Here is a 265425-nt window from a genome sequence, read left to right on the forward strand (position 1 = left end):
GTGATGGGGGCGCTAGCAGCTGCCGTGAGCTCATCTCAGGCGTCTTGTGCACGCGGTCTTTTCGATACGGAAGTGAAAGGACCGGAAGCGGAATACATTCCATACACTGGCGTCGTGACATTCACATCGGTCGGCCCGTTGTGCCTGAATTCGCTTTGAAATGTGGCAACTTCATCGAATGATCTTCGTGGGGGCGTATGCCTTCCTTTAATCTTCGGGGGTTAATGCGGCTCTTTAGGGAGTTTTCCGTCACCGGGCAAAGGACCACAGATGAATTGGGCGCCGCAGTAGGCCCGTATCTGTGGGCGATTTTCTGTTTTAGTATCTTTTTTCGAGGGCTGACTCTCCACAAGAATGAACTTGATCGACAGAAGTTTACAAAAATGTGCCATCTGAGCATATTCTTTCTCGTACAATCGAATTCTTCCGCCAGTGGTATCCTAGTTATGATCTTCAGGCAGTCATGGCAGTCACAAACTTCGCTTTATTGTGCATGGTTAGCTCCGGAAGAAAGCACAGTGATACCGTTTCGAACTGCCTTGTGCAATGAAACTACGCTTCCTGGCATGCGGTGCTAAGCTTTAACGGAGGTACAGGCTACGTACGTTCTGTATCTGTGCTGTAAGCTGTGAATTCATTTCAATCGGCCCAGTTCTTCACTATTTCGCCGAACAGTACAGCCTTTCTAACCTAACAGCTACCTTGCATTGCAGTAGCTTGATTATTACCTGTGAGCGGGTCTTAAGTTAAAGGGGGACGCGGAGATCGGAGGTGAATTTTATTAAATTTTATTAAAAAGTAGTTAGTAGTAGTAGTAGTAGTAGTTAGTGGTAGTTAGTAGTTAGTGGTAGTTAGTAGTAGTAGTAGTAGTAGTTAGTAGTAGTGGTAGTAGTAAAAGCATCTATTTCAGAAGAGGAGAGTTTTGGCGTAGGGGGTCGGGGAGAAGTAATGGTTGGAGCTTCAGTGGTCGGTCTTCCCTATTCAGAGATCCAGTTGGCCTCCGCCGCCACCTTGGCCCTCGTCGGCAGCATAAGCTGTGTGCTCGGGTCGGAGTCAGTCAGGAGGGCCTCCCACTGCTCTAGACTAGGGCTAGTTATCTTGGGTATTAAAGGGCTTTTGTCACAGCCCCAGGTCACCTGATATGTCATGGCGCAGCCCCCCCACCACACGCACTCTTCCACCAATCTATTCGGCCACATTTTAAGATATATGGCTCTGCTTGGGTAGGTGTCTGTCTGAGCGCGGTGGCTTGCTCTCTGTTGAGGTTGTCCACCGGAGCCGAGTACTTCTTGCGCGCTCCCAACAGCGCCTTAATTGCCTCCACGTAAGAGTCTGGTGTGCTGGAGGGCTGAGCAGTGAAACTGACACCCTTGTTGGAAGTCCACTGAATGGTTAAATAAAAAATTTCACTGAAATACTTTGAATAGTTTTGGCATTCTAAATTTATATATGCTTCATTGCTTATAAAACTTGCAAAAAGCCAGGCGTGACAACAAAACGTAATGGGAAACTGCAGTCACCCTTAAGTTTTACCCAAAGGAACGGTTGATGCATTAACATTCGACAATTATTTTTAGCAGCCTTAGTTCTTTTGTACACAGAATGTTATATTCACGCTTGCATAATGCACTCATTATGGTCATGCAAATTAGTGACAGAGTGAAAAAAGCTAGGAAGTAATTCTGAAGTTTAGAATATCACTATATTGTTACGCGGCGGCCAGCCGAAGAATGAGACGTGGTGAACCATGGCTATGAGATGATTTAATGGCCGCTGGCCTAGCGCGGGAGCTCCGTCCCGCGCCACTGCCAGCTTCGTCTTCGTCACACTACCCGGGGCCTCCGAGCGATCGTCCCGATCGGTGACGAACAGACGGCGAAGTGGCGATGGTCTTGAGTGAAGGATCGAACAGTATGTAGAAGATGGTGCAGTGCTGGCCGCCACGATGAGAAAGATGAGAGAATGAGTCCTGGTCCACGAAGCATCCGGGCCGTAGGGTGCCAGGAGCTGACGGCCGAGGTCTCTGGACGCACCGAACGGCGGAGGCAGGGGGACGGTGTCTTCACGTTTGGGTCAGTGGGGTCTTGGGTGGGTGGGGTCCCCGCACCTCCACCAAATGTTACGCGGCGGCCAGCCGAAGAATGAGACGTGCTGAACCATGGCTATGAGATGATTTAATGGCCGCTGGCCTAGCGCGGGCGCTCCGTCCCGCGCCACTGCCAGCTTCGTCTTCGTCACAATATAAGGAATTTATTAAGGAACACAATGCAGCAAACCGCATGCTAGGCTTTTTGCAAGCTGGGCAGTCAGGACGAAAACATTTGAGAAAACCTGCATTTTCACGGAGATTTCAGCCATTTTTTTGCTGCCTGTGTTCCCAAAACATGTTTAAAGTCAATTCCGGAACATTTTCGGGGAACACGTCTCGGAACATAACTAAAGAGACCACATAAATACCAAATTCGATGTTTTCAAAAATTCGATTTTCTTTGAGATTTTCGCGATTTGATCCCAGCGCTCCTCTTAAGAAGTCTCTTTACTCGAGCCATTCAAATATTTATTCAAACGTTAATATTCTCACTGCCTCAACTTGAGAGGAAAACAGGCGTACAACGTTTGGAGGAACGTGGTTGATGTCATTCTACAATCAAGTTTAGATCAAGTTCGTACACAATGAGAACGAGAGAATATGTGAGAATAGTAGTATCTATTAACAGCAGTAAACAGCATTTCTTGCTAGGAGAAAATGCCAGCATTTTTCGTCTCCCTCTGGTGCGGTGAGGGGAGCAGCATAGGTGGTTGTCCCCTTTCATATTCCACATATAGCCCTGCTTGGTGAAATCATACTACATATAGACTGCGCCCCACGGACACATGGAGCTCATTCGTGGAGGCCCCCTTTGAACGACATTCTCAGTGGGAGGTGGTGAACCTGGGAGATTTCTGCTGTTACTAGGGCCCGGTAATCCAGGCACCAAAGACCCCAACACACTGCCCTCTATTACTAGCACAACAACAACCCATCTCCCAAGCACGAATAGCCTCCTCGCTGCTCAAGAAAAATGGCAGATATCGGGACCCTCACCAACGCTCCAAATGTCATTCGCTATTAGCCGCAGCGGCATACACCTTCTTTCACAGCAACGCCGCGCAGCAGTTCCCACCACACCTGGAGTGACGGGCTCTTTCCATGAGCACAGCGGGCCAGGTACCCTAGCCAAGGCTAATCGTCAGCATCTTGCGCAGAACCAGAAAAAAGGCAGGTTATAGAATGGATATAATGGGAGCCAACAGTGAATGAAACCAAGCAAACGAGCATTAGGCAAGAATGCGGGATTTATTCTTTTATACACGTGTTCAGGAAAGCGTCTAAATTTATTCTGAGACCTTGAATGGCACACTGCTAAGCGGACTCCGTTTGCTCGAAGAAAGACCTTCGCACAGTTGTTGCAAAAGTTCTTAGCACAGTTTTTACCAACAACCCGACCGGCAGTTTGCTGTTACATCAGTCAATACGAAAAGGCTGGCCGCGCTTTTGATGTTCCATACCTATTCATGTTTTCATGATGACTTTTGGTCTGCTCACTCAGAAAACGAATAGTTGAATGAAATCGAGAAGTGAAGGAACATGAAATTGTTTACATTCCTCTGTTTGCCCCCCCCCCCCCCCCCCCCCCCCCCCCAACATCTCGTATTATATCGAACTGCATCTTTATTATTGGTTTCTCTTGCTTCTCGTAAGTGGCGGCTTTGTGTTCGTTCAAACGCGTATTTCTTCTGCCTATCTGCCCACAAATTAGAGCGCTAGTTTTCCCCGTTTCAGTGCAAAAGCAGTATTTACCGCGGTGCCAACTAAGAGACTTGTGGGAAGCCTCGGAGTAACTCGGGTAAGCTCGGGTTAGTTCGGAGGAGTGTCGCGCAAGCTGCAGCCAATGGGAGGCTGACCTTGGGAAAACCTAGCTTAGCAACAGTCCATGCAGAAATAGAATAGATATTGCCGCGACTGGGTTTCGAACCCGGGGCGGCTCGAACAGAACAGCTTCGCTGGCCACTGCTCAAGGGCAGTATGCTATCGTCGCATCCGGTCACGCCTTGTGTCAAACTGTAACACACACTGGCGCTGTGCATTGCACAACGTCGTCGTCATCAACTTCCATATGCGGCGTGAGCAGATCAGAGCAGCTTTTAAGCTCGATCAGAGCTTAACCTGAGTCGAATATCGTCGCCAGACGGGCCGACGACCCATCAAAGAAAAACCATGATCCAACCAAGCTAAACACACGCATTCGTACGTCTACTTGGTTTAACTACGTTAAAACCCTACCACTTTTTTTTTTTCGTCACTATTGCGAAAATGTCATGCCGTCACTTTCCTCCCACAACTTGACACTCCCATCGGCTTAAGGGCACATCGTGATGTACTAATTGACGCGCATGGAGACCATGTACGCATTGCGGTTGAGAAGATGCAAGTATGTATACCATAACCGCTTTGCCTAGCTGACACTGCTTTACCACGCGGCGCAAGTCACCATTGACTTAGATGGGGCCGTCCTATTGGATCTCTTTCTTGGGTGCTCAATAACACCGTCATCATCATCACCGTCATCTCGGGCAAGGCACGTAACGAGAAAGCAAGATAACCGCTAGTCCTTGAGGGTAACGGAGTGGATTCCAAGAGAAGACAAGCATAGCTGGGGGCGGCAGAAAAAGTTAGCTGGGCGGATGAGATTAAGAAGTTTGCGGTGATACGGTGGCCGCAGCTGGCAAAGGACAAGATTAATTGGAGAGACAGGTGAGAAGAGTGTGTAGTCAGATTAATGATGATTATTATCATCATCGTCGGGACCTCGTCAAGCTGTTCGAGCTTTTAGTCCCGTACTCCTCCTTTTTTAAGGAAATAAAATGAATGATTGATTGATTGATCGTCATCATCATGATGATTATCATCATTATCATAGTTACATCATTATTTTATAAAAATGGATTGAATAATTGTTCGGTGAAAAAAATAACAAGCGGATTGATTGATTGATTGATTGATTGATTGATTGATTGATTGATTGATTGATTGATTGATTGATTGATTGATTGATTGATTGATTGATTGATTGATTGATTGATTGATTGATTGATTGATTGATTGATTGATTGATTGATTGATTGTGGTGGTGGTGGTGGTGGTGGTGTTTGTTATTTTTAAAATACGCACAGTGGAGACGCAAGAGGCGGCCGATTTATTTCAGCATCTTTTCCAGGCCTAGCCTCTCAGAACGACAGACGGGCGAGGCGGACGCCAAATGTTAGACGCACTGAGAACAACAGGCCTCCTGCCCACGCGAGCAGTCTTTTCGCGGCTGACGCCCTCAGCAGCCGCCTGCCCTAGCAATACACCAATGTGGGCACGGTGATGGTACCAAGCGGTAACCGTAGGGCATGTCGCATTACGTTCGAAGTGGCATTCGGTGATTGCATTTAGACTTGGGGGCGCGCGTCATTAGTGCGTCCACAAAAAGGCAGACGCGCTGAGAAGCCTTCCAATATACCTTACGGCACAGCAATTCGGGATGTATGAATCACAGAACTCCACGCCTGCGATTAGATTGTCATTTCTTCCTGTCCTATCGTAATTACTAATGCAAATAACGTTTATTTTTCTTCGCGAGTCGGCGTCTCCTCGACGATTCCACGACAGCTTGTTCGGGGAAACCCTCAGGGACGTGTGCCGCCTTCTAAACGATCTCAACAAGCCATCGGGCAGCAGCAGCAGCAGCAGCCAAGCACTGCCCTCGGGGCGTCGTCGTTGGCATGTGCACTGCGGTCACTCACTCGCGCCCGAATTTCCCGCGAAGTGGAGCGTTCCAGTTTGGTATGCGCGGCGTGAGTTCTGCCTGCGCGCTTGGTGTCCGCATGTCAATGCGGGCGTTGTCGTCGCACCGCGGAGGCGGCGTCCGCTTCAGCCCACGAGAGGCGCCCGCGAATGGTGCGGACACGTATAGGGGTACATCACCTGTTGTGCCTCGTGCTCTCCATAGAGCCCATCTTGGCACTGCCCGAGCTTCCTCCAGCACTCCCCTTCTCCAGGAATTTCTGCCTTCAGGCACCCGGCATATTCAATGTGGATACGCTGCATGTGCGACGTCTGCGGATGCATACGTGTGCCATGCATCACAGCCATGCGACCTGACTGGATGCTTGAGATTCCTTGCATTTGTTACTAAGCAATAGAACACGTAGTCGTGCTTATTACTGAGGTAAATTAAAATGTAAATGATGTAAATGTAAATTAAAAAATGCAGCTTTGCACAGATTATAAAACGCACATCAGTAAACTATGAGGCACGTGAAAAAATATAGTGCGATGATCTTTTTTTTTTAACGCCTCAGCTTTCCTTAGATATATGAATCAGTTGTTGTATTGTTTTAATTGCTAGCGAACATGCGGCTGGTTGTTATTAGTTAGTTTTAGCTGGCGGGCTAGTTTTATTAAACAGGGCCACTAAGTCCGCTTACCCACCGCTCACCTTTCGAGCGATATGGAGCGTGTCAATGTGAGAAGCCGATGCACTCGAAATGGCAGTACTCTTGGCAGCCACTTTTCGCTGTATTTATTTTACGCTGTCCAGAAGGGCTTAAGTCACACGTGTTATCGTGAGCGACGCGTATCACAGTTGTAGGATCCTGCGCGGTACTCGCATCACACCTGAATGAGCCCCATGTCTCCTACAGCGCAACAGGACGACACTCGGAGACAAGACATGTGACAATTCTGCAATAGATCCTGCAAAACACTATGAACCAACAAGTCCAGCTTGAAATTCTGTTACGAGCCTTATCCCCCTCCCTCGACAAGTTTGGTCGAAGCAAGGAACAACTGTGCAAAAATGATGAGGACGACAGGCAACGGAACGAAACAACACCATTGGCGCAGTCTGCCATGCATGGAAGCGGAAGCATAGGATGTAAAAAGAAGGAACACAGGCACGTGACCACCTTTGTGAATTGTTAAGGTAAAGATAAACAGAGGTTGAAAAACCAAGAAAACCGCATCAAATGTCAGTACTCGAGGCCAGGTGAGTAATGGTAAGAAAAAGTGACAGCATCACGGCTTCATCTCGAGTCCCTGGTGATACAGACGACGGCTCACACGCTTAATCGTAACGGGGGCAATCTTAACCCGATTTACGCGCGATCCTTACGGCGATTACTATAGCTTTTAAAGACGAACCCTCTTGGTGTGATTCCATTGTGTGGCCCCCGTTCTGGGCGTCGAAACGTCAAATACAATTTTTCATTTTACTGGTCGGCGTCTCTGTGTTTTGAAATGGTAACCTCATCACGCACCACCATGCGCAACATGTTAAAAACATGCAAGGGACACAAAGTAAGCAAGTAAAGAGGACAAGATGCCTCGTAACAAAAAAGAGGAGTAAAGGCGAAGGGTGAGGCAAAGACCGTCATGGAAACCTAGACATTGAATAGGTTGGGGCAACCGAAAAGGAAATAAAAATAATAGGCCCCTGCCTGCACCGTTTACACACAACAGGCTTAACCCAATTGGAAAATAAAAGAGGATGCCCGTAGGCAAGTTGTAATTTGACCACCCGTTGGTGGAAAAATAAAATATTAGGGATAATGCTACATTAGCGACCCACAGCCGAGAGAGCGGGCCCGGGGAGGCTCCCCTGACCTCCCCTGGGAAGTAGCGGAAAGGGAAATGGGACGTGGGAAGGGAATGGGGACAGCGAGATTTTTCTCTGATCCTTCAATTATCTCGACTCCATTACTGGCCCGCCTGGCCAGGGCAGGGAGAGCATCGAGATTGCCCAATGGTGCGGCCCCACTCACGGGATGCCCGACCACCCACCATACGCAACGGGCTCCGACCGTCGGAGACAGGAAAACCTAACACGGGGTCAGTAGCTACCTGGGGCTCCTCATCGCTCACTAGAAGGCTTTTCCCACCTGCCGGCTACTAGCCGTTGAAGGTTTTTCGCGGTTTTTCGGACACCGGAAGTATGTGTGATTGTCCACTCCATTGGACGTCCAGTTCGTCAACGGCCTCGCGGCCTCAGAACCGGTCAGACTCCGGGGGGCCCATCTGTGCTTCCTCCAACCATCCATGCACTTATTTCCTCTCCTAGCTTACTCTTCTCCTACTGAGGAGAGAGTGTTCAAGGCTGGGCGACCGGGCCACTAACCAAGAACGTGGCTTAGGATGAGATGACCCGGGCCTACTCCACCGGTACTCCACACATCTTCGGTTTTCGCCAGACTCTTACGAGGCAGTACTAAGCCCTCATCCCCCGGCATCCCGCAGGCGGTTAAGCCTGCGGCCGGCCGTAAGGCCGCTTCCCCGGGGCGGCGGTCCTCAGAGCCTGGCCACTATGAACCCCCGCGCGGACCTGGTTTCTCCGTAACCAGAAACCGACGCGTCGGTAGCCAGACTTGCACGCCCCCGCGCGCAGAGGAAGGAAGGTAGCATGTATTCGAAAACCTTTTGGCGTTTTGACATGCCTTCCGGGCCGGATCTCGTGGGTCCAACCTGAGTATAAACCCAGGCCTGCCTCCGCTCAGGCATCGGACCTCACGTGCACGACTGGCCCTCACAGTCGTCTGGGAGTCGCTGCCACTCCCATTGGGGGTTTGCATCCCCAGAGGATGGGTCCCGGCCATCCCATCCCCACTGCTGGCATTGCACCGAAACAAAGCCTAGTAGCCGAAACTACACCGGCCCGTATTCGGTGGCGGGGGGGGCCACGAGCAGGCTGCACAGTCAGATTTCCCCCCCGGAAACCTAGACAGTCAGAATACAAAACAACACTCAACAGAAGTAAAAGCGAAGATGGTGGTATAGAAACCAACAATCAACCGGAGTAGAGGCGAAGGCGAAGACAATAAACTCAAAGGTCATAACAATCATAACAATGGATAACAACAACGGTGAGGTAAACAACAGCGAGGGCATAACGACGAATTCTGAAACCAGGAAATGATTGAAACTACGGCCTGACAAAAACGACAGCAAAGGTTAGAAAACAGCAGGTGTAAAGGTTGCTAAGAAACCTTGAAGGTGGCCTTCCAGAAAAGCGATTTCGTTCGGTAAAAGTGAAATCGACGGCGTGCTGACTCAGTTGCCTTTAGTGTTACGAATGTAAAAAACTTCCACGATCTCCCTTTCGGTCTTGTCACTTGATCTCCACAAAAAGGTCGTTTCTTCCAGGATCGGTCGGGAAGGAATCTGTTATTTGCCCTCATCCTTGCTTTCGCATCCATTGCAGTGTTGGACTACGTGGCCTCCCGAGTTGTTCTTCACTGCCAAGTTGCGCTCGCGTGCCCTTTCATGGAAAGCTTAAGTGCAGACGGGTGAACTTTCCCGCGCCTCGTACGGAGGTGCGCCGCAAGGGGCATGAAATGCGTTCTGTTGCCTGCCTCTGGCATGTCGTTAATGAGGTGCCGTGTAAGTGCGGGGCTTATATGGTTTTTCTGACGGGGCGATGCATTAATGATTGCCGCTGAGGGCGTTGCTTCATCTCTGAATGCAGCTAGCCCCAACAGCAACTCGACTGTAAAACCTGTGAGTGTTCTCCAGTTTTCGAAAGTGCGTCATCCTCAAGCGCTGCCCTGGTTCGCAGACGAGGGCAATCCTTGAAGCCTATATTACCGTGACCTAAGGGGCACCGTGCGTCAGCCAACCTTGTGCTTCCTTGTCGCTCCACCTATACGGCTTATCTTAATGAGACAATAGGGACAAATATGCGTCAGCCTGCCCCGACAGAGCGCCGCATTCTAATAACAAAGAGACCACTCTAACCGAAAACAAAACTTTGATTAATTAGAAAGAAAAAAAGAAAAACGAAATACCTGTCTTGCCCTCACCGACCGATTTCGCAAGTGCAATGCGTGCGTCGGCAGCGATTTCTTGCATGGATCCCGGAGTTAAATCTACACTGCTATTCACTTCAGAAAGGTGGTGACCCGTGCTTTTCCCGCAAGAACGTCACGAGTTGCAACGACTGGCATTTCGTTGCCAGTCGTTGGAAAGAGTTATTGACGGCGGAACGGGGACGGCGACACGAAGAGGCCGTTTCCTGGGGCAACAGCTTCGCGCAGACCGAGAGCGGGAACATGCGGGAAGAGGCAGCTCTGTCGCCGGTCTACGCTCGCAGTTCCTCGCGTTGGCGGAGCAACTTCTCTACCCGGCCCGACACCAGGCGGCGGCCCTCCAGCACCGTCTGGAGTTCCTGCGGTCAACGGGCCTGGAATCCAGGCTGTGAGCCGCTGCCCGACCATGGCCTCGAGGACGGATCCCCCGCACCCAGCCCTCCTGACTCCCATTCCCCGCGTAGCGCGCTTGGTGCCCGCCATCCACCACCGACTCTACTGCTTTCCCCCCGGACCTTCCCCTTCCCCAACAGTTCCAAGCAGTGCACCCTAAAGAGGCAGACAACGAGCCACTTGCCCTATTAAATCACAGTCATCAATTCCCGCCGCTGGCGCTCCGTGAAAGGTTGAGGCTTCCCACATACCTCAGGTTTTCCAGCTTTGCTAGTGAATTAGCGCTTTCGCACTAAAAGTCGCCGTTGGGTACGGCGTGTTCTCATATTTACTGTAGCAATACTGAATATAAAGTTTGTCGGATACAGTGGTTTATTAATTGGGGATAATCGAGGCAAAAAGTACCACTAAAATGAAATAGGAAACAGGAAACAGGAAACAGAATTCCGGTCAAAGCAAAAACTTCTCGCGAGTGTGATTGAGAAAGTGAAAAAACGTGTAATGCATAGAGGAAGTCGCAGTTGGTTAAGCGGGCCCTCATTCCAGGAGCCCATCGGCTTTTGCCGTTGCTCTTGCCTGCTTCACCAGCAGAAGGTGGTCTACCGAATGTGAACTGACAGCACCGACTCCCCAGTCCTCATTTATTGGGTTACTTATTCTTGGAATGCTTGGATTTTTCTGGAATAGCCATACCATGTGGCATAAGTTACCCACTTCACCGCAGAAGGCGTAGTGCTTATCTTACGAATTCAAAACATATAGCTGGACAGCGCCAAAATCTTCTTCTGCCTATGCCATCGTCATCGTCCATTCGAGCTGTTCGCTAAATAAGTATCAGGACATTCACAGGAACTGGACATAGTGCGGTTCGAGTTTACTGCTCGAGTGACTCGCTCTATACTCTCTTCCTCAGAAGACAACTTGGCTCGAGTTCTATTGAGTGCAAGCTATCTCCCAGTATACGTATGTTGTAACACATGGCCCCGCAAATAATGCTTTCTGTGCAATAATTGGTCCCACATATGATTCGGGATTCACTGAAACAGCATCGGTAGCAGAAACTCCTTGCGACCCTCTCTGAGGTTGCACACAAGACTGCCATGCTCTCGTTGGGCTACAAAGAGCGAATCCCAACTTCGCGGCCCTGACACAGCGAGTACGTCTCGTTACGCACGATTGCTGAAAGGATTGCAAGCGCATCATCTACGTTGGCTGAAAAGATATGAGCCGAGTGCGAAGGCACGAACCCGGCAGATTTTATTGTGCGATCGTTTTTTAACAGTGAATCGGAGCGACGCCCCTTTCATTTATCGTGCTTATCACACGCGATATACGATATAGCAAGAGTTGACACAGGAAGCTGAGAAGTGAGCTAGCCGCGCGGCGCTATAGCAGCATGACCCTCACAACTTCCATAGACGACGCTTAGAATGTCCCAGACCATTGAGCTACCAGGATGAGCACCATAGCCACGCGCCGAAAGGAACGTTCCGTTGTAACTTGAATGCAGCTCAGAAATTCTGGTCTAATTTGTAGCCGAAATTAAGTCTGAAGCATGGATTCTTCTCTTGTATTACTGATACGCTATGTGAGCTGAACTGTGAGCTACAAGTCGCTGACGGTTTTCGAACCTCTCGTGACTTCCACTAAAGCTGCAGCGATCAGTTGCACCAAAGTACGGGCATCGAAGAGAGCGCAAAATATTAATCAAGTGTTAGTTGGACTCGGAGCTATGGACCCTTGCACCTGATAGATGATCACCCTACGTTATCTGTCAATTTCTGCGGAAGCACCACGCTGCAACATTATCTTCGTTTCAGTAAACATTAAGGGTCTCTACTCCTGCACTTTCGCACTGTAGGCTTGCCCTGATTTGCATAGCACTATACAAGTGTGCTAGCCTCACCACGCAATGAACTTTGTAGAAGTTACTCATGTTGCTATTTAGTCTACGCCTGCGAAGGAGAAAGGGGGTACAGTAATTGTCGGGGAAGCTGCTGGCACGTACTATCGGCGACAAAAGTGGTATACTCCAGGCGGCGGGAGCCGGAGCAACGGAAAACTGCGGCATTTTGGCGAGCTAAAGCACGAAACATTGAAACGAGCCAAGCGACATGCCTGCTGATAATAAAGGTCCAGCATTGGCTGTCTCGATCCCAGATGCCGCCTGTAAATGGCGTTGCAATGCAGTTTTCCGTTGCTCTGGCTCGATAGTACGTTAAAACGCCGCCCTTTGCAAATGATCTGCGCACACAAAAATCAGACGCCTAACAAGCCGCACCAAACCGAATTTACACTTTGCCTGTAGAGCCTTTAGCGAAGCAAACAATTCGAAATAGCACAAGTAAAACTTGCAGGGGAACGCTTCCTTTCGTGCATTTTCCATTCTTGGGCGTCCGTTTCGTACGTAAAAGAACACGCATAGTTCTGGACACGGTGTCACACTGCATAGGCTAGAGAATCTCTCGAGAGGCGAAAGCAAAAGGGCTTTCGGGCGTCGCCGCAGCATACACCGAGTGTCATCCTAAATACAAGCAAGCCGCAGCTGCTCTATACGCCGGTGTTCGCATATCTAAAAGACCTCCCGCTGACCATTTAGGTAATAAAGGGCGCCCTTCCCTCTTCTATCGATTTAATGGCATATTCTAGACGTCCTCACCACCCATCCACTTCTCGTTGAAACCGGGACGCGCCTGCGGAAAGTACGACAGGAGCCGCGTTCTGTTTTCTCTGTCGATTGTCGAAGACGAAGGGAGCTCAACGGGAAGGAGTAGCGGTCGTTCAGACCTGCGGTAACTGCGCGAGGAGATGTGAGTGCAGTGCCAAATAAAGGATGAGGGAAAGAGATGGGGAAAAAAGCGAAGAGGTGGCAAATACTTTATGTATCTGCTCTCTTCGTTAACCTGTGCTTCTCAGAGTTCTTTCTGATAAACACACTCGCAGGTCGATTGTCCAGAGAGATCATGGAACCGCTCAGCATCGTGTAGCTGACATGAAAGCATTCTAGACAAAGAATAAGATCAGGCAACCAGCAGCAAGTAGAAAGTTCTCTTTCGTCCGCCGCCAACGCGCGGAGATTCGGGTATATCTCTTGCTGCAGTCAACATGAGGATCCATAGCGCACAAAATTGAAGGGACACAACACAACTGCTAAACTTCCACTGCTCGGCAGTGGAAGTTTAGCGCTTGTTTTGTGTCCCTTCAATTTTGTGCGCTATGGATCCTCATGTTGACTACCCACTAGCCCGAACCCTGACCCGTCTATGCTGCAGTCAATTGCTTGGGGGAACGCGGTTGCTACTACTCGCCTATTTTTTGAATTCGACTCTGCGATGAACTGCGCAGTAACGGTGGTGTAGCCCATTCTAGAGACGGTGTTGTTGATGCTTGCGCTGCTCGAACGGCAGCGTAGCACGTAGGAACTAGGCCAAAGTTTAGGTTCGCCTCCGTGTTCTCCCTCCGTTGTGGCGTCAAGGTCACCCTTTTCTATGTGACGTCAGCCCTTTTGTAAGAGACGCGTGGCTTTTATCTCAGACGAAAATAAGTCTGCTGGTCAAAACGTTGGCTAGTGTGTAGTCTGAAGCTCCCTCACTTTTTTCAATTTTTGTTTAATTTTTTTCGGGTTGTCAAGGATCCCATCTGTTTGACTCCTCTGCTCTGGATTTTAGCCCATTGGTGTGACAGGTGCGGTCACCGATGCAAGGGCCCGGTTAGGCCTACGTGAGTCTGCGCTACCAAATACTCGTGAAATCTTCAACAAATCCCAGCCGCTGTGTTTCTCAGTCTCCGCTAACCAGCGCGGCTATCTTTTAGATGGCACTTCTCTACAAAACACTCAACAGTATTTCTCGGTTCTTGAGTGTGGCCTGGAGCCCCAAATGTCGCCCAGGTGAGGAAGCAGTCAGAATTTTATCAGCTGTGGCTCTATCTTAGTAGATAAAACCTTGTAGCCGTCGTAGCCTCCGTTATTCAGCAAATCTGCGGATCTGATGTGTACGTCCTCGTACGTCTCCGAAAGGTTGGCAGTGATTTTGAAACCATGCATTGAAGGGACACTAAAAGGAAAATGATCGGAAGCGAGAATTTGCCTTTCGGAAACACTACCAACTTTTTGTCAATGCGAAGAGGAGGCAGCATTTCTGAGAAAATCTCAAATGAATTACCCAAGCTCTTCTTCCCCCATTTACACCACAGTCCCTCACCACCCCCCGGCCGAAGCACTGGCTGTGGGACGTCGTTTCTTTGACGTCATCTTTCTTACGAATCCGACAAAAAGGGGTAATTTCTGCACCTATAGCAGAAAAGGACTGAATGCAAAAACGCTTTGCTAGCCAATCACACAGGCCTTCGTTACTGTTTTTATTGTACCGTTTGCCATCATCATCAAAAATATTAGTCAACAGCCTTTCATGCTAAGGTCGACATTAGCATGAAGGGTGCGAAGGAATGTCAGAGCTTGTGCCTGTCTTGCGCTTTTGAAGTTACTACGCACAACGGCTTCGCCATAGGCTTCGCGCTGGCCGTCTATGTGTCACGTGTAGCGAGAGAGGGGGAGACAGCATTTTATTTGGCAACTGCATTTTAGTCGCCGAGGATGGAACGAGCTTGTTCCACCGCGGCCAGTTTATGCTGAAACTGTTCCGGGGCCAACCAAGCGCTCCAGAAGCGAGAAATGCTTCGAATCGTTGTATCGCAACAACATTCATCGCACCGCTTTCCTATCCCGACGGTGCTCATCGCGACCGCCGATTTAGCTTTGCGCGTGAAAGCGATGAACCAATCGGGGCCGGAGAAGAATTCACATGGCCAGACGCGGTTAGCCAAATTCTCAAAGGGACTCATTGCAGTCTTTTTTTTTTCTGCAATTTTCTAGCTTACCGAAGTTTTGTTGTCGGTAAACATCATAGTTTGAAAGAGTTGGATGCTAATTTTGAACTTTAGCTAGACGATACATTCCCCTTTAGTGCCTTTTTAGAGATATTAGGCTCGTGACAGAAGAACTGGGCCGCACAGTTCGCACATATTATAATTCGAAAACTTCTAGAAAATGAAGCCCGAATTCAGCTTCGACAGTTTTTTGGTTTCTCCTTCGAAAGCAAAAGGAATGGAAGAGCCTGAAAGCTTTTCTTCCCCGCTATTCTCATGGAAAGTGCTGGAAAGACAGCAGATGCGTTGCTAATTGACTGGTAGAAGCTATTTAGAACTGTGTCCTAAGAGATGGAGCCTTTCAGTTCGCAATGCCGCCTCGCACTTAACTCTCAGATATGCCAATCAACCCGTTTATATCCATCGTTGCGAAATCACTGCGAACACTTTCTTCCAGCTCGCATACCTGTCCCGCAGTTGAATTTTCACCATCCTCTTACAGATCAACACATCTCGATCGTGGTCGAAGACAGGCGCCGGTCAGGGGACGACGACACCGCCACCATTTGTTCCGCCAGATTTAAACGAGTCGAGATCAGTATCAGCGCAAGTTCATACTCGCGCTTTTTACCGCTCGTCGTGTCTCGACTGCCACCCACGTACTGTACATCGGTTTACGAATGCAGAACTACCGCGCTTTTACTCAGACGCGCCCGTAGCGGGCTAGTGAAAGTTCAAATACTAGTAAAAGCATTCGTTGGACACGTTAACACCACGAGGTTATGACGAAGCAGAAAGCGCGGTAAACAAACTTGTATGTATGTAAGTAGTTGTGCGTAGCGGCACTTTCTTTCTAAACAGTGAAAGGGCGTTGACCTGCCGACCACGCGTCTCTCAATATGTTCCGATGTTTAGCCTCCCACTTTGGTGTAGTTGGGTAAACACCTTTGTGACCCTGCGCTAGTCCTTCGTATTAACCTTGAAGTTTGGACAAGATGATTGGTTTATTAAGGTGTAACGTCCCAAAGCGACTCAGGCTATGAGGGGCGCCGTATCGAAGGGCTCCAGAAATTTCGACCACCTGGGGTTCTTTTGACGTGCACTGACATCGCACAGTACACGGGCCTCTAGAATTTCGCCTCCATCGAAATTCGGCCGCCGCGGCCGGGATGGAACCCGCGTCTTTCGGGTGAGCAGCCGAGCGCCGTAACCACTGAGCCACCGCGGCAGGTGGACAAGATGATATGCGTTCGTTGTCTCAGAAACTAATCAAGAGGGAACAGGACGGGAACAAAGAAGACAGGACAGGGGCTGACTCGCAGCTGAAGGTTTCCTGGAAGGAAGGAAAATTCGAAGTTTGAAGTTTATTTCTATTTCTAAAAGAAATGAGCGACACGAGACAAAAAAGTGTATGACGGCGTTCGGGCCCCATTACAAGGCAAGGCAGCGAGTTTCTAATAACAAAATTTGTTATATCTTCGACAGCGACAGTGGTGAACACAGAGTACACTTACTAACATTTTCTTTTTAATGTATATTGTTTTGCCGCGTGAAAACTTTCAGATTACAACAGAACACGTAGGTGGAAAAATAATGAGCACCCGTTAACGTCAAACGAACATTGCATGATCAAATTCACGAAGTACTTTAGAAACATGGTAGAACCAAAAATATAAAACAGCATTTGCAGTGTGAATGTGTTGTTCTCTATCCATATATTCTACATCTATTTTGCTGCAGCGTAAATAGTTCAAAAGAGTGGGCAGAGCACGTGGGCGCATTTGTTGGCCGAATGTCGTCCCTCAGAAAGGTTACATTAATTATATGTTGATCGTAAAGCATAAGTTTGTGTAATTTTTGTCAAATTTTCAAGTGAGGGTATTACGCTGTCAGAGGCAGTTATTTGCTACTTGTATCGAACTGCTGAGTCATACGAGTAGAAAAAATGCATTGGAATTATGTTATAATTCTTAAAAAGCTATAGACTATGAGCGTGGTAGTCTTCCCCTGCTACAAGGCGAGTGCATATAACCGATTCAAATCTGTTTGTGTAGTCCTACCCCACACAAGGAAAAAGTAGTTTAGTTGAGACAGGAACAACAAGTTGTAGATGTGGAGCTTAATTTTGAGCGGCAGAAAGAAATGTCGTTTAGCCGATATGCCTGCAGTTTTCGGTAAACGTGAAATTATTTCCATTTATGTGTGTATCACACGACATAATTTTGTGGGAATCGACGCCGAGCGTTTTTACCGTATTCACGATTTAAGTTTGTGTGTGGCTAAAAGTTACATTGCTGTGTGGCAGCACTGCAGTGAGTGCCTGCCTTACGTTTGTTTCGAATGAATTAAGTTTGCTCCATGTGTTGAAGTTTTCCAGTGACTTCTGATTTATGTCATTTACGAGCTTGCTGTTACTGCTTCGAAATAAAAGCGTTGTATTACCAGCGCACATTATATATTCTGGTTTTGCACTAATATTTAAAATGTCATAGAAATTAAATAATAAGGGCCCCAAAATGCTTCTTTGAGGCATACCCATAGTAGCGCGTTTTGAGGAAGACAGGCTTTCGCCTATTTCAACTCTCTAGGTCCGATGTTGCAGGTAGGGCGCCATTAAGGCTAGGGGTATTGCTCGGATTCCATATATTTCTGATTTATTTAGCAAAGCTGAGTGATCATTTGGATGGATGCGGAAGAAAAGCGATAGAATTCTTCTTTCACTCGCCAATCAGTTCCAGTTCTGGTTCTGTCCCCATTCTGGTTCGATTCCAATTCTGAGTCCATTGTCTTTCACTGCCCAATCTATTCCAATTCCGACAACGCAGCTACGAAAATCGTGTCACGTATGATCGATCGCGGCGAGTCCCCATACCGCCACCGGCGCACTGACGGAGAGATAAAGCGATGCGCCACGGCACTGGCAGGTGGCTGATCGGGACCTTGTGACAGCAATGCGTCAGTGAGACACAGCTTGCTCTTCCCGAGGAATGTGAGAGGGAATAGCTTTCACAAGTCTCGTTTTTGCGCAGATAGTTCTTGGGGAGGCTGCATATTTTGCACGTAGACCTGCTGTTGTCCGAGTCATCTTCTTATTCATTCTTCGTCCGGCGTCTCCCTCGTCTCTCCCACAGGCGGAGAGCGATTAAGGGGACGGTTGGCAGTTGGGGCATGCCACTGTCGCCGCGGACAGTTTCTGACTTCATGATACTCCTAATCCTATCCTAATCCTAATCCTTGAGAAGGTCGTCAGTGTAATGGCGAAATGATTGTACATTTCGCCATTACATTGATGACCTTCTCATTCTGTCTTCGCCGCAGGTGCTGGAGGCTATCTCACTGACGATGGCGGAGGCTCATAGTACAAGTCACATTATTACCGGTGGCCGCCGAATGCGTACCCAGTGGAGGGTGCTCCCGGACAGTTGAGGTGGGTGGGTGATGGGTGCAGGCTCGTAATGATACTCCTAATCCTATCCTAATCCTAATCCTTGAGAAGGTCGTCAGTGTAATGGCGAAATGATTGTACATTTCGCCATTACATTGATGACCTTCTCATTCTGTCTTCGCCGCAGGTGCTGGAGGCTATCTCACTGACGATGGCGGAGGCTCATAGTACAAGTCACATTATTACCGGTGGCCGCCGAATGCGTACCCAGTGGAGGGTGCTCCCGGACAGTTGAGGTGGGTGGGTGATGGGTGCAGGCTCGTAATGATACTCCTAATCCTATCCTAATCCTAATCCTTGAGAAGGTCGTCAGTGTAATGGCGAAATGATTGTACATTTCGCCATTACATTGATGACCTTCTCATTCTGTCTTCGCCGCAGGTGCTGGAGGCTATCTCACTGACGATGGCGGAGGCTCATAGTACAAGTCACATTATTACCGGCGGCCGCCGAATGCGTACCCAGTGGAGGGTGCTCCCGGACAGTTGAGGTGGGTGGGTGATGGGTGCAGGCTCGTAAGTAGGAGGTGCATTTTTACCGCTGAGTGCCCGGATGAGCACCCATTAGTATGGGCATCCTCGTGCTCCCGGTGAGGGGAGGCTTCACGCACACGCACATTTTTTTAGTGCACAAATATGCCGAAAAAAAAGTCACGCACATAGCCCACGAATTTTTAACGCGACAGAGTTAATTAAAGGTCCCTTTCACCAGAAAATCCGGCGTCGACGTCGTCGGCGTTGTGAGCGAAAAATCTCGAGCATGGATCTGGCAGGTGGTCCCCAATGAGCAGCCTAGGAGGCAGGCGGCTGATCTAGGTCACGTGACCTTGCGGCGTTATCACAACCTGCCCACCGGACAGTAAGCAAACTGCCCACCGTGTCACGTGGCAGTTCAATTAATGATTGGTCGCTCGGGAATTGTCGCTGGGAGTCTCTGAGACGAACAGACCAGTATGTGCCGATGATCCTGCCTCCGTGGTGAGCGTGAACGAACTCGACGACGACGAGTCTTCACCTTTGCGCAGTCTTCGTTTGGCCGTCTTGCTCAGGACTCAGGTGAAGCCGTCGTTATCAGAAGAGCCATCACTGTAGTGGCCGAGTACACCACGGTGGCCTGCCTGCTTGCGTCATTCTAGAGGCCGATACGTTTCCTCAGGGCGGCAGTGGCTGACCCACCGGGCTGTGGTCCAACAGCGTCCGCTTCCATCACCGTCGCTTTGATTTTGTTTGTTCTGGGGGTGTGCCGATTTTTGAACCCGTCGCGGCTCTTGCATTCGAAACGATCACAACAGCACGACAGAAATGCACAAACTCTGAGAAGCGCAATAAACGCACAAATACGTGGATAGTTCGGAAAAGACATTTAAAATTCGATAACATGCACACTGTTGAGCGGTATGCGTCACATAGCGATTAGTTTTGCATGCTCTATGAGAGCACGCTTCCGCAGCGGAAAGGAAGACGAAAATGCCTTAGAACAAGTGGTGGCATGCACTAGTTCGTGCGCACGCGAAGAAGCAGCTGATCAAGGGCCACAGCCGCCATTTTGTGCACTGGAACGAAAGCAGCGAAGAAATGGCGAAGTCGGCTGCAGTCACCCCCTTTCCGGCAGCGGCGGCCACCTGGGTGTACCAGGCCAGCATGAGGCTCCATCGCAGTTGCCGTCCAGAGTACAAGAGGCCGACGCACACGGCGTGCAAGCCTCCGAGCTTCTGGTGCCAGGTGTTCACGGCGGGCATCCCTCAAGCCGACAAGGACGAAATCCTGAAGCTCCACAACGACTACCGTAGCCAGGTGGTGCAGGGTCGGCTGGAGGGCTACTCCGCGGCAACCGACATGCTGGAACTGCTCTGGGACGACGAATGGTCGAGGTGGCGCAGGTACTACGTGCGCCTCCATTGTGGTGCCACTCACTTTTCTGCCCAGGGCCCGAAATGCACTGATACCGCCGTGCACCTGCCGTAGTGCGTAATTTCATCGTACCTTCAGTATAGGCGTCCCCAACTTAGGTCAGCAGTGAAATGCGTCGCCAGTTATGTTCCATGCCGTAACCTAAGATTCCCGTTATCTGCACTTAAAAGATCTCCATTCTGGGCACTATTTTCCCTGCAACAGTTTTGGAAGTCTCTACATTTTTCCCTGCGTTATTTTACAGTATTTGTCTCATTAATCCTTACAAGTCATCGCTATTAATAAAGGCCTAAGCACGGCAATTTTCGAAGTGCGACTCAGTGCTCGTGTTAATACTTTTATTAACGCTTCGGGACGTATTTCAAGCAGGAGCTGCCCATGCGAAAAGTTCGCTGCTACTGCCACATAAAGCTGAGTGCTCAAAGAAAAAGATGTTAGCAGTCACGTTTACCACCTTACTACTTCATAATGAACTTCTTAGTGCACACAAAGATAACAAACACGGAGGGAGCCTCCCCCTTCAGGGTGATTAGCGAGCCAGGTGATTGCCCGACGAGGAACACATCACAAGCAGCAGACAACACCGTTTATAAAGTGCATACAAAAGAGCGCTAAAATTGCAAGAAATCCAGGTCACTCGCACAGCGTTTCAAAGTACCGTGCAGCATCACGATGGCGTCAGAGCTTCTCAATACTTCAACGGAGGGGAAATCCCGGCGGCTCCAGCAACGCCTTGTTGCAGTACAAGAAACACTTCTAACGACGCAGCTGCAATCAAACACGTGCGCTGCAGTGATAAAAAAAAACAAAACACGTGGCTGCTCTGCCAATGCTACGATACTGCGATGAAACACAGGTACGTGCTCCGCTCTAACAAACTACGTGAAGATACTAGGGCCTCAACGCTACACAGATGACGGGCTGGCAGGTCGCAGCCACTCACACCGGGTGACTTCAGACCGCCGTGCCGGATCCGGGAAGGAGGCCTTTCCCGCAAAGCACGATCCATGAACGTCACGCCGGCGGCCGGTCCGCGCCGCCGGACCACGAAGTGCACGGGCAGAGCTTCCGAACTGCTCACTCGCTCGGCCTTTATCTAGCCGCCGGCAGAATCGCACTCATGCTCACCGCGCTGCCTACGAACTTACTGGACATGGGCGGTGGTGTTGTGCCGGTTTTTATTTATTTATTTACATTTCTGCAGCGCCATGAAGGCATAATTGCAGGGGGGAATACATACATAAACAATCAGTCGTACAGCATCTGCCAACTTTTTGTACAGGATAGGAAAGAATAGATGGCAGATGATGAAAAAAGAGCGTCAACAGAGCATTCACATCAGTCAATTGGTCGGGAAAGGACAAGAGAAGGAAAAACAGGAAAACAGCAGGTGAACATGCCTGTGCATCACAGTTCCGACAACAGTGCTCGGATCTTTGCTTCGGACTGGCATTCAACAATGAGGCAGCTTATTCCATTCATTGATGGCGTGCGGAAAGAAAGAGTGTTTGAACACGTTAGTACGGCATTTTATTTCACGTATTTTCCAGTCGTGGTCGCGCCTTCTGGGTGCAAAATGAAGGGGCAGCAGATAAGTTTCGGGGTTAATAGCAGTTTTTTTTTTTAATAAATGCGGTAAAGGAATCCTAATTTTATTCGTAAACGGCGCCCCTCCAGAGAGTCCCAGTTCAGCTCCTGCTTAATACTGTTGCTTCGATAACTAAAACAATATTTATTGGTATGGCAGAAGCCAACAGCCACAGAAACCAAGGGGCACAGGGGATTTTTTTTTAATTCTTTATTTATTTTGTGCTTAGAATATTACTGAATATATTATCGTTTAAAGCTAACTGATTAGAAAAGCAGAAGAAAAAACAACCACATGCCGCCGGTGGGATCCGAACCCACGACCTCCGAATTACGCTTCCGGTGCTCAGCTACGGCGACGGCTGTCAAACCTTATGCTTTCGGGGGTATTTATGTTTACAAGTAACCTAACCTTGAGAGTGTTCCTCAGCGCCACCCACGTTCATAAGCGGCGGACGTAGAACGTCCTGAGTTACCGCAGGTGTGACGTAGAACGTCATCGAACGGAGAGGGTGGAAGCTGCTTGAGAACCCTCTTATGCTTCCTATGGCGTCAAGGCTGCCAGAACCGAGGCCCTCGCTATGCAATTAAGCAAACAAGGGAAGGGGAATGAGGGGCTCGTTATAAATATGACAGAAGCCAACAGCCACAGAAACCAAGGGGCACAGGGGATTTTTTTTTAATTCTTTATTTATTTTGTGGTGTTGATCAATTTAGAATATTACTGAATATGTTATCGCTTAAAGCTAATTGATTAGAAAAGCAGAAGAAAAAAACAACCACATGCCGCCGGTGGGATCCGAACCCACGACCTCCGAATTACGCGTTACCAATATTTATTGGTAACGCGCACGAAAGACGCCGGACGACGTGTGCTCGGCCCGTGCAGTCTGTTGAGCTGAGGCGCAGGGGCCCCGTGGGTCCCACACACGTATGCGACTATAGCATGAATCGGTTTCTCGTACATGACTTTTACTACTCGGGCAGCCAGGCTAACTCAGCTCAGCACGACTACCGTATTTATCCTTAAATTCGTATATCCATCGTATAAGTGGATGCCTATAGCTTTGGGAACTGGAAGAAATAATGTTGAGGGTAGCAGGTTGCCAAAACAAAGCTGTGAACCGCGAATAGCGATTAAAGGGACCGGCAGAGGCTCTCGTATATCTCTTATGCACCGGCGCCGTGAGAAATTAGTGAGCGGAGACTGCGCTGTACCGTTCCAAGAAATTCTTTAAGCAGTTCATACTCTGTTCATAGACTTTTGTCTATAAAGTCTATAGACTTTCTATAGAGAAATTCTGTAGACTAGTTTACAGGTAATGCGAATCCTATAGGCACTCTACAGACAACATATTGATTTATCGCCATGCAATTTTAGCACGCTTTTTTCTATAGACTATGAAGATACAGAAGGAAATTTCTATGGGAGGCAATAGAATCTACAAGAGAGAGAGAGAGAAGGGGACGGAAATGCAGGGAGATTAACCAGGCGATGCCCAGTAGGCTACCCTACACTTGGGGAGGGGAACGAAGGGGGGGAAAAATAGCGGCGAACATTCAGATGTTTAGGTTGTCCGCCGAACATTAACATTACGATAAGAAGGCTGTTCCATCTTGCGTCCTCTATGGCGTCCATCGACCACTATGTCAAGGGGACAGAGGGCGCGCACTAAGAACTTAGAGATTATAGACGGGAATACAACCCCGAGTCCTTTAAGAATGTTAGGAGTGCTTTCACCGCTTTCCTTTGTGAGGAAGGTTGTGTCCAAGGCCCCAGAACCTTGGACTCTGTTAGAGGACGCGAGTCCAAGCGGTAGAGAGTAGCAGTCAGGAAACCGCGCTCTCGTTCAAAACGAGGGCAGTCGCAGAGGAGGTGCCGATGGTTTCATAGCAACCGTACTGCTCACACGCTGGGGAGTCTGTCATTGCGATGAGATGGGAACAGGCGTTTGTGAACGCCACTCCCAGCCACAGGCGGCACAACAGCGTAGTATCACCGCTGGGGAGGCCGAATGGTATATGAAGTTGAAGCAATAGGTCGAAGTGGTGCGAGCGGAGTGTCCAACCTCCAGGGGTAGACCACGATTGTACAGTCGCGTTTCGGGCGAGCAGTTGAAGGTGCCTTGCTGCGTCAGCTCTTGTTAGTGGTATGCGGACAGTGTTGGTTGTATCGTTAGCCGATCGAGCAGCATCGTCATCTAAGGCGTTACGAACAATGCCGCAATGGCCTGGTACCCACTGGAAGATGATTATAGAATCTACAAGAAGCCTACAGAAAGTATATGGATCATTTTTACAAGGGTTTGCTTGCGCCCTGTGCAGTGAAGAGCGCAAACAATCGCCATAGAGGACGCAAGATGGAACAGCCTTCTTATCGTAATGTTAATGTTCGGCGGACAACCTAAACATCTGAATGTTTGGCTATGTTATCCACTGATACTGGCAGTACCTTATCGAGCCATTTTGTAGTGTCCTTACTGGAAGAAATTTTCTCTTCTTAAAATATTCTTAAAACTCGCGACTAATCTCCTTAAGGCATTTTTTTTATTTTACCGGAAATTCTTTGAAAATAGGAAAAATGTCACCATGGAACATCAGTGCGCAACATGACGCAGCATGACAAGTGTGTCGCACGCTTTCTCGAGTCTGTCTCAAATCCCGCACAACGTGCCTCCCTGAGCATTGTACCACTGTAGGTGCACCCGAAAACTAGTAACTTGCCCCCTGCTCACTCGGCTCTAAGTTCGCTGGGTCTTAACACACGTCTGAGTAATCTGCGTTGATCGAAATGTACTAGCGCCCGTCGCACTCGTCTACTGAAATACAAATGCATATATCCCATGAGGGAACCTAAAAACCGCCTGCTCTTCACCCCTTCTTTTACGCGTGCTGAGGAGCTCGACTGCACACAAGTTGAGAAGCAGTGGGACTTAGGCGCTTATTGTGAAGTACGCGGTGAGGCAGCCGAAACCGTACTTCCCTTCGTACAGTCGGGGACAGAAGTCTCTGGACCACGTATTCGTCAAACGAAGCCGATAGCTCTATTATTAGCAGGCGGCTGGAGACCACACTTGTGGAGGTGAAAGAACACAATTTTGACTTTCACCTCCACAAGCGTGGTCTTCAGTACTCGCCGGCTAATAGCAGAGCTATCGGCTTCGTTTGAGGAACACGTGGTCCAGAGATTTTTGTCCCCGACTGTACCTATTACCAATGGATGCGAGGTAGCCTACAACGCGAAAAAATGCCTAAACACGGCAGGAAACGGTACACACTACACATTCCCGAATGCATAAAATTTGGGCATATCTCGTGGAATCCAGCATTTCCTGAAATGTGCCTCCACCCCATACAGAGGCCCCAGGGGGCATTGCAGATCCGGCCCCATGATGCTGGAACCTTGCCAGCACATACTAGCAGTACTCTGAAAGCACGCCAAGGATGTGTCAAGGAACACGAATATATCAAACTCTAAGGGGATCATCGCGACATGTTTTTATATATCGATAATTCGATGCATAAAAAATGGCAGTAGACAAACTTCTGTGTAACCTAGGAAGCGAGAATACATTGCACCCACTTCTTGCAAAGACGTGCCTTCCGCCAGCGTGCCGTTCGCGGGGCCTAACCTCCTTCGCATCGAAGCTGCAGCGGACAGTATTTTGGAACTATCCTTATAATAAATCGTTTACGCCGGTTACCGGTGCACTATATACCAAATATTCGCTTATTAAAATCAAGGTGCTGTTGATTCCTGCGACCCCTTCGGCAGCGGAGCCCGCCAGGCGATGGCCGCAGCTAGGCTTTACAGGGATGTGCGAATGGCACTTTTTCCAAACCGAATCGAATCTGAATACTGCAGCTTCACTACAAGTAGTATAAATTATGGCGTTATGTAACACTAATCTCCACTAAGGGGTCACTGCTCTATGACCGTCAAGTTACACGCATAGTAAAATTACCCTTTGCTATTAATGACGAAAGAGAACAAACTAGAGCCGCACCTTAGACTACAGCTACATATGAACCATGGCCTCAGAGATCGGATATAAATGCAGGGTCTGCTGAACTTACGTGAGCCCTGACCCGTCGTCCAATATTAGAGACCATGTGTGAGCCTTCTGAACGCCCCCTCCCCCCTATGGGAATGGAATGGTTCGCTTCGCTGATACGACACGGTGATACGGCGTCAGTGTGAGCTTTGTTTCTCGGGCGGTCGTCGAAGAAAAATACGACCAGCCATTTTCTAACCTTGTGCCAATTATTACAAAAAGTATTCGAAAATATTAGGACATATCCGATTCCTTCCGCATACATTTGAGCACACACTGTTTGGTTCGTTTAATAATCGAAAAGAAGGAAATTCTATTCGCTATTAGAAATATTCGAATATTGGGACACCCCTAAGGCTTTTGGTTAGGTTGTCCTCGTCGCATGACAGCGATGTGGTTGAAAATTGAGTGCTAAAGGCCAAAGGCAACCCTCGAGAACAATGCACGTTCACCTTAATTAACGAGAGCCTAATGCCATAGAATTAATGTGGTAGTCAACTTAATGAGGTTTTATTTTATCAATAGCGTTTTCCATCGGAAACCAGGCTAAATATCTTAATTACTGAGGTTGTGCATAAACTACTTGCACCAAAAAATGAAATTTCTCAATAGAAATGGCCAGTGGCTACTAAAAGTGTTGCGTGGCAGAAATAACCTGCCCTGCATCGTCTTCCATTTTCCCAGGCCCACTGTAACCTCTGCAAACCAGAAAACGAATCCCTGGATTACGACGAAGCGGAGGACCGCTTCACGACGGGGTTTGAATATACAGGCCAAAACATGGCTTGGAGCGGCCACGGCGAGCCTCCAGTTGGACCTTTGCCGTCGGCGGGTGGTTCGTGGAGTACAAGGACTGCTCGCCCAAAGACGCCGCCAAGTTCGTGTACACCCCTCAAAAGCTCACTGGCCACTTCACGCCACTTCACTGGCCACTTCACTGGCCACTTCAGCACGCGCTACATCGGCGGCGGATACGCCTACTACACGCTCAGTGGGGCCTCCATTCCGCACCGTTGCAAGTACGTCTACCAGGAGGGCGCCACGTGCAGCGCTTGTCCGGGGGCCACCAAGTGCTTCGACAGCACGGGCTTGTGCGACTGCGAGCACTGCAGCGACAGGAGTACGGGTGCTCTCTTTCCGTACTTTTTTATTCTCGTCGTTGCTTTCGGGCTGATGGTGGCCGGCTGTGTATTCCGTCTACCGCCGAGTCGGTTCTCCCGGAAGCAGCGCAGATGCGCCGCCCGCAGAGCCGGCGGGCGCCGACACGGCGCTGCAATGACGGTTGGCGTTGTCTTTCGCCACTGTTCGCCAGACTCTGCTTCAATTTCAGACACATTTTTCGCCAAATTAAAATACTCGACAATAAAGCGGCGCGTTTGACGTATATTTAGTGCGATAGCATTAAAGGGACTATGCAACGAACAAAAAGTCGCTTGTAAATGTTTTCAATGCTTAGAAATGATGCTAAGAAGCATTCACACCAAGTATGAGTCTTGGGAACTGAGCCGGCAATTTACTATGAATTTTTAAAAGCCGTGGCTTTTGAAATTCACGGGCCGATTGGTGTCTATGTAGTGACCGTTTTTGAAAGTAAAATCGGGAAAGTGTACGTCACTAGTTCCGTGTCGTCGGCAGGCCCCCACACGCTGTCATTCGCTGGAGCCATGGCAGCCACAACGTCACGTGCACACTTCCGGTAGCCGTGAAAATCGTCTGCTCGTGCCGCTGCGCGACCCCCTCGGGCAAGCGGGAGCCAGGCCTCCGCGCATATGGTTTCGATTACCTCTGCCGCCTCTGTCGGGAGTTCGGGAGCCGCTCTCAGTGCCTTTGTCGCAGTGACAAGCAAAGAAAGAAAAGTTGTTCGTTCCTGTGTTCTGTGTTTGCTTTGTTCCCTCTTAACAAAGAAATCCGATGCGCGCCGCGAGGAAAGCGAAGAGACCATAGAAAGACTGCCGACGCTGCTGCTTGGGTGCTGGGTGCGACAACCGGAAGTCGCAAACCGAACGTCAGCGAATGACGTATTCATGGGCGGGGCCCAGTTCTAGAGCTGTTTTTTTTTTTCGTGTGTCCCGCGTGTACGAGTTGAGGGGGGAGAGGAGGAGCATAATATTTAATCGTCTACAACTTCGTTGTTATTGATGCTAGCTCAAAAATTCTTGCACTGGGGTGACGAGTGATGGAATGCCTATCTCTCGTCTGCTTTACGTAACCTCAATTAATCGCATAGTCCCTTTAAAGTAACACTGAGGACAATGCTATCAATTTTTGTTTGTTTAAAATTCGATAGTTCGACATTTTATGGCCTTGTTGCTGCCTTTCCGGTAGCGAAAAGTGCATTCATTGCAAAAAGATTTGGATTCGAAGTTTACTTTCCCGCCGCTACGATTCAAAATCGGGACAGTCTGAGGACGAAATAGGCGAGCAGTGGCGCTAAAGCGGCGGAAACGGAAACAAGGACTCCGTGATTGCTGGTTGCAAGCGCTGCGCTCTCGCCTATAGCAGCAGCCGAAATTAAAACTACTGGCCGCCGGACGTTGAAGGCTCGTCGCTTTGTTTACGTTTGCGCCAACGTTGAGATGGATCCCGATTCCGACAAAGAAGTTGTAAACAACTTCGGCCTGCATTCAGCGACCTCAACCCCACACCGCGTGCGATGCTTTTCAGGGCTGAGGCGGCGTGTCTGGCAAGAAAGTCCTAGCGCCGGGAAGTCTGCAGCGTTGCTGTCGCTGCCGAGCCACCGTCACTACTGGTGTGTAGCGACTGGTACGTGCAGGCATTTAAATTCTGCAATAATAGTCCTTGTAGGGCTGGTTATGCAGCCTAGCGTCTTCGAACGTTTACGAAGGGAATACGCCGAGCGGTGCGTTTGCTAACGTGGAGGCACGTTGAACATTGGCTATACACAGCTCTTTTTCCACTGCGTGAAACTTATAGACGCATTTGGAGGTCCCCTGTTTCTCCGCCCTTGTAAATCGAGGCGCATAACGGAACCACTTGGGCACGGAGAACGCAGAGCCGCGAATCACCCCAAAACATACCGAAACTCAGCCGCCAATAGCAGGTTTTTATTGACTTCCAACATTCAGGTTGTCTTTAAAAAAAATGTAAAAAAAATCAATATAAGGTTGCTGACGCAGCCCATAAGCATCTCATGCCACGCTAAAACGGGGCAAAAAAAAAGGGGGGGGGGGGGGGGGGATGGTCATTTCGCACCTTTTTTGGCCCTCCTTGGCTTAGCATAGTTACGGATTCATGCTGCTGAGTTCTTCCACCGGAATTGGTATGCACACCACCAAAACGAGAATGCGACAACGAACATAGTATAGAAAGGCACTGGTTGAACTATACCAACTATAGTTAAGCAGCACATCCGGCTGCGATTTCGTTTCTAGCGTGTTTGTGTGTTTCTTTCAAATGAGCGGTAAACGATCCGCACGTGTACTCGGCGAATGTTGAAAAGTCAGGGAAATGTAACTGCTTGGAAGTTAATAAACTTGATCTGAGGCGCAGGCAGTCTCGCTGGTTTTGCGCTGTGTCGCGGATCGAGAATGTCCCAACCATTGACTGTGCATCTGCATTAACCATACGTGGCACGTCGCTTATGCCAGGGAAATCCCCTCAGAAAGCGGCGCGGACGAAGCGAAGTATATATCCGATGTGGCAAAAGCTCGGGACATACTACGATTATAATGCCACACGTGCGCGCGCGCGCTTTCCCTTTCGCGACCGAGTCAAAGGCAGTACGCGGCTTCGTGTCACGTGCGGCCTTCTGCACGGGGGCAGAGAGCGAACCCATATAACGCAGCGATTCTCAGAAACGACGGCAAACAAGTGACGCGTCTACTCTTCGAGCACGCTGCACACGTGGAGAGGAATAAGTTTTGGGAGGTAACTTCGCACTGAGTGGAGCTTACTGCCCACTCACGTGAACCTGTGCCAGTGGGCGGACTACAGTGGAAGCGAATTTGAACGACCCCGTTTTTGTTTATTCGCAAGTAAAAAAAACACAAAACAGCGACTGACTCGCATTTCACTGGTTAATCGACTGATTGAATGCATCAGTTAATCATTCCTCTGTAGAGTGAGTGAGTTAAAGGAGGCGAAAGAACGTCGTAGCTGCGTTGCGTTGTCGCCACCTCCTTTCCGCTCTCGCCCTGTCTGACCACGGGTTTCTCCTAGCGCCCATCATTTCAAGGAATTTTCAAAAGAGGCCTTCCTCAGTCGTGTGATCATCCAGCCACGCGCGCCGCCTTAAGGGTAGTAGCAAAAGGCTGGTGCGACAAGGCGGTAGTGCGCCTGAACAGCAGATTGGGCTTGGTGGTTCTTCATCCTCAAGCAGCAGCGTGCTTACTATTCCGGGAAAACTGAAAGGCCTCTGCAGACGTGTCAACGCAGATGACTCGTTAAAAAAGCAAGGGTGAACTACAAACCGCTAGAGTCGCTTTGTGGAATGCGCAGAAGGCGTTGTGTATTCCAAACCACTGAAATGTGTGAAAGAGTATGTAGGACAAACAGGCAGATGCAGCAATGAAAGGTTGAGAGAACACAAAAGTTACGTCGGTCAAACATGCAGGCATTTAGGAATTCACGTCAGAGATTGCCCATCCAAAACTTGCGCCGCAGAATTCGAACGAAACGATGTCTGGTGCTGAAAAAACGCAGTGAACTGTTGGTTCGTGAGATTATTTTCTAGGCAGCTGAGATAGACTACGAGAACAATGCGTCAGTATACCGTCTGTACTGCTAACAGAAGAAAAAAAAAACGAGTTGTTAAACGTGCAGTGATTTTCATGAGTGTGCAAGTCACTTGTGTGTGGCACATGCGGTGGCTTTATGCAAGGGTACGTGAAGTTGTGTGTTTCTCAAAATCAATATTGTTGAAAGTCAGCGCTCGTTGTGTCGCCTCTCTCCTCGTGTTCCCGTCTACGTTCTGAGCTGCTGCCTGCGGCGGTAGAGCGGCTTGCTCCTGGAATAGAGAAAGAACAAGCACTGAACAAAAAGAGAGAATAGACTCCACGCATGTGAATTACATTTCGCGTCACGTAAGAAAAAAATCTCGTAGGCGATCCTTGGTGGTTCGTTCGAATGCATTAGCAACTCCTGTTGCTGCTGATTCTGTTGTAGCTCCGCCTCGAGGGTGTAATGGGCTGGCGTTAATGCAATAAAGCCCACATATGCGGAAATGGTCATTCAGTGCTTTGCATTCATAGATTGCTGGGAGTTCTCGTACCACTTCTGGCGCAGTACAGCGGTTACGCGATGCGCCACTGTCCTGGCAGGTGACTGTTAGAAACACGACCGCCGATGGGGTTTGTGAGACCATGTAGCTCTTCCTGAGCAACTTCGCGCGACCAGTGGTTAAATTAACTGCCGCCTGCCACGGTGTGCATGGTGCTCACAATCCGGTGAGCAAGCTGCCACCTACCACAGTGGGCAGGTGGTGATGACGTCACAAGGTTGGCACCGCGTCACGTGTCATGGCGGTTGCCATTTCCACTTGCGCAGACCGTTATAATGCGAACACATTAAAAGAACAAAGAAAAATTGGCCGGCGCTTTAGCATTGCTGAGCACGAAATATTGTGCGAACGCACAGTTTTTTGCAGATGGACACCGTCCCCACGTACAGCCGCGGCCAATTCTTTTAACAGTACCGCGCGAGCGTCGACCAACCTGCTTGCCAACGCCTTATCGCGGCGTGGAGCGGGGAAGCCAGCGAGAATAACCGCGTGCTCGCAAGTTTTCGTACATAGCGATTGTCGTCTTCTGGCTCATCCCACTATCGCTACACAACCCCGGCAGCGTTGTTCGCCTCACCCCTAGTTGGTGACAGCAGCCTCATGGGAAAGAAAGAGCAGCGAACGACAAGGTGGCCAGATCGTTTATAAATTTCGACAAAAGCATGTCGCTAGCTTTTATCTAGCCGCAAAATTCATTATGCTGGCACATTCGCTGACAGAGCAGCTAAGGTTGTGTATAAATTGCAGTCGCCCGGTCGAAATTGTCCAACTAGTTGTCTAGGAGCAAGCAGTATGCCCCCACACATCCCGGAAGAAACGCGGCTCCGTATTGAAGCACCGGCGACAGCGGAGAAATCTCAAAGGGAGATATACCTATAGGGAAGTTGGAGTGAGGAAGGCAACAATTAATAGGATTATTCAGGCCTTTCGTGATGAAGGTCGCATTGGGGACGCGGCCATGTGTTTAAAACGACGCAAGACAACCCCACAGCAAGGTATGGCCATCGTTGCTGTTGCTGCTGCCTGCGGATCCCTTCATGACTGCGGGACAGATAAAGGGCATTGTCGGCTTGGACACAAGTGACGAGCTTGTGCGAAAACGGCTTCGTGAAGCAGGCCTCACGAACAAGTGCGCGGCCCAAAAGACATTGCTTTCGGCCGCCAGCAAGGCAGAAAGACTGCGGTTTGCCCGCGAGCATCTCCAGTGGTCAGTGTACGACTGGGGTCAAGTCGCATTCGCCGACGAGTCGACATCCTGTACACAGTGGGACCAAAAGCAAAGAGTCTATTGTCCAGCTGGCGCAAGGTATGCAGTGCACGGTTTGTGTGGGATTGTAAAGAATGCCCGAGGTGGACTTTCCGCTCAGTTTCATGTTACTCATAAATTCGCAAAAACGCTTACTGTCTTCGCAAGAAATTACCTCAGCAGCTTTTTTTCTTCAGTGTAGCCTCTAAGTTTTGACTTGAAATTGCACCGAGAATGTGTTATTATTCCGATATTAACACCAGCTGTTTTTAATTTCGTATACGCATGACCCTTACTATACCCAGGCCGTGCAAGGCAGTGGCCGCACGAGTGTTAGTCTTAGTGCACTGCATGGGCTCAGGCCGGCCCGAAAGCCCGGGCCCGGCCCGCGGGCTGAAGCGCACACAAGCGTCATTGCATGTAAGGTGTAGAAAGTGCCTCAATAAACATTTCCTGACTGTGCATCAACATCCAACGAGGCGCCTTCTTTTTCGTTAAACGAAGAATTTGTCTTGTTTTGCTCGTTTTGTTAATCCGTTTCCAGCGTATGCACAATCATACAATAATGCTCGCCCAAAAAGGCAGTCTAGCCAGCAGACGACAATCGCTGTGTAGGAAAAACTTGCAGCACGCGGTTATTCTCGCTCGCTTCAACGCTCCGCGCCCCGATAAGGCGCTGGCAAGCAGTTCGGTCGAAGCTCGCGCGGTAGTGTCAAAGAATTGGCCGGATGTACCTTAAAGCGCGACTGAGCTGTCCTCTGATCCAGGGAGCCAGTTACGCGCGTCTTCAGCTTTTTAATCGTCAATGCCAATGTATCCTATCTGCGCCGGCGGCCTATGCTTTTTCTTTCTTATTACCGAGCTTCGGCATACCACATTTCCACAAAAACAACAAACAGTACAAAGCAGCAAGGAGAAAACCAAACGAGCACGCAGAACACAGTGTATACGGCCTATACTCCAGTGCCGCATTTCTGCAGCAGTGTTGTCAACGCGTATTGCTCTAGTGTCGTGTTTCTGCCGCAACTTTGTCTACACCAACGCATGCTGCGCACGTCTCTCTGTGGCTACCGCCACATAGCTCAAAGTACGAATATTAGTTTGTTAGTAGTATTATTAGATGAAAAAGACAGTGTGCAATGTACAGCGCGAGAGGCGCGATCGAAAAAAAAAATTGCGTCGATAGCATAGTGCCTTCGTGCAGTGGTCAGGATTGAGTGGGTGCTGGCCATGGAACATAGAACAGTATCGTGAAGCAAGGGATGAAGTAGGCAGTGAAAGAAATGAGGACGCTAGCTTTGGCACAAGCATAATAAAGACATTTAAAGGGGTGGAGACACCAAATTTTGAAGCTATAAAAAGCCTGCTATGGCATTCCTATGTATGCAAGGGCACTCACAGCCAGGTGTTGGACGCAACAAACGTTTCAAAAATATTTTAATTCGGTTCCAAAGATTACCTAAATGCTCACTCTCACGATCTAGACCCCATCGCTAGCGCCATCAACGCTGACGTCACAAGGGGGTAAACAAATTACAAGTTTTAGTGACGTCATACCAAAATACAGTGACGTATGATGAGCGGGACACAGCCGCGTGAGCGCAGTCGACGCACCAGCGAGCCGCATTTGCTGCTAACCGCCACTCGCTCGGTTTGCGGCGCGCCGTTGCGAACAGCGTCGCAGCGTCCGATTGCAGCTCGTCGCCTGCGTCCGGCCTGCTAGATGTCAACACAAGCGTTTGCGGGACGGCAGGCTGGAAACGCTGATTGGTCAAAAAAATATGACGTCATACGCGTGACGTCATAGGTCACGTGATATTTAATGACGTCATGTTCGGTTGGGGACAGGCATGTTTTCCCTAGATTTTCCCCCGCCACCGCTCGTCAGCGGACGGGGCTGCTCGCGAGGAGCCGAGAGGCGAGGAGGCAGCGTGCACTGCAGCGTTGCCTCCTCGGCGTGTCCCCGTCATGTCTTTCGACCCGCCGCGGTGGCTCAGTGGCTATGGCGCTCGGCCGCTGATCCGAAAGACGCGGGTTCGATCCCGGTCGGGGTGGTCGAATTTCGATGGAGGCTAAATTCTAGAGGCCCGTGTACTGTGCGATGTCAGTGCACGTTAAAGAACCCCAGGTGGTCGAAATTTCCGAACCCCTTTCACTACGGCGTCCCTCATAGCCTGACTCGTTTTGCGACGTTAAAACCCCAATAAACCATAAACCCATGTTCTTCAGTGCGCGCGCGAGATTAAAAAGCGCACCTGTCGCGCTGCGCTGTCACACTGCATGCCTGCTTCCGTGCATTTCTTGCGGACTCCTTTCAGTCATGCTTAGCTATACTTTGACCAAAAGGCTTCTTAAACAGTTATTTCAAGTTTTATTGCTATGTATAAAGAATATGTTTGTAGCAGGTGCGTGAGCCCGAACAAAAGAAAACTGTTTTTATTCCCCTTCAGTATTCCTGCTTATCGAGACTTGAGTATTTATATGTTGCAGTACATGTTTTTTCAGGCATCACAACTGATGTTTCGATGTGTTTGGTAATTGACTTCATTGTAGCTTCATACTTGCACCATTTAAACTCTGCACATAGCTCTTTTTTCACAAAAGGAAATGTGATTAGGTTTCTTAATAGAGCTGTGCACGGGCCGCAATTTCGAACCCGCGCCCGGCCCGGGACTTAACCTACCGACAGGAAGCCCGGCCCGACACTGAAGGACCCTGAGCACGCTCGTGCTCGGCCCGACCTGCAAAGCGGCGACGACACAAAAAGAGAATTTCAGGAAAATGAGTTTATTTCAATGACATTCAAATTTTGACCTCGCATTCCAGATCACAGTTTGGGATTATACACAAGACACAACGCATAAAGGTATAGATTTATCACTCTAAATATGCAAGTTGTTCATTGATGATGGCTTGATCGAAACAAGAGCGGCGCTCTTTCATTACGAATCCTGCGGCGCTGAAATTTTTCTCGCTGCTTGAATTGGTGGCCGCAACGGCTAATACTTCCATAGCAAGAGAAACGCTTGAAGTATGAAGGGGAATGACAGACGTGGTGTCGTAAGCCATGGATGGCGTGCCACAACAGGAAGACTTTTTGACTTGTTAGAGGATAAGCGAGCAAATAAGCGACAGGGCGGCGCTATACTGCGAATGCCGATGTGGCCGCGACGTCCCTGCTTGTACTATTCACGGGAAGGCACGGTGCTGTGTTCACTTTGCTGACAAGCGATTACGGCGAAACGCAGCACTGCGCCAGAATAGTACAAGCTGAGCCGTAGTGGAGGCGCCAGTGACATTCTTCTAATGCTTTTCATGTGGTGCCCCCCCCCCCCTCCCCCCCCTCCTTCGCTCTCGCCCGCGACTATTGTCCGTCTCCCCGGCCGGAACCTGCCGGGTAGGCGGACAAGAGAGAAGGCTGCCGGCTCTGCGGTGCGCTGCGAGTGGCGAGTGGAAGAATTTAACCTTTTCCCGATGTGCTGCTGCAGCGCTACTCCGTGACCCCGCGACCTCGCGTGCGCCGTACGCAGCCCTGCCTCCGCTTCCCAGAACCATCCTTTCTTCTTACAAGGCGCCCAAAACTGGTTGCTTTGCCCCAACGTTGGTACTTGCTAGAACGAAAAATGCGTTTCTAGCCCCAGCTAGCTTTTTTTTTTTCTTTAGCGTTTGTACTATCTTCCCGTCCTTGTACATGCCCTCCTGGATGGTCTAGACACAAATCACTTCCTGCTGTGCATGCAAGACGCCCAGCGCACCACAGCCCGCTTTGCCCAACTTAGAGCCTTGGGCGTTTGGTTGTGAGTAACACCGTATGGCGCGTAATGCATTCCCATCAGGCAGAATTAAAATATGAGAAAATTCATCTCAAGAGATATTTCCTTGTATTCTCCAAGTAAATTACTTCTATACTAACTCCTCCCTTCTGAAGTGACCAAAAGATAAAACAACTCAGCGTGTAAAAAAGGTGAATGCAAAAATACACTACTTTTGTGCAAAATTCACAGGAAGTGCACTTAAATTGCCACAAGTGCATGGCCAATTAAGGAAAAAAAAAACAAGGGCAAAGGACGGAGACGCACAACAGGAACACAGGACGGCGCTGTGTTCTGTGTTCCTGTATTCTGTGTTCCGAGTTCTGTGTCCCCGTCTTTTGCGCTGGTTTTCTTTCTACAATCGTGAACCAATTAACTCGCCCAGCTCTCCACTCTACTGGACCAATCAGGCATCAAGCTTCACAGTGCATTAGTGTTATATCTTACGCTACATATTTTCGAATTGTTTTTGCTCGGCATACACGTCTTTCATTTGCTTAGGAAGAAAGCAGCGCAGTCAAGAAAGTTACTCCCTCCTGCCAGCGAAAATTAAAAAAATGCGGTTTTTTCAGCGCCAGTATAAAATCTTTGCATGCTGACGGCATGTTGAAATTTTCGTTAATGCACCGTAATAATTATCTCATGAAGCCCCAGCTCTTGTGGCCCAGGACGAAGAGTACGATGATTTATGGCAATATTTGAGGTGCATTTATGAGCCAAGTTCTTAATGCTCTAACGTTCTCCTAAGCAAATAAAACTGAAAATTGTGATAATTTTGATAATGCTTTATGGAGCTAACACTACCAGGACGTGGTAAATAAACAAAAAATAAATTCTTTGATAAAGGCCTGTACGCTGCACTTGTGCTGCTCATTTATTTCATGCTGTCCATTTTCTCAGTGCAGTGTCTTCTTTGATATGCATATTTCTGGCTCATTACATACTTTGCTTCGGTTCACAATTCTTCTTTTAGCTATATTTCATCCACTTTCCTGCCATAATCTCTATTCAAACGTAATTTGTGTAATTTTGCTTTGTCCGGGCTCCTGCAATGTTCTTTTTATTTTTATTTTATTTAGAACATACTGCAGGCCTACAGTAGGCCCAAGCAGGAGGGGCGAATACATAATATATGCAAAAACGAACAGGTTTAGCAAAATTGAAAAATGTTAAATACAAGTTGTAACACAAAATACAGCAATAAATACAAGGCTCAGATGCAAAAGTATATATGAATGATGTGAAGACCTGTTTCAAGCTGTTGCACTATAATTCAGTCTAACCTCCTCGATCACGATCACCTAAGCCTTTCCTTATCTGTTGCCATACTTTTTTATGGAAACACTTAAAAACAAAGCACCATGATCTATTTCAGTATTGTTTTATTTGCCGATCTAATTTTTTCGAAGATAACATGGGATACCAACTCCCCTTTAATGTCCCCGTTCTCGTCTCGAAGTCGCGAATTTTTAGATGTGCGCTCAGTATTCTCGTTAGTGCATTTGTGCTCACAAGGGACTATAACAGCCAACGCGGCTAATACGCTAGATTTAATCCTGACAAATCGATCTGACATAGTCTCACCTATTACATACCTGCCAGGCATCAGCGACCACTTGCTAATGCACTATGACATTAATCTAGCCACTCCGAACACTAACAAAAAGAAAAAAAATAATAATACGAGACTACAATGGAGCAAATTTTCAGGCGATAAATAATGAACTATTTTTTTTTATCGATGCTTTCCCATAGCTTTGGTGTCCGCAGCATTCAAACCAACTGGAGCATGTTCACAGCTATAATCACCCAACTCACAGAACAATACACTCCTGAACGCACTGCTACCACCCACTCAATAGCTCCCTAGTGTAATAATCACATTAAACGTTTATCTAACAAAAAGAAAGCCTCTACCGCATCGCAAAGTTCTCGCCAACTAGTGAGCGATCGGACTTCGTATTCAGCGGCTTCCAACATGTATGTTCAGGCGCTCAAAAGCGCTAAAAGCACTTCCACTCACATGTAACCACCAATGTCAAAAATTCTGGCGGGTCATTAATCCTTCCACCGACGATAGTTTTGCGTTATCTGACCCGTTAGGCGACCTCATCCCTTCCGACGTTCGCGTCACGATTCTTAACCGCGTAATCACTGACAACTTTACACCCATATCTGATGTATACATATGCCTACAACTCACCACTTCAACTATGTTTTCATGCCACCTATAACTGTTGCTCCTACTGGTGTGAATAAGCTTATTGATGGACTCAGTGTTCATTCCGCTCCGGGTTATGACTGCGTTACTTAAAAAGCACTGCAGCTTATTCGCCCATTATACTAACCAAACTTTTCCAGCATTGACCAGTCAACGCTGCTACTGAGTGGAAGATCGGAAAGGTGGTTACAGTCTACAAATCCGGCAGCAAAGCATCCCCTATTAATTATCGTCCCATATCCCTTACCAATACTTGACCCAAAATGTTCAAACATATAATATTCACCAACCTTGTTAACTTCCTTTCATTGAACAACTTTTTATGTCAGCGCAACATTGTTTTCGAAAACTTTACTCTTGCGAAACACAGTTAATATAGTTTACACATGCATTGCACTGTATTCTAGACCTATCATCACTAACTGGCTGTATATTTCTGAATTTTTCAAAGGCTTTCGACGATGTATGTCACAACCTTTAGGCTCACAAACTAAAACATCTTAATATTGACTGTAACTTATTGAAATGGATTGAATGTCTACTTAATCGCTCACAATTAGTTATTGCTTACGGTTATAACACCTGTTTTACAGAGGTGTCTTCCGGAGTTCCACAAGGTTCAGTTCTTGGACCCTAGCTACTGTTCCTGATCTAACATTAATGATCCCCGCTCTCTTATGGATTCTCATATTCACCTATTCGCTGATGTTTGCGTCATTTTTAGAGAAATAACCAACACTAACAACCTTACATTACTTCAGTCAGTGGCGGTCACAGAGAGTGGTTTTAGGGGGAGCGGACAGACTGCTGTATATAAAAAAAGAAAAAATAGAAACAACGATTTTTCATTTTATTTGCACAAAAATTTTTTTGCGCTTTGTTATTGAAAAATAAATGGCGAAAGGTATAGACGTTATACCATTACTCAATCTTTGAATGTTAACGCTTACGCGAGCAATATTCATTTCGATACCAGGCGAAACGAGTCGACGTCTGAGATAATTGCCACGACATGTCCACTAAGGTCAAAGCACCTGCCCGGACATTTCACCAGTGGGGTTAGCGGCCTTCATTTATCAGTTCTGGGAAGTGGCTTAATTTGTTCTGCCCTCAGTCCCCAAGGCGGCTGGTCGGCGCTCCTTGTCAAGCCAGAAAGGGATGGTCCCCTCGCTTGCGTCGCTGTGTCCCTGGTGGGATAAAGACATGAATGGGTGGCTCCCCCCCCCCCTTCCCGCCGACGAGGTTGATGGCCACCGCAACCGCAGGTAAATGGCACCGCCGTCGCCGCCGCGCCGGCGGCATGGCAAGACAACGGTGGCGGGAACTTGATTACTTTTGTATTTTGTAAATAGTGTACAAAGCTCTCCCCTGTCCATTCTTGCTGTCGCTCCCCTCTATACTTCTCCTTACTATCCTCTCCCTTTCCCTGTCGTTTCCGCCGGCTGCAGCTCGGGTGCTTAAGATATTAGATAGCAATTGCCGCAGCCGGCAACACTCTTTTGCTTCCTTTTTTTTTTTTAAAAATAAACCACTACCACCAAGGCAGGAACACGATACCTATCAACGTGTAGAACGTGGAATTGTGTGAAATAAGACAGCCGCTAACAAGGTGAACGTACAAAGCAGGGGACTACTTGACGAGACCGCCACTGACTTCAGTGCGAAGAATGGTGAATGCAGCTATATATGAACAAATGCAAAGTCATGCGTGTATCTAGAAAAACTTCCGTCCCACCTCACTACTACATCGATAACATTTCGTTGGAATCAGCCTCATCATATAAGTGCATCGGCGTCCACATTACTTATTATCTTAACTGGTCTCTTCATACCGAGAACATAATTGAAAATGCTAATCGCATGCTTTGCTACTTACGTCGCAACTTCTTTAACGTTCCTTCCAATTTGAAACTACTGCTTTATCAAACACTAATACGATAAAAACTCGAGCATGCAACACGTGTATGGCACCCTGCTCATGACTTCATTAATGATCTTGAGCTGGTGCAAAATAACTCTGTGCGTTTAATCCTTGTTAACTACAACCGCACAGCTATGAAGTCTAATATCTGCCTCCCATAACTGACATCGCGTAGAAAAGTGTTTCGTATCACCCTGTTCCACAAGCTGTACCATCATCCCGCTCTTCGTGATCACCTCATCCCCCGTACAATTTCTGTATCCCGCCGCATTGATCATGATCACAAAGTTGGAAGTATGTCATGCAACAGAAAATGCTGCTCGCAGTCATTCCTGCCGCGAACCTCATGCGACTGGAACCACCTTACCGCAGAAGTTGCCGGCACTGAAAATTACGAGCAGTTCCGCGTAGCACTAGCTAACATTGTATATTCAGGCGCTGTTTAATGTTCATGTAATCAACTGTATTTTTCTCTCAGTTTTAGTATATTTACCATTCCCCCTGTGTAATGCCACTAGCCCGTTGTGCTCTAAGCGGTGCGGGCCGGGCTCTATTATTTTACTTTCCTTTTAGACAAGCCCACCCTAACATCTGTGTAATGCCACTGGCCTTGAGGGGTAAATAAATAAACAGAGTAATATGCAAGCCTCTCACACAACATTCACTAATATTTCTTTCTTTCTGTAATAACAATTTGTAGACAGCCTAAAGGCTCATATTTCACTGACGTGAAGGTTCATTTTTCAGTCACAGTTCCATACTGTAGAGCGCAGGATAGCGCTTGTGCTGCATAGTTATTCTTCTGTGTGTGTCATTGTAGGCGCTATTGTTTGTTTTCTCAAGTACTATGCACCGTGTATCCCAAACTGAAGTTCTTCTAAATCTTCTTTGATATTAGCAGTTGCAAATTCAAGCCTTCTGCAGGATTTGAAGGAGGCCCAAGGAGACGAGGACTAATTTTATGCATATGCAAATGTAAACAGCTAATCTATCTGTACTATTGTAACTTGCATTCTTTTTTGCTTTATGTGCTGTTCTTATATTTCGTGCCATAATGCTGAATGTCGTGATTTTTGTATGTATTATAGTGTAAATTGATACTGTATGTCTGCTGTCAAAGTGTTTTCTTTTTCTTTACTGTAATGCGCGATTGTAATGTTTATCTCTTATATTGTTTGGTGTACTTTCCATGTTCTTTTAAAGTACCAACTTGTTTTTCCTACGTTCAAAACTGTCATCTAATGGTCCCCTGGGCCTTGTCAAGCTGTGTGCACAGCTTTTAGCCCAGGGTGACCAGCGAGATTTTTCTGGTAAATAAAGTGCATTGACTGATTTATTAATTCATTGATATGCAACTTACAAATGATTGGAAATGAGGGGAACATGTGCACAGGGCGGAAAGCGCGTGGTCTGCCAGGAAACACTGAGGTGGCCCCGAGAAGGGCCTTTAGTAAGGACGACATCCGTTTTGTGCCTCTTCACTAAGCAGCGACGACACGGCGTGCGCAGTCCTCGTTTTGCACGAGCTGTCGAAGCAATCCTTGGTAAAAAAAAACACGAGGGAACAAAGTCGTGCTGTGTATGCAGATGCGATCGCCTCGTGGTTCCATTCACGGCGAACAACCATCCGGCAAGCCTGGCTCTTTCGACGGATTCAGGAAACGACTGAAAAGAACAAAAGTAAGGAGCGAAGAAAGGTGCACTGCTTACAGGTTAGAACACAAAAACAAAGCTAGGCGCTGCACTCGGTTAACCCATTCAACGAGGCGTGGCGTGAGCTTTAAATCCGATTTCGACAAGGCGTGAGAAGTCGCTAAAGAAGCAAAGGCACACTGCACTGAATGAATGATATAGATAGACTAAGCGCAAGTCATAACTTCTCTAAAGCCACACTGCACTCGTTTAACCCTGCAACGAGGCCTAGCGCGGGTTCTGATGTCTGGCGCCGATTTCGACAAAGAGAGGGAACACGGCCGCGAGATTGATGCCCGCAATCTTCCAGGAAGCAATGAAGCGGCCCTGAAAAGGGCCGTTTGGAGCAGCTCTTCAACGTCAACCTACAGCGGCGTGGCGGCGAGCAGTAGGCCCAGCGTCCGCGGCGAACAATGACATCGGCTTCCGAGAAGCATATCCAGGGAACGACGCTGCAAAAAAAAAAAAAAAAGTTTCGTTACAAGCACCGCAATTTGGTGAGTCCTCAATGCACGAGAAAACTTGCGACAATGTAGTTCAGTCCTTACCTCAGGGTTGAGAATGCGCACCCCCGACAAGCGCGTCAGCGTAGCTGTCAAACGGCGGTCCTCAAAGCGCGCCTGATGCGGATCCTTGTAGTGCCGCGGCAAAAACTTTAAATACGAGCACGACACTAGCCACGTGCTCCTGGGGAAACGGCGAAAGCCGCAAGCAAAAACTGCACAGAAATTTCAGCTGGCTGTCGCCGCCGAGCGCACCACGCACGAACGCCATAGCTGCACACGCCTCGAAACGAGCGCGCCGAGGATCACGAAACGAATGCGGCATGCCCGCTCACCACGCACGCGCGGCGCGGCGGGTGCACCTAGCGATTCCCCAGGCGCTCTAGGGAGAGGTCGAGAAAGGCGCGCTGACGCCACGTCCGGTTGAGAACGAGGGCGAAGTCAAAAAACGTCACGGAGAAGCGCATCCCATCGACCAATCAGCGTTTCCAGCCTGCCGTCCCGCAAACGCTTCTGATGTCAACGGCGAGCCGCTCGCGACAAACGCAACGACGGGAAGCGGCAACCAATGCGAGCCCGGAGAGCGGCAGCGTCATGATGAAATAGGGCGCACTCCTTGGAGCCGGGCGGCCTGCGCCAGTCTTCGTGCCGACCACCGGCATCCGAAGAACTCGACAGTATTGTTTGTTCACGTTCATAGCAAACCCTGGGATATATGAATATCAAAAATGCATCGTTTCTGACGATCGTTGGCAAATACCGAGTTCCTGATAGAAGTGATGACTGCGATGCAAGCAAATTTCATCCCATATCGGTTTTGTGCTGCTGCTACCTGGTGCGGTTCGCCTGCCGTCTGCTAGCTCTGTTGCTGAAGACGTCGTGGAAATCGAACATATCTTTTATTGTGGGGCGAGTTCACAGTAAAGGGGTGCCGAGCGGAGCACGTTTCTGAGCGCTGGCCAGTCCCGAAGCGCCCTCAGCTGCGGAGTCGGTCGTGAAACCAGCTCAGGCCTAGCGACGACTAGGGCAGTCTGGGACCAGCGCGCAGGTCGTCGCCCGGCGTTGCCGCAGGCAGTGTCGTTGCCGAAAGATCCACTTTCAGTACAGTCATGCTGTCGTATCTCGAATCTAGGAAGCATCCTTACTTGTAGCATGGCTGTTTTGTGCGGACGTGAAGTACGCCGTGCCTGCCAGTCGGTCGGCCAGCCTGGATACCGTCTGCCGACGTCATAAAAGCGAGCTAAGGAGTGTTCTTGACGTAAATAATAAACCATGGTACAAGAAATGTGAAAAAAGTGTCATTTTTGAGGATCGCTGACCAATACTGAGCTGCTGGTAGAGGTAACAACGGTGATATGAGCAATTTTCTTGCCAGAACCGCCTCGCAGCTGCCGCTGGCCCGACGTTGGGGTCCGGCTCGCCTGGCGCCCGCTAGCTCCGCTGCCGAAAGCGTCGAGGAGATTGACCATACTATTATTTTATTGTGAGATGATGCTGTTGACACTAAAGCTATTTGTGAAAAGTATTCCTTTTATTATAGCGCAGGCGACTACCGAAGCGCCGGCCGCTTGCGAAACAGGCTATAGGCCTAGCGACGACCACGGCAGCCAGCCAGGCAGCAGCAGAGCTCGTCGCCCGGAGCGCCCGCGAGCGGTGCCGTTGCCGAAAGCTCCCAACATAAGCAGGCATGCTTTGTCGCTGCTCGAGTATAGCTGGCAGTTCTGATAACAAGGCGATTTTGTCTTTTCTTGTGATATTTGTACACCAACCCAAGCAGCGCTCAGGTACTGCTGCACGGCGGCGAAGTGTGACACCGGTTGTGGGCGCAGCGCAGTGATGCTTACTGGCATTTTCCAAAGTGCTTCGCATCCTCACGCGAACCCGCGAAGGCGATATTAGCGTGCGATAAAAAAAAAGTTGATGTCCTCACTCATTGGATTCAGATCCGTCAGAATCCGAGCTGCTGGTACTAGACATGCTGTTGTTTTTTTTCATGCGCTGGTCAGCACGTGTGTGAGAAAGCAGACGATGCAGCAGTAGGTGCGTCACAACTTTTGTGGACCCACGTGACCAAGCGAAGTAGTTGATCTTCCCCCTCTGTGACGTCACTGTCCAACTCGGCGTTCCGAAACCGAAACCGAAAATCGTTCACCTAAAAATGCGATAATAAATTATTCACTGTGAATATATGAATCTCTGAGTGTGTATCATGCTTCCTGGAGCCATAAGAAACGTTTGAAACTAAGAACGCCCGAACCACAAATTTGGTGTCTCCACCCCTTTAACCTAGCAGCTACGGCTACCGCCACTGATCTCCACTAGGTGGCTGGATGCCGCATTCCCGCTTTCCGAGACGAACGCGAGTGAAGCCACCGGAAGTTGGACCGCTTGTCCCGGAAGTCGGGTGTCTGCTGTGTATTTCAATGCAAACAGTCGTGTCTTTCGCCCTTTCGTTCTCAGTTTTTTGCGTTGTTTTCGTGTGATGTCTGCTGTTATATGAAAGGAACAAGCAAGCTGAACGCGAGAAATGTGAGCATTGTGTGCAGAACCCTGTAATTTCTGCGAAAGCGAAGAAAACAGGCACGCAGGTCTCACCCTGCCTCGGCAAGGGGGTACGTGCATTAAACACTATGTTCTTGCCTGGTTCGTGTATTCCGAGCGTAAAGGAGAAGTAGTGGAATGACGATGAGGCTATGTCACCTTAAAACCGAATTTTCGTGCAGTAAAGAAAAGGCAAGCGCGAGAGGAACGACTGACAAGAAAGGCGAATGGTGCAGTGCGCGTGGGAAGCGCTGTTAGAAGTCAACCCTGGCGAAAATCTTTCCCAGCCCAAATGGTTTATGGAACAATTTCTAATTGGTTCCAGTTGGAACCAACTGGAACCAACTGGAAATTGTTCCATAAACCAGTTGAGCTGGGAAAGATTTTCACCTGGGAACTGCACCAAGCACCACGAATTAAAGACCATTCAGGCTTAACTTGCTACAACACGAAACAGTACATGACACGCTCCGTCGAAAAAGCAGTACCATACCTTTTGGAGGCGCTAATGTGAACCAACCGAACACCGTCGACACCTCACAAGATAGTAGCCTAGCCCTCGCTCCGGTTCGGTCTAAACTTAATTCGGTAAAATGGTCGCTGCAAAGTAAGCTGCCTGGTGAATGTTTCAACCTATTCTTTCTTATATTTATCCCCCATTGATAGCATAACTTGGGCTTGAGCGTGGGAACAAGCATCGCAGTAAAGAGCACAGTTGGCGAAGCTAGGCAAACGAGACGACACCGAGCCGAGTAGACGAGGCTCCATACTTGCTGTGCGTAGCGGCGTCCTGTCGTCTGCTAGTGTCGCCCCATTGAAATGCAATGGGCCCTTATTTTTGAAACGTCCTTCCCGAAGACTTCGCTGGTCTCCTCGCTCAGTTGGCGGCGCAAAAGGTAGGCATTGTCATGGAAAAAGACGAGAACGGCGAAAAGACGAAATGCTAAGTGGGAAAACAAAACTGGAACTGAAAAACCGTGCTGAGCTCCGATTTCATGCACTGCCAAAGGCTGACTTCCGGGACAAGGCCGCTTACTTCCGGTGGCTTCACTTTCCGGCGCCCGATGTAGGGTGCCTCGATGTGCGCACGCTCCGCTGAGGGTGAAGACAACTGCGTCGTCTGCTACGGCGGCCGCCATTGCCATGCCCACTTCAAAGGCGCGGGGCGTGCGCCAACATGCTTTGTGCACTGGCCGCTGCAAAAGCGCGCTTGTCTTCGCGACCAAAAGAAAACAAAATTGCGTTTCACGCCTTTTCTAATGAAGTGTAAGCAGAATAGGATTGTAAGGGGCAACTGTGCAAATATTTTAAGATTTGGACGGTCGTTTCTCCTAGCACACGGCGACTCGGGTGCTAGATTGGAAAGAGTTAATAGAGCGCACTAGGAACCTAACTGCAGGATTAAAATTAATTAATAATAACAGCAATATCATAAGCAGCTAGATTGCATTCAATCACTCAAATGTGTCACAAATTAAGAATGCTCCAATTGCCTTAATCACATTTATTGTCAACCTCAGTAATAGAATGACAATTTTTTGAACAAGAAAAAAGATTAATGTGCTTTACGTACCTTGTCCTAAGAAATAAAAGCCAGCGCATTGGCCACACGTACACGAACCAAATATCGCAGTACCTGGGCCGCGCATGCATGCATTGTACACTGAAAACTCCAAATATCTCCAGGTATTTTTATACGCATGCAGTCGGCCATTGGAACTTGGCGGGACCACTGTATATTGGTCAAATGATGAGGAAAGTTATTAGTCGCAGTGAGAATACATCCGTTTATACTCGAATGGAATCGAAATTGTGGTGTCATTGATAGGTCAAACTAATGAGTCGACTGCATTAGTATAATTCAACGTACACTGAAGACAGTGTTCTAAAGACAAAGTAATCTATTGCCGCGATCAGAGGTTAGTTGAAACCAAACAATCATTAATATTGTTTATAACCATGAAAGTTGTTTATTTGCCCTGAAAAAATATTTCAGGACACTTTGAAGGCATGTTTGCACAGATCATCCCTGTCTTCAAAACCTGGAGTCAATGCAAAACTAACAATGCAATTTAGGACACTTATCAGGTGTAAAAATAGGAACTCTGCTGGTGCTATAGCAGCATGGGTGTACTTCAGTGTGGATAGCAGCTTAGTTTAAATTAACTCCTGCATACGTCTTGGTCGCGTGACCGTTGAGACGAGCTTTTTGAAGGTGTCGGAGGAAGATGCGCAGTCTCAATCTTGCGTACCTGTCGGTCAGCGTTTTCCGGATTTCTTCATCATGGCTTGCGCAGAACTTCAAGCGCGGTCGGTATGCTTGCATGCAGCAGACCTTTCCTAGGTATGCTGTAAGTGAGCGGAGAGGTGACTTCATTGTCACTAGTTTGCCTGTGCGCCATGAGTTTATTCCAACAAAGTGCTTCTCGTAGATTTTGATTACTGGGATAAATTAGGTTGTCGCCTTCTGACACATATTCCTTCAGAGCAGTCAGAGAGGCATGTTCATCACTAGCGCATATCCTCGCATTGTTGGCAGCTGACAGACGGCAAGATTCATTTCAAAATGAAGCCTCCTATGTAGTGTAGAATGCTGCACTCTGTTGTGAACAGTTCTTCAATGAACAGAATTTCTGAGTCATTTATCTCATCAGCTTCCACTTCTGTCCTTTCTTTCTTTGCCTGGGAGAGAAGGTCTACCAGATATTCGCGGTCATCGAGATCGTAGCTCGTCGTCCGTGGGGTAAATAAAAACTGGCCCACGCTCACAAGCCTCAGAACGCATTTCATGTCATACGCACTGGGCACAGATTTTCTCAGTCGAACCACCGAAAAGAGGTTCTCGAGACAATACTGAGAGAGTCTGCTGGTAAGAAAAAAATCGTACTCCTCATTTTCCAGCAACACTTCTTGGAGGTGGTGGTGCACTGCGGCGCACAACAACCCGGCATCTTTCGATGTGCGCCCGGTCAGCACCAAGAGAAAAGGCGACAAAGCGAACGCACGTGTTACGGCCGCCGCGCCGCCGCGAGAAAGGGCATGAAGATGGCCGCCGATGGACTGTCACCATGGAGGGAAAAAAACTGAGGAGGGAGCGTCCGGCGACAACCTTGAAGCCGAGTCTTAACAAGTAAAGATAAAGTAAAAAAAAGAGAGTGTGTCCCCCCCGTGATCGCACCACGTGATAGCGTGCGGTAAAGTCTAGCCCCGTTGCGCGCGCGCATGCGCCGATTAGCGCGGCAGACTAACTGTAGATCAACTTCCTTGCTGTAGACGCCCGCGCCGCGGGTCGCACATACGTGCGCACTAAAACATACCGGAATCAAAACATAAAGGACCGGCTCGGAGAGCGAAAAACTGAGGGAGAAAACGACTTCAAAACACTCGGCTTGCGAACGCTGGCCGCGTGACGTCATGCTCCCTCCTTAGTTTTTTTTCCTCCATGACTGTCACGGCCGGCGAGGCGGCACTCGCCCTCCCAAAGGGGGACTTCACCCTAGAGAGGGCGCGCGCGCATGAGGCACCCTAGATGGGCACCGTAGATAACAGATGGGCAGCTAAGGTATTTAAATATTTATACAGAAAGAACGTTGACTCACAGTGGCGGAAAAGAACTAGAAAACTAACCAGTAAGTATGCTGGTCATGAGGACGGAGAAAGAAAGAGCATTAAACGACAGGTCAAAAAAGCGGAAGTTAAAAATTGGATGAATTCAATGGAAAAGAAACATAGTGTAGAACTATATCGATTCTGGAAAAGGCAGATCAGGAAAGAATTTTTCTATGATAACTCAAGAGGCAGTGCCCTACTTTTTGAAGCTAGATCAGGGTGTCTTAGAACGCGCAGCTACAAAAAGAAATTTAACGAAGAAGATGACACATGTGCAGTGTGTGGTAGATCTGTGGAAACAATTGAACACCTCATAATCAAATGTGATGGTATCCATCCGGATGTCGATGCAGGCACAGTCACTCTTTCTGAGGCCCTAGGGTTTAAAGATAACAATGGTCATGTAAATAAATCTGCAGTGGAAATCAGCAAAAAGCGATTGGAGGATTGGTGGCTGAAAAGCAGAGATGTGGAATAAGGTTAGAATAGTAGGAAACCGTAGGCAAAGTTGGTGGAAAATCTTAATGAGAATTGCCAACACAGTAAACAAAAAAAATAATAAATAAAGAAAAGCTGAGCATGGTGGCAATTGCCACCACCCCGTTTCAAAGGGGGCGCTCCTATCCATCCATCCATCCATCCATCCATCCCTAGCCCGATGCGGCATCCAGCTCCCCTAGTGGAGATCAGTGGCTACCGCAATCGTATCGCGCGCCGCCACAACTCGCGCGCTGATTGGTTAAGATGCGACAGACAAGCTGCATCCAGCTCGCCAGCTTGTTTCACCATCTGGCGCCCTCATTAAAAAAGTGTTAACTTCCCGATCCAATCTTCAGTGAAAATGCTGACAGATTAATGAATACTAGTAGGCAAGTATTAGGTTATAAATTGTAATAATAACGGTAAACGCTGCGGTACGCGCGTAATCAAGGCCACCACAATGCGTAAGTCTTTTGAGCTTTAAAAAAACGTTCTAAGATAGTTTCACTCAGTAATAAGTAAGAGCCAGCTGAGCAGTTAACGTTATTTGTGAACAAGCTCTGTCAGTGCACATGAAACTTACGTATTCATAATTTCGTCACCCGCGCAGAGCAAGACGAGAAGTGCTGTCCTGATTCTCCCCTATGCCGCCTACACCACACTGAACTTCTTTTCTTTTCTCTTTTTTCTCCCAATCAGTCACTTTTTTATTGCTTGTAATATTGTAATATTGTTCTATTTTCATTTCACATATCTCTAAGTTTCGCGTTATGATCATCATTCTGATAGTGGATTGCTTGCACGTGCGCGGTCGTATCCAAGTCAGATCCAAGTGGGGATTTAAACATGGCGGCTATGGCGTCGAAGTCGTGCTTTTTCGCCTCGCAGTGTCGGCGTTTGCTGCAGCAGCCTGCCACAAACGCAAAATATTGGGCACACCATGCAAGAAGAACTTGCGCGAACACAAGTTAGTACATCTAAAAACGCTTGGTTCTTTGTTCTTGCGCTGTAAGCACTTGGTTTTGTATTGTACTGTCGTAACCTGGACGCAGAAGACGTGCTTACGTTCATTTGGCTTTTATATCCCCCAGACATCGCTGAACCTTACAGGAGCGTCGAAAAAATTGACATCGAGGCCCTTTTTATCAGCCGAAAAGTGCAGAACTTGCTGCAAAGGCTAACGGGTTTCGATCTGGAAAAGGTATTCGCTCCGATTCCTGCTCCATTGAATACACCGCGCTACAAGTTTCTCACGGATGAGCAACTTGATGAGGTACGTGCATTCAAGTTAAACACGATTTAAACAAAAAATAAGAAAGAAAATAATTGCCAGGACGGAAAGCGTGCTGCCCCAAGTGTAGAGAGCGAGCTCTAGTGTCGTAGTACACTTGTAATGTTCACTTTTGGAAGGAGACAAGAGTGCAGTTTTGGGTTCCTGCTTTTAGTACGCTACAAATTTAACTTGTTTCTTGCTCCTGTTGGCCTCATTAAGGCTTTGCTGCTGACCTACCACTCGAACGCAGTTTCATTTGTCCGTGTAAATTAGGATTTAGTTTGCACGCCTACGTGCCATTTAACATGGTAATCTCAAAACAGTACTAAGATCGAGTGGCCGGCTGAATGTACAAGACCCCTCAGTTTCAGCCCAGAAAGCACATACACCTGAAAAGTTTGTGTGCCGATATTTAAATTATGTAATTAATGATACTCTGAATAAACCCTTCATTTCTACTTCTGTAATTGCCGAGTTCTCATCTCGCTTCACTGGGTTTTCACAGGAACTGCAAGCATCCCAACGGCGAGCCCGGCGAAAGCTGCAGATGCCGCCAGTGCTTCGAGAACGCAAGCCCTGTGAAAAAATGCTTGCCAAGGACCCGGAGATTCAAGGTTTCGGCAACAGCTCCCATGTTTTTACCGACATTTCCTATGGCTACAAGGATCGCGTGAGTCCTGCAAAGCAGCTACTAATAATGTACCACACTTAAAGTGAAAGAATGTAGCAAGCTATGCCCTTTGACAAAATTTTAAATCTGAGTACATTAATTAATGGTTCTTGTCTTGTTTAGAAGCCTGAGAAGACTCAGCATTGAATAGTACAGAGGGTGGGGGGAGAGGACAAGCCACACTGAGCCTTCACTTACCTAACAGCATGCTTCTGGCAGTACCTTTGTTTGAGCATTGCTTCTACAACGTGTTCCGCAATTAAACGAGCGCCGTAGTATGCACCTCACAGCTAAACCGGTGAATTGTTTGAGTTCAAATTTCACTCAGAAATCGCATTTGGCTGGCAGAATTGTTTTATACCACATTTGTTTGGTGTACTTGCCTGAATCGATAAGAAAAAGTTAGATATTCGCATTGTCTGCGGTGATGACGAAACAAATCAGGCCGCTTTCTTAGCGATTGCACCGGTGGCGCCATCTTGTTTGTCGTGGAAGAAAGTCTTCAAACTTGGTGCGGTTTTGGCCAAACTAAGCTTTTTGTGATCATTGATAAAGCATTTGTTGAAGAACCTTCGAACCTCCTGCATAAGAACCCGTCCTTCCCTTCTTAGACCTCTGCCTCGTGGGAACAATATGGCTTGAAAAGGGCATTGCTCGATGAGCGAAGCCTTCCACTTTAACTTCTGAACTGGCTAAGCTAGCTTGTGACCAGCGCTCCCCCTTCGACTTTATTCTCCCAATTAGAGACGTCTCGCAGCCTTTCTTCTCCCAGTTATAGATCCCTTGGTACATGGCATGCTTTGCCGATCGGGCCAGACATACGTACATGCGCTGATGATGCAGACCGGGAGAGGTCTATTGACAAAGCCCTGCCCACAAAAGACACAGGGAGAAGCGTCAGTCGCCCACCATTGTTATCTTCTTGTGAAAAAGAGAGGGGAATTCACATTAAATCCTGAACTCCAGACAGCTGACACCAGCTTTCGAGCTCAGGTCCAAAAGGGCAGTAACCGAAACGATATAATGGAGCTTTCCGCATTCCTTTACACAGTGATGCACTGCGTCGACATAATGCCTGCAGTTTTCTGGAGACCGTTGAGCTTCGTGGCGAAAGCAGCCAGAAATGCACCAGAGAAAAGGCTTGCAAGGGGCGCTTACTCACTTGAGAATGCCTGAAACTGGCGTCATTGAAACTGTACGTCATTTCCGGTCTGGAACGTTAGTTGTCCAACACACCGCTAGGGGACTGAGTCGTCAGCTACAGAGTTTTTTGAATGCTTCTAACTAAAATACTAGATGCTTCATAACCCTAATATTGAAAATAAGTATTGTTTGTAACATGCACACTATATCGAGCGCAAAAGTAGCCAAAGTAAACTTTTTCGGTCTAGTAGGCCTTTAAGGGAAAAGGTATGGCCTGGGGTGGTTTAAGTAATTCATTTCAGTCCTTTCTTTTTTTTTTTCCAAGAGAGTCTCTTTCGGTTTCCATCAGCTCTGACACCAGAAAAGAGCACGCAGAGCAGCGATTAAGTTGTGCGCTCACAGCACAGTGTTGCCTACACTGGTCTGATCTCTGTTATGAACGCACATGGTCAGGTCCATTGCATAGGCTGCAATTTTTGCCTCCCAACAGTACTGTCACTTTCACTGTGTGACTGGAGAGAGCGTTGGCTTATTTTCAGACAGCTTGCCATGGATTTCCATCCTATTGGAATTCAGTAGACATCTCGCCATGGATTTCCATCTGATTGGAATTCAATCGCAGCATCGCTGTGATTGCTGTGTGACTGCCACTGGGGACCTTTGTTATGTAATGTCTTGTGGGGTCATGTGGCAGCTCGCAAGCATGTGCAGTGTGCAGTAACCCTGCAATTGTGTCAAATTTTTTGCCCTAATCACAGCATGTGAAATAACTCTTATCGCAGTACTCTGATTCACAGTAGACGATAGGCAGGGAATAGGTTGCTGTGTTGTGAGGCCACAGATGCACTCCTTTGACTGCATGTCCTGTGGAGACCGAAGGTAAAAGCCTTGCTGTAAAACAGTGTTGTAATAATCTACTTAAACCAAGACAGGACATACCTTCTCCTGTTCTGGCGTTCCTAAAGCCCTGTACTCCACTGTCGGAAAGAAAAAATATGTAAAGTGGAAACCTGGTGCCCCTGCTCGTTTAATTAATGTTATGCTGTTTTGTCTTCCATTTTCTCCCTCGGTACATGAAGGCCTGCACTTTGAATCTGAGTCTGTAACTTTGAAAGAAAACAAAGAAGACTCAGCCATTGAATAAGTAAATCGTGGTAGCCTAATGCTGCCTTCAGCAGCATCCCTAAAATATCCGTGTTGCTTTGACATGTAAGTTTCGGATTTTTTTTGGGGTCTAGCTTCGCCAGGCCTTGCATGCCTCCTTTGTGCTTTGAAGTAGAGCAAGTGCTGCAGCATCTGTGGGCGCACACGCAGGAGCGCCTCATTGTTGTGCGAGAGCCCGAGGGGCTGTTGCGCACGGCCACCTGGGAGGAGCGGGAGCGCATGCTGCAGACGTATTTCACCAACAAGGAGAAGTCCTTCTACATGCCCAAGATGTTTGAGCCTCAACACTTGCAGGTGGCTACCAGTGTCACAAACAGTCTCATGGCTTATTCCTTACTGCAATCAGCACCGTACTAAAAAAAAATAATTGTTTTGTCTTATTACTCTCTTGGCTTTATTGACTGTTGGACTCTTTCATATCTATAAACAGGCAAAGTACGCCTGTTTGTGTTGGATAAATATATTTGTATAACGACCTAGTGGTTGTACGGGCCAATGCTGGATAGAAAACTGTATTGCAAGCTGTCATTTCTGTATCTCTCATAGACGGACGATTACGATTCCACTTTGAGACAAGAAACTCAAGTAACATAATTATGCCCACATTAAGATAGTTCGTAATGCAAAGCGCTGAATGCTTGCCCGTAGTACTGCGGTCGCCCCAAAAATGCTAGTGTAGTTTTTGTTGTTGTTGTTGACACTCAAACACAGCCCATGCACTTTGTCGTCATTTTGTAGAGAGGCCAAATTAACGGAACAGGCTGGATAACTAGTTAATGTTAGCTATCCTGCATTGTGAACATTGGAGATTCTTCTGTGTATGTTTGCACATTTTATATTTTTTTTACAGCACTGATTTTGCTGTTGCTTCATTGGCTTTTGTCAGCCTTCAATACCTCTGTACTGAGAAAGGAGCAGCTAAACCACACAAAACAAAGTTCTTGTATAAGCAGTGAGGCATTTTTTTCAAATTGATTTCTGGAAGCTGCTTAATTTGCCCAATTTTTGCAAATTGCTTGCGCTATGTGCAAAACTGATAGATGGCGGCAGTAGGCATTGTACGCACATGTACACTTCAAAGCTCACTGGAAAATGATCAGAAGTTCCATTTTTTTTTTTTTTCAGCTCTGTCATTTTGGCCTGGCTAGCAGCCATGAAAAATTACATTTTATGCAATGAAGTTTGACACATGTTTTGGAATATTTGTGCTGTTTGTGTATTCATCTATGAGCTGTGTATACTTGCACTAGTCACATATGGCTCGCAGAAATAAGACTGATTCATATATCTTGTTTTAGTGCAAGGCTTTTTCACCCTTACAGTCATTTGGCCCATTTACTTATCTCTGGCTCATGTATCTAAATTATGGACACAATACAAACATGTAATCAAAAGCAGCAATTTTTCTTGAAAGGTATTTCATGGGCCTTGGAAGAGCAGCAGTAGCAACGAAAGGAGATTCAAATCTTTGAAGTATTACCTTGTAGTGAGAGTGGGCACACAACCTGTTGTCATTCTGTACCACTAGCAGCATACAGGAACACAGCCCTTTGCCTTTCACATGACTTGGCACACAGAAATGGATGGAGGCAGTTTAACTGCCTAGATATTTTTGTCAGCATTCAACAGTTTACTTGCTCAAGGTAATAAACGTGAAACAACTGCCGCAGCGCCGTTTTCGTACGCCGCGTATCTTATCATAGTGATCTAAAACAAGAGGATCACTGCCTGTCAGGCCCACAGCCAGCTGTCAACTGCTTCATGGCCAGATGCAATGATGCGCAACGTGGTGCTTCATTTCATTTTCCGTCCTGCGGCCGCGAAGCTGCAGCTCTCCACATTTATTTTATGCTAGGCCTAGCATTACTGTGCGCGGGCATTTACCGCATGCTGGCATATGATTCGGTGTTAGTTGCGACATATGCAAGATACTGCCATTTGGAAATGTCGCGATATTACGCTGCAAGTGTTGATAAACAAGAAATTCATAATTTCTGAAAGTTTAGGAGGTGTGAATAGTGAAAGTGAAGCAAATACCATTCAAAATCTATCTAAAATAAAGTTTGAATATTCGCACACTGCTACTTTTCTTCCCTCCTCCTTTTTCAGTGCTCAGTTTCACTGACATCGTACTTCTGAACTGTTCATTTTGTTTGCAGGATGTCCTGGACAAGCAGTGGTACAGGTTTGTCCTAGACCGGGCATGCATTCAGTTTGAGCCAGACGATGCCAGTTACATCAGAGTGAGTCAGCACGTTTTTCTCTGCAGGAGTTCTTGCGGGCAAGCTGAAACCTGCGATTTTTGCGTTTAATTCTGGCACTAGCAGATAGAAAATGCAGCATCCTTCCCCATCAACGGCAGTGCCCCGAAGTCTTTCAGAGGCCTGGCACAGTAGCATTACTCATGGCTAGGTTGTTTTCACCGCATGACAGTGATGTGGTGTGAGAAGTGTGCAAGAGACGGAAGGGCACGCCCCTCGTTCACCTTGTCGAGTGGTTTCAAAGCACTATCGCTGCCAGCAGGTGCCCAAGGCCGTGAAGTCAACCTGTCTCCGTGCGCGAAAAGTGCTTGAAGAGCGCCATTAGGAGAACACCACTGGCAGTGGCACGGTGCGCCGTTCAATATGCTGAACATCCGGCGAAATGAGAGTTCGATATATTATGTGACATTTCTATATGTACAGAGAATTTTCAAGGGAACAATATGTGTTCAATGTAGCAATAATTCGGTATATTTGGGTTTGATATGTCCTGGCTCAACTGTATAGCTTTGTAAGTGTTGGTAATGGAGTAAAAATTTCTCTTGGTTTTGGCGGTTTGACCTGTGCCACTGCCTTTCTCCACCAGCCTGGCTAACCGGGTTGGCAGCAGGTTGGTAGAGTAAGGTCGAATCAGTCTTCTACTCTTCTCAGTGTCCGTGTGATTCAAGTCATACTGCTGCAAATGCCTGCAGATAGGTGGCTTTTAGTGACAGTCAATCCCTTCATTTACTTAATACAACTACAGTTTAGTATCTTCAGGTGAAGTTAAAAAAAAATTGAGAACAGTACTGTGTTCACTCGCCTTTTAGAAGGTCAGTGTCACCTACAAAAGGGAGTACATGCATGTGAGATAATAGCACCAGAGTCCTTCCATGCTTCCTGGTCACAAAAATTCTCCGTAACGCAATGGGAGAACTTTTGGTGCCACCATCTGCAGAAGTGCATCGTCCAAGGTGCTGAGCACTGTCACGACCCAGGAAAAAAAAAACCCTTCGCTGTTAATTTGACAGTGAAACATAATGAGTGCACTGCAAATACATATTGACATAAAAAATCAGCATGTTAAAAGTTTTAAAATTATGACGCGCAACAGCCTTGATGCCGAAAAAATATTTGCCAAAAGCTACTGCTGTCTTGTTTGTCCCTAAAAGCCGAAAAAAGTGCTCTGACCTGAGGTGTTTAACAATAGAAATTAAATTCAGCTCTTAGGGTAAGCAAGTTATACATTAGTTTTCCTTTTTTTTTAGAGCGCAGGCAGCTCTTAGGCGCCCCTTTCTGTCTGCCTGTTTCTGCATTTTGTGGTTGGTCCCTGTTGTCCATTGTAACCAGCAGTGGACACCCTTTAAGTTGTGAAAGCAATAGAGTGGGAGCTTGGAAAGGAGAAAGTAAAAGCACAACCTCCTCCCCTCCTTAGCAACGGGGGGGGGGGGGGGGGGAATAAAGCATTTGTGTTACGGCTGCTGTGCTCTGCGGTTGGCACTTGCTCGCTATCCATGCGAGACAGTCACTAGAAGTGACTCCGGCTGATTACTTACAACCAACGAGACCTCGAGCATTTTCATGTCCGCATGTCGAGCATGGAGTGTACCACAATTTTATCCTATGTGAGGCTGACATAATTGTGAACTTCTTGTAGTGAATGCTCTGCCATGCGCGCGAATCCTTGTAAACGATTGCATGCAAGCTTGTGAAGGCTGCTTGATGCATGGTACTGCTTACATGATTGGGTAACATTTGTTTGTTTATTTATTTTTGTTGCCTTCCTTTGTTCAGCAAACCAACAGAAAAAATTTAGGCTTCCTAAGCACCTTGAACAGGTTGTAAACAAATGAGTACGATATGCATGTGAGCGTTTTACAGCAGTCTGCATGCATGTACACAATACGACAACGACCTGCGCAGCCGCAGAGTCATTAAACCTTGCTGTTTTAGATAATAACAATAAAAAAATATTAAGCAAAGCCTTCAGCGGCATTCAGGAGATCCACCCGTTGCCTCGAATAGGCGGAGAGCTCAGCGGCTCTTCGCGACATGAAGCCCGATCACACTTTCACGCCTAAAGTGGTCAAATTGAGGTTTTCACATGTCGTTCGAAGCTTCGGACCAACCACAGTGTCGTCTTCCCACTCCTTTACAACCGTATCAGCCGAAACACTGCCTGTCGGAACCGAAACATCAGACGCAGCAGCCGTCGCGACGAGGCGAGCGCCGAGCGGTCAGGAGGCGAGTAATGGTGGCGTGATCACGTGATCAAATATGGCAGCCCCCATGATACGCCGCTGTAAAGCGTCTATTCCTCTGGCTCCTAACCGCTCCCACAGCTGTGACAACCTTGTGAAATACTTGTGCAGACCTCTTGTATGAGAACTAGGCATTGGTGCAGCAAGTCGAGCATATATCCATTTATTTCTCCGTCCACAAAGCTTCCTTCATGACAATCAAGAGCTGTTAGTGGAGTGTTTCTTGAAGAAGGAATATGTGTGAAAAATAACAAGTTGTCAGTAATTGTACATAGATGTCTTGCTCGAATTCTTTGCCTCAATCTATCGAAAAGCTGAAACAACTGATGAGCTGCGCTCAAATTTCGCATTAGAAGTAACGTAATCGTCGGCAATTTTTTTCTTCCACTCAGGTGACACATGCTACTTACGACCACATCGATGCCAACCGTGGCTTCCACGAGCTGCGATCCACACGGCATTTTGGTCCCATGGCTTTCTACCTGGCTGTCATGGGCAAGATAGACAATCTGCTCATCGACATGCTGCAGCGGGAAATGTGAGGCCCTGCTGCTTTCTGTATCAGTGTGTGCATATGAAAAATGTTTTCAATTATCAGTTCTGTTACCCCAGCAGACTCGTTGCTGAACTGGGAGAGCACTGAAATTGCAGCTGCTTTCGATTTTTAATGCTTGAGCACAGAATCAAGCTGCGTAGTCTGAATATTGCAGAAAATATCCAAGGCATTGATTTTAGCATTCTGCTGTTGCCTGTTCTCAAGCCTTTTTTCAGAGAGCCAACCACTTTTACTTTGCGACTTCAGCACAGCCTGTTTAATTTACATGCACATTTCTGTAGTACTAGGCAATAAACTAAAATTTTTTTGTGCACAGTGAATTCTATTTTTTTGGCCACATTATGTGTCTCAAATTTTTGGACTGATGTGGCCTGTCGGGGGGCATCTGTTCAGCACAGCTTTATGACCTTGACTCTTGTTGCAGTTGTAAAGCTGCAACTCTATTGATTTTAACTGTGTAAAGACCGATGATGAATATCAATGGAAATTGAAAATTTCTCCAAGCAGTAGCTTGAAAATTGGAGCAAATTGGGGATTTAATTCATGTATTTGTATTGCCAAGCGCCTTTTTGCTTCAGATCTCATTTTCCTTCTTTACATAATCGGTGTAGCATTATTTTGGTGCATGACATTCTGTGTCACCTTTTCAGAACAGCACTCTGAAAGCAAAACATACATCAATGTGCATTGGCATGACAGTGTTGCAGTGGTGGTCCCCTCAATTCCTTGTGCATGTAAACTTGGTGATGGGAACTGGAGAACTGGTTCCTACTAGCTTGATTATGACAAGAACACAGGTGCCTGGTACAATTGTCTGGTTCTGGAACACAACGAGATACCTGTGTAACTTCATTTATTTCCTTAACTCTTTCCCTACCGCGCCCATTGAGCATCGTTAGCCCGCTAGCGATCATTTCGTGCCCCGATTTCAGAACCTTCTGTGTTGCTAATGACCGAGCTGCAGATGTAGTTTGTAGGCCAGGAACCAAAGTTTTGTTTCCGATGTAGTTTTCTTTTGTCCCGCGAGGGGGCACTTTCTAACGCGCTGCGAAGAAATGAAGACGTGGACCTGCGCTCATTGCCCGCCATGTTGCCCACAGATGACGCCTTCGCCGCTCGACTTCGGAGCCTTCCGCGTTGCTTACAGGCATGATGCGCATCTGGCTTGTAGCCGGAGAACTGAAGTTTTGTTTGCGATATAGTTTTTTTTGCCCCTACAAAACGGCATTTTTTGAACGCACTCCGAAGATGCGGTACCATCAAAGCCGCTTGGCAGCCTCCGCATGCGTGGCACGCGCTCTAAGACATAGCAAATCTCAGGACTCCGTTTCATCTGCGAGTGATTTGATCGACGTCCTGTGCAACAATGAGCCTCAAAATGTTGCAAGGTGCTGAAGATGATTCAGTTTTCACATCAGTGATGATGGAAACCAGCCTGAAACACAGGCGGCCGCACTCCGATGCACAACTATAGGGTTTCCAGTTATTGTTTTGAGCAACAATACTATTCAAGATAGAAATGATTTTTTTTTGCAGAGAGTGGCCAATAGAGTAACAAACATTTTGCATATTTCAGAAAATTTTAAAGATTTCTTTCTTTTTAAATACAAGCGTGTTTTTGCAAGTTTTGTTGAATTTTTTTCTAAAATCTCGTTTTTAGTGAATAAATTTTTTTGTTGCAACATGGAATTTGTTGTTTAAACGTATATTAATAGGAAGCACCTTTATTCAGCTCTGTGTTTGGGTATTGCAATCAATATTGAGTGCAATAGTTCTTACAGAAAAAAAATGTACTGAAACCTTCAGAAAATGGTCATTTTCCCCATGGTAGGGAAAGAAGTAGGGATTGAAGTCAACAATGCAAGTTAATGTAATAACGTTTACAATTTCACGGAATGTGGTAATTTAATAACTTTCTCTGTGGTAACATGGGGTTGTAGTGTGTCGCTGCCAAAACCACCATGTGCATCTGCCCAGGTAGGCCCTAGACATAGGGAACGTGTGGGTGCTCGAGTGTACCACCTGTGGCGGTATGGTACAGCTTTAACTACCACTTCCTTGCCTCGAGCCGCCGCGGTGGCTCAGTGGTTATGGTGCTTGGCTGCTGACCCGAAAGACGCGGGTTCGATCCCGGCCGCGGCGGCAAGAATTTCTTTGGAGGAGAAATTCTTGAGGCCCGTGTACTGTGCGATGTCAGTGCACGTTAAAGAACCCCAGGTGGTCGAAATTTCCTGAGCCCTCCACTACGGCGTCTCTCATAGCCTTAGTCGCTTTGGGACGTTAAACCCCCAATAAACCAAACCAAACTTCCTTGCCTTGAGAGAGGGTATCTATAAGTTTCCTTTTGCTTATCTCTTGATTGAAAAGAACAATCTGCCTTTTTTTTTTTTAAATGCAGGATTGAAGACACCGGTCACTTGCTGAGGCTCTTCTACCATATACACCCTCCAAGTGACAGTGCACAAGTGGATGAGAATACAGACAACATTGAACTCGTCAGGGTACGAGAAACTATCACTGCATCTGTGTTGTTCTGCTTTCATGTTGTTTCGTACTGCTTGTGATTCTGCCAGGAACTACGACAGTGAAACACCACTTGAATGACTGCAGGGGCAGCCTTAATGAAATGCCTGCATAAATGAAAGATTGCTCATCTGAAATGGCTTTTTTGTTGAACCAAAGTAAATACGTATGACACATTCCTATGGTTCTTAAAGACATTTATTGCATTGACAGCTGTATTATGCCCTACACTTGTGGAGTTTTGCCTTGGGCATTTTGATGCAAAACTGCAGTGCTTCCTAGTGGTCGCATTGATAACTACTGAGTGAGGATGGACAACAGCCTTTTTGACTGGGCCCTATTGTTGCCACATGCAGATAGAAAGAACGAGAGCAGAAAGAGAGCACAAAGCAGAAAGATGTGCATCAGAGCCACTTATGTGCTTTCTGAAGTGATGGCGATGACTGCACGAAAGCCTTAACTTTTCACACCTGGTGCAGCAATCCTGTTCTTGTGTCCATCTGAGTATTAATGGAACTCAGCGAAATTTATGTTACCAGCTAGGCTAGTCTACAAGTTTACTACAGTAGAACCTCGCTGTTACGTTCCTTACTGCTGGGTTTCCCGACTGTTATGTTTTCTTCGGGTCCCGGCACAGCTTCCATAGAATCCAATGTATTGGGAACCCGCTGTTATGTTGCAACCGAGGAAACGTTCCTGCATGATGCGTCGCAACCAGGCACCCTGAACCCTGAGCGATGGTCCCGGGTTCGATCCCCGGACCAGGACGAATTTTTCTTTAGCTACAAAGTTTCTGAGAGAGCTGTGTAGCTTTCCTTTGCAGCTGTATGGCTGCACGTGGGTGGATGCCAATGAGTAACAAGTCCCTTATCATAAATTTACTCCACCCTGGGGGATTCCCCTAAACATATGACCAACACTGTTCCCACTTCGAGTTATTGATCAATTCGTTCTCGCCCTACCATCAGCTTGCCGTCCCAGTTAGCTCAGTTGGTAGAGCGACTGCTCCGGTGAAGCGGTTGTCCCGGGTTCGAACCTCGGACCAGGACGAATTTCCTTTAACTACAAAGTTTCTGAAAAAGCTGTATAGTTTTCCTTTGTAGCCGTATGGCTGCGCTTGGGTGGATGCCAATGAGCAATTACTCCTTATTAATTGATGCATAATTGCTCTCTGCCTGAAGCTTGTGAATGCAACCAAGGCAAGTAGCTAGCCAGTATGTATGGCTATTGTAGCCACACCAGATATGATACCCCCAAGTATCACAAATGAAGGTATGGTGCTGTGAAGGTTTGCAAACTGCACAGCTTCAAAATAGTAGTGGCCACACTTTTACACATGAAAATTGCTGTACATGTACTGAAATGACGCATTTTGATGCAGAAACAACGCTTTAGTGCTTTCCAGAACTTTCCCTGAACTGAAAGTTGCAATGTGCTGAAATCTGATCGGCTGAAACTTGTTTGCATTGGACACAGCAGCGTTTCGGCAGTTGATTGTAATCGCACAACAAAGACATCAAAATAAGAAGCGATGACATTCTCAGGTGCTCCTGCAGTGGAATCCTTTTGTGTTTTCGTGCTGTTCCTTTTGCACTCTTTTTCAAGTATGCAGTACCAGCTTGCCTGGCAACATGCTTTATTGATTTGGCAAAAGTTCCTTTACACGAAAAGTTTGCACAAGTGATGTTCATTCAAATGATACATGAGTACATAAGTTATATGGCAGATTATAAGACCTCTTTTGTACTTGACTTTCTTTTTTTTTTTATAATGGCTTGTTGAAGTGAAACATACGCTGTTCTCATGCAGTTCTACATGAAGAACGACTCGAAGAAGCGTAGCCACCTGGAGCTGGCCCTACAGACCTGCCTGGAGATTCGCAGCAGCCGAGAGGAAGTGGACAAAGACTTGGCATCTGCCAGAGGCCAATAGTGAGGCGCACTCCAAGGACAATAAACAGTAGTTGGCAAGTCAGGTCATAATACGAGAAACATTTTGGGGTCATACGCATCATGTTTTTTTTTAGTTTAAAAATTAAAGGTCACTGAAGCGTGTACAAAGTTGGTGGCGTCTGTGAAAAAATCATCATCCAATTCACTGTTGGTCTGAAAGTGTTTTGGCATAGTGTTTCATAAGCACTGTGATAGTTTGATAAAAATGCCTGGGTATGAAACCATAGAGATAAAGATGTTTGACCTGAGGCTGTACAGTAAGCTTGAACACAGTAGATTTTGATTTCCATGACACTTATTGAAAGAAGCCAACAGCCACAGAAACCAAGGGGCAAAGGGGATTTTTAATTTATTTACTTTGTGGTGTTGATCAATTTTAGAATATTACTGAATATGTTATCGCTTAAAGCTAATTGATTAGAAAAGCAGAAGAAAAAAACAACCACTGCCGCCGGTGGGATCCGAACCCACGACCTCCGAATTACGCGTCCGGTGCTCTACCTCTGAGCTACGGCGACGGCTGTCAAATCTTCTGCTTTCGGGGGTATTTATGTTTACAAGTAATCTAACCTTGAGAGTGTTCATCAGCGCCACCCACGTTCATAAGCGGCGGACGTAGAACGTCCTGTGTTACCGCAGGTGTGACGTAGAACGTCATCGAACGGAGAGGGTGGAAGCTGCGTGAGAACCCTCTTATGCTTCCCTATGGCGTCAAGGCTGCCAGAACCGAGGCCCTCGCTAAGCAATTAAGCAAACAAGCGAAGGGGATTGAGGGGCTCGTTATAAATATGAAAGAAGCCAACAGCCACAGAAACCAGAAAGACCAAATGCTGTCCTTTCGCGCTAATGCGAACAGTGGCTTCCGCTGCACGCAAAGGCACTGTAATGGCACTCCCAGTGATGTGCAAGAACTGATGTGCAAGCTTGTCCCCTTTATTTTTAGTGACACTCATTTTTTCCCATGAAACATAAGAAGTCAACAGAATGAGCCCAACACAATGCAAGGCATAAAATCTTTGTTGATTATTTACATCAGAAAATCGCCACAGTGAGGCAGCACGACTTAGAAGTTCAAGTCATCATCTGGATCGTCCTCTTCATCAAAGTCATCTTCTCTTTCCATGACATACGTGATCTCTCCTTTGCCTCTGCCAGCAGATGACCTTCTGGAAAATGTAGGAAACCATAGCTTGTTAAATTTCTGAGAAAACTGGAAAGAGCACAAATCAGCTAATGAAAGCAGAAATGCAATTGGCACATATGCTTTAACTTCGCACTGCAAACTATGTCACTAAAGTGAAAAGTTCTAGTTGTAACCTCATGTTTTTCTTTTCACATCAAATTAAATTGCTACACAGGGCATAACTTGCTGGGACAAAGAGAAAGATCCTTTTAAGTGTCCGTGGGCAGTATCCCATCAGCGTTGCAAGAACCAGATGAAGATACACTATAGATCAACTCCGGTTATAACGAACGGCATGATTCACCACAATTTGTTCGATATAGGAAGTAATTTGGTGTAAACAAGCCCACCTGTAACGAATTTGATTACCAACTTCGTTATACATAAGACTGAACAGCCGAGCGAAAACACCGGTTTGCGGACGCGACAGTCATCAGCGTTCGGTCATTCTCATGCATTATCTTTAATAACACTGTTCAGTTTGTCGGAAAGCGGGCTTGCTGCCACTTCATCATCTAGACAACATGACACATTTGTTGGGTGAGTGTGAAAAACTGCAGGTACAGAATCGGCAGCGACATGTAGATGGTCGGAATCGTGAGAGCCACAGTAAAGCTAGGGCACGTAACACGAAGAAAGCACAGGTAATAAAAACAAAGAAAAAGGGCAGAGGCACTGCTTACGTGTGAGAAGGCATAAGCCTGCCCATTCACTTCGTGAATGCAGTCGCCGCAGCCGCTGCCCTTGTTATCTGTGCGCTAACTTCGTGAAGGCAGTCGCCGCCCTACTGCGGCCCTCACCGCCTCCCCCACCAGCTGCCTTATCAGGTTGCATTCGGATGCGCCGACTGTCTGCATGAGGTCATTCTCAACTTTACATTCATAAATTCCAGGGCGTCCCCATACCACTCCTGGCGCAGTGATGCAGTGGTTAAGCTGTGCGCCACTGCCCTCCGATGGCAGGTACTCTACCGGTGGGGTTCATGCGATCCAGCTTGCTCTTCCCGAGCAACCTCGCGCCCAATCATTAATTTAACCGCCACCTGCCAGGTTGCATGAGGACGCCATCTTTAATCGGTACAGTCGAGTGTTAACACACAGAGACGGGTTTTTGCTAAATGTGGCAAGTAAGGCTTGAACCTTAGAAACAGTAATGCGAAAGCAAAGCATTTTTCGGTAACGCTCCGTCTTGCCGTGCTGCGAAGTTCGCCGAGCGAGCCGCAGCCAGTGACAGTGGGCTTGGCAGAACTGCCAAGGCAGCTATATTTGCCTTGCTGCCAAGATCGCCGGCGTCCTCCTAGCAGACTCGCACACTACAGTTTAGAAGAAAATTAGTTTTGCAGAAAGGAAAGGATGCAGCAGCTGCCTCATCACTGTGTCGCCCGTGAGGGAAGGGAGGAGGATGGGAGTAAAAGAATGAGGTGCGGTAGTGGACGGCCCTGGAACAATTTCGACCACCTGGGGATCTAACGTTCACTGACATTGCACAGCGCACGGGCACCTTTTGCATTTTGCCTGCACCTAAACGCGGCCGCCACGACAGGGTTCGCACCTGGGTGCACTGGCTAGGAATGGGCTGAGCAGCGCCTAAAAATTGGCTGAGGTTCATACCGGCTGAACCTAGTAGACAAGTGAAAGTAAAGCCGGCGGTATTTATAGCGAAGAATGGTGTGGCATCATAGCTACGTCATGCAATGACGTCACATCAGGCGATGCGAATCTCAGCTCTAAAGGTCAAAGATCAAGTGACCACTGGTCATCAGTCACGTGATTGCTGGTCATCCAGCTATGACCATATGGGCATATCATGGCTATGCGCAGCAAGACATAGTCATACATTGTTGTTAGCCTTGGGGGTGTGCGCTTGGTCTGACCTTGGTCGGGCTTCAAGTCAAATGCGCGGAACTGAGCTGTACCTCGAGTAAGTAAGGTTTTACCTCAAGTAAAACCTTACTTTGCCAGAACTAACCTATTCAAATTTTATTTTTTTCCCTGCACCATTACTGAGTGAAATCAGCTACTACCACTGTCAGTAGTTTACATTGATGCCTTAGAACAGGCCGTTCACTGAATTGTTTTTGTTGATGTCTTGCCTTGTACTCTTTGTTTTGTGCTTATTGTGCCCCTCCTGCCAGGGCCCTTCACTGGGCCTGCAGTATGCTCTCAATAAATAAATAGTAGAGCTTTCGTTCTAAAAAGCAGGAGCGCGTGGTCCTGGAAATGTCACATTGCTTCTGCAAGCGACTTTCCCCTGTCGCCCGATGCCACTTCTGCCCAGTTGCCTTTCCTAAAGCTGCTTGCACGCATTGGTCTCTTGGCGGTGCCTGTCGAATAGGAAGGCAGCAGTACAAGGCTGGACGAAGGCGCAGAGTGCAAACAGGGACCCCCTTTCCCTCAACCGGTCCTCCGCAGCGGTGTGACTGAGCACAGCTGCCAGGAGCACGCGCGGCCTGTGTGCCGATCGATTACGTACGCTCAAAGTTCGGTATATTCGATGTGCAATTTTTTCTAGAAAGTGTAATTCACATGAATAGCAATGAAACAGCTTTGGGTGTCTGATATAAACTATAATTTGTTGTACCCGGATTCGTTATTATTGGGTCTGACTGCAGTTAGTGAGTGTTTACAATAGTAGTAAAATATATCTTAAACCCTTAGCAGGTACAGCCTGAAGCAGCAAGATATCTTAATGGCCCAGGTAAATATCCACGAGATTCATTGTATCTGTTTGCTATAAGTTATGAAGTGCTCGTCAAGAGACTCCTACACAATGAACGACCATGAAGTGGCCACATGCTGTTTTCACCCATGGGCCTAATCATATAGTATAAAGGAAAAGTGTTTTAGTGCATTGCTCGCTCATATTAAAGGGCAACTGCAATGGTTTTTTTGAACATTTTCAGTTGATAATCACATTACATTCTTCACAGTCCCCTCTGTCCGGTACGAAAAACTGTTTTTCAAAATACCAACTAGAAGTATTCTAACACAGCAGGAAACAGACACCGAAATTGGGTTTCTGCCAAACCGACATAACGAATACTGTTCCAGAACTTATCGTGCGCACTTTGATTGTCTAAACTGGCGAGCATAAGTGACAGCTTGGGCCATTATTTGTTGGAGGTGACCGGAAACAAGCGTGAAATTTTGTCCTCCAGAAAATGCTGAGCAAATATCAACGAGCGTACCAAACTATGACATGACACACACAAGGCTGCCCGTAGACATTGCCCCGACTGAGGGCACAAAATGGGAAGTTTTAAAATTCAATCACGATGCATGACGACGTCACCTGGCTGCGAAATTTGACAAAAATGACCAGAAAACTGAAGAGAATTCACCTTGAAAGTTTTGAGTAAAATTTGTGGAAGTGCGAAAATGTCGGAGTGGCCCTTTAAGTTGCAACCATCATAATTTCAGGGGCAAGAAAAAGCTACAAGCCTGTTGTCAACACAAAATGCAGGCAAATTCAATGATGTCAAATACAGACCACATGAGCACATGCTGCAAAGCAAAGAAACCAAAATCTGGTGGCAGACTCAGTTTCAGCTATGGCCTTGCATTTGTGTATAGCCTGTACGAGGCTGCAGTCGAGCTCAAACGTTTCCTAGGAAATCCAGTGGCTGCAATAATCACATATTGCTTTTCTTGAGCCACAGTACATACTACACTATCCACACGTTTTGTGAAAACGGCATATCGGCATGTTTTTATATGCATAGTACTTCCACTTGTACTGCGTGCACCTCTGCAATAATAGCACGCTGTGAGGGTAAGTATCTAAATAATATCCACATTGTCTCTGACTGCAGCAGCAATGTAAAGCACTTGCCTACAATGAATACTATAACACCAACACCGAAACTCAGCCTTGCTCAAAGTGAGAGAAATGCTTGATAGAAATATTCTGAACACACAGCGTGCGGAATGCAAAGAAACGGCAGCACACTGACACCCAAGGAAAAAGTGAGTGCAGCCCTCACTTGATATATGGCAACACAAGGCTCTCCTTGGCAGCCTTCTCTTCGTCACTGAGCCGTAAGCTGAAAGTCAAGTTGGCAGCAGGGTCCACTTGCTGAGCCTGGAGAACAAGTGTAAAGAGTGTCGGCAGAATCACAAGGATGTCAGCACAATCTTCATGTTTAACACTACAAAGACAAAAGCGGTCCTGTGCATGCTCAGTGCTTTTCAGAATTATCCTGGCCATTTGACATTCAAATGGTGGCAGTACAGCTAATGGTTGCATCTCCTGATCTGCTCCTGGCACTGAAGAGGCAGTAGGAAAGTTATTCCCAGTGAGGAAAGTGACTAGTACAACACAAGCGCAAGAGATGCCAACCACACTATCTGGTAGATGTTCCCAGCTATGCAATAAGGGGCAACGGCTTTAGAAGGGCACTGTAATCATTGTGCCCTTTACTGCAACGTACAGTAAAAGGCACAGACAGCGAAGTCTGTTCACTGGCAAACCAGGAAAATAACTACATACTTGCAGCAAACACTGCAATAAGTACAGCAAATCAGCTTTGTTTAGACAAGTTTCTTTTTAATCTGGTGCACTTGCCCCAGCTCAACAAATGCTTAGGTACTGCAGCAAAGAAAACAAGATATGTAGCTGTTCACGCACCACCAGCTGACTGTTAAAGGGACACTGAGGAGAAATTGAAGTTGGCTTGTATCGACAGAATACCAGCTCCTGATTACAAAAACGCCACTCATACTGACAACAAAGCTCTTGTAACGTAGAAAAGAGCAAGAACCAAAATACAGGTATCGCCGCCACAGGCCAAACTCGCAAGTACAAGCGTGATGACGTCATAGGACAAAGCAGTGTTGCTAGAACCAATGGTTCTAGCAACTCTAGGACACGAGAAGCCACAAATGCCTGAGGCGCAGCCAATGCATGCGCAAATGTCCTTGACGTTGCCAGATGGCGCCACGTGCCTGGCAGCTACACGCGCTCCTAAAGCATCGGGACCAATCAGCGCCTGTTTTCCGGCGGTAGGCAGGCTCCCGGTATTCCGCTAGCGGTAACAAGGTACACGGTATGCTAAAGGTGTCTATTTGCGAGAACTTCGTTGACGTCTTCGAGAACGAGATCCATCGTAACGCTGGCAAAACGCCAGTGCAAACGTAATCGAAGCGACTATAGCGACGGCCGCAATAGCCGATAGATGCCTTCAACGTGCGGCCAGCGGTAGCTTTCTTTTCGGCTGCTGCTAGGCCGCACTGCTGGCCGCCAGAAATCACGGAGTCTGCGGTACGTCATGGGCACGTCATGTTTCACGTCACTTAGTCCTGTGTCGTCACAGGAGAATCCCAAGTTTGAATCAGAGCGGCGGGAAAAACTTTTTCAACTTCGAATCCAAATTTCTTAGAAATAAATGCATCTTTCGCTGCCGGCCAAGTGGCAACAAAGCCATGACATGCCGAACTATCGGATTTTACTATAAAAATAGTGCACTCCTCAGTGTCCCTTTAAGGTTTTCAGTCACCTGCACAGTTGCCTTTCATGCACTTTTCAGAACCTAAATAGCTAAGCAGTTGTGTGGCAGACTGATAAAGGACTGATAAGAAACTGTGATGCCACTTCTGGCAAAGAAGTTTTCCCTTATCGTGTCCTCGCAGTTCATGATGCAGTCTTCCACGGCTCCCACGAATATTTTGGATGGCCAGGTGCTTAGAAATATGGAATGAATTTAGATGACAGCTCAGGTAACACCCCACTACGGGTCTTTAAGGAAAATAAAGTGATGTGATGAAGCCACAGTAGTTAAGAGCTTCAGTCTGTTGTGCTTTACGTTCACTCCAGTAACCAGAGATGCACTGAATGAATGAGCTGCAAGTTTACCAGTGGCCAGATGCTAAAAGGATACAGCCTTCCCAAGGCCAAGAGACTGGAGCACATTAACCAAATTCAATGTGCGCCACTCAAAGCGGCCGCTTTGCCTCTTCTGTGAATCTCAACCAAACAGTAAATACTACGACCCTAAGGTCAATCAGTGAATTGTCTCACATTACAAGGATGACAGTGCACTGGCTAGTACCATGAACAAGACAGTTTCACATCGTAGTTTCTTCCTTTGTTTCAAGAGAGTGAAATTGCGTGGAGCTTCTTTAGTAGAAATAGCAGTTATAATGGGGTATGGTTGGTTGGTTGGTTGGTTTATCGGGTTTAACGTCCCAAAACGACTAAGGCTATGAGAGACGCCGTAGTGGAGGGCTCCGGAAATTTCGACCACCTGGGGTTCTTTAACGTGCACTGACATCGCACAGTACACGGGCCTCGAATTTCTCCTCCAAAGAAATTCAGCCGCCGCGGCCGGGATCGAACCCGCGTCTTTCGGGCCAGCAGCCGAGCACCATAGCCACTGAGCCACCGCGGCGGCTATAATGGGGTATGCTTTAATATATATGCTAGATAGTAGCATACAAAACAGAGCGGACAGACACTGATACAAATGTACACAGCTATGTCCGCAGATAGTACATCAAATTCCATTTAAGTGACAGCATTAAGATCAAATTAATAGCGTCATTTTCGCGTCATCTGTGTATTTATACCCAGTGTCAAAGAAATAAATCCTTCAGTTGATAGTTAGCACTGTGCTCATTCTCATTCTTCATCCTCTGTGTGTGTGTCTCAGATTGCGCTGTTAACTTCATGATGCTCCGTAACCAACTAGCCTACCAAAATGTCTTAACGAAATTCACAAGAAGAGTCATGACATAGTTTAAATGGCAGGTGGGAGACTTCTATGACCACAGAATGCAAAAGCTGATTCCTAAGCTAAACAATTGTTTAGATAATGGCGGCAAATATGTGGAAAAATGAAGAAATGCAGAATGATTACTTTGCAGTTCAATATTTGCGGAGTAAAATTTTTCTACAGCTGTGCTGGCCTTTGTATCTTTACATTCCGTACATACCTCATAGCTTTCATGACTGTGTTCTCTCACAAACATGCCTGCCATAATGAAGCATATAATGAAGCATAACGATGGTTCAGAATAAAGCAGTAAGTGCTTCTGTACTCACCACAGGCTTTTCTTCCTTCTTGTGGACTACCTTTTTAATGTCAGTAATCAACAGGTCCACTGTGAGAACAAACTCTTCGTCCTTTCATTAAAAAAAAAAAGAAAGAAGGAAATTAGACATGAATTTTGCCATGAGTATTACAACAACCTGCACACCGTACAACAATGTTTTCCTACTATATAATACACAACTTGCCCCACACTACATGGGGATCTGAACCAGAAGTGAACTATGTTCAACTCAGCATAAGGTCTATGATGCTCTGAACAACAAGCGAAATGTCTACCTTTCAGTTAATCGATGCCAGAGCAACACCATACTGGAGGGCTGCAGATTAGTTTAAAACCCCTGGGGGTCATTACGGGCAGCAAAATCTTTATATAGTATACATGGATGCCTTTTCATCTCACCTTCTTTGAAATAAGGCAATGCGGCCTAAATTAAAACAGAGTCCTGCTTAAAGGCCCAACACACCAGACACTAAGCCACTACACAGAAGCAACTGAGCAAGAGTATTTTGAAGGACAGCAGGACCAACAACAGTAGGCAGACAGTGTCATACAAAGAGATGCTTTTAAGAACTTGCACATGACGCTTTGTCCAAAGGTTGGTAAAAAGCTAGCTTCATCTCATGACCCTCAAGCCTAGTGGTGAAGGTCACTTTAGCTACCGTGAAAAGACTAAAAATAAAAAGAAAAGTCGACAGAGACACTTAAGACTGCTTGTAGTTCAGAATGGCGCAAAAGACACACACACAAAAAAAAAGGGGATGACACAAAGAGCGCCTACTACCAACTGAATTTATTTCAGAAACACCCTCTTTTATAAGGCAAGACATATCAACCACGAACCGGAAGCAGAAAAAACACATATTCATGGTTTGAATTCATATTTCGAAACACCATCGGCAGAAAAGAAAACCACAAGAACAAAAAACAGAAACTAGAACTACACGTGCCCGTCCAAGAAACCCAGCTCCTGGCGGCATAGTTTAATCGATGAAGTGCTAATGCACGTGGACCCAGCTTTCTGTATATGGTATGCTTCTATAATCTCTCTTTCAAATCGCTCCTTGCCTCTGCCGATAAACGTTGCCTGTTCCAGCATCGGTCCGCAATCTCTGCACTCCCTACAGTGATCCGGCAGGTTGCCCCTGTCATTGTTTTTAATTGTTCTTCTGTGCTCGCTAGCTCTCTCGTTGAAACACCGGCCAGTCTGGCCAATGTAGGCGGATCCACAGCTGAGCGGTATGCGATACACGACTTCGGACTTGCATTCGGTGAACCGTATCTGATGTTTGATAGCGCATCTTCGGGGTCGTCTGTTCATCATGGAGCAAACTTCATGGACCCCGAAGATCATGGACCCCGAAGATGCGCTATCAAACATCAGATACGGTTCACCGAATGCAAGTCCGAAGTCGTGTATCGCATACCGCTCAGCTGTGGATCCGCCTACATTGGCCAGACTGGCCAGTGTTTCAACGAGAGAGCTAGCGAGCACAGAAGAACAATTAAAAACAATGACAGGGGCAACCTGCCGGATCACTGTAGGGAGTGCAGAGATTGCAGACCGATGCTGGAACAGGCAACGTTTATCGGCAGAGGCAAGGAGCGATTTGAAAGAGAGATTATAGAAGCATACCATATACAGAAAGCTGGGTCCACGTGCATTAGCACTTCATCGATTAAACTATGCCGCCAGGAGCTGGGTTTCTTGGACGGGCACGTGTAGTTCTAGTTTCTGTTTTTTGTTCTTGTGGTTTTCTTTTCTGCCGATGGTGTTTCGAAATATGAATTCAAACCATGAATATGTGTTTTTTCTGCTTCCGGTTCGTGGTTGATATGTCTTGCCTTATAAAAGAGGGTGTTTCTGAAATAAATTCAGTTGGTAGTAGGCGCTCTTTGTGTCATCCCCTTTTTTCCTGTGTGTGTGTCTTTTGCGCCATTCTGAACTACAATCATGAACAAACTAGCCCCAAAGCAAGTTCTTCTGCAACGTAAGACTGCTTACGTGTGCGAAGGTGTAAGCCCGCACACTCACTTTGCGAACTTAGCCACCGCATGGTGCGGCATGATGTAATCCGATGCCATGCAGCTGGCAATTCTACCTCTACGTGGTTAGCCGCCGCCACGACACCACCGCATCCCTTCTGATCTGCGCGTTAACTTCGTGAAGGCAACCACCACCTTACCACAACCCACGCCTCCCTCTCCCACCAGCTGTCTCATCAGGTTGCGTTCAGATGTGACGACCGTCAGCATGAGGTCATTCTCACCTTGCCTTCATACCACTCCTGGTGCAGTGCTGCGCCAGTGCCCTGGAATGGCAAGTGCTGCCACCTGTGGGGTTTGTGCAACCCAGGTTGTTCTTCCCAAGCAACCTCGTGCGACCAATCACTAATTTAACCGCCATCTGCCAGGTTGCATGAGGACGCCATCTTTTATGGGTACTACGCAAGCCTTAAAAATTCACTCTGTATTCTATTATCTTCAGCATCATTTAATGTCTTCTGCAGAATAGCACATATTTTTTGTTTTCCATTTGGGGAATTTAAAATTTTCTGCCTCAGAAAGTTAGGGGTTTTAGTAATGATGAACACAGGGGTCACTTACCTCCCTGAGCACGCGTCCACTTGGCTTTCTGTGAACAATCTTGCAGCCAGCCATTTTTTCATTTTCATGCGCGTACACTGTCAGGGTAGTATTGGCCAGGTAGCGCAGTTTTGACACTTGGTGTTCCTCGTGTACATCAGTATGAAGCAGAGCCATGACCAGCTGCAGAGCTGATGAGAAAATCAATGCAATAACTTGCTTTCTACAAACATGCTTCCACTGCCACGCACAACTTCATCCCAAAGAAAGAATGGACCGTGGAAGGTATCTTCTACCATGGCTAAGGATGCACATGTAATGAATGGCCTTCTGACTGCATCCACATTTATAAATAACATTTGAAGGCACATGAGGCAACTAGTCTTTGTCTAGCATGACACAATAGCAATTCATTAAAACAGCACGTTGAATACTAGCTGTGGTGGACGTCACGGTCCGCCTGCTGCTGCGTGAGCATCTGGAGTGTGAGTGTGGCGTGAGTGTGGAGCCGAGAGGGACGCTACAAGAAACTAATATCTTTTGTGGAGAACGAATGAGCACTGCTGCGTGAGAGGCGTAGTAACACGTGATCTTGCGATGATAATGACGACGGAGACTTCTGGTGTCAAGGGCAATGAATAAGCTCCAATACTAGCAATGAGTGCAAATACAAGTCACTCTTTTAGATGCCATGACAGAGATGACAAAGCATATGCCAGACAAACTTTTTAGCACAATTCCAGCTATTTTGTTTATTTAATTTCTGGATCTGCAACATGACTATAAACACAAGCAACGTAATGTCATGGTCAGATTAAATACTGCTACATCAATACTATTAACAGGAATACAAAATTGAAAAAATTGTGGCAAAAGACACTGAGGTAATTATCCAGGCTGTAATTAAATACATAGAAGGCCCCCTGTTCTCGGGATTCTTTTTTCTGAAACTGGGGGTAAAAAAATCAGCCCACATTTTTTTAAACTCAATTTCGGGCACAAATCCGGTTACTGGCAAAAAGTTTGATAATGTTCCATAACTCAGGTTCTTTTGGGTAATTTTCTGCAGCAAAAGACAGTTTACTACAAGCACTCATGTTTGTGCGCGACAAGAAATGCCATATTTTTTTGTCGTTATTTTCATAAACAATACGGGATGAATGGTTGCACTAAATAACTTTACCAAACCAGATTTCTTTTTTTTTTTTGCCTGTTACAGTTATTTCACTGGGTGCGTTACCATCTCTCACACAGAATTTCGGCATCCATGCAAGACCTGCCCGCCTTTGTTCGCGCACCACAAAAACATTCAACATCATGACGACCATTTTAAGTATACCACAGCCTCACAGCAGGAAATATTTTGTATTTTTGGGTACAATAATGCCATACGTCTGGCCAACTCCCATATTTTAACCTCTCATTTCTAAAACATGATTTTGAGCTTATCCTCATATGAAGCCATGTCATGAAAGAAAGCAATAAAAGAGGTTTAAAATCATCAGTTAAGTGAAAATACCCCCCTGGAATACATACGAGATGTGTGCTAACTTTCCTACAAGGTCTCCAACTTTTTGTATTGGAAAACTATGTCCTTTAAAAGGCTCATCTTCAGGTAGAAATGAAATTTAACACAGTTTTTAAATAATCTATGCAGGGTGCAAGAATCGGGTTTAACAGGGTTCTGCCAAAAAATGAAGGCCCTAAATATATGCTACAATGCAGCTAAATCGCTATCAGTTGAAGTTCTGAAGGCTTGAACATGTTACTGAATTGAAATTCATTAAAGTGCATTAATGCGCGCTAAGTACAGCCCCATTAAAACAGAAGGTTCAATGCATTGCAGCATTGACTTGCTAGAGCTGAGCGAAAAGATAATGAGAACACATTAAAATTCTTCCACTCAAAAGTCCTGCTATCATGTTATTTAGGGTATCGTCTTTTTCCTGTTCATTTTTGCCTGAAAAGTCGCAATGTTTAAAAAGCACATTCAAATGACTAAAAGGTAATGGTCAAACTCACATTCAACTTTCCGCAAGAGACACAGGAGGCTCACGTAGACATCTTCAAACTGGTGATATATGAGGGCTGTTGAAAGTGAGTCGATGACTAATGCAAATGGCTCTTTCTGCTCGCTGAAGTGTTTCACCCATGTCGATGGTGCATATTTGTCTGGAGTGCCAAAGGCATCATGAATGATGATTCTGAAAATGTTTGTGAGTGCACGTTATTCCCACCATTTTCTCTGCATCACGTCCATGATGAATATGACTTGAAACACAATATATGGGCAGAGCATACTCCATAAAGTTGCTTGAGCCCAGGAATGCTAGAAAGTTAAACACTTACCAGCGAGTCGTTCGACTCGCTACTAAGTGTTAAACTTTTTAGCATTCCTGGGCTCAAGCAGAACGACTCTGCGTGCAAAGAACTTGGTCACTCGAAAAAGTAAGCTGGCAGCCGGAGTCATTATGAAATTGGTGGTACCAAATGAATTTAGCATTACCAACAGCATTTTCATTTGCTTTTCGGATGATGACTCATGCGCACTCCCACTGTACTGTACCTTAATTTTCTTCAGTCTAGTTTATACACCACACTACACCGAACATTGTGGTGTAGGGTGCATGAAACTGGTACATTATTACACTTATCTGTACCATGTATTCCAGCTGAAAGCTGCCCTGTGCAACTGTGGAAGCTGCAGACTTTTTGACAAGAAAGGTTCAAGAAGCATGACGCAACGTTTTCACTAGCACCTCACTGCCTGCTTGTTGTTTGCTTGCTTCGCAGACACATGCATCAATACAAGAAGCTAATCCCACCTGAAATAGGCAATTCAGGCAATAGGCAAATCAGTAAACAATACATTTTGCTGGTTAAGCAAAATGCACAAGTCAGTGCGCTGTAAACACAGCTTCAGCTCTAATTTATCCAGGAATTACGTACACGACTATGCACTCCCAATGTAGACCCAGTATGCGGAGTACATGCAGCAGTCCTGCGAGGAACTACCTACTCATGTAGGCTTTAACATGCTTCAGACACATATACAAAGCAATGAATGCTAAATGTGCAAAGAAGTGCATGAAAAAAAAAAATGAATTTACTAGCTACAGTACCATCATGAAAGGAATTCAACACAAATATGCCATAATACATAAAAATTAACATGAGGTACCGAAATCAGTTGTAGCAACAGTCTCCACAGAGAAAACGTTAGCACTTTAGCCTCTAAAAGCCGCTCTAATCAACTCAGACTGAAGGATAATTTTCGTTCTCCTCTGCCATATATTAAGCATCTGAAAATAAAATGTTATGAAGTATGTAACGCTAGTTAAAAGCCGAGTACAATGCAAAAATGGAAGCACGTTATATGAAAATGTTCAGGTAGTGCAAAAACACACACACACACATACCTGTCAACTGCGTTTGCTGGGAAGCACTTTTGGAAGGCGTCTTTTCCCCTGTCATAGCTTAAGATGTGCACGCTGCTCCCTCTGAAAGAGCAGCCGCAAAGGGTTCAGTGACGTCACACTCTGTTATGATTCGGGTAAAAATAAGTTTCGCTCTGCGTCTCCTTCCCTTTTATTGGTAATCGCTACGCACTGAAGGAATAAACAACCATTAACGAAGTTCTCAGAGATCAACTAGCCGACCGATGCACCACAAAGTCAAACAAACTCAGCACGAAAAAGCCGTGTCAGACACAGCTGTCGAAGATCATCTGCGTAGTGATACGCAGATAAAAGTGCGAGCCCACGCTCCATGCTTGCTAAAGCGGAAGTCGTGACTATCAGTAATTAGAAATATAAGAGAGCGCGAACTGCACGACAGTATACTCGGTAAGGGGATTGAAGCCCATATGAAAAACGAGCATTTTACAGTAAACACGTCTACAAGAGACCCGAAAGAATACCTCGAGCTGACCTGTTTGCCCAGGTGTTCGTAAAACAGTCCAGGATCAAACGAGCCCGCAGTTCCAATGTGTCTGTCGAGAAGCAAAGGACAAGGTACAGTTACTTTCAGTTATTTTTCTGGCATGAATCTTAGTGACAGCAAGTAGTGATTGTCCACTGGCACAATACCGTTCACTAGTACCAGCCCTGAGCTGTCTCGCAGGGAAAGCAGGTTTTGCAACATTATCAGCAGAGAAATATTTAAACTACGAAGCAGAAAACGACTTCAACAACAAATTTCCATGGAGAGCGCCATTTTGCTCAATGTAGGGAGCACTAAACCTAAAAGTCGCCGTACATAACCACGTAAAGAAACTTGCTGTGCCGTACGTAACAAAATACCGTCATTGTTTGCTAAAATGGTCGAAAAAACTTATGTATTCTCGTTTTATTGAGAATGGCCTTGTCAAAGTTTTTTTTTTTTTTGAGGCAGGGACGAAACTGAGGCGGGGACGAAAGGAAGAAACACGAACTCGAGCTGATTTTCAACTAAATTTTAATCGTCTGGACCGCGGAAATAGATAAATATATGGCTCCAAACAACAGCTAAACGTGCTGTTTATCTGAATGGCATACCAACCGCGTAAGCTTCTGTTCTAACTTAAGAGTCAGCACCCTGACGTGCTTTTAGACTGTTTTCGCTTAGCATAACTAGGGACCCTAGCTGCCCTAGCATAACCTGGCACGCCAATGAGTATGCGGAGATGACACCAATGAGCCAAGGTGCGCCCGCATCAATCTGTATGCGGTAGCGGAATGCTATGCAGCTCTTTTTTATTTGGTACGGAAGTGGACATAAACAGATATTGCAGTTAAAGGGGTGGAGACACCAAATTTGATGTTGACGCGTTATTTGTTTCAAACGTCTCTTATTGCTCTAGGAATAATGATACACACTCGAAGATTCATATATTCGCAGTGAATAATTTAATATCGCATTTTTAGGTGAACGATTTTCGGTCTAAGAACGACGAGCTGGACAGTGACGTCACTTTCTAGGAAGCTCAACTACTTTGCCTGGTCACGTGGGCCCACAATGATGTGGGCCTTGCGTGGGTTCGCGTGAGGATGCGAAGCACTTTGCAAAATTCCAGTAAGCATGGCTGGTTCGGCAATACGTTCACAAAAACTAACCGAGCGAGTGGCGGTTCGCAGCAAATGAAGTTGCGTGATGGTGCGTCAACTGCGCTCACGTGGCTCATCACTCGTGCCTCATGGCTGCGGCTGTGCCCCGCTCATCGCAACGTTAATGGAAAGTTTAGTTCCATGAACGTTGGCTCATCGTACGTCACTGTATTTTGGTATGGCGTCACTAAAACTTTGGTGAGCATTTAGGTAATCTTTGGAAGCAAGTTAAACGTTTGCTGTGTGCAACACCTGGCTTTGAGTGCCCTTGCGTACAGAGGAATCCCATAGCAGGCTTTTTATAGCCTCAAAATTTGGTGTCTCCACTCCTTTAAGGATGCGGAACGTGGAAAGGCGAAAGTTAGCCTGAGGCGTGTATGTACAGTTAGGCAGGCCGAGACCAATGCGAATGGTGTGGATGACGGCACCATTGCAGTTGGAGTAGGCTAATGAGTGACTAAGAAACAGCGGTGACGGAGCGGTATTGTGAGGATGTATTATACATACACAGCTAAATAGTGCGCTAGCAACGCTTAGTGCAGGGGCGAATTCAAAGGGCGGGCAGAAAGCGAACCCGCCCCCCCTCAAAGCAGAAACATTGCGTGGAAAAACCGAAGTAAAAAAATGCACGGTGCAAATAAGAGCACTTGCCCGCCCTGCCACCATAAACAACCCCTCCAACAGTGACCCATATATTCGCACTTGTAGCTGCATTACTAGTGTAACCTTTACCGACAGAACTGGAGGGAGAGTCTTTGAAACGACAGCATATCACGCTTCGTAAGCAACTGAAGCAATGTACTTAAAAATCGCCACTTTCTAGTACCGCAGCGTACCCCCTGTGAACATCCCGTGGACGTGCCATCTGGGATTTTCCGCATAGCAGGTCCACTCGATGTCTCCTGTGGCTATATTTCTGTACTCTGAGTGCAGCTGCATCCCATGAACGCCACGCTGGCAATGAGAGAACTTGCACTGGCTACCATTCTTCGAGAAAACTTAATAGCTATATGAGTGCAGGTACTACTTCCTGTCGGGCGTACAGCACGCACAGAGCCAGCCAGATTTAAGGGGGCGCCTCTCTCCCTCATAAAGAATCGTCTCAGCAAGAATCGTCTTCTATTGAATAACTTAATTACTGACGACTTCTTAACCGACCTTTTTCTCCAACCACTACCCCTCCAAGCGTTATCCATAAATCCGCCTCTGCGTGGATTGTCTGCTGTATAACCGCTGCATTGCCCGCTCAGATATAAATAGCATTCTGTGCATCATACTTACAACGCACTCCAGGAAGTCAACTCTCCGGTTCTGCAAAACAAGAGAAATAAAGGCGAAAAATAATACATATATCTAGGCCTTAAAGAAGCCAAACGCGCAAGAGGCCGTAAAAGGGCCCTCAGCCACTTTCAAGCATGGCGATTCAGCCCGTTTAGCGCCAAAGTATATCGCCACAACATTTGATCACGCAGCTAGGTCACGCAGTCTTACGCACGGGTCACAAAAGGAGCGGGTCACAAAAATCCCTACGTTGCTGCCGGCATGACGAGTCAATTGGATTTTCAGGGGAAAAAAAGCCGACGCAGCTGTCTCAGCTCTCGGTGGACACCTCAACCGCGCCGTAAAGGAGGAAGTGAAAGAAGGAAAGGAGAAAGATGTGTCGTAGTGGAGGGTAAAGAAAAAAAACTTCTTTCCGCCTTCAGGGCGAAGTTAAAGAGAGAAAGAGACGCCGTATACAGTCGAGTAGGCTAAACGCGTGTTTTGTCCCAAGCAACCACAGATATCTGTCGTACGTCCGAGCTAGATCCTAACGTCCTGAGCCGAGATCGGACGTCCTTCGGACATAGAAACGCAATTCTGCTTCGGATATCCTTTTCAGTGCGTCCGTCGAAGGTACGGACCGTGTCCACTTTTGTATATCCGCATGAGAGACAAGGTGTACGTTCGAAGAATGTAAGGCCGAGTATTTTCCAAGGCCATGAATATGGACGTTTTTTTCCACAGAAAATTAGCGCCTTTCATGTATGTATACTGTGTATACTATGCGGTTTGCTTTTGTAACCGCGAAAGACTTATTCCGCAAATCTTCTTTCAGGAAATTATTTGCATCAGTTGGAGGGTTTAACGCGAAGATGTTTGTAAATTGGTGCGATTCCACTCCTACCTGCAGTACAAGAGCCGCCAACGAGCTAAATTTATTTAAGGGGAGAAGCAGGTGTTGCAGAATTTTGCAGCAACTCAATGACTAGTTTTATATTTAGAAAACTTCTACAAATTAGTGGAGTTGTGCGACATGTCCACCGTTTTGTTAGCTAAACTTGTCATTTAAACCATTCGCAAATATCAAAACTCCCGCGCATTCTGCTATCATCATCATCATAAACGTCAGTTCGCGGCCAGTCCAATCCAATCCATTAGTACGGCTCCGCTATAGAACCTTCTAGCCTCTGTAGCTATAGTGCCTAGTATAATCTCCGCCAAGGCTGTGGTAGCTGTACGTACAGTGAACTCACTGTAGCTGTGGCATGTTGCAACTTGCAAGTCGCGCTTCCTCACCGAGGGTGCCGCCACGGTCGAAACGATTGCAGCGATCCTGGTATCGGCGGTAAACGCGGCTGCAGTTAAGGCAAGTTAACTCAACGGTAATGGTAGGTCCGCGACAGAGATATGATCGATTCGAAAAATTTTTCCGTTGGGCCTTCTTCGAGGATTTTTGAATTGAAATCGGGCCTCCAAAGAAAAAGAATCCTTATGAGTTTGAATTGAATTTTAACAATTGTCAGGGTTACTGGCGTGCCTGGCAAGGCGCAAGTCCGCCATTTGCACCTTGAGGACGACAACAGCAATCCAGGTTCAAACGCAGAGAAGACAATTCTTTACTAACACCTCGAGCCTTCTCAAAAAAGGCAGTTTCTTCTATGGCTACATCCTAAAGGTTTCATGGGCCCAAATTCCTTTTCAAGACAGCCGCCGCGGTGGCTCAGTATAGTTAAGGCGCTCGGCTGCTGACCCGAAAGAGGCGGTTTCGATCCCGACCGCGGCGGTCAGTTCCGATGAAGGCGAAATTCTAGAGGCCCATAGTACTGTGTGGTGTCAGTGCACGTTAAAGAACCCCCAGTGGTCGAAATTTTCGGAGCCCTTCACTACGGTGTCCACCATAGACTGAGGCGCTTTGGGACGTTAAACCCCCATTAACCCTCATAACCCTCTTTCTTTTATTACCCTTCTCCAGTGCAGGGTAGCATCACGCATTGATCCCCTGGACCGACCTCTGTCCCTTTCCCTCAAATAAACCTCTCTCTTTTCTCCGACAGCGCGTTCGTACTATCATTGCTTCGTTGCTCGATAAATGGCCGACGTCAAAGAAATGGAGACACCAAATTTTTCGGAGTGTGGTTTTGCTCTGGAATGATGCGTACGACATAAGTAAACTTGGACTATTACGTGCAAATCGGCAGCGCTCTATAAATAATATCTACAGAAATTTTTTTTCCTCATAGCGTCAGTTTCAGTTTCAGTTGCCGTCCGTACTTTAAGAGTTACGAGTATGAGATCACGTGAGGCACATGAGGACTACAAAATAACCGCTTCTCTATAATTTTAATTCATTCTATCTCTAACACTAAACTGGTACAGAAGCCGGCATATGGACGTAGTAATTAGTAATTGTCTCACCCCTTCGGTGGGCATCCGAATCGCGCCATAAAGGACGGAAGGAAGGTGGGAGTGAAAGAAGAAAGAGAGAAAGAGGTGCCGTAGGGGAGGGCTGCGGAATAATTTCCACCACCTGGGGATCCTTAATGTGCAATGACATCGCGCAGCACACGGGCGCCTTTGCGTTTCGCCTCCATCGAAACTCGGCCGCCACGACCGGATTCGAACCCCGCAACTCTGGCTCAGTAGCCGAGCGCGCTAACCATTTAGTTTTTGTGCGCCTCACGTGATCTGGTGTGCACTCGACTGCGCCATTACCAGTCTTTCGACTACTGAAACCGAAACCTTATGAAGGCATAAACTTAATTATAATTATATAGTTACTGCGTAGTCAAACTTAATGGTATGATGCATGTTTACTAATGGCTTACACATTATTCGGAAGCAAAAATACGCTACGATAATATTAGTGTCTCTAGCGATGACGTGGTGAACGATTATGGCGTCGGTCAAACAAGAATAGTGCGAAAAGGTCATCCATTTCGCGTATTTCATCGCATCCTCTACAGACATGCGTCAGGCCGTGACTTCACGTAGATGCGGCGGCGCTAGCATCAGCAGTGACTTTCATTGTGCAGGCAAAAAGCGGTACCGTCCGCATCAGATGTGCCAGACTTGCGTGTTTTAGAGCGAGAGCTCTCCTCCTCGAAAAACTCCCGATTTCGATGTGGATGAGACAATGACCTTCAATGCCTCACAAAGTCAAACCGAACTTAACTGCGTGGTGGTAAGGCCCAAGCTATGGTATTATGACCACGTGATCATATGGCCATTGGATACCTGACCTTGACCTTTGACCTTAACCTCGACATTTGATCTGAGACAGTGGAGACCATGCCTTAAGAGTTTTCGCTCGTAAAACTAGGTTCAAGCCACGTTGAACCCCAGCTATTTTTTAAACATAATTCGCGACATGCCAACAAATTGTCGTGCGGTTCGTTGAGCCTCAAGACAGAAGAAAGGAAGCGGCATAAGTTTCCACAAGCTTATTGCGGTCAGATAGGGGTAAAAGAGACGGGCAGCGGCCGAGGAGCGGATCGAGTTCGGCGACAAATCGGCTTCGCAGCTGCACTGCATTTCTGCATCAAAATCTGGACAGTTCGCGTTTTTTAATGGTTGGTCTTCGGTTGCGTGGCGAACAGTTCAAGACTCAATGCCTGCAATTCATCTACGTTCTCCCAGCGCGAGAAATTTAGACTAATAATTCAGCTGACGATTGTGAAGGAGAACTTGCCTCTCACGCCGCTGCTTCATCGATTACTTGTGCGAGTCTTCGTCGCCGGCGCTTCCCACGTACCCACCACCCTTCACTACTATCGAACTAATATTGTCGCCACACGTGCCGACGGCCCAGGAAAGCAAAACTATGAGCCAACCAGGCTAACATGTTTTCTCACGTCTTTTCGGTTTAACTACGTTAAAACCCCCATTTCTTTAGAGCGCAGCTCTTAAGCGCCCGTTCGTGGGTTGAGCCGCGTCGCCGTCGCCGCCGTCGGTGTAACCGAGCGAACAAGAGTACCGTCGCTAACTCATAGATGGCATGAGCGGAGGTAGGGTGTCTAGGGGATGGTTGGTTATATTAGCTCTATGAGGATGGGAGATTTGCATGGAGGAAAAAAAAAAACTGGAGGGAGCGTGACGTCACGCGGCCAGCGTTCGCAAGCCGAGTGTTTACGAAGCCGTTTTCTCCCTCAGTTTTTCGCTCTCCGAGTCTGTACTTTATGTTTTGATTCTGGTATGTTTTAGTGCGCGCATATGTGCGACCCGCGGCGCGGGCGTCTACAGCAAGGAGGTTGATCTACAGTCAGTCTGCCGCGCTAATCTGCGCATGCGCGTGCGCAGGGGGGCTAGATTTTACCGCACGCTATCACGTGGTGTGATCACGGGGGGGACACACTCTCTTTTTTTTTACTATATCTTTACTTGTTAAGACTAGGCTTCAAGGTTGTCGCTGGCCGCTCCTTCCTCAGTTTTTTTTCCTCCATGGAGATTTGTCTGCGGCGGCACGCGGCACCCACTCGCTGCCTCCTCGCTGGCGGGCCCTCCGCTCCGTTGGCGGGTGGTGTTGCGAAATGTGACGTTGAGGCTGTTGCAAGTTGCAAGCTACTGATGATGTTAGCCTTGCGGATTCTGCCGGCAATTGCTTCACTGTAGTGACACTTAAATGATTTTCACAAATGAGGCACGTACCTGAGTACTGACTGATCTATTGCTATGAATACAATCACCCATAGCACTCAAAAGTCAACGCCTGCTGTGACTATCTTGAGTCCAGATCCGTGACCTGCAGGAACCTTAGAACACGGTGTGCAGCCTCCTTTCTACATGACTGTTTTCCGCGCGCGTAGGCAATGTCCTGAAGGGAACTCTGAGGGGCTCCCGTCTTCTTGAAGGAAGCCAACAACACACACCTCTACGTGTTGTACATTGGGCAGCAGATAAGATAATGTTCCTTATGACCGCACTCACCACATATGGAACGCAGCGGAAACGATGCCAGACTCTTATACATCCATGCTGCAGGGTTACGAGCAGAGTCCGTGTGAATGCGATGTAGTAATGTGGCTTGGGATCTTTTTCGTTCCTTGGTCACACATTGCTCGTTGGGTGAACTCCATAGTGTACTGCAATGGCCGAGTACCCCTTCTCTGAAGACTCTCTTGGCATCTTGAGGGACCTTTCTGAATGGGTTACCTGACAGCGCTTTGTGGGCGAGACAGCCCACCACCTCGTTGCCTATGACAGCTATATGTGAGGGCCCCCATTAGAATCGTATGGAGAAGCCTCTGTTGTGCACATTGTGCGCCATGCATAGAGAACTAAGAGACAAGGCACCAGTAAGGAACCTGCGCTCTAAGCTTTGAAGGGCAGATTTTGTATCCGTCAGGATCACAGCACGTTGATCCGGATAAAACCCTAGCTTCTGTAAAGCCGCCTCAGTTGCAACGCTTTCGGCCATTGTGGAGGGCACATCTTCAGTAAAGCGTACAGCTCCATGCTGTATTCAAAGAAGGAATTCGAAAGCTGCTGCTCTAGGTACTCTGGCCTTATCCACAGAACCATCAGTGAACATTAGAAGATGGCGGACATGCTCTGTTTCTAAATGTTCGAGTACGATGCGAACTCGTTGCCGCCAAAGGAGAACTGCGCTTAGCGCGCTTGTTCGGAATACAGACCGTACAGTCGAGGCTCGCAAATGACCAGAGTGGTTTCAAACGCTTGCTTTGTCTTTGAACACCAAGGCTAGGGAACTAAGAGGATTGTGCCAAGTAGGCTCGGAACTCAAATCTCTTTTGGAGTCGCTGCAAAATGGCTCGCCCAGCTGCCGTCTTTCCGAGGCGGCCAAGTTGCATAAGTAATAACCTTTGTGGAGCGATAAGGCTAAGAGGTTTCGATAGCGACTCATGAAGAACTGCATTGTTCGCTGCCGCCTGCGGAGCTCCAATGGCTCTTCTTAGGCCCTTTCTATGCAAAATTTTGAGACCATCAAGCTTTGACACCGAGAAGGAAATTAAAGGCAGTTGGTACGTTATGAGACTAATCACCAGTGCTTTCGTGAAGTCTGACCATTGAGGAAGGGTGGTTTCCCCATTGCTCACTGACGATTCTACAAATCACATTCAGACGCGAAGACAGAGACAAAACAGTCGAATCCACAGCTTGTCGCCACTGTACACGGTAGTCAATAAAGACGCCCAAAAAGCACATGTGATTGTACTGACGAATGCAAGAGTGACCGCGCATAACGTCTTCTGATACCTGGAAAAAGGACGAAGCTGGATTTTTCCACTGAAAGAGGAAATCCCGCACCTTGAAGGTAATCTCGTACTGAAAGCAGGGCCTGTCGAGCTATCAAGACTAATCGCTTGTGTTGGTAGCCGGTAAACCAAAGGCAAATATCGTCTGCATGCACATATGCACATAAGCACATGCCTGATATTTTCCTGCACTGAATCGGGGAGACCAGCCATTACAACGCTGAAAAGCATGGGGGAAAGAACACTTCCCTGGGAACGCCTCGCGAGACAGCCCTTTCGGTGCTTATGGTACTCCCTAACCGCACTAGAATCGCGCGATCACTGCCAAAGGAGTGAATAAATCTTAGCAGACGGCCCTGTACACCTATGTCTTGCAAACTATTCAGTGGTGGGCTCTGAAGGATACTGTAATAAGCCTTTGCGACGTCAAGGAAAATGGCTAATGTGTAAAGGCCGAAAGCACTCTGGTGTTCAATATGGCTTACTTCTAGCTGTCGAGATCGACAAACTTTCCTGCTCTATGGGCTGACCTCCGTCCTGTGAAACCATGGCCGCCTCCTCCACGCTGGCCTCCTTCGGTTGGCACGGTCCCTTCAGAAATGCCGGCGCCAGAGCAGCCTCACCCTTCCCATAGGGACAGTACGGCTTTGCGGCCGTCTTCGAAGGAAATAAATAAAATTAGTTAAATTAGGTAAATTAGGAAATACAGCACAGCTGAGGCGACAACAGATCGAACAACGTCTTCTTCCTCTCTGTGAAATGTGCTGCACATTGTCAGCGTCGGCCACTCCACTCACAGCGTTGTCTTCTAGTACAGACCGCCTGCTTATATAATGCAATACAAAAAACAATCTGGGCCGGTTTTTTCTGAAGAATGAGCGACGCAACCTATGGAAATGCTTCGTCTCCGCAGCGCCGCCGAAGCAGCAGCTGAGCGTCGCCGCCGAGAGAGGACCCTGCTGTGCAGTTCGCGCTAAAGCCCATCAGTGGCTTTAGTTCGCGCCGCCGAAGTGCAAGTTCATTGCCGCCGCCGAAAAATCAAAAGCTCAGATATCGATTTCGGGAGTGTCGTAATCATTCCTAGAATTTTTGTAATTGTCTGGTGCATACGAAATTGATATGTTGAGGGGTAACTATATAAGGTCAAAATGTTTACATTCTAAAACCCTGTGCTATGATGCGCTAGTAATGAAGGGAATGCGCTAGTAATGAAAGAGATCAGCACAGTATTAATACAATAAATTTTCATTTGCCAGACATCGCGTATGTTTATGGGTTTATGGGGTTTAACGTCCCAAAGCGACTCAGGCTGGGAGCGACGCCGAATTAGGGGGCTATGGATAATTTCGTCCTCCTGTGGTTCTTTCGGGTAAGCAGCCGAGCGCCATAACCACTGAGCCACCGCTGTGGCTGTATCGCATATATGTAAAACCTACCACACGAGTGTAAAGTAAAAAAAAAAAGTCGTTAGTATAAATGCTGGTTTGAGAGAGGTAGTGCTGTGAGGTAAGTCATTCTTGAAACCGACCCTTGAGGAACGCCAGGTGACGCATCAACACGAAAGCAGTGCTATAACATAGGAACTATGAACGACGCACAGGAAAAGAAGGAATCCAATGAACCAAGCGAGTATTAATTATGGGAATTAATTTTCCCCGCATATGAGAATGTAGTGCTATGTTCAAAGCCTCACGAAAGTCAGTAAATAGGGCATCGACCTGGGCTCCAAAATCAAAGTTGCTGGGAACATCGTGGGATAATCCAATTAGTTGCCTTATGGCGCTGAAGCCCTGTCTAAAGCCATGCCGAAAATCAGAAAACAAGTTATTAGATTGTAAGCTTTATGTCTTATAATAAAATAATACTTAGTCGTATGCACCCCCCCAAGAGTAGTGTATATACGGCTACAACGCTAAGCTACACAGCTTTCGCAGTAACTTCGTAGTCGAAGCTTCCTTGCCCAAGGATCGAACCCAGTACCTTTTTTCCTTCGACTGCAAAGTTTCTGTGCAAGCTTTGCAGCTAATTATTATCTGTTGCCGGATGACTGCGCTTTGGTGAATGCTTATTAGTATATTGCTTTCTTATTAAAAATCTACTCAACAATGGATTCCCCTGCGCATTGGACAAATTCGGTGATATATTTGTAAATTACTTTCTCCAGCATTCTGCATGTACACGGTGGCGGTTAAGCAGGTCCTAAGTTAAATATTGTTATCACCATACTAGAAAAATGGGAGCACCTTTGCTAGCTTCAGTAACAGTGGTATTATACCACTGATCAGCGGCATGTTGATGAGTAATTCAATAAATTAACCGTATAATTGGGTCTAAACTAGCTTTGTTGGTGTAATAGGTATCCTCGCTGGGGCCTCATGATGGATCTGTGAAAAGTTTGAGAGGGATCCTAATTGGTTTACCATGTACTCTTCACGGGAACTGTCACCTAAGGTCAGAATTCAAGCTGCTAACTTAGTTCTCTGTGTGACGTGCGGTCATAGACGTCCGAGATGCCTTGAAATATTTGGTTTCTTTGTTTTTTTTTTATTACGCATGCTTAGCAATATATCATCTGTTAGTATTTATAGTCGAGGGCCTGTTGCGGAAGTTGTGCCGACAGGCAGTTATGATGCGTCCTCGTTCTAAATATGTTACGCCTAAGAGTTACGTGTTCACAAACGCAGCACGCAATACTGGTTAGATCAAAATGTTTAAATTTAAAAATTACCTTCTATACTTGTAATAGAAATTTTTTTGCAGTTTTCCACTCACCGAGAACGAAGTATATTTAAAAAAATGCTATTGTATGGCATGCGGAGTTAGATGTCCACAAGCTGCTCACTTGTTATTAGTGACAGCTCAGCGGTGGGATTCGGATTAAGCTCGACCAGCTGGAGTTCATTAACATGCACCGACATCGCACAGCGCACGGGTGTTTTTGCATTTTGTCTCCGTTAAAATGCGACCGCCGCGGCCGGTGTTCGGTTTCGTTTCTTTGGGCTCATCATCCGATCGCCATAGCCACTAAGCCACTGCCAGTTGCGGTAAACAGTGGCACCAGAATTTGTACGTGCATTGGATATGCGTCTTCAAGTGTGTTGCCTGGCCCAATTAACCTTGAAAGATGGCGCAGAGTGGAGACCAAACGAGAAAGGAAAGAGTAGCACATGCCTATTCGCGTGTGCGCACGGGAAGCAACGATGAAACGATGGTCCAACTTCGTCTGAGTGGAGGTTGCCAGCTGGCCTACTCTCCTCGTTGGCAAGGGGTCATTAGGGCGGAGCAAACAGAGGCTATTGCAAAGGGACGCCGTTTCTTCACTCCGCCCGCGCTCTTTGCAGTTCTTGTAGTGCGCGAATAAAATGATCATGGGGCCGAGAGGTCGCTCACCGCTCCGCTCACAGAGACTCACCACATGTCAATGCCGCGACGCGAAGCCCGCCATGCTGCCTGCGTGTGAGGCGCAGGTAAACCTCTTCAGGCTCTGACGTGGGCTGGCATAAAAGCATTTATATTAGCTAGCCTACATACTTCCTCCAAAGATACAAACGGTGAGCAAGCGAACAAAAGACAAAGGAACAAAAGGCAAATGCGCTGTTCGACTATGAAGTATTTGGTAGCGACGTGATGTCGGTGTCGCGCGCCGCATACCGTTTGTTTGCGCACCTGTCGAATTAGGCAGAGCTAAGTTCAGCAATGTTTGCTGTGTTAAAGGGCACCCAAACGCACACCAGCATACAGCTATAACTTCTTTCCGTTAATGATGTTGTCCATTCACCTGGAGATACTGGCACAAAAAGCCAGAAAAGAAGTGCGGATAAACAGAGTGTTAAAAATAACTGAATTGTAAGCCTGGTTTCTCGCGAGAGGTATATGTTTGCCAGATCACTACAGAACTCCTCACTGCAGAAAGGAGGGAGATGATGATGATAATGATGATGATGAATTTTTATGGCGCAAAGGCATCTGCGGCCAAAGAGCGTAATGGCGCAAGGTGTCCTTCGTCTTCTCAAGGTGGGTTCAGAGACCGATTTCCCAAGTATTTCTCTCAAAAGAAGCCGAGCACCAGACCAGGGGAAAGCTTGCACCCATTGGATCACAGATGGGGAACCAACGGCACTGAGGATCGAACCCGGCACTTTCCAAATGCGAGGCGGATGCTCAAACCATGGCCACAGCTGCTAGGTGGAAGTCAGAAAAGCCTCAGTATGAGAAACGGTGCAAAGGTAGGCCGAGGAACATGCCTGCTGCTCCACACTGTGTTGGAAAAAGGAGGAAAAGCAGAAATGTGAGAGCGTGAAGAGGATGATGTCGCGATACACGCGGCGTCGAAGGCGGAGTGTGCACACGCACTTATGAATGACGCATGCCGCCGCCCCCTGTGACGCAAAGACCGGAGTTTAGCCCTATTTGATTCGCTCAGAAACTTGAGAAGCGCCCTTTCTTTGTGCCGGGCCAGATCGATATCTGCCCAGGCGACCAAAATGGTTTCCTCAGAAATGAAGCGCATATCCAGGCGACCGACAGTGGCTTCAAGGGCTGCCTGCCGTCCGCATATCAAGGACACTCGCAACGAATATGGCTCCGGTGTAATTCAGAGAGGTTGGTTGAACAATCTTAGCCAACTGGTATTGTCTCCCAGGTGGTTGGAATCGCGATAGCTACGAAATAGACTTCATCGTCGTTGTACGGCCCTCTTCTTTATCCTGATCCACCTGAAAGATGGAAGTATCGGTCGTGAGATGATATTATTGTGAAGGATATAAACTAAGATGATAAATTGCATGGGAAGGAATAAGAAAGAAGTGAGACAACAACTGAGAAATACAAAGGACTAAACCAGGGTTGTCCGAGTTTAACGTATGCGGACAATATTGTACTATTAGCTGATAGCCAAGAAGATTTGGAGACTCTGGATAATACTTGTGCAGAATGAGACACTGTAAGCTTGATATTTAGCGCAATTAAGTAAGGTCTGATGATTTCCATTCATTATACTGACCAAGTGCTTACAATGCAGGGCGTTGAAATAATACGGCGAAGAGATGCAGCGAAAACCAAACATAGTACTTTAGGGGGTGCGACAAGTATGAAGCACTGAGAGGTGTTTGGAAAGGAATAATGGTGCCAGGGCTTACTTTGGGAATGCGGTTTTGTGCCTAAGGACAGAAGTTCACTCGGGACTAGAAATAGAGCTGTTGGCAGACAAGCCGTAGGTGACCACGACAAAAACAGCAAATCAGGCAGTATGGGGGACATTGACTAGAGGTCGCTCGAAGCACAGGGAGCTCTGAGTGAAATATCATATGAAGAACGCCTCAGGAAACTAACGATAACAGGGAGAGGATGCCTTAGAACGAGAAGGTACAAAAAGAATATGGAAGGTTGGGAAGGTCGTTCCTGTCTTCAAAAAAGGTAACCGATCATGGCCAAATATCTATCGTCCCATATCTATCCCAAGTGTTTGTTACAAAATAATGGAGTGAATCATGGAGACCTATCTCGGTGCAATCATATTGGCCAAATTGTTAACTCTGCTATTCGCACCCTTGACTATTTAGGCTGTAACCTTGCCTAAGCACTTCCTGCTGTCTAACTTATCGCGCATGTAAGACTAGTCAGCCCCAAAATAGAGCATGTACATTCTATATTTGATCCTCACCAAACTAACGAAATCGACTTGCCCGAATACATTCAGATTCCTACTTTCCAGTTACTTTTATCGCACTAGTGTAACTAAATTAAAATTACACCTTAATCTCCACGCTTAAGCTTCCCGCCGTGAAGTAGTACCTCTGTGCATGCCTCTTTCACAGGTATTTTCATACCTTGCCGTCGGGTAACATCTGCATCCGTGCAGCCCATCATTTGTCCCGCTACATCCATCCTTGTACAACAGCATTTAAGAAGTCTTTTTTACACACATTCCTGGAATGAAACGACCTTCCCGCCCACATCGACTGTTAGAAGATCGTCGTCAATTGAAGGCAGCCATCGAAAATCACCTCTAATCCTTACCGCCGTTTCTGACGCCCACTCCTCAAGTATTACCCCTTTAACGAGGCCTTTGACGAAAAAAGTAAAAAAGAAAGAACAAACTAAGAAGATGACACATGTACATGATGTAGTAAACCTGCAGAAACAATTGTATATATTTTTTTCAAAATGTGGCAGTATCCATCCAGATATCGATACACGCACAGTCGCTCTCCCTGAAGCCCTAGAGTTTTGAGATAACAAAGGTAATGTGAATGAATGTGTGGTAGACGTTAGCAAAAAGCGATTGGAAGATGGCTGGCTCAAAAGTAGTGCTTACCTAAGGATGCAAGTTGAGGATTAAAATTTGGTTAAACTTAAAAACTAATTGATTTTATATTTAAAGAAAAATGGAAAATTTGTACATGATATCGTCAGCTTTGACAGATTGTTTGGGGAGATACAAAGAAAAAAAGCGTCGAGCATGGTGGCGCATGCCACGCACAGCCCTGTTCTAAAAGGGAAGCTGTACCATCAAGGAGAGCTCGACACATACGCCATTCCCCTTGTATTGCGGGAGACATCATACTCTTATGCAAGCAAAAAGAACAGCTATTCCGGCGTGCCCAGAGAACTCGAAAGCCGGCCGACCTTCTTGCTGCCAAAAACTTCCAGCGAGCCCTGAATACACGAATATGGGAAGCTCATCGGGCGTTTGTGGAAGGCATTGCTTCTCGAGCAGCAAAGGAACCTAAGCTTTCCTGGGCGTGAGTCCACTCTCAACGGAAGCAATCGCAGTGCCCCTCCTCTCATATTGATGGTAAGACAGTAGGCCCTCCTGGTCGCACCTACGAAATATTCAACAGCCATTTTTCTTCAATTTCTACTCGAACCATCCCATGCCTGGCCTGGTCATTTAGCATGCAAGCAAACACTGTAGAGCATGAGCCGGGGGAGACAAGTTACAAGTATGCTTTCGCTGCTCAGCGCACGAGAAGGGAAGCGCGATGCTGGCCTTTTTTGAAGCGCGGCCATATAATGAACCGTCTGTTGCAAAAGTTTACAGTCCACCGTGCCATTGAAATCAACGGATGGGTTAAAAGAACGCCAATTTAGGCGAAATGGTGCATTATTTGAGACTAAAAAGGCAATAGCGCTACACAGGATCATTAATGCGCAAAAGCATACTGAAAAGCCTATATGGGCCAAACGGGGCGGTGCGTCAATGACCACGCTGCTGAGCATGCACGATCTCTAAAACAACTAGAAGGTCCACATCTTTCGCAGCACTGCGCTGAATGCTTCGTGTGTAACCGTGTGGCAGAACATGGGCCGAAGAGGGGGGGGGGGGGGGGGGGGGGGAAGCAAGCAATGTAAGAAGTGAGAACCACGACTTCAGGAGATAAAGATCCGGGGCAGGAGTGGAGATATGAAGGCGCGGGAGGTTTTTGAAGCGTTTCACATAAAAAAGAGGGGAATAGATTGTGTGAGCGATACTTAGGTTCGCCTTTTCAAGACCGAGATGTCTTGAACGGTTTTGTTGACGCCTTGTGTTCCTGTTTTTTGCGCACGCCTTAAATTTTCTATATATTTGCTGCTTTGGCAGTAAATAAACTCAGATTAAGTTAGAGCATGTCCTGCGTCAGTCTTTCATGTGTATGTCTCGCTTTAGCGCTATTGTGTTTTCAGTCTCGAACATTGAAATCAACGGCGCGGTGGATTGTAAACTTTTGCAACTGACGGTACGTATTCGGATAGCTCGCCGAATATCAGTCTTTCTGGTCTATTCTTTATAACGGTTTTCTTCGGCACCAAATTTAGGTATCTGGCAGTAATTTAGAGATTGCGGACGCTCTAAAAGAGCTGACGTCAGTAAATAGCCGAACTCAAAAACGTCTACTTATTATTATGTACGAGATTTTGAGCAAGCACTAACGCCGAAGGTGTCATGATTTTTCATAAGAGAAGACTATAGACGTGACAGTAGCTCGTTGTCTTCGTATACTTTAGTGCAGCCTTCGCCTGGACACCACCCGTAGCAGAAGACTTCGTCTTTATTTTGATTTAATAATAAATCTTTATACTAGGCCAAAGAATAGAGAAGGGACCATGCTCGACTAGATTGTGAACCAATTTGTGAACCAATAGAATCATTATTAGCTAAATGACTTTACCATGTTTATTATTTATCCAAAGTCGTAGGTCGTCGATAAACGTTCGTATAAAGCTTTGCATATAGGGTTTTTACGTAGGCAGCAGCCTTTCGCGCAAGCAAGAAGGAAGCACTCTCATTGTATAGATTGAAAAGACGATGTTACGAAAACCACCAGGGCAACAACAACAACAACAACAAAAACTCTCTGATTGCAATGTAGCTTTCTTCGCAAACAAAAGCCCACAGAAACCGTTTGTTTCCACTCCAATTAAAAGTATTGCTTTTTCTTCAAATAAAATCGCAGCATGCGCAGAAGCATATAGAATGCTGTAAAGAGAGCAAGAACAAATTTTTGCATTACTATTACATTATTATACTGTATTATTACATTATTAACTATTACATTAGCTTCACTTTGTCTAACCTGTCTCCACAAAGAAAGGATTTATTTCACTGATTAATGCAGGTAATTACAAAAAGGCCGTTGTCCCAAAATCTGTATGTAGAGCTCTATTTTTTCGGTTATCAACTGCACGATCACTCAAGTGACTGCAAGCTGGAAATTTAGTGCCAAAGTTGTTTGCATTGAAGACGCAGGAAAATACTGTTCAATATCCTTTAGTCACATTTGTTGCCACAAATTTTTAAAAAAGTGGCGTATAGACGGTCTACAGACTTATTACAGAGTATATTGCTTTCGTGTAGATATTTCTATATAGATATTTCCTTTTGTATCTTGCTAGTCTAGAGACTGTCGTAGAAAAAAGTTAACCAAACGTGTATGGCCATAAATCTGTGCCTATAGACTAGTCCATGGGATTTGTCTATAGATAGTTTATAAACTTTATTGATGAAAGTCTATGAACTTCTATAGACTGAAGAATATTTTGTAATGGCATATCCGTCTGTTCTTGTAGCACAGCGCTCTAAGATGCACCTGCTGCGTGTGCCGCACTAACGTCTTTGGAAGTGCTGCAATACTGCAGCTCCAAGTTTCCTCACTTGCGTCAGCTGCAGAAACAATTCCATCCTCAAAGGCTCGGCGCTCCAACATTTCATTTATTCGCTCGTCAGTCATCCGCAGACGCACGTCCACATAATTGTGCTCTGAAGCACTGAAATGAACTTTCGACACGATGAATACATTCTATGTCGAAATGCCCTCCAAATTTACAAGGTACCAACTTCCATGTTGTTAATACCATTATCGACTAAAAACTACGGCTTTTCCTCAACTTTGCAGCCAATAAAGGGAAGAAAAGTGTGATAATATACAGACAAAATCAAAACATCGCCCTTGGCTCGCAGGAAGAGGACGACCGCAACTCGGCTTCCATGCATTCGGCGCAGCAGTGAAAACCTGCGTAATTAGCTATGGATGCTATATTTTCTCGTGCTGTCGCCTGTATTATGCAGTATTTACGCTCCTAGATAAAGTGTAATCTAACTACAGTGATTAAGCTTGTCCATGCCTGCGTTGTGCGCACGAGTCAATTAGGCAGTGCCGCAATGCAGGAGGGCATATCTCGTGGATCCACTCCGGTCGTTAACAGTGCACGAGTGGTCTTGCCGAAAATATCGCGTGCTCTGGTTTGCTTAATTGTACGCAGAAAATAACAATGCCTTTGTTTGCAATCATGGCGACGAGGGAGGCTGGGAGAACAGCTGAAATATCAGTGTGACGAGCGTCTGCATCTCTGAAAGAAGTATACGAAAAAAAAACATTATTTGCTCGCAAGACTGTGCGATAAACAGCTTGCATATTGCTAAGGATACTCAACACACAATGGTGTCGTTGCTATAAGAGATGGCCAGCGGCTGTGTGGCATAGGAGTAATCGTAAGTAAATGTAAAGAGAGGACGAAAATGTCAACCCTTTCTTCGCCCCTCCCGCTCCATCTCTCGGCTTCCGCGTAACAGACGGGTTTCTTGCGGGATAGAATATATTATATATTCTAATAATGCCCTGTGCGGATGATACCGCAGGCCATCCTCTTTTCACCGAGAGTTGCCCACCGACCGGACACTGCAGGCAAGCTAGTCTGGGGAAAACCAGTAATGAAGCACTGTTTAGATCAGTTATTTTTAGTTCTATACACTAGAAAGACCCGATATACTTCGACGTAATTCAACTAATCCTTCCCGAACTTGCAGATACAACTTGAAGGAAAGTAAAAGTGCATATTAATTATTATTACTTTTTCTTTCAGATTACTGCTTGCAGCGATGTGTGAAAGTTGAGGCACGAGTCCACCACGTGTGGCGTACCCCCAGTGCAGCGGTCAGCGCCCACCGCCACTGCACTGACGACGCGGCCTCCGCCGCCGCCGATGGGAGCCACCGTGCGGGCGAGGGGGTCACTGGGGAGAGGGCCGCTTAAAAGGGGGCCGCGTGTCCCGGGACCGCTGCACACACACGGGCGCGCGCGCAACAACGCCGAGCGGGGGCTATCGGCGCCGCCGCGATGCCAGTCAGCGTGAGCCAGCTCACGCTCACCAGCGGCGACCTGGACAAGTTCCGGTGAGCACTCTCACCTTTTCCCTCTCTGCGCTGGTGACGTCACGCGACGCCGACTTTCTTCCTCCCCCGTCATTGTCTCGCGTGCTTGCACTGTGTGCAAAGCGGCAGCTGCAGCAGCCGCTCTCACGGAGAGAGCAGTAGCCGGAGGTCGGCGGAGAAGAAAGCGCCGTTGGGAAACGCGTGATTACGCGGGGAGCTGGCACGCACCGTCGGTTCCGTGACTCGGGGCAGGACCCGCAGAAGCAGTGCGCCTTGATGGCACGGTGCTGGGCACCCGCTTCATGTCTGTGCGCCCCAGAAAGCACACCCAACAATTCTGGGCAGAAGCATTTCTGAGCGGGAAACCGTTTATGAACGCAATTTTTTCATATCATGCAAGATTTCACTACAACAATCAGTGTATCCGCAGGTCACCCGACGGCAGCTGTACATTTTTTTTTCAATTTATGTTTTTGCTATCATGAAATGCGTTTCCCATGAGCTTTCTATGGCAATCTTAACTGTTCGATGCGATCGATGGAAACAGTTTAAAAGAAAGGTTTGCTGCATGTCAGAAGAATGGACCATTACTTTCATTACTTCCATAACAGTCTCTCACAATTTTCAAAATTCTTCTCCGAGAATGTTGGACTTGCACGCGGAGGACGCCGGTACACTGGTGATGTCTGTAAACATTGTTTATTCTTTTTTATTTTAACTTTGTAAAATATGCCTGCGACGATGCATAAAAGTGCTTGATGCATGTGATGGATACATGTGTTGTTTGTTAATCCAAGAGACGCGCTTTGTGCTGCTGACGAAACAGCGCAGGAACAGGTATGCACAGAGAACCACACAGGCGGTACAGTGAACTCACGACTGGCTTTGGTAAGGCGTTAATTACTGCAGTTTATACACTGTAGCCGACTATCTGAGAATGAAAACAACAGGGACGACAATGGATCATGCACATGTAGAAGGAATGAATGACGCATGACGGCCTTTTTTTTTTATCTAGTATTAAAACACCAGAATTCTTTTGTTGACGAGAGTAAAGACGCAGCTAGTTCTCACGCAGTCATCTTTGCGCTTCTAATTTGCGTATGCCAGGGCTTTGTCTGGCTTTGTTACCACTTTTCAAGAACTTAACACTGTCTGTACGCAAGAAAGCAACCGCAGTCTTTGCTCTGTATTCTAGTGCAAACAAGCATTATTACATCCCTCCAAGATGTTGCCTCTGTCAGCTAAACTCAGTACGCCGGCTTTCAGCCCGTGGGGTGCCCCGCGTCGTGCGTCGCTACTGAGGCTGGCTTCCTTTCATCAGGTTTCAACGCGTGCCTCCTTGCTCGCCCGTGGTCCTTTATAGACGATATGATGTGAGCCAAGCCAAAGTATAAGTCGCCTAGAGAACAAATAAAGTTGCTCCGGAGGTCCTTGCTCGATTGGCACGGTTGCCGTGAAAAAGCGCATCAATAAATTCAGTTCACTGCGGAGTTTGCCCAACGATCTGTGTTTACCTGCCTAGAGTTCTTATGCGATGCGGGTGTCCCACGTACCGAATCTGTAAGTGGGCTATGAGGTAGTGCGTGGCTGCGGATTAATTTCACCTACTTGGGATTCTTTAACGTGCACTGGCATCGCACAGCCGATTTTTAAAAATTGTTTCACTTAATCTCCGTCGAAATGCGGCCTCCTCGGCCAGGATTCACTCCAGTGACCTTTAGCTGGAACCCAAGCCTCCCCGGCGGGTGCACTGTACTGCGCGTGGCCTTGCATTCTCCGGAGAAAAGCTACGAGCGCGCATGGTGCTTTGCGGCGCAGCAGACTACAACGCTTCTTCCCGGGGAAAGTCCGCGTTCAGTGCAGACGCCCCGGCAGCCCCGGCAGGAAGCAGGTCGAGCGCCGAGGAAGAAAGCTTCTCCGTTTGACAGACACGTCTTCGCGCCGATGCTCCAGAGAAGCCGGGAAGCACCTGGCTCGGTCGTCGAGGGGCTGCCGAATAGAGGTCGCAGGCCCGCTGCACCCCGACGCAGCCACTTTTCGACAGAGGCAAAGTACAATAAGGGAAAGCCATCAGAAGCAATCGACGTTTTGACACGCGTTAAGGAAGACAAGGCGGTCGAAATACTGCCCTGAACCCTGCACAGCAGTTAAACCTTCCTCATAGCCCGAAGTGCAGGTTCATAACGTTCGAATGCATTCAGAAACACTGTGGCCTCGAATGCTCGTTGCCAAGTTACGAGACCGGCATGCTATCTAATAATGGGCTTCCTCGACCACGTGGACCTCCCGCACACGGATATTGTCTGATTTCGACGCTGTTTGTCGTCATCGAACAGGCAAAAACAGCATTTGCGAAACCGGGCCTTTCTCCGAGCGTTTCCTAATTGCACGCGCGTGCTTATTGTTGTTTTGGTGCCCATTGAAGGCGTCCTCACTCCCTCCCTGCAGAAGCCGCTCGTTGGTCCCCTCGGCTTTGGCACGCAGCCTATAGCGGGTGGCAATCCCCGGGCGCAGCGGTCGGGGCGTCCCTATAGAGAGCTCGTTGCGCGACCGGGACAAGTGACTCCAAGCGGGTCAGCGGCTGCGCCCGAGGGGCTCTTCTCCTCTCGGCCGCCACAATGGAGCCGGCCGACGAAGACGAGCTGCGGCGGTGGCGCGCCATGACGAAACAGTCCGACTAGGGCAGAACCTCTCCGTCGTAGAGCCAACGCCGGAATCGGGAGCCACGGTTCCTAGATCGCCTGCCCTGGCGTTGTGTTTTTGTTCTCTCCTCCACGTCATCTTGTACGCATGAAACACGACGATGAATCTCCGCCTTGACGCACTTTCCACTATTCCGAGCTCCATCCACTGAAATGAGATTACCGCTTTTATATTTTTTTTTTGCATCTGTTAACCTCGAGGATGAGAGAGAAGAGGTGCGGATCGCTCTATTCCAGCATAAATTAAATGCCTCCGATGAGTAAGTTGAGGGCAGAGAGTGGCCTTCCCTGCACTGCGACCCAAGCCCGGCGCTCCATGTGTGTAGTGGTGGGCGAGGCATGAAGGGAAATCGAAGAGGGGCACTGAAACTAACAATGCCCCAGGTTCGCATGCAGGGACGGCCAATTGGGCCAAGAGGTATCCGATACTCGTCTAGCGGGCGTTGTTTTCTACCCTACGTAAGAAGTGAACCTATACGCGGTAGTGAGGGCCGGGTGAGGAAGCGATAGTGTACAGAGGACTAAGGTATTGGTAGTAGGCCTAACATTTCAAACTAAGACGTCCCCCAAGCAAAAGGCGCATGGCCAGAGAAATGCCGGTGCCTTAGGAACATTAGGAAGTTCGCGGGCATAAGGTGGCCGCAGCTGGCGCAGGACAGGGTTATTTGGAAGGATGTGCATGAGAAGCCTTTGTTCTGCAGTGGAGGTAGTTATGGTTACTGATTCTACTGCTGATGGTGATGATGATGATGACGACAGAAAACATACCGCGAATGACCGGGTGTGCAAGGCATTTCAACGGGATCAGCAGCCCGCACCGCTGTAACAAAGAAGGGGCAAGGATGCCGAGTGCAAATGAAGGTTCTTTGTGAAGCTCGTCGGGGATATGTGACACTAGATCAGGTGGACGGTCTGCCTGGAGTACGAGTGCTGGAGTTGGGCGAATATCGAAATTTTCGAAGAGCAGAACGAATACTCTCCTATTCGATTCGCTTAACGAATCCAATAGTGTACGTTCAAATAACTCGAAACGAATCGAATTTTCTCTCAAATTCTCAAAGTTTTTGAATAACTGGGACATTGTTTTGCTTCACCAGTGTTTCTAAACGCGGGCCCACTCAGCGACGCCGCACAGCATGCTGCCGTGATCGTTCTGCCTGGCCCGTGGGGCTCAGACCCACGACGCGGTTCATCCGTGCTGAGGCGTCCGTGATGCTCATACATGACATCCAAAAGTGGGCGATGCGGCAGTGCGCAGGCAATTCGCACTCCAAGCCTAGATGCAGGATCTCGAAGGCTATCGCTCATAGCTGACGCCTCCCGAGATGGGGCGCTTGTTTATTTGCTGTCGTCACCACCAGTAAGCAGCAGTTTTCGAATGCTCCTGACATGACCATCACAGACTTTACTTGTATATAGTGATTTAATGTAGCGTGCTCCCTAGTAGAGATCAGTGTTGCCTCTTCTGACAACTATATATAGAGCTATAACATCACCACCACAGCGCTACGCTGTTTCGCTCGATTATTCATTCTGTGCGAATACCCGTCAAAATATTCGGTTCAGCTTTATCACTATTCGATTCGTATTCGATTCGGTTTGGAAAAACTATATTCACAAACCCCTACTATACATGCAACATCCGGGGGAAGTTGAAAAAACATCTTGGAGTCATACAAGATGGGAAAAACCTCGACGCTTGTTGCACAAGAGAGTAGGGCCAGTGCAGTGTAACATAGCCGAACGTATATAGTAGAGCAGACAACGAGAGACGTTACGTTAATCTTCATTTCCACGCTCGAAAGAGTTGGTGCAGTTGCTTCGTCGATTCTGCTCAGGTATACACCCTGGTCCGGCTCCAGTCGTTATCAATCAATCAATCAATCAATCAATCAATCAATCAATCAATCAATCAATCAATCAATCAATCAATCAATCAATCAATCAATCAATCAATCAATCAATCAATCAATCAATCAATCAATCAATCAATCAATCAATCAATCAATGATTTCTTTCCAGCGACGAGTTGAAGGTCATCAGGAAGAAAGCTGTCATTGACAGCTTGAGGGTGCCTGACGCCCTTACAAGGCAGCAGCACATAAGCACTGTGTAAAACATTGAACACATATGCAGAGATTTTCTTCCATGGCAATGTGTTTTCACCTATGAGCAGTTTAGTGCAATAGCATACCTTCTATTACATTGCTGTGGAATTTCATTAGGTTCATTATAGAACAACACTGCGAATACATTTTATCAAGGAAGCATACAGGACGGAAACAGTGAACAATTAAAATTCAATTAATAACATTAGTTAGACAAAAAATTGGCATCACTTGCAAAAATATTCGCGCATCTGTTTTGTGTTCAAAGTGCTTAATTCGAGATTTTCATGTCGGCATTTGTTCGGTAAAAATGGCAAGTTGTACGTGAGTGACTGTAACATGTAACTGGTACAGTTGTCGTGACTGCAACTGCACAGTGCCTGCAGAGTGACTGTGACAGTTATCAGAGAGCTTGGGGCAGTGAGAAACAATCTGCCGTACAGTCCTAGACAGTGGGCGCCAGTTGGAAGCTGCATTTGGGCGACCCTGAGCCAGCATTATCCCACGTCAGAACTTTGGGTTGCTGCTTCTTCGCAGCTAACTTGATTTTGTAGGAAGTAATTAAGCTAATGACACCGCAAGAGGCTAAGAAGTCTAAATGTGTGATAAGGTGTACAAAGAACTCTTACGTAACGTATGTTCATGTTGCAGTGAAGAAAAGTACTCTGAGAGGAAATCTATCTTTTCTTGCTCCTCTGTCGTCATCATCATGGTGGGCAGTTAGAGGCTATGAATTTTTTCATAAATGAAAAACAGACGTACCACAATGTTTCCAAATCGAGGCTTTTCTTTAAGCAATTAAATTTGTTATGCAGGGATAATTGTTAACAAAGGAATAGCATATGATTTAAATACCTTGTTTTGAGTTTTTCACCCTGTATAGGCTGTTTATCATGCAGAACTGAGCAGCACAACTTTTCTGACATCGTAGAATGGAAAGACACAGGCACAACACGAGAATACAGCGCTTTATGCCGCAGTCACTGAAGCCCCTTTAATGAACTGATAAGTAATCGTTATGTCATGGCTAAACTCCAAATAATTTTGCAACTTGATCGGAAACTCAATGAAGCGCACTTTCTCGCGTTCTTTATTTTTTTTTTGTTTACCCCACCGTCCATCGCACATTTAATGTCGAACGGAATAACTGCTGATTATGTTTGTTAAGAGCAACTATAGACCGCACCCGCTTTTTTTTATCAACCTTTCGTGCCTCCTAAAAGAAGGCAGAAGTAGTTTTTTTCCAAAGTTTTGTCTTTATCCGAGCCCTTCCATTACTACTGCTGAACCTGGCGACTTGGCTTTAGTCTCGGTCACGATGGCCGCCTTTCGATGGAGGTGAAACGCAAAATGCGCTCGTCTGCTGCGCGATGTCAGTGCACGCTAAAGAACCTGACACACTCTGAATTGATTTGGAGCCCGCGGCATACCTCGTTGTCCATGTATCGTTTTGGGACGTCAAACTTCAAATTCCATAGCATACCATTTCGTTCTGGCGGGTTTAGCTGCAAGATACGAGTTTTCTGTTTCGAACCTGGCCCTTGAATATGTCAATGATAAGTAGTACATGTGACAGACAACCGCACAAAAGCCAGTACATCGTGATGTATACCTGAATCGCTTCTAGTTAGTTAGTTAGTTTATGGGGTTTAACGTCCCAAAGCGACTAAGGCTATGAGAGACGCCGTAGTGGAAAGCTCCGGAAATTTCGACCACCTGGGGTTCTTTTACGTGCACTGACATCGCACAGTACACGGGCCTCTAGAATTTCTCCTCCAAAGAAATTCCAGCCGCCGCGGCCGGGATCGAACCCGCGTCTTTCGGGTCAGCAGCCGAGCACCATAACCACTGTGCCACCGCGGCGGCCCTGAATCGCTTCTGATTCCCATGTCTTGCAAACACTGGGCTCGAAGGGGCGCGGAGATTTTCACGTTGCTTTCAGAAGACTCTGACTTTGTATACTTCTTACTAATTTTTTTTATTCTTTTAAAACTCATAAAATGGCAGCGGTCCTGGAAGAGAAGGCAAAAAGCGACACAGGAAGCCAGCGGACCGAAACCTATAGGCACCACTCATACAGCAACAGGTCGGACGCTTTATTAAAGTGGCAACAGAGCATCTTGCGCTTTCAGAATACCGAAACAAGTATCACAACGTACTTTGTTAAAACGACGCGTTACCTTGCGCTGCGACAAATTCGATGCGCTCAAAGACAGCCGAACGCTTTCCCATCGTGCCACTGACAAAAATGGCGTTTATCTTCGCGCTCCAGGGACACCGCTATATGTGCACCTGCTCAGGTTGATGAGAACGTTATTCATACAGGAGTGGTCCGTCAGGTCGGAGAATCAAAGCTGACAGCCATTATCTGGTGAAAGTTGGGCGTAGGTTTCGAGGCGCACAGTGCACGCCGCACGGTTAAAAAGCAGCCGCCAGCGTTCGACATTCCGTAGGTAATGTCATCTACTCCGTATTGTTTTTGGTAGCGTTTACAGTGGTGATTTGAGCTCGAGAATTCCTCTTTCTGGTTACCTTCCCTCAGCCCCTGGCGGCCGATTGTTCGTCGTCTTTCAGAGACCTGAGCGTCATTGAATGTCGAGGATGCGATGGAAAGGCCGCGCGATTGGCGAGCGCGACAGCGGAGGCTGTCCACGAGATTTCTGCTCGTAGCCCGGCTAAGTTCGCCGCAAACACAAAAGGACACGCATGAAGAGGGGGACGCGAGGTCTATTTAGTAAGATTTATTTATAAAGAGAGCACATGCTTGTGTTATTCCTCCTCCAGTGTCTTTGGCAAATATGAAATATCCACATACCCACTTATAACCATTATGTGAAGGCGTACTGATACGTTGTGGCTTTATTGATTGATAAAATATGTTTCCACTAACTCACGCGACACAACATCACGGCTGCTGCCCACATCCTGACGCCTTCTAAGTGTGACTCGCAACCGCTCACGCAGCGTTGTGCCGGCAGGTGCGAATTCCCTTTGTTCTTTACGGGATGTCGCAAATACTCAAAGAAAGTCAGGAACAAGCACATTGAGCTGATTATTTTTTGTTGCGAAAGCAACACTGCGCGAGTCGCCGAGCCATTTCGCGGAGCTGAGGCAAGGCCATGCTGCGCATGCGCGAGGAGCAGTGACGTCACGCGGCGCACAGCTGGCGCGCCGCCGCCGTCGCAGCGCGGGTGACTCAGAGGTGCCGCCGCCGCGCTCGACAGTTGCGCATGCGCAGTAGCGGCGCATAGCTAGCGTGCCGGGGCCGCCGCCGCTGCCGCGCGCTCTCCATCGCCTCTCTCTCTGTCGTCGTTGCTTTCGAAATCCTCCAGGTTTGACCAGAGCTAAACCACTGCAAATTTTTTTCAGTACCTTTAACATTTTCGAAGCTGTGTCCCTGCATAAGTGAACCGGATAGAACAAGCATACGTACGATAAGCGGCCCGGCAGGCATATGCAACCTGTACTGATCGTATTGGTTATCGAAATCTCGTTCATTAGGGTGACGTTCGATTAACGCAGGTCACGTTATGGAACCGTTAGCTCTGGCCCTAAGGTGACTAATCCACCTATACGGCTGCCAGAGATTGCGCATTTTCCGACAATTTAGGGAGAAATAAGTTACAAGTCATGAAATTACCAATCACGTAACAAAATGGTACCTGATCTGCGCTCATCATTCACAGCCGAAAGTCAAACAAGGAGAGCACTTTTACTCCCGTTCCACCGCTTTAACAGTGTCTGGAGATCGTCCGCTGGAGGCGAAACGCTAAAGGCGCCCGTGTGCTGTGCGATATCAGTGCACCTTGAAGATCCCCAGGTGGTCGAAATTATTCCCCAGCCCTCCACTACGGCACCTCTTTCTCTCTTCTTCCGCTCACATTTTCCTCTCTTCCCTCACGGCACGGTTGAGGTGTCCACCGAGAAGTCAGACAGTTACCGCGCAATTTTCTTTTTCACAAAAGTCACTATTAATAATCGGCAGGGCGATTTTCAGCCGAAAATGAAATGAGCTTACCCCATCAAAATTTCTCAAATCGGTCACCCAGAATTGAGCCCAAGCTCCCCCTCTCTTCCGTTCTTCGATCAATCAGCGTCAGTGCGAGGGTAATTGCCCCAACGAGCAGTACCTCGGTGTCTCCTGTGACGCTGAAACAGCCGACCATGCGTGTCTGAGCGCTCAGGGAACGCGTGTCGTCTAAGGCTTCCTATTTCCAGCTGTTCTTACTCCTATAACTTGCTGCTGGATCTCATAGAAGCTTAATTATAGCATGTACTTCTCTGAACCGCTCAACTGCCACACATAGTCGTTGCTTTTTCACAGTCGTTAGCGATTTTTTTGCCGTGGTGGTGCATGTCTCGCTTACATCCTCCTCCCGATTCGCTGTCTCTGCATGTCGCCTCGCTCTCCGCACGCCGTCTAGCCCCACCTGCGAGCGAACAAATATTATTTTCCCTTTGCTCTCATCCTTCGAAACTTATTTGCCGTAGTCGATTTCCCTGGAAGTTCGTTCACTGAGCCCCATATCGGCGACAACGAACGCGAAAGCATTTTCCACAGCCTCTGAATCAAAGAAGCCGGAGCACTGCCGTTCGACGCACTCAGGCAAGCGCAGCAAGACGAAGAACGGGGGAAAAAGAAAGATGACAGGCGGCAAGTGGACGAGAACATGAAGGGTTTATTTGCGTAACGGCCCTCCCGAATGCCAGCGTAACTTTCCATCGCAGCAAGCCCGATCGTCGTCGTGCCGGGGGGCAAAGCGATGCGTTCGAGGAAGCCAGCGCGTCCTAGATCGTGATTTCCGTCGCCGACGCTCTACACGAACGTGGACGCGGTGATGGCGAGCCGCTTTCGGCGAGTTATCGATTTCCGCAGATAGGCGCTTCGACAGGGGCTATCCTCACGACCGTGAGTGTAAGGCCACCGAGAAAAAGAAAGGGTTCCTCCGTACTGCTGCCGCTCCCGGCTGCCGTGTGGCCTCCCCGGAAGTCGCTTTTGTCCCTCGTCCCCGCTGAAAGGATGTAGAAAAATAGCCGGCGCTTGTTGTGCGGTGAAGTGTCACGAGAGCTGACGGCGACTCTCGCTCGCATTCACTTTGTACCTAAAAAAAAAAAAAAAGTGGTTTTAAGGACAGAAAATGGCGCAGTAACTGCCTTACTTCACGGTGGACGCCTCAACGCCGCGTAGTGGAAGGGAAGAAGGAGCGATTGAAAGAAGATATTGGAGGACTCCGGAATAACTCCGGCCACCAGAGGATCTTTAACGCGCACTGACATCACACAGCACACAGCACCATTAACTATACACTGTGCCCACTGTGGTAACAGTGGAGGTGGAGTGGTGATCGGAAAAGACAGGCGCAGGAGCTGCCTCACTCGTGGTGTAAAACTGAACAGCGCCGTGAGTGATGGAATGAAGGAGGGGATAAAATAACAGTGATGGAGAAAAAGTGGTTATAATAGAAGGCTCCGGGGTTAATTTAGACACTGTGGAGTTTTTTTAACACGTTATGCCATCGTACAGCACTCTGGCATCTCGCATTTCGCCTAAATCGAAGTGCGGCCGCCCCGGCCGAGATTCCATACTGCGACACGTCGTGCTTACAGCCGAATGGCATGGCTGCCGCCGAGCCTCTACTGCGTATTTGCACAGGAAGCCGAACCACACCTCCCTGCAGGCGTTCGGCGACCTGCTTTTGGACGGCGCTCTGGTCAGACACTACACCAGAGTGACATTGATACTAACGTGGTTTGTCATTCATGCCACGCTTTATGGGCCCCGCTGAGAAGTGCCATCAGATTTTACAGCAACAGCTGTTAAGAGCACATTTCCGGGTTTCTGCCGCGTCTTCGGCGTAATAGAGCGCCACGGTGATTGGTCAGCATGCAGTGACGACACGCATGATGTCCCGGCAAACGTCATGGCTATGTGCTATACTGCGAGTTCCGAACACAGTGACATCGTGCGCGTTGAACAATAGTAAACAGTCACACTTCCCACCACAAAGAGCTGTCGCTGAACCACGCGCTAGGCAAAGGTGACCTCCACGTGGAATTTCTGTGTCCTGTACTGCAAAGAACAAGCTACTCTGCCCTGCCGGAGTCGCATAGCCTCGCGTTCGCCTACAGAAGAGAACCGACGGCTTGAGCTCGAGGATGCACTGGTCCGCCAGGCCCGTTCCTTCTTCAGGACAGGCCGAGCAGAGAGCGCATAACGGCGACAGCCTCTCTCTCCATGCATGCGGAGCGCCTTTACGATCAGCTGTGCGCTGCCTGCATGCTCAAAGACGTAGTGTTCCTTCTCGCATTGCCGTTTGACGCTTTTCCTCAGACCGTCATCCGTCGGGCACAGGAGTCCGTTCCGGCACCAGCGTTCCAACAGCGCACCCGTCGCCTCAGCGCGGATCGCTGTCTGCATTCGCCGAGATTAAACCTGATGTTCGCCAGCTGTTCCGGCGGACGTCTTCGCCCTCTCCTCAGTGCAGAGTTGCGTAACACAAATAGAAAGCGGCGCCTTGCCTCGGCGCCGAAGAGTCCCATACGATTGCTGATACACCAGCGGTGGCGATTAAGCGTGCTTCGATTACGCCTGCGGCTCATCGGTTCGTTTAGTAATGCTTGCCAGCAGATCTGTACGACTCCATTGCGATGCTGTCGTGACGTGTTCCCTTTACGCATTGAGCGAAGATTGCCTGGCAGCATTTTTGTGATTCTTGGTCTGGCGTTTTGAACAAGAATTGGCGTTTTAAACAAGAACAAGACACTCAAGTATGGCTTTGAAAGCTAAACGATTGGGATTGCTCCATGTCGCTCATGTATGCCAATTGACCCAAGTTAAATTGCAGGAGGCGTAGGCCAGCACTGGATTCCAGAGAAGCCAAGCGAAAACTGTACTGCACCGTAATAGGACTGCGAGGCCCACGGAGTTGGGGAATATTCTCATTTCTTTCTTTAAAAGTCTGTCATCTTTCTAAGTATACCAAATAGTTCTCAAATCATCGTGTTCCCTATTCTAAATATACCGATCCCGCTGTCCCCACGTGGCTATTGAAATTACCTTAACAGCGTGTTTGTTTGGTGTGATATCATGATGATCGTGAATCTTAATGGCGCGAGGAAAGCTTGGCGAAAGAGCGCCGTGGCGCAAGGTCTCTTAATTTACGCAAGATGGGGTCGACGACCTATTCGCCCCAGCGAAGCCGATCACCGGGCCATGATGCAGCTTGCACCCACTCCACCACCGGTGGGCGCCCGGCGGCACTTCGTATCGCTCCGCACATCTTCAGCGTCCGAGACGGATGCTCAAACCAATAGGCCACCCTCTGTTGTGATAAATGATTTCGAGAAATGCAAAACTATGTGAGTGCCTTCTGATGTAATTACTATTTTAACGACACCGCGCCGTAATGCAGCCGATGAAGTTACCGTCGTATTCATACCCTTAATAACTGTGCATGCTAATTACCTCACTAATGAAAGCAGTCACGTGCTCGTCTATATTTGCCGCAACTTGCAATCTTCAGTTATATCACTCAAACTAAACCTGTGTGAAAGTTAGGGTTGATCGAAACTCAGATAAGCTTGCGTAATTTTGAATTCCAGTCAAACCAAGTTCACTCTTCTCTTTGAAGTGCCGAACTGTTCGTGTCACACTGACACGTACAACGGAAACTCAGCATACGTAATTCTTACATCCCTGTAAAATCCTCTCGGCTTTGCCCTTTCCAGAAAACCTGTTCTTATCCTCTATCTTTAAAAGAACAACTTTTCGCTCGCTCATGCGCATCTCATCTCGCCTTAACCACAGGTTCAGTGTCCCATCTCGACAAATCATGTTACACGGAGACTCCTCCATGCAGAGAACAGCGATTGCAACCACCTTACTGCCGACACAGCAAACATCCTGCTCACGGCGGAGCTAAAATTTTCAGTGCTGCAAACCCACACTCTTACCTGCGGCATTTTGTCGCTGATTTTCCTGGAAGTGTGAAAATAGGTTAGTAAATAAATTAAAAATTGTAGGGGACACATAAGCTCTGCCTTAAGAGCATGACGCGATAGCTTTAGCTTGTTAACACTCCCGTATATGATGAATTGGTCATTCTCTGCTTAATATTCATAGGTCCCTGGGAGTCCTCATGCCACTCTTGGCGCTCCGGTGCAGCGGTCAAGCAGTGCGCCACAGCCCCGCGGCGGCAGGTGCTCCCAGCGGTGGGACTTGTGCGAGCCAGGTTGCTCGACCAGTCATTAATTTAACTGCCACCTGCTACTGTGCGCAGTTTGCTCGCAATCCGCTGGGCAGTTTGTGAGGACGCCACAAGGTTACGTGACATATGTGGCCCACCTGCATCCTATATTGCTTCTCTGAGGATTTTTTGCGGATTTATAGCTCACGGTTAACAATGCCGGCGACGCCGAATCTTCCGCGACACGAGCTCGTCAATGCTATAGTACTAATAACTGAATAAATGATTTTGCTGGACGCTGAAGAGTAAAGGCAAAGGGATCAACCCCGCCGGACTTGCGTTTACATGTCACAGTACGAAAACTGGGAGCCGCCAAGTGTTTTTGTCGGCATACGCCTGGAAGCGGCACAGTCGTACTCTGCTCGCTGGCGGCTCAAATTTGGTAATCCTCGCTCAAACGCGGCGTTCCCGACGCCTTTGTTTCTGACGGTTATGTCCCGCCATGTATGTAACAGAACCCGCCGGCGTTATATTGCCTTAGTTTTACAAGCTGACGCTGTTACGAGAAAATAAGCGGCACGTCCGATACGCGCAACCAGGGGGGAAAGATAGCGAAGCGTGCATCTAGCTTAACCGTCGAACGCTAGAATGCATAATTAATTCGGTTGTCCGGGCCAGCCAGAATTAAAAAGGCTTTGATAAGCATATGGAAACTGAAAAAAGAATGCCGAACGGGAGCAGCGGTGTAGCAATGGCAGAAAGCGATTCTTGTTTTCGTATTCTCAAGGATGAAAACAAAGGCACCCAGAGGATGCGGGCATCTATTGGAAAGGGCCCCCTTCCTCTCTGCACCCGTTGCCGACGAATCCCAATGCGCGCAGAGCGTGTCGCTGGAGCGCGGCGACGCCTCGTCGCCGCTGGAGCACGCGCCGAGCGGATTAGGCGCGGATTAAGAGGGTCCGCTCGGGGATTAATTAGCCCCCACCGCTGGCACGCCCCAGGCGGTGCTGCCCAGCGCTGGAGCCGCGCCCGGAGGCTGATGCCGCGCGCTCTGCAGGGACCCCCGGCTTAAGTTGGCCGGTGCCCGCTGGTACCGCGCGTTCGCGGGCAAGCGGGCGCGAAAGCTGTTAGAACGCGCTGTTGATATCTCCGGCGAGAGAGCGCGCGAGAACCGTTGGGAAAAGGAGATTGGTTTGGTTTATGGGGTTTAACGTCCCAAAGCGACTAAGGCTATGAGAGACGCCGTAGTGGAGGGCTCCGGAAATTTCGACCACCTGGGGTTCTTTAACGCGCACTGACATCGCACAGTACACGGGCCTCTAGAATTTCTCCTCCAAAGAAATTCTAGAGTTGCGTGCCTCCACTCAAAGAAAGAGAGAGAGCGCGGCTCTGCGGCGGTAAATGGAAAAGGGAGCAGCAAAAACGGCGCGGCTTGAGTGTCGCTTCGGCAGGCGAGGCATTGGATAGTTTGGAGATGAAGTGATATATAGCGCAGAGTGAACCTGGCTTCAGAGGAGCGCTATCTCGCAGGTTTTGGGGAGTCAGGCTTACCACCCATCGCCGCGTGACGAAGGAACTGCGCTGGTGCAGGGACGAGGATCCATTCCAATGTTCAGCCTTCGGCATGATCTTGACTCCAAGCTCTTCCAGCTCAGCCGCGAACTCTTAAGCACTAACATCTCAAAGAACAAAAGGAGTGTGTGAAGGGAAGGCGACAAAGATGAGGAATCACTCAATGAGGAAACATCCCCCACAGTGTGCCATCGCTTCAGAGGCAACAACAACCGTGGGTAGTATCCGGAGAAGCTGCCGTTCTATTCTTAACCACCGGCTGTGACGTTTTTATTCAAGCTGCACATGCCCTATCACAGGCTGAGAGATGGTTTGCATATTACGCTCACCAACACCGACAAAGAATTTCGTCATCGTGTGATCCTTTGGATCTTGTGTCGTTGATTAGAAACAGCGACGCCACGTTAGGAGGCTAAACAAGAAATCACGTCAGCATACGCGACTGGGCGTCGCACCCGCGGCGGTGCAACCAGATCAGCTTCAAAGGTAGCTTTTCGAAACACCAGGCTATCGCCGTTTTCTTTTTCTACATGGCATTTATTACAATGATGCGATTACACCTCGTGTTAAACTGCTGCACCATCTTGCGTTGTACACTGCACATCGCCGTATTCATCAGCTTCCACCTGCGGCCGCTGCAGGGGCTTGGTGGCTATGGTGCTCGGCCGCTGACCCGAAAGATGCGGGTTCGATTTCGATCCCGGGAGACGCAGGCACACCAGAGGACCTTTTCCTTGAACTTAAAGACAGGTATATTGGCAATGCTCCTATCCAAGCCTTTCCAGATTATGCTGGTCCGGAAAGCACGCAGCTCGACTCCCCCATTACTGTGGATGAGGTTAGGGCAGAGATTGCCAGGCTAAACTGTAAATCCGCCTCTGGCCCAGATGCAGTATCCAACAAGATCCTCCGCAACCTAGATGAACAGTCGCTACATTCACTGAGTATATCGCCTGACTGAGTGCGCTGGTTGATACGGGCGCAGATTACTCTATCCTTAGCGGACGGCTTGCGACGGCCCTGAAAAAAGTGACGACACCCTGGGACGGTCCCGACATACGCACGGCAGGCGGACATCTTGTCGCACCACTCGGCATGTCTGCGGCCCGGGTTACGGTTCGAGGCTGCACATTCGTTGCCACTTTTCTCGTTCTCCGCGAATGTTCTCGCGATGTCATCCTTGGCATCGACTTTCTTCGCGAGCACGGTGCGATCATAGACCTCCCGAACCGCTTGGTGACGTTTTCTACCGCAATGGCCACAGAAGAACCTGCGCACCAGGGTTCTCGGTCCGCCCTGCGAGTCGCCGACGATAACGTTACGGTGCCACCACGTTCCAGCATTCTCACGAGAGTTACCTGCGACGTGCCACATAGGGGACTCCGGGTTATCGAGCCTAATGTCTCCCTCGTACTCACTAAGGGGGTTGCGGTGGCACGGGGCCTTGGATCCTTTCATGACGGTTGTACAGAGGTCCTTGTCACCAACTTCTGCAATGAACATCGACATCTGTTCCGTGGCACAGCCATCGCTTACGTTGACCATGTTCAGGAAGTGGCCGAATGCTTTGCTTGTGCTGAGGACACACCTGGAGCTGACGCCGAAGCGGTCACCAGCGTAGACATAAATCCTGGCCTTCCACCCACTGAAAAGAGGCAACTCCAGGACCTCTTGCGGGAGTTTGGTGCGTGTTTCACGTCGTCGTCCAAAGTGCGCCAAACGTCGATAGTTAAACACCGCATTATCACGCATGAAGGAGCCCGACCCATCCATCAGCAGCCCTATCGTGTGTCCCCTCGTGAGCGAGATGCTATTCAAACACAGGTCGAAGAGATGCTCACAGACGGCGTCATCCAACCGTCAAGCAGTCCGTGGTCGTCTCCTGTCGTCCTCGTGAAAAAGAAAGACGGGACACTACGGTTCTGCGTCGACTACAGGAAGCTGAACAGTGTGACCAAGAAAGACGTGTACCCGCTCCCGCGTATCGACGACTCCCTCGACCGACTTCGTCAAGCCAAGTACTTCTCTTCGGTCGACCTCAGAAGTGGTTATTGGCAGATAGAAGTTGATGAGAGGGACCGTGAGAAAACCGCCTTCATTACACCGGACGGGCTGTACGAATTTCGCGTCCTCCCATTCGGGCTCTGCTGTGCTCCTGTCACGTTCCAAAGAATGATGGACACTGTTCTCACCGGTTTGAAGTGGCAGACCTGTCTTGTTTATCTTGACGATGTCATCATTTTTTCCGCAACGTTCACGGAACATCTGCACCGCCTCAGGACTGTCCTCAAAGCCGTTCGATCCGCCAACCTCTCCCTCAAACCAGAAAAATGCCACTTTGGGTTCACCGAATTGAAGTTCCTCGGGCATGTCATTAGTGCTGACGGAATCCGCGCTGACCCAGAGAAGCTTGCTGCCGTTGCTGCCTTTCCGGTCCCCTCCCACAAAAAAGCAGTCCGTCGTTTTCTAGGCCTGTGCTCCTATTATCGCCGCTTCATTAGAAACTTCGCCCAGCTCGCCAGCCCTCTGACGCTCCTAACCCGTGATGACACATCATTTTCCTGGGGTAACGAACAACAGACTGCCTTCGACGAGTTACGACGCCTACTCCAATCACCGCCCATCCTGGCACATTTCGACGAAGATGCCGATACGGAGGTGCACACGGATGCGAGCAACGTCGGTCTTGGCGCCGTTCTAGTTCAGCGGCAAAACGGTGTCGACAAAGTAATTGCCTACGCAAGCCGCGCACTGTCGCGTGCTGAGTTGAACTACTCTACCACGGAAAAAGAATGTTTAGCGGTAGTCTGGGCCGCCGCCAAGTTCCGCCCATACCTCTATGGCAGACCGTTTCGTATCGTCACCGACCACCACTCGCTGTGCTGGCTGAAAAATTTAAAGGACCCTTGCGGCCGCTTAGCACGTTGGGCATTACGCCTGCAGGAATTCGATTTCACCGTCACCTACAAGTCAGGCCGGAAACACACCGACGCTGATACCTTGTCACGCGCTCCCGTCGAACCTCCTCCGCAAGACACCACCGACGATGATAGCTTCCTTGGAGCGGTCAGCACATCTGAGCTCGTTTCCAGACAGCGTGCCGACGCCGAGCTCCGTCTGCTCATCGAACATCTCGAAGGTGGGTGCCCTGAAATACCACGACACCTAGCTCGTGGACTATCGTCGTTCTGCCTGCGGAGAGGGGTGCTTTATAAAAAGAACTCTACTTCAAGTCCGACAACTTACCTGCTCGTCATACCGTCTGATCTGCGGGATGAAGTCCTCCTTGCCTGCCATGATGAACCGACTTCCGGCCACCTTGGAGTTACCCGCACCTTATCCCGAATCCGGCAGAACTATTACTGGCCCAACCTAACTTCAAGTGTCATGCATTATGTCCGGACATGCCGGCAATGCCAGCGGCGAAAAAAACCCGCGCTCAAGCCTCCTGGACTGCTTCAGTGCATCGAGCCGCCACAAATACCATTCGACAAAGTCGGCATGGACCTCCTGGGGCCATTTCCTCTCTCGTCTTCCGGCCACAAGTGGATCGTAGTCGCCACAGACTACTTGACCCGCTACGCTGAAACGAAGGCCCTTGCGCGAGGTACTGCCGCCGAAGTTGCCCACTTCTTTATTCACGACATCGTGCTTAGACACGGCGCCCCATCGGCCATCATTACTGACCGCGGCAAGGCGTTTACAGCCCGACTCCTACGTGACATCTTAGCGCTTAGCCATACTGCTCATCGACCAACAACAGCGTATCATCCCCAAACCAATGGTCTAACGGAACGGCTCAACAAAACATTGGCGGACATGATCTCGATGTACGTCGACGTTGAACACAAAACCTGGGATGAGGTCTTGCCGTACGTCACCTTCGCATATAATACCGCGACGCAGGAAACCACCCAGTTCACCCCGTTCCGTCTCGTGTATGGCAGAGAGGTCCGCATGATGCTAGACGCCATGCTGCCGTACGGCGACGCAGAGCTTCCCCCTGAAGCTGGCCACTTCGTGGAGCAAGCAGAGCAGGCCCGTCAGCTGGCCCGCTTGCACATCAAGGACCAGCAATCCGCCGATGCCCGATACTATAACCTTCGGCACAGGGACGTGCACTACGAGCCGGGCGACCACGTGTGGGTGTGGACACCAGTGCGCCGCAAGGGATTGTGCGAAAAGCTTTTAAATAGGTATTTTGGCCCGTACAGAGTCCTGCGCCGCCTGAACAGCGTCAACTACGAAGTTGTCCCCCATGGAACTGTGGTCGCCGGCCCTCAGCGTCAACGGCCTGAAATCGTGCATGTAGTGCGCTTAAAGCCGTACTTTTCGCGTGACTGAGCGCTGTGTTCACGCTGTTTCGTACCTTTTCCCCTTACCCCACGTGTGTACTTGACTCTCCCTGCATGTCATCTAGCGCGCACTGTATAGTTCACCTCACCCCCAGTCTTTTCTTTGTTCCTCCTCCCCTCACTGTACATACCCCATTCCACATCGAGACGATGTTTGCTTTCGCGGGGGGGGAATAATGCCACGCGCCTAACGCGCCGCGCGGCCTCCGCGCTGAGTCGAAGACGACGACGAAGCGGCGGTGGGCTCTCGTGGCGCGCTGTTCTGTACTGTGTCGTGGAAGCTGGCTCGATAATTAAAAATAAGGCTCCCGGTCTTGGGTTCTTTCTGACGTCTACCTTCACGGCTCCTCTGGTCGTGACAATATGCAGAAATGCTGGTCGGAGGGCTCAATCCCACAAATATGGAAAACGGCAGAGATCATTCTAATTCCAAAACCTGGGAAGGCACTCAGCCTTGAGAACCTCAGGCCAATTTCGCTCACGTCTTGTGTAGTTGCAAGCTCATGGAGCACGTAGTTTATACCCGCCTCAACCGGTTTATGGAGGAGAACGAGCTGTACCCCCCAACCATGATTGGATTTCGACGAAAACTTTCTACGCAGGATGTAATGCTTCAGCTCAAACATCAGATTATTGAGGCAAAAACGCGGGACACCAGAATAATTCTTGGACTCGACCTGGAAAAGGCCTTTGACAATGTCAGACATGATGCGATCTTGGAGAACCTTCATGAACTCGGAGTGGGAGCCCGCACCTTCAACTATATCCGCGACTTTCTCTCAGGTAGAAAGGCGCATTTTCAAGTAGGAGGTCTCCACTCGCGTGACTTCCCCCTCGGCAACAAGGGCACCCCGCAGGGATCGGTCCTGTCACCCTTTCTCTTCAACGTTGCAATGTTGAAACTTCCACACCAATTAGCGCAGATCCCGCAACTCCACCACAGCCTCTATGCTGACGAGATCACCTTGTGGACCGCCGAGGGCAGTGATGCCGAAACCGACGAGAGACTCCAGCGTGCCATCGATATCGTGGGGAACTATGTAGACCCCAGGGGGCTGCGGTGCTCTCCAGCCAAATCTGAATTTCTCATATTGCGCAAAATCAGATCCCTTGCGCAACCCCCACCGGCCATCGAACTCAGTATTCGCGGAGTCTCCATTCCTCGAGTACCCAAAATTAAAATCTTGGGCCTTATTCTACAAGAACACGGCTTCAATGGTGACGTAATTCAGAAGCTTCAGGGAACCTCGCAGCAAATTATGCGACTCATTCGCCGCATTAGTAACCGCCACTCGGGCTTGAGGGAAAGCAATACTCTCCATTTAGTACAAGCCTTTGTGATCAGCCGCATCGCTTACGTATGCCCTTACCTACATCTCAAGTCAGCTGAAAAAGAGAAAGTGGAGGCCATAATCAGAAAATGCGTCAAACAGGCAGTTGGGCACCCATGCACACAGCGACTGAGAAAGTGTTAGGTCTCGGTCTTCATAACACCCTAAGTGAGATTATTGAGGCGGTAACCGTCTCGCAGTACGAACGACTAACGGCCACACCAACTGGCAGACACATTCTGTCCACACTAGGCATGACATACGAACGACAAGGCGGACCAACAACTTTCCTTCCCAAATATATACGCCAGCTTCTGGTCATTCCTCCACTACCTCGGAACATGCACCAAAATTTCCACGCTGAACGTCGTGCAGAGAGAGCCAAATCATTAGGCAAACGCTTCCATAATGATACCTGTGTTGTATATGTTGATGCAGCTGATTCTTCGGCTGACAAGATGGTAGCTGTGGTCACCACGGAATGTGGTACACTCATAACTGGGGGCACTATACGCACTAAGCACACACATGTTGGAGAAGAAACAGCCATTGCTCTAGCCATTGCGGGATCCTCGGCAGAAACCATTGTCAGCGACTCAAAATTGGCGATACGTAACTACACGTTTGGAAGAATCTCCCAAAAAGCAGCACGGATTCTGCTAAATTATCAGCCCACGCGGCGCATTCGCCTAATCTGGACTCCTGCTCATGCCTCCCTTGCTGGTAATGAGGCGGCTCATAACCTAGCTCGAGAACTGTCCCGCCGAGCTGGGTCGTGCAGTCCACCCGCCCTATACTCCGGCAAGGACAGGTTGTTTTCTTACAGAGAAATCCTGCAGCACTACAGGCTTGCAAGACTCAGATTCCCCCCAGCAGATAAAACGCTTTCCAAGCAACAGGCCAAAGCCTGAAGTAAACTTCAAACTAAAACCTATCCCAATCCCCAATTGTGTAGCTTCTATTCGGAAGGGCTCTACTCAGATAAATGCAAAAATTGTGATGCGAAAGCCGATCTAAATCATATGATCTGGAACTGCCCGCAGTCCCTACCCGCGAGTCGATTCATTACCGACTCTGATCATTGGGAGGCTCTATTGCTCAGCCCCGACCCGGGGACACAGATCAAGCTCCTCCAGCTGGCTGAAGACGCCGCCGCTGCCCAAGGGATAGCGGCCGCCGTTTAAGCGGGGGGCGACTTCGGGTCGCTCCTCTATATCCGCTGGTAATAAAGTTTCACCACCACCACCGGGAGCGGCGGTCGCATTTCGATGGAGGCGAATTGCTAGAGGCCCGTGTACTGTGCGATGTCAGTGTACGTTAAAGAAAACCCCAGGTGGTCGAAATTTCCGGAGCCCCTCATTACGGCGTCCCCATAGCCTGAGTCGCTTTGGGACGTTAAACCCCCATTAACCACTAACCAACTTCCACCTGCGACTCGAACAGGTAGATCAGGGCTTGACCTGAGTCTAAAATCATCGCCAGACGTGCCGACAACCCAGCAAAGGAAATCCATGAGCCAATTACGCTAATCGCATCCCTTCGCACGTCTGCTTAGTATAACTGCGTTAAAATCCTACCGCTTCTTTTTTAACGCGATAATAAATTTGGAATCACCGATCTGGAACAACACAATAGTCGGCGGCTACAGATATACACGGAAGTAGCGAAACGGGTGGTTAATGGGACGACCCTCAAAGCATAACAACCAATCTTTTTAGAGGGCATCGTTTTTTTTTTCCACCGCCTGGTATTCCTTGACGCGAGCTGAGATGGCCCATAGGCGCTTTCGAGTTTTGCCTCCAACGTAGTGTGGTTGCTGCTGCCTCGATCTGATCCCATGACCTTGGGGCTCAACGGCGGAGCGCCACAGATGTTGAACTGCCAATGGCGGGTATAATCTGAGCCACCGGGCGCTAATACCGTTCAATTCCGCGTGTATGGGATGGATATAGAGGTATTTCTAGTCGGCGAATATCATCGACGGTCCCCTAATGTTCTTTAGTTGGCTCGCTTAGGGACGCCCGAACGTTTCGAACTTAACTGTAGGCGAAGCTGAGCGGGCGTCTGCGGGACACTGATTTACTGCGACTGCTGCTCAAACAGGAAAGTGCTCCACGCTGCGGGTCACACTGTTGCGAAATTCGAGACCTGGGGGGACGAAAGCAAGCGCAATCTTTCCAGTCGTCTGCGGCCATCGCGAAAGGGCCGAAGAATGCGGAGGACCTCCTGCACTCACAGGCGCTTGTGGAGGCTCGTCTCCGAGAAAGTAAGATGTGCTGATGTGTGGGGTACACAAAATAGGACCGTGCAGTGAAAGTGTTTCCATCCGCTTTGCCTCTGCCAACAGCCAAGCTTGGGGGAGAAAAATGAGGGATTTAATCGAAAGGAAAACAACAACAGAAAGACTTAAAGCTCTCTCTCTCTCTCTCTCTCTCTATATATATATATATATATATATATATATATATATATATATATATGTATTCAGTAGGGGTTCCAATGGCCCAGTTTACTAGTTTAGGTACAGTATTACGACAAACGCGACTGTTCTTTTAACGTTTATTTTGCCAACAGTTTCGGGAATGGTATTCCCTTCGTCAGGGCAGGAATACCATTCCCGAAACTGTTGGCAAAATAAACGTTAAAAGAACAGTCGCGTTTGTCGTAATACTGTACCTAAACTATATATATATATATATATATATATATATATATATATATATATATATATATATATATATATATATATATTGAAGAGGGGTTTATTGGCAAGTTCGAAGGACTGGCAGCGAAACGATGGCACAGGTTGTTCGAGTAGCGGCGGCACCAGAACAGAACCAAGAGCGAGCTCGAGCTCTCCACGCGCGCGGCCGCCGGAATCGGAGGACGCACAAATCGCTTCGTCGTCGTTGGTGCTGGCGCTCTGCCTTCTTCATTGCAAGTGCCCCGGCGAAAACAGGGAGCCATCCTGGCGACTCAGGGCGAGCAGGTGACGATGGGGTCGTAGTACGGTTTTAGCCGGCTCACGTGAACAATTTCGCGGCCGCGACGGCGGTGGTCCGAGGAAGGCGTGACCGGTTCGACTGTGTAGTTCACAGGTGAAGTGCGCTGCACGACACGGTAGGGACCGAGGTACTTAGCCGCAAACTTGGATGCAGCCGGCACAGACAGCCAGACGAGGGAGTCAGTTGGAAAGTCATGGGTGGGCTTGCCTTGGTCAGTCTCATATTTGCGGAGGCTTTGAGTGGCGGATGTCAGCGAGCGAGCCAGCTGGCGGCACTGCTCGGCATGACGGGCAGCGTCGGAGAAAAAGGTGCATTCAGAACTGTCGGGGTTGTAAGGAAGGATAGTATCCAGAAGACAGGAAGGTTCACGGCCGTATAAAAGAAAGTAAGGGGAAAATCCGGTGGTGGCCTGGGAAGCAGTATTGTATGCATAAGTCACGAATGGTAGGAATTGATCCTAATTTGTGGCGTCAGAGGAAATATACATGGCGAGCATGTCACCAAGAGTCCGGTTGAATCTTTCAGTGAGGCCGTTCGTTTGGGGATGATAGGCGGTGGTCGTGCGATGAACGGTGTGGCACGCATCCAGAACCTCGTGAACGACTTCGGATAAGAAAACGCGGCCGCGATCGCTGAGTAGTTCCCGAGGGGCCCCGTGGCGTAGGACGAAGTGATGAAGGAAAAAGGATGCGACGTCGCGAGCAGTAGCCGAGGGCAGGGCGGCCGTCTCCGCGTATCTTGTGAGGTGGTCCACGGCTACGATAATCCAGCGATTCCCGGCAGGCGTGCACGGGAGCGGACCATACAGGTCGATGCCCACGCGATCGAAGGGACGAGCTGGGCAAGGCAATGGCTGTAACGGGCCGGCGGAAAGACGAGGAGGTGATTTCCGCTGCTGACAGGCAGTGCACGAGCGTATATAGCGGCGGACAAAAGTGTACATTCCGCGCCAGTAGTATCGCTGACGCAGACGCTCGTAGGTTTTCAGTAATCCAGCATGTGCACATTGTGGGTCGGCATGGTGATGCATACAAACATCAGAGCGAAGGTGGCGAGGGATGACCAAGAGCCATTTGCGGCCATCCGGGCGATAGTTGCGGCGATACAGTAGAGAGTCCCGAACTGTGAAATGGCAAGCTTGACGACGAAGAGACCGAGGGAACGATGCCGCAGACGGTGCGCTGAGTAGGTCGAGGAGCAAAGAAATCCATGGGTCTCGTCGTTGTTCGAAAGGGAGATCCGTGGCGGTGAGAGCGGCCAGTGTCGAGTCGGATATGGACGAAACGGGCGCAGGAGATGGCAAAGGTGAGCGCGACAAGGCGTCAGCGTCGGAATGTTTGCGGCCCGACCGATACACAACGTTAATGTCATATTCCTGCAGACGAAGGGCCCAGCGGCCGAGGCGTCCAGAAGGGTCTTTCAGTGTAGCCAACCAGCAGAGGGCATGGTGATCAGTAACAACGTCCAGGGGGCGGCCGTATAAGTAGGGACGAAATTTTGTTAACGCCCATACTATGGCGAGGCACTCCTTTTCTGTAACAGTGTAATTGGCTTCCGCTTTGGTGAGTGCACGGCTGGCGTAAGCAACAACGTATTCGGAAAAGCCCGGTTTACGCTGCGCAAGGACTGCCCCGAGGCCGATGCCGCTGGCGTCGGTGTGGAGCTCAGTAGGCGCGCTGGGGTCGTAATGGCGAAGGATCGGTGGTGAAGTCAGAAGACGACGGAGCGTATTGAAAGCATCGTCGCAGGTTGAGTTCCAAGCAGATAGGTTGGTGGGACCATTCAAAAGCTTTGTAAGCGGCGCAATGATAGAGGTGAAGTTGCGCCCAAAACGGCGGAAATACGAGCACAGGCCCACGAAGCTTCGCAACTCTTTAACAGAAATCGGCTTGGGAAAGTGCGTGACAGCACGTAGCTTCTCTGGATCTGGCAGGACGCCATCCTTGGAGACAACGTGGCCGAGTATGGTCAGCTGGCGGGCGCCAAATCGGCATTTCTTTAGGTTCAGTTGGAGACCGGCGCCGGTGAGACAGGTCAGTACCTTGTGCAACCGCGTGAGATGAGTCGGAAAATCGGGGGAAAAAACGACAACATCGTCTAGGTAGCATAGGCAAATATTCCACTTAAGTCCACGCAAGATATTGTCCATCATTCTCTCAAACGTAGCGGGAGCGTTGCAGAGTCCGAATGGCATGACTGTAAACTCATAAAGGCCGTCAGGTGTGACGAAACCGGTTTTCGGGCGGTCAGACTCAGCCATGGGCACCTGCCAATAGCCGGATCGGAGATCCAAGGAAGAGAAGAACTCGGCTCCTTGCAAACAGTCGAGGGCGTCGTCGATACGTGGTAGCGGATAGACGTCTTTGCGCGTAATTTTGTTCAGGCGGCGGTAGTCAACGCAAAATCGAATCGAACCATCCTTCTTTTTGACCAGCACGACGGGAGACGACCACGGACTGGAAGAGGGCTGAATAACGCCGCGCTGCAGCATGTCGTCAACCTGCTCAGCGATGACGCGGCGCTCCGGAGGCGACACACGATAGGGCCGCTGGCGTAGAGGGGCATGAGTGCCGGTATCGATGTGGTGGACGATAGTGGTCGCGCGGCCCAGGGAAGTTGTCTGGTGGTCGAATGATGAGCGGAACTTGTTAAGCAGGGCGAGGAGCTGCTCGCGGTGAGGTGGGTCGAGGTCGCTGGCAACTGAGTGGTGAAAAATCGCCGAGGACAGCGGGTCGCAGGTAGCGTTAGGCAGTGTGAGGGCGACGATTGGTGTACTTTCGGAAAGAGCATCATCGTCGAAGGGTGCGATCAGGTCAACGGGTTCAACATGTCCAAGGCACTCTCCACGGAGCAACCTGAACCCAGAGGGTGAGGGATTCGAGACGACGATCTTGGCGGCACCTTGGTGCATGTCGACGACGGCGAACGGAAGAGGAAGGTGTCGGCGAGAAGCAAAGATAGGCGAAGGGGCGAAGAGTACAGGCTCGCAGGAACCAGAAATTGAGGAAAGGGGAACGAGCACGGCACTGCCGGGGGGAACATCGGTGTCGGCGGCGACAACGCATTTGGCACCAGAGCAAGGCGGCTGTTCGTCGACGGGCGCATCGCAGAGCATGGAAAAGGAGACGTGAGCACGGGCACAGTCTATGACGGCATGGTGACGGGATAGAAAATCCCATCCAAGGATGAGGTCATGGGAGCAAGAGCTGAGCACTAAAAATTCGACGACATATAAAACGTCCGCGATTACGACACGTGCCGTGCAAACGGCAGAAGGATGAATGGGCTCGGCGCTAGCGGTGCAAAGAGAGAGTCCAGAAGTAGAAGTGGTGACTTTACGAAGTGAACGGCAGAAGTTTTCGGCTATCACGGAAACGGCAGCACCAGTGTCCACAAGCGCAAGTGCTCGAATGCCGTCCACTAACACGTCTAAAAAGTTCGGTGGTGAAAGGCGAGGTCTTGAGCAGGTCGAAGTGTGCGCAGTTCGTGCCCCCAGAACTGCGGCTCCTAGTTTTCCGGGTTGTCGGTCATGTTACGACGCCGCATAGGTGACAAGGACCGACGACGAGGGGAAGGTGACCGATCAGAAGGGACGTGGGGCCGGCGTGGCAAGTGGTCAGCAAAAGCCTCCCCAGGTAGCCCTGAAGGTGTGCGAGCGGCGCGAGACGGGTAGTAGTTCGGCACAGTGGGCACAGGCGCAGCCAGAACCTGACGACAGTGGCGGGCGACGTGGCCTGGGAGACCGCACGTGTAACAAATCGGCCGGTTGTCAGCAGTGCGCCAAGAACTGTAGGAAGTAGGCGCCGGTCGGAGCCGGGGAGCACGAGGTGTAGGCGGCGTTGTCCGGACGTATGGAAAGGCCAGCGGTTGCGGTGGTAGGGCGACGGCTTCGGCATACGTGAGAGGCGCACGCATAGGGGCAGGCGGCGTAGCAATAGGAGTGCCGTAGCTCAAAGGTGCAGCGACGGGGGCGGTCTGCATCGAGAGGAGGTTGACTTCAGGAGCCAGTGGAGCCGGAACCGGCTGCCGACGAACGGGAAGCGCATCGGCTACCTCCTGTGCTATGGTCTGCCGTATCTCAGGGGTCAGGGTGTGGGGCGTAGAGGGCGCGCCAGAGAGGAGCGAAAGCTGCCGGGCCACCTCATGACGCACGAAGTCTTTGATGTGATCCAAAAGGTCACTATTGACGGCCAGGCCGGAGATGGACTCAGCAGGTGCGGGCGGGCGACGAGCGTTAAGTCGCTGCTTGCGCAACACATCGAAGCTCTGGCACAGGTTGTACACGGAGGCGACGGTTGTGGGACTTTTGGCCACCAGCATATGGAAAGCGTCGTCGTCGATGCCCTTCATAATATGGTTGATCTTGTCGGCCTCAAGCATAGACGGGTCGACACGCTTGCATAGATCGACCACATCTTCGATGTAGGCGGTGAAACTTTCACCCGCACACTGAACACGAGCGCGCAAGCATTGCTCAGCGCGAAGTTTACGCACGGCGGGACGGCCGAAAACTTCGGCAAACGTTGTCTTGAAAGTAGCCCATGTTGGAATATCAGCCTCGTGATTGCGAAACCAGAGATTCGCGACGTCGCTCAGGTAAAATATTACGTTGTTAAGTTTCATGCGGTCATCCCAATTGTTGTGACGGCTCACCCGCTCATACGAAGCCAGCCAATCCTCGACATCCTGGTCGCAGTGTCCGTTGAAAACGACGGGGTCTCTCTGCCGGACGGCACCGGAGCAAATGACGGGCTGCGATGGGACTGCTGGCTGCTGGCTTTCGTTGGTCGTCGCCATCGGAATTGTGCGGCTGCGGAGCTCCACGTTGGTAGTGTACTAGGCGAACCCGCACCTCCACCAAATGAAGAGGGGTTTATTGGCAAGTTCGAAGGACTGGCAGCGAAACGATGGCACAGGTTGTTCGAGTAGCGGCGGCACCAGAACAGAACCAAGAGCGAGCTCGAGCTCTCCACGCGCGCGGCCGCCGGAATCGGAGGACGCACAAATCGCTTCGTCGTCGTTGGTGCTGGCGCTCTGCCTTCTTCATTGCAATATATATATATATAAGGGAATGGTATTCCCTTCGGCAGGGCAGGCTTAAGCCTGCCCTGACTGTACCTATATATATATATATATATATATATATATATATATATATATATATATATATATATATATATATATATATATATATATGTTGTATTCAGTAGTGGTTCCAATGGGCCAGTTTTCTAGTTTAGGTACAGTATTACGACAAACGCGACTGTTCTTTTAACGTTTATTTGTCCAACAGTTTCGGGAATGGTATTCCCTTCGTCAGGGCAGGCTTACAATGAATCCGTTTCGTCAATGTTCTGTATCCTTATATTGACGAAACGGATTCATTGTAAGCCTGCCCTGACGAAGGGAATACCATTCCCGAAACTGTTGGCAAAATAAACGTTAAAAGAACAGTCGTGTTTGTCGTAATACTGTACCTAAACTATATATATATATATATATATATATATATATATATATATATATATATATATATATATATATATATATATATATATATATATATATATATATATATATTGATCGTCGGTAATCACTGATGCCAGGGTGGTTCATGTGATCCACCCTGCGTGACCTCAACGCGCGCTATCGTGTTACGTCACCACAGATTACCTGGATAACCCTTTATTTGGGCGTCAAGTAAATGCGGGAGTTTTCCGTTACGGCATATTACGACGCCGGTTACTCCCGAGAAACTGCCCTATGCAGCCATCGCCGAGTTAAATTCTTCGAAGGAGGCAAGGTGTGCGCAACCTTTACTTTTCGCAACAGGCCTGAGAAGGAAACGACATGCCTTTCCTGGATTCGTTATCTTTGCTTCGCGCTTCACCGCGACTTCAGCGGCGTCTTTTCCGAGTTACAGCCTGGCACTGGAATGTGCGGGAAATGCGGCAGACTCTTCGGAGAAGCAGCGGAACGTTTAATGTCCTTACAGGGTGTTGCAAACGCAAATACGTACGCCGCGAGAACTTCGTGGGAAAGTTAGTCTCTAAGTTAACACGCTTTATTTATTTATTTTATTTATTACAGATACACCGCCCGAGGGCATTATTGCAAGGGGGGGGGGGGGGGGGGACACAATAACTTCTGCTCATTTGGCCGAAAGTACACATGATAACAGTAATACAATCACACAACTAATAGATGAGAAAAAACATGCACTGAAGGAAGACAACCACGCTCCACAAATAAAATGACACTAATGAAATGAAAAAGACACGCGCAAGACAACTGCGCGCCACGTCACACATCAGATAAGAATGCGCGGAATTGATCTTCCGTGCAGCATTCAGTGACGTCGGCTGGTAGCCTGTTCCACTCATTAATCGTCCGTGGAAAGAACGAGGTTTTGTAAACATCTGTGCGACATTTAATCTCTCGGATCTTCCACTGATGATCAACTCGTCTAGAAAAACAAGGGCGCAGTTTTTGTTGTCTGCCGCGAAGATTGGCAGCGTCGTTCCAGACGACAGGGATACAATTTATGTGTGTATGCGGCTGAAAAGTCTCGACCTTCTGAAATGCGCGGGCTGGTCTCACATTAAAATCAGGCTTGCTTTGCCGGAAAGCAGTTGGTGAATGACTCTACAGACGTGACGATGTGACATTTCCAGTGACCAGTTCAGCGCGAATACTGCGGGATGTGGGCTCGGCATAACTGATGTAAAAATGTGGGGTAGAGCACACATGTCATGAGGACACAAATTCAGGAATGTTGGTCATGTAGCGCGCTGCTGTTCTACCGCACGAGGCGGATTTAGGGTTGCTTGGCGGCGGAACTTATCTCTGATCCGTCAAGGCAACTTTGGTCTAAGACCCTTTTCCCAAGCATCTCACCCTAGAAGCATCTCACCCTCATCCCTTTTAGCAGGTGCAGGATCGGAGTTCAATATCGTTTACATGACGCGAGGTCACTGTAAGCACTCGCGTTGCTCATTCAGTGGATTGAATGCTTAATGAATTTCTATTACGGTCTTCATTGAATTATCAAGTGGTCAACAGGCCTTCCTTCGATGTCACTCGCCACCCTCACCTGCTGACGCACACTCCGTGCAACATATATATTGACTTTCTATGTTAGCTTGTCTGCTTGGTTTGTGTTTTTCTGTGTGTAATTCGTCACATTTTCTGACAGTCCTGGAGTGTGGAAGACAGCGCCTTTCGTCCTGACATTCTCTTGCCATCGTATCTTTGCGCTGGTAAAATAAGATTGGATTATAACTCGATTCTTCCATAACTTCGAAGGTCGCCATTGAAATGGATGCTGAGTGGGCGCCGTCGCCAAAGGTGTCGCACACCAAGCTTGATAGGGGAGACAAGGGCATCAAAGTCGCGGTTGCGTGAAAAGGAAGTTTGGAAGAAAAAGCGCCTGTCTATGTCGGAAAGGTATTTCTCCTCACCGAAGACTCTTGAGACATCACATGTATCAGCACTGCTTTGATCACGACAATGGGCTCATAGGCCCGGTGATAATCTTAATTGCGCCTGTCTCCCGTCGAACTCCTCATATTCGGGCGCCAATAGACCCGCGTTCTTAGCCCAAAACAAGCTAAGGCTTTGTTTGCCGCAAGTATTTGTGCACGAGAGTTCCAGTTATCAATGCACCCTCGCGTATGTTTGTGAAATCGGTATGCCGTCAATGTGCGACACTGAGCGATTGATCCATTTTGCGCAGCTAGTCTCAGTTGTATTGAACGGCAAACTCCAGGGCTCGTATTCGTGACAAAAAATCCTAGAAACACTTTTTTATTACTTAAAAAAAGGGGCAGATGGGATTTGTGGAAAGAGAAATCAATCTGACCATTGCAGTGAAGCCGCTTTCTGCCTATCACTTTAAACACTTAAAGGGCTGTCTGTTGTTCTTCACCTCACATACTGTTTAAAACTATTACATATGAGAAGCCCACTCTCCTTGGTTTTGCCACTGTCATCCCCGTCATCGATGCTGCTGCTGTCCAGATTCAACGACAAATGCCTTCACGAAATTTACGTACATGCAGTCCGAGCCATCATCATCGCTGTAACTTTGGCAGGCACTCACTGCAGCACAAACTCCAACTGACGGGTAAAAGCCGTAGTCCGGTGACCATGGTGTGGACAGAAAGACTTTTCTTCGTCTCGGAGATCGCGGATATCCTTGGCGAGCATTATGCGAAACCCTCTATCCCAGCAGGAACGGCCAGAGTGGGTAAGGGAAAAGGGAGAATGTTGCGGGAAAGTGGTGCACGCTGTCTTGAAAAGCTCTTTTCCAGGCTGCCCGTCGGTCAGCGCTCTCTGGCATTCCTCCTTTTGTTGCGAAAGCAACACTACGCGAGTCGCCGAGCCATTTCGCGGAGCTGACGAAAGGCTATACTGCGCATGCGCGAGGAGCAGCGACGTCACACGACGCACAGCTGGCGCGCCGCCGCCGTCGCTGCGCGGGTGACTCGGAGGTGCCGCCGGCGCGCTCGTCAGTTGCGCATGCGCAGTAGCGGTGCATAGCTAGCGTGCCGGGGAGGTGGTGTTGGCCGGGGCCGCCGTTGCCGCGCGCTCTCCATCGCCTCTCTCTCTCTCCTCGTTGCTTTCGCAATCCTCCAGGTTTAACCAGAGCTAAACCACTGACAATTTTTTTCCCCCGCTCAACTAAGCGCTTCGCCATCATATTTTCATCGAAGCACGTGCCTTTTAGCCTATGAACTGTGGAAAGCTCGTGGTACATATCATGTGTCAGAATGTGTCAAAATTCAGAACTATTGATCACTGCAACTCCTCTTTTATTCCAGTTACGTCCGGCGTTCCACAAGGGAACGCACTTGGTCTTTTCCTTTTTTTTAGTCTGTATTAATAATTTACCTGACTGCACGTCGCCTCGAGTAAGACTATTCGCCGCGACTGAGTTATTTACAGTTAAATTCCTACTGACACTGATCGTAAAGCGTTGCACTCAGACAGACTTAAACGCAATAACTACGTAGTGAACACTACGTAGTTATTCTAAGTGGCAAACGACCCTAAATCATACTAAAACTAAGTGCATGTCATTTACACATTTCTGTTTCCGCATTCCAACCTCATACTTTATAGATAACAATATTGTCGAGCTTACTACCACGTACAAATTCCCAGGAGTCAATCTGCAGTCGGATCTAATGTGGCATCATAAATTCAACTCTTGCATCTGCATCGGAATCATGAAACAGAGACTAAAACAAGCACCTTCACACTTAAAAAAAAAAAAAGCTCGCGCACAAGACACTGATCAGACCTAAACTGAACATGCATGTGCCATCTATGAGCCGAGCGAGGACTACATCATGCGTAACATACGCGTAGAATCCCTTCAAAGCCATGCTGCTAGTTTCATTTTTTTTTTCGGTTATTCCTTGTACTCCAGTATTAGTACTGCAAGAAATCGCGCCGTATTGGATCTCCTATCACTACGACCGAAACACTTTCACCTGTCACTCTTTCATAAGCTCAGTCCCTCGCCTAGATCACATTTACAAAGTTAAACGCCCAGCGTGTCACTCAGCTCTTAACGCACGCTGGAATAACCTACCATCATATTTTGCTGTTGAAGTTCACGCTGATAAATTTCATCAAATGCTGCGTACGTATATCAGAATGTGACATCTATGTGAACCGTTCAAATGCACTCTTTTGGGGTTACTAATTTTGCTTTGCGCTCCTTGTAATATTTTTTGCCGTAGTTCCGATTTTGTTTTCTAATTTTTCTCTTTTTATGTTGTTTTTAGTACCCTGATCCCCAGGTGTTTGAATTTTCGCGCTTTCTTCTAATTTTGTTCTATTTTGCTTTTCGTTCGAACTTAGATGTTATGTCAGAGATTGGCGTCTGCGTTTTTTTTTTGTGTGTGTGGGGTTCAAGTTTGCCATTTTTTGTGCAGTTAGAATTCTCGCAAATTGTTATTACAGCGCATTTAATTTCACCCCCCGCCCCCCTTACCATATGTAATGCTGTCGTCTGGAGGGCTTTTGAGGGTATCCGAAAAATAAATAAATAAGTAAACGTAGAAATTGCCTAGTGGATTGAGTTTCAGTATTATTCAACAGATGTGAAATGCCTCAAATGCTCACATTTGACGAATCACCGCAATCATAAAATCACATGGTTCATTATGCAACGAAAATATTCATTTCAAGCTTTTTGTAACCGCACATGTAATTATTAAGGTGTCAAGAGGTGTAAAGAATTTTTCAATGCAACATTTTTTTTTCTGATCTTCGCACAACTTTATCACAGCAGCGTCATTCCTTTCCACTAAAATGAACTGGCTATTTATGGACATATTAGTGTCAAAATTTCCTTTCAATTCCACGTGGAAATAATAAAAGCCATAGATTTGATACGTCCGAATTCGTGACACTGCTCGGTAATGGGTTAAGACCTCACGTAAATAATGGGTAGGCCTCTCCTAAGTTATGAATGATAAATTTATAGTCATTAGGTCCGCTGCTGTGACTTGTAGATGGTTGCACTTGGCACGCCTTCGCCCAGAAATATCTATAGCTTCATTCCTTCTCCAGAACCTCCAGATATCTGGAGCTTCTGAGCTGCCACATTTGTCTCGCTACGCTGCGCAACAGAGAGCCCAGCGACCTGATTACTTTCGACCGAGGCTTACATTCCTACTAAAGTAGGATACAACTTAAAAAAACATCAGTTGCTAACACTGGGCGGCGGTCCGCGACGTCCTGTATTACTCCGCTGGCCAAACGCAACTGTAAACTAAATCAGCTTTTTAGTGTTTGACTATATCAAACAATCCGTGTATAAAAATTTTAGAACTCATTATTTTTTTCTTGTCATAAGCTTCTTGTTTACGTTACAAGAAGCGGTTAAGCAGCGGACTACTTTTTTTTTTTGTCGTGGAGGAATTCTGTGCGCGAAGGCTGAATGTGGGCGGAGCTTCACTGCAGACTTAAGTTGTATCCGACCATGGAGGAAAAAAAACTGAGGAGGGAGCGGCCGGCGACAACCTTGAAGCCTAGTCTTAACAAGTAAAGATATAGTAAAAAAAAAAAGAGTGTGTGTCCCCCCCGTGATCACACCACGTGATAGCGTGCGGTAAAATCTAGCCCCGCTGCGCGCGCGCATGCGCAGATTAGCGCGGCAGACTGACTGTAGATCAACCTCCTTGCTGTAGACGCCCGCGCCGCGGGTCGCACATACGCGCGCACTAAAACCTACCAGAACCAAAACATATAGGACAGACTCGGAGAGCGGAAAACTGAGGGAGAAAACGGCTTCGTAAACACTCGGCTTGCGAACGCTGGCCGCGTGACGTCACGCTCCCTCCTTAGTTTTTTTTCCTCCATGTACCCGACTATGCCGCGTTCGCCATACTGCCAAATCCGTTCGAAAGCGTACACGTGGATCACGAAGCCATTCGGAGCCGAGGCAGGTCCACACAGCTGAACCCGCTCCGCCATGGCGTGTCACAGACCTTCTGCCACTGTACTTCTGCGTTGATTCAGCGGCTACCGCCGCGGACGTTTCGGGGAAAGCTCTCACTCCCTTTCCCGCGGCGGCGGGCGTCCGGCGCTTCCGGCGGTGGACAGCTGCCGCGACGTCGTCTCGCACTGCTGCGCTTCCGGCTCGAACGCCGGCGCTGCTCCTCGTGATGGGCGACATCCGCTCGCGACCCGTCTGCGCTCCTGGGCCGTGCATCACGGGTGCTTTAAGGCAGTGCATCTCGGAAACAAAAGACAAGAAGGAGACACGAAGACAAACCCGCAGAGAGCCCAAGCGAGGGTGAAATGGGCAAAACTGCATTCACTGCCACTACGTACATGTCGCGCCCAGTGACGGTGCCGCAGCCAGAGAAAATTACCTCACGAAGCAGCAGACAACAGCGGCGCGCTATGCTTCCTCGCTTTCATGTTCCGTTCAAATTCAAGCAGGCACTCCTGTTTAATTTTAGAGGGACAACGTAAGTCTGTGTCGCCGACGACAGCGGCCTGTGAAAACGTCGTCGCAAAATAACATTTAGATGTCGCTTGGCTGCGCGTAAGACACTTGTCACAAACTTGTGGTCCTATAAGCTTCCAAATAGGTTGTCGTAGGTTGCGCGTAATGCATCCGGTGCGTTTTGGAGGAATAGAAATTTTAACTGTGATACGCTTACACGCAGAGTCAATAATCTAACGCGGAGTACTCTTTCTAACGTGGTTACCGCATAATCTTACTCGGGTAGTCTTTCACCAGTTATCACGCATCGGCAGGACACCCTCCCAGTCTCCATGCTACAGTTCTCTGCTTCCCTAGTCGTCAGACAATGCAGCAAAAGAGAAAACAACAGACCGCTGGTCCGAGAATCGAACCTTCGACCTCTTGGTCCTAGATCAACGCACTACCTACTGCGCCATGGGCTCCACACTTGTAACTCGGCCGCCGCGGTGGCTCAGCGGTTATGGTGCTCGGCTGCTGACCCAAAAGACGCGGGTTCGATCCCGGCCGCGGCGGCTAGAATTTCTTTGGAGGAGAAATTCTAGAGGCCCGTGTACTGTGCGATGTCAGTGCACGTTAAAGAACCCCAGGTGGTCGAAATTTCCGGAGCCCTCCACTACGGCGTCTCTCATAGCCTTAGTCGCTTTGGGACGTTAAACCCCATAAACCAAAGCAACCAAACCAAACCAAACTTGTAACTTGCGCGCTCATCCTGACGACCAACTCTGGTACTAGCCCAGGATCACCGCTTCAGTCTCTCTGCGCCCTGTACGTTCCGACATGAGTGATCAAAAGAGTGGATCACTTGCCCGGCCAGTCTGGCCTCATCCTACACGTTAAGAAGGTGCTGGTCGAGACAGCCGGTGCAAGGCGCTGTTTTTGGTGCTAATAAATTTTATTTATTTATTTCTCTAGAGGGATCCAACGCCCCTATAGGGAACGCACGATTCATGTCAGAGGAAAAAAGCAGATCCTGTACACATCGTATTAAGCAAGATGACAGTGGCGGTCCCAAATTTTCTTGTCCGCTGTCCTTTACGTAGACAAATAAGCGCTTTTTACTCTTTGACCACATTGCGCTAAATCAGAATCAATAGAACATGATCTGCTTTCCTGCTGATGCATGTCCTCAATCAGTAGGATTCCGGAAATTACGCTTCGGCAACTCGGACTAAGTCTTGGCTTTAAAGATAAGCATTATAGTGGTGACTCTAAATTCGTTTGCAGCGAGAGAAACATCTATTCCACGTTGTAGAACTCTCTAGAATCGACGAACTTATAGCTTGCTTATGCAATCCAGGGTTCAATGGCATACCGTCTGTCGAGGGGCGTGAATTGCTGAAACAGCAAACGTATACTGCAAAGATTTCAAGAAGAAAAGAAAATACTTCTCAGGCCTTTACGGGTCTCTTGTTCACGATGAGCGCTAGATAGAAAGGATATTTTAAGGTTGCTGATATCGCGCTATATTATTATTTTCTCCAAAATACGATTAATATTTACGAATCTCTACCTTTACGTTCCTTTACATATGCTCCTCGAAGCACACAAACATTGTTCAATTACTCGTCTGCCTCTTAAAATACAATTCTGGCTGGACTAATGCGTCGTCTTCTTGTGCATTATTTTTCTCTCCATACGCTTCTTGGCCAGCCTTTCATGATTGGCCATTAGTCTTAACAACAGCCTCGATTACTGCTTCTGCTCTTCTAAATCCCCCTTCAAAGTTTTCCTCCCGGCTGCGGGCAAGGCTTTTGTGCTTATTAACATCAGTGAACAAAACTCGTTCGGTCATGCCATGGGCTAGTTGAGGTTGGAGGCTTGAAAGGGCTCCCTGCGTGTTTTCGAACTCAGGGCGCAGAGAAAATGCCATTTAGGCACAGACACGTTGCTACGCAGCCGGAGCAGCATGCAGCCATAACCTGTATGAGAAGCGGCCAGCGAAACTTTCGCCGAGGATGGCACGGCCAGATTCCATAGCGCTGTAGGAAAGTCGGGACGCGTAGGCTGCTGCCCTGGTAACTGGCCGGTCTCGCATGGCTGGTGTCGTCCCGTCCACACGAGAGGCTCTTCCAGCGCATCCATGCAGGAAGGCCTGCCTGGCTGGGGGCTTTCGCTGCGAGGCGGCGTCGCCCTACCTGCGCCGCCAGAACAATCCTCGCTGCGGCCGCCGCACGCATGCACTGCACCCGGTGCGCAGCGAAGGGGGTGGCCCCACTCCCTGCACCGAAATGGGGTGGCTCCATACTGCACGCAGTCGACATGTTTTTGAGGTCAGCTGACCGCTTTCGCCAAAGCTCGGGACATACGTACAGTCTGTGTCAAAAGTATACAGCCCAAGGAGTTTCCTTCCAAGCCGTGTTGCGGGGCGCTTTAGGACATTTGACAGTAGTAAGCTTGGGAGGGTTAATGACTTAAATTCCTTCCGCCTTCGTGAGATTAGGGTCCCTGAGTATGCAAGAGGAGTCGCGCTGCAGGATGCAGGGCTAAGAAGCAGTCCTCTCGGGCTGTATACTTTTGACAGACTGCGCACGCACGCACCCCCCCCCCCCCCCCCCCCACACACACACAACACACACGCGTACACACGCACACACGCACGCACGCACACGTACGCATGCACACGCGCACATACGCACATACGCACGCACACACACGCGCGCGCGCGCGCACGCCGCTCTGGTGGCTCAGTGGTTATGCTGCTCGGCTGCTGACCCGAAAGACGCGGGTCAGCAGCCGAGCACCACATTGCGATGGAGGCGTAATTCTAGAGGCCCGTGTACTGTGCGTTGTCAGCGCACGTTAAAGAACAACAGGTGGTCGAAAAACGGCGTCCCTCATAGCCTGAGTCGCTTTGGGACGTGAACAACACCCCCACGCGCACGCACACACATACATACATATAGGGGGATATGTAGATGTACCCCTATTCCGAGAACTTCTTTACATATATAATCTCCTGTTTTCTATACCTTGATATAATAGACACCTCCTGAAAAAAGGAATAGCTGGCCACCTGTCGTGCCGCTTCCTTGTGCCAGTGCAGTTTCGTTCCCACGACATACGTATAACGAAGTTTTTTTATGCATTGTTGCCGAACGCGCTCACAGTTTTCAGTTGTCTTCGGGAAGAATTAGAGTGACTTCTTTTTAATTCCTTGATAAAAGGTGCGTGTGCCGATGCGTGTTGACTGCGTGCCACAGCATTCAGCAAAAGTCCGGCCATTTTTCCGCTATCCGCATCACCTGTCTCTATTGTGGGATGGTTCCCCTCTCGCAGGAGGCGAAACAGAAGGTATGCTCGTGAAACTTTGTTGTTTAGAAAAGATCGCGCTTAAAAGGACGTTTCGTGAAGACCGGATTAAGTAGAACTGGAGAGCCCCTCGTGCTCTCCCGAGCGTCTAAATCGATCTAGATACCTCGAGCACCGTAGCTTAACTAGGCGATTTTTTCTAATACACTAGTCATATAATACTAGGGTGGATTAATGCTGCGAGACATTTCGGTCCACCAGGAACACCCGTCTAGCACACGCAGCTTCTGTTAAAATGCCTTCTCGACGAGTGTCTGTTCTAAGAAACAGCTTCGTTTGTTTCTTTTCTGCGCGTGTTAAAAAAAAAACAGAAAAATATGTTCTTCACTAAGACTTCTCAACCGCAGCTGACGAAGCAGTTAACCGCTTTTCGGCAGTCTTTCCTTGTTTAATTCTCGAAACCACGCAGAGCAAAAGAAAGTTGTGGAAGTGATTGTCCACCTTAATATTGAAAGGAAGAAACGCCTAAAATAAAAACGACACATAAAAGAAAATACGAAAGACAAACGAGAAGCGAGGGTAGGCTTGGCGATCCGTGCTGCGGAGGGAGCAATCACCGCCAACTTTCCTTCAAACGCGACTCTTGCAGTGAACAAGCGTGTTGCGGTCGGCCCTCGAGCGAAGCTCGTCAAGACCTCTTTCCGCTGGGTCGCACCGAGCGTTCCCCCTCGCCCACCCCCTATACATCGTTTGCCGGCCAAACCAGCCTTGCGGCAGCCGACTGGCCGTAGGGCCGGCTGAGTCTCGGCTCCTGGCTCACTTCTGGCGCACCGCTGCCCGGGGCCATCAGTCTTGTTAGCGCTTGTGAAAAAAATGTGGGCAAACATCACACGAGGTGTCGAACATGGGCGCATGTTTGAGGCTTGGACAGGTCACATACCGCGTATTCCTGGAAGGCAGTGCGCGGCGTGTATTTGGGACAGGCCGCGTTGTGATGCAATCATGAGGACCTTTTACCACTATGACACCATTGGCTCCGGTTATAGGCAGTTGTCGGTTATACGGCCTAGTTTTGCTCTTTAGTGTGAGGTAAAAAATGTACAGAGTTTCGCCATAGGCATTTTTAAGGGGGAAAAAAAGGGGGGGGGGGGGGGGTAACAATTTTCCAATAGGAAAGAACACTAGCCTTCATCTATTACGATGAGAAAAAGTTCAAGAAATGAATCATAAATATAGGTCCCCACAAATTTCGACCGCCCCTCCAGGAGTGGCCAATAAATTTGTTTCTGCTTTTTTGCCCCTTCTCGCAATAAAGTGACGCGTTCAGCGGCGGTAAAGGAACTGATGGTCGTTGGTCAGAAGAGAATGAAGTGACGGCATAGCGTCACAGATTGTCCCGTTACTAACCCCAACAACGTCATCAGTTCTGCAAAAGCTCCTTGAAGCAGTTTTCGCTGCAGAACGAACGGTAGTTTAAAAATAATGCGCACCTATTTATGGACCATCTTCAGAGAGAAAGTGTTACGCCAGCGGTTTGCCATAATACAATTTCGCCGATTCCTTGCTCCTTATCCGCTGCAGAGGACCCGCGGGCTTCACTGCGGGGCGATTACGAAAAGACCGTTTCGATTCCGACCTTGACTCACGATTTTTGTTAACCTCAGCACGGCGTTCATCTGAGATCGTTGACACATTTTTATCTCTGGTATGACGCTTTAAGCGCAATGAATGAAAGCGAGCAGAAGAAATACTGCTGGCGTTACGACCAGCTTATTCAATGCAAGTGAAAAGGTTATATATCTATTTCTAAAGTCCCAAACAGGATTAGCTGAAACAAACTTTAATAATTCGAGGGATAACAAAAACGGCGCGGCTGCAATATTATGACGGAGTAGAATGATGAAGAGAACCACCTTCTAAATATTTACGCCATTCGCTTCGCTGATCTATAAAATACATTTAGCTTAAAAGACGAAAGAAGGAAGGGATGACAGAAGAGAATAGCATCGAAGAACAAAAAGAAAAAAAAATATGCTGTAAAGATTCTCAAAAGACGCACTCAAAACAGTCAGCCATCAGGATCATCATTTTCTTTTACAAAAAGGGCAACTGAAGAGCTGCTACCAGAAAGGGTTTGCTCCTACCGAGTGCCAGCTAGCACAGCTACACAGTTTACTTGCGTTTGAATCCAGGAACCGAACTGACGGTCTCGTACTCGGCTCATGAGGCGCCTTTAACGGTTGAACAGGACACTCGGTTAAGCCGTTGTAGCGGAATTGACTTGTTTGCGTCAGAGAAATGCTTTTATTCCGGGAATTTTGACACTGGCCACACTCCGCAATATTTTTGCTTCCGTAATCCTTCCTGGCCCCTTGTTCTCGAGATGCAACTCATTTCTATGTATGCTATTTCCAACTCAAAACACAAGGCTCGAGAATACACCGGTAACTTAATCTCATTCCTTTTTCATACGTGTCGCCACACACCAGCGGCAGTGGCACTGTTCGCTGGCAGCTGTTTTGAGTTCTTCCACCAATAAATATGTTGTTTTATGCCACGTGTTTACATATTGGCATCGTGTGAGCAGCGCTTTTAGTTATGGAGTGGCGAAGGCTCCTCATATTATGCCGAACTGCCATTGGTCGGAATCGCACAGTGTATGAAGCTCGAGGCAAGTGAACGCCGCCAAGAGAAAGAAAAAAAAAAGCAGAACAATAAAACTTCCCGTGCGCCGCGAGGGAGCTGCCTTTTTCCGGCGACGATTTGTAACGTGCAGACCTTCGTGGACTGGGGTGACACCACAATCCGTCCAACTTTATCTGATTAAAGATCGTTCCTCTTTGGTCCGGAGGACCTTTCGTACTCGTAAGAGCTCATTTGCCCCCAAATACAGGAGCTGGTCACTTAATTCACAGCTGCAGCGCCAGAGGTTTAGAATCATCAAGAATTTGGCAAAGCAAGCTTCCACTGAATAGAGAACGCAAGACTCCTCGTGAGCACGTCCTAAACTCGTGTAAAGTAAATTCTGAGTCTCTACGGCACTCGCAGGTAAGTGGAGCGCTGCCACTCGCTTCATTCTCAGTTGAGCGCGTTCCCGACAGTTAAGCAGGCATTGTAGCGACGAGCAGTGGACTCTTCTTCCTGGGAAAGGGTCCACGAGGTGACACTATCAAGCGGTGTCGCACAAGGGGCGGAGGGGGTGCACAGGGCCTTGCATGCAGTCGACCGCTTGTCCGGCGTCGGAAGGCGCCGAGGGCTGTGCGGTGCGACCATTTCCGCTTGGCGACCAGAGACGGGAACTTTTTTTCCGCCCCGCTCTTCCGGGCGCTGGCTGACCCACTTCGGACGGCGGCCGCCGCTTTCTCTCTCACCTGGTCCGGCAAGCGAGTCTTCACGCTGGGAGAAACTTGCGCCTCGGCTCGTACTCGCTAACAAGTCTGTCAGCGCTGAAACGGACCGGGACAGACGCAGACACAGGGACTGGCTTCGGGGTTATCTGCATTTCTCAGCCTTTTATTGCGCTGCAAGGTTCCCTCGATTTGTCTGCGCTGGTGAGGACTCTAGAAGGTATACAGGCAGCGTCAATATGAAATGTCACGAGCATTGATAAAGTGACGAGAACAGCATCTCTTTTTTCCTTCTAAGCAATTTTTCTTTGGACGAAGGGTGCACACAAGACGTATCCAACTTCAGTGCTTAAATAAAAACAAAATTCGCTCTTGTGCACAAACTAACTGTTGCCTCTCATTTTGCGGCCGCCTGCACTTACACAACGTGCCAGACACTGTGGCTGGTCTCACGTATCCCAGAATCTGCACACGTATCTGCATATCTTCGTTTGGTTTGGTTTGGTTTATGGGTTTTAACGTGCAAAAGCAGCTCAGGCTTTGAGGGACGCCGTAGTGGAGGGCTCCGGAAATTTCGACCACCTGGGGTTCTTTAGCGTGCACTGACATTGCACAGTACACGGTCCTCTAGAATTTCGCCTGCATAGAAATTCCACCTCCGCGGCCGGTATCGAACCCGCGTCTTCCGGGTCAGCAGCCGAGCACCGTAACCACTGAGCCACCGCGGCGGCTTATCTGCATATCTTGATTCGTAAGCACATCGGAAGATGTCGGCATCACATGCAATGTAAAGAGCGCACACAGACAGTGTTAGCTGAAAAGCAGACAAAAAGCAGCTTATATGGCTGCTTATACAGCAACATTAAGGGCAAGGTTTGTGGATTTTCGGCTCCATATGCTTGCAGTGGGGGCCCTTGGTCTAGGTCCTTATTCGTGGGGTGAGTACGACCCTCTTGAGCGCAAAGGGCAAGCTGGGTCCGTCGAGGCGGGAAGAGGAGGCGGCCGGCAATGGGAGCGACGAGGAAATCCTCCAACAACAAAGCGCCCTCTTTTCGGCGCCACACAAACTTGACCCGTGGTGAGCGTGACGCTCTGCAAGACACAGCTGCAGTGGCGCCACCTGCTGGTGGTCAACATGCGCGGCCTGACTGAGTGGCCGGTGGCGGACGTTGCGGATGAATGCAAAGCGCAGGCTATATATGAACTCCCTCTTCAAAACTGCGCAAAAAACACACAGGACAGAGCAAGACACACACACACAAACGCAGTGTGTGTGTCTCTTGTGTGTGTGTGCGCAACTAGCCCGCCAGACACACACTTCTAGGTTAAATTAAAGAAGGCTAGAAAGCTGAAAGACCAAATAATAAGGTAAATAGTCTTTCACCGTTCTGAGCCCTCAGCTCTCAGAGCAGGGAACCGGTTACTTCTAGACAAGGTGCTATATGAAAATTTTAATGCAAGGAGCAGGATCGGGGCACTTTTTAATGGTCACTGGAGATGTTATAGCGTGGTAGTCTACCTGGCAGGCTAATGCAGAACATTTTGAGGCGTTACTGCACTTGTTGCTACATCCAAATCCGCAATACCACGGCCATCTTCCAATCGGCTGTAGCCTACCAGTCTTCAGATACTGAGGAACAGGTTTGAAAAATGTCGTTAGCTTTGAAAACGACGGATGTTTTATAACAGCGGAAAGTTACTACATGATGATCTAATGACATATTAATCTATATTAACCTATTATTAATCTATATTATTGACCTGCCTCTTAACATTACATCTAACATCCTGCTTTTCGCTGATAATTGCATAGTGTACTGCCTCATAAATAACCTGTCTCATGTTACTTCTCTCCCGAGCGACCTCCTTAAAATACAAGATTGGTGTGGTACCTGGCCTATAAAAATAAATATCAAAATATTTCTTTGCTGTCTTTTCACCGTGGTCGTAAGTACGCTTCCACTTACCGCATTTACGACTGTCCTCTAAACGTAACCGACGTAATTAGGTACGTACTTTTCCCGAGACCTATCTTGGTGCAATCATAATAATCAAACTGCTAACTCTGCTAACCGCACTATTTTCTACTTACGCCGTAGCCTTGCCTTAGCGCCCCTACTGTAAAGCTTATCACCTATGTCGCTTTTGTCAGGTCCAAACCAGAGTATGCTCATTCCATATTCGATCCTCATTCAGCTAGCCTAAACAATTTGCTCGGACCTCTTCAAAATCGCGCGGCTATATTCATAGTTTCTAACTACTCCTGCCACACTAGCGTCCCCGAATTGAAGTCCCAACTTGATCTCCATCCCTTAGCTTCCCGTCGTAAACTAGCACAGATTTGCCTAAATCACAGATTTTTTTTTCGTGCCTTACCTCCGGACAGCATCTTCATCCGTCCAGCCCATCGCTTATCCCGCCACAGATATCCAAAAGCCATTTATCCCGAGCGCGCCCATACTACAACATTCCAGAAATCATTTCTCCTACGAACAGACCAGGACTGGAACGACCTTCCCGCCCACATCGCCTTGTTAACAGACCATCATCAATTCGAGACCGCCATCGAAATTCTCCTGTATAATCACCTGTACTGCCGTACTCCACGCCCACCCCTCATGCAATACCCCGTAAAAACGCCTTTGAGGTATCAATAAATAAATAAATAAATAAATAAATAAATAAATAAATAAATAAATAAATAAATAAATAAATAAATAAAAAAATAAATAAATAAATAAATAAATAAATAAATAAATAAATAAATAAATAAATTATTTTGAGAGAACTGTGAAGTATTGAGTAACTGCAAAGGGCCCATGCTGTGAATAACACTAGCGTGGCGATAATTCTTTGATTGTCTAGACTTTTTATTTATAACATTTCGACAGCGCGGCAAAATTGAAAATGCACAGCGCCACACCCTACTGCGCACAGAAACAATGACACGGACAAAGTGAAGGTTGTGGACTGCAGTCAATGTTCCTATTAAAATTGCAGTGGCGGTATTGCTCCTCAGTTTTTAACCAGCTTCGTAACGACTTGTTTGCCTGAAGACATACAAGCGAAGGCCATTATGATTCCCAAACTTCTCCCCAACGGACACAACAGACATGCATCTGAACTCTTATCTTGGGCGCGTTGAGCTCCGAGGGCATTACCAGGCTCGGGCGAACGACCGATAACACGGCTTGCATAAACTGGCGCAGCGTGCAAGCGTTATGTTTTTCCTTCTTTGACAGTGTCTTATAACGTCTGTGCAGCGCAATATGTCCCAGATAATCTCATTCCAATCTGCCGCCAGAACGAAACTTACCTGATCTGCCTTTCTAATCTACTTACTAATTTATTTACTAATCTGCCGGCAGATGTCGGCAGCTTACCAATATCCCTCAAGATAAAAGCTGTATCTTATCGGTACTCACCTACGGGGCAGAAACGTGGAGGCTAACGAAAAGGGTTCAACGTCAAGGCCAATTGCACCACCTTTTTGAGAATTCCGCGCTATTCAAGGATTAAAATTTATATAGGCTGCAAGTAAAGTATGCGAAGTCTTTTTGCGCAAGCATTTAAGATAATGACGTCATCGGCGATTAAATCTTAGGCTTCTTCTCACAGGACCGAAGGAGTGCGGAGAAGCTCGGTGTGACGTTACGGAAACTCCAAATCGCTGCCGTCTACCACACCTTGCCGTGTATAGTTGGATGCTGCCAAACAACGCTCGGCGCCTTTGCCTTCGGTGCCGTTGGCTTTTTTCTTTGAAGTCAAGTGTTTATGCGTTCTAAAAATATACTGGTACCTTCGATGACGTCATGAACCCCCCCCCCCCCCCCCCCCCCCCAACTTAGCGCTGCGCGCTGCGGAGAAGCTTGAAAGCCGTCGTGATTTCAATCAGCGATTACGTCACCATTTCAAATGCTAGCCCGGAAGGACTTAGCATGCTTTGCCTGCATGTTTCACACATTCGAGCCCTTAAAGCTCGTCGATTTCTAAAACATATTCAGTTTCCCTTTTAGTTAAGGACAGCGCAGCGAGCTATGGAAAGAAAAATGATGGGATTTAAGAGACACGCAGACAACACAGGAGAGAACAAACGCGAGTTAATTATATCCTAGCTGAAATCAAGAATATGGAATCATCGTGGGCAGGGCATGCAATGTGAAGGCAAGATAACCGATGGTCATTAAGGGTAACGGAGTGGATTCCAAGATAAGGCAAAGCATAGCAGGGGGCGACAGAAAAAGATAAGTGAGCGGATGAGATTAAGAACTTTGCGATGATACAGTGTCCGCAGCTGCCAAATGTCAGGATTAATTGGAGACAGGGGAGAGGCCTTTGCCCTGCTGTGAGAGTAGCAGGCTGATGATAATGGTTATGTGATAATGGTGATGCTTGTGCGTTCACAATCGCAAGGCACATGGGCTTGTTTTGTATTTCGCCTCCATAGTCATACGGCCGCCCTGGCCTGTATTTGATCCAATTTTCTTAGGCAGTGGCCAAACTGAAGTAAATATCTGTATATACACGTGGCAGAAATGTTGAGAACAACTCTGACGGGACAACAAAAGAAGTGATACGAAGTGCTGGTGACAAAAAAAAAAGTTGGGCCTGTCCTTTTGGAACGAGCTTTTGCACGTCCAGAAACAAACAAAAAAAGATAGAAAGACACCAACCGCCACCTGGTAGAGAAATAAAAAAGCTGAATACGAGTACACCTTGTTTCACATAGATAGAGGCACCTGTGTCATATTCACGAGGCAATAGACATGTAAGAACACAATTATCTTGTGCGCTGCATCCTGATTGGCTCAGGGTGCCCCTACCTTCCACAGTGCTGCAAAGAGCTCGTGAGACGGATGACGCGTTCCAAAGCACTGTCCGCTGCGGCTTAGGTGTGAGATGGGAAGGCCTTGAAACGCCTAGCGACCGGTGCGCTGCTGGCATTCCGGCGGGCGGCACGTCGCTGGGATAATTCCGTCACTGGGGTGTGTGCAATGCATTCGTGCTTCTAAGTTACATATACGCTTATCCATTACATTTTTTATATATGGAATTACCGATACTGGAACTATATCGCGATGGCCTTCGAGTTTCGATGCACTTGCGTTCGAGAGTACGCTTTCGAAAGAATTGTTGATATGAGTTGCTGCGGTCGCGTGCATCGAAGATAGAGAACACATATTAGAGAAAGTCTTTGTTTGAAATGAGACGAACGCGTTGAGTTCATTACTACAACAGCCACAGCTGACTGCTTCCTTTGACGCCTGGAGGAGGATCAGTTCTTTCCTTTATACTCGGCTCCTCACAGAATATATGGAGGGATCAAACGCAAGAATAATAACTGCGTTGCCACTGACAATGCCATTGTGTATTAGATAACGCTACGCACTGTCTAGACAAGTGAAATGTGCATTTTTTAAAATAAAATAATGTATTCGTATGTCTTAAGAATCGTGGCAGACATAACTGATACCAATGCTTTCATGTTTTTGCGATTTCTCCTCCAAAGAAATTCTAACCCGGCCGCGGCGGCTAGAATTTCTTTGGAGGAGAAATTCTAGAGGCCCGTGTACAGTGCGATGTCAGTGCACGTTAAAGAACCTCAGGTGGTCGAAATTTCCGGAGCCCTTCACTACGGCGTCTCTCATAGCCTTAGTCACTTTGGGACGTTAAACCCCATAAACCAAACCAAACTTATTTAAAAATATCACACGAAGTCTAGAACTATACTCGTAACAATTCGAAACCAGCAAAGCAGTGCAAGCCGCTGATATGAAAAACGTAAAGGCCATGAAATGAGCAAGTAGAGGACAAATATTTTAAGGAAGCTTTGTCGTTTAAGAACATTTACATTTTTGTACATATGCAACGGCCAGGGAAAAATCTCAATGACGCAGTCATTCGTTCCCGTGTACTGCGCAGCACCAGTTGTCACCGGTCATGTATTGCGAGTAATTGCACAAAAATTTTAGTCGCAACTACGAGCACATGTATAAACGAGGAGTTCTGAAAAATATACATTAGAAGTGCGAAGATAAAATGGTGTATTAGAAATGCGCAGATACAACTTGATAAAGGACAAAAAAGTGCCACTGGAAACAAAGTCACTATATGTATACACAAAACCTCGCAACAAGATATTTAAATACGCGTATGTCTCCATTGATGGTTTGGTTTATGGGGTTTAATGTCCCAAAGCGACTAAGGCTATGAGAGACGCCGTAGTGGAGGGCTCCGGAAATTTCGACCACCTGGGGTTCTTTAACGTGCACTGACATCGCACAGTACACGGGCCTCTAGAATTTCTCCTCCAAAGAAATTCTAGCCGCCGTGGCCGGGATCGAACCCGCGTCTTTTGGGTCAGCAGCCGAGCACCATAGCCGCTGAGCCACCGCGGCGGCTGTATGTCTCCATTGAATCTACGTATCTAAGCATGTTTCACCCTATATAATGATTCAAACAAGGCAAATAAGCATCTTGCGCAATCACAGATAGTAAACTTCACACACGGAAAGACAGACGATCCGAGCAAGGACGAAACTATGATAGCAGAAGTCGCGATATGAACTTTTGGCCGCGCTGCAGTCGGTGACAGTTTGAAAAAATTTCGGGGGGGGGGGGGGGGGGGGGGGGCTGAAGCCCCATAAGCACCCCCCCCCCCCCCTCCCACCTGGCTACGCCCCTGTCACTGCCAGCAGTTGTCACAACTAAAGTTCACAATAATGAATCAGAAAATCAATCGTTACAAAAGAAGTCCCCAAGAGTAACGAAACAATTCCATTCCTGTTGTGGGCCGCACGGACGTACCCCGCCCCGGCGTTAGCTCACGTGTAGCGTCTCTTGAACCAGTGAAGAAATGGAGAAGCAGTGCAATAGAATTGGAAGGTAATTGCTGCGCCAGAGCCTGCTCGGCTTTGGAGCAGCGGAGTACGCCGGGAGGACGCGTCGGCTCCACTCGGCGGCGTCGCCCTCTTGACCTCGCGGCGCCGCAAGTGGCAAACAAGAGGCTCACGCGTCAGCAGCCGAGCGACCGCGGCCTGTGGCGCTATGTGCGTCGCAGCACGCGCCTGGGCGGTGACGGAGTCGCCCGGTCCGACATTGAATCGGGGCGGACAAAAGAGGGTGTTGCCTGTGCAACTCCGAACCGCTAAGCTCACACTGTGTTCCGAATGCATGTGCTATGGATCTGGTGTCGTAGGACGCAGAGGTCAATTCCATTAAATTTGGTTTATTGCTGCGAAAGCAAACACTACACGAGTCGCCGAGCACTTCGCGGAGCTGACGAACGGCCATACTGCGCATGAGCGAGGAGCAGTGACGTCACACGGCGCACAGCTGACGCGCCGCCGCCGCCGCGCTCACCAGTTGTGCATGCGCAGTAGCGGCGCATAGCTAGCGTGCCGGGGAAACGCCCGCCGTTGCCGCGCGCTCTCCGTCGCCTCTCTCTCCTCGTTGCTTTCGCAATCCTCCAGGTTTAACCAGAGCTAAACCACTGGCATTTTTTTCTCTAGACGGCAGCTGTATAGTCGTCTGTGCTCAAAGCTGCAGCTTGACTGAGGCCCAGGAGACCATTATATCCTCGTCAGACCTGAACAAAGCTTCGGCTTGCAAGCGTTAATCGAAACACATTTCTCAAATCTGAGTGTCGCCGTAAATGTACACCAAAGTTTGCAGACATAGCTATGCAGCCATACTCTTCTCCGCGGCTTTCTGTGCCTACAGGAACATGCAAAAACGTCTGATGGCGCATATTTAATTTAATATATGCGCTACGGAATGCATATTAAAATCAGAATTACAAATAATCTCATTGTAAACCAGGAAAACCTTCGGAGGTATTTGGTCGCCGGGAGCAGAAATCTGGCTTGGACTAAGGAACCAACTTGAAAAGTTGCTGAGAACGCCGGTATTGTCGGACAGTTCTTGAAAAGCTTACTTTGTGGCAGCTCGGAGAGTACTCTCGGATTTTGCATTAGCACTTAGGCTGCAGAAGTGAGGCGAACAGGGCTAGATCGGAGACTAGTTGGTGTTTCAAAGTGGACATATCGCGCTAACTTATAAAGATACCACATACACAGAACGGTAACGGACGAAGCGCGCTCCGTCTGTAGCCATTCCGTGTACGTGATATCTTTATAAGTTAGCGCGATATGTCCACTACGAAGTGACGCGTTTTTTTAAAACAAAGTTCTGTACGGTACAAATGCGCATTATAATGTGTGCAGGTTTTGACGAGGATATGGAAGTAAGAGTTTGCGGCAAGATATGCTGGGTGTTAAGCCTAAGATGTTTTTAATTTTTAAAAATAGTCTTTTTGAGTTAGATGCGCGCTTTTTTAGGCATTCATTGTCAGCGAAGCTGCGCATTAGGATGCAGCTAAGACGTGCTAACCAGAAAGCTGGTTCTAGTATTGAATAAACTTTAAATTTTAACGATTATTGTTAGTATTCTTATTATTGAGAGGCGTGCAGCTCACCGTAAGTAATATCCATACCATGCTGATGGCGACGTCAGTATTTCTAGCGTAACTTCCTTCTGGGGCCAGAAGCATTACTTCTTAAGGGGAAAGAAAAACCACGGCTGCCTTCAGCTGTGCACGCATGTGGCGCCAGCGCAAAGACGCGAAAACAGAGAAGAACGGCGTCACGTGAACTTGTTGGCAGCAGCGACGTCGTCGACTACCAAATCCTTTCCGCCCATTGGCTTCGCTCTGAAAGCATTCGCCGCTTGAACTACCCGACCGCAGGCCACGCCTTTTTCTCGTCTTCTCAAGAAAACAAGAAAAAGTCGAAAAATTTGCGCTGGGCTCACCCGGTTTTTCGTTTCGTGGAAAATCGCATCACCTCTCCCTTCAGCAAGTAGCAAGTCACAGTTTGCAAGTATATCCGTGTTTTTCAGTGTTTTTTTTTTGTAGAAATATGCGGTTATTCCGCGCTCTATTACGTCAGGCATCGATATTTGTCGCAGTGGAAAGATTTTTTATATTTTTATGTATGAATGCTGTTCTGCTGAAACATAGGCGGCAGCGGCTAATTATAGCGAGACGAATTCGCGTTTTGGCAGAATTTCAGCAATAGCAAAGAAACATTCCAAGCTTTCCTGGAGATATAGAGTCCCTGGGAAAATTTTTCCAATGACTCTCTGGAGACCCAGCAACTAACGCCACCTGTTGTCCGCCAGTAGCGAACACCGCGTAACTGAATGGGGATATTTTCAACTTGTAATATTTTGAACTTTTAAACTTGTAACTTGATTATATCTGACCGACTATTCCTCCTCACTGCAAAACCTGACCTAAAAAATGCTTGCTGCGCTCACAGCTACTATTTCCGATGCCCATAGAAAGTCAGTATGATGTAGAGAACATTCGAAATTCCCGCGGTGATTCTGGGCCGTCAGTACCACGCTGCATATGATGACAGTCTTGCAAACTAGAAGAATTAGTCCAGATTCCTGGGATTGTTGGCAAGAGTAAGCATGTGGCCTGGAGGCAATGCCTCCTAGAAACTCAAGGCCAAGGCGCACTATTGCTTGTGCATACAGTCACACCATGCACACGAGTGACGCGATCAGCTTTACATCTGGCAGTGAAGCAAAACTCTACACTATAGTTCTGACCACAGTAATGCGGCTAAATCGCGAGGCACATGCGGGTGGATGGATGGATGGATGGACGGACGGACGGACGGACGGACGGACGGACGGACGGACGGACGGACGGATGGATGGACGGATGGACGGATGGACGGACGGACGGACGGACGGATGGATGGATGGATGGATGGATGGATGGATGGATGGATGGATGGATGGATGGATGGATGGATGGATGGATGGATGGATGGATGGATGGATGGATGGATGGATGGATGGATGGATGGATGGATGGATGGATGGATGGACGGATGGATGGATGGATGGACGGATGGACGGATGGACGGACCGACGGACGGACGGACGGACGGACGGACGGACGGACGGACGGACGGACGGACGGACGGACGGACGGACGGACGGACGGACGGATAGGAGCGCCCCCTTTGAAACGGGGTGGTGGCAATTGCCACCATGCTCAGCTTTTCTTAATGTAACTTAATGTAACAAAAGGACAAAAGCGCCCTCTGGTGCTCTGTAGGTGGGGGTGGTGGGGTGTGCACTTCCGATGTTCCTTGTGAGAATTTATACGCTCACTGTCCACTCTATCTAACCAGTATGACGTCACGGCCCCGAGGTCTCAACATCCGTGTTCCCCAGAGTGGTCGACCAAGGTAAACAATGTGGCGCTACCTACTGCGAGCGCCTGTGACGCAAAAGTTTGGATGTTCTTCTAGGACGCCCGCATAGGCTGGGCTCGATGCCTCGTCTTTCCCATGTAGTACCGGGTAATTTAATGTGATCGCAGTATGCATATTAATCAGCGTAATTACTGCAAGGAGCACCGATGCGAATTTTTTTTCGTTGGTCAAATGAACTGGGTTGCTTCTCTTTTAGAGTCAACTTCCCGAAATAAGAATACCATGGCTCTGGGGGATATGCCTGTATATTTAGAAACGCTCCGGTTAGCTGCCTTTTTTGGTGGCGGTTGTTGGTGGCTCCTTCCGCCGCATCCCCGTCGCGGCGATTTCCGCTCCGCGTGAACCTGCGAGAGGAGGCAAGCACATGATACGTTACCATGACTACCATCCCACAGTTGTGTCGTAGGTGCATGGGAGAGGATGTGGTGCTCGGGCCTGCTTCGTGTTCTAGGTGGTGGTGAGCAGGCGCCGTATGTGGAGATAGAGGGTAGGGGAGAGGGCGCCTCAGGTTGAAGCCAGCAGCGGAGAGCATGACGCGGTAGAAAGACGACAAACGGGAAAACCAGCTGCAGTTGGTTTTGGATAAGGGGACTGACGTCGTACGATGCGAATGGGGTGACGTCACCAGCTTAACTACGTCCAGTGAAGGACGAAGGCCATACTCTCTAATCAAATCTAAGCTGCGCCAGCTGCGGCCACCTTATCCCCCCAAACATCCTTATCTCCTTCGCCCCCCTGACTCTGTGTCTCCCTCTGATGCGTTTGCCTTCTCTCGGAATCCACTTCGCTACCATCGATTGTCTTTCCCTCTCATTGCATGACCCAGCCATGATCACCTATACTTCCATATTAACTAGGATATCAACACCTCGTCTGTACTACGGAATAAACATTCTGCATGGCGGTCCCTCTACCAGACGTTATGGACAGATTCATTGTTGAACAGCGCGGGAAGACAGGACAGACGTAAGAAAGAACATGCAACACAAGCGCTGAATGTTGCCTGTTCTTTCTTTCGTTGTCCTATTTTCCCGCGCTGTTTAACAATGAATTGTTGCAACTTTCCAATATTGCAACCTTAATTAAAATGATGGGCAGCCTGCGATAAGAGACCGCGCTGCTGCAGAAGCGTTAGGCCTCTCACGCCTCCAGATGTCGAAGTATGTCGCGTTACATTTCCGCAAACATGGCGTCAGTTTTTCGAAATATTAACAGTGATGCATCGCTCTAACGTCTTTCCCCACAACTATTGCACTCTATTTCCAAGACGTGCAGTTTAGTCAGCTTGACTTTCTTCTTTTTTTCGCATTAGGCAAATGTACGTCTCGCCTCGCACCTCTCGATTGCATCATCCATGCACCATTCCCCTGTACCCGCGCGATTAGACGGTTAAGTTTCAGCTGTGGTGGATTTCTCCGGGCCTGTATGGTGACACGTGATAAAAGTTTGGTAAGCACGCTTCACGACAGCCACGATGAAGCATTTAGTCGCCCCTTAGAAGAACTGGGCCCTTCAAATAATTTTGTGCACCTTGGACCTAATCGCCACGAACTGCCTCTTCTGTGCATCTGAATACATCTTGCTTATCCTCGATAGGTGCGCAGTTCGCAAGCATGCCGCTCAATTCCTACAACCGAAAATACCGTCCGGAACTTCGCAGCGCAAACACTACCTAAGCTGGCACTGTGAGTGGCGTCAGTGCATAAATTTACGCTCTCACGTGTAGGGAAATGAGAGCACCGCTCCTTTTGAAACGATATCTTTATTCAATAGTCTGGCAGTCAGAAGTTCGATGTACAACTGGCGGCGGATAATGGCTCTGTAGAGCTCCGCAATCTACACCCTGCCCATTGGAAGAACTAACTTTTAAGCCAGCGACCCTGCTTAACCTATACCTAGCCCAGCCAGCGAAATGGAGCTGATGACTGCCGCAGCTTTGCAATCATCTGAGTGAACGGTTTGCCAATCGCGAAGCGTGCTTCCTAATTACACCTCACAGTAATCATCCATGCGCTTCAAGCTGCTCTGAGCTGCTCAGTGCAGAGCAGTGAGTTTATGCTAAGCACTTGAGAAAGGCATGCAAGCTGAGTCGAATACAACGAGGGAATGTGGCAACAGTTTTGACTACAAAATTTGTTATAATTTGTGAGCTGTTTGTTCAGATTATCCACGCAGTAGGAGTTCTGAACTGATATGTTTGCTTGCCTTTGTGCGTTCGCGTTGTACGTCTGTCACGTTACCATTTCCGCCGCGTCTAGAACAACGATAACCTTTCTATTTGTCATTAAAAGCTGCAGCCTTGTCCCTTGTAAATATTTTCACCGACAAACGGTTGCAGAGCACAGCCCAGGTTTAATAAGACGAGATGGGCGTTCCAGACAGCAGGGAGCTCGAGCGAGGAAGAAGACAATCTTCGAGCACCTCGAATGCCCAAGGCATGGCAAGTTGCAGCTAAAACAGTTCGGCCACGGTACGGCGCCACTGATTGGTTCGTACGGTGGCCATATACTTGTACTGTAGCACATATAAACACGAAGAACGAGAGGGGAGGGCGGGGTTACCCTCTTAATGAAGAATTCATGTGTTCCACTAAGAAATTCTACATAGCCAATAGCAGTTCTTGCAAGCCTCAACGCTGTTCTCCCAGTGCCTTCGCTCGATTTGCTGACGCGAGAAAGTGCGACACGTTCCTTGGCGCCTGGCGATTGGAGCGCAATGGCGGAACGGTCGTCACCGGCGCCATGAGCAAAGGTCGGTTTTGTCCGATTCATGCTCTCCACCGACCCACTGGCTTCAGATTCGTGCAAACTTGGGAGCAGAGGCGCTTAACAAGAAAGAGAATAACCGGAGTTTGTATATTGGCGGAAAAAGTGGGATGGACACAGAGGGAATTTGCACTCCCGTTATTTATTGTGACACAGGCTGGCTGGTATTCAAAAAGTGGTTGATCCATGTGTCATCTTAAATGCGACTGCGATTACCTGCTGCTTGCAGATAAATACGAAGCTTGAATGAAGAGGTTCGCGCCTAAATGTGAAGGAGTCATGGTGGATCGACGAATGTTCTTCTGTGAGAGGCAAATAATTTTCAACCTAATTCCATTATGTGTTGGCAATGCGTTAGCATTCGAAGTTGTTGATGCCTGTGCCGGAAGTGACTGATGGGGCTTGCGAGACCCAGGTTACACCTGCTTCGCACAGACGAACCTGGTGTGACGACGTCTCTTCCAGTCTGGTAACGTCACTAATGGCGTCACTACTTACAGCCAATCAGTATTTTTCTGGACGACGTCGGACGGTCGCCGGCGGCTTTTTGATCCGATGAGGCTTCTGTGCTATTGCATAATAAGCACCCCAGGTCGAGGTCGTCAGTTTAATACGGTAGGTTGTGACCGGTTAAGCTGGTGACGGAAGCTGTACGATGGTAACCCACCTTGCATACGACGTGGCCCACCATGACGGAGTGCCGAGCAGGTGCAGCTGGCCAGCTTTCCCGAGTCTAGGGGACGTGTAAGGGGGGGGGGTGTACTCTGAGGCTAGGCGCCACATACCTGTCAGCGGGGATGGCCATCTGGATATGAGGCACTCTATTCTGTCGATGCCCTCGCGCGTTAGTCAAAATGGCAAGCTCCGGCACTGAGGCCACGTCGAGAATTGCCCTGTAATTTGCTACCAGTTGTGAGGAGTTCAATGGCGGCCAACATCTACGTGGACAGGCGAGAAACACTGCAAGGTTGTGCTTCGCGTTACGCTACAATGAGATTAGCAACTGCTTGGAAAAAGGTATGGCCGTTCGCCACAGATGAGCACCGCTCCGGTCGTACGCAAGAAGCGCCCGCAGAAGGCAAGGCTACCGGTGTCCATGATCTTATCATGCAAGGTCGTCGAGTGAACTTCAAATGGGGAGCAAACAAGAATGAATGTCCTTGTGCGTGCCGCTGTACGCTCTGGGTGGCGAAAATATTTTCAAGATGGGTGCCACGAAATCTGACTGCGGAACACGAGAAACAAAGATTTGCGATTGCTGCTGCTCATTTGAAACACATCCGCGAATACCGATCGGCTTTCTTGGGTCGGTTGGTCACCTCTCATGAAACTTGGGTGCACCACTTGAAGCCAGAAACGAAGGAACGTCAAAAATAGTGGAAACATTCCAACATTCAAACACTGGAAAGATCTGACAGCAGGCATCTACGGGAAAAATTCACGGCTTCCGTCTCCTGGCGCTGTGAAGGAACCCTGTGGGTCGATTACCTCCAAAAAGACCTTACAGTCAGTCCAGAGCTTATTCGAAACTGCATTTAAAGATTTGAAGAGCATTATTGGGGAAACATACTGAAAAACTAAAGCGTGGAGTAATTCTCCTACCGAACAGCTCACACTTCATAGCCATTCCCTAGAAACAATCAATACCCGCGGCTCTGACCTCACACTAAGTGACTTCTTTTGATCCTTGCCATTAAGAAAAGATTTAAAGGGAAGCACTTTGCCGCAGATCTCCTTTTCTTAATTATTTCGCAACTTCATGCAGAGAAACGGGAAGCACGTGGAACTACAAGAGAACACAGGCTAATTCTTTGAAGTTTATGCGCTTTTGGACGAAGGCGTGTCATTTAAGTAAGCCCTGCACCCGACCCGGTACCGCCTTAACGGCTGTCGTCTATTCCTTGTGTTGTAGGCCAACAATACCAGCGTTATCTTAGCCTGTTTTTCTTTTGTGACCCTCATCTGCAGCACTCTACTGAACTGCTAGCGTGATATGTCTTCCTAAAAGACCTCTAACTTGGAATTGTAGGGGCGACATGCTTTACAACAAACCACATTTAAGAGACACTGAAATTGTACACAAACAAAAATATAACACTTGTCCTGCGTTTATGTTACACACACTAGTGAATGCCGAATCGTGTCTCACGTCTCATTCGTGCTGCTTCGTTGCACTGTGCTTGTTTTCACTCACGGCCATCACTCAGAACAAGCTGTGTTGAAGTAATCCTTTAACAGAAGAATGCTAAGGGTAAGAGAAGTTGAAAGCTTGTCACAAACCTTGTCATGTCTCGACAAAATCAGGCAGACAACAGTGATCAAAGAGGTCGTACACAAGAAACAAGGTCAGTTTCTGCAAGATAAGGTAAGAAAATACCGGCAGGAAATGAATGTGCATTTAAGATTGGCGGGCTCTCTTGTTGCTTTGAAAGCTGTTAATCACGTCGAAAGGCGCAGTGCGTCCGTTTTTTTATTTTACCTGTCATTAGTAGAGACACTTAGCAAAATGCAGGCGTGCTTAGAGTAGTGCACTGCACGGGCTCGGTCCGGCCCGAAAGACCGGACCCGGCCCGGCCCGCGGGCCGGGCCGGGACATGATCTGTTTTGCCGGGCCTGGGCCGGGCCCGGGCCTGAAGTGGCGGGCCCGGGCCGGGCTCGGGCTTAAAGCTGCGGACCCGAGTCAGGCTTGGGTGCTTACAGAAACGGCTGGTGCCCGACATCTGAGCAGCGACACGGAAGAGGTATGGGTTATAGTATGCGCTGAGAAAAAAACTAAGCTTTATTCATTGACTTATTTATTGCCTTATTTCCACGCCGCCGTGGCTTAGTGGTCAAGGCGCTTGATTACTGAGCCGGGGAACCAAGGTTTGCTCCTAGCCTCGGCGGCCGCATTTCGATTTAGGCGGCAAGCATGACAGCCATGTACTTTGTATAGTATCATTGCTCGTTGAAAAAACCCAGGTGGTGGATATGATCCGGAGCTCTCTGCTTCGGTGTTTCTCATAGCCTGACTCCCCTTGGGAACTTATGCCCTAAAAACATAGCTTTTATTTTATAGCTATATTTTTCTCATGTGAGAAAATTCACTAACTAAAGCGCGTTTGGTTTTCTTTTTGATCAGCTCACCGGAACGTCTCGTAAAGGAAATAGCCACAAAAGGTCGCGAGAGTTTGTCAATCTCCTCTCATAGCCACATCTATCCCTCCTCGCTTCTTCAGCCTGGTTGTCATGAGAAGTGTTTTGCCGTGTAAGTTACCACGTGGTTCGCGCGTTATCTTCTGCTCCACCAGTAAGAGTAAACTTCAACCTGTCTTAATTGGCCATTGATCGTTCGTCATCCCAAAACATACCTATGCACTATTAGAAATGCATTCGGGAAGAACATATTAGTTCAGGACTTTATAGTCTTCAAAACACACACCGTGAAATAAATACTCAAGGCTTTTTAGCTTTTCGTTTCTGCTGAAAGGTGACCAGTTCAGGTATGAGTTAAAACTGTGAGATCGCGTTCACTATAAAATATTATTCCACTGCTTGCTAGGCAGCTTAATATAACTGATTAAAATCATGGTGGAATGCAAAATAGTCTATTACGCGCGTAAGCAGCCCTTTTTATTTGGCTCTCGGAACTTCCGAGTTTATCTTTGCGCACCTGCGCGAAATCACTGTCCAAAAGACGGGCCTGGCGAGCACTACTCTTAATCACTTCCTCCTATAGGTTAAAAAGAACCAACTTTCTGCAAGCCAAACTGCGGTTTCAGAACTTTTGCCGGCCAGTTTCTTATCGGTCTAGTAGAAGTCTACTTGTTCGGAGTGAGCAGTTACTGTGAAAAGGGCCGGGCCGGGCCCGGGCTGGGCTTCACTCCGGAATTCACGGGCCGGGCCAGGCTCGCTAGAGCGATAAATTAGCGGGCCTGGGCCGGGCCCGGGCTTGAAGCCGCGGGCCTGGGCCGGGCTCGGGCTTTAGGTCTCGGGCACGGGCCGGGCTTGGGCCTCAGATTGAGGCCCGTGCAGTGCTCTAGCTTAGAGCAGGCGTATCACAGTACATGCGCAGCAGACTTCCGGTAATCCGATCCGCGCCTGTGCTAATGCGTGTCCGCAATGCTAAGACGCTCTACTTAAGTTAGAGTAGCGTAGTCAAGAGTTGGACGAAATTTTGTATGATCAATTGCTGTAATCTAAAACAGTGAAATGCAGTCTCTAACCCAGCCAAAGACGATGGGAGTGACGTTTTACAGCGCGTAGGAACTCGTGTGGTCTCCGAAACGTCAGTTTCATTGTTTTTGCCTCAGTCAGAGACTGCAATTCGTCGCTTCCAATAACTGAAGGCAGAAAGTGACCAGAAAGAGAGAGAAAAATTCGTTTATTATGCACCTCCTCCAGTTCTGTCTCAAGGCATCGTCTGCTTAAACAAGGAGAAGTGGAAAGGGGATGCACCCCAGTGAGGGCTGCAGGAGCTTATCTCGCGTTGGATCTTTTGGAATCAGGAAGCGCGCGCTCGGCTTGTGAAACCGGAGTCGGCAGTCAACTCGTCGTCGAAGAGGGGGCAGACTTCATAAACTCTCGCGTGTCGCACCGGCGCAGCCAAACCGATACGGCGCGCTCAGCTGTCCTCCTCCGGCGTGGCAATGACCCCCGGGGGTTCGAGTCAGGTAGGAGCAACGGTCCTTATCGTGGGGCCGGCGGCCACGGGACCCGTCCGACTTGCCCCCGCCAGGGACCCGTCCAACGGGCCGCCGGAGCCGCAGCAGTGCGGCGGCAGTCGGGCCTTCCGGATTCCGCGCACAGCCGCCGCTCGCCGAGACATGAGGCACGCCCAACGGTGAGCTCCTCGGCGTCCAGCCTTTCGTGCGCCTCCGACGCGGAATCTGTCCAGAGCAGTTCTTATGCGTGTACGAAGCAGCGTGGCTGCCAGTGTAGATAGCGCAGTGGTTGTCACACCAACAGTTCAGTACATAGGCTGTAATGCCATGATCCATGTTTTCATGACGTGTTGCATGCCAATAGGCTGATGGGCAAGAACTCCCGGTGAGTCCCTGTACTGAAGCGAAAGCTTGCCACGCTAGTGTCTCCAAAGTCCCTCGTAGGTCGCAGGACGGCCTTGTGAACGGGTGACCTCCCGTTTGCATATCATCGGGTCGCGTCCTGAACCGCGTCGACGCGAGTCAGCCATTGTCTCCGCGACCTCTTCTCGACCCCGTCTAATAGCCATTCAGTGGCACTGCGTCCGCGAAGGAGTGACCGTCGCTCATGCGTGATCTTCCGGGGCTTGCCGAGGGAGGCTGCTGAAGAAGGCTCTTGGGACCCGGTGCTTGTCGTTGGCGGCTTCCTGGAAACAGTTTAGCGCAGAGCTATCATGCATTCTATGTACTATCTTGACAGCAGTCGTAGACGTGGCCTTGTCTTTCCGTAATCATTAATGTACGATGTTCCAACCAACCAGACCGCGGAGCTTCATCGTTGCATTGAGCGCGCTTTACTCAAGCTAGGTCAGCCTAGCTTGCATACACTGGCGGGCGCTGCAGTTGTAATATTCTTTATGTACTGCCATTCTTAATGGGCTCTCGGCACAGTACTTTAATCGCAGTCGTAATCTAGGTCAGTCAACTGATACGAGATGTTTTTGTGATGCGAAAATCAGTGTTGATTTTCTTTATCATTTTTTTTTCTCAGAGATTCTTTATTGGCTATCAAACAAATGTGACCTCCAGTACACACACAGTAGAGAGTCTCGTCTGGCGTACGTATGTGGGCTGAGACTGGAAACTTCTTTGTGCTCTGGGGAGTGTCTCGCAAAGCAGTCGCAATCATCATGTCGGTACGATAGAAACTTAGATAAGCGTAGCCTCCTTCTGCGCGCTGGACTTCCACTGCATCGGAATGTTTACTTTTCTCGATACAACTCGGTGGCAAAGCTGTCGCTGCATCAACGCGGCGCTTGTGAAAGATATGAAAATTGTGTGGTCTGGTTGCCGGCCTTGGTGTCTTGCGAGCTCAGAAAGTGTGCTTAGCATATAGCGATCTCTTTTCGCTGCCATAGTGACAGACACCAAGTATATAAGATCCTCGTTAAGCTCAACGAACAAGACTATAGAACAGTGGTGGGATTCGCAGAGATTTATGCAACGAGGTGACATCCCTAAAGAAGGTCAGCGCGCAGAATGGGAAAGTTGCAGAAATGCGGATGCAGCGGTCGATGTGTGGAGTGACAACAAAAGAACGGAGTCCGGACAGACAGACAGAAAAACAGTATTTGCTGCAAGTGAGTTTTAGACCCCGCTGGGTCCCTGGGCCGCTGCGCTCTCCCGCGCTGCATCAGATTGGTCATGTCGAGACACGGCGTCGGCAGCCCGAGTCACCGCAGCAAGCTGCGATGTCGAGCGTGCAGTCCGGAACGACCACATGGAGGGAGCGGTCAAAGTAACGGATACTGAAAGAAAAATTCAAGAAGGTAGGATTCTATGGTTAAAATTGTAAAGGATTAACAGGGAAACAAGAAGGAAAAGTAGCAAGCATTGCTTTCTGTAATGAAGGCGCTGGGCTAAAAGTCTTCTTTGTCTGGCGCAAGTGCCTTGACAGCGAGATCCGCGTCTTCATTTCTGATCTACACTTTCAAGGTAATCCTATAATACGAAGCTTCGCAATTTCAGCTAGACTGCCGAATGTACCTGAGCGCGATAGTAGTAGGAATGTGCTTTCGGCGGGCGCTTGAAGGCGGTTTACTTGAAGGAATTCTGCATGCTGCGCAGTGCTGGAACAGCACTGTGCCAAAGGACTGCTTCTGCGCCGCTGCGCATCTAAACTCGTCCGTGCACCGAGAAGCGCACTGCCACTTGGCACACGACCTTCACTGGACGATCCTAGCCGCTCGTATACCGACGCGGCTGCGGCGCTGGCCCGCGTCATCGGGACCAGTTCGGCCACCCATAATCCCGCGCCAAGTGGCCATAAAGAACGCGAGCGCAGGGAGCACAGAGAGGTAGTGGGCTCATAGCTTTTACGTCGTCAGGCTTTCGCTTCGCTCCATTTACACTCCGTCCCGGCACCGATGCGACCACGGTGTTTACGTACCTGGCTGACCACTTCTACGATCCGCTCAAGAAAGGCGCAAGATAGCGCAGTTTTCTCGTACCTTAGGGACTCGGCTCGACACGTACATGTCATCGAGATCAAAATATTACGGGGCGTGGGTTCTCAGAAAACACTTACAGCAGCTCAACCTCGCTAGCCAGTTGCGCGACAGTGTTACCAGCGGACATAGCATGCTCGTCTCAGGCCTCGACACATTTCAGGCCGCTGGATCGCGTGACTCTGCCGGAATAAATTTTGCAGCGAAGAGCTCCACTTCTCGCATGCAAAGCTGAAGGTCAAATCAGGCCTGGATTTGACCTCTATGGAGGCTCGCCGGAGGTGTGGCTGTGACGCCATACCGCGTGACTCTTCGCAGCTGTTACCGCTCATTCTGCCACTGCTGCGGCGGTGGCTCAGCTCGAGCCAGTCGGCAGGCCCGTGCAATTTCCTTTTAAGGCGAAAGCCTTTAATGGCTCAGACTGTCGTGACCAAGACATGTTAGCAAGTTTGTCTGCATTTCAGATTGGTCGAAATGGTCGTGACGTCACAGCGCGAGCTTTGACGGGTGTCCACCGAGATAAGTGACACAGTTACTGCGTAATTTCCTTTCCTCAAATACAATTTTCAGTTTCTTCTTTACGGCCCCTCTTTCTTTCACTCCACTTCCTCCCTTCCTGTACAGTGCGGTTAAGGTGTCCACCGAGATGTTAGAGAATTACAACCCCATTTCCTTTCCTCAAAAAGCGTTGCGTTCAAAGGGCAACGCGCCGAATGGGTGCTGGCGTTCCGTGGACTCCCTGGAAGCGCTACAACACGCTGTCGCGGTCCAATCCTAAAGGCAAAGTTTAAGCGTCATTAATTGGCATTTAATTAATGCACCAACAGAATGTGAAGTGAACAATCGCGTAGCAGAATGCAGCACTCAGGCTTTCGCCTTTCACCACTTTATCCGCTAAAGTTCCTCGTAATTTTTCATTCTTAATTTCTAATTTTTCATTCTTCTCGTAATTTTTCATTCTTTCATTCTTCCTTTTGCTTTTCGCTTCCATCGAAACGTCGCCGCCGCGGCCGTGTTCGAACCCGGGAACTCCGGCTCAGGAGCCGAGCGCCCTGTGTTTGTACTGGAATATTTATTTCTTTGCCTAAAAATGATCGCTCTTGCTTTTTTTCTTTTTTTTTGCAATATATGCGGCTGTTATGTCGTTAACCGCTCCTTCGTGTAAAAATCTCGCACGGAATGGTCAGTATTCCTAAATGAATAAGTGATTTTAATTATTCAAAACAGATGTAAGTGAAATATCTACGAAGGTGCAGAGCCCGAGGCGATCGCACGCGACCGGCTGAAGTATTTGCGCGCGGGAAGCGAGGAAGAAGGGGAAGAAGAAGCGCGGCGGGAGCAGCAGCAGCCAGCGGCGAGCCGCCATGGACGCCGGTGCAGCGCCGGAGACCCGGGAGGACGAGTCGCGGCTGCTGGGGGGAGGAGGTGGAGGACCCGGCCAGCGGAGCACCGACTCAAGCCCGTGAGGAGCGGCGGAGGTGCTAGCCGCGTGGCACACACGCGTCGGAGCCCGACCGCGCTCACTAGCCCGAGGGCCGCTACGGCCGACCGGCTGCGCGCTTTGTAGAACTCCGCGCGTCGGAGGCTTTGCTCCTTTCGTGAGCAATGCCCTACCGCGCCGCGATTTGTCAAACGCTGTCTGGCGACGCGCTTCAGTCGCGTTAATGCGGCTGCTTTGTCCTGACTCACTCGACAGAAGTCATGCGAGGGCGCTACTGCATGCACATCATTTGCACATCCCAACGTCTCCCCGCAGTGCTAGCAACAGGGAGGGCGTTGCTTACTGCCGCCGAAGGTGCGCGCGTTGAATGATATGGATGGAGCGCGCCGGGCTTCCGATGATGGAAGGCAGTCCTCGCCCCGACTCGGACATTGTTCGGTGCGGTGCATATCTTGTAGTGCCTGAGACGGCCGCTGGTTTACGGTGTGTTTTGTCCCGCAGGAACCCGCCATGGTGGCACCGGCGGACGCGGCTGGAGCGGGCCCTGTGCGGCGTCGCCTCCACGGCGCTGCTCATGTTCTTCGCCATGGCGGCCGCGCTTGCTGTGCTTGGATACCACTACCAGCGGGGACTCGGTGAGACTGCGCTGTGTTCTCTCTCGGGAGGGACAAGCAAAGATTTCCTATTCGTGCTACGCTAGATACCTTTGCGTCACCTGAGTAGTCTGGTGGCCGGTGTTTCTCTTGACCAGAAATGCCTAAGGAAACCTGCCAACGTTTCGATGAAATTAATAGGGCTTGACGCTGCGTGCAGAGGGTAATAGAAGTTTCTGAGGACCGACTCATATGATCCGGCGCGCTCCCGTTCTTTTACGTCAACGCTCCTTCATAAAAACGTGGTCACGCCCTTTTGTGGGAACGCGCACATGCCTGAAGAAGAAAATAGCCATCTGTGCGGCCAGGCGTATGAGCAGGCATGTCTATCCCCCCGCCTCCGCAGTGATGAAAGGGAGACAATTGACAATAAGCTTTGTGCAGTCTCGGGCGCAGCGCACAGCTGTTCCGACAATACCGATAGCAACAAGAAGAATGCATGAATTCCCTACGGGCTCGGCAGTGCTGCGCTCCGGAGTAACTGAGACGACACTGGAGGGTTCCCCGCTGCACGCAAAAACTTCAGCGGCGTCGCCATCGAGTGATATAAAGAAGTGCTCTGCTAGGCTAGCGTGAGTCTGCGTTAAGGCGCGTAGAGTGCTTTGGTGGTGGTGGTGGTGGTGAAAAACTTTAATCAAAGAGAGCTTGAGGGTTAAAAAAAAATAAAAACCTTGCTGCATGGTCGGTATCCTTAGTCCGGGACACCGCATGACGAGGCCCCGTCTCGCGCCCGCTTGACCAGAGCCCTTTGGGACTCCAGTGTGGAGCAGTTGAGGAGGGCAGTCTCCCATGCCTCTCGGGTGGGGGTGGGGGAGGGGGGCAGGTGAGGATTCTGAGTACATGCCCACACCATGTCGTTTGCGGACGCCGCTTCCCATGCGACCAATTCGCTGCGAGATCATTAATCCGAGATTGCCGCCGAGCGCGTGTGATGGGCCCTGTCAGGACCACGGTGCGGCGTCTTTCTGTCAGCCCGTGTGATTTTATCTGCGCAGGGACGACGTGAAGTGTGTGTGCAGAATGCGTTCACGAGTAGCGCCCCTGCCATTGCTTCTGGTTGCTCCTGTTGCTCGTCGTCTTTGAGCTTATACCTCAAGAAATCCTCGTTTTCATGTCTAACGGCGACCGTAGTTCTCTGACAGAAAGAAAAGTTCCTTCTGCTGGCTCGTCCTGTGTGAGGGACACAAACAGCCTGTTCAACTCCTGTTCTCGATCTTGTCCAAGCTCGTCGGATTGTCTTTTCTAAGAGTTTCCCACAACGCAAAGCAGAGTGCACGAAGTTGTGCAGTATTGCAGCTTGCCCAATTATTTCGACGTCAGAAAAAGAAAAAATTTCGACTCCACAGGCTATATCGCGCGCAAACTTCGCATGGAGTTCGGATATTCGGGTCAATCTGTGGGTTACCGTCAATTTGTGGGCACTTTTGTTTAAGTATGAGAGGCAAGTTTCGTACACGACCCACTTGATCGTCAGCCAGTTGAAGTCGCCACAGCGAAAACGTACCGCAAAGAGGCGCGATGGTTCCTATGGTTGGCGCGGAGCTGGCATGGGCGTTGGGAGTCGGCTGCCGAAAGTGTTGATACCTAAAATGGCAAAAAAATTGAGTTTAATGTTATGAAACCTCAGTAATGATTAACGCCGATGAGAGGTGCTATCATGGATAGGTGGCCACGAAGCTTGAATCTGTAAAGTGGGTCCCTCAAGTAAGGAAGAGAGCATGGCCTGCGACCACAAGAGTTCTCAGCCTGTTAAATTCAAGACAGCCTCTGCGTGAAATGTCATTGCGGCGATTTTTTCGGTTGAAGGTGGCGTTCTGCTGATTTGCTATCTACTAGCCAAAAACTGATGACAGGGCTTTATTATCTACAAGTGCTGCTTCGCTTGGGTGAAGCCAACAACGAAAAGTGACGAGAAATATACAGAAAAAAAATTATCTTTCTGCGTCCTGTCAATAACCCTGCCGATATGTCTGCTTTACCCAAAATTCTGTACAGGATTTGGCTTTGATGTCGCCAACCCAGCCTACTATCCGGAACTGTCGTTCCATGACTGTTGCATTTCGACATTTAAGCGATCGACTTTGAGGTCATCGCTTTTTGATGAGATCAAAAGCTCCGTTGAGCGCTAATTGGTCGCACAAGTTGCTTCCTTGCAGGGATTCAAGGAACGGGGCAAGCGATGCATGAAGTGCGCGTTCGCGTCGGAAGAGGGGAAGGATTGGAGGGAGGGGGAAACAAGGGTAAAAATTAGAACTTCCTTCTTAGCCTCAGAGCTCTCGCTCTTATGTCAAGTTATTGAAGAGTTTCCTCAACGCCTTTCGTGCACAACGGTGAAGGCTATCGGTATACTACAAGCGCAGTGCACCCTCTTGAACATCCGCCTAGACTGGCATGATCTCAGATGGATTTATTGCATAGTCTCTATGGAGGATGCTGCACACATCAGCAAACCTCCTAATTTACGCAGCACTTTTGGCGTGTCGACGCTCCGGAAAGCGGGTCCGATGCTCGGACTTGATTTCTTAGGTATCGAGCTACACAGACACTAAGACGTCCCATCGCAGTGTCCGATGCTGGGTCCCTCGTTACGAAGACTGGCGGTTGAGGCAATACGCTCCATCAATGCCGGAGAGCGCGTGTTTGTGCACGAGGGAGGCGTAGCGAGCACGTACGCGCAAACGGGCGGCGTAGGATGTTTTTCGCCCATTATGAAATGGTCATGCGTAGTAGAGGACCGCTGTGGCGCTCATATGCATTAGAATCAACCGGAAGAGCCTGCTGACGTGGAATCGTTAGGAAAGTAACCACGCTTCGACTCTGACGCAACAGTCCGCAAACAAGCCATATCTTTAATGAGGAAATTGTGTGTGCCGACATGTTGACGCTCTAGGAGGCGTGTCGTTCACGAAAACGCGAAGTACGTGGATCACATTCGCTGGAGGCAACCTTAGTTTTAGTGCGCATTGAGGAGGTGACCTAAGCGTTAATAAGGTGGATTGCTGAGCTTGTTGGTACTTTATTAATAAACGGCAGCGGAGGAGGAACAACGATGAAGGAAACGCAGACAAAAACTATGCTGCACTGACAACGACGTTTTATTTGAAATGCCCGCATACAAGTATTTATATCCTAGATTCCTGCACTTTCTTCATTTCTTTATCTTTATCTGCCTGCATCGCGGCGCAGGAAATTCAATTCCTTCTTCGATAGGGCTACAGTTGGCGTGCTGACACTTTGCGCACCAGAATATCGGGTGGCAGAGACTTCTCTCTCGAGCCGGCTTGTCTGCCTTTTTTTCGCGGCGCACGCAGCAGCCCGGAGGGGTGCAAATATGTGCTCTGCTCTGGCAATTTGTTGCGCTTACGAGGTTGCAGCGGCATTGAGCGCTGGCGAAGCGCTTTCTGCGCTTCGGTGCGCTCGAGCAGTCGCTCACGTACGTGCACCCGCACCCTCGTGATCCCGTGACAGAAACCTTTGGCGCCTAATCTTCACGCAGTCACCTAGAGGCAAGAGTGGCGCTGCGATCGTTGATCCGAGGCCGAAGTACCGGGTAGTGCCACCTTTGGTACTCCACTTCGCAAGTCAGAAAGCACGAATTCAGCTGCAGAATTTTTTTCTGAAGCGAAATTTTAAAAAGCGCCTTTCAGAAATTCACTAGCGCTTTACAAAACATTTCGGGACTGTATAAATGCAATTCTTTCTTTTTGGTTATTGTTTGGAATGTATATAATATTGGCAATCGGCACTACCCTGCTGAAAAAGTTGTATGATGCAATAAACTCATACAGTTTATCATACAAATATCATAGACATCACAAAAATCATAAATTATCATACAGATGTCATACATTTCAGTAAAATCATACAGTCTTCATAGAGACGTCATTGAATATCATAAAACTTGTATGATATATCATACAAATTGTATGATATTCTATGATGAAGCCTCTATGAGGTTATTGCATCATAGGACTTTTTTCAGCCGGGTATATGACCTCGCAGCTGAATCTACGTTTCCGGCCAAACACTATCCCAGCCAAATACAAAGTTCACACTTCTAGGCAGTAGTTATAACGCTCGCTTAGATGGTGGCTCCTTTTTTTTTTTCTGCCTGCATGGAATTTATGCGGCGAAGATTTACCTGCGAAAATTATCGGCGAACCGATTTGTCACAATATCGCGCTTCGTTCGCTTGTATCGCGCGGACTGCGTCCTGTAACGCTGCGAAGTCGTGTGCTTGGCGCGAGAGAGTGACCTGACCGTCGTTGCGCAACCTTTCTGCCGCAGATGACGGCAGCGGACTGCGGCTGGGCTTGCGGCCTGGCCTAGCAGGTAACGTACTCGCGCCCCGGACTCCACGGATGGCCGCCGCGACGCTCTCTCTCAGAACCGGGCGCAGCGAACCTCTCCAGTCCACTCACTCGTCGGACGCAGAGCTATAGGCCTACAGAAGCCGTAGATATGCATGCTCAGTCAATTCGTGCGACTCGCTAAGACGAACCGGTCGTCACCGTTGCTTGAGTTATCAGTGGTCCGACGTGTGCTACAAAGCGTAACCATCCCTAGCACCGTCTCTGGTTTTTCGTTTTTCAAGAGAGACAGGAAAGCAGGACTGAGTGCGTGGAATACAAGTACGCCGGCTGACGAGATTGCCTGCCAGGATTGTGGCCAGCCGTAGAAAGCTGCGCAGGCAACTGACAGAGCGTGTTCTTACGGCTTTTTCTTCTACTTGAGTGCTGCGGCTCTCTTCTCATTTTGCGACTGCTACTCTGACGGTGCATGCACGGGTAACATATTTCTAAAATTGGCAAAGACAGCACAAATTGGTGAAAACGGAAATCACAGGACCTGCCGGTAGAATTGCAATGTGTGGACTTCGTTTCCAGACAGCAGCGAACTGCTCTTTACCGTTTTCTACGGCCGCCGCGGTGGCTCAGTGGCTATGGTGCTCAGCTGCTGGCCCGAAAGACGCGGGTTCGATCCCGGCCGCGGCGGCTAGAATTTCTTTGGAGGATAAAGTCTAGAGGCCCGTGTGCTGTGCGATGTCAGTGCACGTTAAAGAACCCCAGGTGGTCGAAATTTCCGGAGCCCTTCACTACGGCGTCTCTCATAGCCTCAGTCTATTTGGGACGTTAAACCCCACAAAACCAAAAACCAAACCTTTTCTTCGCCCAAACTTAGTTTCGCCAGTTAATAACAATGCACTCGTTTGGCGCTAGTGGCTCATGGCTTTCGATGTAAACGCATCAGTAAGGGGCACGTTCTCTTACCTTTTAGTTGGCATTTAGCACACGGGCTGATGACACAAACGCGTTGTCACCGCGCGCTGTCGACAATGGAAAGCTAAACCTAGGCGAAGTTCACCCGATTTAAGCGTAATTACGCGTCAGCGCCCGCCGAAGCTTATCCTTATGACTACGCAGTAAACATACTCAAGTGTCTCACAACCTTCGCAGTTTTCTTTTTTTTTTTACCGTTAGGGTACAGGCGGGCATATCGAAGATAAAAGGACTTAATAATACAAAAACAAAGCTAATAAAAATCACGATGCTGGTTTACTACCAGTATTATACGAGTAATATAATTTTGCTATCAGTAATATTTACTAAAACGGTTCGGTAATCTTTGCAGACGTAAAAACTGTCCTTTCGGAGGTCCAAGATTTTTTTTTTTTTTGTTTCGTCTGCGCGCATACTCTGAGAAGGCGGTGAAACTTTTTGCCGTAGCCATCCTGTTGGACGCAGGTTGACGGTAATGAGCACATTACTCTCAAGTGAAATCTACTCCAACTTGTATAATTCCCGTAAATGCTTTGGCCTAAAATCCGGCCCCCCTCCTCGACGGCCGTGTCGCGTTGATTGGGAGCACGGAGCGCGCTGAGCTCGGCCGGAGACGTGCCGTATCCGTCGCTCGAGCATTCAGAGCGCGGCGCCCTCGTCTGCGGCACCGACGCGCGAAGGCCGACCACTCCGCGTCGCATAGGCGGTGCGCCGCCGTTCTTTGGGGCTGGAAGGGAGCCGTGCTTATCCGGCCAGAGTGTCGAGTACTGCCTCCTCTCCAGGCTGTCAGATTTCAAAGAAATGTGACTGCCGCCACCTGGTGTTCAAACTTCAAAGCACAGGCACCTCCGCAGTACCCTGCATTCACGACGCCGTTGTAGCATGTAGTGACTTGCACAGTTTGAGGTAAACGCCAGGAGCATCGTGCTGCAATGTCAGAATAAAATAGGGGAGACTCGCATCTCGTTCGCATACTATCGGATCTCGTTCGCATACTATCATAATCAACAACAGCAGCGTCCAATTTATAACGTCTGCAGTGCAACAAAGGCCTTTCCCACTGATTTCTAATTTGTTCTGTCTTGCGGTAGCCACGGCCACCTGATCACCTGAAAATTCCTGATCTCATGCGCACAGCCGACCGTCCGTTAACTTCCCAATGAGCAATTGGATTTTTTTTATTTCGGCGTGTATATTAACTCGCGCTGGTTCCCTAACCACCTTTGCTCTTTTCTTGTCTGTTAGCCAGGCCATGTCATTTTCCTTTCTTTAGCTCTCTCTGTGTTGTCCGCAGTTTAATATCAATAAAATTGTTTTACCACTTCCAATATCTCTCTGCCTATCGTTAGCTGTAGCTCCCTTGCCAACCTGTTGAACAACACTTCAGATTTCTTCATATTAAATTTCAGTTTCATCCTTCGGCTTTGAATCTATAGTTCCTCAGTAATGCGCTGGTATCTCTTCCCTGAGTTACTTAGCAGGGTACTGTCATCGGGAAGCCGGATGTTATCAAGCTATTCTCCTTCAACGTTTATCCCCGGCTTATCTCTTTCAGGTCTTCTCTCCAACTCTTCTCAGCTTTTCCCTGTGATTATGTATTCAGCCTACGCCTTATCTACCCCATTAACCTCGCTAAGCCGTATGACACCCCTCTTAATTTCCGATACCTGCTCGACAGCACTGCCTGAATGGCCGGCTCACTAGATAAGGTTCTTGTATTAAACGTTGTCAAGTTGAGATTTCAATAGCGGCCTGTCCGGATCAACAGATTCTTGGCACCCGCTTTGTCAGTTGAGCCACGGCCACTGGTGAGTCGCAGCCGAAGGTCGGACGATTGGATGAGAAAGCTGAGGAGGTTTGGAGAAAAGGCCTTACAGAGAAAGACTTGGGATACAGCCTTGCAGAGAACAGCTTGATAACATCCGGTTTTCTGATGAGAGTGTTCTGCTTAGTACCAGCGCATTGCTGAGGGCCTCAAACCGAACGATGGACTAAAATTTAATATGACGATATCTGAAGCGATGTTCAGCACGCTGGCAGGGGTAGGCAGCGAGGCATATGCTCGTTTGAAGAGCGTGAACATAACTACTGAAGGCTATAAAAAAACAAGGCTAGCAAATAGGCATGACAAGGCGCAGTCTGTCTCCTTTTTGTTTGTCCTTCTGTGTGCCTGTTTTTACGCTCTCAAGCAGATATGCACCAGCCGAGCACACACACTGGGCCTCGAATAGATATCTGCTCCGCAGCAACGAGGCACTGAGAGGCTTCCACTACTGCAGAGTTATCTGACAAGCTGATGCGTGTTATGCTGGCATCATTAGGCGATGGTAAAGGAATTTGATACTCAAAACGTTTTTTTCGAGTCACCCGATTAACAGCACATCGTCTCAGCTAAGATTAAACTGAAGTTCGGTTCATATTTCCGGCTATTTTTACTTGATAGGCGGATTTACATCCTCTTACTGCTACCTTCCCCGGCGAAAACAGATTCCGTCATGCTCACAGTTTGTAAACCCTTTCCAGCTGTACTTTACCTCCATATTTTCCTATGCACAAAGTGTTTTTTTTTCTTCTTTTAGTTGCCGGCGTGCTTTGTTTCCAACTCTATGGAAATATTTTCGGAAATTCTCGTCTAAACCCATATGTGCGTGCCAAGCCGATGCTCAAGGCAGTGTGGCGTCGGCCCCCGTCTTGCACTCAGACAAACACAAAAGTGCTAAGGAATGAAAGGAAAGAAAAAATGAAATTTCCGCTTGCGGCTTAGTGAAGTTGATGAAAGTTTGTTGAGGAAATTTTTTGGGAGGGAATTTCACGCTTGTGAACACCTCTAGCACGCGTTGCTAAGTAAGTCATTACACAACATCTGCGCAGAGCCGGCTTCGGAGCTGAGCGGAGTGCGCGTCATATGCTTTGACGTAATCTCGGCAAGTAGGGCAACCGCCCAAGTATTAAGGCAGAAGCCTTTAATTGTTCATACTGTCGTCCGTTAACAAAGCGTGTCACCCGCGTTTAACTTGGGAACAAAAAAAAAGAATACCAATGGTTGCTTCAGATAGAGTAGGAATAAATGAGCCTAGAAGCCAAATTTGATGTCAAAATGTCAAAATTGCGTCAAAATAGCGCGGACGTCGATATAGCTGCGGGAGCGGTGTGACGTCACATCCACCGGAAGTCGTCACGGCATAGTGAAAATTGTCACAGAATGGTCGGGAAAACGTCGGATTTGTGTCAAATTAGCTGGAAAACTGTGTAATGAAGCGTAATAAACACTTAAGATCCCCGAAAGATGTAAAATTTGGATATCGATATAGCCACGGGAACGGTGTGACGTTACATCCACCTGAAGTCGTCCCGGCATAGTGTCCTTGGCTTTCGCCTCTCAACACTTTAGTTGCCAAAGTTTCCTCGCAATTTTTTACATGTGCCGCGTGGTTTGTGCACCGGAAACGCTGCTTTCTCGAGCAGCATTCAACTCTCCCGCTATCCTTGCGCGGTTCGGCTTCAGTTGTTAGCACACAACTTCACGAAGCGGCCGAAGTGGTACTCGTTGCCTCATGCGGCGACGCGCCGAGCGACACGTCGGGCTCTGCGGTCTTCCGAGCGCATGACCGGGCGGCGTGTGACCGGAACTGCCGCTAGGGATGCCTGACCTCCGCGCCTAGTTGTTTTCTCCGCTCGCATGTGCGAAAACAACACCCGCACAGAAGAAAGGAAGGACGGGGAAACGAGCCTACGTGCCACTACTATCGCGTCGCTCCGGAAAGACGCCAGGCCGTCGGCGGTCGATGCCACCGAGTAAGGTGCACAGCGTCGGCTCAGCAAGGAGACAAAAGCCTTGGCGATGGCGCGTAGTGTGCCGAGTTCGAGTGGCCAGAGGACAGGCTCAAACCGGCGGCTTAATGCGCAGATGTCCCTTCGGCGACACTGCCCCAGCGGCTGGCCCCCATACTTGGTCTCGAGCCTTCGTTTTGACAAATCCTTCCCACATGGTTGCCTTGGTGCACTTGCAGCTTTTTACCAGCAATTTTCTTCTTCCAGTCGACATCTCCAGGGAGGAGTTCGCGCCAGTTTATACTGGAGGTAGCGTAAATAGGTCAGTTACGTTTGACTTTAAGAGCGCGTACGTAAGGGGATTTTTGACCCGTCGAGCTCGTGCTGTCTTTGGCGTTGCAAGGAGAGCAGTGTAAAAAATCGCTTTGCAAGATGCATTGAGGGAAACCAACAAAGCACAGAATCGCTATGTGAAGAAAGCTTATTATGCAAAGGCTCTGAGTAGAAGGGAGTAGCTCATCGGTTTCTAATGTATTCGAAGAGAAGGCAATGAAGGAATGTATTTCTGAAGGTAGGAATTCGGGAACTGCAGATAGAACATAGAAGAAAGTACAATTTATTTATTGAGAATTATACCATTGGGAAATACTTTGGGGCGGAGGGACGGGGGCGTTGTACGATTGTTCCAAAGATATTCGCTGTGTAGCACAGTTTGTGCACACTCATTCCCAAATAAGTGCTCCCAGCCATCAAAAATTAGAAATAAAACAGGAATGCCTTTCGCAGCCAGAGTATTTTATGGGCTCTGAGGTGTGGGGAAATCACCGAAAGTCTACTGAAGGCTAAAACGTTACGTATACACTTCGGGAAGATTTTAGATAAAAGCTGATAGCTGGCCTCTCGAGAATAATGTAGCATGTTCTCCCTTCCGCCTTCAGAACTCTATAGCATTGTCCTCTCCGATCTCTCGATGATTTACCCTTATGGCTCACCGCAGTTCGGGCGGAAGGCGCTTCGACAACGTGCATGAATTTTACGAGAATTAAAAGGTTCTCAAGAAAGAACTTGGCTCATACTTTCCGGACAGTCTGGCTTTTTTCTGTTAAAGTGTACTCTGCTTGAAAAGAGAATAACGCCCGGAAACCGCAATGGAGGAAGCTTGTACGGTCTCCCAGTATCTTGTCAGTAGTAGGAGCGATGGTGCAGCGCACGGTCACCGGCACATCCAACACGCCAGTGAGCATCGGCTACGGGGAACAGACGCTAGCTTTAAGAAACAAAGGCACGGGGTAAATGTGTAACTGCATCGTCGTCGCAGGTCGCGCTGGCGTGGCGCTGCCGTCGCAGGCCGACCGGCTGATGGGCGAAGACGCCAAGCTGTGCCTGTCGCCGGGCTGCGTGCAGGCCGCCTCGGCGCTGCTGCAAAACATGAACCAGAGCGTGGACCCGTGCGAGAACTTCTACGAGTTCGCCTGCGGAGGCTGGGTGCAGCGGCACCTAATCCCCGAGGACAAGTCCTCCCTGTCGCAGTTCTCGCTCATCCAGGACCAGCTGGACGCCAAGCTGCGCACGCTGGTCGAGGAGCCCGTGCGGCCGGCCGAGCCGGGCTTCGTGCACAAGATGAAGCACATGTACCAGTCGTGCCTCAACACGACCCTCATCGACGCCACGGCCGAGGCGCCGCTCAAGCGCGTCCTCACGGACATCGGGGGCTGGCCCGTGGTCGAGGGCGCCTCCTGGAACGCATCGGGCTTCAACTGGCTGGATGCGCTGGTGCAGTACCGCTCCTTCGGCTACAGCCACGACATCCTGCTCGACCTGTCGGTCATCCCGGACTTCCGCAACAACACGCGCTACATCATCGACCTGGACCAGACGTCGCTGGGGCTGCCCGACCGCACCTACCTGCTGCGCGGCCTCAACGACAGCGCGGTGGCCGCCTACCTGCGGCTCATGGTGGACGCTGCGCAGCTGCTCGGTGCCCCCGACAGGGCGGCCGCCGAGCGAGAGCTCCGCGACGCGCTGCTCTTCGAGATCACGCTCGCCAACGTGAGTGCGGCCTGCCCTGCATGTCTGGATCGGACCGCCAGTGATAGGCATGGAACACTGAGCTTCGTTTATGTGTCGACACATTAAATCAAATTTCTGAAGGCGCTGGAAGCCGAAAACAAATTCACTACGCCTCGTTCACAGCTACATTTAAGGGTGGGTACTGTCCGGACGTCTAGGTTTTGCATAATCAGGGAAATAATATTATTTAAAACAGGTCAAGTAGGTCAATGAACTCGCATTTTAGTTATCAGTGCTTCAAGAAATTTGTTCATCTTACTAATGGTCTTACAATACTATCCCTTAGTGTTCGTTGCGGCGAGGCTCGGAAAAGATTAATGGTTTAATAATAACACTTTCTAAAATTCTGAACAATCGCCTTTTTTTTGTGTGTGTGTCCGGAATGAGCAGCACTGCTGTTGCCGATAACAGTATACAAGGCAGAGCGGAGCGATTGCCGATGCATTTAGAGACAGGAGAAACATGGCTTATCAGCATTCATGACTTCAAAGCCAAAAAAAGCCCTCTCTTTTGGCAACGTTTTTTTTTTTTTTGCCTTCTTCCCACTGTTGCCAAACGCCGAATGTCCTTCATAACGTACAGAGAAAGGAAAAATTCATGTCTGCAGGATGATAGCTGATGCATTCGTTCAGCGAACATCGCATGACTGTATACTTTGTACTCTCGACCGACGCTTTTTGTTTCAGTACTCGACGCCGCGTGAGGAGCGGCGCAACATCAGCAAGCTGTACAACAAGATGCCGCTCAGCGACCTCAAGAAGCTGGCGCCCAAGGTCAGTCCGGGAGACTGCAATGCGGAAGGATTATTGACCGGCAGGTTACCACAGAGCGTTAACTGATATGGCGCTTGGATGCAGAAAATCTGACTGATGCACGAGTGGGTTACATTTAAGGTGTTATACCAAGAATTTAAGCCAGCTCACACATTCCTGGGATTCTTGTTGTGCGTCCAATAAGCCGAACATTTTTGATAACGGCAACTTTATGGGTAGCGGGAAGTAGCTGAGCCAATGTAGCGGGAAGTAGTGAGCATGACAGTACGCAGGGAACAGGACACACATATGAAAACACAGTCACAGCGCTGTGTCCCTACGCATTGTTTTGCCGAGAAATTTTATGGAGCGGATTTGCTCCCGTGAGGTACTTGAGCAATTTTTTAAGCTAATTTGGAGCAATGACGGTAACGCGATGGTTTTGCGAGCTTGTCCATCATAAATTCCAGCGCGGATTTTTATTCGAACGGTTCTTTTAACATAACCGTGGCATTTTTATAAACTAGTCGCAGGCACACACGCAAGTTTCTTTATAATCTACACCGCCCAGCGAAAGGTCCTTTTAAACTGCTAGACATTCTTGACCGCTGCCGCTAAGGACGCTCAAATACCTCAGAAGGAAGAGCAAGCACGTCGGGATGTGAGCCTCAGTGCTGAACAGTTGACTCCATGACAATAGCGTTAAGGTTTCGTTTCAAGCTATAGGCATGCGCCCAGTGTTTGCATAATAAAGAGCCAGACCATCTCATTTTTAATGTGGGCGTAATAAAGCCTCCGTGAAATCGGTTGCTTTGCGGTTGCGCAGCTATGAGCGCGCAGTCGAGTACACTATGTCCTCTCGCATATCTCGCGGAGACTGGTTAAAAAGAAGACGTATTTCTGAACCTGCAAAGTGGAAGCATGTTCGAAACACTTTCTTCTCTCCACGTCTGTCCAGAACTATATCTTCCTGGAGACAAGAAAATGCAGTCAATAAGTCGAATGAAAAAAGGAGTGGAGTTTCGGAGCTTATTTCACTTGCTCATAGTGACTGCATCGCTTTGTTTTTTTTTGTTTTTTTTTTCATGCGATACCTGAGCGGACGAAATTTCGTCGGAATCTTAGCAGCTCCTGTCCCAGAATGCGGACCGGGCAACTAAGCCTAATTGCGCATGCGCAGATCGACTGGGACAAGTACTTCAACTCGCTCCTGGTGGACCCCGTGGCGCCCGACGAGCCCATCAACGTGGTGGTGCCCGAGTTCGTGCAGCGCTTCGAGTCGCTCCTGGAGACGACGCCGCCGCGCACGCTGGCCAACTACATGGTGTGGCGCGTGGTGCTCCAGTCGTACGCCAGCCTGGGCAAGCCGTGGCGGGAGCGGCTGCAGGAGTTCAACGGCGTGCTCACGGGCAAGACCCGCGAGACGGCGCGCTGGGAGCAGTGCATGGGCTCGCTCACGGGTTCGCTGGGCATCGCGCTGTCGTCGCTGTACGTGCGCCACTTCTTCCAGGAGGACGCCAAGGGCGCCGCTCTGGACATGGTGCAGTTCATCATGCGCGAGTTCGTTACCATCCTGGACGGCATCGACTGGATGGACGAGCAGACGCGCCAGCGGGCCCGGGCCAAGGCGCAGGCCATCCGGCCCTACATCGGCTACCCGGACGAGCTGCTCAACGACGCTCTCGTCGAGGAGCACTACGCCAAGGTGCAGCTGAAGCCGGATGACTACTTCGACAACATCATGCGCCTGCGCAAGTGGTCCACCGACTACGCCTTCGGCCAGCTGCGCAAGCCGCACATCAAGGGAGAGTGAGTGCGCCTTCTCACGTTGCTTTTCCGAACACGGGAAGTCACGAAAAAGCTGAACATAATCGCAGCCTAAAGTAGCGAAACGGGCGTTCACGGCCGCATCTTTCGACCTGGTAGCTAAGCCTTGTCGGGGATTTCATATTCCGAAAACTTCTGCGACTATTTGTTCGTAAGTTTCCGACTAAAGGAATAAAGCAGGTTTTTTTGTTTTTTATTTAAAAAAAAAAGATGCAGTCAAGGCTATGAAGTCGCATGCATGCAGCAGAATCCCGCCCTTTCGGATTCTGCTGCAAGAGCATTCAGCTGCCTGTCGTTTGTTTTTCGCTAAAAAGGTAGTTTTCGACACCGCAAGCCGTGGCAATAAAGTAACTCCGCAGTCTCTACAACTGCAGTTGAGAATGGTCTGGCTACAAATTTTCACTTCTTCGCAAGAATTTGAGCAGGACAAATTTAAGTCGGATTTACGAATACTGTGTCCGAGTGCGTGCAGATGGGGCTGGGGTTCATATTCTAACACCATGCATGCTCGGATTTCGCAAAAGTAGGAAACCTCCGTTTTGAGAGAACAACACGGAACAGGGCCCAGCAGTACGCTGCGGAATGGTGGCCATATTGAACACGAACGCGTTCTTTTTGCAGATGGAAAAAGCATGCCCAGGTGGCGGTCGTCAACGCCTACTACAACAGCCTGGAGAACTGCATCGGTGAGCCCCTGCATGCGCCACGACCCAAGTCCCAGCCTGAGCGATATAGCAACTTGCAATATCCTAAAAGAAGCCACATTCGAAGGCGAACGGAAAACTCCGGCGCTTTGGTCGCTGTGCAGAAATCTATTCTGATTTAGTTCGCGGTTTGCACTAGTGCAGGGAATCCTTTGTGGCTCAACGGAAAGATACTAGAGGGAGAGTGAAGCCAGATTATATAAGTAATCTGAGACGAGAACAGTGTTTAGTTAAACTCCAGTGGCAAATTCGGAACGAGCCTCCTGCTCCGTCACAGAGCACTAGGTCCGGCGGACAGCACCCGAACCAACATAAGTGCTATGCAATTGTCATTCATGTGTGGTGCACGTTGCACAGCCACTCAAGGAGCAGCGACATTTACTCCCGCGGCACGTTTCCCGCCAAGATGGGAAGCTAAGCCTCGTCTTGAGGCCTAGGTCATTTTAACGCCTTAGTTAGTTATCGAAATGAACTATTCACAGCAGAATAGCAGTCTGCTTCAAGCCTTGCAAGATGGCGGATTTGAATGGCCATTTATTATTAGTTGCATTCTGCAGTACCAACACCTAATCCAGTCCCTCCCCCCCCCCCCCCCCCCCCCCCCCAAGCAAAGATAGGCCCCTGATCCTAATTGTAAATCTAGGCTTAACAAGCCTAAGTGAAAATTTATCCACATTTAAGTGTGTCGAATACTAAAGTTTCGTACTCTGCGTTCAATGCAGGTTAGGCCTAGGTAAACCTAACTTCAAGTTTACACATCCTCCCGGTTAAGCGTTGTCTCTTTAAAGAGGTGTGCGACCGGTTTTGACGCTTATGCAACCTCTTAGCTAATGACGCACTAGAAATACAAGCACGCAGTAACTGTTGATACCACGGTACAAGTAATTAAGCCTTTAACTGCACCCTCATGCCTTGTGCGCTTGTGCACGCCATCTTACATACGCCCTCAGCTTTGGAATTACGCTGCTGCCCGTCACTGGTTCTTGCAGTGCTAGCTTGTTTGTACCAACAGAGCTCGATTGGGCTGCGCGCTAGTCGGTTCTGCTGCTCGCTTTCTGAGTCGTGAGACTTTTCAAGAGAAATAAAAAAGCGGTGCATTCGCGCGACAGAACGCGAACCTCAGTCGAGGACAGGATGGAGGGGTGCCACCGAACGAAATGCATTACGCGGACTCCAGGCCGAGTTCGCCGATTTTGACAGAGCGTTGTGAATCCCTCGACTGCATGCTCTCAAGTCGTCTTGGAAACTCGCGACCCGCGCTGCCTGCATGCGAGTGGAACAGTCTCGCTTACGATGCAGCGGATTTATCTCAAATTGCGCCGGATCTGTTGTTTGAGGGCTACATTACTCAAATACATTCAGATCTCGCTTCCGTGTTAAGTTCATCCGAAGTTGTCCAGCCTACTGCGTTGCCATGGGCCAGGCTGCGATAGCTTCGTCACTATCATTGCGCATTGCTATAAGGGCGAGCTCATCTTACGAGAATGCAGTGTCTTCATTAAAGGCTTTCGAAGAAATAGGTTTATTTGCTGTGCCGAAACGCCGATGAGCGTCATGCATTCATATATTGGTGTCAATATATCCTTGCTTTTATTGTTAATCGCTTGTGCAATGGTTACGTATTGCCCTAATTCGCGGCGGCTGAATTTCTTTGGAAGAGAAATTCGAGGCCCGTGTACTGTGCGATGTCAGTGCACGTTAAAGAACCTCAGGTGGTCGAAATTTCCGGAGCCCTCCACTACGGCGTCTCTCATAGCCTTAGTCGCTTTGGGACGTTAAACCCCATAAACCAACCAACCATTGCCCTAATTACTTTGGTTCCATCCGATTCATGGCCAAAGCTGCTGTTCCTATACATGACACATTGTAACATTGCAACCAGGAAAGCGAACATGTTTTCTGTCTTCGGAGTTGTTGCCGAATACCTGCTTTAGAGCGTGTAGCGTTCAGTAGGCCATAACGGAGATAGCGAAATGCGTTAATCATTTACCATTGCAGTCAATTCAACGACAAACAGAAATGCCACCTCCGAGCTGCCTGTATCATGAGCAAAATTTAATGTCCGCAAGTCCGCAGCCTCACCCGAGGCCATTGCAAAAGCGGGCGTGCATTACCAGATGATTTTGTTATTTAAGATGACATTGGAACAAGGCAGCACACATTAAGGTCCAACAAAAAATGGCTGACACTTAATCATCTTCCTTGCCTTTCTGTATATTCTCCCCCACTGTAATGGCTGTTGGCGCTGTAGGTTAATAAATATTTTCACAGAATCAAATGCTATCTTAACTTTCGAGCAACTGTAAAGCACGAATGACACCAGGATAGAAATACAGCGCTCTATTTTGGAAAGAAATAAACTTTGTTAGAAGGCGTTACTTCAAGCTATGTTAGAAGGCGTTACTACAGGTGAAGAATGGTGAACTTCCGTGGTGAATCTCCCATTGAACATGCCTCAGCAAACCTGACGTTGCTATTCAGTGAGGCGCATTTCGAAGAACTTACTGTTATGAAAGAAGCTTAGACGTTCAGTGAGTCGCGTTCATAAGGTGCCGTTAATTCTGCTACAGGAGGTAAAATGATGAAAACCTCCGTTCAAACAGGCGGAAAATAAAGCACAGTCGCTCGCTGAAATTCCGTGTGGAGGGAGGTGGCTCCTTTTCTCGAGCGGCGCTCGTTTTCGTTTAATATGGCCACTGGCAGTCCCTGATGTCAAACGTCGCTGCTGCCTCTGACGCTTCGCTGACCTTTGGCGCCCTCTGTTGTCGTTGCGCAGAATTCCCCGCCGGAATCCTGCAGGGCGCCTTCTTCTCCAAGGACCGGCCGAGGTAAACCGTCGCCCTGTTCGTGCGCATGTCTCGCATGCACCCTGCGCGAGGAATATTTTTTTCTCGCGTACACGGATCAGCCCTTACGTAATCTGCCCGCCACGCTGTCAGTCCACTGTCTAAAGTTACAGGGCATCTCGTAGAAGCTAGTTCGGCAAGTTTGACATCATGGTGCCGAATCGAGCAATGCGTGTACAGAAGCCTATTTACACTGTTTGTGCTCTAGTTTTTTCTTTCACGGTGCAGATATAGTTAAAAATGATCACAAATCCCGCAGAAACTATAATTGAAAAGAGATTTGACACAGGCACGAAAACTAGGAGGATAATACACACGTACCCGATGCAAACAATTGGCGAGCTTTATAGGGTTATAAGGCATCTCGTTGAGAACAGTGTATATATATATATATATATATATATATATATATATATATATATATATATATATATATATATATATATATATATATATATATATATATAATAAGTTGGGGAAGTCACATTGAAAAACATAAAAGATTTATTCACCGTTTCGACCAGGGACTGGTCTTTTTCAAGAATGATCATACAGTGTACGGACGCATCTTCTTATAGCAGTGAATGCCATGTTCACTGCTATAAGAAGGTGCGTCCGTGCACTGTATGATCATTCTTGAAAAAGACCAGTCCCTGGTCGAAACGTTGAATAAATCTGTTATGTTTTTCATTGTGACTTATATATATATATATATATATATATATATATATATATATATATATATATATATATATAATAGGACGTACTACGTCCGCCGCTTACAACGTGGGTGGCGCTGATGAACACGGAGGTCGTGGATTCGGTACCCACCGGTGGCATGTGGTTGTTTTTTCTTCTGCTTTTCTAATCAATTATGTTTAAGCGATGGCGTATTCAGTAGTATTCTCCGTTGATCAACACCACAAAATAAATATAAATAAAATCCCCTATGTTCCTTGGTTTCTGTGGCTGTGTATATGCACACACACACTTCTGCGCCGGGATCGCGACGCACTACGAGTAGCCTTTGTCTGTTCCTTGACCATATGAAGCGAACTAGACCTGCAATAGCACCTTGGTGTAGGCTTTAGTAGTCCCTTTCTTTCAATACCGCAAAATTTTAGTTATTAAGAAACGCTCTTTTCGTGCCAAAATCTACACTTTGACAAATTAACGACGAGAAGGTAAAAACGCCCGCGCAAAACTAGAATAGAACAAACGCAAGGTCTTTACTCCCATGACAATGTTTCCGACGAACGCGCTTCACGTCGAAGACAGGTCGACTTGCCGAAGAGCCGTGACAGCTGGCTGAGGTTGCTCGACAGCCGTCCCACCTCCAGCGCTATTGCGGCACCCGGGATAAGTGTGAAAAAAAAGCTGGAACGCATAAGACGACGAACGGAATGCTAACAGCCCGACGACGAGGCTGATAGAAAAGATGGGAGAGGAACTCACTCGAAAAGAACCCACTGAAGTAGTGGCACAAACAATCAGTGAACTTGCTAGAGAGAAAGGAGAACTGCATCTGTCTGAGACGCTTGAACAGAATGAATTATAACGAACTGTCTTTGTCATGAGTAGCCATAGCGATTCTTCACGTTCTCTGCGCACAGGCCTGGGGTTATGGTTCTTCATTGAACACTGCAGCACGTCGTCGACATCCGATACGAAGGCTGTTGCTGCGCCGCGTTCATACTTTTATTAGACAACACCTGTGTAAGGTTTCGTTCATCCAACGTACGCAGCTCTCCCGAGCGGCCAGCCTAAGCGGACTTGTGTTTATGTTTGTGGGGAGGCTATTGTAACGTTATTTTTGGAACTTCTTCACTCACTTCTAAACGCGGCAGCGGAGATGCATGACTTCTGTAGATAACACTACACCGTCAGTGAAGTTCGCGGTGCTGTATTTTGTTTGCCGCATCCGGTTCGCGATAGTGGAATGCCCATTACTTTCTTTTTTTTGGGCCCTCCGCACAACCGCACAGAAAGGGGTCAGTCAACCCAGCGGAATAAGGGGGGGGGGGGGGGGGGGGATATTGGATATTGCTACGCTAGCTGCAGGCATGAGGAGCGACGATGCTTAACAGATGAGTTGAAGTGGCTTTCCTGGAACTTGGGTCAACCGGACGTTGAAGTAATCTGCATCATGGGAAAGTGAGAGTGTTCGCGAAGCTCGCAGCAGGAAAGCAAAATCGTGATGGTGGAAAGTGTACATACGATATGTGTACGGTGTCGCGATGAGCTACCTTCTTTCCCAAATCATTGATTGGTTGTGTTTTCCTTTACCCAATAAGTTATTGGGTGGATGTTTGTACGGTACCTGATTGGTTATTCCTCCCACCGAGGGCGGGGACATAGGATTTAAAACCCGCTGCTTCGGCAGGACAGAGGGCTGGTTTCGTCACATCGAGTCAATCAAGTGTAAATATGTTCTCCTTGCTTGTATCTTCCTTTGTGCTTTTAATTGTTATAAAAAGTTAACCTCTCCAGAAGTGTCCTCTTGCAATGTGATTGAGCAGTTACCCAATGTTAGCAGACCTGTGATTGATTAGCAGACCTAGTGTTTGTGCGCATGTGGTGTCCCCTCTCTTGTTAGTGTCTTTGTTGCGCCGCCGTTCATTTCATTTTATCAGTGAGAAACACGCTTGCGTCTTTTCATTCCCTCTTTTTTGCAGCTACATGAACTACGGCGCCATTGGATTCGTCATCGGACATGAAATAACGCATGGCTTCGATGACAGAGGTGAGCCCCCCTTCCGCCTTTTCATAGCTAGGCGATATGTGGAGTATAGTCCGACGGCGCTTTTGCTTAGCACTAAAGTGGCGTTAGACGGCATGTCAAAAGCGCTTTCCGGCGCCGTCTGGCGGTTCTAAGCAGCAGCCGTGTTGTCCGCGCCTCTGTAGGGAGGACTGTGCCAAGCCAATCGCCATACCCGTCAGTGGTCGCATCCCGTTACAGCTCAAATGACAAAAAACGTATCTTCAGCCTTGTATTATTATTTCGAAGCTGCTGTTTCAGCGTTGTGCTTGGTTTAAAAGGCTACGCAAGAACAACGAAAGCGTAGTTTCACGTATGGACTAATTTGAAGGCAAAGTTACGTGAGAAGCTAACACTGATAATACCACATGCAAGGCTCACTCACATTGCAAGCAAAGCATACTCAAGATTTAGCTGGAAAATATTGAAATCAGATGAAGGGTCCTACTGCTGACATGGACAAGAATGCAAGAACCTGATCCTCGGAAACGACACCCTTGACGGTTGCACACGTTTCGGCTGAGCTCACTGGCACGCTCACTGAAACGGCGACCTATTTGCGTAATGCAAATGAAACCGAAACCTGTTTGAATCTGATGCACAACACGTGACGTACACTGAGAGAACGTATTCTGGTTGCCACTGGGAATATGCTGGTTATAACCGTGCTAGTGTAACTTAAGTTTTTGTTAATATTTTGTTTTGTTTTTTAATTGTTCAGTCGCTCACTCACTCACGCACGCGTAACATCACGCACACTGTCCAAATAGGACAGAAAACTGATGAGATGGTGCACGCTGCAGAATTCACTTTATAAATGATGACTGAACAAACGTTGCGCGGCCACCTTTCTTTGTGACCCGTTTTTGTGTTCTTCACAGGGCGACAGTTCGACAAAGACGGCAACAACGTGAACTGGTGGGAGCACGAGACGGACCAGCGGTTCCGCGAGAGAGCTCAGTGCATCATCGACCAGTACGGCAACTACACCGTCGCCAAGGGCACTATGAAGGTTCGCATTTTCCTGCCTCTGCCTTCAACGTCGGCCTCCGTCCTCTGGCCACGTTTAAAATGTGGAGCCTGCCGGTGCAATAGTCGTGTAATCAAGGACGTCACGGTCCGCCTATAGTCGCCCACCTTCTGTTCAAAGCAGGAATCTTTCGGTCATACCAGTTGCAAAGCATAACACCAATGTATTAAAATCCTGTGCTCTGATTGGTCCAGGACACGGTGAGTTGCAGATTGTTACGCCACCTGCGGTTTTCAGAAAAACTACTCAGCGCTTCCAAAAACATGCAGGATTAGACAAGAACCAGAAGATCCACGCCGCCAGTAGTAGCTGACCCCTGCGTTCAAAGGAAGTGTCACTATTTGTTGACCTCCGAAAACTGGATTCTGGCCATAGCCGGATCTTGGTTCGGACTATGACAACTAGTCGGTTTAGAGAGGTCTGGTTCAAAGTTCACAGGACTCGGCCACTACGATTTGCCAACGGCAAATAGGTTGCTTGTGGCGTGAAGGTCGTGGCATAACTTTTGTTCATACTAGCTTGTTAATAATTCTGAGTAAAAAGAATTTGGCCGAACTAAAAAATGACGAACAGTTCCAGTGTTAAATGTTTCTTTGCCTGTCTCGCCCATTTCTCGCACTTAACTATGGGGCGTAGCGTCTGTGTGCACCTGTCAATGCATGATAGGGCCGTTTCTTACTGTGATTACGTCACCCATGGGACACCAACGAGGAGCATTTCACTGCGCGATGGGCGCTCTACCAATTAACCCCAACAATTGTTCCACGAGCAGGCGCCAGAGCATTGTAGAACTCCTCCCAGGTCTCGTCCTAGCCACTGTGCCCAATGACGCAGTTTGACGTGCGCTGCCCGCTCGAGACCACATTTTCGCATCACAAAGCCAATCGAGCTCGCGTCTGGGGCGAAAAAGGGCAGGCGAAGCCCGGCGGCGTTCTCAGGACAGGCGCTGTGCTGTCTTGCAGGTGAACGGCGTCAACACGCAGGGCGAGAACATTGCGGACAACGGGGGCATCAAGGAGGCCTTCAAGGTGAGCCCTTGAACGCTGCGTTTCATTGCGAGTCGAGCGCAGAAGATAATAGCATCAGCTGCTTTAAGCATGAATGCGCCATTTTCTTCCAGCTTAATACAAACGCGGCCATTGAGATATAACGTTCAACTATAGCGTCAATGCGTCAACAATGCGCGTCGTATTCAATGTGGTTTAACTGCATGCTGATTCACTAGTGACATGGGCCCCGCCGAGGTGGCTCAGTGGTTACGGTACTCGGCTGCTGACCCGAAAGACGCGGGTTGGATCCCGGCCACGGCGGCCGAATTTCGATGAAGGCGAAATTGTAGAGGCCCGTGTGCTGTGCGATGTCAGTGGACGTTAAAGAACCCCAGGTGGTCGAAATTTCCAGAGCCCTTCACTACGACGTCCTTCATAGCCAGAGTCGCTTTGGGACGTTAAACCCCAATAAACCATAAACCAAACCTAATGACATGCACATGTCGGCTTCGGAATGGTCATTTGAACGCTTCTGGGGACAGACGATCGCTGGCATCTGTTTCACTGCCTTTACCCGCACGCCGGATTCTGCGAGTCTCCCATTTTGCTTTAATCTCCACAAGTCCCACTAATGGACATTGCCATTTCAGAATTCAGTTCAGCGCGAATTTTATTTATAGCAGTCGTTTACAAAAGCAACAGAGAGAGAGGGACAGACTATTTATTCTGCCTCCGCAGCGGCCCAAACTGGCTCAGTTGCCCCCATCGCATCGCACACACCAAGCATATGCTTTTCGCATACATGGAACACTGCTCAAACCTCACCTTATATTTCCTATACCCCGCCCACAACCTGGAGTGTCTGGCTAAACTTGGCCGAGATGGATAAATGACGGGCTTTAGCCAAACAGGTGACCCACCTTCTGGAGTCTTAATCTGAGTCCGAAATAAAGCTCTCACTGGCGTGCTAATAAAATGAAGCAAACAACAAGAGTACGTCAGTTCTGACAAGCTCAACATTAGAAATTTTGTTCCTGATCTGCATCAAATTTAATCTGCAACAAACAACAAAAAAAATGCTGCTCTGAAATACAGGTCAGAGCAGTAAACAAAGGCGCAACAGTAAAAATGACGTTTTAGATCGGCAACATATTGCTCGATGAAAGGATTTTAAATTATAAACAATTCCGGTCCTCTGTCATCGAAACCAAACTAGCTGGTAGTACGCCTATGTATCTTCTGTGCACGAAGCACACGCAGCGAAATGTGCTTCGTGGACGTACATCCCTGGGCAGTGAAATAAAATGAGTTAGCGGTAGCAAACCTATTAGCCATGCTTTCGGCACGCCAGGCTCCGTAAACCAGCACATCTGATTATTTGGCCGTGCCATTGGACTGCTGGTAGCAATTCGCACTGCACTATTCCACCGTGATGAGTAAGCCAGAGAAGCGTGCTTTGTGTCAAGGTTTGCGGTTCTTAGATGCATTTCGCCTGCCGGCGCGAATAGGATGCAGTGAAGCCTACTTGCATAGAGCTGGAGACAAGTGGCCCGCATTTTACTAACATTTCGTGGAAGCTGCGTTTTGCAATGCTTCGGAGAAAAGGGCTCTTTATAAGTATCACGACCGCGATTCGTGTGTTGCGGCTGGTTTAAACGCTTTGGGCTGTGCACTAGAGGCTGCGGCTAAAAAACACTAGGCGCCAAGTATAGGACGTTCACTTTTGTCTGACTTGGAATAAAATTTACCATGAGGGCAATTTTTCTTTCCCTTCTACGAACTGTTGAAAAAAATAATCTTTCTCAGCGAGTAGCTGTTGCCGACACTTCTCTGTCGTGAGCATTCTTCCTGTAAAGGTTAAAAGGTGTTTCCAGAATTTCAGAGCAGTGCGAAGTATGTTATTATTCTGTTAGACGTGACACTTCAAAGAAAAAAAGATATTTATCCATTCAGCCTTTGAAAATATCCGGAGATACACTCAGAGTATTCTTTTCAGAATTCATGAGCGACCTTACACGGAGGAGGCCGTTTTTGGTTGTTGTTTTTTTCTACGTGAGGATGTCTAACACATCAGATTTCTGGTCTTCTTGTAGTTAATGCTGCATTATTCGCGCAGTCGAAATTGACGTATGCACGGAGGAATAGCTCAGTCACAACTTGTAGCTCAGGCCTAGCAAAAATATATCACATTTCGGCGCTTCTCAACAATCAGTGACGTTGGTGTGACGGGCTAACCATTTCCCCGGTCTGGTAAGTGTTTCGTAACTGCTCGTTATAACGCCTGCTATCACTCATCATTCATCGGCCGTGTGAGTGTAACAACCGTCCGAGAGACCCGAACAACAGAGGACTATACTAGGCGCGCGTTTTGCTGCATTTTCGTTTGTAAAACGACCGCGCGGACGTCACTTGTGAAACAGTAGCTAAGCCTTAATGCAATCCGCTGTCTTGTGTAGAAACAGGTGTAATTCCCCATCGGACATTTCTCGTGTTCATCGATTTGATGGAGGTGTGCGCGCGCAACGCGACGCTCTTACCGCGCCCTGTTTGAAGACGGTAAGCGATAACGAGGAAGGTGTCTGCGTCTCGTTGTACTACACGACCTCTCCAGCGTTAATGGGGCAGCAATGCAGTGCCTACTTTTTCCTTTCTTCTTGTTTTGGTTATTCTCAGTTTAGCCTTACCCGCATCGTTCGACTTAGTCGCGTGCTTAGATCCACGCCAGCGTCTTTTGGGGCTGCACACGGTGTCGACCTGTGCTTCATCGAGAGCTTTGCGAACGTGTCGCTCAGGTGTCTCCCTGCGACGCGGAGAACTGCCTTGGCGCTCACATTGCGCTAACGTGCGTCGCGGCTGTTCTACGTAGTGGCTCGGTTTATGCGGAATTTGAACTCAAGCATCGATCCATTGTGTCGGAGTTATTGCGTTTTTGTACGCAAGTGCATCCTTTCACTCAGTCTTTCAAAAAGGAAACCTCCGGGATGCTGTATTCTTAGATGATTCGCCTGCCTTAGCGGAATTGTTTCACATGCAAGAACTCTGTTACGGCAGCCGCTTTACGCTCGTTGCTGGCGTACCAACTCGCCCACCTTTGCGCATTAACCGAAGCCAAGTAAAAGCTTCGGAGATAAACAAAAAAAGAAAAGTAGCGGTGAAGGTGGGAGGAGCCCAACTAAGATGTCGCCTCACAAGCAGGACGCAGACACTGAGCGTTCAGCTTGTGCAAATCAGCGGAAGCATAAGCCTAATTCTCCGTGTTTATCTGTTCTACCCATTTTCGCACTTTGCTATGGATATTTAAGTACGTAAGACCTTCGAAACTCGGAACGGCTCTTGCATGATGAGTGCTTTGAATGAAGACGGTAATACCTTAGTCGACAATGCTTGCAGGAAAGTGAATAATATTTTGAAGCTATTTGGACGCCAAGATGTCCATAACGGGATGGTGGAAAGTTACTCCAGAAGACAGAATGCCGTAACATGACGTGAAGTTTTCTTAGTCATGGCCAACCGACAGTCATGGGAATTTACACTGGATTAGGTTCCACGGAACGAAAATTCCAATCACTGCAGTTCATGTGCACACAAAAGCTCGCTGTTCAGTCATTTCACTCCGCCATATAATTCTACAAAATGCACGTGAAGTTCTCTTAGTCATGGCAAACCGATAGTCTTGGGAATTTACACTGGGTTAGGTTCCAGGGAACGAAAATTCCAATCACTGCAGTTAATATGCACACAAAAGCTCGCTGTTCAGGTATTTCACTCCACCATATAATTCTACAAAATGCACTACAAGAAGTTGAGGTAAAGTGCACATTTTTTTCTCCAGTGATTCCCCCCCGGTTGTTGACCCAAGTGGTGGAGCGTGAAAGAGTGCGAGCCTTTGAGTGTTTACAGAATTTCACGCATATTATTTCACTAGGGGCCGCTTCTATGTCGTTCTTGTAAAAGACTTTACGTTGTGCCTCATACAAGACGACGTCTAACCGGCGAGGCTGAGCAATAACGGTCCAACACGAAAAGAACGTTAGCTTTTTCTCTGCTCTTTCCGCGAACTCGTTCAGGAGGACACAATTTGTTTTAAAAAAAGTAGAAACTAGTAAATCGGCGAAAGCTGGAGCACGGAATTAACAGCTGGCGCGCCTGCCACAGATGCGTAGCCACCGGAGAGGGATCAGAAGTGCTTCGTTCTTCCCATTTTCTGACGCGTAGATCGGAAATCACAAATTAATAATCGCCGCAGTTTTAAATAACCGAGAAAAAATAAAGCTCGTTTGCTTCGAATGCTTCTCCCCGAATTCAAAATGTGGCGTTAGCCGAAGAGAAAAATATTCCTCAGCATGTCATCGTGCAAAAGAAAACAATGGCTTCCCTCGCAAGAGAACGCTAACAGATGCGCGCAACGCATTTTGTTATGTAACGAAAAAGGAAAACCTATTTTTATGTGATCTTCTTTTTTTCTTTGCCCTTCCTGCGCTGCTTCGTAAATACGCGGCGCGTAGCTTTTCGCTCGCGTTTGTCGCGAAGCTTTTGTCGCGCGCCGCGTTCTGTTGGCCGCAATTTGCTTGGCATGCGAGCGCACGCACAGGCCGTTATTGCGACCGGATAAGTTTGCCATACGCGTGGGGCTCGGGAATCGCATTCGCAAAAACCGGTTTCCTGCCGTCTGGGCTTTGATGGCCTGTTTCAGTAAACTGGGATGGAAACGTAGCACGGTGACGGTAACTCTGGTGCGCGTTTGCGTGCAGTTAAAACTGTATTGACCTCAGGCAAGTAAGCGTAATCTGTTATCGCGCTTGCACCTCGAAGCACGAGTATAAAGGGGTTCAGAAGGAGAGAGGGGAAAGAGGAAGGATTAATTCCCTCCCTCTGGTCCAACGCTCTAGCTACATATTTATAACCTTACCTCTCGCAACAAGCGATGGAGGTGCTGTATTAGTAGAACTTTTTGACGGGTCAGTTGGTACATCGTCATGAAAGAATGTCGTACGCCAAAAAAGGACGAAACAGGGACGAAACAGCGCCTCTTTCCTGTTCTATGTTTCCTTCCTGTTTCGTCCTTTTTTGGCGTACGACATTCTTTGCTGTACTAGGAGAGGCAGTGAAATTTGTCGGAGTCGGTTCCGTTGGTGGTGCGAGCCAGCTTTCTCAAGAGGTAGTAGGGTGCAGTAAGGGACTAACTACTCATTAACACCCAACGCAAGCGCAGCAACTGTGTTTTTGTACCGCTTTATTACAAATCTTTCTCACCTTGGAGTATATTTTCCATAACTCGTTAGGCTCGGTAGGCTGCAAGTTTTGAGGAAGTTGGTGTCAGATGAACTCTAGGCTTTTCGCTCCCGGCCTGCGCGAAGAAATGGCGCTTATTTTGTTGAAGTTCCCCCCCCCCCCCCCCCCCAGGGCTGAATAATTAATCACTTTGCCTGCCTTGGTGCCTTGGTAGGCGTCCGTAACTGATTCCAACTTCTCAGTGGAGCAGCACCCTGTGGTAACGAAGCGATCCTGTTCGGCGCGCGCACCACGCAGGCCTACCAGCGCTGGGTGAAAGAGAACGGTCCGGAGGCGGGTCTTCCGGGCCTGCGTTACACGCCGCATCAACTCTTCTGGATCAGCGCTGCCAACGTGAGTGTGCCAGCCGTAATTGACTTGTGGGTAATGCATTTTGCTGCCTGCTGCGACGCCATCGCGCACGGAAGTGCTGCCAGAATAGCCTCGACAGATGTCGCATGACACGCATGCTGCGTGCGTGTCTTCCCCTTCGTGATCCTTTGGTCCACGCAAAGACATGCCAGAAATGTGTACGGACGCGTAGCATCCAGAGTTGTAACGGCAAACTTAACCTAGCCATACTACGCGTATCAATTCTCATTGCTCGTGACACAGCTGTCAACGACACGAAGCAGGTCTACCCGGTACACTGCGTGGCACCCGCACCACGACCAGCGATGAGCGCTAACGTTTAGTTGCCTGGCACGATTTGTGACTCCACGCGACTGCCACTGTACCGCCCTTTCGCTCGGTATTACGCGGCGCTCTTCGCAGTCGAAACCGCGTCCTAATAAACCATGATAAAATTAGTCATTGAGTGCTGGAGCGAATGAGGGTCTCACCATGATTGCCTGGCCGATGTCTAGTCGAGAAGGAAGAGTAAACGGTGCTCATAATTATATCTCCAATAGTCCCCCAGCGGGAATTGCTTTCTTTTGTAATTTTTTAGGGGTTTACGTGTTTTGTGTGTACGGTTTATGCTACGTGTTTTGTGTGTACGGTTTATGCCAAGCAGATGAAGGAAAGAGTGAAGTGGCTTGAGGCGAGTATTGTAAGAAGGTTAACAGAACATGTTTCAAATGGCAGCGTGCAAAGACTAAAGTCAGCACCTTTTTGTCTCCTCTTCTCTCTTTCACACTCCTTCAAAGACTTTTTGCCGACGATTCCATCTTTTCATGATACTGAGCTTACCAGAACGTAATTTTTTTTTTTCCCGCAATACGGCTCGTTTCAAGTTTTCCGTGAATAAAGTTCGCTTGTGTGGGATATGCCCCCAGTGCTACGCATGTTTAATCCAACGGTGGCATTGAATTCGGGGTGGCTACGTGTCTGGAAAACTCACGCCTATCTCGGACACTGTTAGAAATCAGCAGGACTCCGGAATCCGGAGACCTGTAATGGCGTCCACCAAATCGTGCGAAAAAAAAAGCGGTGATGGCTCAATCGAATGCCTCTAATTAGCTGCCCAAAATGGAAGGGTGCCCCGAACAGTACGTGTCGTGAGCTGTTGCATCACATCAGACGCCAAAAGCGTCGCGTCAGCGTAGACGCAGTAACACACGTACTTTAATCACGCCCACTTTTTCATTGGAAAAGAATCAGACTGCCACTCTCGTCCTTACGAAAACAGCTCCCCGTGGGTGGTCGCTGTTGGCATGAAAGCTTGAATGGCAAATAAAGGAGTCCCTTTCGTCGCCGTAATCAGCGTTTACCGACAGGTCAAGGTCACATAGAGCAAAGGTGGTCAGGGAAAGCTCTTTTCTCTCGGAAAGTTAGTGTTGAGCTCTACACTTTCAGCGCCGCAATTAGAAAGCTCTCATGTTACGAACATTAACGTTGAACACTGCCGCTCTCATTGTATTACGTGTAAGCACCAAAGAATACTGCAATGTTTTTGGCATGCTCAGGAAATGACGGCACTGGGCTGTTTTTGGTTTTACTTCTTTATTTTTTTTTTTTTTTTGCTAGCGGGTTGCGGAAATCTGCTGTTGAGGCCGACTGACATGTTCTGGTGCGAACTCATCTCGCAGAGGTCATTGAAGTCGCAACAGTGAATGAAGTGTGCCATTCGGAATCTGTTTCAGGTCTGGTGTGGCAAGTACAGGCCGGAGGCCATGAAGCTCCGCATTATGTCCGGTTCGCACAGCCCACCGTCGTACAGGTGAGCCCCGTTCATTACCGCGGACGCTGGACAACGCGCCGGGACTTTCACAGAGAGAGACTGTCCTTCGCTAAACTAACACGTAGGGAGCCTGCAGTGCCTAGGCGGGGCGTGTCAGTGCCCTGATTTGTACCGCTCATAGCCTCAGGCACCAGCTGCCTGACTGATTCATATCGTTCGGCATGACTGCGCACCGAGCCTGGCACAGCGCACTAAAACGCTGTTTGTGACTTCGCCAAAGCTCGGACGATTGTGCCTCGGAAGTGACGATGGTGTCGCAAACAGCTGCTTCCTCCACTCGCCAGGCTGTGGGTTACGACGCTGCTGTCTGCTCGGAACACTTTACTGCATGCTCCCTGTAGTGTCCGGAGCATGCGGGCCAGGCAAATGGTCCCGTGAATCATAATACGCGACTAACATCCCACTTGGAATAAGTCTTCGTTGAGCAACATAGGCGTACGGCTGCTAGCAGCGCTGCCGAAAAGCAAAGAAAGCAAGAGAAAGGTGTCCGGCTAGTTCATTGGTACCGCATGGCTAAAAGAACAATGCTAGGAACAAGACGAAGGGCAAAAAGGACAGACACAGGCGCTGACTAAGAACTGACTTTAAACCCGACTTCAATCGCTGCATCGTAATAGGAAGAGGACGAGATAGGTGGTCCGGGGAAATTACTAAAGCGCTGGAGATACACTACAAAAATGAACAGTATGTATTGTCAGAAAAGGAGCTGCAATTTCTTCTGAGGGGCACGAAATTTTTCCATGTGCCTTTTCTGCCGCCGTTTTTAATAGCTTTGACAGAGTACACTGCGGGGCCAGTTGGTCATACATAATCTGAACGAACAAACGTAGCGTTTAAAGCAGGACACAGTGTCCTGTTTTAAACGCTACGTTTGTTCGTTCAGATAATAGCTTTGAACCCACCTTGTCAGCCTTGAATTTTTTACACCCTCCTCTTTTTTCCTTTAACATTTTTTGTCGCCTTTTGGCTATGGTTTTACCTTTTTTACTTTTATTTAGTCACGGCCATTTACACCATGGGATCTTATGTGTTTCAATATATTCTAGCCCCTTTTCCTTTTGACGCGACTAGACTGTTTTTTCATGATTATGCCCACAATGATCATGCCGGCTCCACCCCTGTATGTTAACCTGTTAACCTTATATATGCCTTGCTCCGAAATAAAACTTCAGTTGTTAGTCAGCGCCTGTATTTGTCCTTCCCTTCGTCCTTCATGTCCCTAGCGATGTTCTATTAGGCGCGAAGAAAGCAAGCTTCTTGCGTCAAAACCAAAGACTCGCAACAGTGGATGAAAAAAAAGATTTGGCCCTCAATTCACCCGGTTAAATTAAATGCCGTACCACTGAGCAGCTCTTCTTGGATTACCGCCTCACTATATCCACTGAATCGGTTCACTAGCTTTGGCGCTCTGTTCTTTTGCGTCGCTGTTCACTTCGTCGTGCACGTTGTTCAGCTTTATCCATGATTTACCGAAGGACCGGCTTCATTCATGATTTACCGTTTGCTGCACTGCACGTTCTTCCGGGGTCTTCATCCTTCGCCGCTTTTCTTTCTGGCATCTGCATGGGCACACACATAGTTTCTTATTATTACCTAGAGGGAAAGCTGGTTCCACATTATATGGGAGTTTGCATGGAGGCCCCCTCAAGACCACTTCAGCCACCATGGGCGCTCAAAACATCATGGGCCGGTGAGCTACCGACTGCAGAACTACAACTTTTGGCAAAAAAATAATAGAAAAATAAAGCTGTTATATAACTACGAATGTCCTAACATTCAATATCCTGTTTATAAATTACAACAAACGAGCGGAAAAGCATGTAAATGCAGAGTTTGCCCAAAATAAGAGATGGCTAGCTCTCCTATTGGCCAAGTATTAAACACTACAAAAACTAATATTTCGTGCTTAACAGAGGCACTTTTAAAAAGAAATATGTCTACAAAAAAAGTTATGTTGCTTAAACACTAAGAGGTTTTTAATGGCAATTCGGGAAAAAAAAAAGTTTTATTGGCGTCGTGTGCGGCTGCGGTTTCGCTACCATGGCTTTTGCACACGGCGTTCGCGCGAAAGTCGTCTGCGCACACACGAATAGCGTTTTCGGAATGAAGCATCTCAGTAGTGATATTCCATGTTCCTGAAAAAATGCGACTGCCCCGCAACAAGTAGCTCACCGCCCCATGATGCTTTGAGCGTCCATGGTGGCTGAAGTGCAGCGCCACCAGCTTTCTCTCTATAGGTAATAGTAAGAAACTCTATGGGCACACAGCGGCGCTTCTTGCTCTTCATTTTCACACCCTCTTTCCACTCGACTGCAGCTGGCGCGACACTCCTACGAGGTAACCCGAGCTTTCCAGAGTTGCTCCGAGGCTTCAGAATCACGCATCAGTACTTTCTCGCTGGTGACCCATCCAACGCGAGCGTGCTAAAACGGGATGTGGAGTTCTGCTTGCTGCTCAGTCATGGGTTAGATTACGGGCCACCACAGTTTCGCGATTTATAAAGCCGCCCATGTCCAGTGATACGATGCATATTGAACAACCCCTGTGGGGAAAAGGGGGAGGAAGGGGGGGGGGGGGGTGTTGTGGCAAAGCAGTGCGGCGTACCTAAGACCCCAGAGGTACAGTCAGGCCGGAATGAAACGCGAACACGCATATGTCATACATTTCTGCTTTGCACCGAGATATTCCTTTACAACCTATTTTCGATTATGCATTTCTGTAGGCCCTTTACCCAGACACATGAATCGGGCTAGTTGTACACTTCAGCTGAAAGTAGGCAGGTAAAATATTTTGTTTTCTTGACATGCTCTGTTCGCGTTTCATTCCGGCCCGACTGTACCTGCAGCACGTGGAGATTCAAAAATTTGCGCTGCATGTGCTAACTAGGTTCCCTAAGCCCTACCTTCCTGAGACCTGTCCATGCGAAATTTCTTCAATATTTTAGACAACAAAACCGCAGGTGTGCCAGCCATGGAAGAAGACTTGGTGCCGTAAAAAGCTGCTTTCAGAACACCCCGTGGTATCTATAGTGAGTGTGGTCCAAGTTGTCTTGTTTCGTTCTTCAAGAGCCCTCAAAATGGTCTCGGCGAACACGTCTTACGGTGGGGATCAATAAAAGCAAGCATACTCACTTGTATTATAACATACATACATCAAAGCGCTTTGAAGCATTTATAACAGCACTCGTAAAAGTGCAACAGACACACATATTATTCTGAAAAGATCACTGTAGTTTTCCTGTGTGCTTCGGGAACTTCGTGATTTTCTCCAAATAGGACATTTCTGAGCTCGCAGCCAGAAGTTCGAAACGCAGCAAAAGATATTTCAATCATGTTTTGGTCCATAAGAGTGTGCGAATAGTACTTTTCAAACGGGAATCAAATATAAATCCAATATTTTCACTCATATTCGCTAATTGGGTGAATATTTGTGGAGATGCCTGAGCTCTGCCGCGTTGCCTAATCTTGGAAGCCACGTTTGAGCACTGTGAACGACGCCACGTGAATGAACCGGCGCAGGACCACGCTCTGACCGGCGTCAGTGTGGGCTCTGCTTTTGAAACAGTCGTCGAAGGAAACTGCCGGTTGCCTTATTCAAACTTCGTGCCAATTATTCGAAAACCTACCAACCTATTTGATTCAGTTCGAATAATTTCATTAGTGTGACAAGTCGAATAGAATGTCATTCGATTTGCAATTCGTAATTTTCGAATACTCGATCGAGAGAGGTGGACCAGCCTGATGTGGCGCCTCTCTACGCAGGGTTATCGGCCCCATGTCCAACACACCCGAGTTCGCCCAGGAGTTCAACTGCCCGCCAGGATCTCCCATGAACCCCGCCAAAAAGTGCGCCGTGTGGTGATGGCGCACCGCCGGGCACTGCTCACCCGCCGGGAACATTGCTGTGCCAGATGGACACTCCGGGGGGTGGCGCCGCGGTGCTGGGCTCAAAATTGGGCCGACGAAACTGTGCGCGCGTGCCTGTACCACCCGCAGGCCCATCGCCGTGAAAACAAGCAGTGCGCACAACAATGTCTCGTGTGTGTTTGACGGCGCTGTCGTTGCCATACTCCTGTTGGTCTGCGGCGGTAAGTGATGTCTGGGGGCGGCCGTTTGCAAACCATACCGAGTAAAACGTTTTACTCAATTTCGGGCGCTCAAATGGGGCTCCCATGATTGGCACCCATTTCTGCACCCTTTCAACGGCCAAATATTCATCATTACACCTCTCTTCCTTGCCGAAGGGGGGGGTGTTCACGTTTCGCCCTTTATCATGGCCATGGTGAGTAGAAATGGAGGATGCTTCTCACTTATGGGCGATATAGAGCCAGACCCCGGATATTTTGTGCATTTTCTCTCTCTCATACGCCGCTCTGTAAGCCATGCACTTATTCTATTTTTCTTGCTTTCCATCGCAAGCATTAACTACATTATAATCGCGCGCTTCTAAAAGCAGCGAGATACGTTTAGGTCAGCTTCTGAGCTATTATACGACCCTGAAACTCTCTGAATCTGTGAGCTGTTACTTTTTGCTGAACATACTGTTCTGTAACTCTGCTACGGGTCGCTGCTAGCCGACCGATGCGTCCATGTGGTGTTGGACGCCAGCGGAGCGTCGCTGAGACATCGGCGCTGGCGAACTGCGATAGCTTCAGAGTAAATTTGGAGGCTTTCTGCGGCGATTTTATTTGTATGTGACTTTTTCCCCATGCTGTGCATCCCCCCGCCCCCCTTCTTTGTGAATGCTGCATGCAGAGTTTCGGTTCTCTTATTCTCTAATTAGCATCCTCAAAGCACTCACTCGCTTTTCTTGAGCACCAAGAAGTTTTAATTGCGTTCTTGCCATTGAGTACAGTTATGAACTTTTACACCTGGGCGTATTTTCTCTTTTTACACGTTTTTCAGTTTTATAGTTACTGGCACAGAGCAGCTCTAGATGAGCGTAGCGGCTTCTGTAAATTTGACATTAACTTGCGGGCGTTTGAAGATATCCAAGTTCTAGTTCTTTAAAATTAACTGCACCATACTTAAACGAATTAAAGCAGAGAGTAACTTTAGGTCAGCTTCTGACCTATTCTACGGCCCTGAAACAAATAAAACTGTGAGCTGCACGAGTTGTGTGATTCGCCACCATAATGACAAAAAATGGCTGAGGCTTAGCTTAGGTTAAGCCTAGTCAGATGCGAAGCATATTGTCGCCGAGTTGCATATCGAGCACGCCGCTTGGCTAGACGTTCTTCACGCTCTTCATTAGTCTCTGTAGCACGCCGCAACTTTTGCTTCTCATTCCAACGAGCAGCCCTGTCTCCAGGAGGCATCTCTATCCTGTGTACGCCTAGCAGAGGCAGGCGCTCCCCCTTGTATATCGCTGCTCCAGCATCACGTGTTCACTACAGCGCACCTAGCGGCAGAAGCAGAAAACACATTGGTCGCGACGCCTCGCGCGACGGCGCGAGCTGGGGCCCCGTTTCTCCTATGTCGTTACGTCACGCATCACGTGGTCCTCCTTGGTCGCGACGCCCCGCGCGACGGCGCGAGCTGGGCCCCCGTTTCTCATCTGCTGTGACGTCACGTACCACGTGATCATCCTTGGTCACGACGCCTCGCGCGACGGCGCGAGTTGGGCCCCCGCTTTTCATCTGCTGTGACGTCACGCATCACGTGGTATGACATGGAGGTCACGAAAGGTCAATGGTAACGACACCGCCGCGCTCGAGGAGCTGGGTTGGGCTATTTTAGTATGCTTCGCATAAAATAACAACTTGCTCCCGTGGTGTGCTGTCACATTTGCCGACACTGGCTGAGCGGTGGTCATAGTTTGGCCTTCTCTGTTTGAAGTCTCCCTGAGAAGCCCAGGAGAAACTGTGCACCTCTCTTATGTTGGTCAAATTGTTGGTCATTTGACCAACACTGTACCCACATCGAGTTATTGATCAATTCGCTCTCGCCCTACCATAAGCTTGCCGTCCCGGTTAGCTCAATTGGTATAGAGCGACTGCTGCCGTGAAGCGGTGGTCCCGGGTTCGAACTCTGGACCAGGATGAATTTTTCTTTAACTACGAAGTTTCTGAGAAAGCTGTACAGCTTTCCTTTGTACCCGTATGGCTTCGCTTGGGTGGATGCCAGTGAGTAATTTGCTCACTTATTACCTCTCTTATGTAATAAGCTAATTGCAGCACCCTGATGGCAACCGGGGTATTGCATGACAAACTCCGCTATATCCGCGTCGGTCGGCCTGCGTCGCCTCTGCATTCTCAGACCGGCAAGACTGGGCCGCTGGTTCCTACATTTCTCACGTTATGCAACATTTCTTGACCGTTCTAAGCCTCGGAACACGACACTTCGCATGGTAAGAACGAACGGATTGGGTAAACAGAGCGGTAGCGCAGGCTTCGCTCTCCTTCCACCTTCGTGTGCGCAGAAAATGCATGTAGAACAACATGACTGCTAAGCTGGGCTTGTTGCTGCAGTGTTCATCAGAAACATCACCAAAACATAGTTAAACTGCGCCTAACATAGTTAAACATAGTTAAACTGCGCCTAAAAAACTTTACATCATGTTAGGATATGGAACGGCTGATATGGTCCCGCGAGAAATTTTTAATTTGCACAGAAAATCGCAAAGCTACACGAAGTATTTCCATGCGGTGTAGCTCCCGTAACAGCAGTTCGACTGCATCATGTCGCCATAATTTAAGTATTCACCAAACCTTCGTCAAATGCGTCGTGTTCCTAATTTAGTCTGTATACCTTGCAAACGTTTTCGCTGTTTTCAGTAAGCATGCCAGAGAAGAGACTGCCTATACAGAAAAGCGGCGCCTCTTTGTCGCCGACGAATGACGCTCGAAAATTTACAAAAAATATGCAGCTGTAGGTCCAACACACTTTGCTCTACGTGTTCTCTCCGTGCTCTCTGCTCCGGGCCTCTGGGACTACAGAAATACTCAACGTGACTTACTGTATTCACTCGGTTAAGGGCCGCAAATTTTTCCACGATTTTGGTGAGACACTGACCTTACACGAATGCGGCATCTAAGTTCAATTTTCCAAATATATTGCGGGGAAACGGCCGTATTTTCCGGACTATAGTCTGCGGGCTATACATGCCTAAAAGCTGGAATAACACGAGGTGCGGACTGTGTATGGGTGCAGACTATACAGTATACAGTGATTTAAGTTTCGCCACCTTTTTTATACGCGAAGAAGCCTAGCGTTTCTTTCGAAGTAAAATGAAAACGATCCCTGTCTGCGGCTGCAAAATTTTGCCATGCTAAATCACAGCGAAATCCAACATATGCAATCAACTTCGATATGCAAGCAAATCCTGCCGGCGGTGTAGTGCCTGCGTTGCAGTGCTTGGGATTTGTGAGCCCATGCGAATAACCTCAACCTCAATGAATAACGCCAGAGGCGTCGTAGTCCTTCTTCAAGAACAGTTGCAGTAGCTACGAAAGCGCGGAGAGCCATCCCCGCAGCATTCGGCACGCAGTCAAGTCGAACTGAGCGGGAGAGAACTGGAGGTTGATGAACGTGCACGGATGTCGGCTGCTTTCCTGAAGCTACTACAGGGTTAACTACTACTAAATCGTTACTAAAACTACTAAAGCGTTAACGCTACTAAAGGAAATCTGGGTTGCTTCCCTGAAATATCAGCGGCCAATCAAACTTTTCAACCGGAATTCGTACCCGCGAACTATGCACCGGGTGCCGATTATTCAAGATTTAACAGTTTTATTTTAGGCCAAAATTTGTCCCTGTGGACTATAGTCCGGCAAATACAGTGTGTGTGTGTGTGTATATATATATATATATATATATATATATATATATATATATATATATATTAGGGGTGTGCGAATATCAAATTTTTCGAATACGAATCGAATATCGAATAATCAAGGACAGACGCATTTAATCCCTACAACACATACATTTGGGCACCCAAGAACATCACAGTTCAATTATCGATGATTAAATGAACACAAAAGGTGTGTGCGGCTTGTGTGCGGCTGCACAAAAAGTATCAAAGTCTCGAACATTTTTCTTAGAAGAGTGGAAATATCAGAGAAGATGGCTAGTACACAGCATTGATTAAGGCTAGCTTGCCATCAGCACAAAAGCGCGTTGCTGGGATGACGTAAAAGGTTGTCGTGAAGGAAAACCAGCTGCACCACATGGTCAGGCAGAAGTAGTTCCCTTCTAACTGAAACGACTCCTCCAGCCACAGAAAATGCCCTCTCACTTGGCACTGACCTGGTACGTATTGCGAGGTACTTCGTGCACAGCTCTGACTATACCAGCTTCGCAGGTATAGCCACAAAAAAGCTCACCAGCGCAGTCAGCTACGGCATGGCCCTTGGAGGAAGAAAGAATTTTCCTTCCGTGTAGGCGCCGCCATGTCGCCATCTGTCGATAGGGCTTGCGGATCGAAATGAACGCCGGTGCTCACAATGAATATTCGGCTAGATACGAATATTCGCGTCAGGTCGAATATTTGAAACAACACGAATACTTGGATTTCGAATCGAATTCGAATACTAAAAATATAATATTCGAAATATATTCGAAAATTTCGCATATTCGCGCACCCCTAATATATATATATATATATATATATATATATATATATATATATATAAGGGATAACAAAATCTTCAAGGCAACTGATTAAAAATATAATAAGTTGGGGAAGTCACATTGAAAAACTTAAGATTTATTCAACGTTTCGACCAGGGACTGCTCTTTTTCAAGACCAGTCCCTGGTCGAAACGTTGAATAAATCTGTTAAGTTTTTCAATGTGACTTCCCCAACTTACTATATATATATATATATATATATATATATATATATATATATATATATATATATATATATATATATATATATATATATATATATATACGCTAACACCACACTTCACGAAGTCAAAAGCTACGGCCAGACGAGCTGTGGTGATGCTCTTAGCCGTGAATTTCGCGTCATCTCACAGTCGGTTTTTTCATCGGTTCCGAGTACAGGCATCTGAGTTTTTCTTTTAAAGAAGCATAGACACCTAATTTTTGAATGCCTGTGTGACCTAAACGTAGATTTGATGTCACAGAGCTGTTGAAACTAAAACCGAAACATCATTAGAGAAAAATTCCATTGTAAATTATTAAGCGACCCTAGGTGAGTACCATGTGGTGATATATGTATAACGTCCTACGCATCTCTGTAAAGAAGAAAACATGCCACCAAAATCAGATGTCTACATTCCTTTAACCCTTTTAGGGTAGATTTTGTTCTTCTCCCGCAACTCCCGTAAAGTCAAAATTTTTTATTGCGCATTTTGAATAAACAGAATGGGTAACACCAGGTAAAAAAAAAGTTGGCAGAGACACTTAAGACTGCTTACGTGTGAGAAGGCGTAAGCCAACCGTTCACTTAATTTGTGAACGCAGTCAGAGCGCGCCACGGCGTGACGCAGCTGGCAATCTGCCTTCTTCACAGGGCCGCTCTGCGAATGCACGCCTCTGTGAGCGCACGCTGAGGAAGTCCAGCTGTTCTACGCTAATCTGGAGTCCTCCACTACAGCGTCGCTGATAGCCCCTGTGTCGCTTCGAGACGTTGAAACCCTGACATTGCTACTATTATTACAAACTGAAGGAAATATAAATTGGCTTTTTTTTTTTTTCAGAATGCGAACATCCTTTGTTAGACGCAAGGATAGGCGGCCTTGTCGCAGCGGTAGAGATTAAGAAAAAAACTGTCAGGGTTTGAACCTGGTTAAATCTATCAGTGCGAAAGCAATCCCAAATCACCAAGGTCAAATTTTGGCAATGACCAGGGTCAAATTTGGATGCCGCCATCGTGTCCGGCACGCTCAATTATGGTTGGACATAAATTTTGGTCCAAACCGGCCAAGGTCAAACTTCGGAGTTGGCCAAGGCCAAATTTTGGAAATAACCCGGGTCAAATTCGGAGCCGTTGTGTTAGGCATGTTGAATTCGGTGTGGACATCGATTTTGGTCTAAATCGTCGAAGGTCAAATTTCAGGGTGGACCAAATTTTGGGGCTGGTCAGGGCCATATTTGAGGTCACCGCCGTGTTAGACGCGGGCAGTTATAACTAGAAATCGATTTAGGTCCAAATCTGCCAAGGTCAAATTTCTGAGGTGGCCGGGGCCAAATTTTGGGGGAGGCCGGGGTCAAATATGGAGGTCACCATGGTGTTGCAAAAAATTGGAAAATTGAAAATCGGTTTTTGAGGAAAGGAAATGTTGCAGTAATTGTCTCACATCTCGGTGTACACACGAACCACGCCGTATGGGAAGGGAGGAAAGTGGAAGAAGAAAGAAAATCGGTGCCGTAGTGAAGGTCTCCGAAATAACTTCCACCACCTGGGGTTCTTTAACGTGCACTGTCATCACACATCAATCGGGTGGCCTTTTGCGTTTCGCCTCCATCGAAACGCGGCCGCCGCGGCTGGATTCGAACTCAGGAACTCCAGCTCAGTAGCTGAGCGCGCTAGCCCTGAGCCACCGCGATGGGTCGAAATATTGTGCTAAAGCAGTTTTTTCAGGTAGACAACACCACCACGTACCTAAAAGCGCGGTTGAGGTGTCCACTTACCCAGGGAGACAGTTTTGCCCGTCTTTTTCAACGTCAATATCAATTTGCCCAATGTAAGTACGCCGGCGGCCTATGCTCCAGTGCCGCGTTTCTGCAGCAGTGTGGTAAACGCCAGCGCGCATTCCTCTAGTGCCTTGTTTCTGCCGCAACGTTTTCCACGGCAACGCATGCAGCGCACAATTCTCTGTCACTACCGTCACATAGCTCAAAGCGCGAATATTAGTTTGATGGTAGTATTGGTTGATGAATAAGACGACGTGCAATGCACAGCGCGAGTGTGTGATGCAGTTTAACACGAGGCGTGGTCGGCTGAAGCGATCTCGCAAAAAAATTCAGGGGGCACTTTGGCTCTCTAAAGTGCTGCAAGGCGAAAGCCTTTCCTGGCGCACTGGTTTGCATCGATTTCTTGATATTTTTTTAGTTTTTAATTTTTATTCATTTTTAATTTTTTTTCGTTTTATTTTTCATAATTTTTATTTCTTTATATTTCTCTTCTAAATTTTCTGTTTTATTTTTAATTTTCCCGTAACGGGAAGCGGGGAAGATTGGTGTGAACGAAGACACCGTATTCACTAGACGCGCCTTTGTTCATTCCTAACCATCGAGCTGGCATGGCGGAGTGGTTAGCGTGCTCGTCTCTCTCACTCCGGAGACCCTGGTTCGATTCCCCAACTCGACCAATTTCCTACTCGGTTTTGTTTATTTATCTGGTCTGACTAGGAAGGCTAATTGGTCAATTAACTAATTAACTAAACTCAGTCCCTCTTAGTTGGAGCATCACTATACGATCCCTTTAATTGTTTGCATGATTACTAGCCAGAGTACAATTGGCCCCGTTTGAAATTCGCGCACTATGACGTCACGAACATTTCGACCAATTGAAATGCGTGACATTTCTGTCGACAACGCCTGCTTACAACGATGAGACATGAAAGGCTTCCACCCTAAAAAAGGCGATAGCCTAGTGCTCTCGCGCAGTGGCCAGCGAAGCTGATCGGTTCGCACCTCCGCGGGTTCAAATCCCAGTAGCGGCAATATTTATCGTTTGCCCAAGGTCACCCTCAGTCATGCTTCACACAAACCGGTGAACCAAATTGACGTCGTGAAGTAGTGCTTTGGCAGTAAAATGCTGTCAACGCATAGGCTCCCCTTGGTAGCGCACCAGTAAAAATTAGGTAGTGGCTTAGCTCTGGTTAAGCCAGGATATACAAGCGAAAAGCTTCAGTTATTCTTAGTTTGACGGCCGTCCACACAGTGCCTGTACGGAGGCGGAGAAGGAGACGGAAATCGGCGCGGTTAAAACTGCCCGCAGGAATGCGGGGAGGCGGGTTGCCGGCTAAGACGCGGGCAACACGCGGCTGCAACGAAAGGTCAAACGGTGGGCGAGGAGGCGAAGCGCGCAGCTGTAGCGACAGCGAGGAGGCGACGCACATGCGCAGTAGAGCGCGGCTACGCCGAAAGGTCAGGCGATGGAGTCGGCGGCGGCGACGGCTGCGGCAGCGGCGAGGAGCGACCGCCTGCGCGGCGCGTGACGTCACTCGGTTTCGCGCATGCGCATAACTCACCAGTTCGGCTCACGCGAAGCTCGACTCTGACCCGCGTAGAAAAAAAAATCACGAAAACTGGAGGGGAGACATAAGCTCTGCATTATGGGTAAGACGCGATAGCGTTGGTGTGTTAATGCCCATAAATACGGAATAATTCACGACTTTGCAATCATAGATCCTTGCTGGCGCAGTGGTGTAGCGTTTAAGGTTTGGTTTGGTTTATGGGGTTTAACGTCCCAAAGCGACTAAGGCTATGAGAGACGCCGTAGTGGAGGGCTCCGGAAATTTCGACCACCTGGGGTTCTTTAACGTGCACTGACATCGCACAGCACACGGGCCTCTAGAATTTCTCCTCCAAAGAAATTCTAGCCGCCGCGGCCGCGATCGAACCCGCGTCTTTCGGGTCAGCAGCCGAGCACCATAACCGCTGAGCCACCGCGGCGGCTTAGCGTTTAAGCGATGCGCCACTGGCCGCGATGGCAGGTGCTGTAACCCGTGGGGCATGTTCGACCCAGGATGCTGTTACCAAGCAACCAATCATTAACTACCACCTGCCGGGGTGAATTCGCCACATAGATGCCGATTTTTTTTTTTTCCGGGCTTCCAGGTTCTATGCTACAGCGCCATTCACTGCAAATCGGCGGCAGCAATCATATCTTCTCAGTGTAGAAGTGAAGAACTTGAATCGAGGGGCGGGCAAAATTTCTGTTGAATTTTCTCAGCCATATGAATAGATTTTTTTTTTTTGCTGCCGGAAGGAACGCTAACATATGCAGAAAGAGCCAGATAATCAATTTTTACTTCAAACAATTATTGGTCGGAGCAGCCCCTTTAGTGAAATTTTCATCCTAACTGAGTGAATAGCCATGCTAAATATGCATAAATTAGCAGCGCGGGAAGGGTGCGTACTACTACTGCTAGTAGTAGTAGTAGTAGTAGCAGCAGCTGTTGCCCTCTAAACATAACGGTGCATACCCACTTGGGAGATTGGCCATGACACGACTTCGAGTTTTGTTATAAACTTGGATTGCGTAGTAGCTACTCCTCTGCTTCTTTTTCACCGCCAAAAGACCCAGTCCTCATTTTTCTCCTTGTTGATCTGAATTAGTTCTAACAGTTAAAAACGCACCAGCATCAGACGAAATAAGTGTAAGCAAGTGTCTCACTCGTGAATCTTCCGTTCCAACAGCATTAGACAAAAGCTACTTATGCAGTCAAGCATTCTGGAGACTCAGCGACCGAATTCGTCTCTTGGAATGAAAAAGCATGTAATGATGATATTCTACCATAGTTTCATTTGCGGCAATAGAGCAGGAAGACGCTATTTGAAATGGAAGATGAAAACTGAGAGGCTGCCGTGTCCTTTGTCAACCGGTAAAGCTTCTCTGGCCCATGGTTTGATTAAACAAGCATCGTTTCGGGAGTTGTTTGCATCCACGGTGCGTAAGTTACTGGGACAATAAGCCATAGCATGCCGCTCAGCAACGAAGCACCAGCTCAACATTTCGGCGATCCTGATAGTGCGGACTTCATATAAGTACCATCCCTATTTCGTTCATCGACGGTCTAAAGCTTTCACAGAAATTCGATCGGCTGTGTTTCCTTTGCCACTCGTTTGACGTTGTTCCGTTTGAGCACTCCGTCACTTTCTCTCTCTCACACACACACATACACGTGCACACACAAGCCCCCAAAATGGTGACAAAAACCGAAATAAAACGAAGCGTTCAACAGTCCTGAACGAAGCATTTTTTCTTTATTTTGAGAACACTTGCCGAACACATGTACAATCGCAATGCAACGCTGCGCCAAGCGTGGGGTAATGGTGGCTGACACTTGTCTTTACGGCCTGGGCTGTGCCTGCAGCGTCGCCTGTACAAAGTGGGTAACCACCCCGTAGGCTCCGAGTAAAGCGGTCAGCGCGATGACGAGCTCACAAGGGGCCCTTCGATATACAGATGAAAAGTGATGAATGCTTAAACATGCGCTCCGCTTGCAGCTCGGGGAGGACATTCTTCTTACACATGCACACATGACAGCAGGGGTGGGTTCGAACGATCCTGGTGTGAGCATAAAGTTAACATACGTGTATCTCCGTTGAGGAATGATCCTTTCAGCCAAAAAAGACAAGCGCATGCGTAAATAGCCCTCGTTGTACCTTGTGATCATACCTTGCTTCACAAAACGATGATTTATGCGCTCATTCGGCTAACACCCGTATGTACACCGTCAGGGAAGAGAAACAGGGGAGCTCCAAGGTGACTCATGGCGAGTGCATTGTGGCGGGCTCCCGGCCGATGTGCGACATCTGCACGTCGATGGGCAGCCGTGTGTCGTAGAGGGAGGGCGCCTGAAGGATGATGCCGCACGTGCCCACCAAGCTGGCCAACGTGAAGATCCACAGGAACAGCCGGTCCAGCACCATGGCCACGTACTTCCAGTCCTCGCAGTCCTGCAAGTCCATTAGTAGATCTCCTTACAGTCAGTCCTCTCGCACAGCGCGGGTTCCACGGCACCCGTCTCCATGTGCGCATCGTGAAGCGCCAGTATCGTATAGCAGATATGGCGCCTGCTAATCCTGCACTCGTTTCGCAATGAATCCCTTGATTTTCCTTTGTAACGCTGGCAACTGGCATACAGTACTGCGAAAGAAGTGCTTCCTCCATGAGACGCCATTTTGAGCATTAGGGAAAGTCGACGCGTGCCTTTGGTGATTCCAACTTCTGAATGAAACGCCGATTATAGGTATCGTTTCAAAACTCGCACTTCGAGGACTGAACAGGAATTAACATCACACCCATCAAGACTCGTTTTGTACTCCTTGAAAATCAACGCATAACGGCGCAAGAACAAGACCGAATGATACCAGTGAAACATTGTAATGCAGAAAAGAGTGTACTCATCACTGTTCACTGCACAGGCATGGAGGCGTCGTACGTGAATATAATGTTTCGCTTAAAATAAAAGTGTTCCTATCTTGCCTTTTCTGTTGGAAGCAGGTTGCAATTAAAGGACTCAAAACCTACTCTGTCGGCCGCTAGCCGTGCTACTTTGACTTATCTGCTTTGTGGCTTATGACACTACGGTGGATTATGTTCCGTCAAGGGACACGTCATAGAAAACCTGAAAATCCATTTCAGAGCAGCTGTAGCCACCTCCGAAACACTCCATGACGATAAAGCCTAAATGGGAGCAGACGCCGCATTATTACACCGCATCCGCACGGAGTTGGCTCCGTACAGCATGGATGATCAGGATAGGGCCGGCATCGTCGTCTTTCTTCTCTTATTTCAGTCTTTACGACGACCTACACTGCCACATTCTGTGGTCCCACAGCATGACGTGTAAAGGCACACCCTGCTCGCTTCTCCAAAGAGAGCAAGGGTGTCACGTGGCTCAATAGACACGTTTAAACACCCGGAAATGGCATAGCACGCAGGGAGACTTCCTGGTTTCTGCGATATTTCCGCGGCATGACATCAGGTGAAAAATGGTGAAGGCGCTAGCCAGAAACGTTTCTATTTCTAATCACTTGCATTGAACATGATGGAGCCCTTTTCTTGATATTGATGATGATTTTTTTTTTTTTGCGCTAGGGCATCTGTGGCCAAAAAACGACATGATACAAGTTTTTTCTCTTCTACTCCATATGGGGCCGAAGACCCTTTGACCAAGCATTTCACGCAAAAGAAGCCGAGCACAGGCAGTGGAAAGCTTGTACCCATTCTATCACCGTTGGGTACACGGTGGCACTTGGGATCGAACCCCGCACCTCCCGCTTGCAAGGCAAATGCCCAAACGACTAGGCCTCTACTGCGGTCTTTCTTTCGTTCGTTCTTTCTTTCTTTCTTTCTTTCTTTCTTTCTTTCTTTCTTTCTTTCTTTCTTTCTTTCTTTCTTTCTTTCTTTCTTTCTTTCTTTCTTTCTTTCTTTCTTTCTTTCTTTCTTTCTTTCTTTCTTTCTTCCTTTCTTTCCTTCTTTCCTTATTTCTCTCTTTCGCTCTTTCCTTTCTTTTTTCTAAAGTGTTGCTACGGTGGAACAGTTGCCGCTAGGCTAATGGCGCTTATAGTCCGCGTCATGAAAAGGCGCAGTAACTGTCGCGTGGAGCCCTCCCAGCTCTCCTGGCTTAGAATCTCATCAACCACTTCTGCGGTTGCGCGAAATCTTAATCCATTATTGCGGCAGCCACCGCCTCCACCCGGCTCCTGCCAAGGGGCTGAGTAAAACGGAGAAGCAAACTCTGCGCCGCCTGCAGACAGGAACTTTTCTCCGTCCTGCCGTAATCAAACTCTTTGATCCCAAGATAGATGGGTGCTGCCCGCTCTGTGGAGAGATCTGCGATATATTTCGCATGGTGTTGCCGTGTGCTCAGAATCATCACCTTCCCCCATTCCCCTACCCCTACCCGAGAGGAATGGGAGACTGCCCAACTCAGCTGCTCCACACGCAATCCCAAAGGGCTCTGGTAAAGCGGGCGCGAGACGGGACCTCGTCGTGCGGTGTCACGGACTAAGGATACCGACCATGCAGCGAGGTCTTCTGACCCCCAAACTCTCTTTCTGAGCATTAAAAATTTTTTCACCGCCGAGGTTTTGCCGTGAGTCTAGGATCGAGAATGAAAAGCGTACGCACGCTCTCGTCGTCGTCCTCCTTGCGTATGTGGTCGGCGATGAAGAGCACGCTGTCTATAGCTCGGCGCACCTCGGGCGCGCACGCGCCGCTCTCGGGCGACTCGGACTGCGGCGGCGGCTGGCGCTCGGGGGGCGCCGCCTCGGGGGGCCTGCGCAGCAGCAGCAGCTGCAGCGGGTCCACGGGCGGCTGCTGGCGATCGGCCGCGTCGGGCCGCCGCAGCAGCAGCAGCCGCGGCATCAGGTGGACGAACACGCGGCGCACCCAGGGCGCCATGCGGTGCGTCGAGGGAGAGCGGAAGTGCACGTTGAGTACGCCCACGGTGACCGAGATGGACAGCGTCACCAGGATCATGGTGAAGAGCAGGTACTTCCCCAGCAGTGGCACGGCTAGCGACGTGGGCGGGATGATCTCGGCCAGCAGCAGGAAGAACACGGTGAGCGACACAAGGATGGAGATGCAGAGCGTCACCTTCTCGCCAGAGTCCGAAGGCAGGTAGAAGACCAGCACCGTGAGGAACGAGATGCCCACGCACGGGATTATCAGGTTGACAGTGTAGAAGAGCGTTTTTCGGCGCATGGTGATGTTGAAGGTGATGTCCGGGAAGGGCTCCTCGCAGCAGTCGTAGAACTCGTTGTTGTACTTGGCGGGCACGCGTAGGATGTCCCACTCGACGGACTTGTAGAACTCGCTCATGTCGATGCCGGTCTCCACCACCGCCACTCCGGGCTGCTGCTTGACGTGCTGGAGGTCAACCTGGGCGATAGTGGGCGGACATCATCTTACGCTGATTCCGACCACAAGCACGTAAACAAGCATGAAAGAAGCCAAAAGTCAGTGAAACCACGGAGTTCTAGAATATGGGAACATGTTCTTTTGTGGCGGTGTTGATTAGAGTCAAAAATGAGTTTAGATCAGGTATTATTTTACAGAAGGCAGAAGCCAGGAGAACCATACGTCGCCTGCACTTTCCGCCAACTTCCTCGTGCCCGCACTGCAGCCAGGCACCGCTGCTAAAGTGCCGCGATGATCATCCCACGAAACGGGCCGCACGAGCGCGCAACTTGCTCTTTGCAGACGCATTATTATTTTACTTGTCCCCATATAACAGATTTTTTCTTTACCACCACTTTACAGGCGGGTGTCGTCGAACGAGTCGTATAAGTGCTGCCGCGTTGAACGCTTGCAGTCAATGCTAAGCTTGGAGCTATTGGGTTGGTGTCTAAAACTGCGAGGGTGGCCACGCTGCAAAAAATACGAGTGACGGTGTTGCACATACCTCGAGGCCGTCGTAGGTCCACGAGCCGAACTTCATGAGGCAGTTCTGCTCATCGAAGGGAAAGTACTCCACGTCGATCTCGCACGTGCTCTTGTAGAGAGCCGGCGGCTTCCAGACCACCTTGCCGGTCGAGTAGACGGTCGCCTTGTTCATGAGGATAACCTCGTAGTTGCCGTCCGCGCTGCCGTCCAGACCGTTCACGTATGGAAAGGAAGGGAAGAAAAGAGGCGAGAAAGCCATCGTAAGGGGCTCCCATTCATGAATGCGCTAATCGCGGATTTATCGCGTGAAAACAGGCCTCTAGTAGAACAATGTGACCAGTGCTGCGTGGTCAGAGGTCTGCCATTCATCGCCATACACATTCCTGTACGGTCTTGCGCAGCACGGCCGCGACGAAGCAACAGACAGCATCGCAATGTGGGAGCACGAAAATGAACGAAGCGAAGAAAGAAAGAAAGAAAGAAAGAAAGAAAGAAAGAAAGAAAGAAAGAAAGAAAGAAAGAAAGAAAGAAAGAAAGAGAGAGAAAGAAAGAAAGAAAGAAAGAAAGAAAGAAAGAAAGAAAGAAAGAAAGAAAGAAAGAAAGGAAGGAAGGAAGGAAGGAAGGACGGAAAGAAAGAAAGAAAGAAAGAAAGAAAGGAAGAAAGGAAGGAAGAAAGAAAAGAAAGAAAGGAAGAAAGAAAGAAAGAAAGAAAGAAAGAAAGAAAGAAAGAAAGAAAGAAAGAAAGAAAGAAAGAAAGAAAGAAAGAAAGAAAGAAAGAAAGAAAGAAAGAAAGAAAGAAAGAAAGAAAGAAAGAAAGAAAGAAAGAAAGGATGAATGTTGTCCCTCACTTGAAGCGTAATGGCCAGATAACATTTTATAAATTCTTCAATCCTCACCAGCGCCCTTGTGGTTATTAGGCAGGGATAGATGAAGAAACGATTAATAACAAATTACTGCAGTGTTTGCTCACGTTCGAGAGAGAGTTCAGGGCAACGCCCAGGACGTCGAGTTGAAACTGGCGCTACAACGTATTACAACTACAACTGGGTACAACTAGCCCAGCTTTCTGCCTCAAACGTGTACTCCATCATTGTAAACCGTGTAAAGATGGCCACAGGAAGTCTCTTCATTTATCATGGCAACATTTGCATCGTTTTCTTGAAATAGCAGGAAGTGTTCGGGAAACTGAGCAGCCGTATAGAATGAAAGTATGTGTCAACGGGCCGTACGACGTTCGTTTGCTGCCCTAACTTAATCAGGTTTGTGAAAAGAGTGCTTTTCAGCGTTTTTGTGTCCAATGCAAGCGCCATGCCAGCGCAGCTTGATTGATGAACCAGCGCTCGTCACACTACGATAAATAGCCGGCCCTAAGCGTGACAAGCAGTCATGACACTGTATGTCTATAAGACATTGTGATAACACCTGTAGTGTGGGCAGACATCACGTCAAGTACAGTTAACTGAGCATTATCTATTGAGGGCCATAATAAGCAAAGCTGTCACTTCCAGATTTGTTAAAGTATATTACGTGTGGCTCACTTGTTGAACAGCACGATGTCTGGCAGCCACAGGCTCTCTGCGGGCACGTGGATCATGTCCACGCCGCCATAGTCCTCCGGGTTCCAACGGAGCTTGTCGTCTTCCCACTCCTGTGAACCAAAGAATGCTACTCGTGTTTTCCTTTGTTTTTTCAGCCGTCGACTGACAGTCACCAACGACCGTCAGCAAGCAAAATTTAAGCGCAGATGCTGATTGATCGACCTTACGCACTAGGAATTCTCTGGAAACCACATATCAGTGCCGTCCTTCAGAGTGGAGGCAGCCTTTATTCATGCCAAGGCCATTTTTGTTCACACAGGCTGACCGCATGAATCTTGGTGTAACCAAGAAAGCTCTAAACTTCTAGCTGAAATTGAAATTTATGTCTGACAGCACTTTCCTGACAGCGCAGCGCGTGATGTCACGTCGCTGAACCAAAATGGCGAAATAGTAAGCATCACGATTGGCGGCGCTGGGTATCGAAACACCCTCCTTGTTCACGCATTGGACCGTCCCCCAACTATGAGCATCGCTTGTAGATTATCAACTAATCTAAAATGAACAGCACGGTAATAATGCTGAGGTTGGCTCCAACTCGTCTTTAACAAACAGCGGTGGTAACTTCGCCAACAGACAGGTCGCATCTCTCCATTTTTATCCGTCGTAGCTATGTTTTCATGGCTTCGCTTTATTGCATTCCCACACGCACCCAACAACGCTGCATTCTACCTGCTGCTACCCCTTGGTGCCACTTGGTCGTCCTTGCCTGCGTAACTCTTTGTGATCGCACAAGGATCCTTGAATTCAGTTTCTTGTAAACTCATGGTTCAACACGGAGGTACCACTTGGATACGGACAAGGCATTTGTGTATGTATATTTGTGCGCTCTTATTGGCATTTCCACGAGTTTTTTTTTTTTTTTGTACTGCTGAATAGCGGTAAAGCGCTGCGGATTTGACTAAGATTTACTCCCATGTTGTTACTGGGCAGCACTACTATAACTTAGGGTGAAGTAATACGAGTTTTTTTATAGCTAAATTTCTGCAGAAAAAAAATTCTGTACAGATTTCTGCAGCGTTGAACATTCCATCCTGCTGCAACGGTTACAGTGCTGAGCTTCCCGAAATATATTGTAGCGTGGATCTCCGCAAGATAGGGAGTTTATTGTGTTATTCATGGTATACTATCGGGGTAGTATAAGCAAAAGAGAGGGATACTTCAAAGGGCTGTCCTCTCTCCTGTGTTAATTAACATTCTGCTCAGCTCCATTCCCACTCAAAACGAAGTTCGCATTTACATCTACCCGGACGACATCGCGTATTTTGTTGCTTCGACCAACATCCATTCCCTTAATGTTTGCATGCAAGCATAGTATTCGAGTACCCTCTAACACTGGCTTAACAGCGTATACACCTTAGGCTAAATTTAAGCAAGCGCGCTGTCCTCGCTTTCTCGAAACAAGATCCTATCTCATCCTTCGTGAGGCGACATGAGCGAGAATTCTACGGGTTGTAAGCTGGCCCTGGACATCGCCCGCACCCAACTGACTCTTCTGACTGAAGCCGACCATCCCACCCGCCTGGGGTACAGTGCGAACCGGGACACCAGCCTGGACCTGACGCTAGTTCAAACGGAACACTCGTGCTCGTGGCCAAACCGGGAAGAAAATCTGGGCAGCAATCATTTTATCCTTGAGACGGCGATGCAAGTGAGAGTGGACCGCGCGTCTGACCGTAGGCTGCGCCTCACGGACTGGGACGCCTTCCGACAACACAGATAGGCTAAGAAAGACGGCGAACGCTTCCCCTTGGCTAAATGGATGGGACAGCTGCAGGCGGACATAAAGAAGGTCACCTCTGTAGTGCAGGCCGCAGTAAAGGCTCCCGAGATCGGCCCACACCTCCCTCATCATCTCTGGGAGGCTGGAAGAGAGCTTGTCCGAAGGTGACGGAAGCAACGACACAATCGCAAGCTATGCCAACGCATAGCTAAAGTCACTATAGCGGCAGAGCACTACGCGGAGGAGCTGACAAGCTCCAACTGGCACAGGCTCTGCCCCAGGCTACAGGGAACACAGTACAGCTCAAACGTGGTCGCTGCTCGCGGCCTCCTCGACCCGTCCAAGTTACCTCCAGGAACCTCGAAAGCGGCCGCCAAGCCATAAGGAAGCGAAATACACCACCGCACTGCTGCACGCCCTGGAGGCTCGCTTCATACTGAAGAGCCCCAGACCGCAGTATCATGACTATACCCTATGACAGCGAACGCACCTGCCTGGACGACGACATCAGAGAGTCCGAGGTCTGAGCAGTGCTCGCGAACCTGACAAGGAGCACACCTGGGGCGGACGGCGCAACATAGAAGATGCTCCAGAACCTTGACGATGGCTCAGTAGCCGCTCTAACAGATTATTATAATGAAGCGTGGAGGGCCGGCATACTCACGCAAGAATGGCACCACGCTGAGATCAACCTAATTCCTTAACCAGCCAAGCCGATGGCCCTCCTGAACCTTCGTCCCATCTCCCTGACGTCGTGCGTTGGAAAACTGATGGAACACATCGAGCTCAACTTGCTCCCCTCACACATAGTAGAAACTAACGCCTTCTTCCCTGACACCATGTTCGGATTCCGGCCGCATCTCTCGACCCAAGACGTGCACCTTCAGCTGAAAGAGGAAGTGATAGACCATCCTGGTAGGATCCAGGTCCATGCTGTGCTGGCCTTAGACCTGAAGGGAGCCTTCGACAACGTGTCGCATGATGTCATCTTGGCGGCCCTAGCGAGGTCACACTGTGGCCAGCGCACTTACGACTACATGAGGGCCTTCCTCTCAGATCGAACCGCTACCCTCAGCATAGGAGACGTGCGCTCCGAACTAATCCGCCTCACAGGTCTGGGCACCCCACAGGGCTAGGTTCTGTCGCCCACGTTGTTCAACGTTGCGATGGCTGGCCTTCCACCGCTGCTCTCTAGAATTCCTGATGTGCACCACGCCCTTTACATCGACTACATCACGATGTAGATGACGACAATCTCGGACGGCCACATCCAAGATAGCCTTTAAGAAGCAATGGAGGTGACCTAAAACTATGAGAGCGGGCTTACGTGCGCACCCGAGAAGTCGGAATTGCTCGATATCCGCGCGCGCTGGAGGACCCAAGTAGTCGACCCCGATATCGACCTCCACCTCGAAGGCAGTGCTCCCATCCCTAGAGTGAACAAACTACGGGCGCCGAGCCTGTACCTAAAATCTAACGGCCTACACTGTACAGCTGCCCCCGAAGGAATTTGGGCAGGTGGCACACTTGATCCGCCTCATCTCCAACAAGCGCGGGGGGGTCAAGGAAAGTGACACCATGCATGCGAATCGTGCAGCCATTCCTAATCAGTTACGTTCCAGGTACCTTATCAAAGACTCAGTCGAAGCGAACTGAATCGGCTGAATGTCCCTTTGCGATCGGCGGTCAAGACAGCCCTCGGACTGTCCCCGTACACCTCGACATACCGCCTGCTCCAGCTGACCCTACACAACAGGGAAGAAGAGCTGGTGGAAGCACAAAGGACCAGCTACCGGAGGTAGCACCTGCCATTCCAGGGCATTGGTACAGCATAAGGAAGGTAACAGCAGCGCAAAAAGACGGGGACACAAGAGACACACAACCAACAGGACTGGCGCTGAGCGCCAGTCCTGTTGGTTGTGTGTCTCTTGTGTCCCCGTCTTTTTGCGCTGCTGTTACCTTCCTTAAGATGAACCACCGACTAGCCCATACAAAAATTTTGATCGATTGGTACAGCACTTAACCGCTGTGCAACTGCGCCAGGAGTGGTATGAGGACTCCCAGGGATCTATGAAGATTAAGCAGAGGGAGACCAATTCTGCATATATAAGCATTAAACCATTAGCATCGCGTCATACCCTTAAGGGGGAGCGCGAGCCACGATACAGCGGCGACTGCCTTCGCGAAGCTAGCGCGCAGATCAGAAGGGGTGCGGCGGTGGCTGCATAGAGCCATGCAGAGGTGGAATTTCCAGCTGCGTATGTTGCATAACGCAGCAGCACGCGATGACTGCGTTCACAAAGTGAGCGGGCTAGCTTACGCCTTCTCACACGTAAGCAGTCTTAAGCGTCTCTGCTGACTTCTAAGGCGATAGCGTTAAAGGCCCCGTTGTCCAAAAAATCCGGTGTCGAAGTTGTCGGCGTAGGCGTTGTGAAAGAAAAATCACGAGTATGACTGGCAGGCTGGCCACCTAGGTCATGGGACCTTGCAGCGTCATCACAACCTGCCCACCGTAGAGTAAGCAAACTGTTCACCGTGGCAGGTGACAGTGAAATTAATGATTGGCCGCTCAGAAAGAGCAACCCGGTTTGGTCAAGGCCCACCGCTGGGAGCACCTGCCATCGCAGGGTATACTGGCGCATCGCTTAACCGTTGCACCGCTGCGTCGGGAGAGGTTTGAGGACTCCCAGGGATCTATGAATCTAAAGTAAAGAATGACCCTCTGCATATTTAATCAATACGCTATCGCGTTACACCCTCGAGGCAGAGCTTAAATGTCCCCTGCAATTTTCTTTTTAGAAAACACTCCTGCAGTGGGATTACGTGAGGAGATTGAAGCAATGTCTCGAATAAAATAAATCAATTATATGTGTCGCTTCTTCAGACGAAGTTTACTATTAACCACCTGTCCTGTCTTTATACTTGCCCATCGCTTACTTGCGCAGCTTGGCCTTACGAAACGGATTCAAGAAAGCACATTGCTGCCGGAAGAATCATCACGCGGCTTTCCTTCTTTTATTTAGTTTTTTTTTTTGTTTGGGAAGTAAGAACCGTATCACTACTGTTTCTTTTTATATCCTAATGCGCCTGAAGTTTCTGCTTCCCTTTAACCGTCCTACAAAGTTCACCTATAAGCAACTAGGAGCATCCGCCTTCTAAATCTCGGGGGAACAACGACAAGAAGTGATGCTCACAAAGGCGTACCCGTTCTTCTCTTCTACGGCTGCAGATATGTACCCCGGTCAGGACACTGTTGTCATTTGGGTGCCTCCGTTTCAGGAGCCAGCCACGAAAGTAGGTCTAAGCCTGTGCACGAGCTCAGGGCTTACGTGCCTTCTCCCACTGGAAGTGCTCACTGAAACTAGCGGTGGAAGGGTTGGCGGGCAATGCAGGACGGATGGCTTTGTTAAGATGGTGTGTTAGCGAGCCGGCGGTGTTTCTGCACGCAGAAGGAACCCCTGGCCAAGGATGCTCGACTCGCAACGTAGCACCGTGGGCGCAACTAATGAGAACAAATTACAGCTATGTCGGTGCGGCCTCCTTGTGGAGGTAGGCGGAAACTTTCAACAGTGAAGGCAAACTCAACTTTCTCCAGACGTTCCGACTACACCCTGAGCGAATTTAAATATTGTGAAACTGCAGTAAGGATGAGATGCTGCTTCTCTGGGTTGAGCCCGCGCTTGTCAACCTGGCATCTGCGTGCGCTCTACAGTCACGTAGCAGCCTTTACTCGGGGGCAGTGTGCGTCACCTGTGCTTCACGAAAACACCCAAATGCTGAAAAGCACGCACAGAAGGTAGCTTTCGACGCCTATTGTCTCACCTGTTCCAGCCAAATGTTGGTGGTCATGACCTGGTGCTTGAGGTTCTGCGGAGAGGAGGAAAGGAGCGTGAGAACGCGGCGGAGAGCAGTCGTGCGGACGGCACTTACGATGTCGATGAGCTGCGACAGCTTGAGGCCCACTACGATGGTCACCTTGTGCGAGTGGTTGCCCACGGGTCGGATGAGCCGGTTGTAGTCGGACAGCAGGTCGTCATGGAGCCGCTTGGCGTCGCGCGACGCGCACGCAGCCACCGCCAGAAACACCAGTCGCAGCAGCAGCATCGTGCCGGAATGAGTTCACGGCGGCTCTTACGGCGCTCCACTGCGCCAACGTCTGGCCTCGCGAGCAGCGCCGCTCGTCGCATCGATCGGCGCCGCGGATGCTGGGCCGGCCGGCGTAGCCCATTGTTGCGCCACTAAGAAGCGCTGTTGGCGCTGTGGCCAGCGTCGGGGCGTTCGTTTAGCAACCAAGCGACGCGGGCGACATCTGCGAGCTCATTCCGCTCCCTTGCCGCTTTTTTAATTCCCAAAATTTGTTTGATATAAGTGCATTTCGTTAACACTCAGCTGGTCTGGCGTTGGCTAGCACGACTAGAACATCATCGGGTTAACGATTATAGTTTCCTAGTGGCCGTGCTCCAAGCGAAACTTTCGAGGACCAAGGGCCACCTGCCTTGAATTTCAAAATCGTGACAGCCATCACAGGATGTAGGGGGCGCCTGGGACACTAACTTCCAGCCTCAGTCATCGCCCGTGGGCGCCACCTTTTGTGAGGCCGAGGGGCGTGGCCCGCTCAGCTACTGGCGCCCCCGTCGCGCAGCCATGGCCGACAGGGCATCGATCCTGCACCCGGCGGAGATACCGTCTCGGATGCGATCGCAGGAAACGCTCTCGGTGTTCCCCGACACCTCTCAGCGCAGCGGGCGCCTTCGATTGGCCGCCGCCTGCATTTCGGAGGAATGCGGAAACGCGTACTCGACATAAAGATGCCTCGGGAAATTAATCGGACGCCCTTCGAAGACGGCATGCACGGGGCTTTGCGTACTTCCTCCTCTCTTACTGCGGAAACTTGGCAGCAAGCGCGCCGCAGTATATGACGCAGAGCGATGATTTGCACAGAGTATATAGGCTGTTTGACATGTACCGGGGGAAAATTTGTATGTGAGGATGCCGCCTAGTCGACAGCACTGTGTCGGATAAAGAAGACAGAACTAGCGCTTCTCAAGTAAGAGATGGTGCAAACAGCCTAGAAAAAAACCGTCAGGGGTGGCCTTGGTAGGCTGATACTGCATCATATTGACGCACTTTAGCAGGGTGCCTACTGTTCAGACCCAGCCGATAGTATTCTGCTCGTTACGTTTTTGTAAATTTCCATATCATCATGCAGTTTACGCTGCCGCAGTAAGTGTTCGGGCGCCACAACGAGAGTAATTCAAGCCAAGTCCCCACAGCGCATTCGATACGAAATGTCGGGTCAAATATTTAGTAGGGAATAGCGTTCTAGTGCGCATTAAGCAGAGTGAACGAGAAGCACTCCACAAGCTGGAATGGCATTTAATCTCTAATATTTAAGTATAGCTGAGCAGCGTTTGCTTGAACATAAATCCAATAACGAGATTTGGATCACCGGAATTTGGGAAAGCCATCTACGAAAGAAAAGGCGGTGGGGTGAGAAGTTTATGACCTTCGCAACAGTGGTACGAACTAAAATTTTGTGCTTCTACACACACAAAAAAAATGCTAAACCTACCTATATCCGTGATCGATAATGCTGGCGAAATGTATCCTGCTCAACGCTGACTTCAACCCCTCGTCGCTAATGTTTGAAAAATAAAAATACAAGTGATTGGCTCCATCACCAGTCGGGCTTTCACCAGCAGCTTATGAAGAGGACGGTATTGTAAAGTACTGACATCTTAGATGCAGGTGCGCAGTACATTGTCAGAAGCTAAAGCCATACTCACGGAGATGTTCGCGCGCCTTCGCACAAAGGCAAAGGAGAGGTCCGTAACTGGCCAGTTTAGTCAGATATTGTGATTGCCGACCTTTTAAGTAAGGAGGCCCGCGAAGGAACCTATACTCGGTCTCGCCATGACGCGGCAGCGTTCAGGAAGCTTTGCAGCTGGCGACAGAAAATCTAACAAAACTTCAGTTTGGGCTAGATGGTGCATAGCTATAAATGAAATGAAATTTAAGCGCACACGAAAAACGCACAGCGCCCAAATTCTGTGCACTGTTCGAGCGTAGGGACGACTGCAGAACGGCCGTTGCCTTCGCTGTCGCACGCCTGGCCGGGAAGAGAAAACAATGAGCAGAGCATCGAGGGGCAGCTTCGAGGAATCCGCCTCTCATTTGCCGAAGTGAGCTTCCACGATGCCGGTCGATTTCACTAATAATGACTGCTTGTACCATGGTCCCCTGGCAAACCATACTTCTGTTGAGAAAGCGAGGATTGAGAAAGAAGGCGGAAAAAAAGTGTACAAGTTGATCAGAAAAATTGTAAACGCGGTCGCTGCAAATTTCTGAGGGCACGTCGCAATAGTTTACCGTGCTGCAACCTTGCAATAAGAAAAGCAATGTTGAAGACAAGATCATCTTGCGCGACTCTGAGTTGCCGCAGTTTGGAGCTTGCAAAACTTGCCCCGATTTTCTCTGCACAGTAGAAAAATCAAAGCTGCATTCCGCACAGGTCTAAGGTGTGCACATGAGCTAGTTGGTGATCCGAGAACACGATGAGAAAATAGCGCATAGACAAGAGTCTCAAAGCAAAAAAAAAAAAAAGCCGACATAACACGGGGCGCCTCTTCTGGTGCTGTGAAACTTGGGCACCCATGCAGTGTAATCATGTCGGGAGTTCCTGACGTCACAAGCTTCTATTTCTACTTTTTTAGTAACACTGCTATAGCCTGCGTCCTATTCGTGAGTTTGTATTGTTTTGCGTTGTCGTGCCTTGTACTGTATTGCCTCTCCTGCTAGGACCAGCTTTAACGCGATAGCATTAGAGGCCCCGTTGTCCAGAAAATGTGTTGTCGGCGTTGTCGGCGTTCTCAGCCAAAAACGATGAACATGACTCTGGCAGGTGGTGCCTAGAGAGCAACCTAGGAGGCAGGTGGGCCATCTGGGTCACGTGGCGTCATCACTACCTGCCCACCGGATAGGGAGCAAGCTGTCCATCATAGCAGGTGGCAGTTAAATTAATGACTTGTCGCTTGGGAAGCACAACTTGGGTCGTACAAGGTCCTCCCCTCAGATCCCCTGCCATCGCAGGGCAGTGGCGCATCGCTTAACCGCTGCACCACTGCGCCGGGAGTGGCATGAGGAGTCCCAGCAATCAACGATTGTAGATTAGGGAGTGGCCTTCTGTACATATGGGAATTAACTCATTACGCTATCAAGTCATACCCTTAAGGCGGAGCTCAACTGTCCCCTCCAATTCTTTTTTTTTTTTTTACAAAGCATTTAGGGCTTGCAAACGACGAACGAACATGACAACTCGTGCGCTAACCTTCAATTGGTGTTTATACATCGCGTGCACCGCTTTTTGCACACGATGGGTGCTAGAAAAAAAAAAACAGAAATACCAGACCGGTTATCGCTCCGCAAGTTGCAACCAAAACAACCTGCTTTCTTGTTAAAAGCCTTAATAAGGCGCTGGACAAGTCATGTGACCACAATACGAAAAGCAGTTTCAACTACCAGGTCGAACGATTATGAGAAGTAGGCTATCCTAATGCGCTGTTAGTAGCGGTAACCGAAAGTCTGACCAGCAAATCTCTCGGTCAAAGCCCAACCGAGAAGTACGAATGAGTAGCAGTGCTTCCATATCTTCATAACATTTCGCATAGTCTGAAAAAAAAATGGCGAAGCAAGCCGGTAGCAGTTTTTTCAGCGCCCCATGAACTCGTCAAGCTGTGCATAATGACTAATCCATGTGCCGAAAAGAAATAAACGTGCGCAACAAAGCACCAAAGGAAACATGTGGACGACTGTACAAAAGGGGTCGTGTATTCCCTGCCTCTGTCACGCGGTAAATGCTGTGTAGGCCAGACCGGCCGGTGAGTAAATGAGAGACTCAGGGAACATAACAAAAACCTGGAGAACCGGAAAGGAAACGTTGCCAAACTCTGTTTCCAGTGCGGGCCGTTGTCATCCCGTGTTTAAAGAATGCAAGGTCATAAGCCGGAAAAGAGAGCAACTTACACGCGATATTGTTGAAGCCAGAAACGTGAGAAAATTGAAATGAAGTTGTGTTAGTGTTCCTTCTATATCGCTCCCACGGAAAGAGCTCGCTTTTCTTGAGGTCGATAATCAAAGCAGATTGTTTTGGTTGTGACTTGCAAAGCGATAACCAGTCTGGTATTTCTGCGTTTTTTCTGGCACCCACCATACATAAAAATCGGTGCACGAAATGAATAAACAGCAACTGAATCCGCACGTGTCGTCTTCTTCATATTCGCCCTCGTTTGCAAGCGCTAAAAGTTTTGTCATGATATACCAACTCGCCTGAACAGCCACACTGATCAATTTTTTTGGCCTGCAGTATAAATAAATAAATTCCGTTTTTGAAACTTTTTAATTAGGTCTCAGTTAGCAGGCGCGAAGATGGTGAATCTCCTTTGCATGCCCCCTTGCGGCCACGTGACCACCCGGTGTACGTGCAGCTGCCCCGTCGTTCAGACAGGCTAGATAAATGCACACGGAGCATGAGCTAGCCGTCAGCGGGGTGATCGAAAGAAGTATTCAGCAACTCACTGGCGCTGTTTCTTCCTCTCTGAGCGGACCATCTGCTTTTGTCAAGGGCGACTGGATACCCATGCCTTTAATTTTTCGACATGAAGAGATTTATGAAAACAAAAAAATTCACTGTGGCTTAGCTTGGTTAAGCCCGGTAATTGCGAAAGCAATATCCGTACCTACGCCACGGTTCAGCTGGTAGTGTAGCTGGTGGTGGTGCTTGTGGTTAGACTTGTGGTGATGCATCGGTTATACAATCCAATCCAAACCAATCCAATCTAATCCATTCCGATCCACTCCTATCCAATCCAGTGCAATCCAATCCAATGTAATCTAATCTGATGTAATCTAATGTAATCTAATCTAATCCAATCCAGTCCAGTCCAGTCTAATCCAATCCAATCCAATCTAATCTAATCCAATCTAATGCAATCAAGGTCAAATGAAGGTCAATGGTGGTCACCGCCGCGGCACGGCAAAGGCTTGAAAGTGAAAATAGTATTGCTTTCGCAATAAAAGTGCTATCCTGTGCCAAGCCTGCATTGCTGTGTCATGCTCATCGGCAGGTTACGCTAATCCTCATGACTGGCCATTGGAAAGACAAAGTGCCGCGCAGAGCCGACCTGTTCGCCGCATTGCCGACAGGTCATGCATGTCAACCACTGCGGCAGGCCTCTAGAATGTACTGCAGCGGACAGTGTTTTGCAGGACGCGGAAGCAGCAACCATCCTTTGCGCGGCTGGAAGTAGTGCACGCTGCTCTCGTATGCAGCCGCGGAACCACGCGAAGACGGCACACGTCGCAGCTGCGGGACTTGGCCGCCACTTGCGTTGTACTCCGTAGCAGTCCGTCTCTGTATATGACTCAAACAGCTTGACTGATTCGCACAGAACACTCCCAGCCGAAGGCTCGATCGTCCGCAACGGCGCAAGGGAGTCGTAGTTTAGGGGCGGAGAAGAATGTGCATCCTGTGCGCTCCTGTACGGGTAGGCTAATTACCACTGACTTCGACGCGTCGCACCAGAATGCCTACTTCACTTCCACTCGCTTAGCTAGCTTTTCCAATTCCCGTATCCTTTAGGTTTATTCCATAGCTTTGGCCTCCATTTAAGTGCCACATACAGGACACGATGGCTCCTCAGTGCGGCTATGTTGTATAGTGCATTGCGGCTCAATGAGAAGTGGCGTGTCTGCCGCCATGTTCTTGGGTAATTCTAGTTAGCACTCTGATGGCCACGGTGCATACACAAACTAATCACGACAAAAGTACAACGGAAGGAAGAAACCTCGCTCGCTTTATCACTAAGACATCGCGATAACCCGTCAAGCTTTCTTTGGTCCAGAACTATTAGCCTTTTATTTTTTGCAGATACTTTTTCGACTCATCTGCAACACAAAAAGGAAAGATAAATAAATTTGAAGAATTAAGAAAACTCGTCGCATGCGGAAGCTCTGCGGTTAGATCCCCAGTGGCGCCGAGTACCCACCGGTGATACAGTGGGTACAAGTTTTCCCCTGCCTGGTGCCCGGCTTCTTTAGGGGGAACTGACTGAGAAATAGGTCTTTGACACCACCTTGGGTAGCATAAAAAAAAAGAAAACTACAGAGAATGTTTACTACATTCATATCGGAGCGGAAGCACGGATTTGCGCTGCGTAGAAGACGACGGTGAGCAGGCAGTGCCGCTGGGCGGAGCAGATGGAAGTTGATGAAGGCGACGCTCTCGAGTGCACAGCGCGAGTGTGGTGCAGTTTAGCACGAGGCGTGTTGACTGCGGCGATAGCCTGGCATTGTTTTTTGTTGTTGTTGTTGGCTCTCTAAAGGCGGACGGAAGCGTTTCCTGGCGCACTGTTTGTTTTTTATTTATTTATTTATTTTTCATATTTTATTTTTTCTCGCTTCATTTTTTTAATTTTTTTATTGTCTTATATGTTTTTTTTATTTTTGATATTTTATATTTACTTTTTAATTTTTTTCTTATTTGTATTGTTTTCATTTTTATCGTATTATATTTATTTCCTCATTCCTCTAATTTTTTCATAAAACCCATGCATTCACTAGATGTTCCTTTATTCATGCCCAAACCTTGAGCCTTCGCGGCGGACTGGTAGCGTCTCCGCTTCAAATGCCTCGACGGAGTTTCTTTTTAAGTAGTGACGCCGAAACGCGGTCAAATCTGCCGAAGCGGCTGCTAACGACAGCATGAGGCATTAAAGGCCTCCGACTTAAAATACACACAAAGGACAGCGAGCAGGAACAGCGTCTGTATTGAGTGTTTTTATATGTCGCAGTCGGTGACTCAAAAGCACCAACTAGAAGGACCTTATTCTTTAATCACGCTCCTTTAAAAAAGATCTGTTCGCGCAGCCGCGGGTTCGACTCCCAGTCATGGACATTGATTTAATTTCTTTTTCTCTTTTTCATTATTTGATCTCTAACTCAGCTGCAGGTCAAATTTACACTGTCCGCGATTGAAGCCCGAGGTTCCGTAGCAAAGCTTTCGCTTCAAAAAGTGGCTATGGCTCAACTCAGCTGAGCCAGGATAAAGCTATGTATGGTTAGACACGGTTTAGCTTTGGTTCACTTTATTGTTTCAGGACTTCAACGAGAGCAAATTGTTTCAGCGAGAGCAAATCACATGATGCTTCACGTGCCACAAGTGCAAGAGCGAGAGTCCAGAGCGGCGGTCGGCGCAACGGTGGATGTGACTGCCAAGCGCAAGAGCGAATCACGTGACACATCACGTGCCACAACTGGCGAGGAGGGGCGGCCGAGCAGCAGCCAGCGCAGCGGCGGACGTGACTGCCACGCGCGCGAAGGACAAGATGAAGATCGAGGCACCTGCCACACGCTATTTTGCACACACGCTGCGCATCCCGTTAGAAGTGAAATCTAATAGCCAGATGACGTTCAGGCTCCTCCGTTACCGCTTCGCTGTCAGGCAAATTGAAGCGAGAGTGTAGTAACAACGGTATGGTAAAAGCTTGACGCGTTACCATAAACTCGACGAGGTTCTTCAACATGGTATACAAGGTTACGGTCACTTGAGAGCATGTCGCTGTTTTCTTACGCAGTTCGCATCGCGTGCTTTTTTAGTTGGCAGCTTGTTTAACGTTTCTTTTTTATGTGCTAGAGCAATGGGCACGCCATCGAGGGTAGCTCCGGGTTGATGCCAAACACGTGGAGTTTTTTAACGCACATCAAAAGCCCCAAGCGCGTTCGCATTTCGCCTCCATCGAAACCCGACCGCAACCCAGCGATCGAACTACGCTTGATCGCTGAGCGCTATTGCCAACTGGGCGGTTTTTCTTTTTTTACTTTCAGGTGCAGTAATCAGTGCGATGACGGTTCCTTCACGGGTTCAGCGTCTATGTCTCTGAAAGCTCTTCTGTCTCTTGGTAGCGCAGCTCCTTGATTTGTGTGCGCGTAAAGCAGTTTATTTCATGTCTTCGTACCGACCGACGTTGGGATATTTCCCCCCTAAGATGCTCGTGTAGTTTCTTTTTTTGAGTGGCAAGATATTGTGGGTTTTCTTTCTATATTTGATGAAAATACTTTTAGAGCGAAAAATTGGTAGGTTCTGTGTCTTATGCAGTCAAGCAGCGAGACTGATCAAAATGGCACGATTTTCAGCGAATCTCGGGCATCAGAATTGCTCGTCTTATATCGGATTGTACAAAACGAGTTTTATTTCAGCCGTCAAAGTGTCAATCGCCCCGAAATAAAATGCGTTAGAATAATTCTGCGACAAAGGGTGTCCTGAATAAATGATAGAAATAAATAAATAAACAAATAAAACGCCTTGAACCACTTGCAGCGCTCGGCAAGGGTGAAATAAAAGCTTCTTTTAAGTCAAGCTTTCTTAGAAAAAAATTTGAATATTAAAATACTGTAAGGTACTGTTATGGAAATATTGAAGGTAGTGATGGTCTTTTCTTGAGATGCGTTGCAAAATCTTTCTCTTAAAGTTTTTCCATCGCTCGTAGCGAGTAGTTGGGACTGCCATTGGAAACCAATGGGGAATATTTTTGACGATAGGAAAAACGTTTTTAGCAAGAACTTCAAGCTTGCCGAGGGGAGATACGCGAATATATTGATTATTATAATGAAATCTTACAATATATAAAAAACTGCGTTCATAAAATCATCCCGTTTAAAAATGCTTTCCTCCCGAACTGCTGGGTATGGAACAGCTAAAGTTTTTCTTGACTGAAAAAAAAAAAAAAACGGGAAGAGGTCTTGTGATATCGCTCTGAACTTTTTTTTTTTTTCTCTAAATCTGCGTTTCTCAGAGAAATGCTGATTTCTATTCCTATAAAACCGTATGTGACAGAACTTCAGGGGGTTGGAATTGATTCGGAGGTCTCCGCTACGCCGCTCCTGATAGCCCGCGCGAAGCCTCGGGCTGTTGAAACCCGCGCACCAAACACACCAAATTCTTCTTGCACAGCTTGCGAGCTGGTCGGCGCCTTCGTCGCTTGCGCTTAGCAGGTACATTTTGCTGCCTTTCCACTACTTCCTTCCTCTGCCACGTACCATGATCCTTGCCAGCAAGGCCACTGGCCTCCCTGAGCGTCATATTCTTTCTTTATTTTTTCAGCTCTTCAGAGGATTTTAGACAGTAAAAGATTTCCTCCAGAACATTGTTGCATATCGGCTCCTTTCTACGTCTTATAGCCGCAAAGTGGGTACATTAAATTTATAGTAAGGGAGTAATTACTCATTGACATCCACCTAAGCGCAGCCATACGGCTACAAAGGAAAGCTATACAGCTTTCTCGGACACTTCGTAATTAAAGAAAAATTCGTCCTGGTCCGGGGTTCGAACCCGGGACCACCGCTACACCGGAGCAGTCGCTCTACCAATTGAGCTAACCGGGACGGCAAGCTTATGGTAGGGCGAGAGCGAATTGATCAATAACTCGAAGTGGGAACAGTGTTGGTCAAATGTTTAGGGGAATCCCCCAAGGTGGACGAATTTTTCTTTAACTACGAAGTGTCCGAGAAAGCTGTATAGCTTTCCTTTGTAGCGGTATGGCTGCGCTTAGGTGGATGTCAATGAGTAATTACTCCCTTATTACAAATCTACTCAACCTTGGGGGATTCCCCTAAACATTTGACCAACACTGTTCCCACTTCGAGTTATTGATCAATTCGCTCTCGCCCTACCATAAGCTTGCCGTCCCGGTTAGCTGAATTGGTAGAGCGACTGCTCCGGTGAAGCGGTGGTCGCGGGTTCGAACCCCGGACCAGGACGAATTTTTCTTTAACTACGAAGTGTCCGAGAAAGCTGTATAGCTTTCCTTTGTAGCCGTATGGCTGCGCTTAGGTGGATGTCAATGAGTAATTACTCCCTTATTACAAATCTACTCCACCTTGGGGGATTCCCCTAAACATTAAATTTATAGCAGTCAAACTTCATTGCAACAGTCTTCGGAAGCACGCTGCCAGTTTGCTGGCACAGAAGTGAAATGTGCAGCTTGCGTTACGTAATGAAGAATCGAATACTCAAAGTTTCTTGCGAGTTAAAATTGACTCGCCTTCAACGTGGTACGCCGGCGCCATCACGATCGCCAAAGTAACGGGCATGAGCAAGCCACGAACGGCTGTCGTGTACGAGACGCTTCAGAAGCGTCCGCAAGGAGGACTGACCAAATCGCGATGCAGGGAAATGTCACGGTGGTCGAATGGATGTGCTCCAGGTTTCACTGGTGTCTGCTGGGTACTCCGTTGCCTTTCGTTACGTTTCCATGACTTCGTGATTGCGGATTTCCGCTCTGAGGCTGGCTAGAACAGATATGGCCCTGTTCCCTGTCGTCCTTCCACAGTATTGACGCTGCCCCTTGGTATCCCCAGAGCAGGTTAAATGATAAAGTTGCTCAGCAGTGCCCACATGCATGCCATGCACTATAAATATTTTGTATATAACCGTTGTTCCTATCGTAATTTCAAAAAGGTTTCAAATTCGGATAGTCGGTCGTTCATAGATTGTTGAATGGCTGCGCTATTCCGCCAGGTATAAATGCGCGTCACAGTTGGGTCCGACAGCGGACAAACAAACAAACAAACAATGACAAACAGGTCAGGGAAGTACTTAAAGGTGCACTGAAGAGGAATCTGAACTCGTCTTTTTGCCGCGGGAACTCAATCTGCACGTTCCGAGAATTCTTAGAAACTTCGATTTATTGCCCTGTGTGGCTGATTTTCCTAATTAAATCAAATTAACGTCCGGCTCCCGCTTTTTTTTTTTTTAATTCTCCCTCGTACGGTGGGCGGAGTCGACCAATGCGTGGAGTGCCTTTCAGCCAGTCCCGTGGCGGCTTGCCGCTCTGCCATCGGCGGAGTAATACGTAGTAGTCCGTAGAAGCAAATAGTCCGCGCGTATTTTTATTTCTGCGGGCTTATTTTGCCGCTATATTATCTACGAATGAAACTATTTATTCCCGGAAACCTAAAAAACAAAATAAAGCGAAAGCAACGCCTCCACGGAGCTGGCTGCAAGGCACTCCACGTGTTGATCGACTCCGCCCACCGTACGAGGGAGAATTAAAAAAAAATGGCGGGAGCCAGACGTTAATTCGATTTAATTAGGAAAATCAGCCACACAAAGCAATAAATCGAAGTTTCTAAGAATGCTCAGAACGTGTAGATCGAGTTCCCGCGGCAAAAAGACAAGTTCAGATTCCTCTTCAGTGCACCTTTAAGGTCTAGTGCATGCTTTCCGGCAAAGGAGGGTCAAGACTAAGTGAATAATCCATTCAACCCTACCGGGCAAGTAAAAGAACTTCTACTTCTGAACACAGCGTGGTGACATCTTTCTTAATCTACATATTTGTTGTTGCATTTTTCTGTTCCACCCAGGATACAATGTGTAAAAGTGTACCCCGAAATTAAATATGCGTAGTAGGCCCATCATCGCCCTATGTCATCCTTTTCATTCATGTCCTTTTTTCGTTTCTTCAATAGCGACCCATACAAGAATTCAGTGTACTCGTGATGCTTTCTTCTGGTTACAGCCGCAATCGTTTAGGGAGTTTATAGTATCGAAGGAAATGCTTGCCAAGGTTGAGAGACCGGCACAGCAGCCTAGCGGTAATTTCTCCGCATTCCATAAATCACAAAACGATGTTGGATCTCAGCAGCACTTTGAACCGTCCTCTGAACGTGCCAGCGACCCACCGCCCAGTCGGAGGGCGTGAGCGGGCCTAATGCGAACAAAAAGCGTGTCCAATGAGGTCAGGGGCCTGGTTTCGACTTGCTTGAAACCACCACTAAAGCAAGCAGCATGCAAAAAAATCACTACAAAATACAGACCCAATTCACACTATCACTGCGGAAATGGCTGACGAATATACACTCGTCAGGAAATAAACAGACAAGTACTGTCGATCACCTTTTTTTCGTTCCTTATATTATCATTCTCAAGGCCAGCCACATTCAAGGCAAACAATTCCGGCAGTAAACACAGAACGGTTTGCAGGGTCTCGGTAAAAAGTTTCTGTATTAGTATTCGCGATACCGCCAACAATTCATTTGCGCTAGTGCCCACGTGTAAGTTGAGAGATGTCAAATTAAGTGACTGACAGAACTTCTGCACAGTTCGGCCCTAAACTGTTCTGCTGAACAGTGAAAGCTCTCTCTTGAGCTAAGTTTTCTTCGCCAAAATAAGCTTCAGACGTCCATCCAGGAGAAGTACATTAGCCATAATCTAAACAGTGAGACCATTTTAAGTTTCGTGCCGGTGGTCGGCGCTGAGAACCGCTGAATTCACTTCATGCAACGTTCGTATATGTCTGATCGTCACAATAAACAGTTCGACTACGGCGATTGTTATATAAAACAGAATTTGCATGAGCACGTGATAGAAGAACAGATTCACAGTCGTACACACACGCACCAACTACACAGAGTCGTCCACACACTGAACCCACACGCCGCTTTAAGAGCCTTTTTGCTTCTCGTGCAGATGGACCCGTAGTCAGTGGGGGCAGGTCAGCGCATGTGCCTGCTATAGCTTTGGCTTTTTAGAAAACCGGTAATTCTTGAAATACGAGTCTTGTCTTCGTTGCACATAGACGTGTGTTCTGTTTAAGCCTGTGCGACAGCACAGCCTCTTTATGTATATTGCACTGCTTCGCCCACTCATTTTCCGCCAAACATTCCACTTTTGTCAGCTATTGGCACAGGCCGAAGCGCTTCCCAACTTACCGGTCGTGCAGGCTGAGTTCACCCAGCGAAGAGCCACCAAGTCGGGCGCCCTTTTTCTCCTCGTTTGGAAGTGTCGTTCTTGGCACTTGAGAACGTCTTCAGCCAAACAAGAACTAACCTAATAAGTCTGGACCGAAGCCGCGGTTTAGCAGCTCGTCTAATTCTGCCGGCAGCGTCGCCTCGGCCCGCGAAGACCCTGCAATACGAACCGGGCAGTGGCGAAGCTGAGACAGTCTCATCCGATCTTCCGCAGACTTCGAAGGCGCCACCCCGAAGGAAACCAGCGGCGCTTACCTGGGCCGTCGGCGGCCAGAGAGAAGGCGCGTGAGAGAACAAACATTTTTACTCGTCGAATGCAAACATAGTCGTGTCGCGTTGAGCGCGCGGCCGCCGGCTGCATCGGGGGGCGGCGCACAGCAGCAGTCGGCGGCGGTCTCTCCTCGTCGCCCCGGGGCGCAGCACACAGTCTTGAGCAATCAGTGGCAACTTCCAGATAGTACTTTGAGGTGTGGCCCGAAAGTCGCGCAGCAGCATGACGCCACGTGTGTTGTTCTTTTGTCCGCCTAGACCTATGGTCCGAGTATATAGAAGAGACTGTACGTATAGATGCTTGGGGGCCCGCTCACGTGGGCTTGCCGCGGTGGATCTCGATGACCTTGTCCTGGTCCACGTACTGGAAGATGTGCGGCGCGTCCAGTAGGATGCCCACGGTGCCCGCCGTGGTGACCGCGAAGAAGATGTACAGCTGCAGCCGGTCGATCACCATGGCCACGTACTTCCAGTCCTCGCGGATCTGTAACGGAACGACGCGCCACCTCTGCTTCACCCGAACTTTTGACGGATAGCCTCCAACCAATGTCCTCACAATGTCCTCCCGCCTCATGTTCAACATCGTGCCGTTCCGTCCCCCTCGTCAGTATTGTTCTTAACTGCCATGCTTTTCCCGTTCTACACTGCGCTGGGACTCAAAAGTTAGCTCCTGGCTATTTGACCTAAGTGTGTTGATTTGCAACAAAGTGCAGATAAGCTGGTGTAGCGAATCGGTGGGCACCGGACGAACCGAAAAGCTCGAACGCGAGCAAGATATGACTCCTAAATTGCACCAGCTTGGGCGCCTGTCGTCTTCGGTCGGAAAACTGCTTTGAGTTCAGTTTTGACGCCGCTTGTGTCTGCGCGACAAACACTGAGTATTGCTATGCGGTTTATTGCATCGACAAGTTAGCCTACCAAGTATCGTAATAATTACGAAAAAAAGGATTATAAAACCATGATGTCTCATAAAAATGACGAGCCCTCCCTATTCCGCCCTTGCAAAGAACAAGCAAGCTTGGTGACAGAGGCAGTATGGGCAAAAGTGCTTAGGCCACACCGATGCTCTGGTTCTGCCACTGAGTGGCGCCTAACGAAGCTCAGCCACACCGCGACATTTATACGTAATGCACATCTCCTGCGGTACTAGGTTATTTCGTAAAGCGTCTGGTTTCCATTTTTTTCCCTTTAATTATTTATTCACTATTAGCAGGCTATAAAATACCAAGGGTAAAATAGCAAGCCTAAAAACATGAGTGATTGGAGGTCACTGGGAGAGGCCTCCGGTAAAGCCAACGAAGATGATAACGATTAGCATTGTGGTGACGATGGTAATGAAGATCCCTGCCCTTCCTCCTCCTCTTCTCACGATAATGAAGCCCTCCCAGCATGTATGAAATATCAGGTATGCAACCAAGATGCACAGACAAATGTTTAACACATGAGTGAAGAGTAACATAACGAACCACACGATAGAGACAGCGCAAAATGCAAAAGGACGTCGAGAAATATGGACCAAGCGAACAGCGTTTCTCGACTAACGGCGCTCGGCCTCGCTGTAAACTTGTCTTCTGTCCATGTATTACGGCGAAAACAGCAAGAATACATCGTTAATGCGGATACTAATGGTTTTTCAAACTGCTCGGTGTCCGAAATCAATGCACACAACCTGTTCGTTAATACTACAATAATGCTTGGTCTCGCTGGCTGCTCTGATTGGCCTGAGTGCAGGTGGCAAGCACCCATGCACCTCACTAACTTCCGAATTAAACAGTCAGAAGAGAGCGTACAACTTGTCAGAAGCCACTATAACGCTATGACAAAGCAAGCGCGAATTTGACGTGCTCCACATGCAAGTAGTTAAGTGGAGCACAGCCGAGACGAGCATGGCGTCGACAGCGCGACTGCGGCTGTTAAAAGCACTTTTAGGAGAGCTTCCTGCCAGAGTTCACCATCCGCGCTATGACCAGCTGCGGCATCAACTCGATGGCTGTTTTTGTTGGAATAAGGGATCCTCTCCACCGCTTCGGCCGTACGAGGCTCGACATCAGGACTCGTCGAAAGTAAGTGCGCGCAACGACACCCCTTCGTGGGACTCTAATGGACACCTTGCAATGTGCTAATCTGTACATAACCCTTTACGTATTTGCCAAATGTTGGTTTTGTTGGATTGTTTAAAAACGCTAATTCTTCTCACACCACCACCATTCTTACGCAGTTTTCTCAAAGCTCTTTTGGCCAGGAAGTGCAACTATGTCATGCGGATATTTCAATCAAGCTTTCCATGTAAAAGAGTCAATTTATTGAGGTGGTAGCTTGATATAACGTCGATAACTTGGCGCACCAAAGCTCCACATTCGTGTGGTCGTCCTATTAGAACGAATAATTATGGACGCTTGATATGAGGCTGAATGAAATAATTCATCCACTCTAAATATGGCAGCTTTACACGTGCTATCTACCTTTGCATATCTTGCAGATTCAGTGCGTGCTCAAATAAAAAGTGAAAATTATATAATTTGGAGCCTGTGGTTGTACTGTCTCTGCCAAACCCATTTCTGTCTCGTTTTCAGCTATTGCCACAACGCCAACAAAGCCATTGGTAGGGATGTAGCTCGCTCTTGGTTGCGGGCACTGGTCACGAGGCAAGTAAGCACAACTTCATTGGAGCAAAAAAGTGAAAGATGGACTGCGTTTTAAGCACATCTGTCACACATCGTAGCACGTTACATAGTGGCCGCAACCGCTTCAAACACGACAGGGAACCGGGTCGGTGCATTATTGCCACTGTCTGCCGCACTAGCTGTAGGCTTGCTCGGCTCTCTTGCGTTTCCTTAAAAGAGATCAAATTAAAAAAAAAGTGCGGCCTTCTGACTGTGTCACTAAGCGTAAATGTTGCTCTTATAGAAGCCTACTGGCATAATTGACAGTGGCGATGATTAAACATCACCATCCGTTTCTGTGCTGTCGGTTTATGTGCTGCAGGCTGTCAAGCGGCCTCACTTAGTTACAGTCGTTAAAGGTCGTTTGAGCATCCAACCACAGTTATTACTACTGCAAATAAACTTCCAAAAAAATGTTCTGTACTCATTCTGCCTCGGCTGTTTTCATATCCTTACGTCCAACTGAGCTCAAAAATACTTGGCATTTCATCTATTTTTTTTTTTTGGGGGGGGGGGGGGGGGGGGGGGGGGGGGGATCGACCGATCGAGGTCGCGGGGTTGAGGTGAGGGGCCCAGTTCCGAAGGTCGCTAAAATACAAATTTCCTGGACTCACACTGCAAGAAACAGGAAACGCCTTTTAGCTGCTTTTCACGCGCATCGTGTTTTGACCAGCGAAAGGTGGCCCTTGTTCAGCGCAAAGGACGCACGTCCCTTCCATGTTGCCTTCCCTCGAGTGAAATGCTCGCACGCACAGCTCTGGCGTACGGGCGACGCACCACCGGGTGATTTAATGAGAAGGAGAAATAGGCAACTGAGGACCGCGTATTGCAACTGTTTTTTTTTTTCTAGAGCCATTAATGATTCTGCCTCTTTGCTGCTGGCTGGCCCCGCCTTTGGCACCGAAACCAGCGAATGACATTAGTGAACAGTTCGCAGCCCTGACGTCACATGTGGCCAATGTCAATGGTATCCGGCCAAAAAAAAAATCGTTAATCAAGAAGCTCGTCACGACAGAATAGTGCCCTATGTCGGTGCTCCCAGGTATTCAGTAGCAGTGCGACGGAATGTAACCCGGAGTGCGCACATTCATGGCCTTGGGTGCCTTTTTAGCTCTCGAACGTGTAAATGCGTGCAGTAACGTAGCGGAACGAAGCCATAGGTACAGTAGTCGAGAAGAGCTCGAACTGGCAACAAGCTGGCTATCCGCACACCGCAAAAGTACAGGAGGAGGCGCCCCTTAACTTTTTTTTCGCATATTAAGCTCCCCGAGTGCACCACAAGGAATGGGCGAAACAAGTGCATCGACGCAACATGTGTGTCTACGGTCTTCAGTCCGCATTAGTCGCCTTTCGCCTTGTCTAACACTTACGCGCTGAGCCCTCACGAAAACTGTACCTGCAGACGAGCGAAGACATAACAATATGAGTTCGTAGCGCAACCGGCCTGAATATCATCGCGATGAGCGATCGCGATTGTTTCGTAGATTTCATTACCGTGTCACACCGTGCTGCTTGAAATTGCAATCATATTTCTCAGTGCTCACCGCAGCGGTAGCCTAATCGTATAAGCATTCCATACGGGAGGCGCGGAGTGCGATCCCCAGTGCCGCCAGATACCGACCCTTGCCTGCTGCTTGGCTTTCCTCGGGTGAAATGCTTGAAAAATCGGTCTATGGCCCCACCTTCTGTAGCCGAAAAAATGCTTTGCGTCATGACGCTTTTTCGTCAGAATGTGCCCTTGCGCCATAAAAACTCATTATCATCACTATTACATTCCCAGCACGACTGCAGAGGTCTTAAGAAGCAAATACAGAGTGGGAATGGGCACCGGTGGGAATGTTGAGAGCACAGAAAAGTAGGGCCTTCAGTATACTTCCTAAGGAGGCGGACGTCTCTCTTTTTTATTTACCTGTGCCGCACGGCAAGCGCAATCTTACTTTCTCACTAATCGATACACGAGACAGAGCACACATTTATTCCATGTTGTCTTCTGTCACGATTTATGTCAACTTTCCCCTAATTTTATGACTGCGTTATCTGCAGCGGAAAGCACCCTAGAACTCCGGCAACCTAACAGGACGAAAAGTTCGTAAAAGAAGCTTGTAGCATTGAGAACTACGTCCTGTAAAGTCACATTACGAAGGGTAAAGTCGTCCTTAACGCAAACTTCACAGTCCTCTGCTGTTTTCTTCACTTTGCTAGCTTATGGCCTCGTACTGCGATCGATATCCGTCAAAGTGTGCATAAACTGTGATCGTATGTATCACATCATTTAAATAATTCGCACTAGAATAAAAAAGGTATTTAAATGTTTTGTGCATTTTAAACGCACGACAAATGCATGCTTCTTTTTTTAGATCCTTGTGACTGGAGTGCCCCGTCACTGCTCTTCGCAGCCAGCGTCACACTACGGCCTCAATGCTTATGCAGTGCACACTACGTCACCAGCGTTCATTTCATCTACAGACAGTCGGCGCAGAGCAACAAAAAATGTACCTGTCGCAAAAATAAATTTTTTCACACAGTTTCCTGGCACGCATTTCACATGCTATGTTTGGTTAAAATTTCAGCATAGACAATACGCATGCAATTACTCCGAGCGGGTATCGCCCAACGTCTGAGCAGGAATGATATAGGCAGTGATTATTTTAATCCAATTCCCTTCTCTCTTTTATCATCCGTCGTACCGACAGGCCGATTCCGGTGATTGCAAAATTGTGGCGTAGCTTGTGCCAATGACGAATAACAGTCCAATGAAATTGACATATAATCGTTATATTACAGCCGCGCAGGGCCGACATAATATAACGATTCATTACCGATAGTATTTAACGTGTCGCTTTTCGTGATTAGGTCAAACGACTCCATGGCCCTGCCATCGCAGGCTTTGAGTCAATCAAAAAGAATAAAGAAAATAAAACGGAGTGGAATCGAAATGGTATCGATGTATTATGCCGGATTTTATTCGATCTCGCATAAAAAGATTTTGTGGTTTTGTGGGGTTTAACGCCCCAATGCGACTCGGGCTATGAAGGTCGCCGTAGCGGAGGGCTCCGGAAATTTCAGCCACCTGGGGTTCTTTAACGTGCACTGACATCACACAGTACACTGGACTCTAAATTTCGCCTTCATCAAAATTCGACCGCCGCGGCAGGAATCGAACCCGCGTCTTTCGGGTCAGCAGCCGAGCGCCATCACCACTGCGCTACCGCGGCGGCTCGCATAAAATGGGGCAGCCTAGTGAAAGCTGTAGCTGAAGTCTTGGCAAGTGGTGTTGTGTTGTGTTGGGCTTAATGGCGCATGAGCGGCTAAGGCTATCATGCGCCAAGCTCAAGTGGGCAGAGCAATTTCTGAAGCTACACTGCAGCGGTGGCCTAGTGGTTTGAGCATCCGCCTTGCATGCGGGAGGTGCAGGGTTCGATCCCCAGTGCCGCCGGGTACCGACCAATGATACAATGGGTACAAGCTTTCCCCTGGCCTGGTGCTCGGATTCTATAGAGGGTGAAATGCTTGGCAAACCGGTCTTTGACCCCATCTTGAGAAGACGGAAAACACCTTGTGCCATGGCGCTGTTTGGCCCCAGATGCCCTTACGCCAAAAAAATCCATAACCATCATCATCATCATCAGTTCGTAAAGCTGTTCGCACGTCAAAACAGTCCATGCTTGCTCCGGTTCTTTGGCGGCCGTACGCTCTGCTGTAACTACTTACCTGCACGATTGCCTGCGCGAGTCATTCTTTATTCAGATCGAGTGTCGAGGCTAAGGGTAACTCGAGGATGTTTTAACTGGGTAATTCCGGTATCTCAAAGCCACAGTGCAACTTCTAGCTTCCTAAGCATTCGTAAAATGCAGTCAGCGAAGACAGGTCGGCTCGGACATTTCTGAACGTCGATGTAAGCTCATAAGCGTCTTCAACACCTGACCTAAAAGCACTGTGCAGCCGGAAGAGATCATAAGAAATAAAAACACTCGCAAGTGGCCTCAGCATCGAGACTTCTTTCCTCAGCCTGGGTGTCTGATATGTAAACGCGAGGACATTGAAGCCGACATTCACCACTTGCTGCGGGACTGCCCTGCTCTCAAGCCTACAAGAATCCGGCACCTGAGGGTCGCAGGGTCTTTCATCGCGCAACCTTGCTCCACATACTGCCTGGACAGAGGGACCATACCATCCCTCACAACTGCACTTCATAAAATCAGCTAACCTATTTCCATTACTTTAATCATCACTGAATTCTTCATCACACTTTCGCCCGTTGCTGCCAATGAGGCAATAAATCTCGATTAAAAAAATACTCTTAATTTTAGCCGCCAGTCAGACAAAAACATCGTCAAACCAACTGTGCTCGAACTACCGTCAGCCGCGGCCACGACGAAGTGTCCGTCCACGTCGCCAAAAAACCGAAACGCAGAACAAGGTCTAAACGTATTATTATCCCCTATCATAAAATTTCTCTTCTTTGCTGCTTATGGTGCTCCCAATACATAAAATTTGGAAAATATGGCTGAGAACAAAACATAAGAAATGCCAGGCTGGTGGCACTGGCCGTCAGCCGGTTTCAAAGGCGACACACGTAGCATCCATCCCTCCGTGTGATCTCTTTGAGAGATCGGAATCATGGGCTTAAATTCGCTATCCTGACTGGGCGAAAAAGAAAGCGGGACAGAATCTGAAGGCGGAAGGAACTAAGTCAGACCCTCAGAAGTACTTACTGACATCATTTGTCGCACAAGTTCGACGACCTTGAGCGGCATTTTCAGTGGCTTTGCGAAGTCTACGTACACTGAGGGGGCAACGAGACATTTCAGCGGGCATGAAAGCGACGGCTGCCATCCAGAGGGCCACGCACCTGAATGTACTCGTCCTCGCAGCGTAGATGCTCGGCGATGAACTCGATAGCCTCGGTGGCGCGGTACGCCTCGGGGCTGAGGTAGAGCACGTCGCCCGCGGCGGAGTCGCGGCCGTCGGCCGAGTCCCGTCGGCCGCCGCCGCCGCCGGGGGGCGCCAGCGCCGTGGCCGCCGGGGGCGCCGCTTTGCGCGTGCAGTTGGGGTGGTGCACGTCTGCCAGCTCGAGGCACTCGGTGCCGTGCTTGGGGTGGGGCGGCGGTGGCGGCGGCGGCGGGGGCACCGCGGCCGCGGGCGGCTGCGCAGGCGGCCGCGGGTGGTAGTGGTGCATTCCGACGCCCGGCATCTCCATCATCCAGCGCAGGCGCGTCTTGTGCGGCCGCTTCATGAGCAGCATGGCCGGCAGGTACTTGAGGAAGAGGACGCGGATCCAGTTGGGCATGCGGTGCGTGCGCGGGCCGCGGAAGTTCCAGTTGATGATGATCACGGTCACCAGGATCGACATGGTGTTCATGAGGAAGGTGAAGAGCAGGTACTTGGCGATCAGCGGCAGCACCAGCGACGTGGGCGGCAGGATCTTGGAGACGAGCAGCAGGAAGACGACCAGCGAGAGCAAGATGGAGATGCCCAGCGTCACCTTCTCGCCGGCTTCGGCCGGCAGGTAGAAGACCAGGATGCAGAGGAACGAGATGAGCACCGTGGGCAGGATCAGGTTGACCGTGTAGAAGAGCGTCTTGCGGCGGATGGTGATGTAGAAGGAGATGTCCGTCTCCGTGGGCCGCTGCTGCTTGCTGTTGTTGTGCCGGTTGAGGAACGCCGGAACCTCCACGATGTCCCAGGTACCGCTCTTCCAGTAGTCGGACAGGTCCACCCAGTAGTTGTCGTTATACAGCTTTAAGGACACTTGGTCGCCGTTGAACGTCCACGAGCCGAACTTCATCACGCACTTCTGCTGGTCGAACGGGAAGTACGTCACGTCGATGGTGCACGAGCTCTGGTAGATGGCCGGAGGCACCCACATCACCTGGCCGCTCGGGTAGATGAGCACGTTCGACTTGTAGCGCACCTCGTAATTGCCGTCCGCGCTGCGCACACCAAGAACAACGCGGCTCACTCTCCCTCTGACCTTGGACACTGAATTTGGCCTTCATTCGGCGAGCGTACCGGAGGTCTTTCTTCTTATAGGCTATAGAGTGCAGAGGCCGTCATCACCTGCCCATTTCGCAAGTACACTGCTTTTGCAGAGCTGATCGAGACGATAAGCTGCACTGCCATTCGCAAAAAAAATATATAAGAATATAAAATTATAAAAATGTAAAATTTACGAATCATAGAGGGAAATTGCAGCTTTTTTCATTAAAATATACGTTTACGTGTGTTGGTTGCACTTTTAAGAGTACTCATAAATGGTTAAAATTGATATACCGCCAACTGAAATCCCAGTCAAGTCAATCCGCTTGCTTTTCCAACCAGCATCGTAAAACATGTTCGCACTCACTCCAGCCTTACTCCAGCATTGCTGTTTAAGAGGAGAGAAAAGGCCTGGCCTTGGCCATAAGCAGCACAGGTTTTACATGTAGCCGAGGAAAAGCTTGATGCGGCGCTAAACCTTCTTCTGCGACTGCCGCGTCTGCAATGCTTTTATCCTGTATATTGCAATAATTTTCCATTGATTTTATTTATTACTGTTGAGCCTAACGCACCAAAGTCGAGCCAAAAAGCGGTCAATAGGACAATTTATGTTCCAGCAGTTATTGTCAGGCACCGCGCTTGAAATACAACCACCTCCATACTACAACTTGGCCAAAAGGCTAGGGCCACATCGTACCAGACCTCCAATCTTCCTCCCAGTGATGTTACGCTCGCAATTGGCGGACATACTGTGCCTTTTGTGAAAACAAGGTTTCAGCAAAAGTGATCACCCGGCTCCAGATCGAAAGCGCAGGAACAGGAGAGGGTTACGTCCTGAGATAATTGTAGTTTTATTTACGAGAACGTTTTGAACTGCAAAAGATCTTCCGTTTGGCTTGAATGTTGCTGGTAGTACGGCAGAAAAGGCGAATCCTGTGGCGATAGGTGCACCAATTGGGCAAGGCGACTGCACTGCGCGCGCCACATTTCTGCACGCTAGGGGAGCTGCGGCGTAGTGACGTGAGAAGCTAATACTAGAGGCACCTGACGCAGTATATTTATGATGCCTAAATACGTACAAGATGCAGGCTGCGGAAGGTTTTACCCTCTCTTGGTGAGCACTTCCGCTGTCCTGAAAGTCGTTCAACTGGTGCAACAATTTAGGCAGCAGTTTGAATACAGTTTGTTTTGTGTGATCCTGGATACGCCCCCGTCTCGCTTTTATATGGACAGCGTGGAAACGGCCTCGAGCGGATGCCAAATTCATCGACTGCCTCACGCAAAATGTACCAAGGCGCAGCGCAGGCATACGATGATTGCTGTCACGTCCAATTCCCACAAACGCTAACGCAGGTGAGATATTTTCTCCTACCAAGCTGACATCGCAAAATGGCTAAAAGTCAAGGCAAACATTTAAGCCAAAGTTGAATCGTTAAAGGAGAGCAGAGAAACTAAATAGCACAAACTTGAAATGGGAGGAAAGCTTCGGTGGGGTGAAAAACCTTTCGATAAGCGGGCCCACCTGGGCCCAAAGTTGCCTTTCTTCAAACTTTTGTGCTGACGATGTATTTACTCCTACATTGTCCCGAAACCCTCCAAACTATTTTTTCTTTCCCACTCAATGCCTTATTGCAGTGTGGACCGGTGGTCTTTCTTTGAAGACGATGCGGACGCATCTGGGGCGGGATGGGAGGGAGGAGTTCGCTCACTTGTTGAAGAGCACGATGTCCGGCTTCCAGACCTTGTCCGGAGGCAGCCGCAGCACCGAAATGCCGCCGTAGTCCGCCTCGTCCCACTTGAGCTGGTAGTCGGTCCAGACCTGCGGCCAGGAGGGTGGCTCGCTCGAGAAAACACGAACGCCCTCTGGGTGCCCGCCGCGCACTAAAGAGAATCCGGCGCACTTACCAGCTGCAGCCACACGTTGGACGTCATTATTTGATTCTTCTCGTTCTGCGAAGAAAGAAATGTGGACGAGACACCACGGTGAGGGCACGTGTACAACATAGTCATTTGTTCCTCACTAGTTAAGTGCGAAGTGTACCTTAGTGAAAACCCCCATCACTCTCTATTTTAAGCTGGAATCGCATCATAATACGTTTACGATGGCCATGCAAGAACTTTGTGCACCGCTGAGCGTCGTGGCCGACACTCTTACTCGCCTGCGCATAGCCATGCGCTTTAAGTGATCACTCCTCCGTTTCGTTAACCACAGTTTAAAAAATAAATAAATAAAATCGAACGAAAATCAGACATGGCTAAAATGACGCTGGTGCTAAACACTGTTTCTTTGGCCAGGACTTCTAATTTCAGGAACAATTCATTCAAAATGCGAACAAACAAACGCCGGCAGCAAATGCGATTGCAGTCTTCTCATACGATGAAGCGCCATCATCACATAGGCGACCTGAATACGACAGGTGGCCTGTTTCAAACGCAGACAGAACGTCCTCAGTGTGGCTACAACTTTAGTTCTAGTTCACTCGATGAATTCCCAAGACAATATCAGTAGCTTTGCTGTGGCGTGGGTGTTTCTCTTTTCTCTTATAGGCGACAAAAGGTGGGCGCCGATGGCGGGATGTGTTTAATACTAACAAAAGTAAGTATCCCCAGGCTAACCGTAGAACGTGCAAGCGATTTCAAATGGTCCCACTGATATGGATGTCCAGTTATCGAGCTGGTCTTTGCAGGCCCGGGCTAGATATCATGGGTATAGAGTTGTGCCAGTTCCTATAATCGCCCAGAAGATTTAACATGCGCTTCCCTAACCCTTTTGCCCCATCCCTTTTCCCTATGTAAGCCAAAATGCCATCCTTCTGACTAAAGGCTTTTCTTCCTCCTCGTGAAACACATGCGGCCATGAGCAGATTTTGGCCCGAGACTTTCATGCTAAGTGCCGTCGAGAAGACCGCAGTGGAGCGCTCGATCTCAGGGTGGCAATGTTTTACAGCCCGCAAATTTTGGTACCGCGCCGCCAGGGAACGCTGAAATCGTTTGCTGCTCCCTCCAGCTATTCTGCTTTCGCAGCACAGACCCTGTGCGCTGTGATTCAGAGCTCCCCTCTCTTTATGCAGCGTCTGGCTCCATCTGTTATGTACTTGCGTAGATGAAGTTTGGATCGCTAGTTTCATTATACAGACTACTGCATGGAAGCACTGAACAGCTAAAAAGAAAAAAGCTTCTCTCCGCTTTATCGTCACTACACTCCTGGGGGCTGTTGTGGATTCCCGTTCTTAACACGGCGCTCAAGGATACGCCTCGTTTTGCTTTTTTGTTACGCTTGAATAGCTATGATGATGACGATTATGCTTCTGTAGTTCTTTTCTTTTAATTCCGACGTTACAGTATGGACACTATAAAACGTAGATGAAAGTTTGTCTTAGGCTATAGCCCCTTTATTACAGTGATTCGGATTGTTGAGCGTTTCTCATAGCACAGACCTATTCGAGTAAACAACCTCCTGCCTCTCATATGAAATTAGACCGCGAGGAACATGATACGCCGTCCTGTTGTACTGAATCGTTTTCTCTTATCATTTCCTCCTCGCGCCCGCTTTACGGCGTTCATAATATGACAGCGCCTCAAAAGACGTGGCAAGAGTGCGAAGACGTCTCTCCGGCCACCAGACGTCACCAGCTTCGCAAAGACTCCGTCATGTCTGTGACAATATCACCCTTAGCGCGGAAATTTCCTCTCCTCTTGTTTTCTGGCCCACATCCGAACAAACAAACGGGTTCTGGGGGAAGGGCGTACGTACCACGTTGATGAGCTGGATGAAGGACAAGCCAAACTGCACTTCCACCGTCATGTTCATTATTTCCACGGGCCGGATCAGCTTGTTGTAGTCCCGAAAAAGATCTCGCACCAGCCGCTCCTCGTCTTCAGATGCCAAAACTGTAAGGGAACCGCAAGTTCACTTAAACAAAGCTCGTACGGCCTGTCTTCTTTTCTGTACACTCTGACATAAACTGCGGTCCAAGCTGTCAAGTTGTCCACGCGACCAGACCAATGCTCTTCGCTTTCATTCAGCCTCGCAACAGAGCGCTAAAATTAACTTTCACAATCAGCATTCGCCGGAGCTGGAGATGGAATTCATGGGGAAAGGAAAGAAGCGCTGACTGTCTCCCTCCACGTGGGCACCAGAACCACTCCTTGGGGGAAAGGTTGAAGGAGTGAAAGAGAGTAGAAGAACTACATTCTTTCAGTTCACTTGCACTTCATTCTGTCTCCCCCTCCCCTCTTCCAGAGCGCTCCGCTAGGTCATTCAAAAAAGGCACCCGTGCGGTGCGCGATGTCAGTGCATGCTAAAGATCCCCAGATGGTCGCAATTGTTCGGAAGCTGTCTATTACGGAACCTTTCTCTTTCTTTTTCATTCCCTCCTTTCTCCCTTTTCTCACGGCGCGATCGACGTGTCCACGGAGAAGTGAGACAGTTACGTTCCTTATAACAAAAGCCATTTGAGTGAGGCCCTTAGGTCGGCATAAATTCAGCGCACGTGTGCTCGAATCTGTGCTGCCATAAAACACCGTGTGCCTACATACGACGGAGCACATAGTGTACTACCAAAAGTTGCATGTCCCACCAGCTTTTTCGGGGCAGTCCTACCTAGATTCAGAAGCGTTCATAATTTTTTTTTTCCTAGTGACTCTATTCGTAAAGCGTCCAGTATCACCCCATGGAGCCACAATCGGCATCAAGTTTAAAATAAGGATCCGCGCAGAAGCCACACCGCCGCTGGGGCTGTCTAAGCTATCTGATACCGCAGTGTGGCAAAGATGTGCGCACGTGCACACAATCTGCCATTGCTTACTCTCCAGCTGGTCTTCCACGATGTGGCTGCGTGTACATAGCCAAGGCTGACGGGATTAACGTGCGGAGTGAAATTAGTTTCTAATAGAACGCAGACTTTAGTCAATCTTTTTTACGAGTATTTAGTGCAATTCTTGCCTCCGCGCCGTTGATCACTGTAGAGAATTTGCGTAGTCAAAGCTGCTAGGCGGCGTTTTCGCGAAAGCTTACTTGCGAGCAGTCGCGAACGACCTAACTACCGCCGTCTCGCATCGTCGAGGGCGACCGATGGTAGGGCTTGCAGTCCCTTTACCGATACGCTGGCCATTTTACCGATGCCGCGTTCCAGCAGGGCGTTTCTCGATTTATTTTCCCGCTTTATTTGGGACAACAGCGAGTAACCATGCGAAAAAACGGGGTTGTACATACGGCGTAAGCGATAACTCCCACCTTCGAGGTTTTCTCCACATACGGCGCTAGTGGAGCAACGTTAGCGAAGAGAAGAGAAATTCGGCGAGCTATCCACATCTGGTCACGCAAAGCGTCCTTCGTATCACATGAGTTGCGTGCTGTTCATGCACTGCTGGCTGCGCGTTCCCGCAGATATTTCGTTAGCGGTGCACAGTACACAAGCACGCGGCCTCCGAGTATAGTGTGCGCAGCAGTCACAGTACAGGAATCTCTGTTTGCCCGTTTGTCGCAGAACACTCACCTAGGAAACAATGCCGTCAAAACCGGCGCTCAGCTTTGTACATCCCTCAAAGAAGCAAAGTTGGCGCAAAATGCGCAAAAAAGTTGGCACCCGCAATACAAAGCTAGTAGTGGTAACTGAAGATAAATCCGATAAAGAAGGGGAACAAAATTACCTATAACTCCAGTAGTGCAGACGCGAGTAATTCAGTGCGCAAGATGGTATCTTTCTCTGTGACATAAAGCAACCAACTTTTTATCCTCTTACTTGGAAGCAATGCAAACTGAGCATATGCATTTTGTGGCAGAGCAATCAAGCCGTGTGAGGCCTTGACAAAAAGCGCCAGTAAGCTGGGCGATGTCTCAGCACGTTAAAGAACCCAAGGTGGTCGAAATCTATCCGGAGCCCTCCACGGCGGCACCTCTTTCTCCCTTCTTTCTTGAACTCTCCCCTTCATCCCTTCCTCAAGGCTCGATTCAAGTGTCCGTCGAGATGTGAGACAGTTGCTGCACTGTTCTCTTCCCCCAAAACCAATTTGGGTAGGCCTGGCGGGCGTATTTCGATGGAGGCGGAATACAAAACGTCCATGCGCTGTGCGATGTCAGCGCACGTTGTGCTGGTCTAAATTAATCCGGGGCCCTCTAGTACGGCACCCTTCATAGCCTGACTCACTTCGGGATGTTAAAACCCTACTGCCCTCCTTATGCTTCTGTATTCCGTCAAAAACCATGAATTTATTTATTTATTTATTTATTTATTTATTTATTTATTTATTTATTTATTTATTTATTTATTTATTTATTTATTTATTTATTTATTTATTGCTTGTTGGTTTTTACTATCCTCACTTAAAATACTTTTGTAGGGTTGGGATATAAAACAATGATAGGCAACACAAATAAAATGACAATGCATACAGTCGAATTTCAAAATATCGCAAAAAGGCAAAAGTATGAAAACCAGAAGGACACTCTGCAATCAGACAAAGATCTATAATTTCGGTAGGAAGCTATTGTATTGTCCCGCACTGTATTGGATTGTACTGTATTGTATTGTATTGTATTATGCTATATTGTATTGTATTGCGTTGTATTGCATTGTATTATATCGCTTTGCATCGCATTGTACTATCTTGTATTGTAGTGTACAATATCCCCATTGCACTGCATCGCTTATTGGCTGAAATAGTCTATAATCATCGCAAGTACTTTAGCAAAACAAAGTGTCGGGCCTATACTGTTGGCAGAAGAGTAGAGCGTGACACTAGACATGGACTTAAAACAAAACAAAAAAAGAGCCGAACCTGGCAGGCGCTCAACATCATATCCGTGAATCGCTATGAACGCGACGCCGAAGCGCGATGAGCGGCGGCCCGCCTGGTTGCTGTAGCGATGGAAATGACGCCGCCTACTCGCACGGAAACGACTGGCAGCGGACAGCCGTCACTTGAAGTATTCCGCTACGCATTATGAAGGGCTGTTTCAACCGGCTCTGCATTCTTGCAAAGGCGAAATGGGAAAGCAAACCCAGCGAAAACAGAGTTGGCAACCACAGCCTGTTTGCTTGTATTTTCAATTTTCCCCATTGAATAAGTTCCATTTGCGCGCACTGATTTATGTCCTTTTAGCACTAAGAATTCACCAGGCATAACTGTTTCCCACAAGGCCCGTTCAAAGGCACTGCTCCAAGACGAAGCAAAAACGATAGCAATGTTTGTGACTGATGTCGCCCCAAACGATAAGACTAGCGACAGTGAATGAACGCGGCTTGCGTATATGTACAGTCTTTGTCAAAAGTAACCAGTCTGCATGGTTTTGCTTCTCAGTCGTATATTTAAACTATTATGCCAGCCCTCAAGCTCTAAATCTCTGTATGGTAAGGAGGACCCCTGTCCTGACCTTCAAAGAACTTTTCGACCTTAGGGAAAGCCGTATAGGCTCTACTATACAAGTGATAAGCAAACCATGCAGCCTGGTTACTTTTGACAAAGACTGTACGTATATGCGCTGATTTGCCCGTGTTATGCGGTATGCTGAACATATATTATATAGAGAATTTTAGCGCTGTGTTACTATATACCGTGCCGACGGGCGCTATAGCATTACACGTGCAACCGGCGAATGCTCATTTCCTTGCAGGCTCGGTAACAGCAACAATAGAGCGATAATGGTAAGTTCCTCCTATATAGACACATGCACGTATTACACGTGGTAAGCTAGCGTCTAACGATAGCAGAACGCTGTAACGCTACGCTAAAACCCTCCGAACCAAAACCCAGTGTCGCTAAGGGACCGAGCATTCTGGTGCTTCAAACCCATTCTCGCTGACAAAATTGGCTACAAAACGGAGTGTATAACATTCTATTGCGGTGTTTCAGGGAGACGGCAGAAGACGGGGTGGGCTGTAGGGAGGTGTACACTTCTGTTTATGTTCATAAACTGAGGAGTGTGTGTTCTTGGAGGGCGACCTTTCCTGCGTTAATTTAAGCTTCGTTTCCAGCAATGTTTCAGGGCATCTTTCCGAGCATCAGAAACATTGGTGCACTTTGAGAAACCGCGAGAGAGCGTGTGCGTAGCGCCGACTACACGGTGTTTTAATGCAAAATGCGGTTGAGGGCTGCTCCTCGAGTTTTCCAGCTACACCATAGAAAGTCTGCAATGAGTGTCCCCCCTCCCTCGGAGTCTTCATAATAGGTATAAACGTCACCCCGTATGTAGAGCCGGAATTAATATATCCGCAAAGCTAAATGTTATCACTAACCAAACATGCAATTTGTAAATCAGTTATTACATTTGTATAAGTTTTATAGGCTAACGAAGTCGCAATAGCCTTCGCAAAAAGTTGCAAAAAATGTCTTCGCTTTAAACCCTTGTAACTAAAAAACGGCATTATACGCATAGTAACTGATATTGTCCTAAAGTTCACTCTTATCGTTATCTAAAGATATAATATTTTTGTCGCTAACTTTGCTTTGATAAGGCGAGGCCAGTTGAGACTAGGTGGTAATAGCAAAAATGCACATGTCGAGCTCCTTTCTAAAGAGACTCGTCAGTCATAATCGTCTCATCCGCCGTCAGCACACATTATGGCCATCATCATTATCATCGCCTGTATACTCTCGGCAAAGCGTAAGCTGAGCGGCAGTCGCAGCGTCGCGACGCGTTCCCTTTCTCCTTCTCTCCTGTTCTCCTGCTTCGCTTCTCGCTCGCTTATTCGCGGACCGGCCTATTAAGGGAAGACGGAGCTTTCATAAGCTATGAAACTCCAAAAAGTCAGATACAGGTGTTGCCAGCGCCGGTCGATTTCGTAAGTAAACTGCCGTGCGTCGAGATAGTAATTTGTGCTCGGGTCCCAGAGGTCAGGCTTCACTCCCATTCACTTTTCTTCCTTTTCTGTGTGGATTATAGGAGTTTGTACTGAGTGGAGGGAAAATTTTCAATGCAGTTTCCTCGGAAATAAATCCGCCTCTTTCTGCCGGACAAACATCAACACACCCAGAAACAGCCATAGACTCGATTTTTACTAGGAACCAAAGTTGGATGGAGTCGTCCTCAGTGCCCCTTATAAGCATGCACTATGCACTAGGTAAATCCGTCTATAATTTAGTGCGAATGAACTGCGTCCTGCAGCAGACAGATTCAAGGTGAGCAAATCGGAAATCAAGAATTTTACTAGACGAGCTGAAGAATACATGCATAGCTATAGCGAATGCGACGTGACAGCCCAGTGCACGGGAAAACCAAATCCAACTTTGGATCGCCCTGTATCGGTACAAGATGCAACCAAGGCGCTCCACGGGTTAACCAGAGACACCACCCCTGAGAAAGAACGAATTCAAAACCGGTTGCCCAGAAACATGGATGGTGCCTAAATTGGGGGCCTCACCGTATTCTTCAAACACAACTAGGAGAACGGCATGCTCCCAGAAGGGTGGAAGCATACAGAGATTATTGTGATAACCAAACCTGGGAAACCTACAAGTCTAACCACTCTGAGGGCAATATCCCCAACATCTTGTATGGACAAGTTGCTTGAGCGTGTCAAACTCAAGCGCCTAAGACCCTTCCTAGAAGGTACAGGGGCCCTCCCTAACTCGACGTTTCGGTTCAGAACACACCTATTAACCCATAACATGTTTTCACAACTCAAAGGAGGACTCCTAGATCATCCATCGAACCTCAAGCACTCCTAGTGCTAGACTTCAAGGGGGCGTTTTGCCATGTCAGTCATCAGCCCACCCTCGAGAACCTGACATGTACGAACTACGGGAGCAGAACCTTCGAGTACGTCAAGACTTTCCTGACAGGTCTAACACCTTACCGTGGGCATAGGAGAACTGAGGAAGGTAAATCAGAGTACGTCGCATGGGCCGATCCAATCACCAACTCTATATTCAATACAGCATGCGCAAGCTGCCAGAGCAATTGAAACGGATGTCCGGCATCCGCCATGCGCTCTACGCAGGAGATATAACCATCTGTACCGTAACGCAGCCTGAAGGATACAAACAGGAAGCACTCCATAGGGTTGTAAACGTGGTGCTAGAATACGTAAAACCAGAGAATTGCAGTTCTTCGGTGGCACAATCAGAGCTCCTGCTACTGCGGAAAAACCCGCCGGGCAAGTGTCAAGCACCAGTGAAGATCTACCTAGACAGAAGCGTTATACCCAAGGAATCTTCTGTGCGCCTATACACACAGAAAGAACGAAGCACAACACTTCCTTTTGACACAAGCAAAAGGTCAAGTACTGAGGATGATCAGTCGTGTCAGCAAATGACACCAAGAGCTCCAGAGAGGGGACGTTCTACGGCTCATCCAAGCCCTAAGCATCAGCCGGATCATTACATAGCCCCCTACCAGCTACTGAATCCATCAGAAATTGAAAAGGTCGATGTGCTGCTAAAGCCTACGAAGTAGCCCTAGGACTAACCACGGCCTTAACAAAGCAACTACACGTCATCGGTGTCGCAACCACCACCCGGAAATTAATTGAATCTCATTTAACCAGCCAGCAGCAGAGACTCCTGCTACATCCCACTGACAGACGCATACTCTAAACTCTCAGCCACCAATGCCCGGTGAACTGCCACAGTTGCACACCAAGCCTGTGCACAACTGGATGTTAGCGACCAGATTAAACTCGCTACCATACGTGGAACATGCACCCAGAATTCCACAAACGCCACAGCACAGGCGCGACTATGCGAGAAAGCACAATCAGTCTGCTACACTGACGCGACTGGCTACACCGTAATCGTTATCGACTCTCAAGCTGTCTGTCGCTCTTACTGAACAGGCTACCCCTCCCCAACAGCCCACCGGCTACTAACCGTCCATCAAGAGCAGTTTAAAGATATACAACTGTCTTCGACCTCTGGCCACCTTTCTCTAGCCGCAAACCAGCGCGTCCAAGCTGTAGCGCGAGCAAGCACACTACAAACACTGGGAAAAGCAGGGAGACTGAAATAGTGGGAAGAGGAGTACGGACCGCCGTCATCGCCATACTGTGGCCAAGCCTTCGCCCAGTATACGGACAAATTTCAACACCATCGCCTCAGCGGACAGAGGCTTCCACCATCGCCTCTAGCGAAAGGAAGCCGTAGCTTGGCGGTTGCTTCAAACGAACACCTACAGGCACTTACATGGCCAGCATTATTTCCATAACAATGTCTTACAATTTTCCAAGTTTCAAAATTTTTGTCTGACAATGTTAGACGTATGAGATTACTACGCAAGTGCCCACTCAATATCCATACGCATGTCCCTTTTGCGGCGCCTTATAAACATTATACCATACCACATGGGTGTGTCAGGATAATTAGGCAGTCCCGCCAATTCCCAAACCAGCCGCTTTAAAATGCGAGGCCCTGCTGCTCAGCTCAAGCTCGAACGACCAGCTTTAGCTGGTAAGTCGAGCCCGCTTAGCAGCTAAAACTGCAAGAGTCTGCCGGAGGGAAGGGGGGGGGGGGGGGGGGGGGGGGGGATAACGTGGACATGAACCTGCGAGAATCAATAAAGTTTACTACTACTATTACTAATACTAGTACTCCTGACCGCGAAAGCGTAGTGTTCTTCCAACGAAGGGAACACTTATTGTTCCGGATTTTGACGTGACAGCCTTCGCGTCGCAGAAAACGCGGCGTCGTCGGCGTCGTTGACTGTGAGCGACAAATTCCCAGAGAAGCAACATAAGATGCCGGTGGCCACCTTGGTCACGTGACCTTGTGGCGTCATCACAACCGGCCCACTGGATGGTAGGCAAACGGCGCACCGTGGCAGGTGACAGTTAAATTAATGATTGGTCGCGAGAGGTTGCTCGGGTAGAGCAAACTGTGTCGCACAAGCCCCCCCCCCCCCCCCCCCCCCCCCCCCCGGTGGCAGCACCTGCCATCGCAGGGCAGTGGCGCATCGCTTAACCGCTGCACCACTGCGCCAGGAGTGGCATGTAGACCCCCAGGGATCTATCAGTGTCAAGCAGAAAATAACCAATTCTCCATATATGGGAATTAACCCATCAAAGCTATCGCGTCATACCCTTAAGGCGGAGCTTAACTGTCCCCTCCAATTTTTCCTAGTAAATTATTGGTAATTTATAGCCACCTGTGCACAAACTGCTTTCGTTTTATGTACATGAAATTTTAAGTGCACTCCTCTAGAACCCTTGTCCATATCAAGGCACAGATCCCATCGACAATGAACCTGTATATTCTGCTTCTGTCCTTGTATTGATATGCAAGCTGTTTCAAAAATCAGCTTACGCCAATTGCTCTATACGCCCGTGTAAACCGCTTAGACAACTGAACCCTTGAGTACACAGTACGCATAGAGTCACCCGATTAATTAGCATGCTAGATGCAGGGTACTTCCTGAAGAGAGTCGTTGAAAAATGCTCAAGGGAAATATGCTATCCGAAGGAAATAGAAAAATACTTGAGCGGCTTCTTTTTTTTTTTCGGGAAATTGTGATGAGTATTACTTCCTTTGTACCGTTTTACTGGTTTGCTATTATAGAGCTCAAATAATGAAGTTATATTGAGTGGATCAAAGAAATAGTTTAGTCGCGATGTCTTGCAGAATGTCAGCAATGTTTCTTGTGGCTTTTTTTTTATTTATATTTTGTCTTTCTAGATTAGAGGTAGGCGTAGTACCCCAGACAACGAAAGAACAGTTTACAACAGAGGCGAACATTGAATTACGTATTATTAGTTTTATATTCTGCGGCAGGAAGTAGCATAGTTCACTTAAGATGCCAACAACTTTTGATAATTTGCATACAGTCATACAGCATAGGTTGCCCCAGACAAGTGCTCTTCAAGATATACCCCCGACTCTACATGACAGAATAAATATCACAGATGACTTTATTCTGTGGTCTGAAGATTACGTTGTCTATGTTGATTGCTAATGAGTTAATGGCGGATCAGCTCTGAAATATTTTTAGGGCCACTGGAAATAGAAAATAGGCTAGTATGAAAGGTAAATAGCAAAGATGTCATTCATATAAATAATAAAACGTAACAGCCCCAATAAGCCTCCCTGCGGAACTTCCGCTTAAAGTGGTTGCAAATCATAAAATTCGTTAAGATAACTGCTGCTTGTGAGATGATAACAGGACTTTGGCATCTTGAAGAAAACGACACGGAAGCGATAGAAGTCAAACTTACCAAGCATTGTATCATGATTTCTTTAATTGAAAGCATTTGAAGAAACTATGACAACACCAGGGGTTAGCTACTACTTTCAATAGACCTTTATATTGGTTATTGTATATATAAAAGCGCACTTTCTGTCAAGAGGCCTGTTATAAAAACTATGCCGATCGAGGGTATATAAGTTATGTCTGTTGCAAAAACTTATAGTTCGTTTGTACAAGGGTTTGTACAAGGGTTTGTACAAGGGTTGAAAAATGTAATGGATTGATAAGGGGCGATATTTCTATAATATATTTTTTCCGCCATCTCATTACAAAATAACTGGAATCCTAGCAAGTTGCATGGTTTTTTGGTAATACGCCCTGCAGAAAGCGGAGGTTAAAGGCATATTCTAAAACCCGGCAAATTGGGTCAGTAACCTATCTGAGTTGCTAGATTACATCAATTGCATCCCGTGTATGGCTTTTTCGAAGGGCGAGAAAACAGCCTTCAATTTCCTTACTGTCCGCAGGGGACTAAACGTCCCCGCTGCGGTGGCTCAGTGGTTATGGCGCTCGGCTGCTGACCCGAAAGACGTGGGTTCGATCCCGGCCGCGGCGGTCGAATTTCGATGGAGGCGAAATTCTAGAGGCCCGTGTGCTGTACGATGTCAGCGCACGTTAGAGAACCCCAGGTGGTCGATATTTCCGGAGCCCTCCACTACGGCGTCCCTGAACTGCCTGAGTCGCTTTGGGACGTTAGACCCTCATAAACCATGATGCCTTTCTGAACAAAAAATTAAGCCCTGACTGTCATAGTCAGGCCTTTCTTACTGTCTTTATTTCTTTTCTTTTTTTAGTTTTTGCTTTTTTGAGGAAAGGAAATGACTCAGTATCTGTCTCACATCTCGATGGACACCTGAACCGCGCCGCAAGGGAAGGAATAAGGAGGGAGTGAAAGAAAGGAAGAAAGAGGTGCCGTAGCGGAGGGCTCCTGAATAATTTCGACCACCTGGGGATTTTTATCGTGCACTGACATAGCACAGCACACGGGCGCCTTTTCAGTTTCTCCTCCATCGAAACGCGGCCGCCGCGGCCGGGTTCGAACCCGGGAACTCTGGCTCAGTAGCCAAGCACCCAAACCTCTGAACCACTGCGGTGAGTTTCTATCGTTCTCAGGAAAAGCGCTAGTCGATTCATGTATGAGCTCTCCCTAATTGTCAAGGAATTATTTGCCGTTTTACTTTCGTAGACCATCACCACAACAGGGATAATGTACGAAACCTTAGCACCTTGGGATACAGCTCAAATGTATACATGGCCAGGGCCATGTTACCACCGGCCGACCTCTCCTCCTTTTCCTCTCATTAAAATTCCTTTCTCTCTCTCTCTAGCTCTGACGCACAGAAGGAGGTGCACTGAACAACGATATCCGCCACACCAATGTTGCCGCCCTTTTAAAGAGGCTGCTCGAAGCTCCTCAGTGAAGCTCCCTCACTACACACCGGAATCAAGGCTTGGTGCTTTGAGCCCGGAATAAGACTGTTCGCATTTCCTTCGTCCCCACCGATCCCATCAGTCATCGCACCTTAGTAAATGACGTCGAAAACTGCAAGGACTGTTTGCAACATTCGCCATAGTTTTTGACTGCTGGCTTCTGTGATAGGCCGATTTCGCGTTCGCAGATGTTAGAACGGCTTTGTGCATTTTCTTGGGAGTGGGAAGTATGCGCTTCGTACAAAGTTGTTCTCACTTAAGCTCCGCAGGTAGCTGTAAAACGAGTCTGTACTGAGCTCGCTGGTTCATAACTATTTGAAAATAGCAGCGTGAACAGGGCTTACTCGTGGTTTTTGCTTTATGTGTATCTGGCGTGTTTCGCTATTAGGTTGACGCTGCTCTATTCAAACAGCTAGTCCTGCGCTTTGGCTACTATCTTCGTGTGCGCTATAGTGACTGCACAGCGTACGTGATTCAGTTAAAGACGAGCTGAAATCTCGTGTGAAAGGTTTTACTAATCCAGCACTAGCCTAAATCTGCGCACCACGCCTTTTACATGTTGCTGCTCATTTCCCTGGTGCTGCTGGTATTAAACTATCTTATCTTTCATCCTGCTCCCTAAACAACGTCAGCTCTTACTACTAAGCAGTTCTTTTCAACTAACCATTAAGACAGCTTTCTGCTATTTCTCCCAAGCCATCTTTTCTCACGCTTTCAGATTGTGTCATCTGTGCAAAGCTTTACACACGCACACAGTTCTCGGAGATTAGATCAACGTGGGGCTTTACGCACAAAGCAAATATTAAATACCAAGTGGAATTACCACCCCATAGTATAAGAAAGTGCGACTCCAGATTTCCTTATTGTTCTCATTAAATACGTCCCGTCCAGGTTGTTTCTTTACGGCTGCTGCTGCAGCTCTTTGCGATCAGCTTAGCCTTTAGCCATATGGTTATGGACACAACCCATTACTTCCTTCGCTTCTTCTCACCGCACAGGTCCACAGAGCTAAACGCCTTAGTCAGCGTCTGCTGCAAAACCACCAACAAGACAAACTTCTGCGAAAACGCAACACACATATCAATTCCAGCAGTTGAAACCTTCCCAGACGTTTTCTTGCCATGACACGTAAGTGTTCATGAACGAGATGAACGCTGCGCTCAGCGTCAGGTGTAACCTTCAATGCAGCAATTATGCCCTATATATCGTCACATTTGCATTGCAATTTTTTCTCCTGTGAACGACCTTTCACTCATATCTTGAAGACATTCAACTTCTTTGTACGCTCTCCGGTCCATTCCAGATGCCAGTAAACGGGGATCATGAGAGGAAGTTACTGAGAGCTCGTCGGCGACATCGACCGCTGCAGAGGCGAAAACGCGGGCTCGGGCTGAAACTCGCAGACGTGTTTCGGGTGCCCGCTCTCGAACGTGAAAGGAGCGCATCGATCAGACACACGCGGCTCTGCGGGCGCTGAGGGAGAGGCGCGGGAAAGACGGCCGCGCCCGGGAAGACTGGCTCGCCTCGCGACAAGCTCGCTCATTGACTCAGTGATTGGGAGGCACCGATTCTTCCACTAGGAGGCCATTATACACCTTCATTCAGTCCATAACAGTTTTTTGCCCCGTTACTGATGCTGCTTAGATTGCTCTTTGGTCTGCTGCGGTGGAATAGCGACCGCGTTGGCAGTGAGAAGGAATAGCAGCGATGGCTTTAGTAACAGCCGAACCTACCGACAATTGCCTGCAAGGCAACGCTGGACCTTAGCGAAAAGGCTCATTTTCATGCGATACGGACAGAATTATCGAGCCGCACTCTCGCAACTCGGTGTTTGCACATCATCCATTGCAGAGCGAATGAACTCCAGCCAGCATCTACTTTTCTAAAAACAAAAATATCTGAGTAGTGAGACCATCATAAGTTTTCCCATAATCCTTCTGGCTCAGAGATCAGGAAGACCAGAGCTTTAACCCAGTGGACCATGCAAGTAACGTAATCCTTACGGGCAGCGAAGCCGCCGCTTGGGATATGCCTTCCTTAAGCCACTCTCACGTGGCTCAGTGCCGCGGGTGATTCGGCGGGCACGTGGGAGTTGAAGGGTTGGTTCGCATGGGAATGAGCACGTGGCGATCCATTGCGCGCTTCGTGTGCAAGTCGATGAAAGAATGCGCGGCGGTGTAAAACGCTTTTGAGAACGGTAACTCGGCGCAAGCACATGAAGCTGGTGAGGCTTCGCGCGGCTGGTGGTATCCGAACGTGGCCGCTTTTCCTGCCTTTCGGATCGACTGGTGCACCACACCAGCCGCGTACAACTTGCGCCCGTCTCAGTGCCGGTGGCCATGGTGGGGGCACCCTCTCTGCCCTGCCGGGCACTAGGACTCGGCGGGCGCCCTCTTCGTGCGGCCCGCGGGTCTTGCGCGACGTGCGAGCCTGTTTTTCCGGTCCTTGGTTGCCGGTCGCGCAACCGCCTCCTTCTACTGATAAAGCTCGCTGCTCGTGGACTGCTCCGGTAGCCCAGTGTGAAAGGAAGCCCGGGCTCGGCGCCCGCCGACCCCGTGGCGGCGGCAGGGGCGCTCGCGCGCACCTCCCCCCTCCGGCTGTGCGGCGGCGAGGTGCCGGCGGCGGCCACCCGGGTGTCCCCCCGGCAGCCCCCGAGCCCCCCGCGGGGCCCGCGGCCGGGGCCCACGTGGGCGGTCCGCTGCGGCAGCGGGTCGTCGGCCCCGCGGCGCGCCAATGGCGCGGTCCTTAGGCCTAGCGGCTAAGCCTGGCCTCACCTGGCGCAAGCCGCAGGGCCAAGAGCAGGATGGTGCAGGCGGCCGTCATGGCTGGCCGGGGAAGGCGGCGGACGGCCCGGTCGACATGGCGGCGGTTAGCAGGCGGCGGCGCGCGGCGCGGTGCCGCCGCCCAGCGCCCGGCTGCGCCCATCGCGGGGCCCCATGGCGGCCCTCACCGGCATCGGCCGAGCTCGCTTCTCCCTGCTCCTCCGCTGGCGCCGCCTTGCACCCGGTCTGCGCCGCCGCCGGGGAACACGCTGCGCGCGCGCAGCCACCACCATCGACCCGCGGGCTTTCGCCCGCAGCGCCGCTCATTGTTACCGCCGTCTGCGGAGGGGGGCGCTTCCGCCGTACCCGGGAGGAGCGCGACTCGCGCGACCCTCACGTGCCAGAGACGCCCGGCCTTCCTCCCTCGGCGGCGGGGCAGCTCCGACCCGGTGCCCAGCGCCGGCAAGCGTAGAACCAGACTCGCATTCGGTTTTTAATTTATAGGTGCCCCTCCTTGACCTGTTATTAGCACGGATCACCCCATGACGCCAACTAGCACAGGCACCTCCCGATAATGTCTGTTTGCGACGTGCGCAGAGCAGAATTACTTACAGCTTTGAAGTATCCCTAGTGTTAGCTGGAGAGGTGTATCGGTGGCAAATAAGACAAGCTGAAGCGTTTTTAAGGACCCTGCGCTGTGATCGTTTTGCAATGCTAATGGTGAATGGAACTTTCTGTTCAGCCTTTTTTTATAGTCCACAAATTATTTCGTTCAACTAAACTGCCCTCCTATAAGCGCCTTCACACTTTGCTTGCAGCTTGGAGGTATCCAGCCATACACTGACGGGGAAATTGGCACAGGTAATCCGCATCACGACATCACTTAAGTATTCTCGACATCGCTTAAGTATGTTCAAATAAATATTGCTACGGAATGCAGCATGAAAGAAAACAAAAATGACAGCTGTGCTTTACCGCGCCACGTTCGGTGAAGGTGGCTTCACCGCAAAATGAGTTATGAAACGGAGAAGCCAGCTACAACTGCTGGATTGTCGGGTTAAATAAAATGGTTTTTGAAAATTGGATTTTAAGAAAAGGAAATGGCGCATTAATTGTCTGAAATTTCGGTGGACACCCGAACCGCGCCTAAGGGAAGCGAAGAGTGAAAGAGAGAAAGAGGTGCCGTACTGAAGGGCTGTGGAATAATATCGACCAACTGGGGATCTAGCAATGGCGCTAATGTCATCCATGGAATAAAAAGCCAGTTGTCATTACGTTAGACTTACACTGTTCAATTGAACCATGATATTTTGCAGAGTAGCAAAAAGAACACGTGATTCTTGCGCTATGTTTCGCTTTTCCGCCTGTCGAAGTGCTAAGGTTCAACGCAAAAGCGCATGTCTATCGTAACTGAAGGAGACCAACTCGCACAGAAGTGAGTTTGTGCTGAAAAAGGGTGTAGTCTCTCTGAGACGTGTACTCATGGGAGGGTACTATGTTTCAGTTCATTTTTGCTGCTGTTTATACTTATGCTGTTGCTTGTTTTGCTGCGCTAGCTCTCAACAGCTTCAGCAGCGGTCATCACGCTCTCCCCAATCACGCCTCTAATCTCACGCTGTTATATGCGCCGGTAAGTTGTCGTCGCTTGGGTACACCACGGGTGAACCACGGGCGACGACAGGCGTTTGGAATGTAAGCAGCGCTCGCGACGCTATGCGCAAAGGCATTTGCAAGAAATAGCAGAGGAGGGCAAACGATCACGCTGTACTTAAGCGACCGATCATCTCAAGTGCATAAACTGGCTGAAAAATACAGTGACTGAAAGGCAAATCACTCATTCACAGCCCTTTAAAGGTGCACTGAAGAGGATTCTGAGCTTGCCTTTTTAACGCGGTAACTCGGTCTACACGCTTCAAGGATTTTTAGAAACTTCAATTACTGTCCTGTTCGGCCGATTTCCCTGTTAAATTGGGTTAAATTCCCTGGCTCCCGCCTTTTATTTTTTTTTAACTGACCTCCGAGAGTAGAAGGAATCAACCAGCGCGTGGAGTGCCTTTCAGCCAGTCCCATGTCAGCTTGCCGCTCTGCCATCGGCAGAATGGCACGTGGTCGTAAGTGGAGTGATCTGCGAAAGCGAAGAGTCCACGAGTATTTTTATTTCCGTGGGCCCAGTTTGTGGCTATGTTGTCTGCGACTGAAACTATTTGTACACGAAAACATAAAAAAAAAATAAAAACAAGAGCGAAGCCTTGACATGACTGCTGAAAGGCACTCCACGCGTTGGTTGACTGCCCCCAATTCGGAAGTGAGAGCAAAAAAAAAAGAGAAAATACGGAAGTCTGTACATTTAATCCGATCTAATAGCGAAATCGGCTGCATAGGACAATAACTCAAACTTTCTAAGAATGCTCGGAGCGTGTAGATCGAGTTTCCGCGGTATAAAGGCGAGCTCAAAATCCTCTTTAGTGCACCTTTAAGCCTAAGAAAGCACTCGGAATCGAGAAATGGCCGCCTGTCACCATTAAAGCTACGCTACAGCTCATCGGCCCATGTCTGAGCACTGTAGCACGTCTGGAAGTTTGGCGCTCCTCCGCCGGCCCCGCCTCCCGGGGCGGAGCTTCCTGACCTCCCTGAGCTACGCGGCTTATTGGCCGGGGCCATGGCATAGCTGCCTGACGCCTGAAAGCATCTAACCAATAGCTTAGGAGGGTAGATGTGTAGGCCAGTTGGTGAGACATGAAGGAGCTAAACATCGCAGCGGACACGGGACAGAGAAAGAAGACGACACCTATGTCGTCTTCTTTCTTCGACACAGGTCGAGTCGTCTTCTTTTTCTGTCCCGTGTCCGCTGCGGTGTTCCGCTCCTTTATAACCAATAGCCATCTCTCAACTTGTATACACAGTTTCGAGCGACGGAGGAGGTTGTGAGCATGAAAAAGCCGCCAGGAAGGGCTCGCCAACTTTCGCGCGTGATTGTCGGTCCTCTGCTGCGTGTAGAAGTGTATTATTTGGGCCAGGTCATTTTAAAACACCGTCAGGTGGGTCATTACAGTTTTCAGTAGCAGGAGATAAAAATGCGCACAGGAGGTGACGGTGTGAGTTCGGGGATGAGCGACTGTTGACTTTCACGAAATTCGCGTCTCCTTCCTTGAAAGGAGAGGGCGAAATATGCGCTCCTTCTTCTTTCCTTTTCACTGTTAAAACTCTCTTCAATGCGCCAAGAAGTCGCTGGCATACCCCAGCCGATAGCAACAGTGATGAGCAGCGACTTATTTGTTAAGTTGTGCCTGCATTTTTGTGATTCGGCGTATGCTTCTCTCAATATTTAACCGATGCTCAATTAGCCTGCATGCAACCTATGACTTAGTGTGCAGATTCTTTACATTTCTGCTTCAAATTGGGCTTTGTGCCATTTCTTCTGCAGGAAATATAAAAGATGCCATGAACCAGCGCAAAGTTGCACAGCAGGGCATAAAACGAAAACGCTGCAGCGGACAAGAGCGAGACAACTACGCGCAAACGACAGCTCTAAAAAAGAAAGCGTTTGCTAGTTCGAGCCTGGCTGTCTAGATCTTACCGCTTCTCTCAAGCATGTTTGTTTTTTTAGTTTTATTCCGTCAGCCCAACTTTGCAAAAAAGGCGTCAATTAGCCCAAACCAACACTTCAACGAAGACCTAGAACTTCAGAATGCATACCGCTTCATCAATGTTTGAATCGAATAGGCTAAAATTTACAAGGAAAATAAAACTGAGCGAAGAGAAGCTCTGTTTTAAGGGTATGACGCGGTATAGTCTTAATGGGCCCCTTCAGCGCCCTGGGGTCCTCTGCGTATCGCTTCTCAGACAGGGACGCCATTCTTTCTTTCGCCGTCCCATAAAGTCTAACCTATCTTTAAGAGTACTATACTGTCATAGCATTATAGATCTCTCCCGCTCAAGTACTCCTTTTATGTTACCTAAATTCTGCCTTCACGTCCATATATGCGGAATTGGTCAGTCTCCACCTTACAATCATAGATCGCTGGGAGTCCTCTTACCAATCCTGCCTAGTGGAGCGGTTAAGCGATGCGCACTGCCCCTGCAGGTGACTGTTTCAAACACCGCCAGCGGTGGGGCGTGTGAGACCTTCCCGAGCAGTCTCTCGCAACAGTTCAACTGCCACTTCTCACACTGGTAGGTGGCACCGTGACATGTTTCGCTCACAACGTCGCCGGCGACGATGCCGGATTTTCGGCAGAACGGAAGCCTTAACGTTATCGCGTAAAAATTTACCTTTGTGTGTAATGCGAATTTCAGCGAGAGTTTGTTGGTCCAAAATGCTGATGCCCGTCAAAATGCTTGGTAACTCCGGGTACGGATCTCTGCTGCGTGCTGCGGCCGTGTTTCGATGGAGGCGAAATGCAAAAGGCGCCCGCATAGTCTCCGATGTCGGCGCACATTTAAGAACCGCAGGGGGCCGAAATTAATCCAGGGCGCTCCACCACGGCGTCACTCATAGTCCATGTGTTGCTTCGGGACGTTAAACCTCCTTACAGTACCAGCGCTATCCCGTTTCTACGCACTAACAACATTTTGTCTGTCAGCGAGACTATAAAATATAAGCCAGGCAAACACATCTTCAAGTAATATAGAATCAGTACGGATAAAAATTAGGCTAAATAACCGCTCGGTGTTTATCGGTGGTGTATACAGAGCTCCAAACTCCCCTATAGACAATCTTGTAACCAGGAATTTCATTTCAAGCAATTTCATGGACACGAACTTAAAACAAGATGACCCAATCCTACTTTTAGGTGACTTTAATTCGCCCGGAATTGACTGGAATGCACTCTCCTCTAGTGCAACGGATATGCCTTGCTGTTGAAGAACTAATTTATCTTGCATCTTGCTATAACCTAACTCAAGTTGTAGAAGGTTACGCCAGATTATGCGAAACAGGTATCTTTGTACCTGTGAACTCTGCGAAAGTACATCTGATCACAAAATGGTAATAATGGCTTTAGATATGCTGCTAGGTCATTCGCATAGCAAACGTAAGGCTTTTCTAAACTTTGCAGGCGCTTACAATGTTGGTGTGTTGGAATCCCTCCAGGATTCATTCGATGATTTTATGCATCTTGTTGAAAGCAGTCCTACAGTTGACAAACTATGGGCTTACTTTTCAAACATGGTGGAACACTGTGTGAAGCAGTTTATGTACAAGGAAGAAGAATCCCTGGATCGCAAGGGAAAACATGCACATGAAACGGAAATTAAAACGAAAACGGAGGGCAAACAGGAATAAGTCTGTTCCTAGCGAGAGTAGTGTCATTAGCCAAATGAGTAAGGAATTCAAGCGTCATGTCAAGGTAGCTGAGGACAAGTTTTATAATGTAACAGTGAAAAAAAATATTGGTTTGAGGCACCTAGCAAATGTTGGCGATATGTTAATCCCGCGAAGCATCGAAGTAACGGAGATAGCAATAACACAGAGCAAGCTAAAAACCACTCATTTTTTTTCTTCAGCCTTCACTTCTGGCGACGGCTTGTCACCAACGGCTTGTCTTCAAGCGTCTGCTACGCTTATCACCTAACAGACGGGCCTGGCTCCCCTCCAGTTCAAGAAACGGGCATCACAGAGCAAGGAGTACTTAACTTGCTGTTCCAATTATCTATAAAGAAAAACCCAGGCCCCGATGGAATCCCCAACAAATTCCTGTTCAGATATGCAGGGTAGGTTGCCAAGTACCTCATAAAAGTTTTTCAAATATCTAATACCACAGGTTTTTTTCCCGTCTCCTTGGAAATATGCCAAAGTTTTTCCGTTGCATAGGAGTGGTTGTAAAATGGTTGTCAATAATTTCTGACCAATTTCTCTCTTTTGTACACGTTCTAGGCTGTTTAAACGTATTGTATTTAAATACCTTGTGGCGTACCTTGAAAATAATAACATACTTCATCCTTCTCGTCATGGGTTCCGAAAAGGACTTTCTATAATTACTCAGCTCATAAAACCGTACACGATCTCTCAGAAGGAATAAACTGCCGTAGTCAAAATGACATATTATTCCTGGACTTTTACAAGCATTCGATAGGGTATCCCATCCAAAGTTGTTGCTAAAAATTAATGCTAGTATATTCAGAAACCCTAAAATAACAAAGTGGTTTTCTTCCTACCTCTCCTCCCGTCAACCGTTTGTACACTTCGAAGGTTATAAATCGACTTCTTCCCCGGTAGTTTCAGGTGTTCCACAAAAAAACGTTTTCGGTCCCCTTTTACTTTTTTTATTTACAGAAATGATCTTCCAAAGTCTATCACAGTTCCAATCAGATTGTTCGCTGATGATTTTGTTGTATACAAAGCAAATAAGACCCCAACTGATCAAGAAGAACTGAACGCTAATCAGCAGGCAATGAAAAATTTGTGCCCTAAGTGGCAAAAGGTGCTAAACTCTGACAAATCCGTAACTATATCTTTTACTAGGACGAAAGATATTATGATATACCTTTACTCCATTGCAGGTAAACTAGTTAATAGAGTGCAACAGCACAAGTGTCTTGGTTTAAGTTTCGCTTCTGACCTACGCTGGAATACGCACATATGTAATGTATGCTCCAAGGCACCCAAAGAAATTTGGGGACTAAGTCGTAAAATCCAAAGTGCACCTTTCGATGTAAAAGTACTTACTTCTGACACCTCTGTAAAACCTGTAATTGAATATGGGAAAATTGTTTGGGATCCATACACCGCATTTAACGAAATAAAAATTGAAAATGTTGAGAAACACGTTTCTCATTAAATCTGTAATAAATATCGCCGAACCAATTCACCGATCGAATTATGTAAATTGCAAACCTTAAAAGTCTACAATAGAAGAAAGGCTGAAGTTGACGCGTGGCGCGATGAATGAATGAATGAATGAATGAATGAATGAATGAATGAATGAATGAATGAATGAATGAATGAATGAATGAATGAATGTTCCTTTGTTTATAATCAATAACATGCCTTGTAAAAAGTAATGTCACTATATTTACACTCAACAATAATTTCGTTTTATCTGTGGCACATAACAATTTTCGCAAACAAACTATTCATTTTTAAACTTCATTTTGGAATACACTATCACCCGGCATAAATACATCACGTTCAGTATCCGTATTCAAATAACAAGTAGATTTTCTTCTAACAGGACATAACTAATATTGATTGCTTTTCACTTTTACTATTATGAATACTCACTATTGCTGGCCTTTTTTCGTTAATCAGTGTTTTTATGTAATTCCTAACCTTTTCTGTTGTCATACATTGTTGTGCGCTTATTTGAATTTTATCCTTTTGTTCCTTTCAGTCGGTTGGGCTGTCAATATCTTTGAGTGTATGCGGTTGTATTGTATTTGTTCTTCGTATCTGTATAATGTTTCCTGCATTAGAGTTAATATGACTTCTAAGCACCCAAGTTCTTCCGTTTATTATAAGTGTGCTGCAATATTTTTACTTTTTTCCTGTTCCCTTATATATGATTGAAATGCGTTGTTGCTTGTTGTCGTAGTATAAGCTTATTATGCAAATAACAGGAGGTACCGATAGAGTCACTGACTCTGGGACCTGCTTCTGTATATTGATTTTTTTGTAACCACCTATGAATGAATTCAAATTTCAAATTGCAATTTCCTATTCATATAAGGCGGACGTCCGACGTGACAGGCGCAGTTAGGGAGTCTGGGGAAATGGGAGAGAGGAGGTGAGGAGCGAGAAAGAGAGAGTGAGGGCACGGATGCCGACATAATTTTCTCCGAACGTGCCGACGCAGCTGTTTCTGGAGAACAAAAACAAAAAATACGTGCGGTCAGTGCGATTCACGCGACAGTGTATGCGTTAGCATTAGAGACCGTCTGCCGTTTGCTCTCGTGTACTCAGCTTCAGCTGCTAGACGACCCACTTGCATCTTTGAATTTGCTTTCACGATGAGTTTGTGGCACCGGGATGCTTCTCGAGGTGTCTGGGTAGATGTAGCCTTTTGGAGAGTGCAGGTTGGCATGTGGAAGACGCATTTTCAATGTGCAACACCCAGATGTTCCCGAGAGATGGAGGCTTCACTTAGACAGACAGAAGGAGCATGCGCTGCCGCTGAAATGTTGCAGAGCGCGTGGACTGCGATTTCGTCCTCTCTATCCCCTCATTTCCTCTCGCCCCGTTTAGGTCTCTACGCCCTCCCTTCCGTCTTGACTTCTCGGATTGGCAGCCGCGTTTCTTCCTCTCCACTTCTCTTCCCCCTTTTTTGTGATTGGCCGCGACGTCTCTTCCTCTCCACTCCCCCAAATGATCTACAAATTACACTCCGTGGTATGACACAACCCCACACGGCCGGATTTTGCGAAAATGAGGGTAGTAATGCTACCACATCAAAATGGTACGTACACAATGCAAATTGTACCGCAATTTCAGGTATACAGTTCGTGGACTGTAGATGTTTAAATGTCACAATTTTATACCGTGCGGACTCTTCAGTACGTTGCTACCAAGATAAAACCGGTATATACTTACCTCTCCAGAGATACTAGTAAGCTGATATCCATGCCCTAAAAGTGCCTGCCAAATACACTCCGCCCCATTTTTATTCTCCTCGTGAAATCAGGCTCGTGGTCCGGATTTGTGGCCGCTACCTTCCCCAAGTAAATGTAATCTCTTACCACTTCCAATGCATCGCTGCCTATCGCAAAGTGCTGCTCTCTTATGAGACTGTTGAACGTTAATTTAGGTTTTTTTTTTAATTTTATGGGTCAAAATAGCGCACAAAAACAGCACAGCGATAAACAGCACAGTGGAAAAACGGCACAGCGACAAAACATTTTACACAGGGAAAAAACAGCATGGCAACAAAACAACACGAGGAAAAAGTAGCACGCGTCAAAACAGCACGCCGGACAAGACAGCACAGCGACAAAACAGCACGACGACAAAACACCACCGCGTAGTACGGTGCAGCGGAAACGGTGAATCACAACACATACGGCAGCGACCTTTGGAGTTAGCGAGTGCTCGTTTCGCAGACTCAGTATGGAACATGGTAGGGTAATATTCGCGATCTCAAATAGCCACTTTTTTGTGGCGGGTAATGGAATTAGTAAGGCTGAACAAGTTGTTCTGGAGGCGCCGATTGTGTGGGTTGACCATCGTGGTGCTGAACTCTGGCAAATACGTCCGACGTGGGGCTCTGGGTGTGCCACAAGTTCTTATTCTTCAAAACTCTCGCTGTCGGCGATTGAATCTTCAGCGTTTTGTTTGGAGCGAAGCTACGGGGTATTCATACATTGAAAATATCCACTATGCGATGCGTAATTTTAACGGTGGCAGGACTGGCCGAGCCGACATTTTCAGGTTGTTTAGTGTTTAACCAGAGGACGCTGCACAGTGGTTGTCTGAGGCTGACCGGCAGTTACGTTATTCTGCGAAATGGACCACAGAGCTGAGCTGAAAATTCGTGTATCAGCGTGCACTTGTTGGGTGTAATTTTATATTGAAGCTCTTTTCACTTCGAAGAAAATTATCTCGAAGCATCAATGTTCGGAACATTTGACCAAAGCCATTTCGATGCTTCCCAATTTCAAAAGTTTTGCGTCAGAACGTACGAAGCAGATCAAAAAATAATAATACATCAATCTGAATTCGAGCCATGGATGCGCTAAGCTTTTCGGTGTCTTTCAGCACTCTGCCATCGCAGCAGCCGCTCGCTCTCCCTTTTCTAACTGGTAGCCTCTGACGCTGTGATTTGGAAGTTTTCATCGCCGCGAATGTTAGCTATGGCTGCTGAAGAGAGGTCGAGGGTAAGTACTTAGTGCTTAGAATATACTCAGTATATCCTAGGCACTATAGTGAGGGCTATCACGCGTAAAAATGAAAGCAAGCGAGACACCCCATGCATGCTGCCTAGCTTTTGAAAAAGGGAGCGGCTCCGTGTGGCGGCACGTAATGCCTCAAAAGCAGCCAAAGAAACCGAACATAGCTAGCAAATAAGGTTGCCCAGATTCTGCATATATAATACAAAAAGAAACTAGATAATGAAGCCAAACAAGCAAGGACTACATAACCACTAGTTCAGCCATATGCACCGTTCAAGCAGCGCGTTTCCTCAATGAATAATACGCCCTGTTTATTAATGAATCAGCGAAACGAGTACTC

The 265425-nt window shown here is 48.3% G+C and overlaps 5 protein-coding genes and 1 pseudogene across 10 annotated transcripts; 3 read left to right on the forward strand and 3 right to left on the reverse strand.

Moving 5' to 3' along the window:
- The first annotated feature begins 20163 nt into the window (after nucleotides 1–20163).
- LOC149365127 (scoloptoxin SSD43-like) lies at nucleotides 20164–27420 on the forward strand (annotated as a pseudogene).
- Nucleotides 27421–50219: 22799 nt separating this feature from the next.
- Nucleotides 50220–63228, forward strand: mRpS22 (mitochondrial ribosomal protein S22). The gene is made up of 8 exons (XM_089575212.1): nucleotides 50220–50372; nucleotides 50497–50678; nucleotides 51184–51348; nucleotides 53806–53949; nucleotides 55815–55898; nucleotides 58549–58694; nucleotides 61111–61213; nucleotides 63045–63228. The coding sequence occupies exons 1-8, from the start codon at nucleotides 50252–50254 to the stop codon at nucleotides 63165–63167; spliced, it is 1068 nt and encodes a 355-aa protein (XP_089431338.1). The 5' UTR covers nucleotides 50220–50251; the 3' UTR covers nucleotides 63168–63228.
- Nucleotides 63229–64188: 960 nt separating this feature from the next.
- On the reverse strand, nucleotides 64189–78222 carry Elp5 (Elongator complex protein 5). Of its 2 annotated transcripts, none has more exons than XM_089575215.1 (8): nucleotides 78091–78222; nucleotides 77933–77993; nucleotides 77422–77502; nucleotides 76025–76206; nucleotides 74024–74193; nucleotides 71409–71489; nucleotides 68353–68450; nucleotides 64189–64350 (listed from the first exon to the last, which is right to left on the reverse strand). In XM_089575215.1, exons 1-8 carry the CDS (start codon nucleotides 78143–78145, stop codon nucleotides 64251–64253), a joined length of 828 nt encoding a protein of 275 aa, XP_089431341.1. In that variant the 5' UTR covers nucleotides 78146–78222; the 3' UTR covers nucleotides 64189–64250. The 2 variants fall into 2 exon arrangements, with proteins under 2 accessions (XP_089431341.1, XP_089431339.1); XM_089575213.1 differs by having other exon boundaries at nucleotides 64189–64353.
- An 18859-nt stretch (nucleotides 78223–97081) lies between these two features.
- Nucleotides 97082–194964, forward strand: LOC149365130 (neprilysin-2-like). Of its 4 annotated transcripts, none has more exons than XM_089575219.1 (13): nucleotides 97082–97209; nucleotides 161188–161321; nucleotides 171708–172438; nucleotides 173146–173232; nucleotides 174392–175020; nucleotides 175660–175724; nucleotides 178519–178570; nucleotides 181264–181331; nucleotides 182228–182358; nucleotides 183339–183404; nucleotides 188895–188990; nucleotides 190721–190797; nucleotides 194580–194964. In XM_089575219.1, exons 1-13 carry the CDS (start codon nucleotides 97154–97156, stop codon nucleotides 194677–194679), a joined length of 2292 nt encoding a protein of 763 aa, XP_089431345.1. In that variant the 5' UTR covers nucleotides 97082–97153; the 3' UTR covers nucleotides 194680–194964. The 4 variants fall into 4 exon arrangements, with proteins under 4 accessions (XP_089431345.1, XP_089431342.1, XP_089431343.1 ...); XM_089575216.1 differs by lacking the exon at nucleotides 97082–97209 and adding an exon at nucleotides 156646–156938; XM_089575217.1 differs by lacking the exon at nucleotides 97082–97209 and adding an exon at nucleotides 160595–160707.
- A 9701-nt stretch (nucleotides 194965–204665) lies between these two features.
- LOC149365131 (acetylcholine receptor subunit alpha-like) lies at nucleotides 204666–216547 on the reverse strand. 2 transcript variants are annotated; one of them, XM_089575220.1, is made up of 6 exons: nucleotides 216112–216547; nucleotides 216004–216048; nucleotides 210402–210511; nucleotides 208883–209063; nucleotides 207607–208359; nucleotides 204666–205427 (listed from the first exon to the last, which is right to left on the reverse strand). In XM_089575220.1, the coding sequence occupies exons 1-6, from the start codon at nucleotides 216283–216285 to the stop codon at nucleotides 205239–205241; spliced, it is 1452 nt and encodes a 483-aa protein (XP_089431346.1). In that variant the 5' UTR covers nucleotides 216286–216547; the 3' UTR covers nucleotides 204666–205238. The 2 variants fall into 2 exon arrangements, with proteins under 2 accessions (XP_089431346.1, XP_089431347.1); XM_089575221.1 differs by lacking the exons at nucleotides 216004–216048; nucleotides 216112–216547 and adding an exon at nucleotides 210633–210665.
- An 11608-nt stretch (nucleotides 216548–228155) lies between these two features.
- On the reverse strand, nucleotides 228156–255558 carry nAChRbeta1 (nicotinic acetylcholine receptor beta1). The gene is made up of 6 exons (XM_089575222.1): nucleotides 255276–255558; nucleotides 241651–241787; nucleotides 239802–239846; nucleotides 239606–239715; nucleotides 236770–237850; nucleotides 228156–229738 (listed from the first exon to the last, which is right to left on the reverse strand). Exons 1-6 carry the CDS (start codon nucleotides 255424–255426, stop codon nucleotides 229568–229570), a joined length of 1695 nt encoding a protein of 564 aa, XP_089431348.1. The 5' UTR covers nucleotides 255427–255558; the 3' UTR covers nucleotides 228156–229567.
- Between the last annotated feature and the right edge of the window lie 9867 nt (nucleotides 255559–265425).

This window comes from Amblyomma mixtum, chromosome 2, assembly GCF_055824585.1.
Source record: "Amblyomma mixtum isolate Tamu chromosome 2, ASM5582458v1, whole genome shotgun sequence".
Taxonomy (NCBI): Eukaryota; Metazoa; Arthropoda; class Arachnida; order Ixodida; family Ixodidae; genus Amblyomma; species Amblyomma mixtum.

What these genes read in the sequence shown, in the direction of transcription:
- nAChRbeta1 (XM_089575222.1), bottom strand. Translation starts at nt 255,426, where the DNA reads ATGGGCGCAGCCGGGCGCTGGGCGGCGGCACCGCGCCGCGCGCCGCCG. An exon ending in CCAACGTGTGGCTGCAGCTG is followed by an intron (nt 239,716 to 239,801) that starts GTAAGTGCGCCG and finishes TCCTGGCCGCAG; the next exon opens with GTCTGGACCGACTACCAGCT. An exon ending in GACATCGTGCTCTTCAACAA is followed by an intron (nt 237,851 to 239,605) that starts GTGAGCGAACTC and finishes TGGTGTGCGCAG; the next exon opens with CGCGGACGGCAATTACGAGG.
- mRpS22 (XM_089575212.1), top strand. Translation starts at nt 50,252, where the DNA reads ATGGCGGCTATGGCGTCGAAGTCGTGCTTTTTCGCCTCGCAGTGTCGG. An exon ending in CGGATGAGCAACTTGATGAG is followed by an intron (nt 50,679 to 51,183) that starts GTACGTGCATTC and finishes GGGTTTTCACAG; the next exon opens with GAACTGCAAGCATCCCAACG. An exon ending in TTGAGCCTCAACACTTGCAG is followed by an intron (nt 53,950 to 55,814) that starts GTGGCTACCAGT and finishes TTTTGTTTGCAG; the next exon opens with GATGTCCTGGACAAGCAGTG.
- LOC149365130 (XM_089575216.1), top strand. Translation starts at nt 156,745, where the DNA reads ATGACCCCCGGGGGTTCGAGTCAGGTAGGAGCAACGGTCCTTATCGTG. An exon ending in TCAAGAAGCTGGCGCCCAAG is followed by an intron (nt 173,233 to 174,391) that starts GTCAGTCCGGGA and finishes GCGCATGCGCAG; the next exon opens with ATCGACTGGGACAAGTACTT. An exon ending in TTCTCCAAGGACCGGCCGAG is followed by an intron (nt 178,571 to 181,263) that starts GTAAACCGTCGC and finishes TCTTTTTTGCAG; the next exon opens with CTACATGAACTACGGCGCCA.
- Elp5 (XM_089575213.1), bottom strand. Translation starts at nt 78,145, where the DNA reads ATGTTGCAAAACCTGCTTTCCCTGCGAGACAGCTCAGGGCTGGTACTA. An exon ending in AGGGCTGGTACTAGTGAACG is followed by an intron (nt 77,994 to 78,090) that starts GTATTGTGCCAG and finishes GCTTCTCGACAG; the next exon opens with ACACATTGGAACTGCGGGCT. An exon ending in CCAGCAAACGCAGTTGACAG is followed by an intron (nt 76,207 to 77,421) that starts GTATGTGTGTGT and finishes AAACATTTTCAG; the next exon opens with AATCATCATTCATGATGCCT.
- LOC149365131 (XM_089575220.1), bottom strand. Translation starts at nt 216,285, where the DNA reads ATGCTGCTGCTGCGACTGGTGTTTCTGGCGGTGGCTGCGTGCGCGTCG. An exon ending in GACATCGTGCTGTTCAACAA is followed by an intron (nt 209,064 to 210,401) that starts GTGAGCCACACG and finishes TCTGGACGGCAG; the next exon opens with CGCGGACGGCAACTACGAGG. An exon ending in GGACCTACGACGGCCTCGAG is followed by an intron (nt 208,360 to 208,882) that starts GTATGTGCAACA and finishes ACTATCGCCCAG; the next exon opens with GTTGACCTCCAGCACGTCAA.